Here is a 233,600-nt window from a genome sequence, read left to right as displayed (position 1 = left end):
CCCTATTTGAGTTGGAAAGCACTAAGATAGCGATCGAATAGTTAGTTCTATTCTGTGTTTAGAGGAGCTTATTTTGTTTAAGTCATTCCAACATTTTTTCATACATGATGGTACAAAACGATCAAGGTAACCGTTAAGGTTAAAACTACCTTGTTGTTAATTAACTCAACCTCTAAATTGAAATGTCTTTTGCTGTACCATGAAATCTTAAACATAGATTTGTGAGGAAGGTTCAGGAATAGAGTTTGAAAGTTTCAAAAAAGGGTTTATTTCCGATTTCAAACTTGGTGGCTAAAATTGCTTCTTTGTTTAGCAGAATCCATCTGCTCTTAAGGGTCATTCAACGACGCAAAAGATTTGTTTTAGCGATCGGCAAAAATAATTTTGTTGGAATGAGTAATCAACGCAGGTTTCAGTGGTAGAATGGAGTTATCTTTATTCATGTTTCGTCAGTCTAGTCATGTTTCGTCATAATTACACAATTCATTAGCGAATACTATTGTCTCACTCTCCACTTATCATATTCCCTAACCGGGAAAGTACTCATTTCTGAATGAGTATTTTGATACTCTTAACCATAATAACTGGCAACACTGTTGAGTTTCCACGAACTCAATTTGAGTAGTCTCGCTTAACCGTGGTTTGATGTAAACATTTGTACCGCGTTTATCAGCAATCATAGATCTATTGTTCTCAATTGCGAATTGGACATAGCAAGAGGAACCAAAACAATGTTTTGTTTCTGCTCGTGACAGCAGAAGTCTGCTGCTATTAAAAGGTGCCGGAGGAACAAATAGAAAAACGTATTTAAGTTTCAACTCATTTTTAAAGCTTTAACCTGAACAATTGGATTTGGATTTCTTCTATAAATTTGATTAAAATGTCTTTAAAAGGGATCCAAATGCTTCGAATACTCCAAATTCAAATCAGCCACCCAAAAAAATTGAAACCGATGTATTTCGCTGTTTTAAAGCAATTATGGCTTATTTCAACATCTAAAAACTTCTCAAAGCATTTATGTAGAATAATGAAAAGAACATTTCAATCAAATTTGTAGAACAATTTGCAGAGTTTCTAGCGATTTTTCGAATTGAAATTTCAAAGTTTTTTTCCGGGTTTCCTGGTTGAAAATGATGATTTTTCCAGCTTTTGTTTTTGAAACTAGTTTTGGAACATAACAACATGGTGAATAAAAAAAAAATGTCAAGCTTCAACATTTTTAACAACTGTTTCCCAAAACTTCTTGACCGTTATCAAATCATGACGAAAACTTTAATAGCTTTTAAAACTTTATAGTTTTACATCAAGTTAAAGGTCTCCATAAAATATTGGGGGCAATGTCAACAAAATTCGCAGCCTTTTCGTCGTTTTGCTCACCAATTTCAAGAATTTTACAAAAACGAGTTTGGCTAAAATGAATTTAGCCAAACTCGTTTTTGTAAAATTCTTGAAATTGATGAGCAAAACGACAAAAAGACTTTTTATGGGTTGAGATTCTTTTGGACTACTATGAAAATATTAGTTTTTTTAGAATTTGTCCAGAGCTGTTAAAAATAAGTTTGTTTAGAAATTTGTAAAAACTACATAAAAATTCTAATCACCTTCAAAATTTCGAGAGATATTTTTCTTATTTAAAATTCTCAGATTTCAGAAAAAATTGAATGATTTTAGTGATTTTGTTAAATTTATATTCTTTTCCATGCAAAAATGAGCTTGGAAATTTGTCAGGATATCAGTCATTGAATAAAAACTTTTTTTTTAAATTTGATGAGAAAATTTAAATTTCTTTTTCTTGACATATACAATAACTCATGAACTTTTAAGGGATAAATTAAGCCTTAGATTATTTTGTTTGCGAACTGAACTTGGGTAAACTTTCAAATATTCTGACGAAAAATTCTTCTATACTTATTCCGCGTTTAAAAATCTAAAATAAAAATTTTCCAGATTTTCTGTAAAAAAAATTATAAGATTTTTAAATGCGAGACGTTATGCCTGGATTTGTTAAGTCATTTGAGCTAAAGTTTCTTGAAAATAGCTATACCTAATCGTAAATAAGAGAGGGCTGAACTTTAATCGTTTGAATGAAATTTACGAGAAAAAAAAGTGACGAGATGACTTTGTTTAAGGGGTTTTAACTAACGGGTCGACAGGACCTAGTTTTCAACAAAAAAGATGTGATCAAATCTTTCAACTTTCGTGGCGAATAAGAGTAAACACGATTTTCTTTTAATGAATATGATTTCTAAATTGAATTGATCTCGGTTTGAGTTGCTTATTTTTCGAAATACTCCTTTTTTAATTCATAGACCATTCCACATTTTAAGTATTTGACTCATATTTAAAGTACAAAAGTGAATTATAGGAATTATGTTCGTCAAGTTATGTCGTGAGACGGTATACTATGAAAAAAAAATTAAAGTACAAAAATGGTTTATTGAAATTATAGGTGTTTTAATACTTCATAAAAAATGTAAGTCTGCTTTTTAAAACGTTTCAAGCGGCAAAATTGCAGCAAAAAAATAAATTAAACATGAAGGTCTAAATCCCTTGACGTTGAAATTTAATACCCGAAAACTAGATCACAGAAATGAAAAGAGGACCACTGAATGAAAAGAGGTTCAAAATGCAGCAAACAATCATTCCATAATAAAAACGCATAAGTTTGAAACATCAGTTTAAAAATCTATATCGAAACCGTAGGCGACTTCTCTAACATTTAAAAATTCGTTTGGAGAATTTTGTTGAAAATTTGCAAACATGACATTTTTTTCGGTGATGTACTGTAACTCCCAATTTTTCCCGGTTTCCAGGTAAGGTAATGAAATTCTTAAGTTTTTCAAGGTATTCCCAGTTTTCTCGGTTCGCTAACAACCCTGAAACTGTCTGTTTATGTAAGAACCAAAAAGTGATGTTTGCCGATTCACTAGAACTCTCATAAGTTAGGGGAAAAATACTTTCAAACTTTTAAATTTAAAATTGAAAATAGTTCAAGTAAAGATTTTTCTTTTAGACATGTACATAAGAAAGTGATAAGCATTCGTGTGATATGAGAAATTTCGCCTGGCGGAGCCCGGATGATAAACTTAAACGCTAATTTGTAAAAAATTATCTTCGATTTTGCGAAAATATATTGATATTTTGTAAAGCTCTTCTACTACAAGTGTTTGACAATAAATATTGGCAATTTCAGTCTCAATTCATTGGTGATATTGAAACTTAAGATTTTGTAGAAGACATTTTGTTCATAGTTACATTATTGTGCGAATGACACAGCCTACAATTACTTGTGTTTAAGCTAAATTTTTGAAGAAAAAATTGATACTTTCAATACATATAATTTTCGAGCTATATGCTATTATGAATACACTTAACCAATGCATCATGCGTTTTTTTTAAATAAATTGAAAAATGTAGGAGAATTTAGAGTAAAAACAGCCATAACTCGATTTTCCGATACGTGCGGTGGCTCAAACAGAATTCATTCGATTTCTCGAAAAAGATCACACAAGATAGGTCACATTTGGTTCAAAACTTTCAAGTCCGAAATTACTTTTTTTTATAATTAATTTAAAAAATATAGGGGATTTGAGGGCAAAATCAGCAAAAACTCAATTTTTCGACACTTTCGGTGGATCAAACAGTTTTCATTCTATGTTTCGGAAATATTTACACGAGATAGGTGAATTTTTGTTAAAAATTTTCTAGTCCAAATCAGTGTTTTTCTGTACTGTTTACAAAATATTGGGGAATTAGGGGTTAAAAAACGACTATATCTTCATTCGTGAACTCGTGCGGCATCTCAAACTATGTCCAATCGATTTTCCGGACATTTCACTAAAGGAAAGTATATTTTCATAGATTTGGTTCGTGTAAGAGGGAAGATTCGCGGTTTAAACACTTTTTTCCCCATTGTGCGATGAATTAGAATTGAGTAGCACTGATCGCTTCATCAATTTGACCGTAAGCAACGGCAATACCGAAGCAATCGACCGTGTGCTCGCTCGTCTCAAATCCCGAGTCGATGGGTGGTGATCAGGGTTCCCAATGTGCCTGATTTTTCAGGATTTGCATGTTTTTAGAGGCTCTGATAACCTGATAAGCCTCCATTTTCCCCTGATTTTTGGAAATAAGCCTGATTTTTATAAAAATGATGAAAAATGGGTAGTACGGAACTGTATTAAAGACATTGGTGGAGATTAAAATGTGGATTGGCGACCAAAGAAAAGTCCTCGCTTCATCCGAAATTTCCGTAAAACCACTTATTTTTATTTCTCATGTCCCTGAATTTTGAAAAAAAATTGGCAACCCTGGTGCAATTGTCTAACGCGCCGTACTGAAGCGGAGATTGCGGGTTCAAATCCTGTCGGTGAACCGTTGTATCTTTTCCGAAAAATTCATGATATTTACGGCTTATGTTCTTCCTTTTCTTTGACTTTCATGTTTCTCTTAAATTTTCCATCACCTTGAAAATTTTACAACATGACTGACTGTTTTCTGACTTGAAGCCCGCGGGGGAGAACAAATTGAGCGAAACCGTAATCAGAATCTGCAAACAAAGCGGTTTTTTTACCATATCCGATTTAAACTGACTTCAACATATAATTTTTACGGCCTTTTACTTATTTGGTAGGAATTAAGGTTCGCAGTATCGGTGTTAATGACTGGAGCTATCATTTCTAAAGCGATTTTATGATTGCAAATTCAGTACTCAAACAAAATTTTCTCGGAAAATCCTAAGCCTATTATCGAGTTGGTAACATTGAAGATATTTTCGGAAACAATTCAATAGAGTCGATAAACACCTGATTGCGATTTTGTTGACGTTTTGAATATCGAAAAGTTAATTTTGAAAATCCATAATTTTCCAATTAAATTTTGGATATAGAAAAATCAATTTATTTTTCTACATCCAAAATTTTGCAAACAAGCAGGCCTGTGCGAAGGACCCGTCCAATAACAATACCAAAAATGCACAATAAATCCGGTAAGTCATAAAAAGATATTCAAAATTATGTAAATCCATATTTTGATGTAGATATGGAATTGCTTTAAGGGGGGGTAGGGTCTAACGGGTAAAAAAAAACACCATTTTCACGATTTTTTTCTAGAGCTATCGTTCAAACAAACTTATTCAAATTGTTTGCATTATACAAAGCATTGTTAAAAGAACATTTAGTAATTTTTTCGTAGAAAAATATTGAAAAATGAACCGGTGACGTAGCACTTTCGAGGATGCCTTTTAGAAAACAGGATTTGCGGTGGACACTGTATCTCAGCACAGGATCATCTGAAGTCAAAAAATCAGAGCAAAATATTTTTAATAGATGTTTTTCTGCACCCCAACGTTTTTATTTAACTTAAAAAAAATTTATGAAATTTTTGTGGCTGTTTGAAGTAAAAACTACGATTTTTCACGAAAAAATCCGCCATTTTTCATCTGTAAAATCTCCCCAAAGTAAAAAAAAAAGAAAAACGTTGGGGTCTGGTATTTTATATGTAGAAAATATGTTCCAAATTTGAAAAGAATCGGATAAGTAGTTTTCAAATGACGATGTCCACGGACTTTAAAAATGTGCTTTCGAGAAAAACGCGTTTGAAGTTTCTGCTCTTGCTTTCTTTCAGTATTAGATAGGAGGAGAAAAAGGCTTATAATTTCTACAGTTTTGCTTCAATTGACTTGAAAATTTGACACAACATTCTTGAAATGTTTTACAATAAAAAAATAAAAAAATAAAAAAATCGAATTTTTTGAAAGTGTTAGACCCCCCCCCCCCCTTAAGGTGTTACGCAGTTCAAAATTTCAAGCTTGAAATATTTCTTCGCTGCCAATTGAAATGTGGGTAAAAACTGTGTTTTTCTTTTTGAAATTTGAACAAGATCATGTTTTCAGTAAACAAAAATCCAGAATCAACAAACAAAGACAAACTTATTACAAAATATTTCGATAAATTAGAATAATTTCTATCAATTCTAATTGATCGACATGCGATCAATTTATAAGAAAATTTTCAAAAACTATACTATAAAATTTGGTAAATTTAGATGAAAAATAAAATAAATTATGAAATCAAAAATATAAGTTTAACAACTTCTTACCATTTCAAAAATATATTTATAGAATTAGATTGAAAACTCAAGAAAACAGCATTTTATTGCCTATGTTGGTTTGGTAAATTTTGGCGTCCTGAACTCGAATCTTTACACAGATTTTGTCTATCGCCTCTAGTTTTGGTTATATAGAGTTAATGAGTTTAAAAATGAATCAATGTTGAGTAAAATCAATTAGATTAGAGTTTCAATACAGATGGTCTAATGAATTGCAAACTAAGATTTACAATTCAAAATTAAGTATCACTTTGAAAACGTCTTAAAATAAAATGGCTTAGGCCTTAGCGATTTATGACTAAATTCCGCTGGAGGCAATCTAATTTTCTGACATGTTTATCAACACTTACTTTTAAACACCTTTTGGAATCAAGTAACTTCCCATTACTACGGGAAATTCCTTTCTTGAAAATATATGGAAAAAATCCCCATGGGGGGAAGGGTTAAACGCCTAAACCTCCCTCCCTCCCAACCGTTCGCACGGCCTAGCAAGTAACTTTTTTTGTTTCACATTTAACCAAATTCCGACCATCACAATTCATCATATACGAAAAAATACACTTTTTCAATTATTACTTTGAATAACACCTAAATGTAAGTTTCATATGCTGCATCTAAAATTCGCTAAGTTTCTTTAAAGATGAAGTAAATTATAGAATTTTCAATGGCTTTCAATGTCGATCAAATATCATTGAATAATGCCAATATCTTCCCAGCTATAAAGTGTTGTTCTCAAACATAATGATTTACAAAAATTTTCCCCAACTCACCGTTCGTCATCATCCTTAACGCTGTTCCAGGAGTCCCCCACGCCCGAGGACAGATCGTCCTCTCCGTCTTCGTCCTCGTGTTTACCACCACCCTCATCCTCCATGCCGGAATCCTCCAGACTAATCTGGCAACTCGAAAGCACCACCTGTTTCCCATTGTCCCCCACCTCTATCCAATCGGAGGTCCGGATTCGGGGCGACGCCCTCGGTACCGTCCCACTGGGGGAACTTCCTGTGGGGGAGCGAGACACTTCCGGCGCCGCCACCGCCTGACGCTTGCCTCGCATTTGAGCAAGTTCCGATATGAGGAGCTCGTGAAAGTCCAACTTCTTTTGGGCTGATAGTTTTGAGCAGTTGTTCAAATCCGGAATTTTGGTTGAGGGTTTTGAGTCAATTTGGATAGGGGTGGTATGTTCTCCACCTTCCGGTTCCGGACGGTAAGGAAGTCGAATGGAAGATGTTCTAAGAACTGGTTTTGGAGGATCGTACGGTAGGTGGATGGGAGTTTTGAGGAGGATGTCATTGCGAGCTTCGATGATGGTTTTAATTCCGCCATTTGAGACTACCGTTTCGTCGTTGGATCCGATGAAAATTTCCGTAAGATGAGGTTTTCTTGGCATATCCCGGTTTTTGAAATTGTTTTCCCGCTCAAGGGAGTTACTGCTGGCGATGCTGTTAGTGTCGATGGAGTTTTGTTCGGTGCCACTATCGTGGTACTCCAAAGGGTTTCCTCCGTTGATTACGATCACTTCCGGCGAGTTGAGCTTAATGGTTGAACCACGTTCTGAGCGGTTGAGTGGCCGATTGTTGAAGGAATTGCTCAGCTTCAATTTGTGACTGGAGACTGTGTCTTCCTCGTCGGCGGAATTGAGATGATTGCTGTCATTGGCACTACTCCGACCGCTGCTGAAACTGCTAGAACTGTTGAGATTGGTCTTTGATTCAGTTTTTTGCAGCGTTGACATTGGCGATGTTGAGGCCGAAGTTGAAGCCGACGAGGAAGAGTTTATCTCAATTATACTGCACGTCGAGGTGTATATCAGTTTGGTTTTTTCCAAATTGGTGCTGCTGTTGTTCTTGACGGTGTTACGATTGGCAACTGGGAGAACAGGTCGCGGCACAAGATACCCCCCACTGTTGGGCTCCCCAACGTACACTTCAGTCTTCCCAAACGAATGGTCGGAATCGTTCTTGAAAGTATGATGAGCAAGGTCACTTCCATTATAGCTGCCGCTTCCGTTCAAAACGACAGATTGCGGTTTCTTCGGCGGCTGATCGTAGCCTGGCGACTTGTAAACTACCGTTCGTCCAGGATGTGGCGGCTTCAGCGTGTGAATTCCATTTTGTGTTGGAGGATGATTCTCACGATGTTTGGCCAATGCAGTGGCCACTGCAGCTGCACTTGGCCTCGGGGGAACCGGAGGTCCCGGCTTTCTGCTCGTTAACATATTGCAATTCTCATGTGCTGCCCTTCCGCTTAAAACAATTCATATCGCTTCGCAGCCTAATCGGAATCGGAAATTTTACACACTCAATTATCACATACGAATTCACTCGAGAGCCCACTATCGTTAAACCCACCACTGAATCGTTTAATCACATCACTTCGGCATCGGAACACAAACAACGACAAACACTGTAACGATTCCAGTACCAACATTCATGAACCATAGAAACAGAAAACTCTTCGTTCCGCTGAAGATTTGCGTGAAACGTGACAGAAACGATAATGATTTATCTCGAAACGACCTCCCGGAGGTAAGAGACCATGAATCACCACCAGCATCAGCTTCAGATCACACCCAGGTCAAAAAACGAGACGAATAAAAACACGCTCCGAACCAAGAAGGTGCCACAAGAAGAAGTGGCAGAAGGAAAAAAAACTGAATGTTCCAGCTGACTGCATCCAGCTCTCAGCTTAGCATTAGCGCGGTCACCGATCCGGAGACCTACTTTTCTCACTTTCAACTGGACGCGCAAGATCTTCCGAAGACCACGCGTGGCTCCAACAATCCTCTTAACGTGCGCGACACTGCGCTAGACCTTGTTGTTTTTTCTCGCCTTCACGAACGACCAGACGACCCTTAGGCAATGCTTTCAAACGCATTAGTTCACCTTCGCGGGAAAGGAACTACGATCTTTTTACTTTTTGCACTGCCAACGAAGGTTTTCTAAATCACAAACTTAACACTGTAGCACCATCCAGATTAATCCGTGCTCCAAACTATCGAAACAATCTCCGAAGAGCGATTCACTCGACAAAAAAATTGCATTAAACAGAACCCTTCATTAATCACTTCAAGTGCTCATCATACGCTTAGAACCATATTTCGTTTCCCCTTTCTGTTACTTTTCAATCACAAAGCTCCAAAAACTCCTCCGAACAAAGAAGAGAATCCACCTGAGGACTTGACGCACAAAATAACAGCAAAAAATCACTCCAGGTAAAAGGTGTCTCCAACTCTACTTTTCCTTTTTTTTCATACAAGCCGTTGGTTCATTTTTTTTTCCTCGTTGGTTGAGACCCCCAGATCCAAGTAAGAACACGAAACGCGATACGCGAACTTAAAAACCGGTAGACGCAAGAACGCACGAACGAACAACGGACGAGAACCGAGCGCGCACAATTCCCCGGGATCCGTCCGATTCGATAGTCAAACGCGAACTGACTCAGCTCAGCTGTGTCCAGCCCGGCCGAAGGGAGTAACTGGCATTTGCTCAGTTGTAGGATTGCTGCATCAGTGGGTGAGTGTGTTTTGGTTTTATTGAGGTGTTCAGCTGCTTCCAAGTTTAGGGGGCATTCATGCTTCAGAGGTTAGAAATAGTATGTGAGTTGGTTCGAAAAATTTTTGAATCGAATTTTCCTAAGAAACAATCAAGTTTTTCCCAAAAAAATTTTATGGAATTGTATTTAGTGTTGAATCAATGTCTGTAAGGGGCGATGTGTTCAGAAATCAAAACTCTAGAGGCTTATATTTCTGGTCTGTTAGAAGCCAGCGTGTCAAAATCCAGATAATTTTTAAAAGACGTCAAAATTATACCTTCAAACGAAGACAAACAAAAAAATAAGTGTGGGAGGTGGAGGTGGATGTATTTTTTAGAATAAAGGTTAGCTTTTATAACTGCCAACGGCCTCTCATGCTCATTGCTCATTGCAAATTGTTCTTTCTTTGAAAAGTTTCGCAGTGAACTCGAAATGAGACTTGAAAGCGTTTTTTTGCCTTTCCATCATCATGTACATCGGAACAGGAATCGAAAATCAAACTGAACGGATTGCGTTTAGAGACGGTACATGTAATATTTTAAAATGATGATAGGTAAAACATAAAAAATTCAAAAAATCTTAACATTATCAGCTATAAAGAATAATATTTCATATGTTGATAACACATCATCTCACTGAGGATATCGGATATAATTGTAGAAGAAACCATATGTGTCCCTCAGAGCTAAAGGATTATAAGTGCAAAAATGATCAATTTTGACATTTTTAACCCTTTCCTTCCCATGGTAGCACAGGTGATCCACAACTTTGCACAGCTCGCATTTGAACTGGGCGCTTTGGATCAACACCAATTTTTCACCGAATGTGTAGATCTGAGTGAAGAAACATTACACAAAGTTTGAAGAAAATCAGTTCGCTAGATTTTGCTTGGCAGATCAAAAGCTGCAAAAAAGTCGGATTTTTTCGAATTTAAATCAAGTCTTCATTTGTTGTTCAATAACTTGACAAGTTTTTATAATTTCCTTCAAATAAAAATACTGACGTGCAGAAGGTTGCTTATGCAAGCAGAATCAAATGATGGTTTACGTAGATTTCAACTAAAACATATAAATTTTTGAGTAAGTAAAGTGGATCACTGGTGATACACTGGGAACAAAACGTACTTTTCTTCTGTGAAGCTTCTTATCAATACTCATGAAAATCATTTCGTCAACAAAAAATTTGCTTCAGGACTAGTTATTTCATCTGCTTAAATGACCACATGTCTCGAACTATTTGTAAAAGCTCGTGATTTTCTCGAAAAACAGCATGTTTTGTTTTCCTTTCGCAAAGTGTCATGGCGGCCATTGTTCAAGGCAAAAATGAAAATTTCAATATTTCAATAAATAGACTTCGAGGGATGCATATACCAAAGGAGTTTTTTTATCTAATAGGATCGTTTTAGTTTGTGATCAATGAAGTGATGAAATTCCATGTTTTTTTGCAATTATTTCCTGTTTTTCATTTACACCCTATGTGTTGTTATCTTCCCAATGGAGCACATATGATCCACCTTAAAACCCAAATTTATCGAAAGGATCATTAAGTAGGCTTCAATTATGCATCTTTTGTTCTAGAAGTTTAACTGTAAATCAATATTTCTATTTTTAAAACGTGAAAAACCCCGTGGGAAGGAAAGGGTTAAAGGTGATGGAAAGTATTAGAGAAACATAAGCTATCAAAGAAAGAAAGAACGTAAGCCGTAAATATAATGAATTTTCGAGAAAAGATACAACGGCTCACTCACGGGACTTGAACCAGCAATTTCCGCTTCAGCACAACGATGCGTTAGCCAATTACACCACGGAGAATGTGGAGAAATAGGCTTCAGCATGCGTACATGTCGAGCTCCCTCGGTCGACGGCTGGATTTTCTATCGATACACTCTATGTATACCTCGAATGTGTTCTTTGCCCACTATTGATCTCTCTGTTATGCCTGTTCAATGAAGTCTAGTCAAAACGGGTCGAAACAAGTAGAAATGGATTGACAGTTGATCACTTGTCTCTTTCCAATTGACTTCGACCGATTTCTACCAAGTCGAAACTAATCCTGCTGCCAAGCTGGATTGGTTTCGACTAGTTTCTACTTGCTCCATTGAACAACGACCTGACTAGTTTCGACCAATAAATTGGCTCGTTGAACATCCTATCAGTTGACAGAAACTAGTTGAAATCGATTTTTAACCAACCATTGAACGAAGCTGTTGTTTATCTAACACCCACCCATCGACTCGGATTTATCCGAGCCCGAACATGGTCGATTGCTTCGGGTTTGCCGCTACTGCCGGTCATACATGAGTGTATGGATAGAAGATCCAGCGGTCGACCGAAGGAGATCGACATGTATGCATGCAGAACCCTATTTCTCAACATTCACCGTGGTGTAACTGGCTAACGCACCGTTGTGCTGAAGCGGAAATTGCGGGGTCAAGTCCCGTCGGTGGAGCCGTTGTATCTTTTTCGAAAAATTTATTATATTTACGGCTTACATTCTCTCACATTTTATATTTTTCAGATACGAGGATGTACCAAGACGAACTCAGAACATTTGATTTGATATTAATTTTGAGTTAATAACGCCAAACAATTCTTTTTATTTCAAATTTCAAATTATATTTGGTGTTTTTTTTTTAATTTTCGAATTTTAATTCAATACTTTTACGTTTCTAAATAATAATACAAATATTAAAAAATGGCTTTATACAACAACTTAAAAGCATGATTTCTCAAAATTAACATTTGTTGACTTATACCCCTTTGGCCCAAGGGCCTCATATGTAAAATATTTTCAATAAAATTTAAATACACTGAGGTTTTTTTTACGCGGTATTTCGTCCCGCGTAAAAAAAATCCGCGTAAAAAAAACCGCGTTAATTCGAAAATCCGCGTAAAAAAAAACCGCGTTAATTCGAAAATCCGCGTAACAAAAAAACCGCGTTAATTCGAAAATCCGCGTAAAAAAAAACCTCGTTAATTCGAAAATCCACGTAAAAATTCCCAAAATTCGAAAATCCACGTAAAAAATCCATTTTAATTAAAAATTAGCGCAAAAAAGCACGTTACTAAAAACACGCGTAAGTACCATGATTATTTAAAAATTTGTGTACAATGATAGTTTATTTTAAGGTTAAAAAACAAAATAAATTAGATTAATAGAATACAGACCCCGTTCGATTTTGGCAACATTCGATTTTGGCAACATCCGAGCAAAAACCGTTCGTTTTTGGAACATCCAAAAAAGACGGTTTTTTTGTCACTTTTTTATTTTTTATTTTCATTTCAAATTAATCAATATTAATGTAAAACATAATATGAGCATGAAATTTTTCAATTCGGATTAATTATAATAGTTTTAAACAGTAAAAATATGAATTTTTCCATGTTTTATTGCTCAAAACTAATATAATTGAGCCCGATTGAAAAATTTTATGCTAATGTAAGGTTTTACATCAATTTTGACTAATTTAAAGTCACAAAAAAACCATTCGATTTTGGCAACATAAAATTTTCGGGCGTGTTGCCAAAACAAACGGGGTCTATAGTAGAGTATAGTGAGGCTTATTTGACAGTGTGAAATTCAGATCGTCTCATGTCTCATGTCTCAAGTCTCATATTCCATGTCTCAGGTCTCATGTCTCATGTCTCAGGTCTCAGGTCTCATGTCTCATGTCTCAGGTCTCATGTCTCATGTCTCAGGTCTCATGTCTCATGTCTCAGGTCTCATGTCTCATGTCTCATGTCTCATGTCTTATGTCTCGTGTCTCATGTCTTAGGTCTCATGTCTCATGTCTCATGTCTTAGGTCTCATGTCTCATGTCTCATGTCTTAGGTCTTATGTCTCATGTCTCATGTCTAATGTCTCATGTCTCATGTCTCAGGTCTCATGTCTCATGTCTCATGTCTTATGTCTCAAGTCTCATGTCTTAGGTCTCATGTCTCAGATCTCATGTATTAGGTCTTATGTCTCATGTCTCATGTCTCAGGTCTCTTGTCTCAGGTCTCATATCTCATGTCTCAAGTCTCGGGTCTCATGTCTCATGTCTCCTGTCTCAGATCTCGAGTCTCATATTTCAGGTCTCAAATCTCAGGTCTCATGTCTCATGTCTCAGGTCTCAGGTCTCAAGTCTCAGGTCTCAGGTCTCAGATCTCAGATCTCATGTATCACGTTCTTAGTCTCAGAGCTAAGATTTTCCCAACTACAAAAAGATTCTAAGTGTTTTCCTTTGAAAAAATCTTAGAATATTTTCTCTCAAAAACCGCGTTAATTCGAAAATCCGCGTAAAAAAAAAACCGCGTTAATTCGAAAATCCGCGTAAAAAAAACGCCGTTAATTCGAAAATCCGCGTAAAAAAACCGTGTAAAAAAAACCGCGTAAAAAAAAACCTCAGTGTAATTTTTCTCAAAACATAAATTATCTCAAAAAAATGCTCGATTAAGACAAATACCACCATCAAAAGAGCTTTTTTCTTTGAAGCCTAAGCCGTTTCAAATAAATAATAACGTTGTAACTTAGCAGGTGCATAATGTTTGTTTACAAAAATTTAAAAAAATATGTGGAATTTATTGACTGACCAATATTTCTATTGTAAAATCGGACACTGAATTTCAAGATGTAAGATTGTACTGACATATTTTTTTATATATGTATGTCAGGGCCGTAGGAAGAACGGCCTCATGGGGGGAAGGGGTCTGTTACCAATGTTTGTATATGACATTTTGCTCAAAACAATGCATAAATGAAAAAAAATCAAAACAAACATTTTTTTCTATGTTAACCTATGATACTGTTTGCTCAAACAATGCATGTATAAAAAAATTCAAACAAAAATTCCTTGATACTTTTCACTCACCTATTTTTCAGATCTTTTACATTAATAGTTTCTAGATTAAATAGAAACTTTCCAAAAATCTCCAAAACAATAAGCTAGATTTCTGTAAGAAATCATTTAGTAACACATAAAGAACACTATCATCAATGGTTGAAATTTATGAATTTTATCTAAAATTTAGCCTATTTGAATAGAACATAAAATAAATGTTTTATAAGAAAGCCTTCAATTTCTAAAAAAAATTTGTTTTTTCCCTTTTTTATAGGAACTTACTCATTCTTCCTCGTAACTTATTATATGCTCAAATCGATTCAAATAAGTGAAATCCATCAAACACTCGTGCAAATTCAAAGATTTTATCCATTGATAAATTGATTTAAATTAAAGTTGCCAGAATTTTTCACAACGTATCCGAGCTTTTTGTCTAAAACCCAGCCAAAATCCTGGCATTTGGTTTCAAAATTGTCGGCCAAAATCCGGGCAATATCCGGGCAAAGTTTGTCAGAACCTAGGAATTACTCATAAAAAATCAAGAAAAAAAAAGTTTAACATAATTTTTTTTTTCATCAAAAGTTATCAGCAGATTTTAAATCGAATTTTTGGCTTTCAAAAAATCTTTAATGATTATTTTATGAAACTTGCTAATAAAATTGGGTTTTGGACGCATAAAAAAATTCAAACATATTTTTTTTTTGTTTGAATTGAGAAAGAGAAAAAATCCGGCAAAATCCGGGCTTTACTAATGAAATCCAGGAAAACGGGCCGGACCAGACTTTTCCCAAATTTTATCTCAAGTATCCGAGCAAACCGGATGAAATGGCAACTTTAATTTAAATTCTGCGGTGCAAACATTTTTTCATTCTCAATCCAAATTTAAAGTTATAGTTTGAAATTTGGCTCTTACTGAAATCGCAATTTTGTTATATGAAAGATGAAAAAAATTATTCCTTGTTTTTTTTTCTCGGAAGATTACATGATTTTTATCATTAAATATTTTCAGAAAAATAGTTACCATAATTTAGTTTTGACTGACTGTGGTTAAATATTTGAAATTTCGCGATTGAAATAATAATCAAAAATATATGTTGTCGATCTATTCCAATTTTAATTATCAACGAAGAAGTTTTCTTGATAATTTAACTCATTTATGAGCTGAATCTGCATTTTGAATAATAATTCTGAAACGACAAAAAACAATATAAATGACAAAAAATGCAAAAATGCAAAAATAAAAAAAGTGACAAAGATAGCAAAATTACAAAAATTACAAAAATTAAAAAAAATGTTAAAAAAATTAAAATAAAACTATTGTCATTTTTCAAAATCATCAGCCGAAAGTTTTAATCTAGTTGTTCTTTTCCGGAAATGGAACCTGTCCAAGTCGATGCGAATTGGACTTTTGGCAGTGCTGACGAAAATGACAAAAATGACAAAAATGAAAAAAAAATGATAAAAATGGCAAAAAAAAGATGAAAATGCAAAAAAAAAGGCAAAAATTACAAAAATTAAAAAATTAAAAAAAATTACAATGAAAATATTGGCAAAAATGATCAAAAAATACGAAATTGACAAAAATGACAAAAAAATGGCAAAAGTAATGACGAAAATGCCGAAAATGGCTGAAAATTTATCTGAATCCTAAACCTGAGTTCAAAATATGAATTTTGGATATGTTTCCAAATTTCAATACGATTTCTGATATATACAAAAAAAAATCGATTTCTGTGTTAAGATTCCTGATCAAAATTTCAATAGGAGCCAAGAATTTCAATATTTTTCAGAGCCCTCAAACATCAATCTAGTAGGATTTAAATTTTGACGTTTTGAATTCATTTTTTCATTTTTTTATTTTCAAACCAACATGCGAATTTTTATTAAAACATGAATTCCGAACGATAAATCTTATTCTGGATCGCCATTTTAAAGTTTTATTATATTTGAATTTTTCATAAGAATTAAGTTTAAGAACTTCGAATCTGAATATGAAACAAAAACTCCTTAACTAGATATGGAATGCGAAATATGCGATTTTTATAATAGAGAATCTGAACCTTAGTTTTCGAGGTTTTAGCATCAGATCTGAGTCAGAATTGTTACTCTTGAGTAACCTTACTCAATCATCAAAATTTAAAGAATTAAAAAAAAAATGTATCGAGTCAAACACTTCACTTGCTTTTCCTGGACCCCCATGGAGAGGCTTTTATTAAATAAGTGATTCAAATAAAAGATTTTACCTAAACTCAGTGAATAAAATACTTGAAATTTAGTGAATTTGGAATAGATTTTTTTCTTGTACCTACCTAGTGGATATTGCGCAAGTTATAAATAATTGAATTTTATGCTAACTTTGTTTTGTTTACATCATTTCACCAAAAGCTTTACCTTTTCTTCTTTAAAAATTCAGGCGTATCGGTAATAATTACAAGTATTTCAGTAAAAAATTACCAATTTTCTCTCACACATTGTTCTTAAAAAAAAAACTTGACGCATCAACATATTTCAAATTTGCAACACAAATTAATTCAACCAACGCATCGCAACGGAACGCAACCAGACAGCAAGGTATTCTACCGGCTCCCCTTCAGTGGGTCTGCACTTACAACTCAATTTGATCTGCCATACCAATACCAACCAAGATGTGTGGTGGTTTTTCCTCACTTCGTTGAAGAAAAATTGAATATCTATACATTAGTATCAGCTCAGTGGAAAAGCCAAGCTGCGGCTCAGCGGCTCATTTACCGATTGGGGGTGCTAGAAAAGTAACAACTTTCAAAGGTTTCAATAAGCGATAGCATAACAATTAAGAGTAGATGTTAAGTTCTATTCATTATAACTTGAGTACTTTTTCAGTTGAAATGAAAAATTCTCCTGTTTTTTTTCAGAATATCATGAACCTAATAACTTTTAGGGGTGCACAAGCAAAACTAGAAAAATATCGATACTGTTACAAAGTTTAAGATAAGAGATAAAATCTCTTAAGAGCATTTAACCAACTTACCTGAGTTAAAGTGCGCTCGAAATTGACGAGAGGTCTGTAAATCACGAGTTGACCTACGATAAAAAGAGAGATAATATGGATTAGGAATGAATTGTGAGAGCCTCGGAACCACTTGAAATATATTTATTCGTCGAATATTTATTTAAAACATTTTCAACTCATAGGGATCCCTAGTCTAAGACTCACTGACACATGTCGTCTCGTCACTACAAACCAACCGAGAAGGCAACAAGCGAAACACATAAAACCAAAAGGGGAGCCCAAGTAGAGCCAAGCTCTGAACATTAATGTTATGAAAATAACACACCACGGCGCGGTGGTGGCGCAGAACAGTGTTTCCACGAACTGGAGAGTTCGGCGAGGGAGTGTTTTGTTTAGTGTTATTTTCACGTGCAGTTCCCTGTATTGGTATTCCAAGTAAATGTGTTTCGGTAGTTAGCCAGCGTAGAGAGGTTTGTGTTGTTGTTGTATGTTTTCCGCACTGTTCTGCGCACACCGTTTATTCACAGTTATTATGGTTCTGCAGCAGCGATGCATCGCTCGAAACCAACTGTCAGAATGTTTATGCGCCAGACAATTCAAAACACGTTTTTTCCTGCCTTCTCCAAAAATGATCATACGTTTTTGTTGTTTGATCAACTTGAAACGTCGCTATAGATATGCTACAGCTGTTATCAACGGCAGCCGGACAAGTTCCCATACGGTTCAAAATGTAAACAGATTTTGAAGTTCAAATATTGATAGAAAGCTAGCTAGCTAATCGTTATCAGCAATCGATAGCGAAGTGTTGGCTTACCGATGTTTGATTGCTGTTTAATAGCTGATACGCTGAGCCTTCGGACTGTTTCTTCATGATGACATTTCTTTGCAACATCTATCATTTAATGCCTGTTTGTTTATTAAACACCCTTTTATATCATAATCGAATGATTAATATGGATTCCATGAAAAGAAATCAAGATGATGGAAATACTACTTAGCGTCAAAATGAAAGTCTGTAAATTATAAAATTTATCACTTTTCTGGTATGAGCTACACTCAAAATAGTGTGGGAAAAAGCTATGTGCTCTGGAATCGAAACTTTAGGACTGAAATAGTATTTTGGTTTTCCAAAATGCTATATTTTGAATTCCACCTCAAAGCGATCGCTCTATATTCGCTGATAGTCTATATTGACAACAAAACATTTTACAGACATGTTCTCTAACTTCTTTCGCCTCACCCCAATTTTACGCGCTATTTAGCATGTATGTATATATAATCCGTTTCCAGGGTCAATGTACTAAGATATCATCTGGACATTGCTTTCAGCGTACCATTGTATAATGATTTTTGAGGCATTGGAAAACTACCAAATCCAGCAACATACAATAATTTTTTTTTCAGACTCATGATCAAATTTAGTTCTGGTGGAATAACATCGGGATCGGGATCAGGATAAAGATCTCGTTGCGGAACAGAATCAGGACAAGAATCATGTTTTGATATAAACCCTGTATCAGAATCAGTCTTAGGATAAGATTGGAATTAGTTTCAGATTCTGGATCAGTTCTCACCGAATTGAGCTTTCAGAGTGTGACTTTGCGTTCAACTCTCAAGTGACACACTTTAAGGCATTTGGCTTTATAGATTTATCATCGTTTTATGGAGGTTTATAAAATGTATCACTTTTATCACTGCTTTGTGGAAGATCTAGGAAATTCTTGAAATATTTCATTTGTCGTGTTATTTAAAACAGTGCTTAAAGTTCTGTTAAAGCTTGGATAAAACATCATTCATCAGCATTAACACAGCTACGAGAGTTCTCTTAAAGCTACAATTGAACATATACTATTCTGTTTGGTTTAAAGCTTCGTTGCCTGTTTTATCAAAACATTCAATGCTGTAATTAAAAGCCATCGTAAACCGAGACGTAGGGTTCAATGAAGGGTTTTAGTCTCTTTCTTAGAAAAACGCTAAACGAAGCTGTGATTCGGCTGCGATAAAACTCCGTTAAAGTTTGTTGGAAAGAGTGAGTTATATATTCTGAGAGTTTTTGTTTTTCTGTTGAGAGAAGTTTCTAACGAAGCTTGGACTAAACTTCGATAAAGCTTTATTGGAGAGAGATTATACTCAGAGAGAGTACTGAGAGAATGTTGTATCACTGCAATGGCTCTGCTGACATAAAACTAGGATAAATCTCGGATAAATCCTACGAGGGGGCCGGGGCCATTTTTCTTAGGGGCCCTTGTGAAACGATGTTTTTCCTTATGCCATCTCATGGAATACATGATATTTTAAACATACAAAGGAACATGAAATGAGTTCAGTATATTACCTTCAAATAATGATTTTGTCTGCTTAGAAGATAATTCCTCAAGCACAAATTTTTAACACATCACGTATAAACATTGTAGTATTTGGAGATGAAACTTATCGAAAAGGAAAACTCTGATAAGAGCTGTTAAATGCAAAATTCTTTTCGCAATTAATTCAAAAACTCTTTCGAAAACTAAAATTCTCTGTTTAAAACAATTCAAAGATAAATATGGATCATTCCATACCAAGTAGGATGGTCGGTTTTGCCGTTTTTTGCTTCATGTAAATGTTATAAAATTTGTAATAGAAAATGATCCATTTCGCTGGAGTTCGATATAGATTGCAATGAAATTCTCGACAATATTTTAACAGAAAACTGACACAGATTTATTGGGTTAAATAGCAGAATCACAGCATTTTTGTGACCTCAAAACAGAATTTTCGGCAATCTGGAACAAGACCACTCACAGTTTTCTTTTTTTTTTATTTAGGGGTTTCCTTTTCCAAGTATATTCTTACTAAAGTTATAAACTCAAAGCGGACATAAATAAATAAGGATAAAAACCTATAAAAATAAGTTGACTCACCAAGTTCTCACGAAATATTCATGAAATATAAATTAATGGTGAATACTTCCTCTTAGACTATGAAGAGTTATTTTTAGTTATTTCTGGTGAATTGGAGATTTTAAATATTCGAGTTAGAATATTCTTTTCAAAATTTTGATCACTGATGATACGAATTATTTTTAAAACTCATGCACTTCTACCATTGTAAATCTTTCATTTTTCCTACGATAATGGCCATGAAGCCAATCCTAATAAGAGCATCTATTTCTTGCAAAATAATGGTATCGAAATGTTTTATCATTAAACAAACTTCGCATGAATCTCGCATTGTTAATGATGTAGCAAAGATTTGAATACAGATTGAACATAATTTGTAGTCAAATTACATGTCTGAGAAATACAAGACCACTTAGTTCTGGCGAATTGAAAAATTGAAATGGTTACAAGAGAAATTCTGATGAAATAATATCAATGAAAAGGAACAAAATTTCAGACGGTGAGCCTGAGAATGCATCGACACTTATCCGATTCGGCCCTTAATCAGTAATATGAATTGCTGTAATGTAAATAAGAAAAGTTCAAAGGCTTGAATGAATCGGACCCCCCCCTAAAATGGTTGCCCCCCCCCCTTTCTTAAAAATGTTGCCTATTTCAAAAACAGCAATTTGCTTTTGACAATATCCCAGAAACCGTAGAAGCTACAGATTGTCAATTGAACGAAATTGTTAATTTTTGTGAAAGTGTTGCCAAGATCTTTATTTTTCACAATTAACACACGACGTATTACAGGACACGACACTTAACGTTCTTACAAGCCGTTTGTAAGAACGTGAAGTGTCGTGTTCTGTGATATGTCGTGTGTTAATTGTGTAGTTAAGTTCTTACGTTGGCACAAATCCGCTTAAAAATGATTGTGCGATATCTTTGTATTTTTTGAAGAGACGAACTAGCCCGAGGCTGGAAATCTCTATAGTAAAGCAAACAAATAAAATCTTTGTATTTTAAAACTTAAAATGCGAATATCTCAAAAGGCCCCCACTTTTTTTTATTTTGATGGTGCCAATGTGTACAGCGTTAAATTTTACATAAGAATTTTGCAATGCAATTAAAAAAAATCCTCGGGGGCCCCCCATTAGCCAGGATTGCTGGATGACCTAACGCAATGTTGATGTTCGGATGAAATCGAAATAAATGACGTCATCCTGCTGGAGTCACATTAATACTTGTTCAACTGAAAACCATTCATTGTCATCAAATATCTCAATGTTTGCCATGCCATGTTTGTGTATGAGAATCAACCAGTATCAAATGATAAATAATTTTCACGACTTGATTTAAATTATTTTTACTTTTTAAAAAACATTCAGCGAACAGTTTATTTCATAAAATGTCGGATTTTTTTTTAAAGGGGCGCGTATAAAATTACGCTATCTATATAAATCTGTCTGTCTGTCTGTTCCCTATAGACTCGAAAACTACTGAACCGATTTGTGTAAAAGGTCCTATTATGGTTTGATACCCCTCACTCTTACAGGAAGGTGGAGGGGGTTTTATACACAAAGGACAAATATTTGCAAAACTCGAGAACAGATCAAGTAAATGGTACCAAATTTTACATGGGAGAGTATTCGTGTACGATAAATAATTCTAAGATTATTTTAGACCTCCCCTAGAAAGGGGGGAGGGGAGCTCCCTTACAACTTTTTATATAGCTCAAAAAATAGCCAAGCAAATGGAATCAAATTTGGCATGGCGGTATAACGGTACGACCTCCACAATAGATCAAATAAATTGGTCGCAGTGGATTTGCTCATACAAAAAAAAAATAACGGTACGAGAAATGTTCTAACGAATATTTGGCACCCACCCTTCTTCCAGAGAGAGATAGGAAAAGACGAGGCCGGCGCTCTTATAATTTTGTGGATACCTGGAGAACTAATCGAGCAAAAATAACCACATTTGGCATGGGAGGGTATTTGGGTATGAGAAATTTGTTTATGGTTAGTTTAGACCTCTCCTTCCTTCCAGTCGTTAAAAAGGTGGGAAAAGGCCCCTTCATATAACAAATTGAGCAAATGGATCCAATTTTGGCATGGAAGGATATTTGGGTTATGGGTACGATAAGATATCTCGAAAACTATTCGAGCAATGGAACCAAATTTGGCATAGGAGGGAATTTGAATACGAAAAATATTTCAATTATAATTTTAGTCTCCTCAATTTTCTATTGAGATAATAACAGGGAAAGAATGGTGCTCTCATACAATTTTTCTTGCATAACTCAAAAACAATTGGAGCAAATGGAACCAAATTTGGACCTCCTTCTAGTGGTGAGATAGGAAAGGGCCGGGGTTTTTTTCAATTTTCTGCTTATTATGAGAATTTATCAAGCGAAATTATGCTTGAAATGGCATTTGAACAAGAAATATGTTTCTTTGATTGTTATAAACCCTTCGGCCTTGCAGAGAGAGGATAATTTTGTTGCATAGCCTGAAAACTTTTTTTCAATAACTATAGCCTAATTAATAACAAAACACTCACAAGAAAGCTATTTTTCCGCAAGTTTAGACATCAAGTTTCAGTAACTATGATGAAATCATGTTTGCGTATTGCCAAACCCGAATTTAAAACAAAAAGTCTTTAAATAAACGAAAAAAAAAAGTTTGCATTGCAATTCGCAACTCCAGCTGCAGCTCTCAATTTTGTTGAAATTTGATTAAAAGGGATGCTACAAAAATTAAATCAATATTCATATAACTTTTTCATACATGTTTGAGATGAACTCAAGATCATTGAATCACAAATGTATACTATGTTAAACTATGCAGTGGTCAGTTCTATTACAAATGATAACGACGAAACTTTATACTGGGCCTTTCAGAAGTTTTACTAACTAGCTATAAACTACAGTCAAAGTACCCCCAACACAATTAAGATACGCACCAATACCGCCACCTATCCAAACGCAGCCAACCTAAACTCGGGAATCACATCGTTAACCAGGCTGAAGACTTCATTAGCATGAACACCGCGAGCCGCTAGCACACAGATAGATAATTGGAGGGTTATTCTAGTCGGGTCGAATTCTTTCACCCGGGAATAGATACTCTGGCGTCCATTTGCCTCCTCTATTCTCGATCCGTACTGCTGCAGTTAGTTAGATATCTCAACGCGTTAAAAATAGAAATAAAAACACAAGAAGAGCCCCCGGGAATGATTGCATGCAACGATACACACAGCAAATGCAGTCGTACGGAGCAGAATTACGACGGCTCGGAACATACATATGGCTCAAGCGGGAAATCCGTGAAGGGTTCATTATCGCAATCAGAGCCGTGCATAGGTGAGTGAACCTTGGAATTCTAAAAATTTGAATATGCTTATTTCCTGCTTGCGTTCAAAATGTTTTGAATTCTAAAACCTAGAACTGAAGATTAACTTCTTCCGTGTGTTTTAAATAGTTGGGTTTCAACGTTCCAGAAAGATCCCATCCTGAATCCGTTCCTGGTGGGAGTGGCAAGAATGCGTCACTTTACGATCTTCTAATAATATAGCCATATATTCACGCACATTCTTTTTAATGCAATCAGATGCAGAAAGATCAGATTATGCTACACCATCATTGGTGCTTTTGCTTTCGCCGAAGCGCTACAGATCATGACCCGTTCAGCTGGTATGATTCATATAATAACCGTTGGATATTGTCAGCTCTTGGATCTGATAATAACAGTCACTAATAAAGCCTTTCGAGAAAATAACTGGATCCTGGATCTAAACATAAATTCTTATTCAGAATTCTGTAACTACTTCTTCAAACAAGACATTAACGCCCATGAACTTTTATAACGACAAAAATGCATTTATGGCATACGTAATTTGGTAGTTTTTTCATAAGGTTTCGTAAATTTTCACGTGAAATGACATAACAACACCTTGTTCGTTTTCAATGTGCCAAACGGATGGATCAAGCATTTATGAGTCCATTCCAAAGACCCATCATTGGTCGGTAGGTACTGACCCGGTCAAAGCACAAGTCATAACAAAATTAGTAATTGTAATCAACTGCCAGCAGCAGCAGCTCAACCCACGTTGGAATCTCAACAAAAAAAACACACCCATACGTGTGCCACAAATTCTCACTTGACAGGTCAGCGCCAATCTGATGAAAACGCCTTCGAGTTATAAAAATAATTATAACCGTTGAACTGGCGCGTTCTTCACAAAAAAAAACGTCCAACTTTACCGGATTTAGAGGGGACCGACATCGAGGTGTCATCGGATCTTCGCTTTCCAATTGTCATCCAATTGCGGCATCGATCGTAAATAATTTCTGTAGTGATGGCGCTCGATTGGCGTATCTCGTTTGCAGTTTCTGGTCCCCGTCTCGTCATGGCATAAATCTTCTTCGGATTTTACAACTTCGAGCCGTGTGTCCAACAGCATCAAAAGTAACAGTTTTAAGCAATGTGGTTAAGTGTGGCCTAGACTAGCATCTGACTATGATTTATCCCGTAGATTCTAATAGCACAATTTTTTATAATGTAGGCAAGTAAGAATTTAGATAACAAAAAATAGGAAACATCAAAACAAATCTTATGCCAAAAATCTAAATTTGGCTTCCATGAGTTTTAGATATATCACGATGACCCAATTACCCGGTTCCCATGACCCCTAATTAACAAATAAAATTGACATCCTTTGATATTCTTATTGACCTGATTTTATTAGGTCTATTTCTATTCCGAACCACCCCGGAAAAACACGAAACACTGTGAGGACAATTCCAGACTGCGATAGATCTGGAAAGCCAAGCTCATGGTGAAAACACATCATCCGATTCCCTAAACTTTACATAGTCAGTATGTGTTATCACATAATGTGGTTTTTCTTTTATTCTGCTACAGATCTCATGAGTCCTTCGGTTTGAACGATTTTGGTTCGTGATCCGTCAACGATCGTCCATGTTGAAAACACCAATTTTCGTCCGATCACGGAAGTTAAGCAACATCGAGCGCGATTAGTACTTAGATGGATCTCCATCTTACGGGACCCTTTTTCCAGTGCAAATTTAAAGAATACTGTGTTGTACAGTATAGACTATTCCAGAAATTAAAAGCACACCTTCAAAATATAAAAACAAAATATTGTTTTATTAAATTTTATTTATTTAATGGTGCCAAATGTATCATTATTTGTGTCCTACCCAACACTGTATCCTATTTGATGAAAATCTTTAATTATAAGCCAGACTTCGCCCTTTTCCTCGAACATGACTCATAAGCTTCTGCATAGTTGCATTACCCACCATTTTCACCACGTTCGGCCTTTTTAAATTTTCCGATGTCATCACCTGGTTTTATGTATTTTCGTAGCCTTGCTTTAGTCAAAGCCCAAAAAGTCTCTTTAGCAATTTGGCGGATTCATGTTTTTTGGACAAAACAGACGTTTTGGCATTTGTACCACCCTAGTGTGTCTTTAGCGTAATGACATGATGTCAAATCGGGCCAACATATGACGGGTTCATCATGCTGCTCATCGGCAATAAACGCTTCTTGAGGCATTCCTCGATATAGTTCTGAGTTTTCATTGTTTCCGATGTGAAGTCCGGACTAGATATTTTGGCTCACTCGCAAATTGCCTGACACACCATCTCCTTCTTGTTATTTTTTTCGGTGAAATGGCCTTCTCCGTTTTGGGGATATCCTTGTCCTTGCGTACAGTAAAGTATTGTGACCCAGAAAGGGGTTCATAGTCCAATTTCACATTCATTTCATCATCCATGATAATGCACCCAGAACTTTTGCAAAATATTGAATCATTCAGTTTCCGGGTTTGACAGATGCGACTTGATTTGGGTTCCTTTTAGGTTTTTTTTCTGCTTACGGTACGTCTTGAGCCCAAGTCACTCTTTAGCATGCATCACTAGGGTTGCCAACATTTTTTTTTTTTTTTTTCAAAAATCACGGAAGTGGTGAAATAAAAATCAGGCAAAATCAGGCTACGTTAAAGTAACGAAATACGAAAATTTCACTCAAAGTGATGACCTTTTTTTTTTAATCATCGCTCCACATTTTCACTCTTATATGTGTTGGGAGCCTTCTTGGTTGAATAAGGCTACTGAATCAAAGCAATCGAAAGAAGAAATCCCTTTAACTCCCTTTTTAAATAAAAAATTAAAGGGAATCTTTCGATTGCTTTGATTCAGCCACATTTTCACTTTTTAACTTCAACAATGGTACCTAATCGAGTTCCTTAACACCCATTCTTCATCTCATTCGTAAAAATCAGGAAAAAACCAGGCATATTTTCAAAAATCAGGCAAAATCAATGGCTTATTAGATTATCAGGATGAGCCTCGAAAAATCAGGCAAATCCTGAAAAATTAGGCACATTGGCATCTCTGTGCATCACGTTAGACGTGGAGGTCCTGACTCTCTGACCTTTTTGTCGATAGTAGTACTTACAGGACCAGATTTTCGACCACTCCTCGGTTCATCTTCAAATGTACAATGTTCATCATATTTTTCAATAGCTGTCCAAAGCGCTCCGTCTCTCCCATCCTCTTCTTTGGCTATTTTTTTCAATGAGAATCCACTCACAGTACACCACTTGTGCACGCTATTTTTTCTCTTCTCCAGAGTAAGCCCGCGCATTTTGAAATGTGATCACAAACTAAATCAGTATCGATTTTTGAAAAGGGCCAATACGCCAAGACCTCTGTTTTGAGAAAAACGCCCTTGAAGTTTCAGAAAATATAATCAATTGCCTATTTCACTGTTTCTTATCATTTTCCTAACTAAGTACCTAAATTCCTTAAAAATAAGCACAATTTCATTCCGCGATAGGTGAATACCTGTTTTTCGGGATTATTACGTAAAAAATTAATAAATTGGTTTTTTAGCCCTTTTGTTTTCTTATTTTGTCTATTCGCCAAAATGCGAGCGCCCTTTAGAAATCCAGAATGACTGTTCGCCCTTTGGCAGTTTAGCTGGATGTCAGCTCGCCATGAGAAGAAGAAGAAGAAGACTGTTCGCCTCTTGGATCACTTACCACAGAACCGATGTTTCGATCAATTTTGGCGTTGCAAAGCAGCTAAAAGTAATCTCACTGAACTTATTTGCACATTTTAACACATAACAATCAAAAAACACTATTATTCGCGTACTTTTGCCTTGATAAATTGATACGAAAATATAAGAAGGCCCTTTTTCGATCCCGGAATTACTATTGGCCTTTTTGTTCGCGCGATGAAGTTTGGAGGGGAAAAAACCTCGCCAGATGAAAATAAACAAAAATTACTTTTTCGCCCCGGGATGAAGATGGCGTAAAGAGCAAATTTATTCGCCGTTTTTAACAAGTCAAATTAAAAAATTATCATATTTTTGGATATAAAATAGAAAATTTAATACGTTTTACTAGTAACTGAATTTGTTTACAATTGGCGCATATGCCCTTTTCAAAAATCGATTCCGAATTTATTTTTTTTATGTTATCACGTACAGAAATGTGTGAACAAAAGGACGCAGCCAGTATAATTCGAAGAAAAATATTCGATTCTAAATTACTGTTAACATTAGGTGTGCATATAGTTTCTAGAACAGTCGATTCTAGCTCAATTTTGAATTTCTCAAACCTTGAGGTCTATAAAGCTTCATTTTGTTTCAAAACTCATCAATGTTTTTTTGGAGAATTTTTATAAGTAAAGTTTACATGAGTAATTGGGTGTAAGTAATTTAATTGATTGTATTTCAAAGCCAAAAGACATACCCCTATTCATCAATTGTTAACATTTTTGCCTTATAAGATACGAAGTTACGGTGTTTGACAAAGTTGTTTAGCGGGAAATTTTCTTTAAAGAATATATAAATTGCCACAAAAATGATTAGCAAGCTCCGTTCCACAGAAGAAACTAAATAATACTGGATTTTAAGAACAAAATATTCATTTTTCCTATACAAACCTAAAAGTTAAAATATTATAGGCGGAGGAACTAGTCCGCAGAAAAGCCAAAAAGGATAGAGTGTGTTCCTAGAAAGAGGTAGAGATGAAGGCTGTCCACGATGAAATTGCCACACACAAAATTGATTCGCAAAATTCAAGTTTTCATCAAATGCCATCAAATTTTCAGGGGTTGAAAAATAACTTGGAGTAGTGGCATGAAGCCAAATCCGGCCAGAAGATTGTTGGAACGTTGTGTGCCTTCAGCACAGGAAGCAGACGCTTCTGGAGGCACTCTTTCATGTACAACTTATCCTTAGCCGTGAAAAACAGGTTGCTGGGGACCTGTTTGAATTCGGCCTTCACATATGTTTCGTCGTCCATGATATAATATTCAACTTTTGTCAGCATATTGAGGTACAACTTCCTGGCACGGGTTTTGGCGGACTTGTTCTGCTTCTCGTCGCGATAAGGGACCTTTTGTACCTTGAACGTTCAAAGGCCACCCTTAGTTTTGGCCTTCTGGGCAAAATTTCGGCTTAGGTGCAGCTTCTTAGCCACATCCCGAACGGAGGCGGTTGAAGGCCCCAACTACGCGGTTTCTTTCACTTCTGGGCTTCCGACCGGTGGCCAATCGTTCCTCAAACCGCTTAATCGCTTGCGACACCGTGGAATTCGCGATTCCTAACGTTTTAACGATAGAACTCATGCGAAGGATCCTTGTTCCCGTGATGAATGCGCAATCCATTCCCGCTAGTTTTGATCACAGGACTTTAAAACTTGCAGATTGTAAACAATGCACTATGAACTAAATCCACCCAAATTTTCATTAAATTCTACTCAACGGTTAAAAAGTTGGAGCAATTTCATAGTGTGGCAATTTCATCGTGGACACCCTTTAGATAAGAGACTCCAAGGTGGCCGACTCGGGTGAGAATGAAGAGACCGTGCAAGTGACATGATTCTCAACCAAAGGGAAATTATCATTGCTATTTTATGCAGAATTGCATAAGTGTGTCTTGTTTCATCAGTTCATCAGAATGGCCTGCATCTTTACCGGATTTGAACCCGCTAAGCTTCAGTATCTGTGGATACATGCTAAAAAAGTTGGACGCTGTTGGGAATTTTATTTAAGACACATTAAAAAAAACCAGAATTGCTAGAGATTTTAATAGATTTAATTGCTAGAGAAAATTAACGGCGGAAACGATGTGTTTTCCCGAATTTTCGTTTTTCTGGGCATTAGATACGAAAACATAGGTAATTCCTCACAATTGCTAGTCAATGAAAATATGATATTAAGCTTATACACTAATATCCAAAAGAAGTTTGATTTGCAAATCAAATTCAACGATCTTGCGATTTTTTCATAAATTTTCGAAATTTCAAGAAAAATTCCAAAAAAATGACCATTTTCCCGGTCATGAGCTGAAATTCCCGATTCTAGAAAAACATTTGATGAAGTTAGAACGAAATGCCGAACGAAGTTGTGCGTACGGCTTGCAATGACTTCGAAATGCGTCTACGGCTCAAATTTTTCACCTTTGGGTTTAAACAAAGGAGAAAATTTTGAAGTCAACTAAGTACATGGTAATTCTACTACTGTTAGATGTAATTGAAAGCGATTCTGAAGAAAAATTTAAACTGGTTTGAGTTTTCTGGCATAAATGAAGTATTTCACTTTCAAATTGCCAATGCTTCTTATTAAAATTCGATCAGGAACACTTGATGAAAGCGAATAAGTTTATCATCAAAATATAAAATAATTTTAAAGTACCAATTGCACCAAAATCCAATATTCCGCATCATACTGCAGAATACAATCGAATCTTATGGCAAATCGAATATCGTTACTGTGGACAAATGCGTAGGTGTGATACGGTAACTTTCGACACATCGATTCCACTATCATTCGGGGACATAACAACACCGGCAAGTTTTCTGATCAGCGCCGGTTGATTTTGCAAGATTGCAAATTTTGAACGCGAGGAGAAATGAAACGCATCGAATATCATACACCGGGGTCGAAAGTTTATCTTTTCTCGGACCGTGCGGGGGTGGTCTCCAAATTAGACACACGCCACGCCGCCCCGTCTTTATGGGGCATTCTTATAACCGATTAAAGCCATCGATATCGTCGTTTTTTATTGTGTTTTGGTTTAGAGTTTTTTTACATTCTATTTCAACCGGAGCCATGCATTTTTTGAGCGTTTGGAAGTTTTTTTTTGGCTGTTAAATCCGATTGCATCCGTTGTGGGATAATTTACGGAATTGGGTTAGTCGGGCTTGCTCGCCGTTCTCCACTTTTGGTTGAGGGCTTGGGGACAAAACTGGTTCATTAGTCATCATTGCTTTCGGAAGAGATTGGAATGTGTCGGCGACATAAAGATACCTACTCCATTTTTACTGTCTTGTTCCCGGGAAATTAAAAAAACGGTAACGATCTCCCGGAGAAATTATGACCACTGACGATAAAAATCCGATCGTTTTGCTGTTTTGTTATAATGGCAAAATTGCTGTTGGGACATAAATTGAGATGATACCTAGATTTAGACAACGATAATACTTCTTGGATTTCTAAAAAGAAAAAAAAAACAGAAACAGGTCAGACACCTTCGTGTTGTTCAGAAACAGATTTCAAATTCATAATTCACAAAAAAATTGCAAAGAGACTATTTCAAAACAAAAACCTAATTCGGTATTTCGGAACGACCTTGATAAGCGTATTGCTATAGAGAGAAATGCTACAGATCAACTCAGCGAATTCCATTTCGACTCAGTTCAGGGAAAAATACCAAAACAAAATAAATGCCAGATAAAAGTAGCCACCGAATTGTACCCATAAATAGCCTCAAACACCTGTTTTCATTTCCACACCCCACACATTTTTATGGACCCCCGCTGACTGTGCCAAGGCCAATTTCAATCTGCTAAAATAAACCTCAGTTATTGATCAGTCGCTCGCATCGCAATGTGGCGCGATTTCCACGGGCTCGTAAAAATCAGGAATAGATGTCCACCGGATGCACGCTTTTCCCACTATTGGTCAATCGATTCCGATAGAGACATTTTGAAATGACCGAATAGGATGGGAAAAACTAGCAGAAGTGCGAGAGGTACGGAGCCGGAAACCTAAAAACGAATGAACTCAAGCTTCGATCACGCGTGTCCATAAATTTGTGCAACCATTTCGGGAGCGTTTAGAGGCAATTAACTATGAAAAGGTAGGCACCCGGCCAAGACTTGAGATTTGGCTCACGATAGTCCATAGACCCCACGCTGGGAGATTTGAGTCAGCTGGAAAAATTAACTAATTTATGCTGCCTCCTGGGAATCGGGGAAGTGGAGTTTTAGTATCCCCTATTTTCTTGCCAATAAAATGGTTCAACATTGATTTGATTTTTTATCACTCTCAATCAATTGGGGGTAGATCTGTTTGATGTTTGTAGCTTTAATAACTTAAAAGTTAAAATTTAGAAATTGTTCAGCTTTCTAGATTTTCAAACAAAACGCGTTCAAATTCGTGGATATAAAAAAGAGGAAAATTAGTCTGATATATCAATCTATTTTTTACTTTATTATCCGGACTGGTTACGTTGCTGAGCTTAGAAAAAAAAGTGTTGTTTGTCAAGTCTTTAAACAACTACCCATTACATTATCGATAGCTATTTGTCACTTTCCACTTTTCATATTCCCTAACCTGGAAAGTACTCATTTCTCAATGGGTATTTTGACACTATTACCCAGAATATCTGGCAACACTGTTGTGTTACCACGAATCCAATTTGAGTAGTCTCGTTGAACCGTGTGATGATGTAAACATTTGTACCGAGTTTATCATCATCATTTGTCATCAGCAATCATTGATCTATTGTTCTCGATTGCGAAATGGACACAAAGCATGTGGAGAACCAAAACAAATATAGTTTTGTTTCTGCTGCAATGTGGGAGCGGCAGAGGATTCCTAAATAGGCCGAAACCGTGAGTATCAACAAAAGGAAAAATGGAAAGAAACGAAATCGTGGAACTTACTAACGAGAACTACGACTTCTGGAAATTGGAGGTCTCATTTCTAAAGAAACCCTTCTTTTGGAGATACGTTTATGTTAAGATTTCCTCATCGTAGCAATCTTTGAGGCGATTATCAACACACACACACATTAGAGTGCCCCGAATTTGAATGGGAAATTTTAAACCTGTGAAATGCTATGCGTTGCAGGCTAAAATTGATCCTTTCCCTGTTTCAAGGTCCCATACTCAATTTGGAAAAGATCGCACCACGGGAAGGTCATTTCATGGGCTCAGCCCTACTGAAAAGGAGAGAGATAGAAAAGCCAACGCCGATAGGAGAACAACAAAACGAAGCAAAGGAAGGTCAACGAGCTAGGAACCAATGGAAGGTAATCGAGCCAAGAACAAGAGTCACTGTAAAATCACGGTGTTGAGCCTCTGAGAGGTCGCTGTGCCGTGGCCATCGGAAGGTCAGCGAGCCAAAAGAAGAGCGTCGAGCTGGAGGCAAACAAGGTAGTCAAACCGGAGCCACTGGAGGTCATAGGGACGGTGCCATGGAAGGTCGGAGAGCCGGGTACGAGATGGAAGGTCGTCGTGTCATTCATTGGTGAAGCGTCGAGCTTAAAGAAGAGCGTCGAATCGGAGACCTTTCATGGTCTTTAGGCTGTGGCCACGGGACAGTCGTCAGATCGGAGCCTAGAGGGTTATCAGGTCGTATGGAGGGTCGTCATACCGGAGCCACTGTAAGGTCGTCGGATCGATACCATAGTTGGTTTTCACGCCAGAATAGAAGATTTTTGATCCAGAGATCGTGTAAGGTTGACGGAGTGTAAAGAGTAGTCTGCATAAAGGCGACTGCAATCCGGAGCCTGTCGTTGAAAAAGAGAAGCTCCAACATCACTATTTTTATTTACGTAATATTCCGTCTCACGACATAACTTGCCGAACATAATTCCTAAAATTCACTCATGGCAGCCGTTTTACAATTTCTCGGACACCCCACGTTCGCCAGATCACGCTCCACTTGGTCTAACCTCGCTCGTTGCGCCCCCGCTCGTCTTGTTCCTACCGGATTCGTAGCGAACACCTGTTTTGCAGAACAGTCGTCCGGCATTCTCGCAACATGTCCCGCCCAGCGTAACCGGCCACCTTTCACCACCTTCTGGATACTGGGTTCGCCGTAGAGTCGCGCGAGCTCGTGGTTCATCCTTCGCCTCCACACTCCGTTCTCCTGTACGCCGCCAAAGATGGTTCTTAACACTCGTCGCTCGAATACTCCAAGTATACGCAGGTCCTCCTCGGGCAATATCCATATTTCGTGCCGGGATCAATACATTTTAAAGAAATGAAGAGATCCAACACACATAATACATTTTCCCTCTTGGGTGGTAAAATGGATCGATTTCCCGCAAATCATGATCAGTTTACCAACCGAATAATGAAAGGCAATAAACCAATCATCGTTCAGCATTGATATGGCCACAAACCATCGCTCGGCAACATTTTCCACCAAAAGCAAAGGTCCGACCGGCCACGGGCAGATTAAGATCTGAACCACCGTTTTCTGCTGTGTTCCCCAACGATCAGCCCCGCGATCGGTTTGTGCAAATGTTACCGGTAATTTAAACCATTTAAACACTAATCCAATGCTGATCGGTAATAAATCGGCTGTCAAATTACGAAAGGAGCCGTCGAGGGCCTCCTCTCTCAGTCGACAAGCAACCGAATCCTCCGAATGGTCTTCCAGCAGCCAGACACGCACACCCGTGTAAAGCCTTCCCGTGAATGCAAAATGCAAAATATTATCACCAAACGAGCCCGAGAAAGTTCCGCCTTCCCTTTTGCCTGAATTTGCGAGAAGCCTACATGATCTCTTTCTCGGGACCACTCTTTCTAGTTCGGTTTCTCGCATTACTCCGTGTACTGCTTTTGGCCCTTGCCACCGACCCTCACGACCCCTGCCTGACGGACATTGACAAATGACTGCTCCGGGAATCCAGGGACAGTTCTATGTTCCGGAACATGGCTTAACGGCTGCTGCGGCAAAGCAATAACGCACTTTTCCAAGCCGTGTATCTGCCGCCCGTATGCCTGTCTAGTAGATGTGATCCGCCATTGGGAAGCGATTAAGCCCAAATGCTAAATGTCCCTATCGGCATGTCATAATTGAATTATTTTCCAATCAATGTGTTGCAATCTTGTTGTCGGTCGGGGCTGCCGACTGTGCTAATTTGCGTTGGGTCGGAAAAACGGCCCCTTTGAACATCGTCGGGCTGAACTACCGGCTGCAGAACGTTGGCCTACCGGGGAGGAAAAATGAAAGGATGATATTTGAAGACAGGCGAGATTTTGTGCAGCCACAGGGCGCGTGGCGTGAAGTCTGGCTGGCTCTTCCTTTTTGTGATGCATCGGGAATGTGCGGTTTCATAACTTAATTTTGCTCCCTCATCCAGGGCAAAAGACACATAACGTAACGCTGTGGCAACGAGCAAGCCTGAGCCCCCTGCTTACGTAAGAAAAAGACTTATTTTTAGTCATAAAGCGTTGCAGATTGCCGAGCGTGGAAACCTTCGATGTAATGTCGATTGGCGTAAAATGGATCAGTACAAAATTCGACTGGCATTTGGGATTCGTATTTAATAGAAAAACAGATAACCTCTATCTGGTTTTGTGTAAACTAAATTTAAATTAAGGAAATTCATCGGAATTGACGAGAATTATTCGATTGGGAGGGAATTTAATTTTTTTATCAACAGCAGAAATATTGGATTTGAATTTTTTTGTTTATATTGTGCATTGTAAAATAAGCCCAGCTGAAAATTATTTATTAACAAATCAGAGAATCTTACCTCTTAAAGATGTCGTTGATTGTAGATCGTAGCTAGTATCGTTAGTTGTAGTAAAAATCTCGTTGTCAGTGTAATGCTCAACACTGTTTTGTTGAATAATGGGTTACGAAATCGATAGTGCGAGAAACCTTGTGTAATCCAGCTCGAGCTAGCTAGTAAAATTGAACACTCCTTTTCAGTAGATTTTTAAGAACCAACACTAACTTGAAATCACCATTACATTCTTCTAAAAAAACCTACACACCTAAATTCACTTCCCGCTAATTCACGCACTAGCCTATTTCCGACAATTTTCTACTTTTGAACACTTGTTGTTTCGATGGAACTTTTCACTGCTCGCGTGAGCCCCTTAAGCTATTCTTGTTCAAAGTATGTTTATGCCTTCCAAAAATCTCACTTGTCCCGTTGAAAATTGATCTAGTAATATTAATAAAAACCTTCCACTACGGCCCCCGATCACTTGTCGTTGAACTTCCAGGTCTGCCGGCACATCGGGCACTGCTGGTTGGCCTGGGAGTTAAGCCACTTTACGATGCAGTGCATGTGGAAGCAGTGGGAGCAGGCGCCCCAAACGAGCGGACAATCGTCCCCGGGTAGCGAACAGTCTGGACAGCAACCCTCGAAGGCCATCCGACAGATGCCGCAGTTATCGTCGTTGGCCAGCCATTTCCAAACGGCTACGCCCATCCAACCTGCCGGGATGAAAGAAGGAAAATGAATTAAGTAACTCAAAGTTTCACATTTAGAAAAACAATTATAGTTTTTATTTAGTTTCTTGAAATTTGAATATACAGAACACATCTGAAATCCATATATTTCTCAATGATCACACCTTATATGGCTATTATTGGAACACGACGAAGATAGCACATCAACAGTTTTAAGGTACAAACCTAGGAAGTCTCAACCAGGTCTTTTTGGAGGTTCTTCAGAGCTTTGAATTCTTCGCATTGATTGCTTTGAAGCTGCAATCTTCCAGAACCTTTTCCTTAGCCATTAACAGGTAGCCGAGCCAGAACCATTAGAGCTTGTTTAGCCGGAAAACCATTGAAAGTCGTCGGACAAGAGGTCAAAAGAAAGGCAATGAAGGGTGTCCATGATGAAATTGCTCTAACTTTTTAACCGTTGGGTAGAATTTAATGAAAATTTGGGTGGATTTAGTTCATAGTGCATTGTTTACATGCTGCAAGTTTTAAAGTCCTGTGATCAAAACTCGCAGAAATGGAGTCGAAAGAACAGCTCGTGCGTGATAAAATCTTGCGCATTCATCACGAGAACAAGGATCTCTCGCATCGTTCCATCGCTAAAACGTTTGGAATCGCGAATTCCACGGCGTAGCGAATGATTAAGTGAGTTGGAGGACCGATCGGAAGCCTAGAAGTGAAGGAAAAAGTATTCCGTAGAACACCAAAAATCACAACCGCGTAGTTGGGGCGTTCAACCGAAACCCGAACGCCTCCGTTCGGGATGTGGCTAAGAAGCTGCACCTAAGCCGAAGTTTTGTCCAGAAGGAGAAAACTAAGGCAAGCTACAAAAGGCCCCTAATCGCGACGAGAAGCAGAACAAATCCGTAAAAACCCGTGTCAGGAAGTTGTACCTCAACATGCTGACGAAAGTTAATGCTGCATAATGGACGACGAAACATATGTGAAGGCCGATCTCAAACAGATCCCCGGCAACCTGTTTTCACGGCCAAGGATAAGTTCCGTGTTCTGGAGCATGTCCAGTTTGACTAGCCATCTGCAAGTGCGGGAAGCGGAGTGAAAGAGTGCCTCCAGAAGCGGCTGCTTCCTCTCCTGAAGGCCCTCAACGTCCCAACACTCCGGAGCTCCGCCCCATCGAGAAGTATTGGGCGATTATGAAGCAGAACTTTCTTAAACGACCTAAGGTAGTGAAGACATTCGAGGAACTGAAGAAAGTATGGGTTTACATGCAAAAGGGTTAAGGGTTGTTTTTCGCACAGCTCAGAGAATTTAGCGAGAGGAAAAGCGAATGATTTTTCGGCTAGAAACGGTAGAACAAAAAACACGTCCGACTGTAACAATGGTTGGATTTATTCTGAATCATTTCAAACAGGCAGAGGTGCCAATATAACTAAAACATAAGTTAAACAGAAGGGCTGCCCAATTTTTGGAACGTTCATTCACCCCCGTTGAGTCTCGATATCGAGATCAACCGAAGGAAGTACGGCTATTTGAGCAATACCGTTGATGTTGTCTTCGCCTGGATGAAAAGTCACGATACTTCCAAGTCGCCACTGCTTTCCAACCAACGTTATTAGCAGGCACTGTTTCTTCACAAGAATCGGCAGGTCGCGATGAAACTTTCCACGGTGATTTCAGAGTAGCATCAAGTTCGGCATACACGTGGAAGAGGTTTGGGTTTCCTAGGATGAACAGAACCTGACAGCACCCAGCCCAATTCTGTTTCTGCTAGGATGAGGTTGCTGTTGCTCATAATCAATCTACCATCTCGTACCAAGTCGAAGAAAATTTCGTTACCGATGATTATGTCAACCGGATCAGGGACGTAGAAAGCTGGATCTGCCAATGTAAGACCGGTTGGAATTTTCAATGTTCGTGTGTCTACTTCGCATTGGGGTAGGTTGGCAGACACAGATGGCACAACCAAAAAATCCAGCTCGGAGGTGCTAAAGTCTTTGGCACATGATTTGATGCGTGTCAAGAGAGTATAATTCACACGGGTCTGAGTGTCGTTGAGTCCACTAACAGGAAGTTCCACTGGTCGCATGTTGATCATAAGCTTGGAGGCCAAACTCTCACTGATGATGTGACTGTCGGATCCGGAGTCAAGAAGCGCTTGACATTTAACAGTGGAGCCATCCTTCCCGACAATTAGCACTTGCGCTGTCGATAGTAGCACCTGCTTTGTGGCTGCTCCCAAATGAGCACACATTGTTGCAGTGGTGTACTTCGATGTTGTTGGCGTTTCAGCAGCACCATCAGCTTCCATCTTTGCGCTACTGGTTGGGTTGCTGGGATGCAAGAAACTGTGGTGCTTTCGATTGCATCCTTCCACCTTGCACCCTTGCTCGGACGGACAATCACTGACTTGATGAAGTGCTCGCAAGCAGTTGAAACTAAGACTGGCCCTTGAGACGACAGCCTTCCTGTTCGGCAAATTCATTTGTTGGAATTTGGGGCACCGGTAGATGGAGTGATCTTCCTTGCAGCAGGAACACGACTGCCTCGCCATCTGGAAGAATGATCTTGCAGCTGGTTTCAGAGCGTATGTTGGGCGTATGTTGACTGCTGCCTTGCTGGCTGCTCGGAGCGACTTGTGCGCAGCAGAACTCGTCCTTTCTCCCTCAGAAAGTCGACGAATTTTTGAAATTCAGGTAGCTCGTTCCTCAAAAGTTTCGTTTCCCACTGCTCTCTGGATTCTTTGTCGAGTTTCTTGTACAGCACATTGACGATGAGAAGCTCAGCTAACCCTTCTACTGGGAAACCATGACAACGAAGAGCATCAACGTGTTTGGTGCATGTTTCGATCAGCTTTGTAATGCTGTTTCCTCGATGCTCGTTGGTGACTTTCGGACAATCCAATATGGTGTCAATGTGTGTATCCAACATCAGTCGTCGGTCTTCGTAAGCGTTTTCCAAAATCCTCCACGCCAAGTCATAATCGTTGGTGTTTATGACATCTTGGTCGATTTTGTCCTTGGCAGCGCCTAACAACGCGTTTCGGAGATGAAGGATTTTCATGGCGGGAGTCTCGTTGGCGTAGCGCTGAATGATGCTCTGGAAGAGGCTTTTGAAGCTGAACCAGTTCTCCGGGTTGCCATCACCGGAAACGGAGCGTGTAATTGTGGAGCGGCAGCTTGCACGTAGATGTGTTGCAGGGGTACTGGTCGATGGGAGAGCGGGAGTAAGACGATCAATTTTTGTTTGCAGCTCAACATACAGTTGGTTATGGAGCGTCTCAAAACGCAGATACTCGCCCTTTTCATCGTCTCGCTCATCCCTTGGCTTGTTGGCGACGAATTCCATGTGGACCTTGTCGAATTCCTTCTCACATTTCCGAAGAGTCTCACGGTGCAGCTTGAGTAAATGGACGCTTACGGGTTCAGCCTTGAGGGAATCTTCAATCCGCAACAATTTGCCGAAAATTAATTCACGGCGATCGAGAAGACAGTTCAATTCTCGAGCCATTTTTCGTTGCTGGTCGCGTAGGTCCTGGGCAGTTTTCTGTTCCGCAATAAACGGCAGAATATTTCTCGGAACTTTGCTTCCAGGGATTTTGCGATGCGAAGTTTCCGATTGGGACATTGAATCTGTAGCACTTTTTTTTCTTATCCCACCGGTGCAAACACTTTTTTTTTCTCTTTTTTAGGAATCACTTTTTCAGGCACACAGCCTTTTTCTCAAATTTTTCAATTGGACTGCAAAAGTCATGGACTTTTCTTCGCCAAGATGGCGAAACGTGGTTCACAATTGTGCGATGCGCACACACATACACACAGTCAGTTTTGGGAAGCAACGGACTTTCCCAAAATGGCGTCGAGCCGAAAATTTTCGCACACGGTACGAAATCCCTCGCGATAAACTTTTCGATAGCCGGAAATCATTCGAAATTCCTCAGGCTATCCGGATCGATTAGGACCAAAATGAGAATTTAGCGAGAGGAAAAGCGAATGATTTTTCGGCTAGAAACGGTAGAACGAAAAACACGTCCGACTGTAACAACGGTTAGATTTATTCTGAATTATTTCAAATAGGCAGTGGTGCCAATATAACTAAAACATAAGTTAAACAGAAGGGCTGCCCAATTTTTGGAACGTTCAGGTTAAGGCCAAGGTGCGGGCATTTACGTATGGACTGTAAATAAAATAAGAGTAAAATGGTAAAATGAAGTTTAATAGTTATTTTTCAATACCTGAAAACTGGATGGCAATCGGATAAAAACTCGAATTTTGCGAATCAATTTTGTGTGAGGCAATTTCATCGTGGACACCCTTTAGAGCCGGAGCTAGGTCTTCGCGCAAAGTGCCAAACGACAATCTTGATTACCCTTCAGCAAATCTGCCATCTACTACGGTAGACAATAACCTACATTAAATTCGCCCTACAACCTTCCTATGGTCCTTTGACTATGATCTGGTAGATATCGAAACATCCAAGTTGTAGAGAAAGAGTAACTCCAAATCTCAAGGAAATTCCACTTGTCGAATTGAGAATTTGTGTGTTCTGGAGAAGTGTTGATATTGGTGCCGGCAACTTTTTTTTTAATAATTCGTTTATTTGAAACGGCTCAAACCATTTAGTTTAACGGAGCCGGGAGACTTTTTGTGTCGGCAACTTGAAATTAAGGACAACTGCATGTTGTAGCAATTTCGCAGTGAAAGGAGAGATCGTTACTTCGTGATGGTAGAACTTGGAATATGTAATTTATTACAACTAACTTCGCTACCATACACACTAAACCGTTTCCATGGTTACATTTAATACTTTTTATTTCTAATAAACACACGCCATGCGTCTGTTGTTACTCATCTGATCGATTGCTTCGATGAGACGAATCTCAACATTGACACTCCTCCTCAACACACGCACTCCGCAGTATTCTAACTGCCTCCGGCGGCTCCTCCTTTCTTCGGTGCTGGTTCTTCTATTTATCACTAATGATTCCACTCCTAAGGATTTTAACATTTGGATGTCACTCATCCCTCAACTTTATTTCGAACGTTTATTTATTTTATTTGATTTGTTTTCTGTCTCACGATACTTCAATTTACTCGGTCCATGGCAACCGTTCTCCAAATTTCTTGGACATCCCACATTCGCCAGACCACGCTCCACTTGGTCTAACCACCTCGTTCGTGCGCCCCTGCTTGTCTCGTTCCACGGGATTCGTAGCGAACACCTGTTTTTTAGGACAGTCGTACGGCATTCTCATCTTCATGTCCAGCCAGCGTAGCCGGACAGCCTTCACCACCTTCTGGATACTGGGGTCGCCTTAGAGTCGCGCGAGCTCGTAGTTCATCCTTCGCCTCCATTCTCCTGCACGCCGCCAAAGATGGTTCTTAATAATCGTCGCTCGAACACTCCGAGTGTACGCAGGTCCTCCTCGAGCAATACCCATGTCTCGTGCCCGTAGAGAACAACCGGTCTGATGAGCGTCATATACAGAGTTACACCTTGTGCGGGGGCTAAGTCTTCTCGACCGCAGTTGCTGACACCACACAGTAGGCACGACTCCCGTTGATAACACGCCGCCGTATCTCACAGCTGGTGTCATAGTCTGCGAGATAAACAAAGTCTTCTACTATCTCCAGCTCGTCACCGTCGATCGTGACCTTGATATTACTGGACAAGCTGGTTCGGTCGATCTCGGATCCGCAGGCCAGCATGCACTTCATCTTGGACGTATTAATCATCAACACAATTCTTCCTGCTTCGCGTTTCAGTTTGCGATAGATCTCCTCCACCGCCGCAGATGATCTGCCGGCCATATCAATGTGACTGGATGACTGGATCTGTTGAAAATCGTGCCCACAGTTCGTCCACCGCTCGTCGAGTAACACCTTCTAGCACCACGTTGAACATCATGCAGGATAGACCATCGCCTTGTCGAAGCCCCCTGCGCGATTTGAATGAACTCGACAGTTCACCCGAAATCCGCACACAGCACTGCGTTCCATCCACCGTCGCCTTGATCCGTCTGGACAGCTTCCCGGAAAAACCGTTCTCGTTCATGATTTTCCATATTTCGTCACGGTCGATTGTGTCGTATACGACTTTGAAGTCGATGAATAGATGGTGCGTAGGGACTTGGTAATCACAGCATTTTTTGAGGATTTGCCGTAGTGTGAAGATCAGGTGCGTCGTTGACTGTCCCTCCATGAAGCCGGCCTGGCCGTGGGAAGTCACGAATCTGTTTGCTTGTGGCGTTAGGCGGCGGAGTAGGATTCGGGCCAACACTTTGTAGGCGACATTAAGGACAGCAGGGTGGCCACCCATTCGGGAAAAGCGGGAAAAAGCCGGGAATTTTATCGAAAAGTCGGGAATTTTTAGCTCAGTGAAAGCCTGTACAATGAAGTTTAGTCGAAATAGGTCGAAACAAGTGGAAATGAATCCCGATGTGATCTATCCAAATATTGCCAAAAAACGTTTAGACCTGTGCCTAGACGTACTTGTTGACAAGCAACACTTAAGTAGAGCTTGTGCCGATAAAATTAAGGACGAATTCGGACAATTTTGTGCAATACCTTCAATAAAAACATCATTTCGGGATATCGAAGAAAAACACAACGATTGGACATTTTTTGGATGGAACATATTACTTACTTACTTAATGATCCCGCGCCGATCCTCCGGTGCATAGGGCCGTGGTAAAAGACCTCCACTGTTGACGATCCGGAGCCAGCATCTTCACCTGGTCCCAGTCAAGATTCTCGTCGACTGTTCGGATTTCAGCGGCTAGGCTTCGCCGCCACGAATTTCTGGGTCTGCCTCTTCTTCGATGACCTTCTGGATTCCAATCTAGCGCCTCTCTGCAAATCTCGTCTTCATCTCTTCGCAGCGTATGCCCAATCCATCTTCACTTACGTTCCCGAATCTCGATTTCTAGCGCCTTTTGATGACACCGGCGATGTAGTTTCTCATTCGAGATCCAGTTGCCAGGCCATCAAGCGCGGATGATATTCCGCAGGCATCGATTTACAAAAACTTGCAGTTTTCGCGTCGTTACCGCATATGGAACATATTGGCGAATCAAAAAAGGAGTTCTTCAATTTGACGACCCTATTGAAGAAAATTCTAATTTTGTCTCATGGCAACGCGACGATGGAAAGAGGCTTTTCCGTTAACGCGAAATGCCTAGTTGAAAACAAACCAAACCGAGGAGAGTCTGACAGCCCAACTTATCGTATACGACGGAATCAACAGTCAGGAGGAGTTACAGCTATAACAATCATTGTATTGCCTCCCAAAAATTCATAAGAACCCAATCGCAATGAGGCCCATTTCTTCAAACATCTGCACACCAACCGAAAAAATGGCAGCGTGGTTGGTAGAAGAAATGCGGAAATATCCAGTTAAGCACGGCAAAAGTGTCCTCAACTCGGTTGACCTAGTGGAAAATTTGAAGGATTTCAAAGTGCGTCGAGGAGAGATTTTAGTCTCGTTTGATGTCTCCGCACTTTTTCCCAGCGTCCCCATTTCTGACGCCTTACGCAGCCTTCGCAGACACCTGGAGCGACGCCGCGCACCCCCAAACCAAATAGCAGCGTACGTCACCATAGCCGAGGTTTGTATGAATCAGAATTACTTCTTGTTTCGGGGTAAATTCTACAAGCAAACCTTCGGCCTCAGCATGGGAAGTAAATTATCCCCCCTACTGGCTGAACTCTTCATGAGTGACTTCGAAACAGATCTCGAAAAACGGGAGAAACTTTTCCCTCGTGTTTGGTGGCGTTATGTTGATGATATCTTCGCCACCGTAAAGGAACGGTATCTCCCGCAAACGCTTGAGGTTTTGAACAACCAGCATAGTTCGATTAAATTTACCGTCGAAAAAGAAGTTGATGGGAAACTTCCATTCCTCGACCTGTTAATTTCTAGAAAAGAAGATAACACGGTGAAATTCGGAATTTACCGTAAACCCACGTCAACAGATCGCTATATTACGGTTGATTCAAACCATTTTGGAGCGCAAAAGCAAGCTGCCTTTCATTCGATGGCCCACCGTCTGTACAACATACCGATGGAGAGCCATGAATTCGAACTAGAAAAGCAAAAAATCTTGCAGGCTGGTGAATTAAACGGATACGATCAAGAATTCGTCAGCAAAATCCTCCGAAAACACGAAAGAAAAAAGCTCCGTAGCAACGCAACCACATTCAAACCAGAAAGAGATGAATCCCAAAGAGTCAGCCTGCCGTACCACCCACCACTGACAAATAGTATCTGTAAGATTCTCTCTAAACATGGTCTGAAAGTGGCTTACAAAAGTTCAAACACTTTGAAAGATCGACTGGTTTCTCTAAAAGACCAAGTGCTACCGGAAGAGAGATCTGGAATTTATGAGATTCCATGTCAAAACTGCCCGGCCGTCTATATTGGGCAAACCAGACGGAAATTCAGAACCAGAATCAAAGAGCACAAAAACGCAGTAGATAACAGCAGGAGCAACGAATCAAGTGTAGCTGCCCACGCGTCAGAACTTAATCATCACATAGATTGGGGAAAGGTTAAGTTCAAAAAAATGTGTACGCAAAGCGTCACATTTAAACGCATGGGAATCCATGTATATCACTACATCGGAAAGGCCACTTATGAACGAGGATGACGCTCCAATCATATCACCGCTTTTCAACCTGCTCAAACCAAGTTTTCAACAACCCGACCACCCTTCGACGAATACTATTGGATAGTATGAACATTAGACTGCCCCAAATTTGTATGGGAATTTTAAAACCTGTGAAATGTTAAACGCTGCAGGCTAAAATTGATCCAGGGCCTAGTACAAGATCTCATGCCAAATTTGGGCCAGATCGGACCACGGGCAGGGGTCACTCAACGAGCCTGAAGTTTGTATGGGATTTTGAGACATTTTGTTCGAGAGGAACATGAAAATCCAGTTTTTCGTCAATAACTTCTGTCTCCTTCGACCGATTTCTTTCAAAAACGGGTTTTCTTGAAGCCTAAACTATGACAAATATTTCATCACAAGGTTGCATTTCAATTAAAGTTAGGATAAAAAAGTTATTAAGCTTCAAAAATTGGCTAACTTTTTTAAGGGTGACATTCATCACTGTTTTAATGAAGCGACTAAATGTCCGACCAGAACACTCAATGTGAAATGCATGCCGTTTCGTCAAATAATGACCGATTTTAACCATTGTTGTTGCGCTCGATTGCAATTTTTAATGTTTTTCTAATATTTGAGTTTGGATAATATTCACTTAATAGTTCGGAAAGAAGTAAGGGCGGAAAAATGCTTGACATTTAAAAAAATTGCATAACCACAGGGGCTTAGGAACATGACTGGACGATTTGTGATGCCAATAAAACAGTTTTACATGAATAACTTTGGTTCCCGCCGGCCGATTCCTTTCAAAAACAACCTTTCTCAAAGCTGAAATTATGAAAAATATTTCATCCCAAGACAGCATTTCGATAAGAGTTAAGATAAAAAAAGTTATTAGGCTTAAAAATGGGCTAAACTTTTTACGGTGGTTTTCATTGTAAATTATAACAGCGACCAAAGTTATTGAAGAAAACTTCTTTTTCATGTGTCTTCCGAACAAAATGTCTCAAAATCCCATACAAACTTCATGCGACCCCTTCTCGTGATCCGATCTGGCCCAAATTTGGCATGAGATCTTGTACTAAGACTTGAATCAATGCAGCGTATAACATTTTACAGGTTTTGTACTTCCCAAGCAAATTTGGGGCAGTCTTTTGTATATATTTTCGCCTTTGGGGGGGGGGGGGGGGTAGGGGGTTGTTCATGTTTCATCTTTTCTCCTAACTCAGTATCATTTTTTATTCTCAAAAAATCATTTCAGAATGGTTGTTACTCTCAGACCCAACCGCCAACCATTTTTTTAGATCGATAAACACATGGACCAACGCTTTATGATGCCAATAAAATGATAATTTTTCGAAAAAAAAAGTCGAATTCATTCAAGTAGGCTCATACCACAACAGAGAAAAAAAAAGTCCTTTTACACTTTCTCACGATTTTATTTTATTAGCTGTAGCTTTCTTTTGAAAGGAAATAAAGGTGAATCTTTTTATTGGCATCACAAATCGTCCAGTCATGTTCTTAAGCCCCTGAGGTTATGCAATTCTTCTAATTTTCTAGCATTTTTCTGCCCTTACTTTTTCCCGAACTATCAAGTGAATATCATCCAAACTCAAATATTAGAAAACATTAAAAATTGCAATCGAGCGCAACAACAATGGTTAAAATCGGTCATTATTTGACGAAACGGCATGCATTTCACATTGAGTGTTCTGGTCGGACATTTAGTCGCCTCATTAAAACAGTGATGAATGTCACCCTTAAAAAAGTTAGCCAATTTTTGAAGCTTAATAACTTTTTTATCCTAACTTTAATTGAAATGCAACCTTGTGATGAAATATTTGTCATAGTTTAGGCTTCAAGAAAACCCGTTTTTGAAAGAAATCGGTCGAAGGAGACAGAAGTTATTGACGAAAAACTGGTTTTTCATGTTCCTCTCGAACAAAATGTCTCAAAATCCCATACAAACTTCAGGCTCGTTGAGCGACCCCTTCCCGTGGTCCGATCTGGCCCAAATTTGGCATGAGATCTTGTACTAGGACCAGGATCAATTTTAGCCTGCAGCGTATAACTTTTTCAAAAGTCGGGTCATTTGGGGCAGTCTAATGAACATGTATTAGTGTTTTTCCTTCATCTAGTCAGTCGGACATCGTCCTGTAGATGGGCAACATCGAGCCCGAAACCGGTCGACAAAAAAGGTAAATTTAATTCCTTTTTCCGTTAGTAAAAACGTTAAGTGTCGTGTCCTGTAATACGTCGTGTGTTATTTGTGTAGCATAAGTTTTTACGTTTAGCACAACCAGTAAAATGAGTGTTACAGCTATAACTGTAACGAAATCGTGAATCCAGTATACCCGCAATTCTCACTCGAGATATGTCGAGTCCAAGCAAAAAAATGGAGGAAAATCTGAAAAAAACTATAGCGAAACGGAAGCGAGAGGCAAAAAAGGAGGCTAAAGAACTGGAAGCGAAAAAATTGAAGGTGCTTTCCGACGCTCAGGGAGAGGCAAGCTTGATGGACGAAAAAATTAAAATAATATCAAATTAAATTACTTGGTTTAAAAATGAAAATTCGAAATTTTGTTTGGTTTTCTGTTGTATAAAACCGGGAATTTCGTGAGACCATGCGGGAAAAAAACGGGAAAAAAGCGGGAAATCAAAAATTGATTTTGAGTGGCCACCCTGGGACAGTAATCGCTCGGTTCTCACAGTCCAATTTGTCACCCTTCTTGTAAATGGGGTATATTACCCCAGCTGCGATGCCATCCTTCCCAACCGATTTATTACTATTCAGCTGGCGAATGGCTTCCTAAACTTCATTCATCGTTGAGAGTGGCTCCTCTACGTCGTTGGCTACGCCGGCGCTTTACCTTCCCCCATCGTCTTGATCTCCTGCATACGCGTCGTTGAGGTGTGCATCGAAGCGCTGGCGCTGTTTCCACTTTTGATCACCTCACGATTGTTCGTCAGGATGCCCCCGTCCTTATCCCGGCACATTTCGGCTTGCGGCACGAAGCCTTTACGAGATGCGTTGAGTTTTTGATAGAACTTTCGTGTTTTTTGGTAACGATGCAGCTGTACCAGCAACGCGAGCTGCTCCTCATCCCGGCGGCGCTTTTTTTCCTGGAAAATTCGGACTTGCTGTCTCTTACGCTGTTGATCTTCCACATTTCGACGAGTGCCTCTTTGCTATTTCGAACGTATCGGTCTATTTCTAGGGACACTTTAACTATTCCCATAGTTAAAATAAATACATACTGTCGTACTTAAAAGCCATTTCTTCAAATTCCGTCTACAATTCCTCCTTCCATTGATGCCAACAATCACTTGCCATTACTCTTCGTCGCAACATTCGTTAACAGAATGACGAACGTAACCTTTTCCGTCCTCACGCGTTCCGAAGTCGCTCTCTTTCATTCTAATGCTTTCTCACTTTCTCATTATCAAGCTTCTACACGCTTAAAAGATTTTGAAGTTCAACTCTTAGAAATAAATTCATTAATATTAATTACTAGCATGATTCAATTATATCTTTCTTTTAATTTCTTCACACTCGATTCTATTCTCTACACATACATTTGCTCCTCCTTTTGTTCTTAGTATGTGTATGATTGCTACGATGAGACAAATCTCAACAGATTAAGATGCCATCAGTTTATTGGATGCTGAAGGAATTCATTTTTTTTTTAGTTTTTTTTAAAAGAATTTATGTTGGTCGTACTTCAGTTTCGATACTCTTAGTTTTTGGAGGCAAACGTCCCGCACTACAACATAAATAGCCAACAGTAGTCTGAATTTTGTAAGCCAACCCATGCCGGTACTATTTTATTTGTTATATACAGTAGGTAACACATTCCTAAGAAAATATGTCTTCAACAGGAAAGGTACATGGCACAAGGTTGAGCTCAAATGAAAATTCACTACCGAGGGCAGCTTTGTAAGTATTCTTGGCCAAGTTACCCGATTGCCAAAAGTGCTTAACGCAACTGCTCTACACACAAGTATCTGTTGTGTTCTGCATGACTGAAAGATCTAGATAGCTCTTATAAAATTTAATCAATTTCTAATTCGCGTGTTTTGATATCTTTGATAAAAGTTCAATATTTTTAGGGAAATTCTTTAAAAAAAAGCTTAGCCTTTTGACGAATCCATGAATAATATTAATACAAATTGGGAACTAATATATCACGATTTTACCAACAATTTATACATATTTCAAGAATAAAGAATGAAGAAAGTACGTATCAACATTCGATTAACTTCTAGCTTTTGATACCAAAGTTTATCCACGTTTATCTTACCTTCGCAGACTAAACAACCTTCAACAATCCATTGATAATTTCTGTGTTATTATTACAACTAACTTATATTTCTTACAAATCGAAACGAAAAAATCACTATTAACCGCACATCGTAAAACCTTCCCGGAAATATCGTTACCCGTTCCTGTCCGAACCTAGGAGCCGAAAACCGAAGAAAAATGTGACAGAACTAGCTAGGAGCAAAAATCGATAACCAAATGTCACGAATAAACTTCCCCATTCGTCGTCCCCATACCAAAGTACCCCCAAAAGGCCAAGCATTCCCGCAACCCAAAGCAAACAGAACATCGAAACCTGACCTTTTCCCCAAATCTCGGCCTCAACCCCCGAGAAAAGGAAAATATATAGGTATTGGAAACAAGCCTTAAGAAAAAAAAAATAATGGAAAATCGAAACAACGCATGTTTTTAGAAACAGGAATTTTTCCAAGGTAATACTCACTTTTTACGGTCACTTTCATTCTAACCACCGACCGGAAACGGAACTCATCGAACCCGGACCAAAGCTGAACGACGACGTTTGGAAAAACACCGGAAACAGAAAACGGACTCGACGAATCACTTATTCCTCGAACCGAAATCGCGACCGACCGAGTGAAATTTTGGGTTGTTTTGAAACAACACCGCGAAACTGTAGTTTTGTTGTTCTTTTTTGTTGCGATACGCAAAGAAACGCGATGATTGCACAAACACAGATGCGACATCTGCAGATGTCAATAAAGTGGCTACGTTCATGCAACCACGGTATATATAATCCACGAAAAAACAAAAACCTTTAATCCATTAAAAAATTCGAAACATTCCATATTATCCACTTGAATAACTTGTCTTTCAATTTTTGTTTCTTGTTTTCAACATAGTTGCTTGGTCCACTGACTAAAGAATTAAGACAGACATGAAAACCAGTTTGTCATTTTTGTTGTATTGTAGTTTTATAATTTTTTTCATTTTTGTAATTTTAATCATTTTTATCTTTTGTATCTTTTTTGTCATTTTCGCTAATTTTTTTGTCATATCTAGTCATTTATTGCCATTTTTATCATTTGACAAATGAAATTTTTGTCGATTTTGTTATTCATAACTTTTTTTTCATTTTTCATATTTTTGCCATTTTCTGATTTTTGGAATTCTTAAAATTTTTGTATGTTATCAAATTTTACCTGACATCGAGCATTTCTTCGCATGAGGTCCCTTTGTCTTCTGAGCGGATTTAGTTAACTCCCTTTGGACCCGAGGAAAACCACCCAACGGTGGGAGATGTACTAGCTGGACTAGATTAGGACTACATATTCGCAATTTATCTTTTTCTTTAGGTAATCTTCGTCCCAACTCTTTTTAATTTTCATATTTCCCTTTAAATTCAAGAAAAGTTATGAAGAATTAAAGCACACAATTCTGAACAGCCAAAACAAGTTAAGCTCCTTAAAGCCTAAAGGCATAAGCCGTTACAAATCTCACAAAAAAATCTTTCCTTTAAACTAAAAGTGTTAAGCTGAGCAAGCAATTGTAAATACAAAATAACGAGTTTGACTTCTTAACACCTGAAGGTATGAGCCGTTTCAAATAAAGAATAATAACAAAAATAATTTTAGCTTTTGAGTCTTTTTTAGGAAATTTCAACAAAGATTGAGAATTTTAATTTTGCTTAAAATTAAAAGTTGTATCTTATGATCGTGACTTTTTTACTGTGTTACTTAGATCAAGTGGCTGCGTGCTTTAGCTCTTTTTTTCGTTTTTTTTCTCTTTTGTTTATTTTCTTCTATTTTGACATCTGCTTTTGAAAATCGCGGAACATCGTTGGTCATTTTCGTTCTGATCGGCCTCAATTGTTACAATAATTTTAAGATTAATTTGTGTAGATATAACAAAATTCCATGCTTCGTAGAAGCTATTAACCTGTAGATTCGTTCGTGATGTTATATGTTGTGCGAATCTTTTAACCGTAGTGATATTGACTGAAGTAAAATACAGGTGATTCACGAAAGCAGCAATGGCCTCTAAGCGGTTCGGCAATTTCCAGCCGAAGCAGCCATCCTCTTCGTATAAAAGACCCAAGCTCGATATTGAGATGGTCTCCAGCCAGCAGTACAACAGCAATCAGCAGGCTAAACATTTGGGTGGAACAAATAACCATATGGACACTTCGACGGTTGTGGCAAAATCTGCCAAATCGGACTACCTTTGGGGCGACGACGATGACGAGTTCATCATTTTGGCCTCGCAAAAGGTCGAAGAGGTTGAGCTGTTCCAATCCCAGATGACACAAAGCCAACACATGGCAATCCCAGATGTTAGCTTCGGAAGGTTTTGCAACGGGGCCTCCAGTAGCACCCAACATCAGCAACAGCCACCCAAAAAGGTGACCAATTCGGCCGAATTGATGCCTCCACCGCCTCCGGTTGTTAGGCCGAGTTCCTCGCGTCAACCTGCTCAAGCGCCTCCTCCAGCAGCCAACGAAATAATCGACCTGCTGACGGATGGCGACGACGACATTTTCAGCGAGCAGTTTGACGAAAACTACGACAACATCGAGAAGCACATTGATGAGTTTTTCAACAACGAATGCGACGACGACTTCAATCTGGATGAGTTCCAACAAAACCGGAATGGCCAAGGAGCGACCAGGCGATCGCAGGAGGATCTTCGGAAGTCACAGGTTTCAATAGTGTTAAACTCTTATAATTTTTTATAAAAAATCTAATTATTTTATATTATAGGAAGCTTTGGAAGTCAAGCCGAGTTCAAAGGCGGAGTCCAAACCTTCGAGCGTGTTTAAACCTAAACAACCTTCGACGACTTCAAAACCAGTCGTAGATCCATTCGCAAACGGTCATATTCCAGCCAGTCAGCAGTGTCAACCTCCGAGATACAGCCAAAAGGACAGGGAAGCTTTGATAAATGCGGCCAAAAAGAAAGATCACGCCAAAGACCTTCAGGTTAATTTCCTTACTAAGCAGTTAGACATGGCAACCAAGAAAACGGAACAGCTACAGAAGGACTATAACGAGGTTTTGGAAAGGATCCAATGTCGTGACGGGGAAGCTTCGATGCTCCGATACGAGCTGAAAAACGTTAAAAGCCAAAACGATCAGCTTCGGTTGGAGAAGATGAAGGAAAGTGAGACCATGAAAAAGGAATGGATTGAAAAGGTCAAAGATTTGGAAAAAGTAATTGTGGCGCAAAAATCTGAACTGGAGTTCAAGACCGTAGAAATGATGAATCTCAAAACGAGGCGGATGAGTCATTCATTCAGGCCGACAGCTCCAGCAGAAAAGCCGGTTACGGATGAAGATTTCAAAATTTATCATCGACAATTGGTCGTGCCCCGTAAAGAAGTGGAACCAACACTAGACATTGATGTTAGAATCTTCGACCTCTCAGCGGAAAGCATTTCGAAATTCAACACAAACAGTCGAATATCAAACTTTTCCAAAGGCGACGCAATCCTTTCGCAGCATCTCGGGCGGCTTCAATCCAGTCTGTCTCAGCTAGTTTACTTTAGAAAATCACTGCCTGAACTGTCCATTCCAAATCTCGCTCTGGTTGTGCACCAAGCGCTGGAGCAAATATTCAAGTACTGTAACCGGTTGAAGTTGGTCCGTGTCAAGGATGCTCATCTGGGACCGAAGGTTGCGTTCGATTTCTTAAACAGAAACAGTAAGAAGTATCGCCTCGAAGGTCCGGGGGCAAATATCTATCAGAAGGAACCGATTTCCTACAACGAGGAAGCGGTTATTCCGCGAAGGTTTCTCGCTGCCCTAGGATTACTTTGTCGATACGAACCCTCGTTGGCGGTGCGACTGCTGCGAAAAACGGATGGACGTCAGGAAGGAGACGGTGGTTTGAACATGTTGGGGAAAGCTCTCCTCAAAATTAGTTATGCTGTAAGTAAACCGATTTCTTTTTAGAGTTTAGTTGTCTAATAAAAAAGATTCTTTTTTTCAGAGCAATCTGTATGACCATATCGGGTTTGTAACGGCTGCTGCGTCCATCGTTAGTAGTCTTAGTCATCACATTAACGAAGTTGAAGAACGGTAGGCCTTCAATTAGTTCTGCAAATGTTGAAATTCAAATGTTTGAACCCATTTTTTTCAGCTCCCAAATCGTTCATCTCTTCAAGTGTCTTATTTATTGCCGACCGGACAGTTCCTTAGCGCTGACCTATCTGTCGGAAGCCCTGTATCGGATTGCGTTGTCCAATCAATCCGTGGACCTTCTGAACCAGCTCTGTTGGCGTAGCAAGGCCGACTGTTTCACCACGAACGATACGTACCGCATGATACAGTTCAAAAAAGGTAACCTGAATTGACTTCAATTTTAAGGTTTTATTTTAATCCTAAACTTTGACAACCAGATTCTTGTACCCTGCAAATCTACGCAGTATTGCTGGAAACCTCGGTGCCCCAGAATAGAACACTCAACCAATCCGAACGAGAGCATCTGGTGATCAATACTAGAAATACTATCTACTTCCTGCGAAATTCTTTAGCCCGTCCGGTTCGATGGGTACGGCATTTCTTCCACCGGAACACGACGGCCACCGAAAGTTCTTCCCGAACGTCGAAAGCCCATTGCCAGTGTCACATTCGTATTACCAACGCCTTCGTGGTGCTATTCCATCAGTTGCTACGCTGTTGGTCTCACTGTCCTCTGAACGTGGGTAAGTTTGTTTGCTTTGAAGAAAAAATCTTCCGAACACTCATGATTCTGAAAATTGCAACAGATTTCAACACCATGATACAGCTGACCCAGAACGGGGTGCTCCTACTGTTTGACCTGTTTCAAACGGCTTATCGGAGCGTTATACTCCAGATCGGCGGCCACGCCATCCAGTGTCGGCTTCAGGCGGCGTACAACCTGCTGGTACAACACCAGAACGACTTTCGGTTTCAAGCTGCGCACAGTAATATACCATAAAAAAAGAAAATTAGACAGTTAACGATTTATTCCAAAAATCTATTGCAGAAACTGCCCTGCGGCTACTGGATCTGCGGCTGGTGATGGATGAGCCGCTCAAATCGAGCGACGATGAGGAAAAAATGGAAACCGATGAAGACACGGCGACATCGACGACGACGACGACGGACAGCGTCGGTCAGGAGAGGCGTGGATTGTATGATGATTTGTTCGAAGGTTTTTTCAGCAGTAAATTTTCACTTCACTGAAAATAATTGTACAAAACGAGAGAGCGTTTTTAATTCGGTTGTGAAAGATTCCGAAATATTTTAACATTATATTTACGGTAAATTTCTAGACTTAAATTTCTCCGTAAATTGTGCATAAAGAATAATGTTTCAACAAATGCCAGATTGTTCAATAAGTTAATGATTCGAGGCCTTACTAATAACTAAACTTACGCATCATTTGATAGTATTCCTGTGATTTTTATATTGTTGTTTTCATTACGTATCGCAGTATCTTTAGTGTCATCAGGTCCCCCAAAAGCTGCGTCTAAGATGGTAGCCCTACATCCTACAGATTCCGAAATTCTATCAATGTGATCGTATTAGTCAATTTTGTTAAGTATTTTATTTCAAATTTGTCAATTATGTTTTTTTTTGTCTACTTCTTCAAAATGTCTATTTCTCCGATTTTCTCAAGTAAGTAGGAATACCGAATAGGTATCAGTTTTGTCAAATTGACCATTTTTCATTTTTCTCATTTTTTGGATATTTTGGATTTTGCCCTTTTTACAAATATTTGATTATTTATGTTTTATTTTATTTTCAATTTCCCAATTTTATAATTTAAGACACGAATGGCACAAAGAAATTTTTTTTATGATGTTAAAATTAGAAGTTTCGTCAATTTTTCAGTTTGCCAATTTCGTAGTTTTTCTCAAATTTTTTTCCTTATTTTTGTATGATTTGTTTAATTTTTGTCAAATTGATTACTTGGCCATTTTTTTTATCTTCATTTCAAATTATGCATTTTGTATAATTTTATGGTTTTTCATTTTGGCCTATTGTGTTCGTTTTCTCAGTTCTTTTTTTAATCTGTTAATTTTTCTTATAGAAAAATTGTGTGATATTTCACTCATAAAAATTTAAAATATTAGACTAAAGACAAAACAACTTTATTAATACAGTTCTATTCAGCGGTTTATTGCTATTTACATTCATTTGTTTAAGAATATTTTTCAAATCGAATATGTAATAATCTGTAATATACGAGCAAGATATAGGAGAAACATCAAATTATGTCAGCTTTTCTGGGACCGTATTGATAATTTGGTTCAACGTTTCATATTTTATGTTCACATCACTACCTATGTTGTAGATTAAAATAAAGTTTTTTTTCGTTTATGATCACGATAGAAATTAAACATCACACTACAGAGGGATTAGTATCCTGTTCAATTCTAAACATAATAATAGGAAAAAATATTCATGTCGTAAGGTTCAACCGAAAAGAATACCCATGGGTTAGTTGCGACGAAAACATCTTAGATCGGTTTATACAACAGCGTCGTAACGTACTTCTTCCGGTAACGATGGGTGGCACTGAGAACCATGACACCGTCCTTGATCGACAGCGCGTACAGATGATTCAACATCACGTGGTTCGGTTCTGGGAGCAGCGTCGGTTCACACTGAATTGAATTCATCAAATTTTAGTCCATCGCCAAGTGTTCCTTACAAATATACAGTATTAACTTACCGATAGGGGTGTATCCTTGTTCAGAATAACCTGCAGCAGGTGCGGTGGCAGCACCGGTGGACCAGATTCCTTGCCCCAGGGTTTGCTCGTCGGAATGTCCTGGCTGTACTCCTTGGCCTGATCCTTGCCGGTATCCTCACTATCCTTGGCCAGCGCTTGGAAGACCTCAAAGTCCGACTGGCGTACCGAAACCAGATTATTCTTGGTACCAACGTCGTTTTCGATGTTTTTCTAGATGAAAATTTAAAAATTATAAAAAAATTGATTTAAAAAAAAACAGATATACAACTCACCAGTCTGGGATCGTGCTTCCATTCGCCATCGACGCAGAACTTGTACTGATGGTCCCCTTCCGGTAGATCGATAATAGTCACAAAGTCCCCATGACTTTTGACCATGGGCAGTGCCTTCCATTCGGAAAACGTTCCACTGATGTAGACCTGTTGGCCGCCACCTTCCCACTTGAAGACGGTTGGCAAAGCGGACTTAAGTCCATCTTCCTCATCCCCCAGGGGCAAACCCGAATCATCGGATACAGTATTGGATCGCTTGCGATGTTCCCTTATAAATTCCGGTTCCGGAACCGACTTGGAGTACGAAAACGGTTCGTCCTCTTCGCTGCGTTGAAACGGTAGCCGATGATGGGGGTCCGGTTTCTTGTCGAACACAAACGCCTGCCCGTCCTTGAGAGGAGATCCCGGAATTGGGTCGTGCGAATCGGACTTGTGACGTTCTCGAGGTAGATTACTTCCTGCATTTCCCATTGCGTCTTAAGCGGTGTTGAAGTGCTAAAATCAATAAAATATTAATTTTATCATTACTAAATCCATCGAAGGATAGTAATAACTGCAAGTAATAAGAATAAAGTGATTAATTTACCTTGAAAAGTGTTTTTTGCTGCAAAAATCTTTTATTTCGTTGTTCGTGAACTTTATTTTGATTGGTTCCCTAAAACGAATGAATACAAAAGAAAAAGGATGAATGAGTGAGAGAACGCAGCCATCGTGATGTCATTTGCGCAACACACGCAACCGGAATAGGAAGCAAAACTGGTTTAAAAATAACCATTGAGAATAATAATAATGCTTGAAACAAAAATTATTTCGATAAATGAATTCAAAATTTGTTTCATTTAAAGCTATTAAAGTATAAGCATAAGCCATGATCAGTTGCATCAATCAACAAACTATCAAACAAAGCCATACACAATTCTAAAAAATTTTAAAATTGTCGTTTCTAGAGAAATAATAAAAGAAATTATAAAATTGTACAGAACATGCGAATCGACAATAAGATAATTTTTAAAATTTTGACAATTCAGAAAATGAAGATTATTATGTCAATTTTTCATATTTCGACAAATTTTAACAATTTCAACAATTTGAGAAAAATAATTTGACAATATAGAAGACTTCACTTATTTGAATTTGACAATTTTGACAATTGTGAAAATTTTAACAATTTTGACATTTTAAACAATTTTGACAATTTTGACCATTTTGACAATTTCGACAATTTTGACAATTTAGACAATTTTGACAATTTTGACAATTTTGACAATTTTGAAAATTTTGACAATTTTGACAATTTCGACAATTATGACAATTTTGACAATTTTGACAATTTTGACCATTTTGACAATTTTGACAATTTGACAATTTTGACAATTTTGACAATTTTGACAATTTTGACAATTTTGACAATTTTGACAATTTTGACAATTTTGACAATTTTGACAATTTTGACAATTTTGACAATTTTGTGAATTTTGATAAATTTGACAATTTTGACAATTTTGTCAATTTAGACCCGTCGAGCTGGCAACGCTGGCGGGTGAAAGTTGCTCTTGTTTCGGTCCGCAAATATTTTCAAAATTTCCATTGGTTTTCGGTGACGTTTTTTAAATATTGTTCAAAAAAATAAACAAAGGATTTGTGCGGTGTTTTTTGGATGGTTATTTTTTATTGTGAAGAGTTATGGTGTTGTGGACTTGTGATTTCTAAATCGTGCCTTTTTCTCGGAGATGCTATCTACAAGAGGGCTCATACTACGCCACCCAGCCAGAACAAGAAAACGTGTCATCCCAAGGAGTTTCTGTGTTTTTTCTCTAGAGTTTCGCTGAGAACGCGGTTCCAGATTCAAGCTAAGTATTTGTTTCTGTTAAGACATTTACCTCCTTGAGTTTTTAAAGAATTAGTGAGGATATTCGTAGACATTTAGTCATTTTTTTGCCAATTTTGAGATTCGAAGCAGGTCATGAAATATTTCATTGTCTCGGTTGTGTTGAAACTTTTACGCAAGCGGCAATGGAAGTTGGCAAAGATTTGAGAAAAAGATGTAAGATGGCGATGGTATACTTTAAGAGCAGGTTGGGATCCCGGCTAAAGCCTTCGTGGTGCATAGAAGGGGTGTATGCATAATGAATGTGCTAATCAGTTTCACCAATATCAACTTAAGGAAATATTTTGATTAAAATTGTGAATCGATATTATTAAACTAGAAATATAAAAATTATTCAATCACTAAAAATTTAAATAAAAAATCAATTGAAACAAATTTATATAAATGTATCATTTTGTTTTAGCTATTTCTACATTTTGTGTCCCTTTTTCGTGTATAATGTTAACAAATTGTAAATATTCCTAGTAGGTACTGAATGGATTAATAACTTTACAGCAGGATGTTTCTTATTCTCGATTTAATTTTTTTTTCTAATTAACATTTTGTAGTACTGTTTTGATATTCTGATTGTAAATTATAATTATTTCATCAATTTTTAAGATAACAAATTCATGAATAACATTGTCAAAATACTAACTTTCTGTGTTAATCCTTTTCAAGTAGTGTTGGTGGAACTATTCTGGAGAGGTGTATTTTAAATTTTTTAATGAACTTAGTTGCAGAATGGTATCATTTATTTTTAAGTATAATATAAAATTATGAAAAATATAATTTTGTTTCTTATTGTTACATATTTCAGAACCAATCACGAACGAAAAACATTTTATAATTAACACAAAAAATGTATTAATAATGTTTGTATTCCAGCTTCTTCGATCAGCATTTGCATACTACTTTATAAATTTATTATTTATTATTTTATTTTTCTATTTTACTAACAGCTTAAAAGAAACGCATTTTTGGCCAGACTCACGCTCGCAGAATACACTTGTGTAGTTATTGCATACATTATATGTATGTTTTATTTCAAATAACTTTATTATATTACCACGTTATATAACACATATTTTTTTTTACATGCTCATATAATATTATAATACTATAATATTTTTGTCCATTGATAAATTTTATTATAACATTTACATTTTTATTAATAACCATATTTAAATTTAAATATTACCTATAATTTACTGGTATTCGTCATGATTTACGTATTCATATGTTTGTATTCATATATTCATATTAATATATTCAAATTCATATATTCATTTTCATATAGGAATACTCATTTATTCATATTTTCATATTCATTCATTCATATTCGTATGAATGTATGAAAATTTATTCATTGATATTCATTTATTTATTTTCATACCTTCAAATTCATATATTCATTCACATACACTGGATTCTTTTTTACACGATTTTTAGCTTCACGATTTTATCTTAAACAATTTTATTTAAAGATTTTCTCGAAATAAGACGATTTTCATATTATACATGTTGAAAACAGGTCCTAGACAGCCCCGCTTTCATTCAAACCACACTTTGATGATCAACAGAATCGGACGAAACTTCTTGACAGAATCATGGACTGGAATGGTTTACTGGAAACCCTACGGAAAGTTCCGGAACAACCGTAACCGAACGATATCTGTTTTTAAACGTGCACAACAATCGTTTCAAATAGGATCCAGTGTATTCATATATATATTATAATATTTATACATTCATATTCATAAAAAAAAATAAATATCAGATGGAGAAAGTGAAACAGATGCACAAACCACTATCAAGTAAATATTTAAGCAAGTAAAGTAATGTTCTGTATAAAATCAATTTTGCAGATGTTATATATTCCAGAATAATGAACCGTCAAGCAACCGGAGCAGAATTTTTGTTGATGTATTTAGCTTTCAACATTAACGTTACGCCGCCAATCACTAAAAAAAGGAAAATAAATTAAAAAAATGGACCATTTTCTTTTTTAATTTATTCCTTTTCGTTTATTTATTTATTTATTTTTTTATTTTTTACAAACCTACATAAAAAAATATATATATTTTTTTTATTATAATTGTTATTTATTTAACTATTTTTTTTTTTGATCTTTTTTCTATTTTTATTTTTTTTAATTTTATTTTTAATTTTTATTTTTTTCATTTTTATTTTATTTCATTTTTTTTCAGCAAATACTTGTACAACAGATACTCGATTCCGAAGTTTCTATGATAAAGAAAAAAAAATCCTAGTCATTGTAGTGTTGGCTAACATTTGATCTTTACAACCGAACTGTATTTTATCTCATATTATATTATACTATATTATATTATATTATATTAAATTATATTACATTGTATTATATTATATTATATTTTATTATATTATATTACATAAATGCACATTTAATAAGCGAAAAATGGGTTAGGGGCATCAGGGTATCTTTGTTTTGCAAGAGGAGCGGGTAGCAGTATGTGCTTGTTACCCGTTTCGAATACTTGGCGTTTCTTAATTTATGTCAAGGGAATTTGGCATGGTTGAGAAAATGATCGTATTTGATTACTTTTTGTAAAAGAAGGACGCACTCTTTTTTCGGAAGCCTTGGCGGCGGGATTATAGTTTGCATGCTATCTTGGTTAGTCAACAGCACAGTTATAGCTTCTCGAGACTTCTTCCCCTTTAACCCTGGATACCGTAAGTGCCTCTGCTTGCGATTCCATTCCCTTAAAAGTCTCATAGAGGGGTTATGACTGTGTTGCGTGGTAGCCAAGATGGTCGCGTGGGTTATTTTCTTGGCCATAACTGCGGCGCTGCCGCAAACCCAAGGTGGATTTATACATACATACATACATACATTTTGACAATTTTGTCAATTTAGACAATTTTGACAATTTTGACAACTTTGACAATTTTGTAAATTTTGTCAATTTTGTCAATATTGTCAATTTTGTCAATTTTGTCACTTTTGTCACTTTTGTCACCTTTGTCAGTTTTGTCACTTTTGTCAGTTTTGTCACTTTTGTCGCTTTTGTCATTTTGTCAATTTTGTCAATTTTCACAATATTGTCAATTTTGTCAATTTTGACAATTTTGACAATTTTGACATTTTGTCAATTTTGTCAATTTTGTCAATTTTGTCAATTTTGTCAGTTTTGTCAATTTTGTCAGCTGTGTCAATTTTGTCAATTTTTGTCAATTTTGTCAATTTTGTCAATTTTGTCAATATTGTCAATTTTGTCAATTTTGTCAATTTTGTCAATTTTGTCAGTTCTGTCAATTTTGACAATTTTGTCAATTTCGTTGATATTGTCAATTTTGTCAATTTTGTCACTTTTGTCACTTTTGTCAGTTTTGTCAGTTTTGTCAGTTTTGTCAATTTTATCATTTTCTAAATTTTGTCAATTTTGTCAATTATGACAATTTTGACAATTTTGACATTTTTATAATTTTGTCAATTTCGTCAATTTTGTTAATTTGTCAATTTGTCAATTTGTCAATTTGTCAATTTGTAAATTTGTCAATTTGTCAATTTGTCAATTTTGTCAATTTTGTCAATTTTGTCAATTGGTCAATTTTGTCAATTTTGTCAATTTTGTCAATTTTGTCAATTTTGTCAATTTTGTCATTTTTTCAATTTTTCAATTTTTCAATTTTGTTAATTTTGTCAATTTTGTCAATTTTGACAATTTTGACAATTTTGTCAATTTTGTCAATTTTGTCAATTTTGTGAATTCTGTCAATTTTGTCAATTTTGTCAATTTTGTCAATTTCGTCCATATTGTCAATTTTGTCAATTTTGTCAGTTTTGTCAATTTTGTCAATTTTGTCAATTTTGTCAATTTTGTTAATTTTGTCAATTTTGTTAATTTTGTCAATTTTGTCAATTTCGACAATTTTGACAATTTCGTCAATTTTGTCAATTTTGTCAATTTTGTCAATTTTGTCAATTTTGTCAATTTAATCAATTTTGTCAATTTTGTCAATTTTGTCAATTTTGTCATTTTTTCAATTTTGTCAATTTCTCAATTTTGTTAATTTTGTCAATTTTGTCAATTTTGTCATTTTTGTCAATTTTGTCAATTTTGTCAATTTTGTCAATTTTGTCACTTTTGTCAATTTTGTCAATTTTGTCAATTTTGTCAATTTTGTCAATTTTGTCAATTTTGACAATTTTGACAATTTTGACAATTTTGACAATTTTGTCAATTTTGTCAATTTCGACCATTTTGTCAATATTGTCAATTTTGTCAATTTTGTCAATTTTTCAATTTTGTCAATTTTGTCTATTTTTTCAATTTTGTCAATTTTGTCAATTTTGTCAATTTTGTCAATTTTGTGAATTCTGTCAATTTTGTGAATTTTGTCAATTTTGTCAATTTTGTCAATTTTGTCAATTTTGTCAATTTTGTCAATTTTGTCAGTTTTGTTAATTCTGTAAATTTTGTGAATTTTGTCAATTTTGTTAATTTGGTCAATTTGGTCAATTTTGTCAATTTTGTCAATTTTGTCAATTTTGTCAATTTTGTCAATTTTGTCAATTTTGTCAATTTTGTCAATTTTGTCAATTTTTTCAATTTTGTCAATTTTGTTAATTTTGTCAATTTTGTCAATTTTGTCAATATTGTCAATTTTGTCAATTTTGTAAATTTTGTCAATTTTGTCAATTTTGTCAATTTTGTCAATTTTGTCAATTTTGTGAATTTTGTAAATTTTGACAATTTTGTCAATTTTGTCAATTTCGACCATTTTGTCAATATTGTCAATTTTGTCAATTTTGTCAATTTTGTCAATTTTGTGAATTCTGTCAATTTTGTGAATTTTGTCAATTTTGTCAATTTTGTCAATTTTGTCAATTTTGTCAATTTTGTGAATTCTGTCAATTTTGTCAATTTTGTCAATTTTGTCAATTTTGTCAATTTTGTGAATTCTGTCAATTTTGTGAATTTTGTCAATTTTGTTAATTTGGTCAATTTGGTCAATTTTGTCAATTTTGTCAATTTTGTCAATTTTGTCAATTTTGTCAATTTTGTAAATTTTGTCAATTTTGTCAATTTTGTCAATTTTGTCAATTTTGTGAATTCTGTCAATTTTGTCAATTTTGTCAATTTTGTCAATTTTGTCAATTTTGTCAATTTTTCAATTTTGTCAATTTTGTCTATTTTTTCAATTTTGTCAATTTTGTCAATTTTGTGAATTCTGTCAATTTTGTGAATTTTGTGAATTTTGTCAATTTTGTCAATTTTGTCAATTTTGTCAATTTTGTCAATTTTGTCAATTTTGTCAATTTTGTCAATTTTGTGAATTCTGTCAATTTTGTGAATTTTGTCAATTTTGTTAATTTGGTCAATTTGGTCAATTTTGTCAATTTTGTCAATTTTGTCAATTTTGTCAATTTTGTTAATTTTTTCAATTTTGTCAATTTTGTCAATTTTGTCAATTTTTTTAATTTTGTCAATTTTGTCAATTTTGTAAATTTTGTCAATTTTGTCAATTTTGTCAATTTTGTCAATTTTGCAAGTTTGTCAATTTTGTCAATTTCGTAAATTTTGTCAATTTTGTCAATTTTGTCAATTTTGTGAATTCTGTCAATTTTGTGAATTTTGTCAATTTGGTCAATTTTGTCAAGTTTGTCAATTTTGTCAATTTTGTGAATTCTGTCAATTTTGTCAATTTTGTCAATTTTGTCAATTTTGTCAATTTTGTCAATTTTGTCAATTTTGTCAATTTTGTCAATTTTGTCAATTTTGTCAATTTTGTCAATTTTGTCAATTTGGTCAATTTTGTCAATTTTGTCAATTTTATCAATTTTGTCAATTTTGTCAATTTTGTCAATTTTGTCAATTTTGTCAATTTTGTGAATTCTGTCAATTTAGTCAGTTTCGTCAATTTTGTCAATTTTGTTAATCATGTCAATTTTCACAATTTTGACATTCTTGATATTTTTGACAATTTTGACAACTTTGACAATTTTAACAAAATTGACAATTTTGACAATAATGATAATTTTGACAATTTTGAGAATTTTGACAGTTTTAACAGTTTTGATGATTTTGGCAATTTCGACAATTTTGACAATTTTAAAAATTTTGACAATTTTGACAATTTTGACAATTCTGACAATTCTGACAATTTTGACAATTTTGACAATTTTGACAATTTTGACAATTTGCATTGCAGCTTTCATACAATATTCCGAAAAAGATTATTCATCTATCGAAAAACGATGCATTATGCAACAGAACGCGATCTTCTAACCTTCATAAACTAGATTTTGAATCCCTCATTAAGACAACATGATTGGAAATGTGATCTCCCACTCCAATCTATCTCGGACCGGATTCGAAGAAGTGTCAATTAAACTTAATAAATACAAATGTGTTCAGCTTTTAATGAGTGCGTCGGTCTTCCTGCGCATTCTGCATTGATGAATTGGTTTGCACATCAATTGCGTACAGGCGTAGCATGACTTTGTTTGAACTCCATGTGTCAGATGCTGGCGGCGCCAATCCTCCAAACATAATTTTTTGGTAGCACACTCAACGTGAAGAACGAGAAAAGCCGGAGCAAACAGCTTCGCGGGATTCTCGCTCGATACGACATACTTAAGCCTAAACCATAATTGATATGCGGTTGGGAAAGATGATACAATGTCCCAGTATTCTATTCTTTTGGAGGCGAAAGAATGAAAGTTGAAACTGTCAGCACTTCGCACTTGTCTGTTTGAAATGTGTATGGAAGTGCGTGCTTGCCTTCAGGCCGCTTTCCGAAGAAAGTCTATTTTGAACCTCTTTGAGGTAGCTCCTGGATGCCGACCAAAGAAAGATTTTCCCAGTCGGTTCGAGTATAAATGATAAATGAAGTGATGCGTAGCTAAAGTATGGCAGTCATAACCATATTTCTCATCTTATGCGCTACATCTTTAAGCGCGCACGCACATGATATGGTCGACACGTTCAGCTCATTTTTGTTACAAGTGCCCGATGCGATGGTGTTTTGCGTCCCATCCCAAGTTCTGCAGATTCCCGAAATATGCCTACGTATGTTGAGCCGTGTAAGATTTTCGGGATGACATGGTGGTCTTCTGACAGACCCTGGAAAATTCAACCGACAGGGGTTAGGAACACTTGTGTCGTTTTAACTCTTCCGCGTCGAATCCGCGTTTAAAGTGCGGCGGTAGGGAGAAAAGTGTCTCTCACATTTATGATTCTACATGTTGATCTCGAAGAACGCTGACTCTCGGCGATGGCTGATGCGATCATAAATTACCCATCAGGAGGACGGAAAATGTTATACGACGATTATTAACAACGATATGTTTCGGCGATATGTGAATGGAGCATCTTATGATGAGCTGTCGTCTTCTGGGTGTTTTGCATGCTGGCTGGGGCATCTGTGCTGGCTGATGACGACGAAGAATATATTTTGTGAAGTTTTGGGTAGCGAACGTGGTTGTAATTAACAACATGTGCTACATGTTTCCGTTAAATCTAAATGATGGTTGGGAAAGATAGCAATTTTAATCTGTGTTTTCATTGAGAAAAGCTGTAAAATCTTAAAGAAACAAAAATCGTAGAATATTCTATGCTTCGTGTATTGGCCGCAAATTGCAGACTACCTTTCTACAAAAAAGTCATATAAACCATATTTATTCATGTAGAAATGTTCTTACTTACTTACTTAATGATCCCGCGCCGATCCTCCGGTGCATAGGGCCGTGGTAAAAGACTCTCGTCGACAGTTCGGATTTCAGCGGCTAGGCTTCGCCGCCACGAGTTTCTGGGCCTGCCTCTTCTTCGATGACCTTCTGGATTCCAATCTAGCGCCTCTGCAAATCTCGTTTTCATCTTTTCGCAGCGTGTGCCCAATCCATCTCCACTTACGTTCCCGAATCTCGATTTCTAGCGCCCTTTGATGACACCGGCGATGTAGTTCCTCATTCGAGATCCAGTTGCCAGGCCACCAAGCGCGGATGATATTCCGCAGGCAGCGGTTTACAAATACTTGCAGTTTTCGCGTCGTCAGCGCATATGTGCACCAAGTTTCGCACCCGTACAGCAATACGGATTTTACGTTTGAATTGAAGATTCGGATTTTTGTTCGTAGAGAGATCTGGCGTAACCGCCAGATGTTTCGGAGACTCGCAAACGCAAATCGGGCCTTTCTGATCCGGGTTTCGATGTCTTTCCTGGTACCACCATCAGGCGTTATCTGGCTACCAAGATACTGGAAGCACTCCACTTTCTCAACTTGTTGCCCAGCTACCATGAAACTGGAGGGATTTCCTGTGTTGATCTCCATCGATTTGGTCTTTCCGACATCGAATCCAGCTTGTTGCCGTCGGAGTGTAGCGTCTATTTTCTCCTGGATCCTGTTCAGGATCACTTTGCACTTTGCAAATATTATCTATCTACTAGAGAAATGTTCGGCTGAATCAATTGATGTACTCCAATTTTTGTTTTACACTACGACGAGTGGCTCATTCTGCTTCTATTACCCTAAACTTGATGATCATTTTTGGTAGATTTATTCATACTCAAGCTGATCGTGTCGCTTTTGTGCACTAGAATGAATAGAAACGGCTAAATAGCCCCAACTTCCCCTAGTTTTTTGCATAGTGCATAAATTTCATTGTAACAATCGAGCAATTCACATACAAAATGCTAAAACCAAGTGGTTTAGTGTAAAATTTGTTGCTGAATCGAAGGGTGTACACTGCTTAGCGTTCAGCTTACGAGATAGCCGCAATCATCCCGATTTCCTCTAAAATGTTAAAAAAAAATTATTACACATATGACAATGCATCAGAAAATCATTGCTGAATCGAATGATGTACACCGCTTAGCGTTTAGTTGACGAGACGAGCCTCAAACACCCCGACCTCCCCTAAAATCAGACCAAAAAATCGTAGTAACAAATTAAAAACCATCACAAAATGCACAAAAATGATTTATTCAGATTTTAAACGTATTGCTTATTTGGATGATCAACACCGCTTAGCATTATAGCATTCAGTTTACGAGAAAGGTCTCATTTCCATCAATTTCCCCTAAATTGTGCATGTACGTCTCGGTAGTCGAGTGGTTAGCTTGGTAAGACAGTAATCGCTGGTCAACTGATGGCATGGGTTCGATTCCCATCTTGGTACTGGGTGTTAAATATTAATCTTAAGTTGTCCACGTCATTTATTCATTCTGTAAAGCCTAAATCGGCTAAGACGGTGTATGTCTTAAAAAAGAATCATTTCATAAAATTATGCAATATAATTAAAAATATCCAAATGAGAAAGCACTAGCAAAGGTTAAAAAAAACTTTGATTTTTTTTTATTTTCATAGTATTCCGTCTCACGACATAACTTGACGAACATATTTCCTAAAACACACTCGGTTCATGGCAACCGTTATCCAATTACTCGCCACATTCGCCAGATCACGCTCCAATTGGTCTAACCACTTCGCTCTTTGCGCCACTGCTCGTCTTGTTCCTACCAGATTCGTAGCGAACACCTGTTTTGCAGGACAGTCGTCCGGCATTCTCGCAATATGTCCTGCCTAGCGTATCCGGCCAGCCTTCGCCATCTTCTAGATACTGGGTTCGCCGTAGAGTCGCGCAATCTCATGGTTCATCCTTCGCCCCCACACTCCGTTCTCTTTCACGCCGCCAAAGATGGTTCCTAACACTCGTCGCTCGAATACTGCGAGTGCGCTCAGGTCCTCCTCGACCAATATCTATGTCTCGTGCCCGTAGAGAACAAACGGTCTAATGAGCGTCATATACAGGTTACACTTCGTGCGAGGGCTAAGTCTTCTCGACCGCAGTTGCTTGTGGAGTCCATATAGGAACGACTTCCGCTGATAATTTGCCGCCGAATCTCACGGCTGGTGTCATTGTCTGCGGTCACCAGTGAGCCGAGATAGACAAAGTCTTCGAGTATCTCCAGCTCGTCGCCTTTGACCGTGCCGACTATATCAATGTCATCGGCAAAGCAGATACATAAGTTGACTGAATCTGTTGAAAATCGTGCCCCGCATTTCGCCCACCGCTCGTCGAATAACACCATCTAGCGCCACGTTGAACATCATGCAGGATAGACCATCACCTTGTCGAAGACCCCTGCGCGATTCGAATGAACTCGACAATTTACCCGAAATCCGCACACAACACTGCGTTCCATCCATTGTCGCTTTGATCAGTCTGGTCAGCTTCCCGGAAAAACTGTCCTCGTCCATGATTTTCCATAGCTTGTCACGGTCGATCGTGTCGTGTGCGGCTTTGAAGTCGATGAATAGATGATGCGTAGGGACTTGGCGTTCACGGCATTTTCGGAGGATTTGCCATAACGTGAACATCTGGTCCTTCGTTGACCGTTCCTCCATGAAGGCGGCCTGATGACTCCCCACGAATCTGTTTACTTGTGGTGTTAGGCGGCGGTGTAGGATTCGGGACAGCATTTTGAAGGCGGCATTTAGGACAGTGATCGCTCAGTAGTTTCACAGTCCAATTTGTCGCCCTTCTTGTAGTTGGGGCGTATTACCACTACTTCCACTCCTCCGGTAGCTTTTCTGTGCCCCAGATCCGGACCTTCAACGGGTGTAGGCAATCGACCAACTTGTCCAGGCCCATTTTGATGAGTTCAGCTGCGATGCCATCCTTCCCAGCCGATTTGTTACTATTCAGCTGGCGAATGGCATTCTTGCTTCACTCATCGTTAGGAGTGGCTCCTCTACGGCGTCGTTGGCTACGCCGGCGATGTACCTTCCCCCACCGTCTTGAACTCCTGCATGTGCGTCGTTCAATTAAAAAAACATTGAATTAGATGTTACATTTACTGTTCAATCTAATGATAAGCATCGTTAAGAACTCAGTCAATCCCAATTGTCCCATTTTCCCTAGATTCAGGCGCGGTCCTATGGGGGGGGTGATCGGGGTGATCACCCCCCCCAAGCGGCAAAAAACCGTTATAAAATACCCGAAAAAGCTCGAATGTTTATAAAAAGTTGGAACTTTTCTTAGTAGATGTGCTTTTAAATTTTCAAAATTTTCCACTCCGTGGGGGTGTTTATTCAACAAAAAAGTTAATTTATCACTTGAAAGGCTGAATATTGGGAAAAGCACGAGCAAATCGTAATAAATTTTATATTTGCTTCAAATTCGGAGCTTCTAAATTCTTGATTTTGTTTTGAATTTTAATGAAATAACAAACTTGAAAAAGTTATATAGGGGGGTGAATATGGTTTTAACACTGAAATAATTGAAATATTTGTTCTATTGTCATCATACATTTATTGCCTTCAATATACAGTTGCTTTTTTATTTGCTCAGATTTAGAAGAAAACAATAGAAAAAATCATTAAACTATAAACGTACGGAATCATGTGATTGTCAATTTTCTTCATTTTTAGAAATTTCTACCATGTTTAATGGATTAACAGATCTTGGTCGTTCTAAGAAGTAAAAAAAAACCCTTTGGCCTTCAAGTGTTAAATTACCTTTATTGTAAGAAATTTAAATTTAAGTCAAATTATCCATCGGAGTGATCAATTTTCCAGTAGGGGTTTAAGAAACGACCATCTAACTTTCTAATCTTTCGTTTTGTCTTTTAGTCACCAATATTTCAAATTCAATCGTAATAAACAACAAGTATTGATGCCGCATTAAATTCATTTTTGATGAAGTTTTGAGCAGCGAAAAGCTTCCCATTTGGTTTTTTTTTGTATTTCAAAATATTTTTTTAAAAATTTATCAATTTAGAATCAGGAAAAATCATTCTAATAAAACTTCACTTAAAGAATAAAAAGCTAATACTTACATATCTGAAATTAAAATACAAATTTGAATTTAAAATTTAGTTTTTTTCTTTTGTTTAAAAATTCTCAATAAACCAGCTGTAAGGTTTATTGAGAATTTTTAAACTTTATAAGGTCATATCAGATGTTTAATGCTAACCTCATTTTAAAATCTAAAGTAGTGCTATTTTCACTTGTGTTTACAAGGAATACTAGACTTGTTGCAAAATAAGAATTCAGATTCTGAATCACAGTAAAGATTCTCTTTGGCGATTTTTTCTACCCTCAATTTTCCACCATTGAAGTATGAATTATAAACTAAAAATGATTAACCTACATTATGAAATTAAAAAAAGTGTAAAATATCAAAAAGATTTAGAAAGAAAGATTTTAACTAAATGATCAATTTTAATGAAGACTGTGAGTAATTTACCATGAGAAAAAATAATAGATGTAAGTATCTGTCCCCATTTTGTAAAATAAGATGATTATCTAGACGAAATATGTATTGTTTTTTTTCGGTTATTTGTTACTTTTTGGCATTCTTCCCTCTCATCTGTATTGTTGAATGAATAATGGATAATGAAAAGATTTTACATATTTTTTGTTGTTCATGTAGGTCTACTGCTATGTTTTAAAATTAATGAATGCTAGTGTGAGACGAAAAAATCTTCCAAAATCAGTTTGCATGCGCTTAATTTTTCCCTTGTTCATTAAAACTATCCCCTTATCATTCCACTATTTTTTCGGCAACAAGGCAATCTATCATGCTTAACAGTCAGAAGATATTTTAGTGCTTTCAGCTTATCTACACAATAATATTGAAATTTTAAATTAAAATTTAGCTTAAGATTTGATATTCTGAATTCGAAAGCTTGGCCATTTCAATTGCAAATAATTGAGACTCTTCACTTAAAAAAAAAGTATAACATTCGGAATTAACCCTTCGTTTCATCATTTTTTTTATAGTAGAAAATTATTACCAAATGAGGAATTGTGTGATACCTACATGAACAATTAAAAAGATTAATCACTTTTTTTATAATGTGTTTTCATAATCGGTTTATTCTACTAAATTTATATTGAAAGTTTTTATTTTATATATTGTGTTTCCATATTTGAAAATAATAATTCTAAATTTCCAAATCACAATTCAGTAAAATACTAGACTGAGTCGATTTGGGGTCATTTTTGAATTTCCCAAACCCTGGGGTCTTAAAAGCTTCGTCTTGGCCCAAAACTCATCCATGATTTTTTGCAGAATTTTTAAGTAACGTTTACATGAGTAAATTTGAACTTTTAGGTTTGTATGGGAAAATTGAATATTTTGTACTGAAAAATCAACATCGTTTTTGTTTCTTCTGTGGAACTGAGCCAGCTGATGGTTGTTGTGCCAATTTATAAAATTCCTTAGGGAAATTTTCCGCTGAACAACTTTGTCGAAGACCGTAACTTCGTATCTTATTAGGCAAAAAAGTTATTAGCAGTTTAATAGGGGTATGTCTTTTCGCATTGATAAACAGCAAATTAAATTGACATCACTGCAGGGTGCCTATCGAGGTATTGCATGACTACTTTTCATGCAATACTTCGCGAGGGTCCAGCAGTGATGTCTTTTGAATTTACTGTTTATCAATGCGAAAAGACATACCCCTATTAAAATGTTAATAACTTTTTTGGCAAATAAAATACGAAGTTACGGTCATCGACAAAGTTGTTCAGCGGAAAATTTTCTCAAAGAATTTTATAAATTGGCACAAAAACCGTTAGCTGGCTCGGTTCCACAGAAGAAACAAAAACGATGTTGATTTTTCAGTACAAAATATTCAATTTTCCCATACAAACCTAAAAGTTAAAATTTACTCATGTAAACGTTACTTAAAAATTCTGCAAAAAATCATGGATGAGTTTTGGACCAAGACGAAGCTTTTAAGACCCCAGGGTTAGCGAAATTCAAAAATGTCCCCAAATCGACTCAGTCTAGTAAAATACCCCAATTAAGAATTTAATGCCCGTTAGTCATGCTTGTTAATTAGTTTTTCGGCCTTATTGGCGAAAAATAAAATACCCGAAAAATTATAAAATATGAAAGCGCCAATATTTAGAAGCTCAGGAAAAAAATGAAGATAGCTTGAATGTTTTTTTTCTATATTTTCATCTCTCAACAACGTGTGTATTATTTTCATTGAAAAAATTATATTCATAACGAGAAAATCTTTACAGAGCTCTTGAAGTGACAATTTTAAAACACCAGATATTACTACAAATTAAAAAAAAATAGCAACATATTTTCGCGGCGGATATTGTAGATTCGCTGGTTGTTAAATGAAAGGATGTGTAAGTTGTGCAGACGAATATTGAAATGAGTAAATTGATAAAGTTTTCATTAATCATCTCTTGTTTCATACTTTTTTAAATACATGTTGTTCAGTGAAATTCATAAGGGAAAAAGGAGCAGTGCGCAGCTTATATTGTAGACTCAATTGCAACTACCCTAAACCCCCCCCCCCCCCCCCAAATCCCTCCCCGCTCCTTCCGCTCACTCACAGATATTAACGTTCCTTTATATTGACTGATTTTTGAAAATAGGAAAATCACCCCCCCCCCCCCCAAGAGCCAGCGCTAGGACCGCGCCTGCCTAGATTCATGCAATATACTTAAAAAAAAAACTTGAATCATGCATCAAACTAATTTTTGAATAGAACCTAGTACACCGCTAAGCGTTTAGTTGACGAAGAAAGCCTCAACTGCCCCTTTCTCCTCCAAATGCATATGATATCTCCAAAAAATCATTGTAATAAACGAAAATCCAAAAGAACTGTGCATCAGCATGGAATCAGGGGTAAAACTCACAATGTTTACTTGAATGATGAACATCGTTTTGCGCTCAGTTGATGAGAAAAGCTTCAATCATTCCAATCTCCCCTTAATTATGCAATTCCTTTAAAAAATCATTGTCTCAAAAGAAAATGCAATAGAACAGGAGGTGATAATATGGAATCAGGTGTAAAACTTACCGATATATCATGTGAGAAATACTGTTGAATCGACGAGAAGGGCCTCAATCACGCTTAAACCATTGATGTTGGTTCTTATCAATTTAACAAAATATCGTTTGAATTTAGGGGGAAAGGGGGTGATCCAGACTTTTTCGTCAGCTAAACGTTTAGCTGTGCACATCATTCTGTTCGACAATTAGTTTTTAACACAATTCAATTGATTCTGTGCACTTTCTGTGCATTCTCGAATGTAACAAGGTATTTTTTTAAAATAAATTGAAAGTATTTAAGGGAAATTGAGGCAATTAGGACTGCATACATCAACAGAAATTAAGCGGTGTTTATTATTTTATTTAACAGTAAGCTTGACACATGTTTAAATATTTTTGTACCTTTTCTGATGCTGTTACTACACGTGTTACTATGAATTGTGGGTACATATTGTATGAGTTTATTAATGAATTTAGGGAAAATTGGGGAAAATGAGACTTTCCTCGTCAATTGAATGCTGAGCAGTGTTATTCACTCGTTTCAGCAATGAGTTTTACACCTGATTCAACGTTTTTCGCATCTGTTCTCAGATCCATTGCATTTTCGTTTATTAAAATGTTTTTTTTAAATCATGAAATAATGAAATTAGGGGTAATCGGGATGATTGAGGCTCTTCCCGCCAACTTAACGCTAAGTAGTGTACATCATTCAATTTAGCATTGAATTTTATACCTGTTTCATTCATTGTTGTGCATTTTTTATCCATTGTCATTTGTTATAATGATTTTTTTAGCATATCACCTGGTTTTAGGGGAAATCGGGATGATTGCGGCTATTCTCGTAAGCTGAGCGTTAAGCGGTGTACACCACTCGATTCAGCGACAAATTTTACACTGAATCACTTGGTTTTTGCATTTTGTATGTGAATTGCTCGATTGTTACAGCGAAATTTATGAACAATTTTAAAAAAAAGTTGGGGGAAGTTGGGGCTATTTAGCCGTTTCTATAAATTCTAGTGCAAAAAAACGACACGATCAGCTTGAGAATGGAAAAATCTACCAAAAATGATCATTCATGATGCAAAAGTGTTGTCGTTGTGTAAACAAAAATTGGAGTACACCAATCGAATTATACCTTTACACACAATAAAAAAGGGGAAATCGGGCGAAATGAGGCGTTTAGAGTGATTTTTTTTGGTTGTTTTTTCAAGCGAGACTTTCTTGCCTGAATTGGGTACCTTTTTTGGCTCGAAAATCCCCACCGTGGCAATGCTGTGTCGCCCAGTAAGAATGGCATCAATCTAAGATAAGGTTGCCAGATTGCCCGGTTTTATCCGCGTTTTCCCGGATATTTAATACTTACATAATTTTGGAATAGTCCGGTCCGGCCCGGTTTTCCGAATTTCATTGAAAAAGCTCAGATTTTGCATGGATTTATTCACTTTATTTGGCAAATCAAACAAAAAAAGACAAATTGTGTTGTAAAAATTTTCATTTATGCCTCCAAAACGAAATTCTTAAGAGCAATCTTAGCAGAAATGCAATCGGTTCCAGGCACTTTGTTGGACTTCATATCTTTGTTGATACAATATTTTATTCACGTTTTGTCTAATTTTGCCAAAAAAATTTCTGTTAAATAGGAAATGTTTTTTTTTCCTAAAATTTATTTCTTAACGAGATTAAAAAAATTAAAATCTGCTCAACATGCGGAAACACAACCGTATGAAAGAAATGTTCCAAATTCCTGCTAGACAGATAGAACAAAGTTTTTCCAACGTTCCCAAATTCGTTCCTTCGAGAGACAACACTTTCTTCCCGCATCTATTGCGCCAAGAACTAGCAGCATGATGATGATCGAGATCAGAAGAAAAATGATGTGTACTTCTTTATGGGATGCACGCAGCATCGTTCATAAGTCCTCCAGTCGATCATTCCGTTCAGTCGTTTTCGGGAACTCGTGTGAGGCGGTCGCAAAACTCAACCTTCGGATCTATTCGGTGCCACAATCGGGAGGACGGTTCTGGTGAACAAGAAGGATCAGTTAGTTGTTCCTTACTTTCAAGTGTTGGGGTTATCTGGTGAATGGTTGATAAAGTGTGTGAATCCAAACCGCGCCCATTGATAAGGCCAAGTTACTTAATCCGGGTTCCGACGACTGGGTGGAAGTGTGTGAGCGCATAAGTCGGAAAATCAACAAATCGGTTATTTTTACCTCGTAATCAAGGCTTAAATGTTGAGGAACCGATTGAATGTGTAACTAAGTGAGTGTGCTACCAAGAAAATGAAGCTACTGGCGTTTTTTCCGTTTGCCATTTTTGTGGCATTGAACCTAGGATTAGCCAATGGGATCAGTACCGATGAGTGGTACAACTTCAGTGAGCATCTGAGTGATATCCTTCCATGGGGAGATGAGCAATACGCTTATCAGAAGCTGAAAAATCCGGTGCACTTTTACAGTGAAAAATACGACCACGTTTATGTAAGCATCCGTTAGAAATATAAGCGCAAATTTGAAATTGGATTACTCTGGATTTATACCAACTACGATTTCACGCAATAATATTCAGTGCCCGAGTTGTTAGCTTCAATTCAGGATGGAATTCGCATCAGGAAGCGATAAGTGTTCAGTTTTTGTGAGAATGACCTTTGATGGAGTGTGCGAAAATATGCTTCCAGCTGATATGAATGAAGTGTGTTTTATATGCGGAGCATTGAAAGCCTTTGTGATTATCACCATACTGTAGAACAGAGTATTTGTCATGCAGCGACGAACTTTTTTGATAGATATTAACTAAGACGTTTTGAAGAGATCCAGTTTTTGTACTGAAACAATATAAAATAAGGAGTTATCAATAGGAAGAACCGGTAACCTAACGAAGTGTATTGCATAAAAATACGAAATTACTTGCCTAGATTCAAAAATCGTTAGATCACGGAAAAGATTGTTGGATAACGAAAAAATGTGCACTTTTGCAAGATACGATGAAACCCCATTCGAATGGAACAAATAACGAAGGACCCTTTCAAGCTTCAAGGGAAAACAAGGAGGATTTGGATGAAATATTGTGATTCAGAGTCATCATCCCCAAACTCGCATCAATACTCCAGTTTTTATGAAAAACGGCTACTCTCACTCAGACTGCCGATTGAGACAAACATTCTTTGTCTCTGCTACTTCACAGTCAGATAGGGTTTTAAAAATTCAAAATATATAGGCCATTAATCAAAATCAGTATAAACGACACTACAGTACAAATGTTGAATGAAGTTCAGAAAATATCTCAGAAAAATTTAATTTGTCTTCAGATACTCAGCGGGGAAGAAAATTTTATTATAGACTATGGGTTCCCTCCATCTTGAGGGAAGTATTCCTAAATGTGCTAATGCAATGCGCATTAGAGTGGCAGCCAAATGGGTCATGTCGGATTCCAAAAACCGACCATTTTTAGATGGACCCAAAAAACTGACCTGTGCAAATTTCCAGCTCAATCTGACTTAACGATCCCGCGCCGATCCTCCGGTGCATAGGGCCGTGGTAAAAGACCTCAACTGTTGACGCTTCGGAGCCAGCGTCTTTACCTGGTCCCAGTCAAGATTCTCGTCGACAGTTCGGATTTCAGCGGCTAGGCTTCGCCGCCACGAGTTTCTGGGTCTGCCTCTTCTTCGATGTCCTTCTGGATTCCAATCTAGCGCCTCTCTGCAAATCTCGTTTTCATCATTTCGCAGCGTGTGCCCAATCCATCTCCACTTACGTTCCCGAATCTCGATTTCTAGCGTCCTTTGATGACACCGGCGATATAGTTCCTCATTCGAGATCCAGTTGCCAGACCAGCAAGCACGGATAATATTCCGCAGGCAACCAAGTGCACCAAGTTTCTCACCCGTACAACAATACAGATTTAACGTTTGAGTTGAAGATTCGGATTTTTGTTCGTGGAGAGATCTGGCGTGAGCGGTGGGGACTCGCAAACGCCAATCGAACTTTTCTGATCCGGGTTCCGAAGCCTTTCTGGGTATCATCATCAGGTGTAATCTGGCTGCCAAGATACTGGAGGCACTCCACTTTCTTAACCTGTTGCCCAGCTACCACGAAATAGGAACGATTTTCTGTGTTGATATCCATCGACTTGGTCTTTCCGATATTGACTTTGAGACCTGCTGCCTTGGAGCTTTCGGTGAGGTCGTCGAGTTGTTCTACATGTATTGTTGTTTTGAGCGAGCAAAATAATATCGTCTGCCAGGTCAAGGTCGTTCAGTAGCTCCATTGTTGAAGGATTCCACGGCAATCCTCGGTTCGGTGCACAGTCGAACGATCCAGTCATAATCTAATCCATTACGATCTGAAAAAGTAGCGGTGAGAAGATACATCCCTGTCTCACTTCAGCAGTTACCGGGATTTGTTCGGACAAGACACCGTCGTGCAAGACCTTACACGAAAATGCCTCGTATTGTGCTTCGATGAGATGGACTAGTTTCTCTGAGACCCCTCGTCGCCTTAGAGCCACCCAGATGTTTAGATGGTTAAGTCGGTGGAATGCTTTTTCGAAATAACCAAAAACAAGCAGAAGAGAGTCCTGGAATTCGTTGATTTGTTCCAGTATGATTCGTAGCGTTGTGATGTGGTCCACACATGATCGTCCGGATCGGAATCTAGCTTGTTGTCGTCGGAGTTTTTTGCCAATTTATCCTGGATCCTGTTCAGAATCACTTTGCAGAGTACTTTGAGGGTTGTACAGATCAACGTTATGCCTCGCCAGTTACCGCACTCTGTCAGTTCTTCTTTCTTCGGGACCTTTACGAGGATACCCTGCATCCAGTCGGTCGGGAATGTTGAGTACCCCAGATGTCAGCGAAAAGATGGTGCAACATTTGTTGACAGGGCAGGGTCGGCTTTCAGCATTTCAGCAGGGATGCAATCGATCCCAGGTGCTTTGTTGGATTTCATGTTTTTAATTGCCGCTTCTATTTCAGCCAGCGAGGGCGCTTCCGAGTCGACGCCATTAATGCCATTTGGTCATCTCTATTCGTGATTCGGAAGAGTTGTTCGAAGTGCTCAGTCCATCGTTTGAGCTGATATGTTCGATCGGTCAATAACTGACCTGCTCGGTCTTTCAGCGGCATTCTTGCATTAGTCCTTGCACCACTGAGGCGGTGAGAAATGTCATAAAGTAATCGGATATCTTCATTGGCGGCGGCTCTTTCTCCCTCTTCGGCTAGGGAGTTTGTCCAGGCTCTCTAGTATCGTCTACAAGCTCGTTTAACTGCCTTTTCCAGCTCCGCATATCGTAAGCGATCGGCTGCTTTGGCTGACCCGGTGCATGCCTGCTCAATTCCGGCTTTCGCCTTTCTCCGATCATCGACCATCCTCCAAATTTCATCCGACATCCATTCACTTCTTCTTCCACAAACTTTACCGAGATTACCATGGCTCGTCGTGGTAAAGGCATTCTTGATTCCACACCACTGTTCTTCGACTGTTCCGTGTTACGGCAGTTCCGAGGCTCGGGATTCTATTTAGCTGTTCAACGTATGCCCTTTTCACCTCTGGATTCTCCAACTGGGCGGACGTCGTATCGACACCCGACTTTCTCCTCGCGCCGTTGGACACGCGCAACTCTCAGTCGTATCTCGCCAAGGACGAGATGATGGTCAGATGCAATGTCTGCGCTTTGTTTGTTGCGGACATCAAGAAGGCTCCTTCTCCATTTTCGGCTGATGTAGATGTGGTCAATTTGATTTTCTGTTCGGCCATCTCGAGATACCCAAGTGACCTTATGTGCTGGTCGATGGGGGAAGAGCGATCCACCGATCACCATGTTGTTGTTGCCACAAAATTCTACAAACAGCTCTTCCGTTTTTTTATTCGGGTGCATAAAAAAAAAAATTCGGAGACACTCAATGAATCCTTGAAAATTTTAATTTTCAAAATTTCTTTTTTTATGGATGCACCCTGAAAGCCCAGGAAAAAATCCTAATCAGACCTTGAGTGTCAATTTGACACTTATCGCTTAAAACCGCTGTACAATATCTATTGTTTCTCAACCGATTTTCACAAAATTTAGTTTTGAAAACCTTCAGTTTTCCGTTATTCAATGTCTAAAAAAAAAAATCCGAAAAAAAGCTTCGGAAAAAAATAATGTAGATCAGCTATGGAATTCTTTAAAAAAAATCACTTAGGTTCCAAAAACACTAAAGTATTTTCACTTCTATGACCACCAAAAATGTAAGAAAGTGATGTGAAAACCGTACTTTTTAATCAACGAACCGTCAAAGGTCACATGAGATAAATTTTGAAAAGAGGATCGAAAAGTTGACATAATTTGGCACTTTTTTTGCATGTTTAGATTGTCAAAATACGAAACACAGAATTTTCGACGAATTTTCAAAGCTAAAGAGTTCGTTTTGCTGTCCTTAAAGTGTGGTTTTGCTAGCGGTTTCAATATTTTGCGCTCGATTTGACCATCGTATTTTGTTTATTTTTACGCCGGGCAACTTTCTTCTTGCAGAAGTTAAGGCAGGCGTGTTTACTAAGACAGCTAAAGATTAGTTCTTTTAGAAATAGGACACTTTCGTTTGCTGATAGCTCATTTAAAATTTTGACAGCATTTTGCTGCCTGTGAAAAGTACTATCAGACCTATTTTTTTTCTCAAACTTTAAAATTAATGCGTTTCTGAGATATATACAATGCAAGAGAAAAAGAAAAAAAATATTTTGCACAGTTTCCTTCAAAATCCATCATTTTTAAATAGATGGCTTACAAAATCGTTGATTATTCAAAGAATTACTGTGTATGAGTGGTTTAAAAGAATGCAAACACTGTCAAAAATGTCCACTAAGTTCTAATCAAGCATTGGAGTGAAGCATATGATCGGCATCTACTGTTAAGGATCACCAGGGAAGTCAAGTCTAATACCAAAATTTTTAACTTTTAATAAGCGAAAAAAAAAGTGTAGATCACTGAAAAGTAAAAAATAAAAAATAATCCGATAACCCGAAAGTGTTGCTCAGTTATGAGTCATCCAAATCTAACTTCAAACAACATGTTTTTGCTAGTTTCAGAGCTCGTAATCTGTAAAGCCGGTACCGAGTCAATGAGGCGGGTGATTTCTGATGGATGACAAAATATATGAAAACCCCTATTTAAAACAAATTCCAGCGTTTAAATCCTATAGAATATCTGCTCGTGGCAACGTTCCTAGCAGATTAAAGTTTGTATTTGCTGGTTGTTTTGTATGGAATATAACGATTAACAAAAGTTCTGCACCTGTGGAAAAGTACAACAATTTTTAAAACAAAAGCTTTAGTTTTTGCTGCTTTTAGAATCCAAAAAAAGGGTAATCTTGTATGTATTGAGTATGAGTATGTATGAGTATTTTATATTGAAGACTTTACCTCATTTGACAAATTCGTTGCAGACTGTGACACGATTCGACTTATGATTGAAAAAATAACAAAGATTCAAATTGGCTTGAATGCTTTTTTTAAAATTCCGTCGAATTTACTGTATTTTTGCAGGATTGGGAAAAAGTTGACAAAAAGAAAACAACTGTTACTTTTTTCTCAGATGACAAAATTAAACGCGGTCTTTTGAAAAGTTGTTTATTGAACCTAAAATTTGTTTTCAAAATCTTTAAAATGTTCAATAGTTTACAAAAAAAAGCACAAAAACTTATTTAATGAATTTTAACCTATTTTAAGGAGTTATCTCGAAAACAAGAGCTGATATAAAAAATCTAATTGCATTGGAATCCAATAAGTGAAAATTAGCTCTTCAAGTCTTTGGACCTCTGAAAAATGTAAATTTTGTTGCTTTGTGTTATATGTACTACACTGTCCATTTTTTCTGATTCTTCTTGGTTATTTCTTAACATAGATTTTTGAAGAGGTCTTCACAGTTGTTTGAGCGTTTTGAGCTTTCGAACGGACTCTACTCTAAATTTAGGGGAGATTTGAGGGCCCCAGAAAAACAGATTATAACAAACTTTAAAAATTCTTAAACCACATTCACATCATAATCAAAATAAATTTAAAAAAAAATTGATTTAAAACATTTTATATCCATCAAAATTTTGCAACATTCAATTATAGGTAATTAAAATTAAACCAGATTTAAAAAGGTTATTTTTTTAAAGTATTCTTAAAAATTTTAATATTTTGTAAAATTTGATTGAAATTTTTTTTTCTGTGTGCAAAAGAATGGTTTAATTTTGAGATTCATATCGAAAGGATTCAGAAAGTCCGTGCTTATAAGAACTTTAAGTAAATAATCTTTTTAATGCCGAAAGCTTATGAACAGTACAATTTTTCAATAATTTGTTCCATGTAATATTTCTTTATTTAATTCGAAACACTTGTAAAAATTTTCAGGGAGCCGATAAACTTAAAAACTTTGGAAATGGGTAGTGATATGACATTTATGGAATAAATAATGGAAGTTTTAAACAGCTTGAAAGAATTCGTAAAAAAAAATGCATCGAACAAAAATTTCTCACTAAGATGAATCTGAACTTGAAGCAGGGCGATGCAGCAATTTTCAATTGTAATATCGTATTCTGTTAATAAATTGAATATAAAAGAAACATTTCTTGTTTGGCCCGCGAGCAAATCTCAGATCCAAAATTTGGCTCGCTATTGAAAATGTTGGCTGCCATGGGTGGCCTCATATTGTTTCAAACCTCCAGTAAACACTTAATTCTATGTAAAGTTTCCTGGATCACTTTAACGGATTAATTAGTTGGTTTAGATATCAAATCATATATCTTAAATTTTTGTAATCAAAATTCTATATTCACAATTATTTGCATTAAAGTCTGCTTCATTTAATATTGGAACAAATTCTTTTGCTCATTGTGGCGCTCCTAGTGGACGGATTTGGAAACTTTTTTCACCCACGTGTCGGGAAATTCATTACCTTTCACCATGTATTTATGTCATAACACCAAACGATAGCATTTTGTAAACAACCGCCATGGAAGCCGAACGGAGAGATCAAATTGTGCACAGTTTTCTTACGAGTACGAGTACGAGAATTTCTTCGAAACAGCAATGAATAATTTTTTTAATTTTTTTTTATGAAAGAGTAAAGAAAATGCTACATTTGTATGAAAAACAAATTATGAATTCGTTGATAAATGACTGAACTACACGCAATTGTTTGTGTTCCAATATTAAATGAAGCAGACTTTACATCCGTCGAACTTGGTCAGCACTTGGTCGTACAGCTTTCGAGCACGGATTCTGGCCACATTGTTCTGCTTCAGCGTCCGATTTGGCTGTTTGCTGGCTCGGAATGACCTTATTCCTTCCCGGAGACGAATTCGTCGCACCGTACTGTGAGCGGCCTGGAACTTATTGGCCAAATCGCGGTCTGAAAGATTGGGATTCCTCTTGACGGCCTTGATGACTTTCCCACGCAGTTTCCGGTCGACAGTTCCACTCCGACGCTTCGAATGCGGCTTCCGAGCCGTCGTCAATGTTTCCTTGTACTGCTTGATAACACGCCATACGGTATTTTTTGGGCATTTTAAGCTGTTTAGCTAGCTTCGATGCCGACAACAATGGATTTTCAAGAAAACTGTGCACAATTTGATCTCTCCGTTCGGCTTCCATGGCGGTTGTTTACAAAATGCTATCGTTTGGTGTTATGACATAAATACATGGTGAAAGGTAATGAATTTCCCGACACGTGGGTGAAAAAAGTTTCCAAATCCGTCCACTAGGAGCGCCACAATGAGCAAAAGAATTTGTTCCAATATTAAATGAAGCAGACTTTATTTAATACGAATAAATTACTGAATAAAAATTGTATAATTTAACGATATCTAAATTCGAGTCTCGATAAAAGTTATGCAGCATTCAAGGCTCCCTTAAGTTTAAATAAGATTCTAATAACTGAATTCTGGCAAAGTTAGTGATAATCGAATAGATTATAAGTTTATTTTTTAAATTGATTGAAACAAAGATGAACAAATAAGAACTGAAATAAAAAAAAAAATTTCCTAATTTTTTTTCATATTTCTTTCCAAAAAATCTACCACTAAATCACATAAGATGCCTTTTTACACAGATGTTTTGAAGGTTTTTTCTGTTTAGCAGATTTTTTTAAAACAAAACATTTGGAAGATTATCAAGCATTGCCATTTAAAATTAATCTTTTTAGTATAACCCAAAATAAGTGACAATTTAAAAACAATCTTTCAGATACATTTTAAGAATAAAATTATTGAGATACTGGAACAAAAATTTGTTTGAAGTTCTGTGAAATTATAGATTTTTTAGTCTTGAGCCTGATGTTAAGTTCTTCTAGAAATAATTCGTTGTTATTTCAAATAAACGTTGGTTCGTGATTGGTGAAAATGTGAATTACAACCCCACCGCCCCCTTGAGCTCTTCCAACGCCCCTCAAATTTCAAAATTGAGCTCACCGCCCCCCTGGAAGCTCTCAACGCCCCCAAGGGGGCAGTAGGGACCACTTTTGGAAAAAATGAATATAGATATTCTGGAAATAATTTTGTCATTTTTTTTTCATTTTTGCCGGTTTTTTAAAAAATGTTTGTCCTTTTTTTTAGTTTTTTTTTTTTAATTTTTGTCAGATTTGTCATTTTTTTCGTTTTGATAACAACTCGGTGTAATTTGTCATCGAAATTGAGCACTGTTGTTTTAAAATTCTTTCTAGGACTACCATATCGAAAAATGAATGGACCACACTAGTAAAAAAATATGTTTACAGTAAGTTTTTTTTTACACTTATATACCAACCGCGTAAAAAAACGTGCAAAAAAAACTTGTTAATTCCCGGAAACCGTGTAGAAAAATCCGTGCTGATTGCGGAAAATCGTGTAAAAAAGACCTTTCAAATTCTGCAGCTCTAAAACTTGAAACAATAAGACATGAAACTTGACACTTCAGACCTGAAACCTGAGACTTGAGACTTGAGACTCTAGACTTGAGACATGAGACCTGAAATCTGAGACCTGTGAACTGGTACCTGAAACTTGTGACCTGACAACTGAGACATGAGACCTGAGAACTGATACCAGAGACCTGGGATCTGAGACATGAGACATAGAACATGAGACCTAAGACCTGAGATATGAGACATGAGTCCTGATACCTAAAACCAGAGAACCTGAGACAAGAGACCTTAGACTTTAGACCTTAGACATGAGCCTTGAGTCATGAAACATGAGAAAAAAACATGAGACATGAGGCATGAGATATGAGACAGAAACATGAGACATGAGGCATGAGACACGAGACATGAAACCTGAGACGTGAAACTCTTAAGTCTCATGTCTCAAGTCTCAGGTGTCAGGTGTCAGGTGTCAGGTGTCAGGTGTCAGGTCTCAGGTCTCATGTATAGCGTTCTTAGTCTCAGAGCTTAGATTTTCCCAACTTAAAAAAATTCTAAGTGTTTCCCGTTCAAAAGGACTATTTTCTGTAAAAAACTGTATTGTTCTGTATTGTTTTCCTGCTAAATATTCAAATTCCATACGTCATTTTGGAGCGATTTCCGGTTTTGCAAAATAACAGAAGTTGACTTTTTTTTCGTTGTTTTTGTTTCGATTATAGTCGTTTTACTATCTTTATGGCATTCGCGACTTTATGAAATTCGATGATGAAATTTTTCCCATTCATCTATTGCCACCCGATTCAGAAATAAAATATAGATTGTGATTCAGAGACAGCATTCAAGAATAAAAACATAATCAGGCTTACGGTTCAAATATAAGCATAAAAATAAAAAAATTGAAACTAACTAGATTTGTGAAAAAATAGGAGAAATTTTATTTATTATGTATAAGATTTAGAGTTTATAAACCTATGGTAGAAATTACAAAATTTTCTCGCAGAATTCTAAAAATTCTTAGAGCAACAACAACATTTCTTCAATCATGAATAGCATAACACACATATTTAAACGTTTAAACAAGTGAGAGAAAATGTTCATGAGTTTCTCGAACATCTCTTAGTTTCTTTTCAATAAAATGAGGGAAATCTCACTGTTAGTGCTCTTATTTTAAATTTATTTTTTTCAAACTTCTTCAAGAAAAAAATTTGGAAATTTGAAAACCAATATTTCAGTAGAATTTTTACAAAATAAAAACAAAATAATCTTGACATTTAAAATTTTATAATTGTATACACAGACCAAAGATTTCGCATAAGATGGCTTGAATTCGATTGCCATTTTAAATTTAAACGCGTATTTCTTCAAATCTGAAGATAAAAATTTCTGTGAAATATCACATTAACTTGAATTAAAAATTCATTATGAAATCAAAAGTACAACAAACGAAGACAATCCAACAAACATCCTCATGAAATAGAAAGTTGAAACAATAAAACGGGGTAAAGGTCATCCATATGAAGCCGATAGGATTGGATTAGCCCCCTTTGAGCATTTTACCGGTAGCTGATAGTATGAATGTTTTGCGAAAGCTGAGTTACACAACGAATGAACGAAAGCAGTGAAAAGTGATAACATTGTATTAATAAATGTTAATGTCCCAGGCACTGGAAATATTCTGAATAAAATTAACATGATGTAACTGATTGCGATTCCAGATCAACACGAATGGGATCCTGACGTTTGCATCGGAATTTCAAAACTACCTCAACTTGCCGTTCCCAATCGAGTATCCCTCGATTGCGCCCTTCTATGCGAACGTAGACACTACATCGCAAAACCAAACGGCTGCGATCGCGTTCTTCACATCGAGGGATGCCGACCTCTTGAAACAGGTTGAAGAGGTGGTGCGAAGTAACTTCCGGAAGGCGCGAAACTTTGAGGCCGATGAGGTTTTCGTGGCAACATGGGCGAACGTGGGACATTTCAACATGAAGGCCGATGTTACGAATTCGTTTCAAGTGGCACTGATCTTGGGCGAAGAGGAAACCTACGTGCAGTTTTTGTACCCAGAAAATGGAATCAATTGGATCCAGGGGGATAGCGAGTCCGGATTGCCGGACGTGCGGGCCCAGGCTGGATTCATTTCCGAGGATGGTCGCTACTTCCCGTTGCAAGGATCGGGAACTGATAACGTATGATGGAGTTGACATATTTATTTTTAAAGAATGGTCTTGCTAAATATTATATTTTTGATTGTTTGTAGATCAAACATCTAACTGTGTCTTCGAATGCTGGCGTCGCGGGAACGTGGCTTTTCCGAGTTGGCCCGCTAGATCAGGAAGGTAATGTTGAAGAACCAGATTTGTTGAACAATGGATCACCAAGGGAGCCCCGAACGTGTGCCGAGGGAGGCCATTTCAAGTGTCACTCGGCAGCAGTGTGCAAGGACTCGAGAAATGGCTACTGCTGCACATGCAAGGCCGGGTATTACGGAAATGGATTCAGCTGTGTGAAGAACGATGTGCCTCTGAGAGTTGTTGGCGCAGTGAAGGGCACTTTGAATCAGTGGACTATTGATACGCAGATGCAGTCCTATGTTGTGATGGCCGATGGTAGAACGTACACTGCCCTAAGCCCTCTAGAAGAGGACATCGGCACTACTCTTCAGATTGCTCATATCATTGGTTCCAGTATAGGTTGGTTATTTGCTAAGCCGATAGGAAACGTACTTAATGGTTATCAGGTAGAGAATGAGATATGAATGCCTTTTGACCTTTTCATAATACCTGTTCTTGTTTTAGTTAACTGGAGGAAAGTTCAATCAAACTTCTACGATTGATTTCGAAGGTTCCCGTGACAGACTGAGGGTCGAACTCCATTTTAATGGGTTGAACATGTGGGATCAGCTTTCTGTAGACATCAACATTGAAGGAAGTGTAGCTCAAATTCCTTTGAGGGACAAGTTGCAGGTGGAAGACTATTCAGAGATTTTTCAAAAAGCTGGTAAAGACCGATTGGAAGCGTATACCAAACATCGAGCTCACATTCCTTCACAGAACCGAGATCTGGTTTACAGTATTCGACATTTGATCAACTACGAGACGTGCAAATTCGTGGACTATGACAACTACCGAGTGGCTACTTTAAAGAATAGTAAAATCAATTTGGGATACGAACCCCGAGAGAAGGCTATCCGAATGGGTATGTTGAACAAAATAAGTTCAGGAGAAAAGTTGAATCCCTGTGACGATGCACATTGCGGAGACAATACGGTTTGCGTTCCAAATTCAGACGATTCTTATGATGTAAGATGAATTTCAGCAAAGAAGTGGATGGAGTAAACTTATGAGCTTGTTTTTTCAGTGCAACTGCAAGAATGGATTTACCTATGTCCCGTACAGCAGCAATGATGTGGTGAACTGTGTGGACATTGACGAATGTTCTGGGGTAAATATATGTGACGAAAATGCTCGTTGCATTAATGAGCCTGGCGGCTACAAATGCTACTGCAATTCCGGTTTCGAGGGCAATGGCTTCCAGTGTGAACATATCGGGTCGCGATCAACGAGTTCCATGATTGTTCCTACCCCGGCCAATACATACTATGAAGTTGAGAACCATACGCCATCGGTAGAGGAGGAAATGTGTGAAGTATGTCAACAGGATTTGAAAATAGTTTTTACACCGTTAACTTTCTCATAACGTTGGCGAATTTCAGCACTGTTCCGAGTTTGCAGATTGTATACGAGGACGATGCGAATGTAAGATGGGATACGCCGGAGATGGATTTATCTGTGAAAATCCATGTGATGCGGATCATGTGTGGAATGGAGAGACTTGTGTTAGACAAGGTTCGACTGAAGAATGTGAGTCTGTGAATAACTTTTATTTCTATCGATTGATTAGGTAAATAACTTTTAAATGTTCTTTCCAGATGAAATTGCACCGTTCTGTACGGTTCAGAGTTGCACCTGCCCTACTGGTTACACACTCATCGAGTACGCTTTCGATCAGATCTGTAGGCTAATCGAGGCGCAGCCGGATGATCCGAATATGCCATCGTGTGACGTCGAAAACAATTGCAGTCCGTTGGCGAATTGCGAATGGAATGACCATCAGTACAAGTACGAGTGTGTCTGTAATCCAGGCTACGATGGTAACGGATACACCTGTGTGGAGAAAGAAGTTTCCTGTCTCGATGAGGAAGATATCTGTGATCAGCATGCTTCGTGCAACTACATCGTTGCGTTGAAAAAATCCATCTGCGTCTGCAATACGGGCTATGAAGGCGATGGGCGCTCGTGTCAGTTGGCTCCAGAATGTACGATAGACGATGATTGTGGCATGCATTCGGTGTGCAATGAAAGTCTTTGTGTGTGCCAAGAAGGTTTCGAACGGGATTTTTCAGATTTTTGCGTCCGAGCTGGATCTTGTGGTGGAGTTTATTGTGCAGAAAATGCCATCTGTAAGTTCGATCGCCATCAGGGTGTTCCCTACTGTTACTGCCCGGAGGGATATGTCGGCAATGGAGTGCAACAGTGCAAATCGATTCCTCCACCTTGTAACGTTAGGAACAACTGTGGTCTTCACGCGACATGTGGACCCAAATTCAGGTGCGAAATTCATTGGGCTTTGGGGTCTGAGATTGATAATCAAAGTCAAATTTTAGGGAACCATCCACGTATGAGTGTACGTGCAATCCCGGATTCTTTGGAGATGGATTCGTTTGTACGCCCGAGCGAAACTGTGCCAACATCCCAAGTTTGTGCGATCGAAATGCGAAATGCGTCTCTACAACCTCAGGGTATCAGTGTATTTGTAATCAAGGTAAGATTTCTGAGATGATTGTTAATTAAGGCTGACACAAAATACCTCATGGCATTCTAGGTTTCATCGGTAACGGAAGCATTTGTAGCACTGCTCCACGTCTGGACTCCGGGTTTCTGTTGATCAGTCAGGGAGTGGCTAACGTCCGGGTTCCGTTCAATGGAGCGCGCGGAGTGCCGGTGACGATGGCCCAAATGTCTATCGGTGTTGACAAAGATTGCGCCACCGGAAGAATTTATTGGAGTGATATCTCTGCCAAACAGATCGCCAGCTCCAAGTACGATGGTACCGATCGTAAGCCCTTCATCACCAAGGACATTGTCTCGCCGGAAGGTGTTGCTGTAGATTGGATTTCCCGAAGACTGTACTGGACAGACTCGGCCAAAGATACAATCGAAGTGGCCAGTTTAGATAATCCAGATCTGCGAACGGTTGTCGTTAGCAAGTACCTGGTCAATCCGAGAGGCATCGCCGTTGATCCTCATCAGAGCAAACTCTATTGGTCCGATTGGAATCGAGAAGCACCCAAGATCGAATGGTCCAATCTTGATGGAACGGAACGTGAAGTTTTGGTTAGTGGCCCAAATGTTCAGCTACCAAATAGCATTCAAGTAGCTCCGGCAAGCGGTGAACTGTGCTTCGCTGATGCAGGAACCAAGAAAATTGAATGCATCGACACTTACTCCAAGCACACGAGAACGATCGCAAGTAATCTAACCTATCCATTTGGTTTAGCTGTCACGGACGATCATTTCTACTGGACGGATTGGACAACGTAAGTGAAATGCGAAGAATCCCTTCTCAATTCAAATAAACTAACGTTTCAATACCCATTTCCAGTAAAAAGGTTGAATCCATCAACGTGTACGGCGAACGGCAGAAGGGCATCCCATCGCCGGTTTTCGGAACCCACATCATGTACGGTATGACGGCCGTCACCGACAAATGTCCTCTGTTCCATAGTCCTTGTGTGATCAATAATGGCGATTGCCCGGAAAAGCGGATTTGTCTCACCAACCCGCGGGCGCCTTCCGGCAGAGGTTGCAAGTGTGCCGATGCCGAAAACAATTGTAACGATATGATTATGGATTACTAAGTGTCAGCTTAAGTTCTATGATAAAAGTCAGATCCTTTGAGTAGTAGGTACTTAGGTACGTACGCTAAGCTAAAGAAAAAAGATACCATTTACATAAATGTAGTATTTGATATTACAACCAAATGAGAAGGAGAGATGTGAGGACCTATATCAGCCCGCATTGATGAGTTAAGTTCAGTACTAGCGTTAAGTGCAGTGTTTGATGTTTCCAAAGAGAAAATGTAATTTTGAAAATGAAATAGAATGTAGGCCTTGCAGTACAATTTTTGAATAAAAATTTTGTATACGCTGTTTTGGATATTTTGATTCCTTTTTATGTGAAAACAATGTTCTGACCAATTTAAAAAAAAAAAGTCATCTAGGGTCAATTTGAGGGCTTCAATCTCTGACTACTCATCAACTAGACAACTAGTCAGTGTCAGTGCTTCAACCCAGAATATGCTGTTTATCTATCCTCTGAACAAAGGAGAAGAATTTGAAAACTACAGCAAAATTTATATGTTTTCACACAATTTGGCATTATTAGACTTTTTTTTAAATTCTGAAGAATTTTTTTTAAATGCTGAAACTTTCCTACACTACACCTTCATATAATTATTATGATTTCTTGAGACACCGTTACGCTAAATTTTATCACTGTTTTATTGCGAGTTATACATTTTAGATTTTAAAAGTTCTAGTAAGTCAATAATGTAAACTAAATTGTCACATTTGAATTTTCTCCACTATAAATCAAACAACTTTGGCGAATTGTTTATGAAAAAATGCCAATTTTAACTGACTAACTGACTTAAAAGTGCATAAAACGTCGATTTCTGGCGCAATTTCAAAGGTCGAAGCTATCTACTTTCGAGGAAGTTTTTTTTTAAATAGGTGGATTCCTGAGGGATGTTAGAGAATTTTCATAAATAACACTAGTTTACAAAATTTTAAAAAAATCGTGAACTTGATTAACTGACCAACATTATTATTGTAAAATCGGGCGCTGAATCCGAAAATGAAATTCAAAAAGATCTCAGTAGAACCGTTTTTGAGTTATGCTCCAAATTTTAAATTTCGGAAAAATTAAAAAAGTGCTTGTACTTAGATTAAAATATCTCGGACGGCACAACAGTAATTTGAAATCCCACTTTTGAATATTGAAGGTGAATAAATTTTCTATCGATCATCTGAACACTGATTTTGCGTTTGACCAATAGTATTGTTGATATTGGTGACTTAATAAGAGAAAAAATATAAAAAACGCATTTTCTTAGAGAAAGTTTGAGACTCAATAGTAGCATTCAAAAAATCTGATTTACTTTTGCCCTTAAATGTGAATTCAAAACAAGTATTTCAAGTGGTTGTTTATCAAAATCGGTTGAAAATTGAAGAAGTTATGGCTACTTTACCATAACTGTAATTATTGCAGTTTTTAATAATTTAACGAACTGCAGTACACTTATAATAGTATAGGAAGAATAACACATGGTAAATCTCACTCGCTCTAAGTCAAAATTATTTATTAGCTTACCAGAAGGTCACATGCCGAGTTTCAGGAAGATCTGACCATAGGGAGGGGTTGCTTGAGTCTCAAACGTGAATAAAATTTTAAGGTTTTCTGCCCGGGAGGAACAAAAAATACTGGTTTTTCATCAATAACTTTTTTCATCACTAGCCGATTGTTTTTTATTGTTAATTTTTTTAAAGCCTAAGTTGAGACAAATATTTCACCCGAAGACTGCAACACGATTGGACTTGAAGTAAAAAAGTTATTGCAGTTCAAAGGCCCCAAATTTTGTCCAACGCGCAATGAGTACTTTTTACGCATTGCGTTTTATACGAGAATTTTCGACCAAAATACAATCTTTGAACTGCAATAACTTTTCTGTTTCAAATCCAATCGAGTTACTGTCTTCGGGTGAAATATTTGTCTCAACTTAGGCTTTAAGAAAATCAACCATAAAAAACAATCAGCTAGTGATGAAAGAAGTTATTGATGAAAAACCAGTATTTTTCGTTCCTTCCGGGAAAAATACCTCAAAGTTTTATTCACGTTTGAGACTCAAACAACCCCTCCCCATGGTCAAATCTTCCTGAAACTTGGCATGTGACCTTCTGGTAAGCTTATAAATAATTTTGACTTGGAGCGAGTGAGATTTATCATGTTTTATTCTTCCTATACTATGATAAGTGTACTGCGGTTCGTTAAATTATGAAAAACTACAAAAAATACTATTATGGTAAAGTAGCCATAACTTTTTCAATTTTCAACCGACTTCGATAAAAAAAACCACTTGAAATCTTTGTTTTGAATTGACATTTAAGCGCAAAAGAAAAACAGATTTTTTAAATGCTACCATCGAGTGTAAAAATTTTGTTGAAACAAAATGTTCTCTAAAAAAAATGCGTTTTTTATATTTTTTTTTCTCATAAAGTCACCAATATCAACAATACTATTGGTCAAACGCATAAACAGTGTTCAGATGATCGATGGAAAATTTATTCACCTTCAATATACAAAAAAGAGATTTCAATTTACTGTTATACCGTCCGAGATATTTTAATCTAAGTACAAGAACTTTTTTAATTTTTCCGAAATTTCATATTTGGGGCATAACTCAAAAACGGTTCTACTGAGATTTTTTTGAATTTCATTTTCGGATTCAGCGCCTGATTTCACATTAGAAATGACCTTCAGTTTACTGAGTTCAAAAATGCTGTAAACTAGTGTAATCAATAAAAAAAATGCTCCATACCTCATGTAACCCATTTTAATGTTCAAAAAGCCATCTTAGACACTAGGTTGGTTTATTTATTTTCCACTACATACAGTGGTCCTAAAAATAAATGTATAACCCAAAAATTTAAAAAATTAGTGAAAAATTACACCGAGTTTAAAAAAAAATAAAAAAATCAAGTGTATGACGAAATGTACAAGAAATTACAGCAAGAACAAAAATTAAAATGTTGTTTTTTTTTATCATAAAAAAATTTATTATTCGGATTCAGTATTTTGAACTAGATATCGAAATGTAGAGATAACCTTTTTTGTTGAATGAGATTTTGTATTTTAATGTGTTTTTCTAACGTAAAGGGTGTCCGTCCACGATGAAATTGCCACACTATGAAATTGCTCTAACTTTTTAACAGTTGGGTATAATTTAAAGAACATTTGGGTGGATTTAGTTCATAGTGCAGTGTTTACATCCTGCAAGTTTTGAAGTCTTGTGATCAAAACTCGCGGAAATGGAGTCGAAAGAACAGCTCGTGCGAGATAAAATCTTGCGCATTCATCAGGAGAACAAGGATCTCTCGCATCGTTCCATCGCTAAAACGTTGGGAATCGCGAATTCCGCGGTGTCGTGAGTGATTAAACGGTTCGAGGAGCGATTGACCACCGATCGGAAGCCCAGAAGTGAAGGAAAAAGTATTCCGTACAACACCAAAAATTGCAACCGCGTAGTTAGGGCCTTCAACCGAAACCCGAACGTCGCCGAAGTTTTGTCCAGAAGGCCAAAACTAAGGCTGGGCTTCGAACGTTCAAGGTACAAAAGGCCTCTAATCGCGACGTGAAGCAGAACAAGTCCGCCAAAACCCGTGCCAGGAAGTTGTACCTCAACATGCTGACGAAAGTTGAGTGCTGCTTAATAGACGACGAAACATTTGTGAAGGCCGACTTCAAACAGATTCCCGACAACCTGATTTTCACGGTCAAGGATAAGTTCAGCGTTCCGGAGCATATCCGCACTCAGAAAATGTCCAAATTTTCGAATTAATTCCTGGTTTGACAAGCCATATGCACGTGCGGGAAGCGGAGTGCACCTTTCGTGACCCAGGACACGATGAATGGACAGATGTACATGAAAGATTGCCTCTAGAAGGGGCTTCCTCTCCTTAAGGCCCACAACGTCCTAACAATCTTCTGGCCGGATTTGACCTCATGCCACTACTCCAAGGATGTGCAGAAGTGGTATGCGGAAAATAAGGTTAATTTAATGCCAAAAATGTTCAACCCTCCCAACACTCCGGAGCTCTGCCCCATCGAGAAGTACTGGGCGATTATGAAGCAGCACCTTCTTAGCACGTTCGTCGCCATGGGACCTATATTCGTGTGACGGGTGTATTTCCTGGGGGGCCCCGTCACGTCACATCAAAAAGCGGGTGACGCTCTCTCACTCAAGTTATCTGCTCAGTTTAGCCACACGTTGCAAATTAAGAAGTTCTCCCCCTTTATTTTCTCGCTCCGAGAATTTCTTTGGGCCCGGCCTAGGGCAGGAAGCCAGCAATTGTTGAAAAGATTTGTAATCGTACAAATTTTAACTGAAGTTTAAAAGTTATTTTTCAATAAGTCACTTGACCGTAAAATAAATCGATGTCCTAATTTTTCAAAGAGATAAATTTTTAAATTAATTTTTGTCAAACAAGTTACGCGTCTAAGGTCTTCAAAAAATAGAAATGAACACCGTTAAGCAAAATGTATTTCTACCGCGTAAGGTATTTCATGAATACACGATGTTCGCTCAGGTTGCCCACACATACCACGACAAAAAAAGTTTCATTCCGTTCGATCATGCTCCCATAGAGAGAATACAACATCATGTGACGTCATACGTGAGAGTGAACTTATTTTTCGGAATGAATGCGTGCGAGCTTCCTCGCAGTGAATTTCTTCATCGCGCGTTCTGTCAAACCGAACCAGCTGGGGTCGAGTCGAGCCTCTGCTTTTTGAGTGCAGTCGACCTGTAAAGTTGAACGCGAGCGGAGTCGAGTCGGAATTTTTAAGGGTTTACGATTCTGGAATTTCGGTCACCATGTTCAGCCATTTAAAGTGAGGTCTTGTGGAGTGGTTTGTTAATTCTAAACTTTTCTGTCTGGATCGGAAACAGGCCTTTGATTTCTACACCTACCTAAGCTGGTGGAGCACATAAAATGGCCATAAGCGAACAATACGTGCTCATAATCAATTTGAGAAAAAGTTTTTTAATAGAATTTTAATAAGCCTTTCGGAAGGCTTCCCGGGAGTGTGAGAAGAAAGAGTGGTGTTGTTGTTCGGTTTGTTGAAAAAATCATTCTTCGCTTGTTTGATTTGTTCTTTATTTTCTGGTCCGGTTGAGCTGCCAACAAAAAGTGCGTTGTGAGGAGCGATTCTATGTATGTAACGTGTATTCCGTTTCCAGAACTGGAAAGACTGGAATACCACCGAAACGAGTTCAGGAGGTCGTTGATGCATGGTCGTGGGAGGACCCGTTAAGCAGGGTCGATTTATGTCCGTTTCCATTACATAATCATGTTCAGTGGCCTCGTAGCTTAAATGTGGAAAACAGCTCTTTCCAAACAACACTTCGCGTCGACTAAACTCTCACACGCTGTCAATGAGAGTGTGCAATAGTAATTTATACGACGATCATCACCGGTTCCACCAGTCTCGACATCATCAGCGTCAAACATCAACAAACATCAGCGACAGCCCACGGATTGCCACCTAGCTTTAATGCTAGCGAAGCTAATTCACATTACTAAATAGATTATCCTGAAAGCTTTTTGGTTTCGGAAAACCCCATCGAAAGCAGAAGAATTTTTCAGCTTTGTATCCTTCCCCTAAGGTAAGCATGTTTAGCTACAATCCATCAACCCTCACACAAGCTCTGAATAACACCTTTACATAATTGGGTGATTCCACTACTAGCTAACTCGTGGATACTATGCTACCCAACTACAAGCCTAGCTAGGGAAATACAAAATCAGCCTGCAACTACTACTGGCTGGCTTTTATCCAACCAAGGTGAAGGTTTTGTTTATTTTTATACACAAACGTTTCCGTACTTAGAGCAAAAAAACGACTACCGGTCCACGAGTCCATTCTCCCCATAGATTCAGATTAATGGGTACATCACATCTTAATAGAACCGTACTGCGAGGAGAAACAGGACAAATAATTTTGATATTTCAAATTCGTTCAAATTATCTGTTATTTAACAATAGTACACGCAGCGAAAAGATTTTTTATTTCAAAGGAAAGTGCAGCGAAAACAAAGGAAAATTTCCTTTGATTTTGGGATAAATAAAAATTTCTTTGTTTCAAATGCATTTTCGTTTGTTTCAAAGAATTTTTCTTTAGAAAAATCTTTAATTCAAAATATTGATACTTTGAAACAAAAAACAGTTTCTTTTGATTCAAAGTTGCTTTCTTTTGCCACAAGGTAATTTAATTTAGATTTAAAAGCATTTATTAATTGAACCATTTTTTATTTATTCCAATTGGAAGCATTATTTTCTGTTGTTTTGAAATTCCTATTAGGAATTTCAAATGATAAAAAGAAAGGATTTCAAATTTAAAATTTATTTTTGTTCACAAATAAATGAAACACTGGGTCACACACCGGTTTACTTTAATCGAATCATCCGGTTTAAATTTTCGTGGACCTGATCGCTGGATTGGAGCGGTGTCACCTCGGTTGAGGCATCCAGGGACTTGGAAAACCATCTATCGGCCGTAGTCCTGTAAAATTTCAAGCACTTATTGAAAATCTTCTGTATTCATTCTTTAATTAACATAAACTTACCATACTTTATCCTGAATCCTCCTAACTAAGCTAACTCTGATCCACATTTTCACTCGACCAGCCAAACCGTTTTAAATTCTTTTTACTCAATGCAAAAAACCTTCTAAGTTTGAAGTTTTTATTTTAAGAAATTATTCCTTTGCATTGAATACATTTTTCTTTGGTTGAAAGAAAATTTACTTTGTTTCCAAATAAAAATGCAATTGAACAAATGTCTTTTGAATCAAAGAATTTGTTTAAAATCAAAGTCCAAAATTATTCGATTCTAAAAATTTATTCTTTCTTTCAAAAATTATTTATTTGAAACAAAACCATAATTCATTGATTAAAAAAAACAGGAGATTGAATCGAAAAAATGAATTTTTTGACTCAAAGTCAGTTTTGTTTTGTTTTAAAATCCAAGTTTTCTCTGCGTGTAAAACACGATTTGAGTAGAATCTGATGCCCATATCGATAGCAAAACGAGATATTAACAGTCAACTGAGAACAGTATTTCTTTTTCATTTTTCTACGATAGCAAAATTAGGTTCATTATAATTTCTAAACTTTTGTTTGATAGCATACAGAGATCAGAATAAGCTATCAAAAACAAGCTGTTAGATTAGATGTAGAATTCAATGCGATAGCAAAACAAGGTATCAATATGCCTTCATTATGTAGTTAAGATTCAAGTTGAGACCTAAATAATAGCATTGTTTGGTGTCAAAAGCAAAATTTGGCAGCATTAAGCTATTTTCTAATGCAAATTTAAATTATAATATATAGGGGAGATGAGGGCATAACGAGCACCCGAGGCATAATGAGAACTACGCTTTTCTACGAAAGTGCGTATTTTCTTAAATAAATTTTCATGAGGATTTGTTTCGTACTTCCTATAGTATTAATTTTTCACAAAAAAAGGAATCTCCTTATCATCTTTACAGAGATATTTAAAAAAAACTAGCTTGGTTCTCAAGTTACGAAAATATTATAATTTTTGAGCACCACGAAATAAGCTCTTATGATCTTAAAATAACCTTGATCTATAATGTACGCACTACAACATGATGTACACATTGTTTCTCAATTTTTACCATCAACAAATTTTTGATTTTTCACTTTTATCAATTTTAAAACACGTTTTTACTTAAATTTGTTGACTAGGGGCATATAGAGCACCATATTATCGAGGCATAATGAGCATTTTCTGCCGTAGAATCTAGCAGCGAATTAAAATTGATTTATAGCGCCACACCTTGACTAGTTTTCATCCGACAATTTAGCCTATTGGTAAGGTGTCGGTGAGGTAATCAAAAGACTAGAGTTAGATTTCTGTTCGAGGTGATTTTTTTCCATTCACAATCCATGATCGATTTTTTTATTGTTACATTATACGGCTAGTAGCATCATCCTCCGAACAAAGCACATAATGTATGAGCTTGCGTGAATAGTTTGTATTCTACAAACAGACCTAGATTATTTTGTTATTGCTTTTTTGATGAATCTACGACTCACCTGACTTCATCGAATTGAATTCGCTGCTAGATTCCCCGGCAAAAACGCACATCTTGCTCTGATTAATGGTGCTCATACTGCCTCAGGGGGGGTTCTCATTATGCCTCCACAGTGGCTGGTTTTCAGCTTTTGGCAACATTTTTTAAAATGCATTTTTTAACGTTTTCATCTAGTTTTTCACGTTTCAGCCCGTTAGGGAATAGGCTTTTCAAGTGTCTGAACACGAAACAATAATGTAACCTCCATATTATAGCTATTTTCTATGGTTAAATAACCGTTTTCCTTAAGGTGGCCATTATGCCCCCATCTCCCCTACCGTGACCGGCCCCAATTCAGCGCAGTCTCAAACCCTGCGCCGGCTGGATTTCAGGATTTACACCAATTATATCGCCGATACTGTTTTAGCTTATCTACACAATAATATTAAAAATTTTAGGTTGAAATCCAGCTTAAAAATTTAGGTTAAAAAAAACCGCTCTGAATCTGAAAGTTTCGTTATTTCAATTGCAATTGATTAGGGGAAAATGGGGATACTTGATTCCCTTTTCTTATTTTGATCATATCTTTTTGGGAAAATTTAGCAACTCGCCGTCTTTTGCATTTGCATTTGCAGCGTGTAATTTCAAGTTTATGTGCTCCAAAACTTAGAACGATATATGAACTCGTAGATGAGCTAGAAGCATTTTTATGAGACTAAAAATATTGTGATATTTTTTTAGTTACAGGAGATTTGATTCTTTATTAAAGGAGACTTGATCCCTTATTCAGGGTGCCCTGAACCTAGGCAAAAATCTAATAAAATCCGAAGATAAAAGGTCCGTTGACTATTTCTTGCCATATTAGTTCTCATTTTACATTCTGTAAGTATCAGACAAAGAGAATTAGAAAAATTTGTCTCCTACCCTAGATTCATTGCATACTTTAAGGAGCAATTTTCTAGTTTTCAGATAAATTCAGTATGATTACTCAAATAATTACTCGACAAAACATTAGTTATGGATCATATATTAGTAATTTCATGATAACTAATGATCACGATCCATTCAGATGAAAAATACATCTTTTTGGACTCTAGGGATAAATTATACCCATAACATACATTTTGGAAAACTTCTTTTCAATAAAAATTGAGAGTTTACTATTGCTTTGAAAACATTGCATTATGAAGTTCATATTATACTCTAACGATTGACATATTGGAATATATATTTTTATAATAATTTTTGACGTGAGGAACATTTTAAAGTGATAAAGAAAGATCCTCAAATCACGTTTTGTAAAAATTTTCAAACATAGTTCAATAACTCGAAAATTAAAATTTTAAAATTTGTTAAGATAACAGCATTGTTGTTGTGTTCTATTTGGCACATTTTTCTAGAACATTTGAAATTTGTAAGACATTCTGGTTTCGAGATATATAGCGAAGAAATCAAGTATCCCCAGGGATCAAGTATCCTCACTCTCCCCTATGACTTTCCATCGAAATATTGAAATAGTATTGACTATCAGAAAATAATTTTTTGCTCAATATTTTTTTATTTAATTCAAACATCTAACAAAAGTTTGGAAATATTGATAGCATAAAGAAAAAATACGACTTTTCACTTTTTTCATAAACTATTCGTTGCAAATTAGTTACTATTTATTTGGATTCAAAATAAAAAAACTAGTTTTAGAGCTTGAAATTCAAGAAAAAACAAATGAAAATGAGGTTCCAAAAGCTTCATACCTAGGAATATGATTTTGATGATCTTATTTTAGAATTGAATTTTTATTTAAATATTGAAGAAATGGAACAAGAATTAAAAATAATTCGATACTTTCGAACAACGATTCAGCAAAATACTTCAGAAAAATAATTAAATATTCCGTTTTTAATTCATAGCAATTATAAACAAACACTTTTCTAAAATAATTGTTTAGGAATTGTTGCAAAAGGAGAATTATTAAAATTTTGGTGAGGGTCGTACCCTGATATGAAGATGCCCAATAAAAATATTGTAGATACCTTGAAGATTTTTTTTACATTTCAGAATTCTTAAAATTATGATTTTTAAACTACCAAATATGAAAATTACGAAAGTTATCTTTTTAACAGCACTTTTTCGTTCACTGCGCAGATTCGCAGATTGATTTATAAAAGGATATCAAAATAAGTGTAATGAAAAAAAATGTTAAAAGTTTTCACTATTTTTCTCAAATTTCAAATTTCTCAATAAACAAACCTACAAGTATACAAACCTACAAAATACAAGTCTTATTTGCAACTGCAAACCCCCCCTCCACTCTGTTTCCTTAAATATACGTCTTCTCGCCTGATATTTACGTTCCTTCTTATTAACTGATTTTTGAAAATTTGGAAAATCAACCCCCACCCCCATCCCAAGAGCGAACTCTAGGATTGCCACTGTCTGCCTGTGTATGTATCATAAGCTGTTTAGGTCAACAACGGTAAGTTTCAGTCAAAACTAACGACAGATCCAGATTGCTGAGAGAATTTTACATAAGAAAATATTCTGCTATGAAGTTTTCTTTGGATTGCCACCCTGGTTTTTTGAATTCAAAATAACAAACATTCGAAGCCGCACGATGGCTGACCAAGAAAATTTCTTACAGAATATTTTCTTGTGTGAAACTCTCCAAAATCTGAATCTTTCCATGGTTCTAGGTAAAACTTACCGTTATTAACCCTCACTATCCAAAAAAGTAAAATAAGTATAAAATCTCTTCACAAAAATAAGAGTGAATTCGTGCAGTTAACAAAAGTGGACGCCCAATAATGTGAAAAAATTGTGCTATTGGATTGTTTTTGCTTATTGTTATTTAAGTAACAATAACAGTGAGACAGCTTAGTTTTGTTTAAAACAATTTTTAAAAGAATATAAACTGCAAAACGTATGATTTGCAAACGGTTATTTTGTGTATAGGACATTCAAGATCAAAATTAAAAACAAGATAGATACATACCGCTTGAATGTACCGAGCGTTTGGATCACACCAGCCAATTCCAAAGTCACCCGTGATACAGTTTGCGTTCTGCATAAGTTGCAATCCGGCAAGCAAGCAAAGATCCCGAGTTGCTGCAGCTGCAGTTCTCAGTTCCGAATTAGATTAAGATCGACAGGCATCTCGACTGGGTTTCGCGGGTGCTTGCTCTCAAAGGTGATTGATTGGCTCGCTCAGCTGACGATTCCTTCTACATACATATCAATGGACGTTATTACACTGTTGCTAATCGTTCTGTGCGTTCGTTCTTCCGTTGTACAGCGGCAGCAGCGATCGTGTGCATCCTTGAGGGAACGCGTGACGCGAGCTGCGGTGGGTGTGTTTGGTTGAATAGACGTAAACCTTGTATTGGAGTTCAGAGACGCGCGGGTACAAAAAAGTGAAAATTAGCAATGCAATCTGCAGTTAGAAAATGTAAGTGCCTGGTGATTTTTTGCTGGTGCGGGTCATGTGCCAAATTTTCTTTTACATAATGTCAGAACAATGTTAGAGGGTGGCTTATCATCAGTTCTGTGTTTCATACCTCCAAGACTTGCATCAACCAAAACAATGCTAGTTTCGAAAGTGTCAGCTCACAACTACTACTAGTGCGATAAATAATCAGGGTGGCCAGCGAACCGGGAAAACCGGGAAAACCGGGAAAAAACCGGGAATTGAAAAAAGCACCGGGAAAACCGGGAAATAACCGGGAATTAGACATCAAAACCGGGAAAAAATCTTATGTAGTTTCACTTTTTCAATACAAATCCTACGTATAAAAAAGGTTGAAGTTAATCAAGAGTAAATTTTTATTAAAAGTTTGACCTAGACGTTAATTGTATTTCTTTGATGAAAATACGAAATGGGAAAACTTTATGCGTGTTTCCATTCTTCATTGTTCGCTTTTCCACCGAATGTTAGAAATTAAAGCCCGAATTGTTCAAAATTATAATTTCAGAATCCAAATATTCAGAATTGATATAGAAAAATTTGATTTGAATTTTAGGCTCAGTATGATATTTCAAATTTAGATTCTGAATACAGATTTGATTCAGAACTTAGAATAAAGAAGATCGAATTAAATTCTCTGTGTTAAGACTTTAATCATGTATTCAGAAGTTCTACGGAAAATGCAGATGAATTTTGAAAAGATTCTGGTATCAGTTTGAGATTTCAAGTTTTGAAATCGGACTCAAAATAAAATTTGAAAATGTAAAAATATAACTAAGCTTGAGATTTTAAATTCAGACTCAATATCTGGAATTAACATACTCAGTTTAGAACAGCAATAAAACCAAAACTAAGAAACAAGTAATCTAAATCCATGATTTATTACCCAGTACACAGTAGATACTATGAATTCAGAAACAATTATTTTAATAACATTCGAAATTATATATCCATGTTCAGAATTCTAAGTTTAAATCTTAGGGTTAGAATTCAAAATTTAAACTCAAAGTTCGAATTGCCAATAAAATTTTGAAACTAATATCGACATTTATGGATCAGAATTTCAATACCAAGTTGGTATTTCAGAATTTGAGTTCAACTTTTCAGCATAAAATAAGCTTGTTCATTTAGCTGAATATATCTACTTATTTTTCTGAATTATTCAAAAAACTTAAATTTGTTTGAAATTTGGTTTATTCTGGCGATTTTCAAAAATTTCATTTTTGAGATTGAGAAACCCTCAAATTATAGCATTAAAATTTTACCAGGTTTTGATTTAAAATATAGTAAACTTCTACATGAGAATTCCAAAAAAAATTATCACCTGTATCATCGAATATTCGGCAAAATATATCATTTTCCAGCCCTTTTGGTGTTGCAGATTTCATTTAGACATGAATATGGGCTTTTCGTTCCTGACGAAATATTGGCATTTCATATATCGTTTAATTATTTTCACGAAAAAATCTTACCTTAAATGTCTCGGAGAATATATTTTACTCACGATAAACTTAAATATTTAAGAAACCTTTGAACCCAAAACTGTTTTATTGACAAATAGAAGTTTCGGTTCTGTTTAGTTGAACGAACTTTGAAATCTCTTAGATCCAGAGATTCAGAAGATCAACTTAGATTTATCACATGATAGAACAGAATGTGGTTTCAAAATTATGTAATGCTGTACTTCAAGATTCCAAGATGACGCCTAAAAAATTCAAATTATAAAAATCAAGAGTTTTCCGTTAAAAAAAATTTGTCAAAGTTGGAAAAACTTTAGTCAAAGACTATGACGAAGGTGACAATTTTCGTTGAACAAATGGAATACTGCAATTATTTTCTTACCCTTTTACATTTCAACATTTAAATGCTTTATTATCGGTACAAAATCCAATAAGTCTCACCGCAAATTTTGCAGTTGTGAATAACTTCCGATTTACAAAATTGATTCACCAAAAATGTTCACACACTTTCACTTACAAATATAATAAAATGTCTATTTGTTCGGTCAATTAATCTTGTAAAAGGTATTTAGCAGTTTATTATAGAACCGTGAAAAATATGAAATCTCACAAGGGAAAACCGGGAAAAAACCGGGAATTTGAAAATGGAAACCCGCTGGCCACCCTGAATAATGAGTAAGATCAACTACCTATGTCTAATTTTTATAAATAACTTTTTTGGCACGATAAGAGTCTGTGTTTAATTTGTTTCAACAAAAAGCTAGATCTCTCAATGAATTTTTCGAAGAAGCTTATCTCAGATGATTTGTTTGTATGTATACTAAGATGAAATAAACAAAAAACAATCAGGTAAAAGAATTTTCATTTATTATGTCATACATTTATGCCTACTTTGCCCAAAGATCAGATTGACCATGTGAACCAACGAAGTACTGGCCAATGGTTCAGTGCTTTTTGAAGTGTTGTAAACAGTTTCATCATATCAACTCTTTATTAGTGATTTGTTAGAAGAATCGTGTATCAAACGATAAAAAATTGGATGTTTTTTTTTATTGAAGTATGCCTTTATGTCTTTTTCAAAGGTGGTGGGAAGTATTAGTGAAACATGAGATATCAAAAAAAGAAAGAACATAAGCCATAAATATCATGAATTTCTCGAAAAAGATACACTGCCGTTCATTGCAAGTTTGTCTCATTAGCGTTTTTGTTGAATTGAAAAAAACGGCAATCGCCGGGCCCTTATGGCTGTTGGATCGACATGCGATGATTTTAGCCATATGAGACCGACTTGGGATGCAATGGAACAAAATTACTAAGGGTTTTTTCAATGTTCATCAAAACAAAGTCTGTAACTGAAAACAAAGTTTTCTATTGAAACTTTAGATAAAATTTAAGTAATTCCAGCGACAAACTAAAAACCCGATTTAATACACTTAACAGTGGATTGGAGCCTTTCTAACAGAGTGTCAGTTATATTTGGAAATATATAAAATAATATAGAATACACATGATAGATTCCTTCCCTCTGCATCATATAAGTATGATTTCTGATATTCAAACAAGAAAAATTCCGATCTCAATATAAAAAAATGATGCATAGTACGTTTTTTGGGGAAAAGCGAACTGGTATGTAAGGAGTTCATTTTATGTATGGAAAGAATGGTATTTAAACAGTTGAAACGCTGAAATGGTGCCGTGGTAGCAACCAGAACTTTCACGATGCTGGTCACGGTTCGAATCTTACTGTTTTTTTTATGCTTTTTTTACTGAATAAGTAAAACCAACTACAATATTGATGGATAGCCGTGACACGTGGCCTAGCATGATACCTTTTTTAGAGCTCAACCATGCATAAAAGAAAAAATTCTCACAAAAGCAGGGGAAAGTAATATGACTATTAAATGATTAATCTCATTCTGAAAACTAAATCTGAAATCTTATTCTGATTCTAAAGTTTGAATTTTGAGTTACAGCACTTAGTCTAATATTTGAATATAATTTCCAATTTCAAATTCCAGGTTGATCTTTAATCCGAATTCTTAATCAGAATTCTAAATCTGAATTCTCAATCTGAATTCTGAATCTGAACTCAGAATTTGAATTATGAATCTGAATTCTGAATTCAAATTCAGAATTAAGATTTTAGAATTAAGAATTTAGAATTCAGAATTCAGAATTCAGAATTCAGAATTCAGAATTCAGAATTCTGGATTCTGAATTCTCAATTCAAAATTTTGAATTTTAAATTCTTAATTTTAATTCTGAATCTAAATTATAAATCTGTATTCTGTATCTGAATTCTGTATCTGAATCTGGAATCTGGATTCTAAATCTGAATCTGAATTCTACACGGAAAAATTGAGTTACTTATAAAATGTGTTGCGATTACACCTTCATTATAACTAATCGATTGTTGCTCAAAATTTGTTTAACCCCAATTCAATTTTGGGTAGATTTGGGTTGCCGATATACATTTGTAAACTAAAACTTGATTATTCAGCTCTGCATAAAAAGTTTGCAGTTGTTGGAAGGGGATGTCAAAGCGGGTCAAAGCGAATTTCAAATGCTTTTTGATGGTGGTGTAAATAAAAAGATAATAATTAAAGCGGAATTTTTGTGGATATAGACCGCGTAAATATTCAAAATTAGATCCTAATCAATTGTTCGTTTGCCGGACATTTGATTCCGGATCGTTTGACGTTGGATATTGGTAAGTAAATAGAGAAAAATCTGTCTTTTTGTGCCATTTGGAAATAAAGATTTTTTTTCGATTTTCTTTTTCTACATCACAACGCGATTGAACATCTCCGATGAAACTATTGGATACATTATAGAAATTAGAGGTGAAGTGGTCGTTTCCGGGCAGCAACCAGATTCCGGAAGATGAATGAGAAAGATGCAGCATTCGTCGCAAATCGTTCTCGGCATAGAATTCCAAAGAAAAAAAAAAACAGAAAAGAGAAAGTTGCCTTCTATCTTCAAGAATATGAAGTAATTATAATTAATACTTGTTTTGCGTATTTTAGCCGGCACACCGAAAACCACATATGTTTTCCCATCTTCAGAGGCCCGATTATCCGGAAAGCAGCTGACTAGAGGTTCATGGCGCTAAGATTGCTACAGGTTTGTTTTATTTTTCATATTTTACATTAATTATTATTAATCAGCTAATGTCTGTTTCAGTTCGCAAGATGATTCCTGTCCCTAGTTGCTGCCGGCGGAAAGCTGCAGGAAGTGCAATGAATTATTCAAAGCGTGCTGGTGCTAGGCATCAAGCGTCTTCGAATGCGCAAAAAGGCGAGACTGCTTAGACATTGAACCAAATGTATGTGATCAGACAAAAATAACTTTCTAAATAAGCTTACACTAAGTTATTTTTACATACTTCCTCCTTTAATAACAATCTACAGGTAAAATGCATCAGCAGTTGGTGTCTTGTGAAAATAATCGACCGAAACCGAAACTCGGGGGTCCAGGAATATGTCGAGATGGCATTCAATCTGATCGAGTACGCCGGCAAAATGGATACAATTGGGCTGCTGTGTGCCTTGAGAGAAATGCCTTTTTTATCAGACCAGGTGAGGGAGAGGATCCTATATTTTAATAATCAACTGATGTTTATTTTTTACGATGCAAGAGACCCCCAATTTGATGCCGAACACATTCTTGCCGGCTGCAGACGTAATATGAGCTGATAAGATTCTAAATCGTTCTTACTGACAAAGTATTGTGAGGAACAATAACTATATGTTATTATTTTAATTAATTTTCCTGAGAAAAAGAATTTTAAATATCCATATGCATAGTGGCCTTCAATGGATACCAAATAATCAATATCAATTTTGTAATCTGAATTTTCAATTTGCCTTGAAAGTAGAATAAGACTTATAATATATAGGCCGAAATGCTTTCAATTTTGAAATACAAATTTATCAATTTCATTCTTTGTATTAAGCTTTCCATTATAATATTGGCATAACTATTTTTTCACATCGAACCAGATTATAATTTTAAAAGATTCAATTCATCCTCTTTCCAGATACTACGTTTTCTAGTTCAATCCATGATGGACCGCGCGGATGCAGATCCGTTCTAGATGTTAAGTCCGATCGAGATGGAAAACAAAATTTCGGGACCAGGACGAACAACCGTAGCCCTGATTTGTTTCCCCCTAAGATCTAGGCTGCTACAACTCGTATTCATGATAGCGTTTATATTTGCCATGGAAGAGAGAAGAAAAACTCGCGGACGTTAAAAGTTTTTGCATACAACAGCTTTTTATTCCGTCACTACGTAGAAAACAATTATATGTAAAGAATAATGTATCTGTATTAAATGTTTATATAAACAATTAAGAATCAATCCTCTACACACGTGAATTACCTTTTTTCCGAAAAAAAATTTATTACTTTTACTTTCCTGAAGAAATCTTGAAAATGCATGGGCATCCCCATGTCAAAATATACAGAATTGAGCAAGTGGCCGAAAGCTTTCAAATGTATAAAAGCTCTTTGCTCACGCTCTGCTTAAAACGCCCAAACATAAAACTAAGTGGAGACAGTTGCTCCGAAACTGTATGAAATTTTATACAGAATAGAGTAAATTTGGTTACCGTGTAATTCTGGATTCTGAATCTGAATTCTGAATCTGATAAAGATGGATAGAAAAATGAAGAGAAAAGAGCAAAAGAACATTTTTGCAAGGAAAACTTATAAACGCACACCATACTTTACCCCGCAACATCAATCATTATAAATTTTCAATTCCGATATTCCTTCTCCAAGAATCTAAATTTTCACCGATATGCTGAAAATAAATTTACAAAAATCTGAATTCTGAATCTGAATTCTATATCTTAATTCTGATTGTGAATTCTGAATTTGAATTCTGAATCTGAATTCTGAATCTGAATCTAAATTCTGAATCTGAATTCAGAATCTGAATTCTGAATCTGAATTCTGAATCTAAATTCTGAATCTGAATTCTGAATCTGAATTCTGAATCTGAATTCTGAATCTGAATTCTGAATCTGAATTCTGAATCTGAATTCTGAATCTGAATTCTGAATCTGAATTCTGAATCTGAATTCTGAATCTGAATTCTGAATCTGAATTCTGAATCTGAATTCTGAATCTGAATTCTGAATCTGAATTCTGAATCTGAATTCTGAATCTGAATTCTGAATCTGAATTCTGAATCTGAATTCTGAATCTAAATTCTGAATCTGAATCTAAATTCTGAATCTGAATTCTGAATCTGAATTCTGAATCTGAATTCTGAATCTGAATTCTGAATCTGAATTCTGAATCTGAATTCTGAATCTGAATTCTGAATCTGAATTCTGAATCTGAATTCTGAATCTGAATTCTGAATCTGAATTCTGAATCTGAATTCTGAATCTGAATTCTGAATCTGAATTCTGAATCTGAATTCTGAATCTGAATTCTGAATCTGAATTCTGAATCTGAATTCTGAATCTGAATTCTGAATCTGAATTCTGAATCTGAATTCTGAATCTGAATTCTGAATCTGAATTCTGAATCTGAATTCTGAATCTGAATTCTGAATCTGAATTCTGAATCTGAATTCTGAATCTGAATTCTGAATCTGAATTCTGAATCTGAATTCTGAATCTGAATTCTGAATCTGAATTCTGAATCTGAATTCTGAATCTGAATTCTGAATCTGAATTCTGAATCTGAATTCTGAATCTGAATTCTGAATCTGAATTCTGAATCTGAATTCTGAATCTGAATTCTGAATCTGAGTTCTGAATCTGAATTCTGAATCTGAATTCTGAATCTGAATTCTGAATTCTGAATCTGAATTCTGAATCTGAATTCTGAATCTGAATTCTGAATCTGAATTCTGAATCTGAATTCTGTATCTGAATTCTGAATCTGAATTCTGAATCTGAATTCTGAATCTGAATTCTGAATCTGAATTCTGTATCTGAATTCTGAATCTGAATTCTGAATCTGAATTCTGAATCTGAATTCTGAATCTGAATTCTGAATCTGAATTCTGAATCTGAATTCTGAATCTGAATTCTGAATCTGAATTCTGAATCTGAATTCTGAATCTGAATTCTGAATCTGAATTCTGAATCTGAATTCTGAATCTGAATTCTGAATCTGAATTCTGAATCTGAATTCTGAATCTGAATTCTGAATCTGAATTCTGAATCTGAATTCTGAATCTGAATTCTGAATCTGAATTCTGAATCTGAATTCTGAATCTGAATTCTGAATCTGAATTCTGAATCTGAATTCTGAATCTGAATTCTGAATCTGAATTCTGAATCTGAATTCTGAATCTGAATTCTGAATCTGAATTCTGAATCTGAATTCTGAATCTGAATTCTAAATCTGAATTCTGAATCTGAATATGAGTTCTGAATCTGAATTTTGAATTCTGAATTCTGGATCCTGAATTCTGATTCCTAAACCTGTATTCTGAATTTGAAAACTGAATCTGAATTCTGCATCTGAAATTGAATCTTAATATAATAATCCCCCCAACGCAGTTTTCTGTACGGCTCTGCATTTTGTTGACACCCGGCATGGCTATAGACACTATAATTTCATATATGAAATTATAGTGTCTAATAGGCATGGCGGACTCTGAAGGAAACGCCCATCCGCCATTTGCTGCATTGAAAAGCAAGAAGTGTAAGATATAAACACTGTTGCCGTATTTGCCAAAGCAGACTGAGAAACTGCCCAGACCACGGTGCGTCTTAGTACTGCCTTTTAGGTATTTGAGTTTGAGCCACTCTTAGTCAAGCGTGCTGATGGTTTATTGGATAGCGTTTGCGCCTTGGGATCTGAAGGTTTTTGGTTCGATTCCCGAGTCAATAAATTTTAATTTTTTATTTTGATTATCTCTAATTTATAAATGATTGCTGGTGCTGCTGCTTCGAGGCGCCACTAGCAACTTTTTTTTTATGCCATAATAAGTATGATATGTATTTCGTAGAGAAAACGGTTTCAACTATTTTGTTTTTTTCCCGTTTTTGAAAGGGTTGTGTAGAAAAAAAAATGCATTCTTTTGAGACTAAAATCATTTTAATTGTGCAGCCCAGTTTCGCAAAAACGTTCTTGACATTTTTAAAATGGCACATACAAATCTACGGACATCAACAGAACTCGTCGAGTCGATAGGTACCTATAAAGGTATGTCTAAGACCCATAATTAATGATCTCTCAAATCGACCGATAACCAAACCTTTCTGTTAGAAAGGCAAAAATGATAAATTTGCGATTTGGGACGGCTTGCTATGAACGGCAGTACAACGACTCGAACAACGGATAGGAGATCCAGCAGTCGACCGATGGAGCTTGACATGTACGCATGCTGGAGTCTATTTCGTCACGTTCATCTTGGTGTACTTGGCTAACGCGCCGATTTACTGAAGTGCAAATTCAAGTCCCGTCTGTGATCCTTTATATCTCTTTCGAAAAATTCATGTTATTTACGTCTTATGTTCTTTCTTTCTTTGATATCTCATGTGATAAATTTCAGGTACGAAGATGTACCGAGACAAACTCAAAACATTATCACAACATATATCGCGTAAGTCACTGATGAACTGATGTACAAGCTAAGCCTTGAAAAGTGTGTAAAGTCCTGACGACCGTTTTTAATCAATTTATGTTTTTTGGTTGAGCCACCAGATGTCTCCAAGGACACCAGAGAGAACTGTCAAGAAGAAAATGAAATGTAAACAAAACAAAATAACAAACTTTTAGTCAATTATGAAAAGGTCGTATCTATTTGACGAGTTTGAAATGAACCAGATGAAGCCGTCCTATTTTTTTTAAATATTAGTTTATTAATTTTTGAGATCATTTACAGTTGCGCTCTTCCAAGAATCAGGTAATTCAAAAGTTGATTCGACTTGTTTAAATGATAGCATTTGAAATTTTGAATACGATTCTGGAATTTTATAATTCAAGCTTGTATATCTGTTATTTCGTCAGTCTCTCTAGTGGCATCATTATAATAATGCTATTTTTCTCAGCTGAAATTTATTCGTAGCTCATCTAATTATATAGAGCAATTCATCTAATTGTATTTAAATTTATTTATAAATGAGTTCAAACACCGTTGCGCCCCTCTCGAAAAATTCTTACTTTCAAAAGAGCTATCTAGAAACAGTGCCATCTATTCCGCCGTTCAAAAGTTACAAATCGAGCAATAGATGGCACTGTTTTTCGTCACTTTTTAACGGCTTATTTAAAAGAGAGCACTGGAAATTTTACACAAGTTTCTGAAGATTTTTTGTTCGAGCTTGTACACCAGTTCATCAGTGGCGTAAGCTTTCATTACGTCGTATGAAACTAAATGTAAGCAAACAGTTTTATAGCAAAAAAAAAATGCAAAAACTAACATAAACTAATAGCAACTTCGTTTCATTTAGAATATTTATCACACCAATCCATTTCGATTAAATAGCAAAACATTGCCTTCAGACGATCTTCGATCCTCTATTCGAAATTTAACCCCCATAAGCAAATTTTCATTCCAATAAAATGCATACCAACTTGAATATCATCAAAACAGTGAAAACTTTGTTTGGAAAATCCTTTTTACTGAAACCTGATTCTAAATTTGATTCCAAAAATCGATTACCGTCCTTAAAAACTACCGTGAGTCATTTTCCATCCCAATCCGATACTTAAGAACATAAATATGGTTTTTCAGATAGTTGAAAATTCTGATTCTGATTCAAAATAACCAATTTTTGTAACAAATAAACATTCTTTCCCAACATGTGTTTAGAAAAAAACGCTTTGTTACATCAGAACTATTTCAGAAAAAAAAATTTCTGAAATCGTTCTGAAATTTTTTCCATATTATAGAGGAGACTCTCCCCTATCCAACGCACTATTTAGAAAAAAAAAACAATTTGGGGGGGTGTAAAACAATTGTTTTTTAAGAGTTGCGATCAAAATACACGAACAAATTTCTACTAATAATAATTTTAATCATCTAATAATAATCATCAAATTTTTATTTCTAACCTTAGATGTTTTGAAATTCCTTCTAAAATATTTAATAACTCAAAAAAAATTGGGTTAAAAAGATTTTTAACAATTTTTTTTTTTAAATAATCAATAAAAACTTTCAAGACTTAGCTGATAAAAAAAAATGGCAGCACTTTAGAAAATTTACAAAAATATTGTTATAAAGGTGTATTCTCCATGATCATTTCTATTAAAAACAAAATGCAGTTTCCATTTGAGGGAAGAAAGTTAAAATTACATTGTTTCTCACTCAAAATTAATTTGTACTTTGGACCTTAAAGAAAAAAAATCTGAAAATTTACTGTTTATATCATTTTTGAATCCTTTTAGTTGAGTGCAGCGTTATCTAGAAAAATAACTTTTTATTATAAAAAAAAGATTTTTTTATATGTTTCCTTAAGGAATGTTACCTTTTTACATCAAGTTTGCCTTTTTGATAATGTTTCGAGCATATTATTTATTCACAAAGATCATCGAAAGTTGTCACAAAATATTCGATAAACTTTGAAAAAAACTTGTAATATAACTTTATCAACTAAATTCAAAACTTCCTCAACTCAAAACTGCATTCTGTCAGTCATCGATAGGAATGATCATGGAGGAAATATCCTTGAAAACAGTTTTTTTTAATATTTTCTACAGTATTGCCAGTTATTTTTACAGCTAATTCTAGAATGTTTTTTTTTGTTAATTTTTTAAATTTTCTTTGATATTTATCAGAATTGGGGTTCAAAGTTATTATTTATTTTTGAAGAAATTTTAATACATTTTACCATAAAAATGGAAAATTTGAAGTTTTTAGATATTCTTATCTGAATAGTTCGTTGGATAGGGGAGAATCTCCTCTATGATCTGGCAAATTTTCAGAGATGCCGTTTTTTTTTCCTTTTTCGCAGTGTCATGACGGCCATTTATCAAGGCAAAGATGAAATTTTCAAAAATTTCAATAATAAGACTTCTGAAAGATGGGTATACCAATGAAATATTTCACAAAATAGGATCGTTTTAGTTTGTGATTAATGTGGTGATGAAATTCCATGTATTTTGCAATTACCTATTTCTTGTTTTTCACGCTGGAAATGAAAATTAGAGATAGTTTGGAGAAGGAAATGTTAAAGTTTAGAGTAGGCAGCGTAGAATAGTAAGCGATCATGAGACGTTGGTTAGACCAACCCCTCCTGATACCAGTTGGAGGAAGGACAAGGGTGGGTTCGAGACTGGCCTCTACATACTCCCCAAGCATCTCACCTGTCGGCAACTTATGGGATTCGAACCCAAAAGTTTTTCTTGCCGATACCGGGAATCGAACCCAGTACGCCTGGGTTACCAGACTCGCGCCAGTCTATCCACTAGACCACATCAGCGCTATACTTACCTATTTCTTGTTTTTCATTTGCACCTTATATGTGTTTTTATCCTCCAAATGACCATATATGATCCACCGCAAAACCAAAAATTATCAAATGGGTCATTAAAGTAGCCTAAAATTATGCATCTTTTGTTCTAGAACTTAATTTGTAAATTAATATTTCTATTTTTAAAACGTGAAAAACCTCGTGGGAAAGAAAGGGTTGAACCTGGTTTTTGATTTTTTATTAAATTCATATATTTTCTATCAATGTATTCCGAGAAATAGTTTCGAGCAAAAATTATAAAACTGTTAGAAATTGAATAGGGGAGAGTGGGGTATCGTGGGCCATGGGGAAACGTGGGCCACTTTTAATATCTCAGATGTGTGTTGAGATAAAAATCTCAAACCAACTGTCATCATCGTCGCTTTGCGTGAGCATATTTTTCTATATGTTGTTGACTGAAATACGCATCATATGCTTCTTTTCTTTATCAAGCTAACAAAAGTTAGAAAAATTTACTTACATAATTAAAAAAACACCCACTTATTTCATCGATGGGGAACCTAAAGTGCATAACAAAAATATGCTCATACGCTTATGATCTTAGTTTTGTCATGACCTTTCACATGGAAAAGGATTTTTTGATGAAACATCAATAAGTCACACACACGCAACCAATTTGCAAATCAAAGCTTGTGGGGAATCGTGGGCCACACATCTTGAATCACCTATATTTTTATGTTTTTATACACATTCAGAACTTAAAATACGTTTTTCCTATCTGCAAAGTTTTCTAATGCAAAATGAAGAGTTATGAAAAATATTTTGTCCATCCTATATAAGAAATTTTGCCAAAACGTTCGCGAACCAGGTTTTGTAATCTATGCGATCATACACAGCTCTTTTTTTTATTTCATCATCTGAAATTGCTTTAAAATAACGAAATGAATTAGGAAATCACAGTTTTGGGTCAACCCATAAACTTTGCATGTTATTTAGTCAAGTTGGATTTGCTGGCCCGCGATTCCCCACCATTTTTCAAAATCCAAAAAATATTGCTTTTTTTCAAACAATCAGAATTATGGAAAAAAAACTTATTAAAAATTTAAAAAAATACCTTATGATACCTTGAAAATGTAGAAAACCAAACCATTTTTTATTTTCATTTTATCTTTCATTATAAAGAAGTTATGGAACAACGAAAAAAAGTGGCCCATGATTCCCCACTCTCCCATACGTAAACACAAAAACCACATTGAAATCAGAATTTCAATGCATGATAAAGTAAAATAAAAATATAAAAATGATACCAAATGTCGTTCTTTTTCATGAAACTTTATCATTTCTGTTAAATTTGCGTTTTTTTGTTAATTCTGAGATTTTTTTTTTCATTTTTTGTAATTTGACTTTCAATGTTTTTGAAATATGAAAAATTTACGGAAAATTTTCCAGAATTGTTTGTAAATTTTTAATGTAGAAATTTGATTTAATACAAAAACTACAAAGGGTTATCCAATACACTGAGTCATTTCTGAATTTCTGTCTCGGTCGTGAACCTTATTTCATGTTTCCTTGAAGAAAGCCATTTTAAATAAGTACATCTTCGGTACATATGATGGCATCTTAAAATTGAAGAAATTCCCAACCCACATGTTTCCGTGACCGAGATTCGATCTCATAACCGTTGGTATAAAAATTTTCGTTGTATTGTGCCCAATATATACATATAAGGGTGGCGGCCAAAAAGGTGTTGTCGAACTTCGAAAACCGACCATATGAATTTTGTAGATTGGCCCAAAAACTGACCTGTGCAGAATTTCAGCTTAATCGGACTTGATTAAGGGGTCAAAGCGCTCCAAGTTGCGTTGTTTGTACTCCCTAAAATCACCAAAGGGGGCAACCTAAGAAAAGTTGAAAAATCGAAGTTTGGTCAGAAATAGACTTTCTGGTACTTTTTGGAAAATTGACCGATTTTAGAAAAACTGTGGACAATTTGGTGGACATTTGTGTTGACGGATGTTTCGAAATTAACAAGGCTTGATTATTTTTGTGCCACTGAAACCCGTTGTAACAGGAGTGTCAACAGATAAAATCTACTAAAAATATAGCCGAATTATCATGAAATTCCTTTAGAAGTAGAATCGGGTAGTTGTGATATAGGTTGGAAACTATACAAACAAAAGTACCCTATTTAAGAAAGTTTTTTTTTAACAAAATTTGTTTTTTTTTCACAAAGCATATTCTTGCTAAATCATAAAATTTTGCCACAAAATCATCAAATACAAACTTTATTCTGCTAGGGACACATGCACCGCTGGCATTTGTTTGAAATTGGCATCGACTCTACAGCTTAAAAGCTCTGGATTTACAAACACTTTTTTATGTTTAAGGGTTTGAAGTTTGATAGTTAGGCAACAGTTTTAGCCTCCCGGATACAAATTTGCTGGGCATTCAACAATTAAAAACGATTCAACACTTAGTTTATCGCTTATTCATAATTAAAAATTCTGGTATGAGCCTTGATTTCCCTGATGACCCTTAACCTTAATTGCCGAACATGTGCTTTATTCCAATGCTTAGTTTGAACTTCGTAGACATTCTTGACACCTTATGCATAGCTTTTTTTCGTATAAACAACAATTTTTCCAGCCCTCGATTTTACAATGTTGGATTTTGGAGGAAACTATGCACTATCAATTTTTCTCCTTTTCCTGCGTTAATTTCTTCAAAATTGATTAAAATTAAAAAAAAAAACATTTTGGATAATACTTTTTACAGGCAAACAATGCTGTCAAAATTGTACATACCCGCCCAATCATTAGAACCTTATCTATCACGAAAAAAAAGTGTCACATTTCTAAATTAACTAAGCTTTAGTTTGAAATATGAATAATTTGGCATCATTAACCTAAAATGGATAATTTTTGCACACCCAGCATAACAGATTTCCACAAAATTTGTCCAATTCAGCTTACTTTTTCAGGGTTACATTACAAGTTATGAGGCAAATGAATAAAAAAAATATTGTATAGTATCACTGTTAGAAAAAGGATAGGTTATACTAACACAAATATCGGCAGAGGAATCCTTTAGCAAAATCAGAGTCGTAATGATGAAATTGAACGTATGGAACAAACATTGAAAAAGTCGACGATAAGATTCTATATTTAGTTCCCGCCATCAATTGGCACCCAAAAAATAGAAGGAAAAACGTCGACCAATCGGTTTCAAATATTACGCGTCAAAAATTCACTAATGACGCACTTTGGCAATGGATTGAGGGAAAAATAAAAAACGTTAACCCCAAGCGCTGTTGCTGATAGACGGTAGACGAGCCTCCGATTTTGCTGTGAGTTGTTTTGCCTCATCTGTTTCTTTCTTCCGTTTCTTCACACTAAGGCAAGGCCAATCTTTCGACCCGAGATGCAGGAAGATAATCGGTGGGTGTACTCATCGTAGAGTAGTTTGGTTTTGGGTGTCAGCTACAACTACGTAGTTCAAATATTACGTCAACGCAACTACAACAACTATCAATAAGACTTTAATCAAATGATACTATGACAGTAGGGCAGAAGCAAAAGGACAACATGCTGGTTGCTGCTGGCACATTGGAGCAATCAATTGATTTGACCCATTTTGAGCGATTCAAATTAAACTGGGTTAGTTTGATTTCGGAATACGAAGTTATATAGGACGACCTGGGGTTCATACACACTAAAAGAGATTTTTGATATTTAAGTGATTAAGATGCTATTCAAACTCAAGTTTTGGTTACGACAAATTTGTCAAAAATAAATTTGTTCGCTCAATTTACGGACAGAACCCATACACTCCCCTCACGGGCAATACGCAATGATTGGCGTTATCATTATCAGCTGTTCCGAAGGTTAACGCCATAATCGGTTTTGCTACTTCTGTCCCACGGTGTTGAGAAGCAATCTCACAGACTGCTTCAAGAAAATTGATACTGCCGTCATCGTATTGCTCAGTAAATATTGGCTCGTCAGTCGCGATAATGATTTTCACCCGTAAAGGTTAAACAGAGATTCGTTCCCAAATTTTCAATTGAATGTTAAATCTTGACGAATATCACTATTAGTATGAATGAATTAACTAACTCTCTGTTGTTCCTCGAATCCTTCTCTTTCAGCAGCTGATTCGTCGTCAACGGTTCCTCCTGATCAGCCATTGCCGGCTACGGCTGGAACTGGAACCACGATGCAGCAGACCGCCAGCCCCAGCACCAGGACCGAGATGCGTCCGGTCAAGTATCACTATGCCGATTCCTTCTGGTGTACTTATCTGATTTCGGTATTTGCGGCCAGCATTGCCGAAACCGTGACCTACCCGTTGGATCTGACCAAGACGCGTTTGCAGATCCAAGGTGAAGCGCTAACTGCAGCCAGCGGTGCGATCAGTAAGGTGAGTACCCTCCTACATACAATTTTAGATTTGATTGATAAGTCTGATGTTATGCAAGACATGCAATTTAGTAAAGGGATGAGAGTAGTGTATTCTAAATATATGTATATATCCCTGAACAACAAGGTATATACACATATTTATGTTCCATTACTACATTGATATGAGCTTGAGTAAGCAGTTCTTACGAAAACTTATACTCACAAATTTAATTCATTGCAGCCCAAATACCGTGGTATGGTAGCAACAGCCGGAGGAATAATTCGCGAAGAAGGCATACTCAAACTTTGGCAAGGGATCACTCCAGCACTGTATCGCCACGTGGTTTACAGGTTAGGAACGCTCTATGCAGGTACACAGTAACCGAGAATCAACGAGTTCGGTTATTTATTTCGCATCTGAAAAATTTCGGTAATCGAATGTTTTTTGATCCACTGAACTCCGCATTCTAGATTCCAATAAGTACGCAACGCAATGTTTAGTATAACATATTAGCGCGTTGATTTTTTGCTACGGAAGTCCACTTTTCTATAACCTAAAAACCGGAAATTTTAGCCGGGAAATTAGACCTGGAAAATTGTAATACAAATTTTCGATGGGTCCCCAAAATATTTTCAATTTAATAACATCAACAACAATACGTTACTTTAAAAGAGCATCTATTTGCTCGCTGGGAACACCCTCAGCACCTCAGCAATTGGCAACCCTTTCTGTACTGGTTCCGACACTTGGAAAATGTTTGATAAAGGGCGATACGGTCAAAATTTGGTCAAGGGAAAACGCGTGTAAATCGGTGAAATCGTTTATTTAAAAAATCAAATTAAATTTCTTTTTAGAGTTTAATTAGTATAAAATTCAGGAAAAATATTCAGTTAGACTTCCGCTTTTCCAAATCCGAATTGCCGGGCCTTCCGCTTAACCCCTGCCATCAGATTTTGTACAGCCACCTTGTCCACCTTCTTCGCCGCAGAAAGCCAGTTTGCCTTGAACTGCTGCTCGTCCTTAGCAGTTTTTTTGTCTTCTTTAGTTTTCGCTTTAGTTCCGAGATTGTGTGGTTTTTGAGCGACTTTCGGCAACAGTTGCCAATAGAGAGTCCATTTCGAGGATACTGGTTCCCGAAATTCGGGAAATCTGACGATCCTTATCCCGGGAATTCTCTGGAGCCCTGACTCTCTGGATCCAAGACCCAAAAACTAAGTACTTTAACCGACAAACTTGATTGATTATTATTGTAAAAATTTCTAAGAATTGAGAAAGATTTTTCTCTATCGATAAAAGTTGGTTAGCTAGACTTCAGGTTATTCATCAAATCTCTTAACTTTTATATCTTTTTGTTTTTCAAAATGTCATTTTTCTGCCAATGATTTTGCTACTGTCAACATTTTGCGAAACGGAAGTTCTATATTATGAGTGTTGCAAAGTAGAACATGCTGATTCTTTTCGTAGCGTTTCTTTATTGGAACTGTTTGGTTTTCTAGATTCTCTGCCGTTTTTCACTTTTACTGTAATGTGCCGAACGAAAAAAAAAATTTTCAAATTCATTGTATTAACCAGTTCATAGAAAAAAAAAGTTTCAGTTTAAGCCATACACAGTGAATCCCCGATTTTGTCACCGAGTTCCACGCTAGTTTTATATGGCAATGATTCCTCTTAACACCAAAAATAAAATCCACATTGGCTAATGGTGCGAAAATTTGCGCAATTCGATCAACTTTTCTTTGAAGATCGTTAATATATTACACTAAATGCTTTCTACAGCGCTTCAGCAATTTCAAAACACATCATAATGTACTAAACCATTGTAGATTTTAACTTTTTTCAACTTTGTTTCGAAGACTGAAAATTGTTTTGTCTTACCTACAACGTTTCAGATTTAAAAAACTGTTTTTTCAACTCCTTAGAATGCAATTGTAGAACTTTGGCTTGTTCAGCAAAGTTATGTATGTATTTCGTTAAGATAAACAACTTTGTAGAAGAAACCAAAGCTCTAAAATGCTTAACAAAAAAGTTAGCTTTTTTATCTTGCTATTGGTGGGCCCCTCGACTCTATATTTTATTTCAAAGTAGGCGCCTTGTGAAACTATGCAATGTTGTCGGAGACATCAAAAGTCTATCTTTTCATCCCTGGGCGCTATTTATTTAGTTCCGCTAGATTGATGTTCTGTACCAGTGTGCATTGGTAAGAGCTTGGGAAACATTTAATTAAAAAACGCATATGAAGTACAACGTACAGTAATTGAAAGATTCTAAAAAAAATTGGAGTTATTTTCAAAGACAAACTTGTACACGAAGACGAAGTTGTTTTGGCTCTTTTGTTTATTAAAAAAAGTAGCGATGATACAATTTACCTCCATATATCTCCTTCATATCAGTGTTTGCAGATTAAGAAATTTTGAGTATGACGTTGGATAATTAGTCAGAAATGGACGAGGACATTCGTCCCTAGAGGAGGACCTCGAAGCATTGGAGCCATTAAGCCTTTCGGAAGTAACATTAGACACAGAATCAGCAGCATCGACCCCCAAATGATCCGTGTGATTCTCCAGAAATTATTAATGAAATTGAAGCAGTACGGATGTCATAGTTACTTGAATTCGGACATATTTGTGTCATTCATAAGTCATCTTCACTATCACTGTCGATATCTTCATTTATTGCAATGTACCTTAAGAATGATGTCAAATAACGCAATATACATATAATCGACCCAAAGAAAGTAGGGTTGAATCTGAGATTTTTAGCATTGAATCAAATATGGTGACAAAATCGGGTCAAAAAAGGTGACAAAATCGGGGGCAGACATAATCAGTGCGTGACAAAATCGGGGATTCACTGTATCAAGGTAGAGCTATCATTTTCCTTGCTCAATCTGATCCATTTTTCCAATTCGTATCGTGTAAAATTTTAGTGATCAAGCACTTTTTATTGGCCTCGGGAATTCCCGGGATTTTTCAGCGTTTCCCGGGATTTGTAAATTCCCGAATTTTTTTATTCCCGGATTTTCCGGTCGGGAAATCCCGGATAGGACATAGGCTGAATGTTTTGATTGAAAAGCATAAAGCTTAGAATATCGGCCAAATTTTCTCTATTTTATACATGATAGAAATTGCCGTATTACACAATGCTTACAACAAAAAGGAACTTTTTAAACCTCTAGTTTAGTTCTAACTACTACTTTAAAGCATGAAATATGTGATTGATTGCATTTTGCAGTCTCAATTCAAAGTAAAACATAAAATCCCTGAAACACAGGCAAATATCTAACGAGTATTTTAAAAAGTAGGTTCCAGAAAAGGTTGAAAATTGCCATCACTTTAAGCGAAGCTATTTGAGGACCGTTTCGTAACTTTCATGCTCGCATTCGAGCGAATTCAGCACCAATCCCCTTCGGAACTTTTGTTCAGCAAAATTCGGACTGTGGAGGCACGCTTTTAAATAGATATGAGACTTTTGATTGCTTGGGTAGCTCCTCAACTGTTAATCGAACCTTGAAAGTTCAATAGGTACGAATACCATACAGCCATTTAGTTGCCCAATCGGGAAATCCATATAAATCAAATTTTTTTTCTTACGATTCTATGAGGTACCGTAAACTGGGGGAACTTTGATCACCGGGGTAACTTTGATAAACATGAAATTTTGGAAGATAATCATCATTCACTATTTCTAAAATTAAAATATCTTAAACTGTTTTCTACGTTTGAAAGCCTATAAATTGAGTTTCAAATAGGCTTAATTTAGTTGGATTTTTTTTTTAAATTACTCAAAATGTAGTTATAAGGTTTTAAAATATCTGTCTTCTCGAAGACTCGCAAACAAACGCCTCTCATGATAGAATGATAGCATTTAGAAGCTAATGGGTTGTTTTATATGAAAGCTTAATTTTTTTCCTTTGTATAGGTACATTTTTAGAGTTATTTTTATGGTTATTCTATGATAATTCCTGGATATAAAAAAACGGACTTTTCCTATGAGAAAGCCTGTATAGAACAAATGGCTAAAAACCCTGTCGGATGGCTTAGTTTGAATAAAAAAGAACATAGGAACAGTGGGAGGACCTAGGGAATCGCATGAAGGTAAAATTTCATTTTTGTTGAGGCCAAAATATATTGAGAAATGTTTATAATTTTTGCCCCTAAAGTATCATTCTCCATCTTTTGAGTATATTTGTTTTTGAAAGAAAACGTTGGAAATTTCAATTGAGTCAACACAAAAAAATACTGTTATTAATGTTTTAAGTCTTCTATGTTAATTGGCATCAAACAATAATATTGAAGATGTTGGTATACGTTAAAACTATAGTGATCGAAGTTACCCCGAAACATGAAATCTGGTTTTGTAACAAACATTTAGTTATAGCCACTAATGTCGTTTGAATATTCTGCTATAAATGATCATGCTTATACTTCTTACCTAAGTAAGTATTTTAAAACTTTTTAGTGTTACAAAAAAGCAACCCCTTCCAAAATATTCGAAAATGAATTAAAAAAGTGATTAATGTTCCCCCAGTTTACGGTTCTTTGTCGAAAGCCTTGGCAAACCCGACGAATATCGAATCTACTTGCAGTTTTCTACCGGTTACAGTATGCAAATCGCTGGCAAAGATCGTTAGGTTTGTCTAGTAGCTCGTTTCTTCATAAATATTTTTTAATAGTATATTCTTTCGTATATCAGAGCTTCTAGCACCTTGGAAAAACAGCATATAATGGACATTTACATGTAATTCCAGACTTTTGGATCGGTGAGACAGATGTCATTTTCCAAAAAGTTGGAGAAGTACCTTCGGAGATCGATCGACTTAAACTCATGCAGAGCGGTGTTTGATAACATAAAAATTAATTGTTTTAGCTAAATGTTTTCTGAAAATTATATTTGAGTTACATTACGAGGTTTTCAAAACTGAAAATTTTCTAAAAATCGGTTTAGAAACAAAAGAGATATAGCGGTTTTAGTTGTGAGTGTCAAATTGACACTCTAGGAACTCTAATGGGTAGGAAAAACCTGGGACGAAATCGAGTTAAGAACTGTCAATACTTCTACAAATAGTAATAGTTTTTTTACCAAAAAAAAATCCTTTATCAACAAAAGCTGTCTTCTTTTATAATTATAGTTATAGTCCACTCGTTAATAACTAATTCACAAATTCAATATGTTGAAATCTCAGTACAAAAAATACCGTACTCAGCGCTTCCCGTTTACTGTGGTGTACCTACACATTGTTTATGTGTTTATTTCCTAAACTAAATAATTTTTCGTTAAATTTTGACAGTGGAGTCCGCATAGTGACGTACGACACGCTGAGAAAGAAACTTCGCGGTAACAACGAATTGGCCCTGTGGCAATCGGCACTGGCCGGAGTCGGAGCTGGATCGATTGCTCAATGGTTAGCCTCGCCGGCAGATCTTGTCAAGGTTCACGTTCAGATGGAGGGCAAAAGACGCCTCATGGGCCAAGCACCACGTGTCCACAGTGCCGCCCACGCTTTCCGGGAAATTGTAAGACGCGGCGGTGTTACCGGGCTATGGAAAGGAAGCGTCCCGAATGTGCAACGAGCAGCTCTTGTTAACCTGGGCGATCTCACCACATACGATACGGTCAAACGATTCGTTATGAAGAAAACTGGCCTCCCGGACTGCCATTTGGTGCATATCATATCCTCGATCTGTGCTGGATTGGTGGCAGCAACGATGGGTACACCGGCTGATGTTGTCAAGACTAGGGTCATGAATCAACCGACGGATTTGAGCGGAAAGTAAGTCACGCTTGTTGTCGATCAAGAAGCACTTTGACTAACTATTATTTTGTATTTTAGGGGTCTCCTCTACAAAGGATCTTTGGATTGTCTACAACAAACCGTTGGCAAGGAAGGGTTCTTTGCTCTGTACAAAGGTTTCCTTCCTGTTTGGATCCGTATGGCACCGTGGTCATTGACTTTTTGGCTTTCGTTCGAACAAATTCGTTCTAGTCTTGGCGCTGGTGGTTACTAGGTGATAGTATTCGTATAACATTTCATCTGGAGCTTCACTGTACATTGATAAGTTAATTGTTTCTTCGTAACCCGCGTTTTGGTTCACAGAAAATGTTGTTTTGAAATAGCAGGCACAATTTACCTATTCTATTTTCGCACAAACTTAACTTCACTACCGAGGAATCGGCTCTACAATAAACCTAACGTTCTTAAAATTTTCTCAAATTTAGTTTAGTATTTCTTGAAAAAGGAAAAATCACGTCGACCGGTTAATGCCATCGTTCAATAACTTCCTAAATTTGCGAATTTTCACTTTAAAAAAACATTTAAGAAACGAGGTTCACCGTCTATATAGAAACGTGTTGAATTAAGAAGACTATAATTTGTGATCTGTGATTTATTTTTAGATTTAATAGCAATTAGGATAAAAACACAAATCAATTCTTTGAAGTGTTACTATGCAGTCACGCGATTCTTTGAAACAGAGTCATTACTGAACCTTCGTGGTTATGCGCAGTCTCATCTCGAAATATGTTGAGTTAGCGTTGGCAACCCCGTAAACGAGAACTTCTCTGTTTAGCAGTCATGAAATATTCTCATAAACTTACTATCCAAGTTAGTAGAATGTTTGTTTAGCCGACACTTACCAAATGAGTTCTGCACTTGGAAAACTTAACTGTCATAAACTTTTTCGTTTCAAACCCTCAACTGTATCCTGCAAGACTCTAGCCGATACTTTAAATAGAAGAAAAAACACTCAACATGTGACAATACAAGAATTCAACCATGTTCTGAAACCTAAACCTATAATAACTCGTAATGTCCTAACACTAACTAGCCTCTCAGTTGATCTAGACTAAGCGTCTGCATCCTACTAAAACCGAATGAGTAAACAGTAAAACGCGTTAGTGTGTCAAAAAAAGGAAAGAATTACCGACAAGTTCAAGTTTGGGAAGTTTTTTTTCATTGAGATATTAGTTATCAAAAATTGCCTCATTAATCCAGTTTGCGCTAACCGCCTAAAACATGAATGACAAAAATGAAAAAGAAATTTCCTCGTTTTTCTTTGAAATAAATACCTTTGGGTTACTCCGAGCGTGTGAACGGTTCAGGTGACCAGACTTCAATGAAAATCGAAATTATGATTTACATAAACCGGAATATGGTTGCCAGACTCTTCTTAAACTCAAAAGGACACGATACACTAACGCAAAAAAGGAAACCGAGTTTTTAAGGACCACTACTGGTGTTAGGAAAAGTGCTTAATTAAAATAGAGATTCTACATTCTTGGAACATAGAAGAAAATAAAAAACAAGCACAACCCCTTCGTGTAGAAATAAGAAAAAAAAAACCAGTTGACTACAGTTTGAAGTAGCTAAACCAAAATATACAAATATAGTCGTGTTTTTCTTTTTTATCAGAAACGAAGACGAAAGAGTAATATGTAGTCAATATCATTTGTAAAAGCAGTTTACCCTGTAAGTCAACAAAGTAAGCGTAGTTGTAATGTTTCGTGCTAAGCGTAGTTCGAGTGTATGATGCTAGAAATGGTGAGGTGCGCGTATTAATAAAACTGATTTATTGGACTGAAATGTTGCTCGAGATGTTGTGTTTTAAGTATCCGAAATACTACTTTTCTTCATCCTTTTGGTTGAGATTTCGACTTCCGAGGAACTCTTCGACAAAGGGCAGATAAATAATCTTTACCAGGCTGGCTTCATTACACTTCTTGCTCAAGAATAACCGATTATGTAGAGTAAACCAAACAGTGAAAAGTCAATATGGACGATCGCTTTTAGCGGTCACTGATTTAAAATTTTATATCAAGTTGTTGGGAGGACAACTCACCAACCGTCAAATGACGGCACAATTTACCAGTGGGCCTCTACAGCTGATGGCTGTCAGCCTGACAGATGCCGCCTGATCGTGTGTCGTCATCTCCGTGATTCAGCATGTCTTCAGTTCAACTCCAAAAGTAATTGCGATAAGCAGCTCGTGCATTAAGTTTTTATATATATGTAGTTATCGTCTAAATACAAAGTTTTATGTACACTACTCGCGAGTTGCTCATTCATTCCCCAAACCACATATCGCAACAGTGGCGACGAGAAAGTGGCGGAGCTGTTCAAAGTAAGCCCGTTTTTCCCGTAAAAATCGCGTTTTTTTTCGTGAATCGGCAGAAAGCACGTGGAAAATTTCGCGATGGCGACCAATCAAAGTGGTGCACCCGGTGCAGGAGCGCAGCAGTCAACGCTCTCGGATACGATCGTGCAGATCCTGGCCAATCAACAAAAGCTGATGGTCCAGCTTTCACAGCAGCTGTCCGCCACACAGGTAGCTATCAACAAGCTGTCCCGCGACGAAACCGTACTCGATTCCCTGTCCAGCAACATGGCGGAATTCGTGTACGACAAAGAAACCGGGTACACATTCGACGCGTGGTTTTCCCGCTACAGCGATCTCTTCGAGAAAGACGCCAATAAGCTGGATGATGCGGCTAAGGTACGGCTCCTGCTACGGAAAATGAGCCCGCCGGATCACGAGCGATACAACAGCTTTATTTTGCCAAAGCTGGCTCGTGAGTTTTCCTTCAGCGAAACGGTGGCAAAGTTAAAATCGCTGTTTGGTGCGTCTGTTTCCATCTTCCGTCGACGGTATAATTGCCTCCAGACAACCAAGGAGGACAGTGAGGACTATCTCGCCTACTCGTGCCGGGTGAACAAGTCCTGCGTCGACTTCAAACTAACAGAACTCACCGAAGACCAGTTCAAAGTTCTGACGTTTGTTTGCGGCCTCAAATCCAAACAAGACGCCGAAATCAGGATGCGGCTCATCAATAAGCTGAATGAATCAGCGGACCTCACACTCCAGCAAGTAGTTGAGCAGTGCAACAACCTCGTCAACCTCAAGATGGACACTGTCATGGTGGAAAATCCGTCAGCTGTCAACTACGTTGCACACAACCAGAGGCCCCGGCATCTTTCAACCAGCGGCAGCACCTCCCACGATCAGCCTAAAACACCCTGCTGGTCCTGCGGAGGAATGCACTTCAGCAAAGATTGCCGATTCCGCGATCACAAGTGCCGTGACTGCGGCAAGCAGGGTCATCGAGAGGGGTACTGCGCCTGTTTTGCAACAAAATCATCATCAAGTGCCCCGAGCAAGCAACAGCCAAAGAAAAACTTCAAGAAGAAGCGACAACACTCAGCGAAAACAGTGACAGTCGGAAACATCCGCCAGGGGCGGAAATTCATCGACGTCCGGATCAACGGTGTTCCCCTCCGACTCCAGTTGGACACTGGGTCGGACATCTCCATAATCTCGCACCAATCTTGGGTCAAACTGGGCCGTCCGAAGGTTCAACCAGTTTCATGTCGGGCAAAAACAGCGTCCGGAGAACCTCTGGAACTCGTTTCGGAGCTACACTGCAGCATCACCCTCCAGAGCACCACCAGAGAGGGTAAGTGTTTTGTATCAGCTCCTAACGTGCGTCTCAACATTTTAGGTATCGATTTGATGGACCAATTCGGCTTGTGGAACCAACCGATCACATCGTTCTGCAACCAAATCTCCAGTCAGCCCACTCAAGACGTTACCGACCTCCGGGCCCGTTTTCCCGACGTGTTCACCACCAAGCCAGGCCTGTGCAACAAGACCCCGATTCAGCTGGTGCTGAAGGCAAACCAAAAGCCGGTGTTCCGACCAAAACGACCGGTGGCTTACAGCATGGAGAGCGTCGTGGAGGAAGAGCTGAACCGGTTGGAAAGTCTCGACATCATCCAGATAATCGACTTTTCCGACTGGGCGGCCCCGATAGTCGTCGTGCGGAAGCCAAACGGGACGGTCCGCATATGCGCGGATTACTCCACCGGACTGAACGCTGCGCTAGAGCCAAATTGCTACCCGCTGCCCCTGCCCGAGGACATTTTTACGAAAATGGCCAACTGTCGATACTTCAGCCACATCGACCTATCCGACGCCTACCTCCAGGTGCCGGTCGACGCAGCAAGCCAACCACTCCTTACCATCAACACGCACAAGGGTCTTTACCAGTTCACCAGATTGTCACCCGGCGTCAAATCCGCTCCGGGGGCCTTCCAGCAGTTGATGGACGCCATGCTCGCCGGTCTCGACTGCACCACTGGTTATCTGGATGACATCCTGGTAGGGGGTCGAACTCAAGAAGAGCACCGCCGCAACCTGCATCTTGTGCTCACTCGCCTGCAGGAATTCGGGTTCACTGTCCGGATTGAAAAATGCAGCTTCAACATGCGCCAGGTGAAATACTTGGGCCAAATCCTCGATGGTGACGGAATCCGACCAGACCCGGAGAAGGTGGCTGCCATTGCCAACATGCCACCTCCACACGACGTTCCGACGCTTCGGTCTTATCTGGGTGCCATAAATTATTATGGCAAGTACGTGAAGGAGATGCGCACTCTTCGTCAGCCGATGGATATGCTGCTCAAAGCGGGCACCAAATTCGAGTGGTCAACAGCTTGCCAGAAATCATTCGATCGCTTTCGGGAATTGCTACAATCGCCGTTGCTTCTGACGCACTACAACCCCAAAATTGACATCGTGGTGTCGGCGGATGCGTCATCGGTCGGGCTGGGAGCCCGCATTGCCCATAGGTTCCCCGACGGGTCAGTCAAAGCGATCTGTCACGTGTCCCGTAGCCTCACTCAAGCCGAAAGCAACTACAGTCAAGTCGAGAAGGAAGGCTTGGCGCTGGTGTTCGGTGTTACGCGGTTTCATCGGATGCGGTTCGGTCGTCATTTCATCCTCGAGACCGACCACAAACCGCTCCTGCAGATATTCGGCTCGAAAAAAGGCATTCCCATCTACACCGCTAACAGGCTCCAGCGGTGGGCCCTTACTCTTCTTCTTTACGACTTCGAGATTCGCTACATCTCCACCAACAGTTTTGGGCACGCGGACGTTCTCTCCAGGCTCATCAACAGTCACGTGCGACCAGAGGAAGAGCACGTAATCGCCAGTCTAGAGCTAGAAAAAAGCGTTCGCACCGTAGTCGACGAGTCATTTCAAGCTTTTCCGCTCTCCTTCAAGGCAGTTCAGAGCGAGACCAAAAGCGACACCAGTTTGCAGCAAGTGATTCGCTTTGTCAACGAAGGCTGGCCGACCAAGAAAACCAGTATCACCGATCCCGGAATTCAACAATTTTTCCAACGTCGAGAGTGTCTCTCCGTTGTCACCGGTTGCCTACTTTATGGTGAAAGATTGGTCATCCCGCCAAGGTTTCGGAAGCGCGTTCTCCAACAACTCCACAAAAGGCACCCCGGAGTTGAACGAATGCGCTCTTTGGCTCGTCGTTATGTATACTGGCCTAATGTCGACGACGAAGTAGCGAACCTTGTCCGTTCATGCAACGAATGTGCCAGCGTAGCCAAGACCGACCGGAAGACTACCATGGAATCCTGGCCAACACCGGAGAAACCGTGGCAGCGGTTACATCTGGATTACGCCGGTCCGCTGGATGGGAACTATTTTCTCATTCTGGTGGATTCATACACAAAATGGCCGGAAGTAGTACGAACCAAGGATATCACCACCGCAGCCACCTTGCGAATCCTTCGTGGAATATTCGCGAGATACGGTCAACCGGAAACGCTCGTTACAGACAACGGGACGCAGCTCACCAGCGACCGGTTCGAATCGTACTGTGACACACACGGCATCGTTCATCTCAAGACAGCACCATTCCACCCGCAATCCAATGGATTAGCAGAGAGGTTTGTCGACACTTTTAAACGGTCGCTCAAGAAAATCACCGCAGGGGGGGCAACCCTCGACGAAGCCATCGACACCTTTCTGCTGTGCTATAGGACCACACCGTGTCGCAGCGCTCCTGGTGGGAAATCTCCTGCCGAGATGATGTACAACCGGAACATCCGTACGTCCCTTGAACTACTTCGCCCGCCTACGCCGTGTCACAAATTGCCAAGTACCGACCAGGAAGAACAATTCAATCGCAAACACGGCGCGAAAGCTCGCATCTACGATCCTCAAGATCTCGTCTGGGCTAAGGTCTACGCCTTCAACAAATGGACCTGGCAGCATGGAATGGTCATCGAGCGCATCGGTCGGGTGATGTATAACATCTGGCTACCATCCAAACAAAACCTTATCCGATCCCACTGCAACCAACTGCGGACTCGGTACGAAGCTGGAAAGGAAGCAAATTCGGAAGCAATACCGGAAACAACTCAAGTACCGTTGTCTATTCTCCTGGACAGTTGGGGTCTACGTCCTACACCTGAGCCGGAAGTCGAACTGCCGGCCCAACTCCAAGAAATGCTACAACCATCGAATGATCGTCGACGTCAACGAACTCCCCTTAGCAACCAACGTCAAGAACCGATTCTTACTCGCCAGTCTTCGAGGATGCGAAGACAGCCAGCGAGGTACGATCCGTACCATCTTTATTAAAACGGGGGAGGTGTTGGGAGGACAACTCACCAACCGTCAAATGACGGCACAATTTACCAGTGGGCCTCTACAGCTGATGGCTGTCAGCCTGACAGATGCCGCCTGATCGTGTGTCGTCATCTCCGTGATTCAGCATGTCTTCAGTTCAACTCCAAAAGTAATTGCGATAAGCAGCTCGTGCATTAAGTTTTTATATATATGTAGTTATCGTCTAAATACAAAGTTTTATGTACACTACTCGCGAGTTGCTCATTCATTCCCCAAACCACATATCGCAACACAAGTATTAATTTCCCGTCCTTTAGAACACCCATGTGAAAATTTTCATCCCTATCCGTTACATAACGTCAATATCGCATAGCAGTGAAAAGACAATATGGATAATCCTGTTAGTTGTAGTTGTGAAAGTTCGTTAAATTCGTATTTTTCTATCAGTCACACTGATGGCTAAACATCTTACTTTTGGGCACTAAAATTTTCTCTCTAATATGTGTTGTGAGCATGGTTGGTCGGCTCCTCCCAAACAACAAAGAGTCAGGAGAAAACAACACTGCTTTCAATTCGGCTTCCGAGTGTAATCCTCTTTCGCTGATCGTGCTCCACTCGTCATCCCAGTTTACACAAGCTGAAAAAGACTCGGACGACAAGTGTGAGAGCTCTTGCATCTGAGTGGAAGAAAGAGAATTTTGGCTAACAGCGCCCTAGTGTTTCAGTCATACACTTTAGTGAAAATGGAGAAGAAAAATATTTATTGGGCTTGGGCTTGCTAAAAAGAATAAAGCTTGCTCTTAACTCTTATACAAATTTCCATTAGAATAATAGCTAATCAGAGTGAAATTGGAGTGAAGGCTATTGCTTTTTCTGTTTAACACATGAGAAATCGTATACCGGGATTGCGAGCGCACCCATCGCCAATGACTCCCACCGCACAACGCACAAAAAAATTACAACAATTTCTTCCCTGCTGTCAGCGTTGCCACATTCAAATCTTTACACCTATTGAAATTTGACCGACCAAAAATCTGCACCGAAATGTACACCAACAACAAATCACCAATCATCAGTGGAAATTATTACAAAAAACTATAGTTTTTATTTTTATTTTGTATGACTATTGATGATTTGTTTATTACCTTAAATGTGTTGGAAAATCCGGAAGCTACTTTCAACTGTGCGGACAGAATCTGTACCAAATAATAATGAAAAAATCAGAATTTTTCAAGACATCAGTAGATTGGTGGAAATAAAATGCAGTTCTTATTAGATTGCATAAGTTAAGGTGAAATCTAGAGTTTTTTTTGATTAAGTCGTATGAGCCACCTGACTTATTTCGAGAAAATCGCTGCTGAAGTTTTGTAACACATTTTCAATAATGGTATTTCATATTTTAGTCAGAGTTGTCTAAAAAATTAATATACGATACGAAAAAAGATGAGAAATGTGGCAGTGTCGTCGGTACAGGCATTAATTGAGATTTTCGGGTAAACAAGTACCAACGACCTTTTGCATTACGTTTTTGGCGCAAACGTCATTTTGCAAATTGTCAATCATCTAGCAAAAACATAAAAGAAAGAGGACTTACGCGTGACTTCCTCGAGCTTTGTCTGGCCCCGTGGGTGATATGCGCACTACAACATTGGTGAGAGGGCCTGATCCCAGTCTGTAACATTGGAATGAAGTAATCTCCTCACCGCACCAGTGCAGCAGTTGGACCCTGTGCTGCGAAGGACTGTGTACCAGGTTTCTATTCTACTTGAAATGGCCGGTTAGGTACTTCCTGTGAATTTGATAACCGCTCAAGTAGTGCAGGATCTCTTCCGAAGCATCTATGTTGACTGCTACTTCATGAACAAAAAATAAGAGGCTGAGTATAAGATAAGACATAGAAGTAACGTTTATTAAACTTACTCAGTTGAAGACATTTGTTTCCCTACGATGCAATACAACTCTTTTGAACAATTTCTGTTGATAAAAATAAGGTTTTCATCACCTGGCAATGAATTTTCTACCAAAATACATTAGGTCGCAAAAACCATCGACGACGAACTGTTGTTTATGCGTCGTTTTGCATCACGGCAATCCAGTGCTGCGCAAAACGTCGTTAAAACCAAATTGCACTCGAAAATGAGAAAGTCATTATTCGTCTAAAATTCAAATCATGTTTTAAAATTTATTTATTGATCAAATGCAACCAAATTTTTACCTAACGTAGAATACATGTTTTTCAATCGTTTGCAGTAAATATCTCAATTTTGTTTATGTTGATTCATACGACCTAATCAAAACAAACTCTAGAAATAACGGTGCTGTAGACGCCTCAGTTTATGCAAAAGAAAAGATCATCTCCTTGGCTGGCTTGCAGTTTATGTATATCAAAAAATATTGTTTAAATCATCTGAACCGAAGATTACCATCGGTCAAAGAGGTTAAACTCTTTTATTATAGATTAATTTGGTGGTTTCTCATCATTTAACTACAAATTCAATTATAATGAGTTTTTTTTTTTTGAAAATCAAGACAATTCAGGGCATTTTAAAGGCCAATTTTCAAATATCAGGACAATTCGAGAGTTTTTGAAAATCAAGGAGGCCGCCTCTTGAAAATCAGGACACCTCTGGTTCGGAGAGCAGCGTCTTTTCTCGTACACGTACCAAGAAAAAACTATGTTAGCTCCCAGATTTCTCCTCAACACAATGCGCAATAGATTTTCCCGGAGAAGGAATGTTCTCGCTCATCCTTCTCAAGTAACCAAAAGTCACACAGCTACTTAATCTTGTACGTTTTAAGTTCATATTTGGCTGAGTAAAAGGTACTCAAAAGGTACTCAGGTGCTTCATTTGGACTTCTGAACGAACATAAAAAGTCTGAACAAGTAGCATTTAATATATTTGTGCCTTCTAAGAACCTTAAAAAGTCTGGATATCAACTCGGCTTATCGTGCTTCGTTACGAACTTCTTGCGAACTATCTGATTCCATGCGAAACTTCTTACGAACTTTTTCGTACCATGCGGAACTTTTTACGAACTTTTTGGTTCCATGTGGAACTTCTATGGAACTTCAATGCGAATTTAGTTGTGTCAAAATTCAAATGCTTTGTTTACATTCTCTTAGAAAATTTTCCGAAGGTGTTCTCAATTTGTGAATAAAAATGAATTACTTACAAAAAATAAGAAAGAATGGTTTGTTTTATTACCGTCGCCGGCGGTTGGAACAAAAACCATCCATGGGCATGTTTTAAAAGATAAAAAGGATTTTTTATATACCCTCACAAATTGTCAATTTTATATATCTTTGAAGAATTAATTGGTAGTTTATCAAAAGAAAACAAATTTTATATTAATGATGATTTAAAATGCAAACTTGTAGCTATAGATTGTAATTTTAGTTTAATTTTCATTCCTCTTCTACACACATTTGGTTAATTTTATTTGTACATTTTTTTTATAATAAAATTGTAGATATTGCTTTCTAATAATGTTTATTTCATGTTTGTTTTAAATGGATACAATAAATGAAAAATTAAAGACAAAATATTATTCTGAATCGGTACTAAAATCATCTCTAGCCAGTTCATCGAAGTTTCCAATATAAGAAGACATTTCCCTCGAAATTGGATCTTCGATGGTCTTGTTTTTTAATGAGCATTTTCCGAGCGACACGTCTCTGCCCAGTATTTGTCAATCGTTTCGTGGTATTTTGAAGCTTTTTTTTAATCGGTTAGTTAAATTTGGTTAACCATTTCGGTTTGCGTTCTGCCTAGTTTTTGAAAAATGTTCAAAAGCTTGGGGTTTGACAGTATGGCTGTTTTAGATGCGACTCGGCTTGATCCTGTCCAGGTACAATCGGCTTGAAATTTAAAAAAAAATTTAATCTGACGCCTGCAACATTCTGTTCTCTGACATTCGCCCTCGATGTTCGAAATGAGCCATTTTAACTGTAAAACACAAAAAGCAAAATGTTAATGTTTATCATAAATCGTCATGTTTTATAAAAACTTACAAAGTTTTGTTTGTATTCTTCGTTGCCAAGGTGTTCTTCTAATTCGTTCGATTCTTACTATTTGGCCAACGAAGAAATTGGCCCCTGCTGGAAGTTTCCACCCATCTGGCTGGGACGGCAGTCAATTCTTTGCGCCCTTTGCCGTCGATTGTTTGTACAACTAAGTACATGTTTGGGTACATAAAGAATCTAAAATGTTATTATTAAAAAAATTGCAAAAACCAATATTTGAATAAAACATTGCTTTCATAATTACCTACTGCACGTGGAAAAAATATAGTTTCGTTAAATGCACATCGGTTTGGTTGAATGTTTACGTTTTTATAATTTCGCCTACTTTGAAAAAGTGAAGGTGAAATTCTCTAGTATGTTATTGAACCAACTACCAAGACAACGGCGATGGTTCAAAGGTAGCATGTTCAGTCATCATCTGGAAGGTTCAGGTTCAATTCTTAAAGCATGCAGATTATTCAAGTAAGTATGAAATTCATTGAGTGTAGAGAGAGTAATAGAAAGTGGCGCAAGATTTCAAAACAAAGAAAAATTCGTTTCATTTCATTTTTGCCCTTTGTTTTTTTTTGCAGAAGTTCAAAAATCTAAGTCTTATGCAAAAGCTGAATAGCCTTCTATTCAGCTTTGGTTATGGAACTTGAAAGTATCGATAAGAACTTAAATTTTAAGCTGTATAGAATGCTATACAGCCCTCGAGCAGGGCTGAGTAAGCTTTTAAGAGACTGTTTTATGAAACATTTGGTTACTTGGGATTATGTGTTGACAATCTCTCTTTATTGCAGTGCGATTTATATCTCTCCCCGCACAGCTTGGGGGAGCAGACGAGAAAAATTTCACTCTCTTTCAATTGACAAGCTGAACTCAGGAGTTTTGCCGTTCATGGTTGTAAGCCAACTTAGTTGAATAATTCTACTGGATCAAAGCAATCGAAAGTTCCCTTTGAAAACGTTGATCAATCGAAAACGCTCACTGAAGAAGAATATAAGAGGCTGTCGAAATACCGATACCCGAGCTTTTCTTATACCGTGGTTGAATTAAAGGGACTTTTTCGATTGCTTTGATTCAGTAAAATTTTCTGCTGTACGAGCATCTTCTATAGCCTTCATCGCAAGAGCTGAGTTTTTTTAGTTGGACCTTAACCACTTGCATTCTTAGTGATCCTGGGGTTCAAAACATACTAAATTATACCAGAGTCATTGAATTGAGCTTCCAAGCATATGCCCAGGGAAAATGCCGTATGTTATTTGAACTGCAAAAACCTTCAGAAATAATTAACGGAATCTAAAGCTATCTTTACGTTTTTGAAAAGGTATTTCTAAGCATATTATTGAAAGAGTTCTTGAGCTGATTTTTTTTTCATACAAGTTAGTTTCTCAAATGATTTCTATAAGTCAAAAATACATTCTTAAATCAATCAAAGTTAATCCCCGCTTGTTTCACATAAGCCCTCAAACGTGGTCGATCGAACACTAACAAGTAAAATTTCAAAAACTAATTAAATCCGTAACTGATTCAAATTGTCCTGTAATTAAGCACTGTTTAAAAAAAAAGCTAAAATAAAAATCTTGCTTCATTTTCCTTAAACAAAATCCATATTTGAAACCTTCTAAAATAGGTTTTAGTAGGCCAGAACAACAAGCAGTCCAGTACTGAACTCGTGAAACTTTTGATTGCAAAGAACCTGTCAAAATTAATTTGAAACCTTCCAGCTACAGTTTGAACCCATACACTTAACCACGCAATTTAGTGAATACGCAATCATTGGCGCATTTTTTCCCCATTATCAGCTGTTCCGAAAGTTACGCCATAGCAGGTTCTACTCGTTCGCTCCCGCCTGGTGAGCGGACGCACGAAATCTCACTAACTACTTCAAGAACTGGCGTAATCGCATTAATCAGTCAATGTTTGCTCACCAGTCGCGCGATAATGATCTTCACCCACAAAGGTTTGTTCTTTAAATTTTCAATCGATCTGTGGTTGAATTATTATTGGGTTTAAACATGGAATAAACTGTGGAGTGTAAAGTGAAATAAATTTATCATTTTTTTCAGCTGCGTCGCCGCCTGATAAAGATGGAACCGAGAAATCTCCGGTCAAATATAACTATGCCGATACCATCTGGTGCACCTACATAGTTTCGGTGATTGCGGCCAGCATTGCCGAAATGTTTACCTATCCGCTGGATCTGACAAAGACGCGATTACAGATTCAAGGCGAGGGTGGTGCGATCCTTAAGGTACCTATGAACATATCAACGTCTGTTGAACTAGTCGATCTGTCTGATGTTATGCAAGACATGCTGTACAGCAGCATGAGAGTAGAGTACTCAAGGGTATTCAATTTATTGAGTATCATTTTTATTCAACAATTTGTTTTTATGCAAGGTTAACGTTTGTCTAAGCCTGTGGTAGATAACCTACTCACACGCGTATCTTTTTAGACCAAGTACCGCGGTATGTTGGCGACTGCCGGGGGCATAATTCGCGAAGAAGGCATACTCAAACTTTGGCAAGGAATCACTCCAGCACTCTATCGGCACTGTGTTTACAGGTCAGTAACACTCTAGATACAAATTGACAATTTTCAATGCAGGTGGCAAAAATACTAATGCGGTTTTTGTTCAACCAATCTTTCAAAGTGGAGTCCGTATAGTGGCGTACGACGCGATGAGAACGAAGCTCCGTGGCGACCACGAGCTAACCCTATGGCAATCGGCGGTAGCCGGAGTCGGGGCTGGGATGGTCGCCCAATGGTTAGCCTCACCGGCAGATCTTGTTAAGGTACAGATTCAAATGGAAGGCAAAAGACGCTTGCTGGGTCAGGAACCACGTGTTCATGGTACCCACCATGCTTTCCGGGAAATTGTGAAACGCGGTGGTATTCCAGGATTATGGAAGGGGAGCATTCCGAACGTGCAACGGGCAGCTCTTGTTAACCTGGGAGACCTGACCACTTATGACTTGGCGAAACGATTCGTGATGAAGAAAACTGGCCTCCCCGACAGTCATTTGGTGCATATCATAGCTTCGATGTGTGCTGGTTTCGCGGCAGCAGCGATGGGTACACCGGCTGACGTTATCAAGACTAGGGTCATGAACCAACCTACAGATTTGAGCGGAAAGTAAGCTACACTAGCAAAAGCGCTAACGGAAGTGAACTTTCAGTAACAATAATTGTGTATTCCAGAGGCCTCCTCTACAAAGGATCAGTGGATTGTCTACAGAAGACTGTGAGCAAAGAAGGTTTCTTTGCTCTGTACAAGGGTTTCCTTCCAGTTTGGATCCGTTTGGGGCCATGGGCATTGATATTTTGGGTTTCGTTCGAACATATTCGAGCCACTCTTGGCGCTACTGGCTACTAAAAATTTTCACAAAATTAGTTTAGTTTATTGTTAAAGACAAAGATGACGTCGACCGCTTAATGCTCTATGTGCAGTTTTTTTTTTTATTTTCGAACAGATTTACCGTCTAAACGTGTTGTATAGAGAATACAAAAATTTGTGAGCTGTGATTTTTTTAGGTTTAGTAATAAATAGGGCAAAACAAACCATTTCATTCGAGTGTTTTTTTTTTACTTTAATGGTGTAATTATTAAAATTTATACATTGAACTCAACATTATATATTACGGTTTCCTTGGTTCTTCTTACGGTATGAGCTCTAAACCTACCTCTAAACTACTTAAAACTTTTTATTTGATCGAAATCATGAACATTTTAGCAGATTGTCCTGTTTCGATACAAAAACAAAATATTTAACTTTTAATCACTCCACCTCTGTTTTCTAATAATTGTAGATTCAACAAAAACTTAGTATCAACTTTGTAGGATCTACGAAAGTGTTATTAAGCGAAAAAGGTCGTATTTGGAGGCAACCTTCTTGGTTAATTTAGCCATTCATTGTGGCAATAGCTATGTAACTCTGACTGATTTGTAGCTTTCACAGATCGTCAGACACCTGAAGTGCTAGACATCATATTTTTCAAATTTTTCTCTTTGTTCATCTCCGGAACATGCAGGCAAGACTTGTCAACGAAAAGTTTCTGGCTGGAACCCTGCCAGGTGCCCGCTAAAGAGTTCGTTTTTTCGTCATTTACCTAATTTTTCAAAATATCTCTCGCCAGCGGTTCCAATATTTTGCGCACGATTTGACCACCGTATTTTGTTAATTTCTTCTGTGGGCAGCTTTTTTTCTCGCACAAATGAAGTCAGGAATGTCAGCTAAAGGGCGAACACGAAATTATTGCGACACATTCAACAGGGCATAACTTTTTTACCAACCAAATTTCGCAGACTTTCTTGTGTATTGTTCACATGCTGTCATACTCGAAGTGGTGTTTTTCGATTCAACGAAAATGGAGGTGATTCAACGCGACTCGAGAGAACAAATTCTTTCCAAACACCTAGAATTTCCTGACCTGTTGTACCGGCAGTTGGGAAAATGTTGATTATTCACCATTCAACCGTCTCCAGAGTGTTGAAGCGGTTCCAGGAGCTGGAAGAAAACCGGGTCTGGAGAACAAAACAACGGAGGGAAAGGTGAAGCGGAAGATTTAAGCAAATCCCAATGTCTCGAGCCGTGATTTGGCTAAAAGATCGGCATGTTGCAGAGCCACGTCCAGAAGGCAAAGAAGAGAGCTGGACTACATACATATAAGGTACAGAACTCCCCAAACCACGATGAGCGGCAACAATCAACGGCTAAAACTCGGGAACGGAACTTCTACGAGAAGATGCTGACAAAATATGGCTGCCGTGTGATGGACGACGAAACGTATATAAAAGCCGATTTTAAGCAAATTCCGGGGTTGGAATTTTTCACCGACAAGAGCTAGTTCTATGTGGACGACAAATTGAGGTAATATATTTTATATCTCGTTTGGCAGGCCATCTGCTCTTGCGGACTGAGGAGTGAGTCTTTCGTGACAAAGGGCACAGTAAATGACGAGATCTACAAATCAGCCACGAAAGGCGCCTTTAACTGTTCTTGCAGCAGCACGACGAAGATTTGGCATCAAGCCACTATTCTTAAAGTGTCCTGATATTTTTGAAACTACAACTTTGTTGAGAACCGCACAGCAAAAGCAATAGAGAGAAAGATAGAAAAATTATAACAAAGGAATCTAGCAACACTTCCTAAGCCAATCTTACATGCTTCATAAATATTAGAGTTATAAACTTTGAGTCTTAAAATGTTCTGATAACTTATAAACATATAGTTTTTCGTTCTTTGCAGAAATTTGCATTTCTCTATACAAAACTTATCGAATTGAAATATCTTGATCTAATTTTGTAAATCTGAAACAAATCTCACGTTTAGTTGGATGGAACAGCGCTACGAAATTCATAAAAATTGCAAATAGACACACCTTCCAGCATGAGCGAGCATATTCGGTATAGGTGAAGTTTCCATAATTTGTTGAATATCATTAGAAGGCGTAATTCTTTTTTTACATGGCGACCGTCAAAAGTTTATGTAGACCTCTTATTAATTCCAATTGCGTCGTGTAACTGACTTCACTTATCAACAGAACTGGTTTATAAACAAAACTCAAACTCTTAGAAGGCTCGAAACATTGTGGATCAATCTCAGAAGTTTGAAATTTTAGAATTAAATGTTGGTGTTTTCTGTAATGAATTTGTGTTGAAGATGTCCTATCTCTTTTCAAGTCTTCTATGGCAAAAATCACAAGTATAGCGTAAGTTTCTCACTTCTCATACCCTTACACCGCGGCATTCGCAATTCACCATAAAATGCCGGTACATAATAATACTCGCAAAATCACAATACAAGTTTCTCTTCTCACTAAACGTTTTCAAGTTCACGCTCTTCCTATAACTCTTATAATATAACGCGCTTCTGATGCTCCTATAATACCGGCTCAACGGCTGGTCCGTGTTTGTAGTCAGTGTTGAAACGTGCCGGCGATCACAACTATTACCAGTTACCAGTTACCGTCTGTCTCGGGCGCGATTTTTGGTGTGAACCAGTGATCCGAAAAGAGGTCGCAAACCTATACCTAACAGTACATAACTGCAGTATATCTCCCGAATTGGAAGTGAAAAGTCAGCGAAAGCATATAACCGCAACTAGAAAATTTGTGGATCGAAACGCAGCAGTAAAAGATGGCCAGCAACATCGGTAAGTCTGGTGCAGTTTGCATTAATTCCCTAGTTAACTTATTCGTAGGAAATTTCTTCAAAAAATTTTTCTCCTCTTTACTGTTGTGAAACGTAAAATCAATCCAAGTTCAAATGAACGAGGAACAAATTGAAATAATCTAAAATTAGACCATCTGTATCGAATGTTCACGTTTCCATTTTCCATCTTGTTTTCAATGTTGATTTTCTGATTTTTCTCGAATGCATGTTTTTCTTGTAGCTATTTTGTAAACTATGACTACGATCCCAAACCTGTATACAAAAAAATACCTTCATTTGCACATGAATGCTAATGAGTTATCCTACTTTTTACGTCGCAAGTACAAATAGCTTGGGTAATTCTATACGATGTACGCGTACATGATCAGCAATGTATCGCTACTGCGTACATATATTCTCATTCACCACTAGACAATAAAAAATTGAACAGTTAAGGTGACAATTTGAAACCCATCGGTGCGGTTTGTTGGATGACACACAAATCCTCAGTGTGCCCGTGTTTCGATCCGCTGCCACCTCAACACAACATGCAAAAAAACAACTGCCGACTGGCATGACATCATCATTGTCTCTCTAACTATCTCAACTGAATCCATGCTAAAGAAGACTACCCCTGGGCCCTGCCTGTCTCCCTGGACCTTCTCTGTAGGTCGTTTACAAACGTCTCTCCGCTACAAGCCAATCGTTCAGCTATGCAGCTTCCCACGTTATGAATTTTTAAGGTGGTTCAAGAAGCTACTCTGTCAGAAATTGTTTAATTGACAAGGCAACCATGTTCATTTTTTTCCGAGGGGCAAAAAATTAAATAGCTAATTTTAAATAATTTTGGGGCAATTATTCAAAATATGCAATTTTTTTTTTTCTATCCTCTCTATTTACCTATCAAAATTGATAAAAATGTATGAAACAAATTTGTTCAGTATTTTGATGTGGTAGGCCACGACCACACGACCAATCAGAAGCTACTAGAATGTCGCAGCATGCTATCATCACGCTAGGGGTACTTGCTGGTATAAATACCACCCCTTGTGTGAAAGATCTGTCATTCAGTTGTCACACTTTCTCGAATAAACATATACTTTAGTTTAGTCTACTTGCCTTTTCATTCGTCTGGGAACACGACAAATTGGCGACGAGAACCTCGAAGATCCCGATCATGGACATGGATATTAAAAACGCTCTCCTCCGGCTCAACGATATCCTGGCCAACCAGCAGCAGCAGATGGCAGTTCTCCTGCAGAACAACGCAGCTCCCCAGGCTGAGAAGAAGGATCCCTCAATCAACCCTGTGTCCCTCCATCCCAAGCCTCCCGGGAAGAAGACGAAAAAGATGAAGAGCATCAGTTTGGTGAAACATGTTGACATCTCCAAAAAGCGCAAATTTGCTGAGGTAAATTTGAACGGTGTCAATGTGAAGCTCCAACTCGACTGTGCGGCTGACATCACCATAATTTCGACGGAAACCTGGGCTTGCATCGGGAAACCAAAAATCAACCCTACGAACATCGTTGCTGTCAGCGCTTCCGGTGACAAGCTCGACTTGAAAGGAGAGTTTATCACCGAAGTAACCATCCGGAACGTCTCCAAACAAGGGTGCATCTACGTTGCCAACCACTCCGATCTCGACGTACTGGGTATCGACCTCATCGAGTTGTTCAACCTTTGGTCGGTCCCCCTTCGACTCGTTGGTGAACTCCATCCAGAAATCCGAAGACGTGGCACAACGACTGAAGGTTAAGTTCCCCGAAGTGTTCCAGAGTTCCCTTGGGCTGTGCACCAAAGCACAGGTTACACTCTACCTCAAGCCGGATTCCCGACCAGTATACTGCCCCAAGCGCCCGGTAGCCTATGCCGCTCTCCCGAAGGTGGATGCTGAACTCCAAAGGCTACAAGAACGCGGCATCATTTCTCCAGTGCAGTTCTCCAATTGGGCTGCCCCCATCGTCGTGGTTCGCAAATCGGACAACGTCTCTGTTCGAATTTGCGGCGATTACTCAACTGGACTCAACGCAGCTCTAGAATCCGACCGGCATCCTCTGCCTCATCCCGACGACATCTTTACTGCCCTGGCTGGGGCACGCATTTTCTCCCAAATCGATCTGTCGGACGCATACCTCCAGGTCGAAGTGGAGGAAGAATCACGCAAACTGTTGACGGTTAACACCCACCGAGGCCTGTTCCAGTACAACCGTCTTGCTCCAGGTATAAAATCGGCACCTGGAGCCTTTCAACGCATAATCGACTGCATGGTAGCTGGCATCCCAGGTGTGAAAACCTATCTCGACGATATTCTGGTATCCGGACGAACTCAAGAGGAACACGATCGCAATCTGGACGCGACCCTTGGAAGGATTCGTGATTACGGGTTTCATCTACGCATCGAAAAATGCCATTTTTCTCTTCCTAAGATTAAATTTCTTGGTCACATCATCGACAAGGAAGGTCTCCGCCCAGATCCAGCCAAGACTCGTGCGATCTCTGAGATGCCGGCCCCCACGAATGTGTCACAGCTTCGATCCTATCTTGGCGCTATAAACTATTATGGACGGTTTGTAGGCCAAATCAAGGAGCTCCGTGCGCCGCTCGACCGGTTACTGAAGAAGGACGCCCGCTGGGAATGGACTCCAGAATGCCAAAGCTCGTTCGACCGCTTCAAATCCATTCTGCAGTCTGACCTCCTTCTGACACACTTTGACCCTCGGAAGGAAATCATCGTAGCTGGTGATGCATCCAAACACGGCTTGGGTGCCGTTATAATGCATCGATTCCCCAACGGTTCCATCAAACCCATCGCTCACGCTTCAAGATCGTTGACACCTGCTGAGGTTAACTATGGCCAAATCGAGAAGGAAGCTTTGGCACTCATCTTTGCTGTCACGCGCTTCCACAAAATGGTTTATGGTCGCAGGTTCACTCTTCAAACCGACCACAAGCCCCTCCTGAAGGTTTTCGGCAGCAAGAAAGGGATTCCGGTGTACACAGCAAATCGACTCCAACGCTGGGCGTTGACTTTGTTGCTCTACAATTTCGAAATCCAGTTCGTTCCAACCGCAAGCTTTGGACACGCCGATCTTCTCTCTCGTCTGATGAATTCCCACAAGAAATCGGACGAAGAATATGTCATCGCAGCGATACAGATGGAGACAGACGTGAAAACTATTTTCGAAGGGTCCATCTCCAACCTGCCGGTTACATCGGACATGATCTCCAAACAATCAGCAGAGGATCCAACACTTCAAGAAGTATTCAACTATATCCAGAACGGGTGGCCCGAATCTGCGAAAACAATCGCCGATCCAACAGTACGACAGTTTTTCTCCAGACGTGACAGCCTACAAGTTTTTCAAGACTGCATCATGTTTGGTGACCGTGTCGTCGTTCCAGCCTTGTACCGAAAACGAATACTTCGCCAGCTACACCGAGGACACCCTGGAATGGAGCGCATGAAGTCAATAGCAAGAAGTTTCGTCTATTGGCCGAACATCGATGATGACGTCGAGGACTTTGTGCGCCGATGTAGTTCCTGTGCCCAAGCAGTGAGAGATCCCCGGAAAACAACTCTCGAATCCTGGCCCCTTCCTTCAAAACCGATGGAGCGAATTCACATCGACTATGCCGGCCCCATCGATGGTTTCTACTATCTGGTCATAGTTGATGCCTACTCCAAGTGGCCCGAGGTTTTCCGAACGCGTTCAACTACTACGACTGCAACTTTGGACTTCTTGCAAGAAACCTTTGCAAGATACGGATATCCCCACACATTGGTCTCCGACAACGGTTCCCAGTTCATCAGCGCACAGTTCCAACAATTCTGCAAAGAACACGGAATCCAACATCTGACGACCGCTCCATACCATCCGCAATCGAACGGCCAAGCGGAAAGGTTTGTGGACAGCTTGAAACGAGGACTCAAGAAGCTCGCAAATGGGGAAAGCATGGCTACAACCCAGCACTTACAAACATTTTTGTCAGTGTACCGTTCCACGCCAGCTCGAAGCGCTCCTGACGGCAAGACCCCTGCTCATCTTTTCCTCGGTAGGCAAATCTCCACCCAATTGGACCTTCTGAAGCCAACGCTACCAAGCCCAACACGAATCAACGATGCTCAAAACGCTCAGTTCAATAAACATCACGGCGCTGTGCAAAGGAAATTCGTCGCTGGAAATCCGGTTCTGGCCAAGGTTCATCAAGGGAATTCCGCCAAGTGGATTCCGGGTCGGATCATCGAACCCAAAGGTAACGTGATGTACACCGTTCTCCTGGACAACGGTCGACTCATCCGATCCCACACCAATCAACTGAAGGCCTGGTTCATCGAAACAGCAGCACCGGTTCCAACACCAAATCTTCCATTGTCGGTGTTGTTGGATGATTTCGTTGTTCCAGTCTCCGGAGCTGACCAAACAGACTCCTTGCGGAATGAAGACGATTTGGATTGTTCCGAGTATGGCTCACCTCTGCAGTCACCTGAAGTTCCACCACCACGGACAAGACCAACCCGAAATCGCTGTCCGCCCAAGCGATTGAGCTCGTACGATCTTTCTTAAAAAAAGGGAGATGTGGTAGGCCACGACCACACGACCAATCAGAAGCTACTAGAATGTCGCAGCATGCTATCATCACGCTAGGGGTACTTGCTGGTATAAATACCACCCCTTGTGTGAAAGATCTGTCATTCAGTTGTCACACTTTCTCGAATAAACATATACTTTAGTTTAGTCTACTTGCCTTTTCATTCGTCTGGGAACACGACATTTGACAAAACTATAATAATTAAATTACAAATATTTCGGAAATAAAGAGTTTAATTCAATAAACAACTTTTCTGAAGAAGGCTAGCAATTTTGAATTCTTGAAAAAGTTATAGAGGTTTACTTTTTGTTATTTTTTTCCAATTCTACAAAAAACCAGAAATTTGGAATTTTTTTTTTAAATGTTCAAGCAAATGGAATTTTAGATATTTCTTAACGCATAAGTCAAGTCGTTTTGCAGTCTTTAACAAATTGTTAAACGAGTTAAAATCTTCAACATCAAACACTCAAAGACTTGAGTGATGTCAGAAATAATTGTAATCTTACTTATTAAAATTTTTGGAAAAAGTGTGGAAACCTATCAGTTATTAAAACATAGGCACCAAAATAATGTATCCTTAATTTCTGTGTTCTGGAAGGTGCTACGATAAAAAAATGGTAAAATGCGAAAGTGAGTGTTGTTCATGTGAAGAGCCCTCATTGGGTTCTTTTTCGACAAGTTTTCCAATTTTTGGCTATTCTTGTTGCCACTGCTTCTTACTCAAAGTTACCTGGACGTTGTTCACGGCAAACCATCATATCTCGCGTGAGCTTTCATTACGTCGTATGAAACAAAATGTAAGCAATCAGTTTTATTAAGAAAAAACACAAAAACTGACATAAACAAGTCGCAACTTCTTTCCATTTAGAATATTTGCAGCCTGGACAACATATTCTATATGTGAAATACAAATTTTAAAGTTGTTTTGATAACTTTTGCAGCAGTTTTCTGTGAATTTTTAAGATGTTTCATACGACGCGTAATGAAAGCTCTCTCGAAATATAGCTGTATTCTGTCATCGCAGTCAAAATAAAGCAATGTTTATTTGATTGCTTAAAAATAGTAAAATATTTAATACCAAGAGAATTTTTTCTTGTTTTGATTATAGTCGTTTTAACATATTTAACATTGTTGTTTAGTTGCCAGTCACAACTTTATATTAACGATGCAGTTGGAGGCTGGGGTATTATACTCCCCAAAAAAGCACAATACATTCGCAAGCTTTCTAAAATTGCGCGCACGGCGATAGAATTTCTACTGCTCGCTCTCTTACTGCGCGCCGATAATCGAATTTTCTGAGAGGTTTCACTCAATGCAATGATGAAAACCGCAATAAAAGCTGATCCACTCTGCAGAATGTGCTGCTCAATGAGAACACTGGCTTCTGAAATTTGCTAAGCACTATTCTTTGTTATATTTTTCCTTCTCAACAAAAGAAATAAAAACGACTTCGATTCATCCAGTCCGTCACGACGACGCAACGGCTGTTTGAAAGGAAAATAAATCATAAACAAGTCAGGGTTGCCAACAATTTTTTTTTCAAAAATCGAAATATTGCGTATATAGAGAAAAATTGGATTTACGCAACGGTAGTTAGACCCGAAATTTGACAACCGTAATTTGACAGCTCTGCTGATAGGTTGCATTTTCGTCAGTGTAACCGAGAAACACTAAAGCAAATCATCATATGATATGTATATCGTTTTTTTAAGATGCACTAAATTATTTTTGAATGAATGAATCGACTTTTAGGTGAGTTCTGTAAATTATTATCTAATACACTAGTTAGACAATTCAAACTATTGAAACACAATTTTGTTTTTTTTTTGCATAAATTGCCTAGTTAGAGGTCAATAAAGTTCTTTCGATTGAAAGAAATGTGTTTTTGTATTACGTATTGACGCCTTAAACTAGAATATTTATACAAAATTTGAATCCTTGATTGAATGGAAAATAATAAATAGGTTGAAATAATTTTGGTTTTGCGTGTTAACAAAGTTAACAAAGATTCATTTAAATCAAAACTGGTGAATTTAAAAACTTTTAAACGCCCTTTCACCGACACTAGAGTTGATGCACAAAATCTGACAAAAGATTGTAATTCAAGACGCAAAAATCTTCTAAAATCAGTTACTGAAACATAGGCACCAAAAATGCTGTTTTTCTGTGTTAAGAGTTTAACGTTTTGAATGTGATATCATATTCATGACTTATTTTTTATTGATGCAAACGCGTTTTTTTGTTCAAACAAATGGCGTTTTTTTCGTTGGATCGAAATCATATAAGTACTTCAATTTAACCAAATATTTTCCATTGTTATTTTCTTGAAAGCCTCGTCAACATCGCCGACTTATTGTGTTTAATGACGAATAACAATGTTATAATGATTTACTCTTAGATTCTCGAGAGAGGCGAACCACCTTAGTATGTAAAGTATGTCAAAATAAGCTGTCTTTACATGCTGCTCCATTCGAGCGAGAGATTCGAGACACTTAGTGGTATGAATAAGGTTTAGCAATTGCTTCGGTAGCTTTTACTTTGCTCGAAATCAAGCAAAGCAAAAGCCCAAAGCATTTGCTTAGTTTGGTATGAATAAACGTTTGCTTAGCAGATGTGTACTAAAGTCTTAGAACATAGCTTTTGCTTCGAAAAAAAGAGCTATCCAACCAGCAGAATCTGAAATTTTCTAAAGTAAAATGAAAGAAGACGATCAACAAATTGAAAAGTACGGCTAAAATAGCCATGAAATCGACGGTGCGGGTGGTGGGTGTAAGAACGATCGGAAAAATTTAAGTCAATACACGCTCGTATGTTGATGTTTAAAGAAAATTAAATATTGTCAAATAAAAATGGCCTAGCTTTTTAACATTTATCATAAGCTCTCCCACACGTTTTCGGATCGGGATAATCCGATATATAAAAAAATAGGCAATAGGCGCGCATCTTAACTTAGATGTTTTTTTTTAATCTTAGAATTATAAAAAAAATCATATAAATTTGGGAGATCTGAATTATGTTTTAAATTATTACAACTTTCTTCCAACTTCAAGCCGATTGGGACTTCTTCCACTGTAGCCGGATTTTTTTAATTTGAAATATTTACTAATTGATTTGTTTTGTTTCATCTTAGACGAATCATTTCATACAACGACAGGAATATGAAAAAAGTTGGGTTATCACTTCGACTGTTCTTTATCTATGTTGAAAATGCCTTTTTAAATTGTATTGAAATGTAATATTGCTAATTTTATAAATTCATGACGTTGTTGAAGAATTTGTTTATTGGAAAAGTCTGCTACCAAGCATGCTTAGAAAATAAAGTAATTGCTAGGAGATTTCTCGAGCGATTGCTTCAGATTTGGGCTTTATTCATACCGAACAGCTTGTTCTAAAAGTAAAAGCTCCTGACTGAGAAAACAGCTGTCAGAAAAAACTTTATTCATATCAATCGAAGCAATTGCTTTCTGCGACTGCTCGAATGCTCGATTTAGTTTAGCAAAAGCAATTGCTAGGGGTTTTTCATACCACCTACTGATTTATCAGATGGATTTTTTAGATGAAACATTATGTTTGTGTTCGGAAATTCAATTTAATATAAAATGTAGCTAGTTCAAATCGAACACAAATTTCACAACCGGTATTGCAGCGAGAATGTTGAACATGTATGTAGCGACCTTTGGCCCTCACGCTACTTGATAACTTCTGAATTTAAAGAATCATGAACTGAGGGGAGGAGCTGCATCACATCATCCTCGTAGATTTGGTCGGTCTCGCATTGCTGTTGGTCGCTGATTCGAAATCATAACGGCTAAAACTTCGTACGAATTTTCTTGTATGATGGAATAATTGTAATTCAAATTATATTTCTAAGATTATTGAAACTTTTTTTAAATTATAAAAAAAATATTTTAATAAATTTTCTTTCACGTAACTCGGAAAATATAGTTTACAGAAAAAACTTATACATTTTGCGATGATTTCATCCAGAAATTTATGAATCTTTGACCCACACAACAAACAGTTTCATTTTCATTTATGCCTAACTGGTACTGCGTTTCGTAGGCGTTTGGGTTTCAACCCATACAGCACTATTCACCGGTTGTCTGGAGTGTAAAGCTATATACATTGCATTTCTACTATCGGAGCACAAGTGCCGGTAGATTTTACGAGCTTCCGACCTCAATATTTTTAGGAGCAGTCGCACCAATAAGCCAAATCCGGCGTAACAGTGCAGCTAAATTGTGGCAAAGAGACTAGCATAAATTTTGAAGGGGTTTGACAGCATTGAGATGCAAAAAGGTGTAACTATTCGAGAATATAATTTTATCGTTAAGAATATAAATGTGTAATGTTTGACAACTCGTAGGAGCTAGTTGGCCTTACACAGTGCTTACACCATGCGACGACAGTAGTCATCGTTTAGCTCTGGTCAGCCTAAAAATATCATCTGACGTAATGCTAAAAGTACTCAGCTCCATACTTTATTGGGTCTCTAGTCACGGTTCTTATGATCAAGATACGAATAGTAGCAGTAGTTTTGTAATTTTTTTTTCTGTTATTCTGGAAATTTAAATTTTTTGAATGTAAGGTTTTCTTGTAGTTTTCTGTGCGAGCTTTCTAGAATGTTTTTGTTCGCTTTTTCGGTGTTGTCATAAACTTCCAATCATCCAACATACTTATCTGTAAAAACTTCTTCATGCAAACAGGACCGGCTGCTCATCGTAGAGTGAAGGAGAAAAAACAGCACAATGTAACTAACCCAAATTCGCCAAATTCGGATGAAGCTCCATCGGCCATTATAAGTCCGACGACGTCCGAGGTGGAGATTATCGATTGCCCTCAGGTGCAAACAGACGATGCCACCTCACCAGATGAAACCGTCGCCGTCAGCAGCGGAATCGATAATATTATTATTAGTAACAGTAGTAGTGCTGACCAAAAAGCACCCGCCAAAACCACCTCGGTCATCAGATTTGAAGGTAAGCTTTCCGAACTAGCTGGCTAAGTGGCCCGTTCTAACGGCGATGAAAATTTGAATTTTTTAATACTTCAACTGACATCGGGTCACATGACTGAAGATGGAGGAAATAAAAAAAAACCAGTATTTCTGTGAATCTTGAAAATTTATGTTCCAGGGGGGTTAGGCGAGAATGCTGAACGATTGATTCTCGACTCGACTGATCGTGGAATCCCTGAATGTGGCACGTCGACAGCTGGAGACGAGAAACTTATGCCTTCAATCATCGAGAGAGACAAGCGACAATTAGCGACCGAGCGTTATTGGCAGACCTCGACTTGTATGCTTCTAAAATTGTAGAGGTACATGCTTATAAACCGTCTCAGCACAGTACTTTCAATTGTAACATCGTGATCGGTATCACACAACACGTGTTAATTAAGTCATTTGTGAAAAATGTTATCTCTCTTGGCGGGATCTGGAATACGGGACGGACAAGTTTACCTCCAGGCAAATATCATTGTTTTAAATGAAGCAAAAAAAATCACAATTGGAGTAATAAAATGGATCTATAATGAAATGTTTGTCAAAAAAGAAGGTTATAAAGGTACTCGTTTGTAAATATATATATATATATATATTTTTTTGTATGGGTTTATGAGCTACCTGGCTGACCCGGAAAGGAAAAACAGATCGGGGGACAGAAGAGGAAAATTTACATGAGAGTAGAATAGCTTAGAGAAGGATAGCGGCAACAGAGCCCGAGGGTTCTGAAGCACCAGTTTAGGGAAGCGTTAAGATAGTGCTCGACGGACTGGGACAATTGGGCCCTACATGAGCTTCGAGTTAACCCAACCTCCAATTCAACCGAGCAGTAACAGTATGGTAGCAAAAGTTATCATATGCTAACGTCTCAATATCATTGTCAGAAGGGTTCACTATCTTACCGTAGTTGAGTTATCCCTACCTGTCACCTAACCTTACTCGATTCAAAAACTTTGAATTTATGATCGTTTTTACTCGAGATTAATATAGATTGACTAATAAAACATATTTCCCGTATTCAGAACAAGACATCTAGATAAGAAGCTATCTCTCAATGCTGCAATTATAAAATTTCGCTTAACACAAATATTAATTGTACCAAATTTTTTGGAAAATTAAAAAATAAAATAGAGATACAATTATGAATTGCATGATCAATATCTTTTGTACTATCATTGACTTATCAAAACAACAGGATATAAACCATAATGCAAATGGCGATACTGTTCTTCTCAAACCTTGCTTATTTTAAACAACTTCTCAAAACAACCTTCTTCAATCTTTGGTTTGGTTAAAATGAATGTCAATTTTTAAAACCCCGATATTATTTTCCTGGACGAGAAGGTTCTTGTTTATCAAAATCATACCTTCGATCTTCTACATCCTTATTTGAATTTCAAACCTAATCGAGCTATAGATGGAACTACAAAAAAAAAGTAATAAAACAAGAAAGAACTAGATTCAGATGGATTGGGTAATTAAAGATGTTTCCCAATGTGTGACTCCTAAGGAATTCCAAATAAATACGCGGCTGCTCTGTAATTATATTAACAACTTGGATACCATAAAACAGAATTTTTAATTGTCTACCCCCCAACTTTTGTATTAATTTTACGTTATACAAACAATGAAATAAATAGCATGAATGAATTAATAATCAGACCATACTGCTAATGACAATGCTATTCTTCTAAAATTTCGAACGCTTAACAACTTCTTAGAGCAAGTTTCCTCAATCTGTTTCGGATGAAATAAATTACACTCCTATTTATAAATCTCCAATATTATTTTCCTGGACTATCATCTATCTTTTACTTCATTATTTCAATTTCACACCTAACCAAAACACTGACAAATCTATCAAAAAGTATTGAAACGAAAAGGAAATATTCTTGACAGGAAACTGTCTAAACAGCATCTTGATCCAATTAGCCTCTAGTTCTTGTAAAATGCTTGGTTTAAGAATAAGCTTCGAAATTCATAAACCGCAAATGCACACTTACTAGAGCATTGGGGAGAAGAATACTGTTACTTTACCTTGCCTAGTAACACATTGAACATTGAATACCTAACCATGTGTTAACCAATTGTTAACATCTTCATCCACTAATTCTTGTACAATTAAATTGCCTTTCTAATTTTGGCAGTTATCATTCATTTACAATACTGTCTATTCTAATCTAACTTGCGCATGGTGGAAAAGTGGAAATATCAACATTTAAACTGCTAATTGTGATATTTCCACTGCGCAATGCTGTTGTTGTCCAACGGAAGGGAGGGCAAGTGTTTCAACTCCCATTCACCTTATCAACATGGATCATCAAAGAAAAAGTATACGATATTGAAGCACCTTTTAATTTACTTTCTATGATCTCATATCGAATAAGGCTACGTGCAACCGCCCTTTCAGGTTTATGTTAGTATAGAGTCTGTTTCCAAACCGTCAACTTCCATAAACATAGTAATGCACGCCGTCGCCGTGACCCATTACAGCCTAGGGTACGGTATAAAGGTACTCGTTTGTAAATATTTAAAAAAAAGGGTATTACATCATGGCACGACTTCAACTTGCTCTGAAATCGTTAAAAAAATTATATTACCTATCAGCATTTTTCCTTGATAGATCTACTATTGGGATTTTTGGAGAGCATTCATAAACAAATAATTTTGCTAATCCACTTTTTTCTTGATCATGATAATAAAAAAGAATAAGACCTAAAGTGCAACAAATCATGCGAAACATTTATGTGGTCGGTTTTCAAAATTCGATTTAGTAAAAAAAACTTAATTAATGGTCTCGCGTAGATTCTCCGGCGCATAGGGCCGTGGTAAAAGACCTCCACTGTTGACGATTCGGAGCCAGCGTCTTCACTTGATCCCAGTCAAGTCTCTCGTCGACAGTTCGTATTTCGACGGCTAGACTTCACCGCCACGAGCTTTTGGGCCTGCCTCTTCTTCGATGCCCATCTGGATTCCAATCAAGCGCCTCTCTGCAAATCTCGTTTTCATCTCTTCGCAGCGTGTGCCCAATCCATCTCCACTTACGTTCCCGAATCTCGATTTCTAGCGCCCTTTGATGACACCGGCGATGTAGTTCCTCATTGGAGATCTAGTTTCCAGACCACCAAGTACGGATGATACTCCGCAGGCAGCGATTCACAAATACTTGTAGTTTTCTAGTTGTCACCGCTGTGCACCAAGTTTCGCAGCCGTAGAACAAAACGGATTTGACGTTTGAGTTGAAGATTCGGATTTTCTTCAAAGAGAGATCTGGCGTGACCGCCAGATGTTTCGTAAACTCGCAAACGCAAATCGGGCCTTTCTGATCCGGGTTTCGATATCTTTACGGGTACCACCATCAGGCGTTATCTGGCTACCAAAATACTGGAAGCAATCCACTTTCTCAACTTGTTGTCTAGCTACCACGTAATTGGAAGGATTTACTGTGTTGACCTGGACATCGACTTGGTCTTTCCGACATTGATTTTGAGACCTGTTGCCTTGGAGCTTTCGGCGAGGACGTCGAATTTGCTCTGCATGTCTTATTGTCTTTGGGCGAGCAAAACAATATCGTCTGCCAGGTCAATGTCGCCCATTACGATGAAAAAAAGCAGCGGTGATAAAATATATCCTTGCCTTACTCCAGCATTTACCGGAATTGGATTGGACAAGACACCGTCGTGCAAGACCTTGCAAGAAAATACCTCGTACCTCGTACGTAGAAGAGGGTCCTGAAATTCGTTGATTTGTTCCACTATTATTCGTAGCGTTGTGATGTGGTCCACAAATGATCGTCCGGATCGGAATCCAGCTTGTTACAGTCGGAGTGTAGCGTCGATTTTCTCCTAGATCCTGTTCAGGATCACTTTGCAGAGTAAATACTTTGAGGGTTATACAGATCAACGTTATGCCTTGCCAGTTACCGCACACTGTCAGGTCTCCTTTCTTCGGGACCTTTACGAGGATACCCTGCATCCAGTCGGCCGGGAATGTTGCAGTATCCCAGATGACAGCGAAAAGGCGGTGCAACATTTGTGCTGACAAGGCAGGCATGTCTTTGATTGCCGATTCTATTTCAGTCAGCGAGGGCGCTTCCGAATTGACGCCAATGCGACTTACTATTGGCGCTTCGAGCTGCGAATTCTGTTGGCCATCGCTATTCGTGACTCGGAAGAGTTGTTCAAAATGTTCAGTCTAAAGGCAGAAACACAATACAGCGTCGGACGTCGCGTCGCGTCAGCGTCGCGTTGACATTTCGTTTTGGGGATACCATTTTCCGTTTGAGCCACCACAATGGTGCGTCGCGTCAATGAAGGCATTGTACTAAAATGCAAAACTTGTTCTAAACAGCAGCGTTCTACAACGTCGACGCTCTGTTTTTGAAAAAATTTAAAATCAGCAGCGTTATAAATATTCCGACTTTGTTTTTTATACAAAGTTTGAAACTAATAAACTCGAATCTCTTATAATCACCCATATTTTCTAATCGATTTAACAAATTTTCGAATTTTCTCATTAAGAATGAACATTTCATTGTGCTTTGACACGTTGAGAAAATCAATTTTTTTTTCGGAGATTTCCATCGATGAAAAATCATAATGTTGTGGAGTTGTAAATGTATACAAATGGATTTTCGGATTGATAGTTTTTCTAAAAACACTCAATGAAATAGTTACATTTATTACTAATCTAATCAACATATTTTTATACATTTTTTCTCAATCTTCCACTTTTTTCGTGTAAAATTAACACCGTGCAATTGAGGAGTTGGGGAGCCTCATAAACATACTCTTCCGTTGAGGTTGGTTGGTTTTGATCCTCACTAACTCACCTAAACACAAGGCTGGCTTAAATTATTCGGTTCGTGCAACAGCTCTATCTTTTGATCGATTCAGATCCTTCCCGCAACTGATCGGCTACATAAGATGCTTGAATTCGACGGACGATTTTATGGAAACCTAAAAGAAACCATATATTTGTAATTTAAAAAACAAATCTGTATTTCAGCACTATTTGAAATACCTTACCTGCTGTATCTCTTATTTTGAATAAATTTCACAAGGCCTCCCTTCCGTGGGGCAGCAGCCGTCCTTCAACCAGCGAAAACTTTGGTGAAATTGAATTGGGGTTGTTTCGCGACAACAAATCAGAAAGTGGGGCGAAAGCAGCAAACCAAAACAAACTTTCGGTTGCTATGTCTTTCGACGCTGCATTGTGATGCAAAAATCTTCGGTTGCGTCGCGTCAGCGTTTTAGTACTCGACGACGGCATTGACAGCTGACGCGACGCGACGTTCGACGCTGTATTGTGTTTCTGCCTTAACGCTTGAGCTGTTCTGTTCGATCGATCAATAACTGACCTGCTCGGTTTTTAGAGGCATTCTAGCATTTGTCCTTGCACCACAAAGGCGGCGAGAAATGTCATAAAGTAATCGAATATCTCCATTGTTGACGGTGATTTCTTCTTCTTCGGCTAGGGAGTTTGTCCAGGCTGTCTTGTCTTGTCTACAAGTTCGTAACTGCCTTTCCCAGTTCCACATATCGTTAGCGGGCGGCTTCTTTGGCTGACCCCGTACATACCTGCTCAATTGCGACTTTCGCCTTTCTCCGATCATAAATCACCCTCCATGTTTCATCCGACATCCATTCACTTCTTCTTCTACAAACTTTATCGAGAGTACCATGGCTCGCCGCGATAAAGGCTTTCTTGATTCCACACCACTGTCATCCGACTGTTCCGTTTGTCGGCAGTTCCGAGGCTCGGGATACGAGCTGTTCAACGTATGCTCTTTTCACCTCTGGATTCTCCAACCGGCGGACGTCGTATCGATCCCTGACTTTCTTCTCGCGCCGTTCGACACGCGCAACTCTCAGTCTTATATCGGCCAAGAACGAAGTGACGGCCATATGCAAAGTCTGTGCATCCCTTTTTCGGCACTTTAAAATGATAATGTCAATGAGATAACGATCTTGCAGTCGAATATTCAAATCTGTTCAAAAGAAAGGTACATACTTTTTTAGTACAACAGTGAAGTAGAAAGTTCATGAAAATACATCATCAATAGAAGATATTCGATTATTCAAAAACTTCTCTTAAATCATGATTCTTCTATCTTCTTTCCGTTTGCAGAACTCGACACCGAGGACAAGTTGGAGTACCGCTTCTACCCGGCTACAAATGGGGTGGTCAACTTCAAGGTTCGCGCCGCTAACGATGCCCATCTGGCGCTGACTACCGGACCGGAGGAATCGGACCCGATGCTGGAGGTCTTCATCGGTGGCTGGAAAAATAGCAAATCGGTCATCCGCAAGAACCGCACCAAGCCGGACGTGGCCGAGGTGGACACTCCCGATGTGCTGAATGCCGGCGAGTTCCGCGGATTTTGGGTCAAGTGGTTCGATGATAACGTAAGCTGATGTTCGATTGAAGTTTTAAAATAATGGAAATAATTGGTATTGGTGTTTTTCTGCAGAAAGTTATCACCGTCGGCATGGAAGGGGCGGCCGCAGCTTTCTTGTCCTACGAAAACCCGGAACCGTTCCCGATTAACTATGTCGGAGTGTGCACCGGTTGGGGAGCGTGTGGATCGTGGATCATCGAGCAGAACGAATCCGCTCCATCGGCTCCGGCTGCTGCCCTAGTTTCAGGAGGGGCAGCTTGCTGGGTTCCCGCAGCCAACGGCGAGATTCCACCAGGTGCCGTTGTGGGTGGAAGCGATGGTGGATCCGATGAGCCGATTTACATTGGCCGTGCACAGCATGAAGGAGCCATCATTCCTGGAAAGGTTGTGGCATCTCATGGGGTGTGCTACGTTGCCTGGGGAGGCGCAGAAAATCCGAAAGCTGAATACGAAGTTTTGTGTGATGGTACTGGTACATTTGTACCCGTTTCCGGAGGTGAAATTCCACCAAATGCTCTGCCGGCCGGAGAATCTGAGGATGGTGAACCATTGTTCATTGGACGTGTACCACATGAAGGCTCCGTCACGGTGGGAAAAGTCCAGCAATCGCACGGTGTTTGCTACATTCCATACGGAGGACAGGAAATGGCATTTGCCGAATATGAAATCTACGTTAGTCAGTAGATGAAGAACTTGTAAAGTTCTACAGAATATTTCGCATGTAGCACCAGGACAGCCTTCTACTGATCAGCACAAAACAAATAACACATGAAATCTCATCGGATGCCTGAGCAGATCAGCGGTTACCACAAGCAGCTCGAATATTTAATATTTTTAGGCAGGAGTAAATGCTCGCTAAAATTACATTTATTTAACGTAAGCACTTATTGTATTTATTTGATATAACAGTTGAATTATAAAAAAAAATGCTTCCACATATCAGTATGGATCGGAGTACGAAAATAAATTCTAATATCCGAAATTTCCCTTGAACTTTTATTGCGCTGTAGATTTTATTCGCGTTCACATAAATCCTCTAAATCAACAAGTTAACAGATTTCAAATTCATTTCCAAAGTTGCATAATTTCATTTTTAAATCAAATTTCGTTTTCCAACCCGACGATTACGTCGGGTAACATGTAACATGTTTTTTTGAAAAATGAAATACAAAAAGGAATCCATTCTCAATAGATTGGAATGATGATTATGATAATTTGAATGTGAGCTTCGGCTCATATTTACCTCGAACAGCTTTGGAAGGTTAATATATATTGTCTTTCACCGAAAGTTCTAATGGGTGGGTTCTACGCAAAGCGCTAGAAAGAACACAACACGCGACAAACAAAGTTGGATGATTCTCCAATAACAAAGAGCACGGTAGTAGAGCGAACTGACAGCCCACGATCGCCTTCTCTATAGAATGATTTCATTCTTCTAACTGCCAGCTCACCCAACCAGTGGCGCTTTTTTGCGCGTTTGATATTATTTGTAATTAAAAAACCGTTACTTACTTACTTAATGATCCCGCGCCGATCCTCCGGTGCATAGGACCGTGGTAAAAGACCTCCACTGTTGACGATCCGGAGCCAGCGTCTTCACCTGGTCCCTGTCAAGATTCTCGTCGACAGTTCGGATTTCAGCGGCTAGGCTTCGCCGCCACGAATTTCTGGGTCTGCCTCTTCTTCGATGACCTTCTGGATTCCAATCTAGCGCCTCTCTGCAAATCTCGTTTTCATCTCTTCGCAGCGTGTGTCCAATCCATCTCCACTTACGTTCCCGAATCTCGATTTCTAGCGCCTTTTGATGACACCGGCGATGTAGTTCCTCATTCGAGATCCAGTTGCCAGGCCACCAAGCGCGGATGATATTCCGCAGGCAGCGGTTTACAAATACTTGCAGTTTTCGCGTCGTTACCGCATATGTGCACCAAGTTTCGCACCCGTACAGCAATACGGATTTGACGTTTGAGTTGAAGATTCGGATTTTTGTTCGTAGAGAGATCTGGCGTGACCGCCAGATGTTTCGGAGACTCGCAAACGCAAATCGGGCCTTTCTGATCCGTGTTTCGATGTCTTTTCTGGTACCACCATCAGGCGTAATCTGGCTACCAAGATACTGGAAGCACTGGAAGGGATTCCCCGTTGGATTTCAAATCCCGTCTTTTTCCCGCATTTCCCGCTTTTCCCGAATGGGTGGCCACCCTGCATATTGTACCTCTAGGTGGCTACGCGGATGGCTTGGGAAGACAGTATCCAATCCCAGGTCCACTGGGTTCGATTCACATCTCAGTACTGAGTGATCAATATAAATCTTAAGTTATTCACTTTAATTCAGTATGTAGCTTAAACCGGCTGAGACGGTGTATGTCTTTTGAAAAAATGGAATGAAGGGAGTAAAAGCTTTAAAAAATCAAAGTAGTGATCAATGAAAAGATTTGCAAAAAAGCATGAACATTTTAATAAATTTCGCTTATTTCTTTGCATTAATAGTAAAATACTTATAAAATATCCAGAGATTGGCAATTTTTTTCTCAATTTTTTTTTACTTTTTAAATCTTGGACCTTTAACTATTAACGCCACGCGAACTATCCCGATAAGAAAACGATTTCTTATTCAGCGTTGAGATTCAGAATGTAGAACAATATTCAGAATCGGATACAGAATCCAGAATTGGAATAAAAGAAAACTATAATTTAGAATCATTAAAAAATAAAATTTAGTTCTATTCGAACTCACGGACTCAAAATTCAACTTAGTTCTGTTTCGAAAATCACACTTAAAATTGAAAATCAAATTTTCTGGTAACTGCGTTGATTGAAATTTATTTTTAAATTGAATGTGCTCGAAAGAAAGATTCATCGGATTGGGTGGGGTGGGACGATTCATCAGTGAGAAAAATAAGAGAGCAGCTTGTGAACGGTGAGAAAAATTCAAGGACTCTCTCCCAAAAGGAGAGAGGCCAGCCAGCATTCTCAAACAAGCTCGCTCTGCTGTCATCTGTAAACATTCTAACAGATTAGTCATTCCCCCATTGCATATGCCAGTGAAATTGTAAAGTATTTAAGGAAAATGGTGAATTTAGGTAATTGATAAACTGAGTTTTATTTTCATGGTCCCATTTAACAATTATGTGTTTTCAGTTTCTCCGCCTTCGCTTTCCCAGATGCAATTTTGGCACGGGCTCTGGGAGTATCAACATGAACCGAGACTGGAACGTAGAGCTCGCCAGCGATTGTTGGCACGGCGAGATCGCCAAACCGGGTTGCAGTGGGTCTGGGCCAGCAACGGGCAAGTTCCTAGGAATGCTGTCAGGACGGTCGATTCGCACCGGAACAGTTCTTTCATAGGAAGAGCTCATCACCAGGGTTCGGTGACACCCGGATATATAGATCCTAAGCGCAAGGCTTGTTGCATCGCCTGGGGTGGTGATGAACACGAGAAGAGAATCTACGAAGTCCTCTGTACGACCGGATCATTCCTACCGGTTTCGGAGGTCAACACGGAAGTGCTGCTGAGCGCTACTTCGGCTGGGATTTCAGAAAATGGCGAACCACTTTTCATCGGACGGGTGAGACACGAGGGGAAGTACATTTATGGCAAAGTGCAGCGGTCGCACGGAGTGTGCTACATTAGCCATGGCAAACGCGAAATGGGATTCAAGGAATACGAAGTATTCAGTGCAATGCCAGACCCAACATTCCAGTATCACGAGTGGGTGAGCAACGAAGATGTCGAGACTGTTCCACCGAAAGCCATCGTGGGCGGTATGAACCAGGACGGGTATTTGTACATCGGTCGTGCCAAACACCGTAATTCGCTTACACCCGGGTCCGTTTGTCCCAGAGCAAACATTTGCCACATTGCCTGGGGCTCCGATGAGCATCCCAAAAGCAAATACGAATATCTATGCAATTGTAAGACAAAGTTTATTTCATGTTCATCGAACAATGTGCCCGTGGGAGCCATTCACGGAGGTTATTCGGAATTCGGGGAACCTCTGTTCATCGGACGCGTACAGATCAACAGAAGGCAGCTTATAGTTGGAAAGGTTCAACCGTCCCACTCGGTTTGCTACGTTCCGTATAGAGGAAAAGAAACTGCTTACAAAGAATATGAAATACTAGTATTAGACAACTGCTAAGGAGCTCAAATGAATAACCAACAAAAATATGTGATGTGATCATTGTATTCTAGAATGTAATTGATAATACTGTTGTCTAAAATCGGAAGACATTTTCTTTTATTTGTAATTTGTTTGGTAACTACCGTAATAATTGTTCAAGATAAGAATGATAAGACTGTATTTTAATTGGTGTTGAGAATTCCTAATGTTCTTGCAAGCACGAGGTACCAGGTGATTCTGGTTAATGGATTACTTACATTATTTATGAAGCATCACATAAAAAAATAATGTTAAAAATTCGTAAATATATTTTAACTATGCATAAATTTGCTATCGCAAGTTCAGCAGAACTGCTTTGGTTGAAATTGGTTGGAATGTCAATAAAATAAAAACAGATGCATAAAACGCGAGAGAAAGAAAACCAGAGAGTTTGTAAACACTCTCGTAAATTTCACTTTTTGTCGCACTAGCTCTTTTGCCCGGCTTATAGAAGAAACGGAAGAAATCATTTGCAGTTTGATTATCAACATCACAAAAAGCAGACGGGAGCGATAGGTGTTAGTCATCGAAACGAGTTTACGAAAATGGTGCAATACGGTAAATACCACGTCAACTGATACATATCCTTCAAGTTATTACTTTTCATATAATTTTGTAGCATCCCTCTATAATGATCGCATCCCCTACGATTCGGATCGGCCCTTCAAGGGTTCTAACCATATGTATCTGAAACGTTGGGACCAACTGAACCGAATGCAGTGGGTAGAAACTACCAATGGACTAGTTCCTCCAAATGCGGTACTAGTAGGTTATGAGGAGGGACGATACCCATTGTTCGTGGGTCGGGCCAATGTGATGGACTCTGTGGCACCAGGAGTGGTAAAACCACATCAACGAGCCTGCTTCGTTCCGTGGGGCGGCAAGAGCCACAAATGTTCACGGTACGAGGTGCTCTGTACCCCAGGGACATTCGTACATATCGATAGCGACAACACTCTGATGAGGGGCACACCGGCAGGAATCAGTGAACAGGGAGAGCCGCTTTACATTGGCCGAAGATTGCATGAAGGATCTTATATTAGTGGGAAAATTCAAAGATCATGGTATTTTTGCTACATACCGTTTAAAAAGAAGGAACTTGAACTTCCAGTATTTGGCAGTGAAATTTTCATCGTAGATAGTTGAAACAATCGTCATGTCAATACGTATTGTATTTAGAATGGGGTATACCTATCATGTCTTAGCATGAAGATGTTACGTTAAACGAAATGTTTCACAAAAAAGGCCCTCCACAAAATGCACAAAATGTGATCTTACAGTTTCAACTAGAAGAAAAATACTGCTATGACAAGCCAGCCAGTATTTGTGAAATAAATATATGTGTCTTGTTTTCTAAAATATGTACAATTAAGTGGTAAAAAGATTTATTAATTTAACAAAAACCGTCGTATAATTGTCGTATACAATAAGAAGACTATTTTTGTAAATGTATTGATTACTGAAGGCAATAAAAGCAAGCTTAATTTAATTTGTTAGGTACGTTTAAAAAAGAAATCTGTAATTTCTTTCATTTGAATTCTTTCGTTGTTGAAATGATACTTCCTGAATTATGTATCAAACGTGTGAAAGAAAATTATAGAACAACCATCATCGTAATAAAACCACAGACTAGTTTGTGATAAAACCTTTCGCCTTTGTTAATCTTTACAAAGATCAGTTGTGGAAAGCCTTGATGAAAGTTCTTAACACTGATTCCTTTGTGTGCCATTGTCAAGGGTACATAAATAATATGAAATATCGTTGGGTACATAAAAAGCGATATCGTTGAATAATATGGAACGAGATGACTAGAAGTAATGGTAAGGAAATTGTACAGCACGGAATTGGTAAATTTAAATTCCAGAAGAGAATAAACGTGCAAGTTCGGATAGCACATTGATAAAAAAAACAGGTCTGCAGGAAGACCATTTTCTTACGTATTTAACGATCTCACGCTGATTTTCCAGCGCAAAGGGTTGTGGTAAAAGACCTCCAAATAGAACTTTTATAAGTTAAAATTTATTTACATCAAACATTCAGCGGAAAAAAATCTTGTGAACTTTAATAACACAGCTATTTTCGGGGCCCTGAATTAAAATATGCAATAAGTCCTATGCCGTTTGGCATAATGGTGATTGCCGAATGATTTATGCCAATCGGTATACAATCAGTTTTTTCCCTCTAGATTTTGAGATTCAAATTGAATGATGAAAATAGAATTAAAAAAAAAACACTTTTTTGGCAAACCTGTCGATTGTTAATAAGATAATTGAGTTGAAAGTCAATGATCAACTTACTCCGACCGATTTTGATAAAATTTTATAAGAATTTTTGACAAAAAAAAATAAAATTAGTAGGTATTTTAGTGCATGAGTCAAGACGTATTGTAGTCCATTTTCTCAATATTTGTGCGTTTACCTATCACTATTTATTAGTTATTTAGTAATATTTAAAACCATTTTTGATTAACATACCCGCAAATTATCGTTGATTTTTTTCAAAATTTACGTGTACTTACCTTGTTCTCCGGCTGAAACAGTAAATTTTTATTATTTTCAATTCAGGACTTACATTATGTTAACATATGTACATACAACATATTTTAACTTGCAACAGTTCCGGGTACATGTTCTCATCAACATTTGTTTCAACTATCTAATGATATTTAAATATTTTATGAAATCAGAAAACCTATATATTATAGCGCCAGCACTAAATTTTACTTCGGAAGTCCGGACTTCCGATCCCGAACTTACTTCCGAACATTTGACAGTTGTGTTTAAAAAATAACAGTGTATTATATGCAACGTTGCCACACATAAATTTGTATCCACCAGACTATCTCAACATACTTTAAGCGGGCCACAGACTACACAACATTGGTACAAACGCGATGAAATTTTGTCGCTGTGAACACGATTTGCATCGTGAATGGCACTGCTTGTATGATCGCCTAAACGGTTTGAGTAAAATCGGTCGGGATCGAAATATTTTGTACAAACCACCCTCTGCCGGGGTGGAAATGTTTTTTTTGCTGTTGCTGTTACTGTTTTCGCCAGCAATCGTTTGTGTTCGCGTGAAATATACTCTTCCGGGCAAGAATGAGATACACAAACGATTCAAATGAATTTGTGGCAACGTTGATTTTATGTGAATTTGGCGCACGCTTAAATAAAACGACTCAATATGTTTTGGTCGGAAGTCAGCATGATGCCAGTTCACCAAAGACGATTATAAAATTTTTATCTAAACGCACAATATATATACGCGTTTACAAAATGATAAAATCGAGCCGCGAAGTGATGAAAAATAAAACATCGAAATCGTTCGGAGTTCATTCCATTAATCTATCAACGGTGAGTTTGAAAAAAATTCGCCCGTGAATACAGTTCGCCCCAACTTCACAGACAAAAAGACATAAACAGACTTGCTGGCAAAGATTTTTATGTACACGCTCATATTTTTATAACCATTTACGGTTCTTAAATAACCATTTTATGATATTTACTTCAAAACCGTCAATATGGTTATTTTTCAACAATTTTTCTAGAAAGAATTTTAACCATTTTGGTAGTTTTCGAGTATAAACCAGAAAATGGTTGAATAATTTGATATCGCCATTTTGAAAGCGGTATCTAATTGCAGCCGGACGCCCATTAATCAAATTTTTTTCTTCCGCGGAACAGCATCCAGTTTCCAGAAAAATCGGTTCTGGAAATCGTGGAAAATTCGGATTTGTTGGAGATGGAGAAAGGTAAGTGCATGATATCTTCCAATTATTGGTCAATCCCAACTTCACAAACAAAAAAAAAATTTCAGGGTACCGATTGGATGACGCCGGTTTAGGCACGGCCGATACACCAACAACATTCAATAGGACGAGGAATAACTCACCCACCGGTCCAATGTTACCAGCCACAGATAATGGAAGTACAAAAGGAATTGTGTTTCACACCATCCGGAAGGAGCTGGAACGGATCGGAATGTATAAAAAACATCACCAGCGAGTCAAAGATTATTCGCCAGACCCTCCTCCTCCACCCTCATTATTGTATTGGCCATTCCGCAAGAGCTCGTTTCCATCCATCCATACCGGTAGCGCTCGTGGGGGAATTTTACTTTTGCTACCAGGTGATTCGTTTGCATAAATGTTTGCTGTTGGCGTTTGCTTAAATTAAAAGGCTATCAAACTATTATAATGGGACCATAGTTTAAGTATTATCTTAATGTACAAGAAATAAAATTATTATCCTGATGACTCTTGTTTTTCTAAATTCCTTCGACAATTGTAATCAATTTTACAAATCGCACAAAACTGCTCTTTACGGTTGAAAAATAACCATTTTTCAATTTCTACGGTCATCTTTCTTACGGTTAAAAAATAACCATATTTCTACTTCTCCCCGAAAAGTCATTTTATGGGTTCTCATGGAGAACTCATAAAATGACATTTCCCGGGAAAAGGTCAAAAATGGTTATTTTTGAAACATATATGGTTTAATAGTTTCTAGCGTGTATAAACGCTCATGTCACACATCAGAGTGCGCGAGCGAGGTACAAAAATAATAACAAAGCTGAACAAAAGAAAATCCCAAATTGCAATTTCATTGGCTTACCAAATCTTTTGAGTGAAGGAAGTGAAGAAACATCAGTGTTTTTCTCTCGAAGTAGTGCATCTCAATCGCATACAAGGTAGCGTAGTGATACAGACTACATAATTAAGAATTAAATTTGGCTAGAGCTATGTCGCACCAAGTGTAACATCCGAGTGACGTCGAGGTCAATCGTTGGGAAACTCCCCGAAAAAGTGAAATTAGAAGAGTGTTCGTATAGGTTCATAAGTAATCGGGAAAACTGACTTCGCATCTGGAACCGAACAACTCCAATGTTATCAGCTGTGGTGGTGGTCTAGCGACAAAAGCTGCAGCTATCATGGATTATATGTTGGACGCATACGTGGGCTACGACATTGGCACCGTGGCAGAACCGGATGATATCCCCAAAACGGACGAGGCTGTTTGGATCCTAGGCAGGCAGTACAATGCAGCTCAAGGTGAATTCTGGTTGATGTTATTGTTGTTGTTGGTTTTTTTGGTGCTTCGCACCTCGATGCTGATGATGTTGGATATTTTTCGAGAAGGGAATTTCGAAAAGTCGTAAATTACATTGAAGGAAAACAAAATTCCGAATACCAAACTTCTTTAAAAAATTTTAAACAAATTAAAAAACGACCCAAATCGATTAAAATATTTCTTTACTTAAGACTTTCTGAACGTTTGGTGTTGCATTTCTGCCCATTCATGCAAACAAAATGTTATGGGGTGAAAGTTTCCTTTATTCTTTATTTCACTCTCTTCATACGCAGTCAATAAATAAATTGAATGTATGAAGGTATTCTCTATTGATACGCGAATTCTGTCTGATTTTTCTGAATTATCTGCTTTGTTGACTTATTTTTGAGGATGAAAGAACGAAAATCATCAACAATAAGAAATTTATTCTTTAAAAAGGAAGTAGGTATTATGTTTTAGCAGGCACTTCATAGGAAGGTTCAAATAGATGATAAACTAATTCATATTATTTTTGACCTGCCGTTTAACTTATTTTAAATTTAGTGAAAATCCATTATAATTGAGGCACTTAGGATCAGAGGGGTGCGAGTGATTTTTTATCAAAACTGAGATAAACTGTTTTTTGGATAGTTAAAGTATAGATTAACATTCTGTAGAAGACACAGGTCAGAAGAAAAATTTTTTCGATATTTTTAAGCTATTTATAAAAAAACGTGTCAATGAAAATCCTGTTTCGTTTGGTGTCAGAAGGGTGCAAGTGCACTTGCACCCTTCTGACACCAAAGGATTATACTTTTAGGCTAGTTTCATTAGAACGTATACATTTTTGTCAGTTGAAAACAACATCATCTAGCTCCTACTAGGATTTTCTACTGGTTCTGACCAGAATAATCCAAAGTCCTCAGAAAGAGAAGTGATGAAAATAGATTCAGGTGTAACTTCGTCGGCATGAAAATCTCATTGTTATTATGTATACAAAAAAGTTCTAAATTTTTTTTTTATGGCAAATTTAGCCAATGCTAAAAGGCCAAATTGCCAAAAGGCAAACACAAAACGCACTTAACAATAATTTTTTGGCAAATATATCTAAGAAAAATCTCTCGGATGAAAGCTCAGAGGATTCAGAGTTTTCGACAGGCTCTGATCATGATGTCACATACTATCCCACGGAACAAAATGAAACTTCGAAAAGTTCATTAAGTCTTTTAAGGAATATTTACATAACTGTTTAGGAAAGAGGCCTTGTATAATTAGACCAAAATAAGAAAAATTAAATATCCACGGTTCTTCTGGAGAATCAGAAGTTGCTGCTGCTGCAGTTGCTAGCGAGAATGAGTCCATTCCTGGAGAGTCAACTGGCCATTCATCAAGACCCCAAAAACGCCAACGAAATCAGGCAGTCTGGAAACTCATCTTGCGAAAAAAGCTACGAAACCAAAGGGAAGCGTACGTTGGTTCTACCGGAAAAAGCGACCAGCTAAACAGTTAATTTCAATGAATGAACACATCTGCTGGTAGTCTTGTGTATCCATTAAGGAAAAAGAGAGATTGAAAGTTTTCAACAAATTCTGGGAATTAGGATAGTGGAACTTGCAAACCTCGTTCATTATAAGTTGCATAGAAATTTGAAGCCCGAAAACGCAGAAAATTAAATGTGTGAACAAAAACAAAACATCTAGTATCGTACTGAATATACTCGTTACATACAGGTTCCAAAAGGATGCTATCATATTGTTTGGAGTCAGAGGGGTGCAAGTGACATTCTTGGGATCAGAAGGGTGCAAGTGAAAAATATCAATAAAAGTAGTTCGCCGTTTTAGCATAAATATCGCAAAAACTTTGGTTTTTCTTTCAGAATCGTTCATTTTAGACCTCATGAGACACACTCGTTTGAAAATTTAGTAGAAAAATTGATTCGATAATTTTGATTTAGAAAAAAAACTTTGAGGCCCGTTTTCTCGAAATCATCATTTCGGTACTTGCACCCCTCTGATCCTAAGCGCCTCAATTGTAATTGTAGATTTATTTACACACGAAAACCTTTTAGCACAGGCCTTTTTATAAGGTCAAAGAAATTTTAAGTACATTCGAGACATAGTATTACATTTCTGAACAACTGTTAAAAAATAAACTGAACAAAGATTTAACATTTGCAGAGCAAGAAGTATTATACTTCTAATACTGATGATCGCTTGCCTATTGAAATAACAATCAGAAATTGAATCAACACTTCAAATTCTATGAATATGGAATATGAGGCCTTGAGAGCCAAAGCCGTATAAATGCAAGAATGGTAACTTTGAGGTATCATATGTTGTAATATGTGGCTTAAATTCGCATGTAAAATTTGTGTAGACATTCTCAACAACTTGGCGTTGCGCAAGGTGCAGTTTTAATGCCGCTTGCGTACAATTCATACGTAAGCAATGAATTTTTCTTTTGCTTATTTCTATTCGGCAATGCTATTTTGAGACGATTTCGCACCCGTACAACAATACGGATTTGACGTTTGAGTTGAAGATTCGGATTTTCGTCTGTAGATAGATCTGCCATTGTACCAAGATAATGGAGTCATTACCTCTACTAGTTCCACCGATTTCCCCGCTAATTTCAACTTATCATCAAAAATAATCACAAAAAAGGGGGTGTTGCGAAAATGTGCACTTTTCGATGGACGAGCCTTCCAAAATTGCCAATAAAATACACTAAATGCTTTCTATAGGGCTCCAGCAACTTCTAAACCCATCATAATGTATGAAACATTTGTAGATCCTGGCTTGTTACAACTTTGTTTCAAAGACAGCGAACCATTTTATCCAATCTTCAACGGGTCGGGTTCAAAAAACTGTTTTTTTTTTCAAGAGATTTTTTTTACTTTGACTGTAACTCCTGAGGGTGATAGGACTTTGACATATTCAACAAACTTATGTATTTTGATCAGATAAACAACTTTGTCGAAGACATCAATGCCCTCATTTACAAAACAAAAAAGTTAGCATTTTTATCTCGCTATCGGTGGACCCCTCGGCAAAAATTTTGATACTAGAATATGCTCCATGTAAAACTGAACAATGTTGCTGAAGACATCAAATGTCTATCTCTTCATCCTCGGCGCAGCTAGATTGATGTTCTGCACCACTGTGCATTGCCTTTGTGACCTGTTCGCCGTGTTTGCTCTGCATATCGGGATGTCTTTGAGTTCGCAAAACAATATCATCAGTCAGGTCAAGGCCGTTTAGCTGCTCCATCGTCGGAGGATTCCACGACAATTCATTATGATTTAAAGTCGATCGGCCCAGTCAAGATCTCATCCATGACTATGAGAAAAATAGCGGTGATAAGATACGTCCTTGTCTCACTCCAGCCATATTACCGAGATTGAATCGGACCGTCGTGCAAAACTCTTGGAATTGGTTGATTTGCTCTATTATTATTCGCCTTCTTCCTTCGGGTCATTTGTAAAGATACTCTCCACCAAGTAGGTCGGGAATGTTGCAGTATTCCAGAAAAGGCAGGTTCGACTTGATCACTTCAACAGGAATGTAATGCGATTTACTTATTAGCATTTCGAAATGCTCAGTCCAACGTTTGAACTGATCTGTTTGATCTGAAATTGCTGACGTTCTTCCCCTTTCATCGACATTCTAGCATTAGTCCTTTCACCACTTTGGCGGTCAATTGATTTGTTATTTATTTCTGATCAAAGGATCACATGTTGATCCAAATGATTACTTAAAATTAAAATTGAAAACAAAACATTTAATCAGTCTCGTTTGAACTACGGTACGTTGCACATCGTGTGTGTGAGCTGAATCGAAATCTAATTTATTTTTCTTCTCTCCTTCCACACGCTATTGTCGAGCGGTGCAATGACCCACAACGATACACCAAGGTCATCGAAAAATGAAGTTCGAGTGCGGAAATATCACGAAAATTATGCTGGGCCATATCTCGTTATGGCTGAAACAAATGTCGGAAATATATCTGCTGCGAAGATTGCTAAAAGTCTGGTGAAGAAATTTGGTGACGATTTTATACGTGCTATGCCGGTTTCTAAAACCAAAATGAAAATTTTGATGCGATCGAGGGATGCTGCTAATGAAATAGCAGGCATCGGTACCTCAAATGAAGTGCGTTTTTTTATCCCCCAACGGCTGGTGGAGTGCCTTGGGGTAGCCTATATTGAGCCGGATATTTGTGATGAAGAATTGAAGTTTGCTAATGCGTACGATAAACGCAAGTCGAATCAAGTTGATAACCCGGAGATAGTTCATGCTCGTCGTGTGCTTAGAAAATTAGCTGATGATAAAGAGGAAGCCCTGTTTACGGTGATTTTTACTTTCGCTGGGCAGAGTTTACCTACTCACATCGAGTTGAATAGAGTGCTTTATTCTGTTAAGCAGTACATTTATCCTGTCCGCCAGTGTGGTAACTGCTGGCGCTTGGGACATGATAAAAAAGGATGCAAGAGTGCTAAACGCTGTAACCAATGCTTGGAGCAAGTGGGCGGCGAAGATCATGCATGTGAAAATAGTGAGCCCCAGTGCGTTAACTGTTTGGGCTCCTATCGGGCCAATGATCACAAGCTTTGTCCGAAAATAATTCAAAAAAAGAAAACCGATAAAGAGCGGCGCGACACTTTTTCACAAGGACGTGTCGATTGGTTTTGTGGAACAACTTCAAATGAATCATCAAACTCACTAACTATCATCTCCCAACCAACAACAAAATCCACCGTGGCAGTTGCTTGCCAAACAAGTAATGTTGACAAGAATGGGTCTAATCCTTCCAGCAAACGTCGTCATAATGTCGATTCGGACGATGAGCTTCCCCAACTTGAAGTTAACATTTCTGACGGGGTTTGCGATTCGATCCGATCGACGATTGAATCTACTGAGGTCATCGATATCGTTGCAGAGGCTCTGGAAGTTCCTGAGGAAGATGTTGAAACTCGACAAAAAATTCAACAAATGGTTTTGGAGAGAATTTCGGATGTTGTAAGTGATAAAATGAAAGGATATTTTGCTAATCTCAGATTATGAAAAACACCACACCGAGCACTTTAACAGCCACCGTTCCTCTGCAATGTCTACAATGGAATTGTAGAGGGATAAATAGTAAACGCTCATCTTTAATCCAGCTCATAAATACACACAATATCAATATTTCGCTTTTGAGTGAAACACATCTCGACAATCACACAAACTTTAGTCTACCGCAGCACACCATTTTTCGTAAAGATCACAGACGAAACTCGATGGGCGTAGCCATCGCGATTCGTTCAGAACTGAATCCCGTAGCATTTCCTATTGCACTGTCAGCGGATATTCAAGCCGTTGCCTGCCAGATCAAATACATCTCCGGGTTGATCACTATTGTATCTGTGTACATACACCCGCAAGCCAACATATCGCAGACTCAGTTTGATAATTTTTTATCAACCGTTCCGAAACCGTGCATCATTGGAGGAGACTTTAACGCAAAACATCACCTATGGGGAAGCGATCATGGAAACACACGTGGAGACCGTCTTCATCAAGCCATCGAAACATCTCATCTCGTCATTCTCAACAATGGTCAGCCAACTAGGTTTGATGTAAACCGGTCGTGGGGCGCAATTGATATCACGCTGGTTTCTTCGAGCCTTAGTTTGTGCTTCGACTGGGAGGTTTTGGATTCACCAAATGGAAGCGATCATTTTCCGATAGTTTTTCATTCGAGTACTACATGCGCGATGAAATTCTACTCTGGAATCAATGTTCGGAAAATCGACTGGGAACGTTTTACCGGAAGCCTCGAGGAATCATTCGTCGAAAATGGAGAACCGGATAGCTTTGATGTCTTCTTTGAGCTGATTTGGCAAGCACTGCGCAGATCCTGTCCATCAGTAAACTCGAACCACACTCGCCGAATACCGCAACCCTATTGGGACGAAGAGCTAACAGAAGCGAAGAAAGCCACCAGAGTTGCTTTCCGCGCTTGGAAACGAGAGCTGTCAACCGAAGCTTACGAAGGGTACGCTAATACAGAACGAAGGTTCAGAAATTTGGTACGCGAGAAGAAGAGGAAAAGTTGGCAACATTTTTGTGATAGTTGTGATAGTTCTACGTCCCTCACAACCTTATGGAGGATGGCTAGAAGATTCAAAGGGCGCGGAGAGCCATCAAAAAACCTTAGAATTTCGGACAATTTGGCCAACGATGTTTTGGACAAGTTGGCTCCCTCATCTGCCAAAAATCCACCCCCGGCTTTTCTACAATGTTCGTGTTGCCCTCAAACTGGTTTACCATTCTCAGTATCGGATATTCAAGCAGTTTTAAAAATCGGTAAAGATTCGGCTCCTGGTTTGGATGGTGTTCCATATTCCGTCATAAATCATCTCCCATGGGCGGCGCTTAGTCAGTTGCGAAAAATCTATTGCCAAATTTTTGCTTCAGGAAGAATTCCGGAAAGCTGGAAAACCTTTAAAATTGTACCGATTCCTAAAAGTGGTCATGATCCGATTTCTCCTTCTGCTGTTCGCCCAATCGCGTTAGCTTCATGTTTTCGCAAAGTGTATGAACTCATAATCAAAGATCGACTAGAACATTTCATCGAAAACAACAACTTATTCCCTTCAGCTATCAACGGTTTTAGGAAAGGACGAGGAACAATGGATGCGTTGTTTCCCCTGATTAATGAAGCTTCTTTAGCTTTGAAAAGAAGAGAGCATGTGGTGATATGTAGCCTCGATATCAAAGCCGCCTACGACAACGTGGAAATTAATGTTCTGGTCCGCGAATTACGCTCATTAACAGTCCCTGAATGCCTAGTAAGAAGTATCTTCCATCTTTTTGAAGAAAGGAATTTGTGCATTTCAAATGGATTAGATTCAATATCTAGGACAACGTGGAAAGGCCTTCCTCAGGGATCTCCACTAAGTCCGTTATGCTTTAATGTTGTGATCAGTGGATTGATCAACAGTGTCCCTCCTGATGTGATAACCGTAAATTACGCCGATGACACAACAATTGCTGTAAGAGGAACCTCGCTGGAGCATAGTTGCGAATCTCTCCAAAGGGCAGTGGATATAGTTGTGGAAAATATTTTCGACCTTGGGTTAGAACTTTCGCCCACGAAATGTAAGTGCCTTCTGATCTCGACACAACAATGCGATAATCCCCCAGAAATAAATATCGGCGGTTGCACTTTGGAATACGTCAGATCCCTGAGGTTACTCGGCATGTACCTCACACGAAATCTGTCGTGGTCGTGTCATATTAGAGAGGTACAAAAACGTACGGCTCCGTATCTTAACTTTCTACGAAGCATATCGGGCCAGTCATGGGGAGCACATCCAGCAGCAATGTTAGCTATTTTCAAGTCATGTGTGAGATCAATATTGGAATACGGTTCCATATTTATGACGGAGTTAACACAAAAAGAAGCCATCGTTTTGGATAGACTACAATGGGCAGGAATTCGAATCTGTTTGGGCTCCACAAAAACCACCCACACAGGTTCACTCGAAGTGATGGCTGGTATTATTCCGCTGCAACAAAGAAGAGAACTTGCTGTCATGCGTTTTGTAAATAAAAGAGCGTCACTTTCTTCTTGGCATGGTCAATACTCCAGACCGATCTTGGAAGGTGGCTTAGTGGCTACGGGAATACACCGCGCCATAAGAATGCTTAACGAATTTATTCCACTTGAACAGCCTCTAAATAATCTCCCATGCTACATGGTCAACCGTGAAGTTGTAAGAACAATAATATCCATTGATCTCACTGTTAAACGGTTATGTTCAGAACACCAGAACTCATCGGCAGCTGATTTGGTTTCAAACTATCTCTTGGAAGTGTATGCCAACGCGAAAATCTTGGCAACTGACGGGTCGAAAGATATACACGGCACAGGTTATGCTGTGGTAAATAGTTTTGGAGCGCCTGCAGAAGGGATCAAACTCGACAGTAAAGCATCAGTTTATATGGCAGAGCTTCTAGCAATCAGGCATGCTGCGAAAATGATCGTAAGCCTTCCTGTTGCTCAGTATATTATTCTAACCGATAGTTTGAGTTGTCTCACGAGCCTTCAAAAAATCAACATCAATCAAAAATATCCCGTTGCTTGGTACGATATAAAAGCTTCCATTCTTGAAGGACAAAGAATGGGGCACGAGATCCATCTGATATGGGTTCCGTCTCACAGAGGTATTCCAATGAACGAGTTGGCAGATCAAGAGGCGAAAAGTGCGTGCATCAATGGTGGTACAGCAGATTATATTTTAACATCATTCGACATCCAGTTTCCGATTCGGCGTACAACAGTGCACAAATGGCAAGCAAAGTGGAATGCAGGAACTAAAGGACGTTTCTGTCACAGCATCATCTCTAACGTTTCGCTCCAACCATGGTTTAGTAGCTTGGATCTCAACCGCAGACAAATTGTAATTCTTTCCAAATTAATATCAAATCATTCACGGCTCCCTGCTCATCTGACTAGAAATGGTATCCTATTGGACGCGACGTGCAGTTGTGGCGAATCCATCGCAGATCCTGATCACATTATCTTCGCATGCAGCAGATTTGAAAATCTTCGTAGACCTATTTGGCGAATTTTAATGAAAAAAGGAATTCCACCCGATATTCATTTGATACTAAAAAAGAAAGACATTGAATTATATAAAACGATAGCTAATTTTGTAATTGAATGTAAAATAGACATGTAAGTAGAAGAGTAATTAACACTTGGCCGGTTATGTTATAGAGGTAAAGCCAATAAAAAAATTAAAAAAAAAAAAAAAAACAAAACATTTAAGTCTAACTATGGGGTTCTCAAGGCCCTTATCACTTTTCTTCGGAAAACATCCCTCGAAACGTCGAAGTCAAAATGCTCCGGAAAACGGTTGAGCGATCTCATTTCACCGATGAGGGCGCTGTTAACTCCGTAATTGTTCATTCGAATGAGAATTTCAATTGAAATCCTAATTTCTAAAACCACGGAGTCGTACATTAAGCGGAGTAGCCTCCAGTAGCGTGGAACAGCCGATTCGCGATGTCAGGAGGTCGGCGACGAATGAGGCACGTCTGCGGGCTTGAAGGGTATCGATATCTATGAAGCGGCATCGATTTTCGTAGCTAGGCAAGCGAAAAGGGTCTTGCCAGTTCAGGTGTCTAAGGGCGTATCGCAAAAATCGCCAACAACCTCGAGCCGATCGACTCCGTTCTGGTAATAGGGGTACCAGACAGCTGATGCGTATTCAGAATGGAACGAACAATGCTGCAGTATAAGCTTTTCAGGCAATACACGTCTTGAAGTCCTCCGCCACTTTGAAAATGAAACCGAGACTTCTGGATGCTTTGTCAATCACGTATTTGGTGTGTGCCTTGAATTCCAGGAGCTGATCTAAGATTGCGCCAAGTGGTTCACACGTGAGATGGGTCTCCAAGGAAGTATTCTGCAATTAAAGGCTACCGCTTACGAGAAAAGCTGATGAATGCACATTTGCTGCGGTTTAATGGCAGCCAGTTAATGTCGCACCAATTAGCGAAGAGATTGAATTGACATTGCAGAAAATTTATGTCGTCGTGGTCGTTTATGGTGTAAAACAGTTTTAGGTCATCAGAATTGCAAAGTTTGGGAACGTCGAAGAGTCACAAAATGTCGTTGAAGTAAATTAGGAAAATAATCGGTCCTAGATGGCTACCTTGAGGCACACCCGTCCCGCGTTCGAGCAATCAATTTACGATCAGTTAAGTAACTGCGGAACCAGCCAAGTAGAGCACCACAAAATCCTAAGCGTTCGTGAAAAGTGAACGTTAGCAAGTTACTTGTCGTAGACCTTTGGGCTTGAAAAATGAGCCGAATAGGAGTCAGCAAAACAGGCATGAAACTTTTTAAAAAAGCAGCTCGGCCCGTCCGGGCACGTAGAAAAGGAATTCTTAAGCTTCGCTGCAGCTTTAGAGATGACTGCATCCTCTATTTCAATGCTATTTATTGAAAAGCCCAATGGCGAAACGTTCCTGACAGCGGTAGCTAAATGTTCTGGGGATGTTGAAGCTTAGGTGAAGATACTGGACAATTATTGGGCGAAGAGATCGCAGATTCCACAATCAGAGTTTGCCGTAATGCCGTGCAGAAATATGTTTTAAGGTGTACCAGGTTCTTACTGCTGACTATTCACGTGGTTCCAAAACGTTTGGGCTAGACTTGAGGTTGCGTTGTACGCGACGTAGGTAGTTATGGTAACAATGTTCACTGACTTTAGTTTACGATATATATCCTTAGTGTAGGATGTTGAGTTTCTAAGGGCACACCTTTTGCCTTCTTCAGTTGGCTACGTATCGAGAATTAAATTGCGAGATTAAAAGGCGCAAACTTTACCGTCGGCACTTAAGCGCCATCCACTAAGTGTAGATGTGCCAACGGTCATCAATTTAGTTAGCTCGGACTCTTACCCCAAGGGAGGACAATTTAAATTTGCGCGAATCTCGTGTAGAAAGTTTGGCAATCTCATGGGAAATGTCAAAAAATAGCTAATGAAATTTAAAAGTAAAAATAAACTTACCGACGACGTGCCGATTCCTTTCGCTCAGCGTCTTGGCGCGGACCTTCAACTGGCCGCCAAGGATCAGGTTCGACAACCAGTAGGCACTTCTACTAACCGACTTCCCGTTGAGACCGGACCGAATGCGCGGAACAACGGCGTGGGAGATTGCCAGCCTCAACTACTTTGGGTTTTCCGATACGTGGTATCAAACTTCCACTTCGACGACTACCGATTTTTAAACGATGCTTCTACTTAAAAGGTTCTACGAGCGACTTCTGCTATCAGCGTCTGGAATCTAAGAGAGCAACCCCCGGATCACCAGCTAGCAAGATTGTCTCCCCCTATGAGGTTGGCTTCGGGTTTTTGCCAAGACAATGCTTGCAAATCGCGCGCGAAATTCAAGTATTTCTTCTCAACGGTTGAAATGGACGTTACGTCGACTAGTCTTTACTTTTGGTAGCACTTTTGATGTCGGATCGTGAAGTTCAATCCGTATTAAAGGGCCGGTTCATCATTTGCTACCTAGAGATTTTTACCTTGAGATTACCAAGACAATAGAATACATATATATAAAATAAGTTGCAACGCAACAAGTTGTTGCAGTTCAGTCGTGGTCGTGACTCAGGGGATTCAGAATGTGTGAGAATGCATCAACGGCAGCGTTGGGATTTGATAGATCATGCTCAGATACCCAGTCGATAGTGACCAGAATGTGTCGGATATCTCAAATGGCAGGGGCTAGTGAGTTTGTCTAGGCCCGCATATGGTAAGCAGACGGCTGCTTTGGCTGACCTGGTATATGCCTGCTTACTTCCGACTTTCGTCTTACTCCGAGCCCTCCTGTTTTCATCCGACATCTATTCACTTTTTCTTCCACGCACTTTACCTAGAGTACCATGTCAAACCATCTCGGTTTTTTCAGAGTAGTATGTTACGGTAGCATTGTTTCGGTTACAAAGTCATGCTCAACGTTTGGAAAAACGTTCAAGAGGTCTGAAGCTTGAATATCTGACAGAAGCTGTGGGACAGATCTGAGAAAGGAAGGTGTCATCTCACTCATTAATAACAAGACTACATTCTTCGCCGCGGCCATCGTAGAATAATCAAATTTTAATCTCGGTGGAATCTTGACTCCACGTGATTCATTTGAGTCGGGGTAAAATGAAGTCTTCACCGGGAATTACAATAAAGTTCCGGGCTTAGCTGTGACAAGACAGTTGATTAAGACTCATTTTTTTTTTTTTATCAAATTTGTTTTCCTATCAACAGATCTTGAAAGCATCCGGAAGGATGTGCAAAGCAGACTGTGGTGCACGTATCGGCGCGGATTCGTAGCGATCGGTGGCTCTCAGCACACCTCGGACAAGGGCTGGGGTTGTATGCTACGATGTGGTCAGATGGTTCTAGCCGAGGCACTTCTGCAGCTACATTTGGGGCGCAACTGGAGCTGGACGGCCGAGACCAACAACCAAACCTATCTGGACATAGTCAACCGATTCGAGGACAATAAGCAGGCCCCATTTTCGCTACATCAAATAGCACTGACCGGGGAATCCTCGGAGGAGAAGCGCGTCGGCGAATGGTTCGGCCCCAATACGGTGGCACAGGTGTTGAAGTGAGTTCTTTGGTTAATGAATTGTTGTTTGAGCGAACTAGATAAATGGTTTTTTTTCGTTTGAAGGAAACTAGTCAAATTTGACGATTGGTGCAATTTGGTGATTCACGTAGCATTGGATAATACAGTGGCCACGGATGATATTCGTTAGTATGAACTTTGCCTAGGACAATCAGCTTAAACATTTGTTGTTTTTCTTTCAGTGGAGCTATGTGTGGATAATACGGATCCCACCGGTTGGAAACCTCTGCTTCTAATCATACCACTTCGACTAGGAATAAGCGAAATTAATCCTATCTACGTCGATGGACTCAAAAAGTGCTTTGAACTGCCGGGAAGCTGTGGAATGATCGGTGGCCGTCCGAATCAAGCTTTATACTTTATCGGCTATGTAGGCAACGAAACACTCTACCTCGATCCACACACCGTACAACGAAGTGGGTCGATTGGGACGAAGATCGAGCAAGACGAACGGGAACTAGACGAAACCTTTCACCAGAAGTACGCTCGGCGGATCAATTTCAGTGCAATGGACCCCTCGTTGGCGGTTTGCTTCGAATGTCGAACGCGCAAGGATTTTGACGAACTGATGCGACGAATCGCAGAAGAGCTGACCAGCGGCACAAGCTGCCAGGCTCTCTTTGAGTTAACGAAAACGCGACAGGCTCCGTGGACACCGACAACGGTTTCGTCGACCTCGTCGCGCAAAAACAGTGAACCAAATGAGACATTCAACGAAATATCGGCGAATGAAATCGTCAATGAAGGTAATTTCTTTAATTCGGGTACTTGTATTTTAATTTCAATCTAATTTTGTATTCCTCTGTTCCACAGAGTTTGAAGAAGTGGAACACCGGCAGTTGGATTCGGACGAGGAATTCGAGATCATAGCGTAACGGATGGCCTTTTTGAAATGCGGAAACATGGAACGGAACAGGAGAGACTTTATATTTGTGTCGATAAGTTGTGAGGGGAAGTTTAAAATACTATCTGCTTAGTAATAAGGATTTTTATTAAAAATGACCATTAAGACCAGGAAACGCTTTATAGTTTTGGCAGATTTGCCAAGAGCATGAGGTCTTGTACAGATTATTGCTATTTGTTGGCTTTCTAAGACACCGATCAATTTTTTTTTTTCAAAAAATCACAACTAAAAAACGAAGAAACAAGAAAAACCTGTAAATTTTTTAGGACTCTTTTCCTCTTTCATTACACTTTATCAAACACCAATGTTAAAAGTCAGTATATTTTTGTCGCGAAGTTTGAAGCTATCTGAAAATCTTTTGTCTTAACTGTTGTACTACGGCAAAAGTCTTTGTCCAAAAATGAAACCAATGTTTATATGCTTATGAGAGTGACAAAACAATCTAGGGAATACAAATAAATCTCACATTTCCCCTCAAAAAGTGATAAAATTAACAAACATATTTCTGTTGAACTGCTTTCGATGACATGCTTCTAAGAACAATTAAATGTCCGAGTGTACAAACAGTATTTTTTTCGCTCATTCGGATTGATTAAAAGATTTTTTCTCGAAAACTATTTTCCTGTGGGATTTAATTCTTAATAACTTCAACGCTGAAAAACATTTAAGTACCAAAAAATGGGCTTCATCAATATTCGAGTTTCAAAAACGATAATCAAATATTTATGTTTAAAGAATTAAATATTCTACAATGATTGTAGAAAAGTCGATTATAAAACAGGGTCAGAAAAAAGTAGAACTTACCTTTATGTCGTGATGTCGCTGGAAACCTTGTTCGAGTTTTCATTCTTCCTGTTGGGTTTAATTTGGGGTTTTCACAATCACTCCGTTAATCTGATTGCTTTCTTCACAAGGCTTTGGGATACATTTTCGTTAGCTAAACGCAACGCAGAACGTGTGTGTGACTTCAACAACATAATTTCATGATATTTGCAACAACTGGCTAAACTGATTGTTCAAGTCACTAAACCCTTCCCCGTCATCTTCACTCGATTCCAACAGATCTGCATCGATGCAATCATTCGCAACCACTTCCAGCTTTCGTTCGCCTGGTTTGGTGATTTTAGGTTTTAATGCCGTTTTAGTCAGCCTCTTCGTTTCCAGGCGGGATTCCAGTTGTGGGACAGCCGCGCGAACCCAGTCGAACAACAACCGATGGATGATCATCATGGTTCCGGAATAACGGTAAATTGTGCCTTCGAGGTAGTTGATTGGATCGGTACGTATTTTCATCGCGTGGTACACGTTATGGGTGAATAGTCCATTGTACAGTTCGTACATTTTACACGATTCAAAGGGATGCTGTAGCAGGGCGTTCAGAGTAAACATGTTAAGTGTGACCGCTTGAAGCTGAGCAAAAGTATGCGCCAGAAATCTATCGAACTCGGCATGTTTTCGCGTTTGGCGCTCGTTTATGTGGAAGAAGTTTATGAAAAGATCATACGATAGAATTGCTTCTATTTTTGAGACCTTTTTGCAAAGTTCGGCTATCAGATTTTTAGTCAACGTTTCTTCTTTCAATTCAACTTTTTTGTAAGTTCGTTTCATTGATTCTAAATTCGACTTGTAGTTAGTCAGAAAGACTTTCACGTCACGCTTTCTGTTGGATAAATGTTTGTCTATCACCAGTAACTGCATCAAGCAAACTATCAAGGTATGAACGTGGATGCTCGTTACATCGGAACATTTGTTGGCCCAATAGACTATGCTCAAAAAGTATAGACGTAAATTGGGAGGTAAAAGCTTAACTGCTTCCAAAAGACCTGAATCGGTTGACAAAGATTCGAGCAAAGCTTTGAACAGTGATAAATTCTTCGGTTTATGTGGGTCATATTTCAAATTATCGGGTAGCGTAACGTCATAGAATTTCATCCATCGAAATTGCGTTACTTTTTGGCAACGCGTGAGGTATCGGAACGACTGCCTTTTTTTACCGTTCATCAGTAGAGCGAAGATAAGCTTCAATAAATCGTAGCACAACGCATTGCTATCCGGCTTGTGGATGTCTTCTACCTGGGGATAGTTGATATACAGCCCTGAACGGTACAGATCCATGACGAAACGTGGTGTTCGACCTGCTCGAAAAAGGTCTACAACCCAATCTTCCCACTCAAACGTATCTTCAAGATCGGGATCTTCAACGGGGGCATCTTCATCAACTTCACCATTATCTGTTTCACCATCATCTTCATCTTCCGTTTGTTCTTCATTATTATCATTTTCACTATTATCTTGCTCATCATCTTCTTCTCCTTCAAAGAAATCTGTTTCTTGATTTTCTGTTGTTTCGACTTGACCGGCTGAGTTTCCACTTTCAAGAGCGTTGAGTTGCTGAAAAACAAAAATCAAAATAGAAAATCGATCTATTTTACCATTTGTTTGTGGAATGAATATTTCGTAAATTCTACCTCTGTAGAATGTGCCCAACAAAACAAACCTGTTTGTTTTTTGCATTATATAATTATGTCAACTAACTGAACTGACTTGTTTAAATATACATAAAAGGCCATACATAGAAAAGATTATTAAAGTTTTTAGTATATCTATTATTAGCTTGTGAGCGAAATACCGTTATAAGAAATTTCGTTATAGTTATCATAGTTCAGTTAACTGAAATCATTCTTTTATCAGTTTCAATTACCGTAATATCATGAATGAAAATTTAATGACAAAGTGAAAATTTTGAGCTCCTTTTAGTATAACTATTAAATAATGAATACCTTTTCAGCTCGGTCCTCTTCAAGCATAACATCTTCATCAGCTTCTTCCACATCGTCATATTGCGATTCCTCCTCGAAACCAAAATACTCAAACGAGTCACATTCTTCGCAGTTGTATCCATGCATTGCCCCACGCAACTGCCGCTTCAACTTTTGTCTGTTGCGTTCCTTGATCTGCCCGAGAATGGTGTTGGTCGCCGATTGAACCGTGTGATGCTGGAGCCACCGTAATATTCCCAGGATTTTGCGCTTTTCACGCGGAACCTTTCGGTTCGTTTTGCCAACGGTCATCGAGGCGTAAAATGTTTTCAGAATCCGCCTTTCTATGTAATCGTTTCCGAGCAAGGTTGCGAACAGGGGCAACATTTCCGGTTTCAGCTTGTGCGCTGAGCCGATTAGGTTTTCTATTGTGTAAAGCGAACAGTCCAAATAGTTGTACGACTCTTGAATTTGTTCCGGTAAAATTTCCGAAGTTCCTTCCTTAGCGAGCAATTTACTTTTGACTTTAGCCTTTTTACTGACAAGCTCGATTTGGAAGTTTTCCTCATTTTGAATCGTTTTCCGGTAGACTTTATGACTCAATGTTACATATGGTATATATCTTACATTGTGAATGTAAAAGTCGCTATCATAGCTCAGAACCGGACAATCCAACTTCCTAGCTAGAACTGCTATTTCGTTATCAGCCTCAAAGAGACACCTCATAAAGGGAACCTTAATGGCCCTCAAGGCATCCACGAAGACTTCTCTCATTAATAGAGGAATCAACAATCTATTTGACCCAACCTTCACGTGCTTGATGAACTGAATCCGACCCAACATCCTTTGCCGCACCGTTTTTAGTTTACAGGCCTCATAGCCTCCGTCCAGCAAAACCCACGGACGAATTGAGCACTTTCTCAGCAAGGCAAAAAAATCCAATACCGCCCTGTAGAAATTATCATAGTTCCCTCCAAAGGCGCCCATCCCTGCCTCGGAGCGGACGTACAGTTGGAAGCACAGATTATCCCCATCGATGACCAAATCACAATCGTGCAGCTCGAAGGGTTCCAAGTAGCGCTCCGCATTTGCGGCGATGTAAGTAGTCAAACCACGAACCCCCATGGTTTCCTACTGCAGGAGAAAGTTCTTAAGTTTTTTTTTTTACAATATTCACATTAGTTTAGAGTATTTACCTTTTAAACGAGGGTGAAATTTGAAAAAAAAATATCACACCCGCATGCGGACAAAAACCGAAACTGTAAAATTACATTGTTTTGGAAAGAAAACTTTAGTACAAACTGAGCACGTTTTAGTACAAAGTTACGCTTGTATCGATTTAGCCTTGATTGGATAACCTATAACACGTTGTCAGTGCTATAACGTAGCAAGTGAGTAAAAACTAAAATAGTAACAAATTCAACAAAAGATAAAAATTTGCATTCAATATTTTGCTGCTGATTTTGTTGCTCGATTGTGGATTTTTTAAAATCTTCAGCTTACAACACATAAAGGAACATGCAAACAGGACCCTATGGAATGTGGGAATTATGGAAAAAAAAAATCAATTTACTATTATTATTTTTCGAAATATTCGGAAAAAAAGAAAGTGGCAAATTAAGGATTTTTATTGTATTAATTTCCATAGGTTTCGTTTGTTTTTAAATATTTTTTTCAAAATTTCAAATTATGGTAAGGAATCGTTGCCCATCAAATCTAAACTGATCAAATCGTCCTGTTTGCCGCTTGTATAAGTGTTCGGGCGTTTCATCGCATTAATAATTATATTAATTAAGGGAACTTTAACCCAAAAAACGACCGTGTTCTTCGCGGCGGGCAGCCCGATTTTGCACCGAAATTTTTAGAGGTTAACTTTCCCGTTCTCGTCCGCCCTTGCTAGTGGGATGTCAGTTAATGAACGTGAGAAACATCAAAAACAACTGTATAGAAATAAAACATTCGCCAAGTTTTTTTTAAATCGTTTCAGTTGAGAAATAAGAAAATAGTGTTGTGTATGGACAAAAAGTTTCTAAAATATTGGTACGTTAACGTTTGGGCTTTGCGTTTTTGATCAATATACATAAACTCAAAGCGAGTGCACTCGCAGAATAACCATGGTTATTATTCTGTTTCAAATTCTGGAGAAAATTTGTTTCAACTCAATTCCTTGAAAGAGATGTCTTAAAATGATCCAAAGTAACCCAGTTCTACCGATAGTAAACGAAGCGTAATAATTGTTTCGTTCGCAATTCGCATACCTCGCCCATCGAAACACCTTGTATTATCAAACAAAAAATTGTTCGCGTATACGCCAAACAACCGCGGGCTCTTATTTTGAAAGTTGTGTAAATTTTGTAGAAATCCCGATTGAAAACTCGATTTCGGAGGAATATGTCCGGGCAATATCCAAGCGGCTACCAAAGTCCAAGTGGCCATCGAGGAAATTTCAACAGTCCGATGATGCAGCAGCAGCAACAAGGCATGAATCAAATGGGTGTTCCAAATATGATGGGTTTGTAAATTCTTAAAATTTAATCTAATTTATTATACCTCGAAATACTCAATCACTTATAAACCTTTTAGGTTTCAATCAAAACAACGTGATGCAAAACCAGCAGCAAATGCAAACCGGAAATAATCAATCGGGACCGGATATGGGAATGAATCAAAACATCGCCCAACAACAACAGCAGCAGCAGCAACAACAAATGGCTTCCGGTGGCCAGCAACAGGCTACCAATCCCGGACAGGTGCCCAACAGCCAACAGATGCAACAATCCATACCGGGTCAAGGACAAAACCAGCAACAACAGCAAGCGGGATCGCAACAGTCCCCTCAGCTGAATGCGGCCAGTGCCGGTGGTCAACCGGTTGCCGGAAATGTTGGACCGGCTGGGAACCAGGTAGCGGGAGCTCCGGCAGGTCAACCGGGAGCAGGGCCCATCGCAAATCCGCAAGGCACAACCAATATGCAACAGAAAGAGTTCAATCTGCTTACGTTGTGTCGAATCGGCCAGGAAACGGTACAGGATATCGTTAGCCGTTTTCAGGTAAGATTCTAAATGTATAATCCAAAAACTATCTGATATGCCAATTCCAAATTTGAGTCTAAAATTTGCATTTTATATCTGTGTCCAAAATCTGAATCTGAATCAGAAATCCAAATCTGAAATTCGAATCTGAAATCTAAAATCTAGATCTGAATTCAAATCTGAATTTGAAATCTAATTTTGAAATCTGAATTTGACATCTAAATCTGGTCTGAAATCTGAATCTGAAATCTGGTTATGAAATCTGAATCTGAAATCTGGTTATGAAATCTGAATCTGAACCTGAAATCTGAATCTGAAATCTGAATCTGAAATCTGAATCTGAAATCTGAATCTGAAATCTGAATCTGAAATCTGAATCTGAAATCTGAATCTGAAATCTGAATCTGAAATCTGAATCTGAAATCTGAATCTGAAATCTGAATCTGAAATCTGAATCTGAAATCTGAATCTGAAATCTGAATCTGAAATCTGAATCTGAAATCTGAATCTGAAATCTGAATCTGAAATCTGAATCTGAAATCTGAATCTGAAATCTGAATCTGAAATCTGAATCTGAAATCTGAATCTGAATCTGAAATCTGAATCTGAAATCTGAATCGGAAATCTGAATCTGAAATCAGAATCTGAAATCTGAATCTGAAATCTGAAATCTGAAATCTGAATCTGAATCTGAAATCTGAAATCGAAATCTGGAATCGAAGTTTGAATCTAAGATCTGAATTTGAAGGCTGAATGTTTCTGAATCTGAAATCTGAATCTGAACCTGAAATCTGAAATCTAATTAAATAAATAAATAAATAAATCTGAAATCTAAATCTGGAATCTGTATCTAACATCTGCATTTGAAATCTGAATCCGAGATCTGAATTTGAAATCTGAATCTGAATCCGAAATGAAATCGGATTTTAAAATATCTATCTGAAATCTAATTCTGTAGATTTAAATCTGAAACTGAAATTTAAAATCTGTATCGCTAATTTGCAACTGAGATCAGATATTCGAAGAAAAATGGGAATTGATAATTATATATTTTTCATTTCTTATGATTCACACAGGAAGTTTTCGGCATTCTTCGCGTAATTCAACCTCCAAACGGGACAAACCAGGGCTTAACATCGAGCAACGATAAGAAAGCCAAGGTTCAGGAACAGTTTCGCACCATCCGATTGCTGTTCAAACGGCTGCGGCTGTTGTACGATAAGTGCAATGACAACTGCCAACAGGGCATGGAATTCACCCATGTAGAAAGCTTGATCCCGGTTAAGGATGAACCGGAGCGAGCCGAACCGGTTCACACCGAGGAGTACAAAAAGGCGCTCCAGGAAAATCGGGAATTGATTGAAATTGTGATGCTGAAGAACAAACAGCTTCGAGAGATCATCGATAAGATTCGGTTAACGATCTGGGAGATCAACACGATGCTAAGCATGAGAAGGTGTTGAGGTAAGTGAGGAAAGTTTTAAATTTTAGAGGTAGCCAATAAATGAACACATAAACTGAGTGAAAATGAAGAGAATCTTAAATTTGTTTTCTTTAAATCAATATTTATCAATAAGTTGAAGGCAACCTAGCTTATAACTTTACATGGTGAAATTTCTTTCTCAAATAAATCGACATCAGTTTGAATTTATCCATCTTTTGGTCTCTGATTGCACCTGTGAATTTTATTCGTTCCACCTTAATGTCAAATAAATATTACTTAATTACTTCAGCTTTTTTCGCGATGAAAATGATAAATGATGGTTGTTTTTTTATTCGTAGTTTATCATTCACGAAAAAATAAATAAGAAGTCAATATCACATCCTGAACACCCTTAGTATGTACAAAAAGGCTACTTCTAATCACTGTTCCATTTTTTTCTAAGTTGTTCCAACCTTAAAAAGCATACTCTTCATGCATCCAATCACCCAAACTCATTCATCTTACGCATACCAATTTAAAAAAAACCAGGTCCCAACACTTTTAATCCAGCGATACATCCGAGAGTTCTGCCGTTATCTTGTCCTTTTCTTGATTGTTGCTTCGGTTTGGTCCAGAATTGGTTCGCCTTTTCAAGTTTCTTCTGGGAGTGATGATCTGTGCCGGGGAAGGTTTACTAGATTCAACCATCGTCGGCTTCGATTGGCCACCAGCAGCCGTCATTGTCGACACAGGAAGTGGTTTGAACTGCAATTCGCTACCCTGTACCTCATTCTCGGCGGCTGACGGAGGTAGTGGTTTGAAGGAAACAGCCGTATCCCTCCGTAAGGCCTGCAGTTGTAGAAGCCGTTCGTCCATTTCCGTTCCGGAGACCGTACCGATGGTGTCATCCTTTTGCTGTTTGTTCATGCCATACAGCTGCTGCAATTGGTTAAAGGCAGCTTCGTTGATCATGGGCGAGGATGGCATCTCGCTAGGCGCAGAGCTCAACGAGGCCGTTCCCTTGCCGACAGTTCCATTTGCCAACTCATCCCGGTATTTATCCTTGTTGAATTGTTGCTTCTTCTTCGTTTCCTTGAACCACGTTTGGAGCCAGGACTTTCCGGAGGTTGCGGTACCGGATGTTGTAAATGGCTGAAATGACGAAAAATAAACTGACTTCAGTATTTGGCATTTTTGCTTTTGGTGAAATTACAGATTGCTGGAAGTTTTCGTTGTCAGCGTCTCGTTTACTGCTACCGGATAACGTTCCTAAAATGAATGGAAAAATATGTTAAACAAATTGTTTTGTAAGATTGTTTGTTGATTATTTGTTACCTATTGGCCTAGTTCTTTGCTGTGGTCCTAATTCAAGCTGCACTTGGAAATCTGCATGGTCGCCCAATCGGAAGCCAAATCCAAGTCGGGAGTCCGTTCCTGAAATGAATAAAACGGAAATAATTAGCGTAGGGTATAGATATCCGTAGATACAAATTTGTATGAGATCGAGCCTACGAAAATTTGTAAGAGATCGAGCCTACGAAAGAAATTAAATACCTTATAATAAAAATGAAAAATAAAATAAAAAAAACGAACGCAACCATTCAAACATCATTCTACAGTAGCCAGCGGCTTCGGCGTAGTGGTTAGAGTTCAAGTCATCTACGCCAAAGTTCATGAGATCGAATCCCGGTCATGGCATACATAATAGTACACTTTCTGTGGTCTGGTGGTTTTAGCATTTGTGAGATGCTAGCCATCATTACTTCGAAAGATGTGCGCTTAGAAAGAGACGAACCAGCCCAAGGCTGAAAGTCTCTATAATAAGAAAAAAAAAAACAAATCATTCTACAGCCACTTTTGCTTTTGGATTTGTGACATTCTCTGGAGCCACTGACTCATAAAGTGCAGGCATAGAAATCGGGTTGCAAAAACCTGACCATACGTGATCCGTCCATCCGGGTCGCGAATCAATTCAAGTACCAATCCATGCTCTCAACTTCAGACTAGTATAGAAGACCCCGAGGCGTGTGCCGATTAGGTAACGCTTTCAAAGTAACTCGCGCTCTTCATAGCATCCACTCCTTTAGGATTTCTAACCACCAAGGCATGGCCGATTGAGAAACTACGAAGCTAGAATTCCGTCACGATCACCCCTGATGGTTTTTCCCTTTTTTTTTGCTACAAGAAAGATCATAGCTGAGTACGTGAGGCCTTTAAAGTCCCACTTTTAAAGCCATGAGTCCAGATTAGGGCTATACCGCGCCCTAAGATCACGTTGCTTTTCAATTGTGGTGTCATAGGAGACCCAAGACCTTGCTTTAACTTGTCAAGTTTAGTTGACTATCTCTCTCTCTCCGTTCAACATCTTTCCTGATTCGTATCCTGTATGCACAGGAAACATGGCTATCAGCCGATGTGTGCTCTGTAATTTGGATCTGTAGCGCTACCTCTATGGCTGAGCTCAAGGCTGTTCCTCTGTATCGTAGTTTCGACAGTGCACTGGTCGCAAGGAGCCGTCTCTTGCTACTCTTTGGACCACGGCAGTTCGGCATAATTCAAGCCAATGAATCGATGCCTTTCGATGCACTCTCATAACAGTATTTGTCATGCGCATCAAAGCTTAAGCGATTGTCGACCTTTACTCCGAGGTATTTCAGCTGCTGTGTCGAAGATGTCGTGTGTCCTTCAGCAGTTATCTCCATGTGCGGGACAACTCTTTTGTTGGTCATGAGCAGAACTTCGGCTTATGGTGAGCTATCTGAAGCTTAACTACCTCCATCCAGGGCTTACTGATATTCGCTTCAATTACGTCAACATTTCCAATCAGTAGCGACGCTGTTAGCATTTACTCGCGAACGAATCACAAAACATGCAACAGAAGAACGCCTTCTTAGTGAACTTTAAACAATGATTTTTAGTTTTATCTGCGTTGCCTAGCGTTCCTTGTTGATGTTCTCCTCCCGATTTTACAGTTCGAAAGTTCTATCAGAAACTCAACGCATCCCGCAAAGGCTTCGTGCCGCAAGCCGAATTGTGCCGGGATAAGGACGGATGCATCCTGACGGACAATCGTGAGGGTGATCAAAAGGTGGAAGCAGCACTTCGATGAACACCTGAACGGCGCACATGCAGGAGATCAAGACGGTGGGGGAAGGTACATCGCCGGCGTAGCCAACGACGAAGAGGAGCCACTCCCAACGATGAGTGAAGTTAAGGAAGCCATTCTCCAGCTGAATAGAAACAAGGTGTCCCGAATCCTACTCCGCCGCCTAATGCCACAAGCAAACAGATTCGTGGGAAGTCATCAGGCCGGCTTCATGGAGGGACGGTCAACGACGGACCAGATATTCACATTACGGCAAATCCTCCAAAAATGCCGGGAACACCAAGTCCCCACGCACCATCTATTCATCGACTTCCAAGCCGCATACGACACGATCGACCGTAACGAGCTATGGAAAATCATGGATGAGAACGGCTTTTCCGGGAAGCTGATAAGACTGATCAAGGCGACTATGGATGGAACGCAGTGCTGTGTGCGGATCTCGGGTGAATTGTCGAGTTCTTTGGAATCGCGCAGGGGGCTTCGACAAGGGGATGGTCTATCCTGCATGATGTTCAACGTGGCGCTAGAAGGTGTTATTCGACAAGCGGTGGGCGAAATGCGGGGCACGATTTTCAACAGATCCAGTCAACTTATCTGCTTTGCCGATGACATTGATATAGTCGGCAGATCATCTGCGGCGGTGGAGGAGATCTATCGCAAACTGAAACGCGAAGCAGGAAGGATTGGGTTGATGATTAATACGTCCAAGACGAAGTACATGCTGGCCTGCGGATCCGAGACCGACCGAACCCGCTTGTCCAGCAATAACAAGGTCACGATTGACGGCGACGAGCTGGAGATAGTCGAAGACTTTATCTATCTCGGCTCACTGGTGACCGCAGACAATGACACCAGCCGTGAGATCCGGAGGCGAATTATCAGCGGAAGTCCTGCCTACTATGGACTCCACAAGCAACTGCGGTCGAGAAGACTTAGCCCTCGCACGAAGTGTAACCTGTATATGACGCTCATTAGACCGGTTGTTCTCTACGGGCACGAGACATGGGTATTGCTCGAGGAGGACCTGCGTACACTCGGAGTATTCGAGCGACGAGTGTTAAGAACCATCTTTGGCGGCGTACAGGAGAACGGAGTGTGGAGGCGAAGGATGAACCACGAGCTCACGCGACTCTACAGCGAACCCAGTATCCAGAAAGTGGTGAAAGCTGGCCGGATACGCTGGGCGGGACATGTTGCGAAATGCCGGACGACTGTCCTGCAGAACAGGTGTTCGCTACGAATCCGGTAGGAACAAGACGAGCGGGGGCGCAACGAGGGAGGTGGTTAGACCAAGTGGAGCGTGATCTGGCGAACGTGGGGTTCCCGAGAAATTGGAGAACGGTTGCCATGGACCGAGTGAATTTTAGGAATTATGTTCGTCAAGTTATCCCAGCTAACATGAAATCGTAATAGAAATGATAATCCAAATCGAATATTAAGACATTTTCAATAACTATCGTAAACACGTTGGTATTGAGTGATTTTTTATCATTCATTTACGACAAGCTTTGCCCAAAAAAAAAATGAATCGGAAAGCAGCTTAATCAATTCGTAAATAAGTCTCCAAAATGTTGAAAATATGCTAATTCGACATTTACGATTTGAGTGAACTGATATACGATAAATGGGCGGTCCTTCAATTGACACTCTCTCTGGTTTCTTCCTTTGACCAGTTCGTAAAAAGAAAATCTCACCTATAGAGCTATAGTGTGGACTATATCAACTGATGAGTTGGCATCGTAGTAAGATACCGGACTGCGAACTCGGAGGACTGAAGTTCAATTCTCGGTCGAGGAAATTTTTTTTTCGTTTATTTTGCATTTTGTTGGAAAATCGAATCGTTGGAATCTTGTCATTGTAGATATATCGCCTCCACTTTTGTAGCTATATGCTATTTTGGTAAGTTCAATACAATCTTTTTATCTGGTATATTTGTTTGAATAATTCTGTTGTCCCTGCGTTATACCTTCATAAATGTTTGCTGGGATGTCGTGAGACGGAATACTATGTAAACAAAAATAATGCTGTTGATTCATGCTCTGAGTCAGACCCTCAAGGAAGAATGCTGCTAGGAGGACAATTCCCAGGATAAAAACTAAGACCCGTATTGAAAGGAAAATATGCCAATATTGGCATAGATGTGGTTTTTGGGCACCTCTTGCGTTCCTAGAATTAAATCGTTTTTCTTCATGAAGCATTCGTGACGAAGCATGATCGTCAGCGAGTCTACAGAAGACGTCGAATGATTTGACGTCGTCTACGCGTATTTTTTGATCAAGGGCGAATGATTATTGTTTGATGTTTGTCGATAGTAACTCAGAAAATAACTGATCACTAGTGAGGGGAAGAAAAACAAACTAGGTATACGTCGTTCGACGCTGAGAAGCGTCGTTTCTAAAAAAAAAAGACTTTCTATGTTAAAGAGCTAAATCGTTGTTGACTAGGATCGGGGGGAAAAATCATTCTGATCGAAGATCAATAACCTTGCCTCCATCCAGATGCCAACCCTTTCTAATGACACCGTTGCAAGGTCTTCTACCTCCTCGATTGTTTCGCCGGTGATCGTGAGCACGATATCATCTGCAAATCCGACTATCTGCGCGTCTGCTGGTAGTTTCAGCGTTTACACCTCATTGTAGGTACATGGCGTTCCAAAGCAAAGGTCCGAGTATGGAACCCTGTGGAACACCCGCTGTTAGGGCAGTAGATTTGAACCCAGTTTCGTACGTTAAGACTCGATTTTCGAAGAAGCTTCCTATTATCCTGCAGACAGTATTGAGAACACGCATACTGTGAAGCGCTTTGGCAATAGCTTTCCAGCTAGCATTGTTGAAGCCATTCTTAACGTCGATCGTTACAATGGCGTAGTGACGAACACCTGTCCACCGTAGATCTTCCTTTCCAAAAACTGAGATGTCCGTCCGACAGTCCATTTTCGCCTTCTGTGTAGATAATAAGTCTGTTGAAAATTATCCTTTGCAGTATAGCTAACCGAGGGTGTCCAGCAGACAAATGGGTCTGTACGATGATGAATACCCTGGAGGTTTCCCAGGTTTCAGTTTTAGCACCGTCGCCGGAATGGTCTGTATCGCAACCTTCAGCACTGTACACGCCACCAGTATGCAGCCAGGAAGCCTCAACACATCACAACCAGAAGGCCATCCTTCGTAGCCGACGCTGCTTGGTAACAACCCCGATCGGTAGCGACGCCCGGCCCGACGAGTTGATGAAGGAGAAACGATCGTGTCCGCCATAATGGGAGAGCAACGACCTGAACTCTCGCTTCAAGGCTGGTCAAATGCGGCAGAAGTCAACCTTGTTCCTGTACCTTCATCCTGAATCAGCCTTGGTATTGGTCTCGATCGTCACAGATAGCCATTCCATCCGGGTGATCATAAGTTGGAGGTTTGTGTTCGATTCCAAATCTCGAACCCTTCGGATCGTCCAACCAGTTCCCCAACCCGTTCATTCTTCCGGAAGGAAAGTCCCGGTTTCCGGTCGAAATCGGACCAATAGAGTAGTTGGTCAGCCGTAGCGTCAACATCGTCGCAGCTCCGCCGTCTCCAGTAGCGACTACCCACCAGAGTTTGGTCCTAAATGGTATCGTAACCATATTGTTGAAGAATTGTTGTAGAATTTTTAATAAAATTCGAGAAGTGCATATTTGGCGTTTTTCCTGATCTTGGAGTTTGGACACCCGGGGATTTCCTAGTGCTAAGCGAGCCGCCCTGAGACCTAATAAAGGTAAAGGGTAAAACGGTCAAAATTTTTTCAATATTAACTTGACGTATTTCTTTCAATTTTGCATTTAAAAAACCTGAACACCCTCATTTTGAAGGTGTGTGTAGCATATTGCTCTTATTTTGATTTTGGAATTCACTCTTCAGTTGTCAAAATGCCGTCCAAGGAAGAAGAGCAGCGTATAAAAATTTGGCTCGCGCATCGAGAAAATCCGAGCTACTCGCACGCAAAGCTGGCAAAATCGCTAAAAGTTGCCAAATCAACCGTTACAAATGTAATTAACGTGTTTGGGGAACGTTTGTCGACAGCCAGGAAGTCTGGGGGGAAATCGAAAACCGGAAGCCGCTGAGACGACAAAGAGAGTTGCCGGTAGTTTCAAGCGAAACACTAACCTCTCTCTCCGAGATGCCGCAAATAAGCTGGGTGTAGTGACTCCAAATGTAGAACTGTAGAAGGTAGTGACTCCAAATCGCGATGATAAACAAAATACGACGGCCAAAGCGCAATCCTGGAGGCTGTACACGACGATGCTGACGAAGTTTGACTGCGTGGTAATGGACGACGAAACCTACGTCAAAGCCGACTACAAGCAGCTTCCGGGACAGGAGTTTTATACGGCAAAAGGAAGGGGAAAGGTAGCAGATATTTTGAAGCACATAAAACTGTCAAAGTTCGCTAAGAAATATCTGGTTTGGCAAGCCATCTGTACCTCGAAAAGGCTTGTAGGCTTGAAAAGCAGCATTTTCATAGCTTCCGGGACTGTCAACCAAGAAATTTACGTGAAAGAGTGTTTGAATAAACGTCTGCTGCCTTTCCTGAAGAAACACGGTTGTTCCGTACTGTTTTGGCCGGATTTGGCATCTTGCCATTACGGTAAAAAGGCCATGGAGTGGTACGCCGCCAACAACGTGCAGGTGGTTCCCAAGGACAAGAACTCTCCCAACACGCCAGAGCTCCGCCCAATTGAGCAATACTGAGCTATTGTCAAGCGGAACCTAAAGAAGACCAAACAACTGCTAAGGACGAGCAGCAGTTCAAGGCAAACTGGCTTTCTGCGGCGAAGAAGGTGGACAAGGTGGCTGTATAAAATTTGATGGCAGGGGTTAAGCGTAAGGCCCGGCGATTCGGATTTGGAAAAGCGGAAGCCTAACTGAATATTTTTCCTGAATTTTACACTAATAATACTTGAAAAAGAAATTTAATTTGATTTTTTTAAATAAACGATTTCACCGATTTACACGCGTTTTCCCTTGACCAAATTTTGACCGTATCACCCTTTAGTCTCTGTAACGCCGGTGGGGAGGTAGGTTTCATACTTAAACAAGTTAAAATAAGGCTTTCAAATTATACCGTTATATTTATTCATACTTCTTTTCAGGTAAAATAAAAAAAAACATAAAGTAAGAATAGCAACATGCTCAATAAAAAATTAAATTGGCTGCAGTTGTAATAAGAACTGTATGAACTCAAATTTAACACTTTCTCAATACCTCATCCTCCTCAAGTAGACAAGAAAATCAAACCTTTCAGCGAAATCTAATCAAATGAGGCCCAATTGACAAGTTTTAATTTGGTGAACCACTTAGTGTCCGATCCATTCAGCTCGCCTCAAAACGCCCCACTGATGATGATAGCGTGCCAAATACGCAGCATGCGCGCGCGGGTGGATCCAAATTTGGGCCCCCATATTATGAAAGCCAATCGTAAAACGCAGGAAAAGCAGAAAGCAACAGCAAGAGACGGGGGACACTTTCAGTTTCATTCGCTACGCGATACACTCGTAGGTCTGACTTTGAGCACATGGTTGTTGATGTTTGTCCACACGAGAGACGATGACCGGTTTTGTTGCTGCTCCTTCTCTGTTTATGGGTAGATGTGCGCTGGGAAGGAAGACGAACCTACTTTGCGGCATGCCTGCCATACCTACCTACTTGGGCAGCTAATATAGCCTCATCAGTAACCGGTTGAGCATAAACGATGAGATAATTGATGTCTGTTTACTCCCGGCATACCGGTAATCATGTGACATCATATGCAATTTGGGATGGACTCGCAAGTTAAGGAAGTTGCAGAGGGAAAATGCGGAAGTTCGAAGCTGGAGACGGTGATTGGTTTTTTCCAGATCGATAACGATGACAGTTTGATTTAGTTTTTAAGTCCTATCGCACTTTTAATGCTTTTAGTGAGGGATTAATTTTTGCTTTGCTCACAAGCAACGAATAGAGACATTAGATAATGCTGAGATGTATTATAACGGAAAGGGGATGTTATGTCTCTAGATATATGTTCCCATAGATTTTGCCGGTTAAAGATTAAAGATTCTTTCAAAAAATTATTAAAAACTCGAATACCTTTTTCAAGAAAAGGAAACAAGCTTTTGATGTTTGAATCCAATTATAAAGTAGGTATATTAACTCATGAATGAAATAATTTCTAAAAACTGATTCCAATAGTTACGTTCTTTTTTGCTGTCATTCTACTAGTACTTATACATTACCCTTAGATATATCTTACCTTTCTTTATGGGCGGTATATTCGAATAGACTAGAGATAGAATAGATGGCAGTTCCTCGGGAACAATAAACGCATTTGAATCTGTAAAAGAAAGAATAAAATCCGTTAATACTCGGCACGCCCAGAAACAATAACAAATAAATTTTCTCCAAAGCTGCTTTAAAAGGATCGATAGCGAAATACTTGGGCTTTCAAAAAAAATTCAAAACTGCGGTTTGCCAAAATAACATATGAATTAAAAATAAGTTTTTAATTTCCATACTTTTTTGATTGAATGGGAACATGGCTATTATTGGAAAAAGTTGTGGCTCCAGAGAGAAGGTTCCCAAATATCCGAACCCACCTCTTCTTAAAACATGTTTGAAAACAAGTATATATGAATTCAAAATAAATTTAAAACTGACAATAAGTTTTTCATATCCTCTATGATTTTAAATGAATTTATTTTTGTTAAGTAATGTTTTGCGCATTCCTCAGTGTTGCACTTTTTTTAAACAACTTGTCGTTTCCCGTTTCGAACACAGTTATAACAAAAATCTACTTAGCGCTATAGACTTGTATAAAAACTCCAAATGAAAATGTTTAAAAATCCACAAACATTTTAGAAGTTATTATTGGTTTCAAAAACCGAGACCGGGAACCAAGAATCGAGATAGAATTGCCTGCAAGTACAATATTTTTTTCTATACAGATTTTAGAAAATGGAATGAAATAGATCATACTTTTTATCAAAAGCTTCAAATAGGCGTTCTTTTTGTTTTTGTTCAATACATGGGAAGTAGAAGAGCAAGATTCTTTCCCAAATGTGCATTTTTCATTCAAGTGTTATAAATTACAAGCCATGAAAGTTCGAATTGAGAAATCTTGCGAAATAATAAAATCGTATACAAGGATTTAAAGTACAAATAAACACTTGAAAGCCCATTTTCGAAAAAAAAAATCAGTCCTCTAAACATAAACAGCTGCAACTTACAATTTCCTGAGCCGAATTTCACCAAAAACTTTTAATGAGTTACTTAGAGTATTGAGATTGCAGAACTCACATTCAGAATTCAAATTGTAAGATGGGATAAGAAAATTAATTCAGAAGTCGGACTCAAAATGCGGAAGTAAAAATCTGATACAGATTCTAAGATTAAGATTGTTAATTCGTAAGTTGGACTCAAGATTGATTTTTGTAATCTATCTTTCTATCTTCTAAGTGAACTGCGCCAATTGTTCATAGACCGAAATCAAAGATATTTAGAATGAAGAAGTATGATTCACTTGCAACATTCAGACACAAATATGGATTCAGCTATCTAATTTTTAACTCGAATTCACTGGGTTATCAATAGACTCCCCTGTAGCATAGTAGGGTAACTCGTTAGCATAGAAAGCCGGAGCTTGCGGGTTGAAATCCTGTACTGTCAGTATTTTTTTCGACATTTTCCAAATACAAAGATTTTTTATTTTATTTAACCCTCCAAAGCGTTTTTGGAAAATTCGACCTGTAGTTTTTTGACGTTCCCCTAGCTGCAAATGTTAACCTGTTTCGATAATATCAGATTCATTGTAAAGGTAATGAATTCAAGATTCTTCATATTTCAAAATTAAGTAAACGTACATTATTGCGACATCGAAAATGTCATACCAATTTTCTTATAATTTAGATTTTAGGGTAGTTTTATAAATATGTATATTAACTTCAAAAAATCAAAAGAAAAGTTAATCGATAGAGCCTAAAATGGAGTGTAAAATTGAACGCATTTCATCAAAGCCTTTACAGTGTCATCCGGTACCACTATCTCAGTTTTTTTTCCATTTTCTTAACATGTACTTTTCGTCTGTCTCAAAAATATTAGTTCTTCTGTACCTACATATATTGGAATGAAGATCAGGATGATCTGAATGTGACCCGATTAGCTTTAGAAGGATAACTTCTCTGTCAATCTAACCTGTCCTGATGGGCTCATTTCTAATAGAAATAAGGTAGAAAATCAGAAACCAAGAGTTCATGTTCAACACCCAGTACCCAGATTCAAAGTACGGATTCTGTAAAAACTAATTCAATTGTAATTTTCGAAGCAAATGTCCAGATTCAGAACCGGAGTTGGTTTTAGAAATTGCTGTGGAAAATGTAAACTTAGAATAGCAAAACAGTTTATGCAATTAAACTTAATCTGTATTTCTAAGTTTGTAACTGTTAACTAGCAGTAAAAGTTCAAATTAATTTAATAATTTCAATAATAAGGACAGAAAGCGCAGATTGTCAAGGCTGTTTTTGATTCGGCCTCCGGTAGAAAGATGGATTGGCACAGGGAGCACAGATTTTAAAGGCTGCTGCTACGAATGAAATTGTTTCTGATTCTGTCCCCGGAAAAAGATGAATTGGTTTGGAAAGCACAGATTTCAAGGCTGCTGCTGGTTGTTTGTTTTGATTTGGTCATCCGGGGGATAAAGACGGAATTGGCTGAGAAAGCGCAGATTTTTAAGGCTGCTGCTGATTGTTTGCTTTGATTTGGCCTTCTTGTGGAAAAAATATGGAATTGGCTTAAGGAGTGCCGAGTTTTAAGGCAGCTGATGCTGAATGTTTGTTTTGATTCGGCCTTCCGGTGGAAAAAAAGACGAAGTTTGCTTAGAAAGCGCAGATTTTTAAGGCTGCTGCTTTTGATTGTTTATTTCGATTTGGTCGGTGGAAAATGACGGAATTGGCTTGGAATCGCGGATTTTTAAGGCTACTGCTGCTGATTGTTTGTTTTGATTTGGCCTCCTGGTTGGGAAGGCTGTTTGTAAGAATACTATCGAATTATTCCGGCTCTCGTAAACATAGAGTGACAAGAAAAGCACAGTTTGGGAAAGCTGTTGCTAAGAAAGTTTTAGGATCTGGTAAACAAAAAACAGATCGATAGGAGAAGCATAGATTAGGAAGGCTTTTGTGAAGAATATTTTCGGATTTGATAAAAAATAAAAAAATTTAAAATTTGAATTAACATCAAACTGGATGTGTGACTCGGGAGCTAAGCATCAGAAATTAAAATTCTAATTATGAATCAAAACTTAAATTTTTGATTTATCCATCAGTTACTGAAATATAATTAAAATTCCAGAATTCAGAAGTCTGAGCTCAAAAGTCAAATTCAGTATGAGAGAAGTTAAAGTATTTTAATTGAATCCTCAACTTGAAATTTCCCCTCATAAAAAGCAGAGTTGGCGTGAAAGGCTTAAAAGAAGGTAACAAATTTTGTCAAGGTTTCGCAGGATAAAGTCAAGGTTATGATAACCAGAATTATTTGCTTATCCCGTCTTATTTTCTGTGGGAATCACAACGAACATGATTATAATCACTCTATAATCTGAAATTTTGATTTCAACTTTAAAATTCAGGTTCTGAAAATTTACGTTCAAGTTTTGTAAAAATGGCTACTGAAAAAGTCATCAAATCTCAATGGGGAAAACCGGGAATTTAAAAATGGAAACTCGCTGGCCACTCTGAATTTGAAAAGCTTTTGCTGAGAATGAATTGAGATGAGGAATATTTGAAAAATAAAATTTATTTTTTTAGAAAAACAAAAGTCAGTAAATAAAGCTTCCATTGACAACAGAGTTGAGAAGGAATGTAGAGATGAGATGAGGGATACCTATGCAGAAATTAAATGAAATTTGTAGGATGGAGAATAAAGATGAGGAATATGAAATTATGAAATATAAATAAAGGATATTTGGTAAATAAAATTTTGTTTTAGACAAAAAAAAAACAAAAACCGATGCGTATAAAGTTCTAATTGAGAATAAAGGTGAGAAAGAATGTAGGGATGCGATGAAGAACAAGAAGAAAATAAATCAAATTTAATAAAAAATAAAATAAATAAAAGTTGTATTCGGAAACACTGAAGATAAATAAAATAAAATAAATTACTTTGGCAACGTTTGTTATTTAAGCAACACTAGGCAAAACAAACAAAAAAAGTCAGTCATTGATCTTTTTTGTGAGTGATAGACGTGTAAATATGAGTAAATCTCCGAATTGAGATTTATAAGAATCGTAAAATCACGACAAAAGGTTTTTAGTTAATATCAATAACAAAAGAATCTATCCATAAATTGCATATTAAAAAAATACCTCACAAATAATGAAAAAGTTTCAAGTTAATGCAATATACCTTGTAATTGTGCTAGACCCTTGTATTTAAATAAAATGGGAGATATTTTGCGTTATTCTACCTATTCTATATGGCAATTCTTTTTTTTTTCAAAAACTTATAATTATTGTTATTCATTCAAATTTCTAAAAAGCTAAGAAAAACTTATTCCAGCCCCCGAAAAATCGTTAATTTGTTCAAATGTGGAAAAAATGTCTCCTTATCAAAACATATGTAATGTTTGATTCGCTGGGAACTCCTAAAATATAGATATTCTTTAGGAACTTAGGTCGGCATTCTATATTGTCCGGATTCATTTGTACGAGGTTTCAAGGCAAAGTGTTTTTTTCTTAACTTTCTTCTTATAATCAAAGGTTTGAAGAACCTCTGAACACTGTCTTCTTGTTTTTCTTCTTCTAATCCTCACTGGATTCTGATTAGATTTGTCCTGATTTTTTGTTGAAAAATTCGAAATCAAATGTTCAGATTTTACCAAGCTCTGAAAAAATGTCCTGATTTTTTCAGCCCGGGAAAATTATGCAATGTTTCATCTAGGGGAGCTCTCTTCACTTATTCTAGAATGAAACAATTGAAGATATTATTTTATGTTAAGGAGAGGTGTGGATTTGAAGTTTAATTGTTGGTTTTTATTTGGAATGCTAGTTGTTTACAAAGTTCTGCCATAATGTCTATTTTTATAGTTTTTATTTGCCCCCTTATCCTTCAACAAACATTCTAGCAAGACCAATTGTATTTCACTAGATCCTGTATTAGATCGATAACTAAATAAGCGTTAGTAAAAACGGTTAAAATGTTAGAAATTGAACGGCAAAAAATTACATTCGGAGCATTACTTCTGTCTGAAATGAAAATAATCCGCTATCTTCTGATAATTTTTTCTGCTTTTCTGATATACTATTCCGACAGAAAAAAAAATCGAAAATATTTGAAATTGGTAGCAAACTCAAAAGTTTGAATAGAAAATTCAAAAAAACCATTTTGATAATTATATATTATTCCTGGTATAAAAATTTCCCGTGGAAGACAAGCGCCAGTTGATTCTTGATTCTGGATGCTAATTGCTCAGTAAATCAAAGGTCATGGCTCAATACAACACGTGGTTGCACTACAGTTTTTGTTGAGCTTTGCCCAGATTCCTCCCAGCGACTATCAGTATCAACTACTTAGTTTCGAATCCTAAATGTTTTTTTGAGCTTTTTGAAGTGCTTTTTCAATGAATAAAGTTGTGAGATGATTTAATTTTATTTAGTCCCCAGCTGCTGCCCAGCTGCAAAGGGGAGCTTCGTTTTTATCATTGCATAGGTTCGATAAGAATAATTTTGTATTGTCAACCAGTAGGCTACGTGTTGCTACGCAGCTATGGAGATCATTCCATGAACGCCCTTTCATAGCATTCTGAACTTTGCCGGTGAGATGAGGTTCGTCGTCTCTCCAGAGCACGTATCATTGAAGTCTCTTGTTGTTTGCCGCATAGTTTTTAACCAGCAAAATCTGCAGCTATGGGAGACTGGTTTTCCGCTGTTATTTTTTGTTTCTTCTTTATTTAAGATTCAAGGTCTGACTTCCTCTGGTATCCGAAACATTTCAAGTCGGGCACTGTAGAGCTGACAACGGATATTGAATGCGACTGTCAAACAGAGGCAGCAGCACACACCAGATCAGGTTTATCCCAATGTATGATGAAGGCGTCGTACACGACAGCAACGAAGAAGTCGGTGACACAAAACCTGCTCGCTGTGCCAAAGCGACAACCTATTTTTTACTCACTGTTACATAAACTTGTTTACGCATTTGTATAAAATCAAAAGGGTACAACTTTTGTACGGAAGCAAGAAATGAACGCTCAACAATTTGTTTTTTGGAGTGAGGAATTCTGTTTTAATTGTGGTATTTAAGCCTAAATACTTAGCTCTTAAAAACTCTATTTGAAAATTCAATTGGTTTGATCAAGAAACCCTCAGGCTCTGAAGGTGACAAGTCAGTGTCCTTAAACAAATCGTTAATAAATGAGATCCGTCTCAGTTAGTTTACTTTATTACCGCCATCATCGAGCGGTGGCTAATGGATGGACGCTTGAGTTGAGCGAGACCCCTAAAACCGTACACACACCGGAGCTGATCGTTGAAGGCCGCCCGGCTAGCTGTTCAGGTTCAAAGCCCTAGTTGTATACACGAGTCCGTCCTAAGGCAAAGTGTGGCTAAACGTTTGTGTAGAAAAGTAAATCGATTAACTCTACAACATATGATTAATTTTCATGCATCAGATACGTTTCACACTTCCGAAATTGGTTTATCTTTTCCACAAGATGCCTCTTAGTCATCCGGGTTTTAAGGCTTTAGGTGCCCTGATTCATAGTGCCACAGTGCCAAATGACGCGATGTGGACAATAGTGATTAAGCTGTTGGAAAGTTTATTATGAGGAAGCTTATTTTTTCCTTTACCCAACAATGTGCAATTCGCAACAATTTTACTGTTCCCAATATTTGCTATCCTCTATGCGCACAACAATTGTGCAGAGTGTTGCTGAAAAGTGAAACGCGAATCAATTTGCTGCCGCTGCTGGCATTAGCGAACGCATATAAAATAGTAAAAACCACCACCGATCAATTGTGTCCTAGACCGCACACAATCGAAATCTCCGTGGAAAAAAAACCGCCGGTGTGTACTACTGCATACCGGACGATCGACCGGATAACCGAAAACAAAAATCTACTTCTGCCCACCCCTAGACGAATCGAGAGAGATGCAATAGAGACGAATCAATTCGTATTAAATTTGATTCGTCTTCACAGTTTGATCTTTTATTGTATTTGCTCAGCCGCGGTCGGTCAAAAGCTCCATCAGTCGGGGTATACTTAGTACAAATCTTGTTGCCTGCGTCTCTGATATTTGGCTATGCGTTCGATTGGGCGGCAGCCAATGGGGCACCCAGAAACTATGCCGGAAAATAATCGGATCGATGTTTGGGCACGATTTTGCATATTTGGCGCTTGATTCGGCTTTTGAAATCCACGGAATGAGGTTAGATTCGAATTACTATTATGTCACCTGTCAGATCAATCATAAATTGATTAAATTGTCAAAAAATTTCACGTATGTTTATCCTTATTTCTTGAATAAACATTTAGGTTCTCAAGTTATTTTTGACGTCCATAAAACGCCCATAAAAATTTTTTCACAGTTTTTTTTGCCATATTGACTTTTTTATGCTATGAATTGGTTTGAAAATTTGCACAAGGGAGTTTTAAGGGAAGGGCAATCGATTTCAGTTATCAATGATGCCACCGAAAACTTTTTTTTTGGCAATAATTGCGTTGTTATGCAACGATCGAGTTGATTTCACTACTGATTTCAAATTACAATTAGTAGCAGACGATAGAAAAAGAGATCGGCCAATATTTTTGCAATTATTGCTTAACAATGTATCCGGGAATGCATCTGGAAAATGCTTGGCAATTGACATTCACACAAACTGTTCATGACATATTCCAAACTGAAAGCGAAACGGAGTTCGTATGGGATCAGCTAGTTGATAAATAAATGAGGCTTCGAATTAATTTAAGCAAACGTTATCTTAGTTTACTTTAGTCTCAGTGTAACGATTTAGACTCACCCGCGTTGCCAACCCAACCGGTTCGCGAATGAATGTATTTACCACAATCGGCCCGCTGGAGAGAGCAAAATGCTCACTCGAAAGCTCACCATAGATGAACAGATGTAGAATAGACTGCCCCAATTTTGTATGGAAAACTCAAAACCAATGAGATGTTACGCGCTGCATGCTAAAATTGATCTTAGGTCTAGTACAAGATCGCATGCCAAATTTGGGCAAAATCGGATCACGGGAAGGGGTCGCTCAACGAGCCTGAATGGGATTTTGAGACATTTTGTACGGGAGGAACATGAAAAATCAGTTTTTTATCTATAGCTTTGGCTAAACTATGACAAATATTTCATCCCAAGACTGCATTTCCATTCGAGTTAAGATAAAAAAGTAATTGGGCTTCATAAAGGGGCTAACTTTTTAAGTGTGATATTCATCATTGTTAATGCTTCGTCAAAATGTTCGACGCAGTGCCTCATTAATAGAAATGAGTATCACCCTTAAAAAAGTTAGCCCATTTTTGAAGCTGATTAACTTTTTATCATAACTCGAATCGGAATGCAAACTTCGGATGAAATATTTGTCATAATTTAGGCTTTCAGAAAAACTGTATTAAAAAAAATTGGCAAAAGGGGACTGAAGTTAGCTTAGCTTAGTTGACTACTCATATCCACCTTTCGGCAAAAAGGGACTGAAGTTATTTATAAAAAAAACTGGATTTTCATGTTCCTCCCGAACAAAATGTCTAAAAATCCCATACAAACTTCAGACTCGTTGAGCAACTCCTTGCCGTGATCCGATCTGACCCAAATTGGACATGAGATCTTGTACTAGGCCCAAGATCAATTTCAGCCTGCAGAGAATAACTTTTCCAAAGGTCGGGTCATTTGAGGCACTCTAATATACAAACTCGAATGAAAAAATCTAGAAACCTGTGTAAAATTTCAACTGCTGTTATTTAAACAAGCTGTTAAAACTTGCCGAAAAACAGTCCCATCTGTTGCGCTGTTGAGCTACGAAAAAATAGTTTAGTTTTTGGTTTGTGTGTTTTCATTTTGACAGTTCTCTCCGATGTCCTTGGAGACATCTGGTGGCTCAACAAAAAAAAAAACATAAGATTGTTTCAAAGCGGTCGTTGGGACTTTACACACTTTTCAAGGCTTAATTTGTAGGGGTGATGAGGGCAAACGAGCACCCGAGGCATAGAAAGAACTACTTTTTTCTGCTAATTGTACATATTTTTTAAAATAAATTAATATGAGGATTAGTTTCGTACTCCTATACTAATAATTTTTCAGCAAAAAAAATCTCCTTATGCTATAATAATGCTATAATTTTTGAGCACCGGAAAATATCGTTAAATATGATCGTTATGATCGTTAAATCATCTAGATCAGGGGTGAGCAACCTTTTGAACCAACGGGCCAATTTAAATTTGAAATCTTGTGGGTGGGCCGCGCTTAAAATTTTTTTTTTGTGATAATTATCAGAACTTCACATCATTTTTCATATCTACAAATTTTTGGTGGAAAAAAATCTGAAAAAAAGATAAAACGAATTCACGTGTTCAAAACAAAAACAGTAATTCAACACGGCTTTTTTTAAAACCCTATATGGAAAAGGCACCTCGCTAAATCTTTGTCATTTTTAAATTCTCTGAATTTTTTAATAGTCGTTCCTGGCGAACATTCGTTCTTACAACATTTGTTTAAACCTATGATACTATTCGTCATCACTTCCATTTAAAAATCGCTTTTTGACTTTCTGTGATTTTTTTCCACCATTAAAACTTGTCCTCAATCCCTAAATTTGCTACAAACGTTAAAAAACTCGTTTGATTCAATTAAAGTTCTGTATTGGATCATTGCATTCAGATGTTGAGCAAAGTTGTCGAAATCACAGAAAAATTTTCAATTTCACCTATTTTAAGCAACTATCTTCAAAACTACATTCTTGATTTTAGAATTTCAATCCACATTTTTTATCGTTTTTAATTTTATTTAGTTATCATTGCAATAATTCTTAAGCTATATTTTGACTCTGGTAATGTGGATTGCGGATTAGAAGTGAAATAACTCAATTTATCGATGTTTGTGATAAATTTTTTATCAAATTTCTGAAAAAAGCATCACAGATAATCGTCAAAGATGTTTTGGGTGGAGTCATAGAATTTCAGATATCAATTGTTTTTATCAAGAACTTATAATTTTTGCGGGTTGATTCATGTTGATAAACAATCTAAAATCGTTCACCCAGGCTTTATTATTTAACTTTCGTAATTTTCGTCAATTTTCAGAAATAAAAAATATATATTCCATTTTTTTGGTTTAATTTTTTTTGCCAGTATTTAAATGCTTACAGAACAAGCATTTTTGCCGAATTGGATACAATAATTTGAAAAAAATAATCTGCTGAGCATATTTTTTATCATTCTGTTCTATATTTTTGCTTGAAATGAAAATAGGTAATGACTTTACTAAACCGGCTTCGAATTTTCTTTGACCATATGTAGGTTCCAATTTTTGGCTGTTCTTCCGACTCACTTTAATGGATTTTGCTCTGTAAGTGGAAGGAAAAAAGTATGCTGAATAAAAAAATCACTCCAATATTACGTTATGCCAAAAAACAATATTCCATTTAAGCCTTGAACAGAACATAATAAACGCTTAAAATGCCAGAAAAAGTTAACGATCTGAAATTTTCCTAACTATCCATTGTAGAAAAGATAAGGCATAAAAAATTGAAAAAAGCTACGCGGGCCGCACACAAGGATCTCGCGGGCCACATGCGACCCGCGGGCCGCGCTTTGCTCACCCCTGATCTAGATCAATAATGAATGCACTGCAACATGATGTACACATTGTTCCTTAATTTTACCATCTTTTAATTTTTGATTTTTTACACAACTTGACTATTTTACATCTGACAATTTAGTCTATTGATCAGGTGTCGGAGAGATAATTAGAAGACTCGAGTTCGATGCCTGGTCGAGGTGATTTCTTTTTCCTTTACCATTCATGATCGGTTATTTTGATTGTTGCATTAAACGGCTAATAACATCATCTGCCAAATAAACCACCAGAAACATAATGTATGAGTGTGTGTGCATTGTTTGTGTTCTACAAATAGACATACATTTTTCTGTTATTACTTTGTTTGAGGGATCTACGACTCACCGTTTAGTGCAAAATGCATCGATCATGAATGGTAAATGAAAAAAAAATCACCTCGGCCAGGAATCGAACTCGAGTCCACCTCGAGATTACCTCTCCGACACCTAAATGATAGGCCGAATCGTAAGGTGAAACAAGTCAAGCTCTATAACACAGTTGGCTTCATCGAGTTGAATTCGTTGCTAGATTCTACGAAAACGCTCATCGTGCCCCGATTAATGGTGCTCATACTACCCCAGTGGGGGTTCTCGTTATGCCCCTACTGTGACAGATTCTCAGGTTATGGCAAAACAATTTAAAAAATTTAAACACTTTTATCTACTTTTTCAAGTTTTAGCCCGTTAGCAAATACACTTTTTTTAGTATCTGAACACGAAAAAATGATGTAACTCACAAATTATAGCTGTTTTCTATGGTAAAATTAGCGCTTATCTTAAGGTGGCCATTATGCCCTTATCTCCCCACATCTGTTCATTTGTGGGCGCACTCACTGCTGGGGCGCAACTCACCGCCGTTATTATTTCCAAAATTCTGTAAAAACAAAATTTTCAGGTATTTGTTCAGATATTCGAGTAATGCATCAAAGTTACCCGAGCCAAATTATTTTCAGCTAACAAAAAGTTTTTTGTTGTAGGAAGGTACCAGAAAAAAACCGAATCAAGTGTTGTCAAAATTGAGTACCCTATCAACCTAAAGGGAAACACAATCATCATTCCAAAAACGCCAATGATAATGATGATGAGGGGTCTTCAATGCCTCTAGGCGAGGTACCCAATCACCATCACTAAATTATTGCAATTAGTTCTCATGCAGCTTGACCGCCACTTCCTAACCAAATGTCGTACGGCTTTGTTGGCCACTTACCATTTTACCGACAAAAACCTAATTACGGATCCACACACATCAATTTGCAACGGAATATGTCACCTTCCTGCAACAGCATTTCGTAATTGGCCAATGCGACCATGGTTTTGTTTAATAAACTTAACTTCAATCATTAGCCGACCATCCAAGCGACCGACCGGCTACTGGCTAACCCCGGGGGAGGTCTTAAGCTCAGCCGAATTATTCACAGACAGCCTCTGGATAGAAAAAAAAAATAAATCGCACCTTTCTTGTCCTTTCCATGTGTGTGAAAATTGTTGAATGAGCTTCGGATGGGGATTACCATGCCACAGTCTGCGACCGTGGACGAAAAATACGTTTCACCTGAATGAATCATTGGATGCTGTAGAAGAACTAAGGTCTCCAGTTGTGATGTCGTTAATCATATTCGAAAGATACTGCTGTTTCGGTGTGGGTCTTCGAAAATATTCAAGTAGGATGAAAGGGTTCACCTATTTTCAAAAAAGTTACACGAGGTTGATGTGTCAATTACGATGCTAAAAGGAATTTCAAATGGGGCGGATGAGATAAACCCACTCGCTTGGAACAATTTAATGACTTTGTTTGGTTATGGATTTTATGATATTGAATTGCATAATGAACTCTACGTCGTCGATAAATTTGAGAAGCTTCTTAAAGCTACGGTCAATATTTTATGTCGGTTATCTAAGGCATTTTGAAGACATTAATGGGAATGTTCTTTGTCAATTTTATATATTTACTAGCTGACCCGGTGTGCTTTGCTACACCTTTCAAAATCAAATGATATTTTCAAAAATTATTCAGATTTTTATTGTTTTCTTTGCATCATTTTAAATCAAATTATAACATAATTCCTAAGCTATCGCTAAAAAAAAAAAGCTGCAGCTGGAGTTTCGAATTGTAACACAAAGATAAATTTAATCTGTCTGGAGGGTCTCAAATTAATCGTACGCATACAATCTAACTTATAAAGTACGGTTGTTTTTGCTTGATATGTTCTGGTTTTAAGCTAAAAAAATGGTAAGAGGGCCGCCTCCTCTGTCCTTCCCTTCATCCCCTGCTGAATGGAGGTCGTGATCTTTAATAATCATCACCATTTCATTCCCAAAAATCCTCCTATATCAAATATTGTTCCATTGGTTGATAAGTTTTTAAGCTTTAAAACAAAATGTATATGGAGCCTCCTCCTTTCTTCCCCTCTCTATACTGTAAAGCGTAAGGGTCTATAACAATCGTAGAAACATATCTCGTAGCCAAGTACCTTTCCATGCCATATTTGTTTCCATTTGTTGGCTTCGTTAGCATAAATTGAGAACTTATGCTAAAAAAATTGTATTGGACTCACCTCCCTCCTCCTATGTACTTACGATGGTGTGTCAGATAATCATAGAATCATACCAAAATGATTTTCCACGTTTAAAATATGTCCATTTCTCGTATTTTGTAAAAAATAAAGTTGAATGTAAGCCTCTTCTTCCCTTCCTATATTCCCAATTCTATCATCTTGCTGCAAGAAAGGAATTGTTTCACATAGAAAAATTATTTTTCGTACTTTTATACTTTTTGATGCCAAATTTGGTTGCATTTGCTCGATTAATTCTCGATTTATGCAAAAAAAAATGTATGGAAGCCCCCTTTTCCCCCGTTATATCTTTCCGCTCAAAAAGATGGGGCCTCAATTCATAATAGAAACATTTCTCGTATCCAAATACCCTCACATGCCAAATATGGTTCAATTTGATCGATCAACTCTCCAGTTATACTTAAAATTGTAAGGGAGACCTCTACTCCCCCTTTTCATCCACCTCTTTGAAGGAGTGAGGGATGCCAAATATTCATAGAAGCATTTCTCGTACCCGAATATCGTTCCATGCTAAATTTGGTTCCATTTTCTGTTGTAGTTCTTGAGATATGCAGTAATAACTGTATGAAACTTCCCTCCCTCTTTCTTTTCTCCCCGCTGGAAAAAAGGAAGGGGTCTCAAACAATCATAATTGCATTTGCTTAAATAGTTAATGAGTTATGTAAAAATTATTAAAGAGTCCCCCTCTCCCCTTTATATCTCCCTACTGGAAAGACGGAGGGGCTCCAGATAATCATAGAAATATTCTTCGTATCCAAATACCCTCCCATGCCAAATTTGGTTCCATTTGCTTTATTAGTTTTTGAGTTATGAATAAAAATATGAAAGAGGCCCCCTCCCCCTTTCTACTGGAAAGAGGGAGGGGTCTCAAATAATCATTGAAATCTTTTTCGTATCAAAATACCTTACCATGCCAAATTTGGTTCCAATATCTTGATTAGTTTTCGAGTTATATGAAAAATTGTAAGGTAGCCCCCCTCCCCCCTTCCTATAACCCCACTGAGAGGAGGGAGGGGTACTTAATATTCATAGAAATATTCCTCGTCCCCAAATACCACCCCATGCCAAATTAGATACCATTTGCTTGATTGGTTCTCGAGTTATGCAAAAAATAGTCTATTGTTTGGGAGGCTCCTCCCCCCCTTCCTGTTAGGGGGAGGGGTCTCAAACTATAATAGGAACCTTCCCCGGCCTCCAATACCTCCACCTGCCAAGTTTCACGCAAATCGATTCAGTGGTTTCTGAGTCTATAGGGAACAGACAGACAGAAATTCATTTTTATATATAGACTAGCTGACCCGGTGTGCTTTGCTACACCTTTCAGAATCAAATGATATTTTCAGAAATCATTCAAATTTTTATTGTTTTTGGTATTATTTTAAATCAAATTATGAAGAAATTAATAAGCAACCACTATAAAATGAGAGCTTCAGCTGGAGTTTCAAATTGCAAAACGAACCATAACTGATATTCTGAATCTTGATTTATAAATTTGTTTTAAAGATCTGATAATTTTCATCTGTTTCCTTAAGTTTCGCCCTGAAAAAGAAGGGTCCCAAATTAATCGTTCGCAAATAATCTAACTTATAAAGTATGGTTGTTTTTGCTTGATATGTTCTGGATTTATGCTAAAAAACTGATTAGAGAGCCCCCCCCCTGTCCTTCCCTTCACCCCCTGCTGAATGGAGATTGTAATCTTTAATAAACATTTTTTTCGTTCCCAAAAATCCTCTTATATCAAATATAGTTCCATTGGTTGATAAGAATTTAAGCTTTACAACAAAAATTGTTCTTTCTTTCATTCCCTCTCTACACTGTAAAGCATAAGAGTCTATAAAAATCGTAGAAACATATCTCGTAACCAAGTACCTTTCCATGCCATATTTGTTTCCATTTGTTGGCTTCGTAAGCATAAATTTAGAACATATGCTAACAAAATTGGGCTCACCTCCCTCCTCCCATGTACCTTCTCACTGAGAGGAGGATGATGTGTCAAATAATCATAGAGTCATACCAAAATGATTTCCATGTTAAGTATTGTCCATTTCTCGGATTTTGTAAAATAAAAGTTAAATGTAAGCTTCCCTCTTCCCTTCCTATATTCCATGCCATGCCAAATTTGGTTTTATTTAAGTAGTAAATTTTTGAGTTATGTATAAACTTGAAAGGGAGTACCATCCCCCTTTCCGTTCTCTTCTTTCAATAGAGGGGTGATAACTTAATATTCATAAAAGTATTTTTCGTACTCAAATACTTTTTGATGATTATGATGAAATTTGGTTTCATTTGCTCGATTAATTCTCGAGTTATGCAAAAAAAATGGAAACCCCCCCTTCTTCCTTTATATCTTACCGCTTAAAAGGTACGGCTTCAATTTATAATAGAAACATTTCTCGTATCCAAATACACTCACATGTCAAATATGGTTCAATTTGCTTGATCAGTTCTCCAGTTATACTGAAAATTGTAAGGGAGACCTCGCCTCCCCCTTTTCATCCACCTCTTCGAAAGAGTGAGGGATACCAAATATTCATAGAAGCATTTCTCGTACCCAAATATCGTTCCATGCCAAATTTGGTTCCATTTGCTGTTGTAGTTCTTGAGTTATGGAGTAAAAATTGAATGAAACTTATCTTCCTCTTTCCTTTTCCCCGCTGGAAGAAAGAAGGGGTCTCAAACAATCATTAGAACATGTCACGTTCCCAAATACCCGCCCATGCCAAGTTTTGTTCCATTGGCTTAATAACTTCCTTAGTTATGTTGAAAACTATAGAAGAGGACCCTCCCCCCTTTATATCTCCCTACTGGAAAGAGGGAGGGGTCTCAAATAATCATAGAAATATTTTTCGTATCCAAATACCCTCCCATGCCAAATTTGGTTCCATTTGCTTTATTAGTTTTTGAACTATATTAAAAAATATGAAATAGGCCCCTCCCCCTTTCAACTGGAAAGAGGGAGGGGTCTCAAATAATCATAGAAATATTTTTCGTATCCAAATACCTTCCCATACCAAATTTGGGTCCAATATCTTGATTATTTCTCGAGTTATATGAAAAATTGTAAGGTAGCCCCCCTCCCCCCTTCCTATCACGCCACTGAAAGGAGAGAGGGGTACCAAATATTCATAGAAATATTACTCGTTCCCAAATACCACCCCATGCCAAATATGATACCATTTGCTTGATGGGTTCTCGAGTTATGCAAAAAATTGTCTTTTGTTTGGGAGGCCCCTCCCCCCCTTAATGAGAGAGGGAGGGGTCTCAAACCACAATAGGACCTTCCCCTGCCTCCAATACCCCCACCTGCCAAGTTTCACGCAAATCGGTTCAGTAGTTTCCGAGTCTATAGGGAACAGACAGACAGACGGACAGACAGACAGACAGACAGACAGACAGACAGACAGACAGAAATTCATTTTTATATATATAGACTAGCTGACCCGGTGTGCTTTGCTACACCTTCCAAAAATAAATGTGATATGTATAAATTTATACAAATTTAGATTTTTGTAAGGATTTTTTTTTAAATCAAATCTCATCATAGTTCAGAACCAACAACTATGAAATGAGAGCTGTAGCTGGAGTTCCGAATTGCAATTCAAAGATGGTATATATTATCTACTGAAACTTGATCTCTTAACTTGTTTTTCAAGATCTGAAATTTGTACTCTGTAAAGCTTCATAATGACTTAAATGATGTGAAAATTTATGGATTTTTCACCTTTTTCCCAAAGTGGGAAGTTACGAACTTCTATAAAAACATTTGTCACATTTATTTTTGAGTTATGCCAAATATCCGTACGCAACCCTCTTTTAAAATATGGTTTCATCTTTGAAAAGCTCTTAATCTTAAACTTACATGGGAGCTCACCCACTGCTTGAAGAAAGTAGGCTGATTTACTCGGCTCGGGTTTACATAAATTTCTAATTGAAAAAAAAAGATGAGCATATTGGAATTTATTTCATATTGTACTTTATGGAGATAGAATTTTGAAAATCGTTCAATAGCGTGAATCGAGTCAGTTTTTTGAGTATATTCCTAATATTCTGTATTATGAGCACTTCCAGCTCCTGATTAGCTTAAGATGATGTATTTTTTGGAATTGAAAAAATATGCTATAGAAATTTTAAAAAACAAACGATGAAAAGAATTTTTCATAACCATTTTCAAACAGCTTTTTTCACTATCCTAACCCTTCGAAGCAGTTTGAATATCTTTTCGCGCCCATTTTAAATTCTAAATTCGTTTTAGTTGTTCATTTGGGCCGAAGTAACAATTTCTAGAAGAAAACTTTTATTTTGTTACAGAGAAAAGATGAATGTTTGAACACGCTCTAGTGTTCCTTAAATGATAATTCTATCGGAAAATGAATTTCCTCACTTTTGATCAATAAAAATTAGTTTTTTTCTCATTTCTATTATGAACACGTCAGTCCTATCTTATATAATTGAATGAAAAGGCTTATGTTCAGTTCATGTGTCGGATCGGATTTTTTTATCTTCTTTAAATTTAAATGGCGCATGATAAAACTTTAAAGTTAAGTATATTTTTACACGTTCAAAAAAATGTTTCTGATCTACCTCTGAAGAAAACATCTTATTCATATTTCTGTTTTCAATTTGATTCAAAAATAACCTTGTTGGCGAAATGGGTTAGAAATTGTATGTAAATTTTTTACTTTCTGTATTCTATTTTTCAATTTTCCGCAAAGTGTCATACCATTATTTCATTAGCATCAGAACTAAATTTGTATTTTTTAGACAACAAATGCTACCTTTATTAACACGAACTAAATATGGAAATATTTTTACAAATCTCTCAAATTGGTTTTGATTCGATTGATTCAATTCGTGTCACATCTAGGCGTCATTTATTTCCTCGTGCTATGTACAATTAAGCAAGAAAAAACTCATCTAGGTTGCATATCGCCCCCACGTGCATAAAAAATAAAGGAACTTGGTTGAGAAACAGGCGCCTTATTATTTCCAGCGATCAATGAACAGTATGCTTCGGTTACTATCCACTTGCGACGACGTTTGCTTGACCATAGAGACAAAAAACAAACCCTTCAAATAAAAGAAAATCTCTAAAAATGGATGCCATGACTTTTCAATTTCACATTTTGGCAAAAAAAGATGTATATGTTTTATTCGATCGGCAAAATGTCAATCTGGGTCTCATCTAGGCGTCATTCATAACCATGTGCTGTACAAATGAGCTAGGAATCAAGTAGAAGAAAAATCACATCAAGGCTTCATATCGCCACCCCTTGCATTGAAAATATGCTTGGTTGAGAAATACGCGCCAAAATATTCCCACTGATCAGTATGCTATGCCTGGGTTACTATCCTTTTGCGACGTTGGTTCACGACGCCTCGACCTTGGAAACGAAAAACAAACCGCCCAAAGGAAGAAAAAATCTCGGGAAAATGGATGTCATGACTTTAATTTGTTCCGAAAAACTACAAATTTAATATGGAAGCCCCCCCTCCCTTAAGTCGGATGGAGTATTGACTATTACAGAAACCATCCCCGGCCTCAAAAACCCTCAGATGCCAGTTTTGACGATGATCGGTTCAGTAGTTTCCGAGTCTATAGGGAACAGACAGACAGACAAACATTCATTTTTATATATATAGACTAGCTGACCCGGTGTGCTTTGCTACACCTTTCAGAATCAAATGATATTTTCAGAAATCATTCAAATTTTTATTGTTTTTGGTATTATTTTAAATCAAATTATGAAGAAATTAATAAGCAACCACTATAAAATGAGAGCTTCAGCTGGAGTTTCAAATTGCAAAACGAACCATAACTGATATTCTGAATCTTGATTTATAAATTTGTTTTAAAGATCTGATAATTTTCATCTGTTTCCTTAAGTTTCGCCCTGAAAAAGAAGGGTCCCAAATTAATCGTTCGCAAATAATCTAACTTATAAAGTATGGTTGTTTTTGCTTGATATGTTCTGGATTTATGCTAAAAAACTGATTAGAGAGCCCCCCCCCTGTCCTTCCCTTCACCCCCTGCTGAATGGAGATTGTAATCTTTAATAAACATTTTTTTCGTTCCCAAAAATCCTCTTATATCAAATATAGTTCCATTGGTTGATAAGAATTTAAGCTTTACAACAAAAATTGTTCTTTCTTTCATTCCCTCTCTACACTGTAAAGCATAAGAGTCTATAAAAATCGTAGAAACATATCTCGTAACCAAGTACCTTTCCATGCCATATTTGTTTCCATTTGTTGGCTTCGTAAGCATAAATTTAGAACATATGCTAACAAAATTGGGCTCACCTCCCTCCTCCCATGTACCTTCTCACTGAGAGGAGGATGATGTGTCAAATAATCATAGAGTCATACCAAAATGATTTCCATGTTAAGTATTGTCCATTTCTCGGATTTTGTAAAATAAAAGTTAAATGTAAGCTTCCCTCTTCCCTTCCTATATTCCATGCCATGCCAAATTTGGTTTTATTTAAGTAGTAAATTTTTGAGTTATGTATAAACTTGAAAGGGAGTACCATCCCCCTTTCCGTTCTCTTCTTTCAATAGAGGGGTGATAACTTAATATTCATAAAAGTATTTTTCGTACTCAAATACTTTTTGATGATTATGATGAAATTTGGTTTCATTTGCTCGATTAATTCTCGAGTTATGCAAAAAAAATGGAAACCCCCCCTTCTTCCTTTATATCTTACCGCTTAAAAGGTACGGCTTCAATTTATAATAGAAACATTTCTCGTATCCAAATACACTCACATGTCAAATATGGTTCAATTTGCTTGATCAGTTCTCCAGTTATACTGAAAATTGTAAGGGAGACCTCGCCTCCCCCTTTTCATCCACCTCTTCGAAAGAGTGAGGGATACCAAATATTCATAGAAGCATTTCTCGTACCCAAATATCGTTCCATGCCAAATTTGGTTCCATTTGCTGTTGTAGTTCTTGAGTTATGGAGTAAAAATTGAATGAAACTTATCTTCCTCTTTCCTTTTCCCCGCTGGAAGAAAGAAGGGGTCTCAAACAATCATTAGAACATGTCACGTTCCCAAATACCCGCCCATGCCAAGTTTTGTTCCATTGGCTTAATAACTTCCTTAGTTATGTTGAAAACTATAGAAGAGGACCCTCCCCCCTTTATATCTCCCTACTGGAAAGAGGGAGGGGTCTCAAATAATCATAGAAATATTTTTCGTATCCAAATACCCTCCCATGCCAAATTTGGTTCCATTTGCTTTATTAGTTTTTGAACTATATTAAAAAATATGAAATAGGCCCCTCCCCCTTTCAACTGGAAAGAGGGAGGGGTCTCAAATAATCATAGAAATATTTTTCGTATCCAAATACCTTCCCATACCAAATTTGGGTCCAATATCTTGATTATTTCTCGAGTTATATGAAAAATTGTAAGGTAGCCCCCCTCCCCCCTTCCTATCACGCCACTGAAAGGAGAGAGGGGTACCAAATATTCATAGAAATATTACTCGTTCCCAAATACCACCCCATGCCAAATATGATACCATTTGCTTGATGGGTTCTCGAGTTATGCAAAAAATTGTCTTTTGTTTGGGAGGCCCCTCCCCCCCTTAATGAGAGAGGGAGGGGTCTCAAACCACAATAGGACCTTCCCCTGCCTCCAATACCCCCACCTGCCAAGTTTCACGCAAATCGGTTCAGTAGTTTCCGAGTCTATAGGGAACAGACAGACAGACGGACAGACAGACAGACAGACAGACAGACAGACAGACAGACAGAAATTCATTTTTATATATATAGATAATTTTTATAAATCTTGCCTTTTTTACATTTTATGTCTCATTTTTGTAATTTTTGTCATTTTTGTATTTTTGTCACTATGGTAATTAGGCTGGAACAAATATTAATTTCTTCTTTTGTTAACCATCGCCCCCCCCCCCCCCCCCCCCTTCAAAATTTCCAAAAATCACGAAGAGGGAAATAAATAAAGTTTTAAGTATTTTATGTGAATTTCGCAGGAAAAATCAAATTTCCGAAAGATTACAAGACGAAAACACAAATTGTGGAAGATGGAAGTTATTTCATCTTTTATATTCTTGATTTTATTGAATTTTTCGATGCAAAATTACTTTATTTATAGGTTTTGTGCAATGATATAATATGCAATTTTGTTGCATACAAGCTTTCGTGCTATTTTTTCCAATATATTTGTTTTTCGTATTATTTTTTATTATCCCACCCCTCGTGATGTTCCAACTCCGAGTGACAAAAGAAGGATTTGAAATTTGTTCCGGCCTTATTTGATTTATAACGTTTGTTTCTTTTTTTTGTCTTCTTTTTTGTCAAATAAGATACGAAGTTATGGTCTTCAACAAAGTTGTTTAGCGGAAAATTTCCTTCAGTAAAGTTATAAATTGGCATAAAAATCATTGGCAGGCTCGTTTCCACAGAAGAAACAAAAATGATGTTGATTTTTCAGTACAAAATGTTCAATTTTCCCATACAAACCTAAAAGTTCCAATTTACTCTTGTAAATTTTACTGAAAAATTCTGCAAAAAATCATGGATGAGTTTTAAACCAGCGTTTGAGAAATTTGAAAATGACCCCAAATCGAATCAGTCTAATGTAGTATACCTATTTATACCGCCAGTGACCCCTAACACTTTTTCCGCTAAAACTCTCTTGTTTATCAACCGATTTTTACAAAGTTTATAGTTTTAGAAAGCTTGTAACGTGACTCAAATATAGTTCTCAGACAATATTCAGCTACACTCATTTATTTTAAAGTTATTCGAAGTCTAAGAAAAAAATCCAAAAAAACATGCTTCGGGAAAAAGGCTGTAAGTCAGGTATTAGGAGCTCAACCAAAAATCCACTAAGTGCCTGAAAAAGCTGAATTTAGAAGGTATATGTTGCACATAGGAATATATACAGAGTGCCGGTATGTTTAGTGTTAAGGCCGGTTAGGGCTTCGAATTTTTGGTTTTAAAAATCATAATTTTTTTCTAAACATTTGATCTGTTATTCTACAAATCTGTATTTTACAAATATATTGGGGGCATATAAAACACTCTCTTATTCCACTTTCTAATCATTATTAAATCTTCATACAAGCTGAAATTTGTTTTATTTTTAATGTTCATCTGAATAAGAAGAAAAATAACTCAAGTTTTGGTTGTGGGTTTTTTTTACGTATAGTTTTTAAAAGTCAAAATATAACGTCAAAAGGTACCAATATCTCGTATGAATTTTAATTTTTTTTTGTTCGAAAATTTATAAAATGTTTTCATGCCTTATGTTTAAAGCGTATAACCCTCAAAATGCAATGATTAGATTTGCTGTTTTACCAGCTGTTTCACCAAACGGCTGTACCTAGGCGAATTTAGGAACACCTTCCCCTACGAAGTTAGAATATTTTCACTTTGTGATGGCCAAAGCTTTTCCAATCTGATCCATGTTTCCATGATTCCATGCAATTTTTCGAATTGGCTCCGTAATAAAATTATACCAATCAGCGACTAAAATCCACACCATCGGCTCTTGCCAAGGGCAGCAGCAGATGCCACATCTTATGACACATGGATGACGCACGTCGTCGTCTCTGATCTGACTGACTGAAGAAGGAATCAATGTTGATTATTGTGAATTTTTATCTCGTGGCATTCGTCTGTTTTGGGTCGAAGAAGAGCCAATTATTTTTCCACGAATCTCGACCAGTGATTATCAGCCTCAATCTGCATGAAGAATAATCGTCTGAAAAATTTGCACAATTTTGCAAGGAAATTGAGTCCGTGACGTAATAGTGCGCTTGTGTGAACCAGAACGTAGCCCAATTGTAACGCCAGTAAATTGTTGAGAGCATCATTTCTTAGATATTGTAATACTTTTGTTTGAACCGTTCGTCGTAAAAACGTCTGTCAAACATTCCTACATAATTCTACGGAATCGCCTGATTCATCGTAAAATATGATAATTTTAACCTTTTATGTAAGTCGCCTAACCAACCCTTCCGGCAGATGGCTTAGATTTAGCCGGTAGATTGCCTCCATTAATCAGGCGTCAATTTCGATCTACGACGACCTACGATTCGAATCAGCTTAAAACCGAAACTCCCAAGCTTTTCAAGGCACTGCTGCAAGACTTCAAGGCGTACGGGGAGCAAAATATATCGATATGGTACACCATATCGCGATGCAGTTATCGATACATAGATCATTTTTGTCGGTTTCTGCTTGTGCTATATACGATAAGTTTTTCTGATTTTTTTTTCTTCAAACGCGCCGTACTGTTTCAGCCTCTAAATTGTGAAAGCGGGTTACGATGCTTCGGAGACTCACCCCTGGCTGGTTCAGGCAATTATACCGGCTTCGTCGATGGACCCTTTGAGTGCAAAAATTACGAATTTGCAACACTTTAACATCTACATAGGTACACTGGACGGTACTTGGATCAAGCTGATTGGCGCAATTAATGGGCCGTTGTTTTGCAACATGTTTGAAAATAAAACCGCCCAAAAAACAAACCTGCTTAAGCATTGTGAAACAAACGAAGGTACTGAACGATTTATGTGGAAAGGTCACCTAATTGTAGATATTGGATCCGGGTTTTCGCCAGAAATTAGAAACTTTATTTTATTGATCGAGTCCTATGATCAAATGGGGTATGATAGTTCAAGTTAACGAGCTTTAATTTTGATTCCAAGATTTCAAAATTCAATTACAATAGTTTGTGGAAATGAAATATAACTGTTTAATTACCTCAATCGAATTGAATTTTTTTTTCCAAATTTGTCAAATGACTTCCTCACGTTGAAAAATTGAATATGTCAAACCAACCAATTCGAAGAGAGTATCTCAGAAAAAGTACCTTTACTGAAAAGCTATTGACAGAAGCAAAAGGAGTACAGATAGCGTGACTACAAGATTTCAAATCCATCATGTTCATCACCCATCGATCTCCTGATGCGAACTGTTTTGCAACCAAAAGTGTAAACAAACAAACGATGGTAATGTATATGCTTCAGCCTGTGTGCTTTGGTACTTACTTTTTTTCACACAACGATCACAAGAAGATGGAAGATGCCTAGTTGACCTATCGATATTTTAATCTTCAATTTCGACAAAGTAAGTTTCAGTGGAACGAAACATACGTCGATGACTTAACTGTTAAAAAGATTCCCAAGTGTTAGGATTGAAGGTTGCTGCTAATTGCTTTTTAAAAATTTAGTCGAAAGGATAACCAGTTGTTGCATTATGTAACCTTTCCCGTGACTAAGCTCAATGTATTTAACAAACTTTGAATATTTCAAAACTCAACAAAAATAACAGATTCAAAACAAAAATGCCCGTTAGTGCAAACATGAAAAGGAATTACAGAAGTAATGAAAAAGACAAAGTGAAAATAAAGTCCAAAAAATTAAGAAAGAAAAACGGCATAGAAAGATAGCAAAAATGACAGTTAAAAAAAGGACAAATTGACAAAAATTTATAAAAAAAAACTAAAGTGATGAAACTAACAAAATTACAAAAATGATAGAAGAGACAAAAAATATATTTCAATTCCTGAATTTTTTTACAGATTTTATTAAATATTCACGAGAATGTCAGTATATCTGGCAACGCTACGCTTAGCAATACATTTTTCTATCTGTGAAGTAGAACAGAAGTGTTTTTACCTCGCAAACATTTTCGGAGGCACTTGAATCAATAACTGCGTATAAAACGTTAACCGGCGCGTTTTTCTATACACATATGCGCTCTTTGCCCCAAACGAAATGGAAATCTCTGTGAATCAAAGCAATCGAAATCAGTTGAATCATTCAACCAAGTAGGCTCACAACACAACAGAGTGAAATCTCTGTGCGGAAAATGGGCTGAAAGGGTGCTATGCCAAAGATGACATGTTTGAAAAAGCACTACTGGCATAAGGACTCCAGCTCCCAACCAAAATGTTGCATGATCACTACATTCAAGCGAAACAATCGAAACATTTTATGGGATTTTCATCCTAATGGATAATTCATCCCAGTAACAAGAAAATAAGCAGTCCAAATATCTTGCGCACGATTTTACCACCGTATTTTGTTTATTTTACCAGTGGGCAGCTTTTCTTCCTTATAGAAATGAAGTCAGGACTGTTTATTAATCAGCTAGACGAACCAGTCAGAAAAAAAATGACATTTTTATTACTTCCTCTATTCATATTTTCTTAGAGCTTGAAAAAACCTCTCACATTCCTCTCACTTCATGGAATCAACAATCTTCACTTTCAATCAAATTTCAGCTCACTATTGGGTATTCTAGGACTTCCAAAACGATTTACCATGTGAAATTTGGTCGAATAGTTAACTTCCAGCTGTTTTTGGGTCTCCCTCTGGGACCTTTCTCAAAAACCACCTGACAGATTGTCACCAAATTTTGTACACGTACACATTATATTAATAGGTAGTTTCACTGAAAATTTCATCAATCTTCCATTCATGCATTCAAAAATTATTTATAAAACAAAGTGTAGCATTTTTTCGAATACACTCCTTATATGGGAAAAACGATCCATGAAGTATTTTCCAGATTTTGATTCGAAGTTCCAGGTTTCCCCAGTTTTTCAATGACATTTTCAATTTCCGGTTTATTCCTGGTTTTCCCGGTTTGCTGGCTGCACTGACAGACACAAAACATGCTACGTAAGAAACAGAAAGTTCAATTACACTAGTTTACAGCATTTTTGAACTCAGTAAACTGAAGGTCATTTCCAATGTAAAATCGGGCGCTGAATCCGAAAATGAAATTCAAAAAAATCTCAGTAGAACCGTTTTTGAGTTATACTCCAAATATAAAATTTCGAAAAAATTGAAAAAGGTCTTGTACTTAGATTAAAATATCTCGGACGGCATAACAGTAATTTGAAATCCCTCTTTTGCATATTGAAGGTGAATAAGTTATCTATCGATCATCTGAACACTGTTTTTGCGTTTGACCAACAGTATTGTTGATATTAGTGACTTTATGAGAAAAAAAATTATAAAAAACGCATTTTTTTAGAGATAATTTTGTTTTAACGAAAGTTTTAGACTCGATGGTAGCATTTAAAAAATCTGATTTTCTTCTGCGCTTAAATTTCAATTTAAAACAAAGATTTCAAGTGGTTATTTATCAAAATCGGTTGAAAATTGAAGAAGTTATGGCTACTTTACCATAACTGAAATTTTTGGAGTTTTTAATAATTTAACGAACCGCAGTACACTTATCATAGTATAGGAAGAATGGAACATGATAAATCTCACTCGCTCTAAGTCAAAATTATTTATTAGCTTACCAGAAGGTAACATGCCAAGTTTCAGAAAGATGTGACCATAGGGAGGGGTTACTAAAATTTTAAACGTAAATAAAATTTTGAGGTATTTTGCCCGGAAGGAACAAAAAATACTGGTTTTTCATCAATACCTTTTTCAATCACTAGCTGATTGTTTTTTATGGTTGATTTTCTTAAAGCCTAAGTTGAGACAAATATTTCACCCGAAGACTGTAACTCGATTGGATTTGAAACAGAAAAGTTATTGCGGTTCAAAGATTGTATTTTGGTCGAAAATTGTCGTATAAAACGCAATGCGTAAAAAGTACTCATTGCGTATTGGACAAAATTTGCGGCCTTTGAACCGCAATAACTTTTCTGTTTCAAATCCAATCGAGTTACAGTCTTCGGGTGAAATATTTGTCTCAACTTAGGCTTTAAGAAAATCAACCATAAAAAACAATCAGCTAGTGATGAAAAAAGTTATTGATGAAAAACCAGTATTTTTTGTTCCTTCCGGGCAAAATACCTCAAAATTTTATTTACGTTTAAAATTTTAGTAACCCCTCCCTATGGTCACATCTTTCTGAAACTTGGCATGTTACCTTCTGGTAAGCTAATAAATAATTTTGACTTAGAGCGAGTGAGATTTATCATGTTCCATTCTTCCTATACTATGATAAGTGTACTGCGGTTCGTTAAATTATTAAAAACTCCAAAAATTTCAGTTATGGTAAAGTAGCCATAACTTCTTCAATTTTCAACCGATTTTGATAAATAACCACTTGAAATCTTTGTTTTAAATTGATATTCAAGTGCAAAAGAAAATCAGATTTTTTAAATGCTACAATCGAGTCTAAAACTTTTGTTGAAACAAAATTTTCTCTAAAAAAATGCGTTTTTTATAGTTTTTTTTCTCATAAAGTCACTAATATCAACAATACTGTTGGTCAAACGCAAAAACAGTGTTCAGATGATCGATAGATAACTTATTCACCTTCAATATGCAAAAGAGGGATTTCAAATTACTGTTATGCCGTCCGAGATATTTTATTCTTAGTACAAGAACTTTTTTATTTTTTTCGAAATTTCATATTTGGAGCATAACTCAAAAACGGTTCTACTGAGATTTTTTTGAATTTCATTTTTGGATTCAGCGCCCGATTTTACATTAAAAATGTTGGTCAGTTAATCAAGTTCACGATTTTTTTGAAATTTTGTAAACTAGTGTTATTATTCTCACGTACCTACATTGCCGAGACGTTGAAAAAAGCTGGAATTAAAGATAACAAGAGCCCCAGTACACACTGAGGATCACATTTCGACTCTTAAATCCCAATGCCGTTGGATAATAAAAATTATTCCGGAAAATGTTTTATTTTGGACAACGAAAGTTACTTCCGTCTTTCGAAGACGCACATCCCCGGAAACGATCGACACTATTCCAAAGATAATTCTACTACATCTCCGAACATTAAATACAAGTGCAAACATAAGTTTGAATAGAAAGTAATACTGTACATCGCCATTACCGAGAGAGGTATTTCTAGGCCATGGTTCAAGCCGTCTGGTTTGGCTATCAATCCAGATGTGTACCAAAAATGAATTTTTGAAGGAAATTTTGATGCCGTTTCTACACAAACATCATGCAGATGGATAATACGTGTTTTGGCCGGATAAAGCGTCATCGCATATGTTGCCAAAAAACACAATCCTTCCTAAATAGGAGATCGCAGCAATCCATGCTCGAGAGCGGGCGTGGTTTGTTTATTTTTCGCGAATAGAAAATTTGGTGAATTATTAATACTGCGTCCGCGGAAAATGTTTTAAGTTTCAAAACGTGGAAGAGTAAAGTGCAATCGGGAACAGTCGAAAATTTAGCTTTTTGAATAGTGTTGTGAATGGTTGAATGGTTGGGGCTGGTTCTACGCCATCCAGACTAAACCAGGCCCAGAATATTTGTTCAGGAAAGAGCGGCATAAAATTCAACCAGGAAGTAAAGCTGGCATACTGGCAGATAAGTAGATCGTTTCTGTTTTCTTCGACAAAGTACCAGATATTTGATTGAAAATATTTTGTAGCTGATATTTTTGCTACAAGTTACTACAGGTTGCTACAGGTTATTCATGCTGTATGATCGTACTCATTTCAATCTCGAATGCAAATTTTTGTGTAAAAAAGCTTGTCAATTCTTTTTTTCAGCTGAACATGGTTTTGTATTTGATGTGTTAGAGATTATACTGAAGGAAACAGCTAGCTTCTAGGAAATTCGAATGGATGCTTTTCTAATTATTTGGGAGTTCATAATTCTTTTTAAATTTTCTAATTAAAAACACCTCGTAGATTTATTAGGAGTTTCTTTAGGAAATATCTAGGAGCATAGGAGGTGTAGGTCAACCAAAGATCGCACCGTTTTCCATAAATGGCTCCTGATCTACACCTCTCCCTTTTTAAAATAACCCTTCCTGAGATACTTGAATATAGATTCGCAGACGTATAGACGGTTTCTAGAGATGGTGATACTGACTTATCATTGTTTCAGAGTTTTTTCAAAACAAGCTTTTGCAGAATACTGGAATAACAGATTTATGGTTGATCCAAAAAAGTATGTTACTAACAATCCTCCCGTCACCCCCCTTTGACTACTAGGAAGTGGCCGGCGCCGTTATTGTTCTTTTTTTTTTTAAAGAGAGAGCATGAGTTTTGTGCATTGAGAATGAATTGCTAATCCCAAGCTACATTTGGCCTTTGTATAAAATTGGTGGCCTCGACTAATCACGGAGTAGCAACCATTGGCGATGTGGAACTCGTTCTACTTAGCCACGCCAGCGACCATGAAGTTCGAAATGCATGGAATGATTTGATACAATATAATATTATACTTTTTCTAAACCATGAGAAAATGGTGGTATTTTCGAAGACTAATTAAAGCATTTCGGGCTTAATGATTTAAGGTGGATATGAGTATACATTCAAGCTAAGCTAAGCTAAGCTAAAAACACAATCCTTCCTGAATACCCATTCGATTCCATTTCCCAAGAACCACAACCCGACAAATCTGCCTCAGTGATGTACAATTGAAGATTTCTTCAGAACTTTGAGCTCATTTAGTGGTAAGAATAAGGCTAAGCAATTGCTTCGGTGGCATTTACTTAGCTCGAAATCAAGCAAAAGAAAAGGCCAAAGCATTTGCTTATTTTGGTATGAATAAACATTTGCTTAGCGGATGTGTGCTAAAACTTTAGAACATAGCTTTTGCTTTGAAAAATAGAGCTATCCAACAAGCAGAATCTGTAGTTTTCTTAAGTAAATTAAAATAAAACGATCAGATAGTTGAAAATTACGGCTAAAACAGCCACGATCTCAACGGTGCAGGTAAGAACGATCGAAAAGTATTTTAGACAATGCATGACAAGCAAAACAAGCAATTTCATGTAAAACGAACCATTCCATGCAACGCCAAGAATATGATAAAAAAATGGATTTCACTTCTGTTTTTGTTTATCCATGTTGAAAATGCCTATTTGAATTGTTTTGAAGTGCAATATTGCCAATTTGATAAATTTATGACGTTATTATAGATTTTTTTTATTAGAAAAGTCTGCTACCGAGCATGCTTAGAAAATAAAGCAACTGCTTGGTGATTTGTCGAGCTCTACTCTACTACTCGACTACTCGACTGCTCGATTTGGTTTAGCAAAAGCAATTGCTAGGTTTTTTTCATACCACCTATTGATGTACAAAAATAATTGTAGAGCCAAGAGCTGCAAACAATTGATTGATAGAATCAAGAGATGTATTCACAAAGTTGACATAAAGGCCGTACAACGCTCCTGTTCGACATAAAACGGAAGCTTCGGCGAACAGCCGATTATGGAGCGTTTTCAACTGATCACTATTTTTTTCAACAATGAACAATGTACCCTTAATTCCAATAAATCAATTTTTTTCAAGTACACTTTCACAGCTTGAAAGGGAAATTCCAAAATTTTAGTTGCCACCCGTTACTAGAGGCAACAAAACTAGAAGATCTGCTTCCATTGAAAATCGTTCGCATTTGAATAATGTTGATATATAATTTTAAAGAAAGTTTAATGTAATGAAAATAATTTTAGCAAACTTAATTTTTCTTCTCTTCAAGGGGTAGCGAAGCACACGAGGTCAACTAGTTGAATATAAAAAAAAAAACGGTGGTTCAAAATTCCCTACTTTGCCCTATATTGAAATTTTAAAACCCAATACTTTCAACAATATTCAAGATTTTAGAACTCTTCTTCTTGTGTAAGAAGTCGTCGTCCTAAAAACCTCTGATTGGGTTCGAGGGGTCGAATTCAGGTTTAAAAAACGGAAATGCATCTTTGTTGATGCAAAAATCATCATTTTTAAGCAAACTCTATTAAACTTTTGATTTACGGTTTATCGAATCACACAATAACTGGTATGTCCAACGATTTGATTTTATGCGAAATTTTACACGATGTACAAATTTGTGGCTATATGACATTGCGATATCCACAATCATAACGGCCACTCACTAGTGATTCCTGAACATCTCAATGAAATGGAAACCGAAAGCCGGCTGACGGAATTCACTTAAACAGAGATGGCCATCAACAAAGGTAGATAACCTACAGACAGAACCGTGCACGGTCTACGGATAAGGTGCTGCTATTTAGCTGATTATGTTGTTGACGGGCACCGAAACACGACTCGCAACAAACACACGATCACACGCAGCAGCACCTGTTCAAGATGCGCTCGATCACACGTGGTTCCTCACAGTCGGGTTTATTTGCTCGGGTACTTACTAGGTACCCTCCTTAACTCAGCTAGACATCCGACAGTCGTTGTGGCAGCGTCTACGCAGTGTAGGTGTTTTCCTAAGCCGTGCATAGTATCAAAATCACTCTCACTCTCGCTCCGAATCTGGCCTTGCCTTGCCTTGATTTGAGCTTTACAACGACTAAAGAAAGTTTCTCGATCGGTATGGAAATTAATTCATAAGTCACGATACGTGTGGACGGATTGTGCAATATGTTTAAGGCTATATAAAAACAACGATCGTATGAGTACAAACATTCGCCGATTTCGGTATGAATGGAATTTCGCTCTAGTTTTGTTTTTTTTTTGTTGGATTTGATTTGCAAACTGCGTTGGAGTTGGAGTTGGGTTAAGTGGGTTTGAAGGTTAAGAGACTCACATGACACGGCATCAAACGCCACCGCCAGCAGCAGAATCAGTTTACGGAAGTGCAATAGGATCTGCATTGTCACTTCATTCCTCGATTTCGGTTGGTCTGTTTTTCGTTAGAGGGTAGAGAGCTCTATGTCTGATCCGGTCGGTCGATCGATGATCGCGATCTCAATTCGGTCGATGTTTCGATCACACACTCACGGTCACGTTTTGGTGGGCCAGCAGTTGGAAATCAAAATTCAAATCATTTCCGCCAATCTTGCCGAGTTGTGGATGCGCGAGAAACTCACTTCTTTCACTTTACCACCAACAACCAATCATCGATTGGGTCATCCGCACTGGACTCAAACACAAACAGTGCCACTATTACTGGGGACCAATCATCTCCCAATTTTTTAGCTTCTCCTCTTAATTCGCGCACCGAAAGAGGTTATGATTGTCGAACAATCGTTAAAAAATTTCTATACTTATTTTTTTGCCTTCTCTACTTTGCACTTTCAATGCTGCGGCAAGGCGGCGCTGAATTGCTAAAGATCTGGAAGTGCACAGCCTTGAGCTCGGTTTATAAAACACAACAAAACACCTCTCGCGTATCCAATCGACAGTAACAGCAGCAGCAGCAGCGGCGATCAACGCGAGAAGCACAGAAAAAAAAAGTCGGAGTAGGGGTGATCGATACTCCTTCTATTTCGACTGACGGCGCGTACGGAATCAAGCCGAGTTGAGTTGTTCACCGAACGAGCACAAATTTACTACTGAATGGAAGAGTTCGGGTCTCTGATCGCTCTAGTGCTCTTACCTTGCTTCTTGGTTGCTTGTTGCCGTAGAGGCGAGTCCTTCCTTGGTTTTCCTTATCGGTCGGCCGGCTGTAACGCAGCTCACTCTCACTTGGGTGGTGGTTCAGTCGAGTCTCTGGTTGGTAACCACAGGTGATCATGGGTGGGTTATATTTTAGCATACCCACATGTGCACAATTTTTTGATCTGCACTGTGTCTCGGTACGACTCTGTCACAAGAATAGGGGATGATGTTAGGACAAAAAATACGAATAGGTATATCAAAAATGACAAAAATTATTAAATTTACACAAATGATGAATATGAAAGAGAAATATTCAGAATTACGAAAATAAGAAAGGAAAATTGACAAGATATGAAAAAATGGAGAAATGTCGAAAATAACAATCTTGACAAAATTACAAACAAAGTTACACAAATTACAAAAAAACCCAAAAATCTCAAAATTGTCAAAAATCGCCAAACCGAAAAAAATGAAAAAAGAAAAATTACAAAAAATGGTAAAAATGATAAATATAACAAAAATGACATAAAGCACAGAGATTGACTTTTTTCAAAAAATTATCTACTAAAATGACAAATATGACAAAAATACTAACAAAAATAGAAAACATCTACAAAAGTAAAAAAATATCAAAAATAATTATTTTCTGAATAATATTAATCATTTGTCACTTTTTCGACGGGAATGACAAAAATTCGATGTAAAAATGCGATGCAAAAAATATTACAACAAACAAACGACTGCATATAAATAATGAAGGCCCTTCTAAATTACTGGTCCGTTTTACTTAATCTTAACCTTCGAAAGCTGTTCGGGTCAATATGATCCGAATAAGCGCACATTCAAATCATCACAATCATTCAAATATACTGAAGAACAGAGATGATGTTCCACAAAAATGATAATGAAAAATCTTAACTTTGTGTAAAAAAAAGGTTCATTGAGAAATAAGACACAAAAATCATCTAAAAGTATAAATACAAGTGTGATTCGAAGAAGATGTAACTTTCAACTCCTTTTGAAGTAATTTTAAACTTTTTTTCTGAAAATCGATAGAAATACATTGTTTACAATCATTTTACATTCCGTGATGTAAAGATCAAGAGGTGAATGAATTTTATATCACACACAAACAGTGTAAAATTGAATTTGTTTGATTTAAAATTACATGGAAATGTTAAACTTGTGTTGCGCACGTCTGATACAAAGTAAACAAGTTGGAAAATTATTCGGAAACGAGTCGTAGGCGTAACTCCAGCACTTCCAGAATCTAGGAAAGCTATGTAGGTTTATGAAAATATTGAAAAAAATGCTGTTGAAACTAATCGGTTTTTCCTCCATTGCAGCAAGATAAGATTTTCCGCAGCAGCTGTTATTTTCCGGACAAGTTTTCGTCAGGAGATCTGAAAAATAATGATGTTTTGGGACGAATCGAGGACCCTAGTGACGCTTATCATCACATCGTTTTGTGCATCGTGTAAATGTTGCTATTAACCCCCCCCCCCCCCCCCACCGGCGAATTAGGGACTCCCTTCTATGGGCCTCAGGGCGGCACGCTTATCCAAACCAAGTCGCAGGGAATGTCACTCAAATGATCGGAAAACCCCTTATTATTGCACTTCTCGTTAATTTATTCTGAACGTATTTGCACCACTGCCTTGTACCTCCCACTTTCTTATAGCTAGGCTAACCTGTAGGGCCTCGCCCTTGTTGACACGACGAATGACCCGGAACTCTTGCAGGAAAAAACGGAACCTTTTTGCGTTCGACCTTCCGTGTGAGCAGATTCGGAGCGTGGACACACCAAGGTTGTAAGTCACACGTCGGTGGCCTTTGAGGGTCGGGTTCGCCCTTTTGGAGGACGGCAATTATCCGCGACCGTTGCTAATCCGGAACCGTATCGATGGTTGGCCTAGTTCTGGTCTAAACCAAAAGGGGTCCTAGTTGCGTTGCGAGAGACTTTGCATTAGGAATCAAGTCCTTAGGGCGAATACAAAATGGCGGTTCTTCGGTTCACTGGCTTACCTGGTGTCTGGCTGTGAGTTCTTCAACACTTCCAACTTTGATTTTGCGGTTTAACTATTCGCGCTGAATGCTGTTGGAAAAGTGAACCAGCACCAGGCAGCCGCATTTTGACCGGCCTTGAACCATCAGTTCAGGTCGTTGCCTTCGCCTCTCTCGAAACACGATCGCATTTCGTAGTTATCTCTTCAGGCGCCGCTGTCCATCGTTGTTGGCTACCAAGCGGTTTCGGTAACGTAGGTTTTAACCATCTGGTTGTGGTTTGATGAGGCATGGTAGTTGTGTGCTATTGACGTGTGGCGCTGTCGTCGTTTCGAAGGTTGCACAGTAAACGAAAATTACCGAGTTCGGTAATTTTTTTACCGAAATCCTAACATGTGGAGTTCGTTAAACCGTTCGGTAATTTTTCTCATGGCAGAGAAGTGACAGCTGTCAAATATTACGGACCTTTTTTGGTAAAAAATACCGAAACTCGGCTGATCATGTCTAAGTTCATCTGTCAAAATATTGACAGTTGTCAACGTGACAGCTCGTTATATTACCGATCCACCGGTATTGTTGAACCGAAATGCCTGTAATTAACACCGAAAAGCCGGTAATGTTCAACCGAAAAGCAATAAAAGCTCAGTAATGTATACCGAACAACCAGTAGAGTTTACCGAAACACCTGTAGTTATTACCGAAATACCTTAAATTATTACCGAATACCTGTAATTATTTTTGAAATACTTGTAAATATTACCGAAATACCGTGTTTTTTTTACCGAAAAGCTGTTAAAGTTCGGTAATATTCACCGAACAACCGGTAAATTTTACCGAAAGCCCGGAAGTTTTTACCGAAATTTTTGCAATTATTACCGAAATGCCGGTAATATTTACCGAAAATTGTAAAATTTTCGGTATGTTAATCAATTTATTGGTTTATCGGTGGACGTTATGTTCTTTTATTAAGAACATTCAAGATTTTGAAAATTACAGATGTGTTTAAAATAAGCAGAGATCAAAAGACCTTGAAAATTAGCGAATATAATTTTATTTAGAGGCATTTTTCATCACACGTCATGAATTTGTTTAACACCGATCAACTATTTTGAAGTAAGGTTGTCAGAAAGAGTTAACCCCACCACCCCAAAGTAGTTGACAAAGTGTGGTTTTCCCAGCAAGTGTAGCTTTCAGTGAGAACGAATGATCACATGTCATGATGAAAACGCTTCTGAATAAAATTCTACTCGATCATTTTCAAGGTCTTTTGATTTCTTCTAATTTTAAACACATCTGTAATTATCATAATCTTGAATGTTCCTAATAAAAGAATATAACTTTCATCGATATGGCCAATAAATTGATTAACATAACCGAAAATATTATAGTTTTCGGTAAACGTTACCAGTATTTCGATAATAATTAAAAAAATTCCGGTAAAAGGTATTTGGAGTTTATATAAAACAACTAAACTTATATGGTTATATTTCTGAATAAACATTTGCCTTTATTAATGATGTGTATGATAATCCATGTTGCGGCCGCCACTATATTAATTTCCATTCCGGTAGTAGTGTCGTTCTGCTCTGGAAGAAACGGAAATGCAAGTAAAAAAAGGGAAAAAGGCGCGGATGTTCGGTGATTGGGACATTCCAGCTACCGTGCACTTTTGCTCCAGCTGGACGAATCCTATTGCAGCAAGTGTGACGACTTTGCTAATTTTAGTGAGGGTGATGGGGCACCATTAACTATTTCATACTCACCATCAATTTGACGCTAAAATAAACAAATTCACAAACAATTCCACGCACTCGAACCGACGAACATGGCGACCTTTGCTTACAAAATTATTTGGCGGACGGCTTCTCAAGCACACGATTGAACACGGTTGCAAAAGCGAGAAGGGGAATGAGAAATACTGCTATCGAATTTTGACGTTTGTCTTGAAAGAGACGATATTTTCAGTTTTACTTTACAGTTTTCGGCGTTTTTTACCGAAAATATATTGCAAAATGATTTGTTTACATATAAATTATCGAGCTTCGGTAATTCTAGATATGAATTAATGAAGATCTGTAAAAATAGACGTCAGTTTATTGAATTACCGAAAATTTTCGAATTACAGAACTGTTTCTGTAAAATAAATTACCGAACTCGGTAATTTTCGTTTACTGTGTGCATTTTTGGGGAAAAAACCTCACACCCAAATGATACCCACTGCGATTCTACATCAACCAAATCTACGCTACCTGCGAACAATCCCTAAAACCTCGATGGGAGCGTTATCTGGCGCTTACAATCGCGCATCATTTTCGGTCTAAAATTACACGATATTTTTTTGCTGTGTAGGGTAGCAGCCAAATAGATCATGTCGAATTTCGTAAACCGACCATATACATTTTATAGATTGGACCAAAAAACTGACCTGTGCTATATTGCTTCAAAGCTGTCAAAGTTTCGGTTTTTTAACTCTCAACAATCACCAAAGGAGGACCAAAGGAAATCGGGTAAATCAAAATGTTAATATTGATGCCAAATGACTTAGAAAAGCATGGATCGTCGAAATCTGGTGTTATCTCGAAAAAAAAAATTGGCCAAATATCGATTTTTTTGGGATCGAGGAAAATTCCTTTGTCCTTAAAAAACTTTTTCGCTGCGTGTATTACTAGATTTTGAAGTTTGAAGCATTTTAAGTCGTTTGACATCAACATAAAAATTTCGATTTTTCCGATTTCCTTTGGTCTTCCCTTTGGTAGTTTTTGAGGGTAAAAAACCGGAACATGGAGCGCTTTGAGGCATTCCTCCGATTGAGCTGAAATTTAACACAGGTCAGTTTTGGGACAAACTACATACAAAATATACTTATATGTTCGGTTTTTAAAATTCGACCATGAAATTTTTCCCATACATTCATTGCCACCCTATTGTACATTTCACCTACATATCTAGCGTAACATTTCATAAGGGCGAAACTAGCAGTTAGCTCGAAACGAGAAAAACGCGTTTGAAAATTCGAAACACCTATTCAAATCCTATTTATAAAATCGACCACTTTTTGTACAACAAAATCAAAAATGTTCATTATATTCACTTATTGTTCGATGGTTATCAAAATCTTTAACTTTTTTCGCTTAATTTAAGAGATTTTCGAGTTTCGCCCTTTTATTGTTTTCGATTCCAGTTACGCCTGCAAGTTTCGCCCATTTGATCGGCCGTTTTTGTTTTGGTTTTGAAGTTTCGCCCATTCGTCCTACACGCAAAAACTAATTAGGCCGTTTTGTCACACACGGTCAACTCAGTTACGCCTATTGGCCCTACACGAATAGAAAAATTCACTCCATTTTGAATAGGCGTAACTTCACGTTCCAACGAAAATGCATCAACAGGAAGTTTCGCCCAATTAAATTTTATCAATTTTTTTAAAGTTTTGAGTAATTTTAAAATAAAACCGCGTTTAATAGGTAAAGTGCAACCGCGTGCATCCGGAATGACCGTTAACTCGATTTGTTTACATTTGGTAGTTTCGCCCTTTTGAAATGTTACGCTGGATATGTACACAGCAAATTATTTTTTGCTGGAAACCAGCAAAATTTTGCTGGTTTTTGTCCCGCTGACTTTCCAGCAAAATTTCCAGCAATTTAAATTGCTGGTAAAAACAGCAAACGTTAATGCTGGTTTCCAGCAATTCAAATTGCTGGAAAATCAGCAATCCAGATTGCTGGAAACCAGCATTTATTTCAAAACAACCGGGCTATATTTAGTACCAAATTTAAATTTCAGTTCAAAATTAAATATTTAATACTGGTTGTGCATATAATAAGCAATAAAATTATTTTTTCTCCAATTTTTTTATAAGGGATTTATTTACTTTCAAGAACATGATTTTTTTTTTTATATTTATTCCAACGCCGGCTCAGGAGTGGCAGTTTTATGCCAAAGCGTTGACCGTCCGCCACCTGAAAAAAAGATTTGATAAGTATCTTTCATGGAATATCTACCTATCCAATATAAACTCACCCTTGACTTAATGTTTGGTTGCTAGAATATAGAGGAAAATAAAAATAATTATATTAATCTAACCAAATTCTGTAAAATAGAGTCTCACCTTGCTTCAGCGTACGAAAACAAACAGATTCCAATTTGACAACTGGATTGCTGATTTTCCAGCAAACTAGATCAATTGCTGGAAAGTCCAGCAATTTGAAATCCGATTGCTGGTTTTTCAGCAAAAATAACTAGAATACAACCAAATGCTGAAAAATCCAGCAATTAGAAAACCGATTGCTGGTTTCCAGCAAAAATTTGGATTGCTGAACGATTCCAGCAATTTTTTTTGCTGGAAATCGAGGCAGAAATTTACTGTGTATGTGTGGCACACGAATATATGTATGGGTATGTCATACATTCTCCCCGAGATGGCTCGAACATCTCCCCCAGTAATGACGCAGTCGTCAGCTTAGTGAGGCGTACAGCCGTCCGGTGGCCGAGAATATCTCGGTGGGTGATCTCTGTTGGGTATCTAGCCTGCACTTTTGGCGACCGTGACAGGACCTAATTTTCCTTAAGTGACCTTTTATGAACAGGAAAATAGTATAAAGCATGTTGTGCTGCATGAAGGAGCTAGTTTTTGTTAGCAACAAGCGAGCCCGTAGAAGAGATCACCCACCAGAAAAAAAACACGTGGAATTTGAGAGAGAAACATAACAGACCAGTGTTGCTAGATGAGCATGTAAGTATTCATTGAATGGAAACAAAAAATTTGTAATGACTTTGAGTGAAAAAGGGCGAGTTGAGAGGACAGCCTATGATAGCGAGTTGAGAGGACCGCAAAGATGAAAACAGCGTGTCGAGAGGACAGCTGTGTTGAAAAAAAGGCGCGTTGAG

The 233,600-nt window shown here is 37.9% G+C and overlaps 15 protein-coding genes across 20 annotated transcripts in view; 11 read left to right on the top strand and 4 right to left on the bottom strand.

Moving 5' to 3' along the window:
- Positions 1-9,558, bottom strand: part of LOC129749612 (uncharacterized) — a 143,001-nt gene extending 133,443 nt beyond the window's left edge. The window contains exon 1 of one of the 2 annotated variants that reach the window (XR_008738102.1): positions 6,879-9,558. Coding sequence is in view for 1 of the 2 variants with exons in the window: in XM_055744633.1 (XP_055600608.1) it covers positions 6,879-8,326 (1,448 nt within the window). In the remaining variant the exon portion in view is untranslated. The remainder of the gene's footprint in view (positions 1-6,878) is intronic. The other variant, XM_055744633.1, reaches the window with a different exon arrangement.
- Positions 9,559-43,110: 33,552 nt separating this feature from the next.
- Positions 43,111-44,445, top strand: LOC129741141 (uncharacterized). The gene has a single exon (XM_055732845.1). The coding sequence runs from the start codon at positions 43,111-43,113 to the stop codon at positions 44,443-44,445; it is 1,335 nt and encodes a 444-aa protein (XP_055588820.1).
- Positions 44,446-50,515: 6,070 nt separating this feature from the next.
- On the top strand, positions 50,516-53,924 carry LOC129749609 (ATR-interacting protein mus304-like). The gene is made up of 7 exons (XM_055744630.1): positions 50,516-51,383; positions 51,445-52,611; positions 52,673-52,761; positions 52,823-53,022; positions 53,082-53,387; positions 53,451-53,630; positions 53,693-53,924. Exons 1-7 carry the CDS (start codon positions 50,718-50,720, stop codon positions 53,890-53,892), a joined length of 2,808 nt encoding a protein of 935 aa, XP_055600605.1. The 5' UTR covers positions 50,516-50,717; the 3' UTR covers positions 53,893-53,924.
- Positions 53,925-54,781: 857 nt separating this feature from the next.
- Positions 54,782-56,341, bottom strand: LOC129749625 (5'-AMP-activated protein kinase subunit beta-1-like). Its single transcript, XM_055744657.1, has 4 exons — positions 56,267-56,341; positions 55,681-56,175; positions 55,388-55,618; positions 54,782-55,319 (listed from the first exon to the last, which is right to left on the bottom strand). The coding sequence occupies exons 2-4, from the start codon at positions 56,149-56,151 to the stop codon at positions 55,173-55,175; spliced, it is 849 nt and encodes a 282-aa protein (XP_055600632.1). The 5' UTR covers positions 56,152-56,175; positions 56,267-56,341; the 3' UTR covers positions 54,782-55,172.
- Positions 56,342-74,280: 17,939 nt separating this feature from the next.
- Positions 74,281-89,408, top strand: LOC129749607 (nidogen-like). The gene is made up of 10 exons (XM_055744627.1): positions 74,281-74,820; positions 84,910-85,386; positions 85,458-85,937; positions 85,996-86,499; positions 86,558-86,845; positions 86,913-87,060; positions 87,129-87,807; positions 87,864-88,021; positions 88,082-88,796; positions 88,862-89,408. The coding sequence occupies exons 1-10, from the start codon at positions 74,623-74,625 to the stop codon at positions 89,115-89,117; spliced, it is 3,903 nt and encodes a 1,300-aa protein (XP_055600602.1). The 5' UTR covers positions 74,281-74,622; the 3' UTR covers positions 89,118-89,408.
- A 4,408-nt stretch (positions 89,409-93,816) lies between these two features.
- On the top strand, positions 93,817-124,415 carry LOC129749617 (mitochondrial uncoupling protein 4-like). 4 transcript variants are annotated; one of them, XM_055744647.1, is made up of 6 exons: positions 100,251-100,318; positions 100,424-100,576; positions 116,586-116,854; positions 117,077-117,186; positions 122,124-122,606; positions 122,667-124,415. In XM_055744647.1, the coding sequence occupies exons 2-6, from the start codon at positions 100,555-100,557 to the stop codon at positions 122,839-122,841; spliced, it is 1,059 nt and encodes a 352-aa protein (XP_055600622.1). In that variant the 5' UTR covers positions 100,251-100,318; positions 100,424-100,554; the 3' UTR covers positions 122,842-124,415. The 4 variants fall into 4 exon arrangements, with proteins under 4 accessions (XP_055600623.1, XP_055600624.1, XP_055600622.1 ...); XM_055744646.1 differs by having other exon boundaries at positions 116,583-116,854; XM_055744648.1 differs by lacking the exons at positions 100,251-100,318; positions 100,424-100,576 and adding an exon at positions 93,817-94,702.
- A 610-nt stretch (positions 124,416-125,025) lies between these two features.
- Positions 125,026-129,273, top strand: LOC129741140 (uncharacterized protein K02A2.6-like). Its single transcript, XM_055732844.1, has 2 exons — positions 125,026-126,283; positions 126,329-129,273. The coding sequence occupies exons 1-2, from the start codon at positions 125,026-125,028 to the stop codon at positions 129,271-129,273; spliced, it is 4,203 nt and encodes a 1,400-aa protein (XP_055588819.1).
- A 5,649-nt stretch (positions 129,274-134,922) lies between these two features.
- On the top strand, positions 134,923-136,817 carry LOC129749623 (mitochondrial uncoupling protein 4-like). Its single transcript, XM_055744655.1, has 5 exons — positions 134,923-135,230; positions 135,337-135,521; positions 135,726-135,835; positions 135,924-136,406; positions 136,472-136,817. The coding sequence occupies exons 1-5, from the start codon at positions 135,212-135,214 to the stop codon at positions 136,644-136,646; spliced, it is 972 nt and encodes a 323-aa protein (XP_055600630.1). The 5' UTR covers positions 134,923-135,211; the 3' UTR covers positions 136,647-136,817.
- Positions 136,818-139,171: 2,354 nt separating this feature from the next.
- Positions 139,172-156,363, top strand: LOC129749613 (C3 and PZP-like alpha-2-macroglobulin domain-containing protein 8). Of its 2 annotated transcripts, XM_055744635.1 has the most exons (4): positions 139,172-139,424; positions 148,723-148,995; positions 155,148-155,425; positions 155,491-156,363. In XM_055744635.1, exons 1-4 carry the CDS (start codon positions 139,409-139,411, stop codon positions 156,100-156,102), a joined length of 1,179 nt encoding a protein of 392 aa, XP_055600610.1. In that variant the 5' UTR covers positions 139,172-139,408; the 3' UTR covers positions 156,103-156,363. The 2 variants fall into 2 exon arrangements, with proteins under 2 accessions (XP_055600610.1, XP_055600611.1); XM_055744636.1 differs by lacking the exon at positions 148,723-148,995 and having other exon boundaries at positions 139,173-139,424.
- A 2,054-nt stretch (positions 156,364-158,417) lies between these two features.
- LOC129749618 (uncharacterized) lies at positions 158,418-159,715 on the top strand. The gene is made up of 2 exons (XM_055744650.1): positions 158,418-158,501; positions 158,560-159,715. The coding sequence occupies exons 1-2, from the start codon at positions 158,489-158,491 to the stop codon at positions 159,558-159,560; spliced, it is 1,014 nt and encodes a 337-aa protein (XP_055600625.1). The 5' UTR covers positions 158,418-158,488; the 3' UTR covers positions 159,561-159,715.
- Positions 159,716-159,862: 147 nt separating this feature from the next.
- Positions 159,863-161,096, top strand: LOC129749627 (uncharacterized). Its single transcript, XM_055744659.1, has 2 exons — positions 159,863-160,139; positions 160,201-161,096. Exons 1-2 carry the CDS (start codon positions 160,127-160,129, stop codon positions 160,725-160,727), a joined length of 540 nt encoding a protein of 179 aa, XP_055600634.1. The 5' UTR covers positions 159,863-160,126; the 3' UTR covers positions 160,728-161,096.
- A 3,033-nt stretch (positions 161,097-164,129) lies between these two features.
- LOC129749615 (cysteine protease ATG4B-like) lies at positions 164,130-178,219 on the top strand. Its single transcript, XM_055744639.1, has 5 exons — positions 164,130-164,634; positions 176,451-176,796; positions 176,863-176,942; positions 177,000-177,563; positions 177,631-178,219. Exons 1-5 carry the CDS (start codon positions 164,514-164,516, stop codon positions 177,690-177,692), a joined length of 1,173 nt encoding a protein of 390 aa, XP_055600614.1. The 5' UTR covers positions 164,130-164,513; the 3' UTR covers positions 177,693-178,219.
- Positions 178,220-178,588: 369 nt separating this feature from the next.
- On the bottom strand, positions 178,589-181,752 carry LOC129749610 (protein asteroid-like). The gene is made up of 3 exons (XM_055744631.1): positions 181,677-181,752; positions 180,502-181,614; positions 178,589-180,112 (listed from the first exon to the last, which is right to left on the bottom strand). The coding sequence occupies exons 2-3, from the start codon at positions 181,603-181,605 to the stop codon at positions 178,703-178,705; spliced, it is 2,514 nt and encodes an 837-aa protein (XP_055600606.1). The 5' UTR covers positions 181,606-181,614; positions 181,677-181,752; the 3' UTR covers positions 178,589-178,702.
- A 1,032-nt stretch (positions 181,753-182,784) lies between these two features.
- LOC129749621 (mediator of RNA polymerase II transcription subunit 30-like) lies at positions 182,785-185,163 on the top strand. The gene is made up of 3 exons (XM_055744653.1): positions 182,785-182,992; positions 183,064-183,530; positions 184,589-185,163. Exons 1-3 carry the CDS (start codon positions 182,872-182,874, stop codon positions 184,973-184,975), a joined length of 975 nt encoding a protein of 324 aa, XP_055600628.1. The 5' UTR covers positions 182,785-182,871; the 3' UTR covers positions 184,976-185,163.
- On the bottom strand, positions 185,160-226,654 carry LOC129749624 (uncharacterized). The gene is made up of 5 exons (XM_055744656.1): positions 225,919-226,654; positions 194,297-194,377; positions 186,271-186,369; positions 186,149-186,204; positions 185,160-186,087 (listed from the first exon to the last, which is right to left on the bottom strand). Exons 1-5 carry the CDS (start codon positions 225,983-225,985, stop codon positions 185,497-185,499), a joined length of 894 nt encoding a protein of 297 aa, XP_055600631.1. The 5' UTR covers positions 225,986-226,654; the 3' UTR covers positions 185,160-185,496.
- Between the last annotated feature and the right edge of the window lie 6,946 nt (positions 226,655-233,600).

This window comes from Uranotaenia lowii, chromosome 2, assembly GCF_029784155.1.
Source record: "Uranotaenia lowii strain MFRU-FL chromosome 2, ASM2978415v1, whole genome shotgun sequence".
In the NCBI taxonomy this organism is placed as follows: domain Eukaryota; kingdom Metazoa; phylum Arthropoda; class Insecta; order Diptera; family Culicidae; genus Uranotaenia; species Uranotaenia lowii.
This window is presented reverse-complemented; position numbering and strand designations above follow the sequence as displayed.

What these genes read in the sequence shown, in the direction of transcription:
- LOC129749610 (XM_055744631.1), bottom strand. Translation starts at nt 181,605, where the DNA reads ATGGGGGTTCGTGGTTTGACTACTTACATCGCCGCAAATGCGGAGCGC. An exon ending in AAGAGGACCGAGCTGAAAAG is followed by an intron (nt 180,113 to 180,501) that starts GTATTCATTATT and finishes TTTGTTTTTCAG; the next exon opens with CAACTCAACGCTCTTGAAAG.
- LOC129749624 (XM_055744656.1), bottom strand. Translation starts at nt 225,985, where the DNA reads ATGCAGATCCTATTGCACTTCCGTAAACTGATTCTGCTGCTGGCGGTG. An exon ending in GGCGTTTGATGCCGTGTCAT is followed by an intron (nt 194,378 to 225,918) that starts GTGAGTCTCTTA and finishes TTTCTTTTACAG; the next exon opens with ATTCAAATGCGTTTATTGTT. An exon ending in ACGAAAACTTCCAGCAATCT is followed by an intron (nt 186,088 to 186,148) that starts GTAATTTCACCA and finishes TCGTCATTTCAG; the next exon opens with CCATTTACAACATCCGGTAC.
- LOC129749607 (XM_055744627.1), top strand. Translation starts at nt 74,623, where the DNA reads ATGAAGCTACTGGCGTTTTTTCCGTTTGCCATTTTTGTGGCATTGAAC. An exon ending in AAGGATCGGGAACTGATAAC is followed by an intron (nt 85,387 to 85,457) that starts GTATGATGGAGT and finishes GATTGTTTGTAG; the next exon opens with ATCAAACATCTAACTGTGTC. An exon ending in ACGTACTTAATGGTTATCAG is followed by an intron (nt 85,938 to 85,995) that starts GTAGAGAATGAG and finishes TTCTTGTTTTAG; the next exon opens with TTAACTGGAGGAAAGTTCAA.
- LOC129749625 (XM_055744657.1), bottom strand. Translation starts at nt 56,151, where the DNA reads ATGGGAAATGCAGGAAGTAATCTACCTCGAGAACGTCACAAGTCCGAT. An exon ending in GGAAGCACGATCCCAGACTG is followed by an intron (nt 55,619 to 55,680) that starts GTGAGTTGTATA and finishes ATTTTCATCTAG; the next exon opens with AAAAACATCGAAAACGACGT. An exon ending in ACAAGGATACACCCCTATCG is followed by an intron (nt 55,320 to 55,387) that starts GTAAGTTAATAC and finishes AATTCAATTCAG; the next exon opens with TGTGAACCGACGCTGCTCCC.
- LOC129749613 (XM_055744635.1), top strand. An exon ending in CTCGGTCATCAGATTTGAAG is followed by an intron (nt 148,996 to 155,147) that starts GTAAGCTTTCCG and finishes TTCCGTTTGCAG; the next exon opens with AACTCGACACCGAGGACAAG. An exon ending in TCAAGTGGTTCGATGATAAC is followed by an intron (nt 155,426 to 155,490) that starts GTAAGCTGATGT and finishes GTTTTTCTGCAG; the next exon opens with AAAGTTATCACCGTCGGCAT.
- LOC129749615 (XM_055744639.1), top strand. Translation starts at nt 164,514, where the DNA reads ATGGATTATATGTTGGACGCATACGTGGGCTACGACATTGGCACCGTG. An exon ending in ACGGTGGCACAGGTGTTGAA is followed by an intron (nt 176,797 to 176,862) that starts GTGAGTTCTTTG and finishes TTTCGTTTGAAG; the next exon opens with GAAACTAGTCAAATTTGACG. An exon ending in GAATGAAATCGTCAATGAAG is followed by an intron (nt 177,564 to 177,630) that starts GTAATTTCTTTA and finishes TCTGTTCCACAG; the next exon opens with AGTTTGAAGAAGTGGAACAC.
- LOC129741140 (XM_055732844.1), top strand. Translation starts at nt 125,026, where the DNA reads ATGGCGACCAATCAAAGTGGTGCACCCGGTGCAGGAGCGCAGCAGTCA. An exon ending in CCAGAGCACCACCAGAGAGG is followed by an intron (nt 126,284 to 126,328) that starts GTAAGTGTTTTG and finishes TCAACATTTTAG; the next exon opens with GTATCGATTTGATGGACCAA.
- LOC129749609 (XM_055744630.1), top strand. Translation starts at nt 50,718, where the DNA reads ATGGCCTCTAAGCGGTTCGGCAATTTCCAGCCGAAGCAGCCATCCTCT. An exon ending in TCCTCAAAATTAGTTATGCT is followed by an intron (nt 52,612 to 52,672) that starts GTAAGTAAACCG and finishes TCTTTTTTTCAG; the next exon opens with AGCAATCTGTATGACCATAT. An exon ending in TCGGTTTCAAGCTGCGCACA is followed by an intron (nt 53,631 to 53,692) that starts GTAATATACCAT and finishes AATCTATTGCAG; the next exon opens with AAACTGCCCTGCGGCTACTG.
- LOC129749617 (XM_055744646.1), top strand. Translation starts at nt 100,555, where the DNA reads ATGCAATCTGCAGTTAGAAAAT. An exon ending in CCAGCGGTGCGATCAGTAAG is followed by an intron (nt 116,855 to 117,076) that starts GTGAGTACCCTC and finishes AATTCATTGCAG; the next exon opens with CCCAAATACCGTGGTATGGT. An exon ending in TATCGCCACGTGGTTTACAG is followed by an intron (nt 117,187 to 122,123) that starts GTTAGGAACGCT and finishes AAATTTTGACAG; the next exon opens with TGGAGTCCGCATAGTGACGT.
- LOC129749623 (XM_055744655.1), top strand. An exon ending in AGGGTGGTGCGATCCTTAAG is followed by an intron (nt 135,522 to 135,725) that starts GTACCTATGAAC and finishes GTATCTTTTTAG; the next exon opens with ACCAAGTACCGCGGTATGTT. An exon ending in TATCGGCACTGTGTTTACAG is followed by an intron (nt 135,836 to 135,923) that starts GTCAGTAACACT and finishes AATCTTTCAAAG; the next exon opens with TGGAGTCCGTATAGTGGCGT.
- LOC129749621 (XM_055744653.1), top strand. Translation starts at nt 182,872, where the DNA reads ATGTCCGGGCAATATCCAAGCGGCTACCAAAGTCCAAGTGGCCATCGA. An exon ending in GGGTGTTCCAAATATGATGG is followed by an intron (nt 182,993 to 183,063) that starts GTTTGTAAATTC and finishes TAAACCTTTTAG; the next exon opens with GTTTCAATCAAAACAACGTG. An exon ending in ATATCGTTAGCCGTTTTCAG is followed by an intron (nt 183,531 to 184,588) that starts GTAAGATTCTAA and finishes TGATTCACACAG; the next exon opens with GAAGTTTTCGGCATTCTTCG.
- LOC129741141 (XM_055732845.1), top strand. Translation starts at nt 43,111, where the DNA reads ATGAGGCCCATTTCTTCAAACATCTGCACACCAACCGAAAAAATGGCA.